At 37.1% G+C, this 288,358-nt stretch overlaps 1 protein-coding gene and 1 pseudogene across 3 annotated transcripts; both read left to right on the top strand.

Moving 5' to 3' along the window:
- Positions 1–81,445: 81,445 nt before the first annotated feature.
- Positions 81,446–247,104, top strand: TLK1 (tousled like kinase 1). 3 transcript variants are annotated; one of them, XM_036744609.1, is made up of 22 exons: positions 82,002–82,050; positions 121,828–121,948; positions 142,250–142,368; positions 147,846–147,917; positions 176,926–177,001; positions 182,779–182,825; positions 184,250–184,345; positions 185,264–185,353; positions 185,886–185,978; positions 198,308–198,418; positions 198,515–198,651; positions 205,048–205,236; positions 213,117–213,183; positions 228,827–228,924; positions 231,067–231,148; positions 234,460–234,551; positions 234,637–234,726; positions 235,106–235,275; positions 235,623–235,758; positions 242,460–242,571; positions 243,182–243,289; positions 246,582–247,104. In XM_036744609.1, the coding sequence occupies exons 3-22, from the start codon at positions 142,255–142,257 to the stop codon at positions 246,753–246,755; spliced, it is 2,154 nt and encodes a 717-aa protein (XP_036600504.1). In that variant the 5' UTR covers positions 82,002–82,050; positions 121,828–121,948; positions 142,250–142,254; the 3' UTR covers positions 246,756–247,104. The 3 variants fall into 3 exon arrangements, with proteins under 3 accessions (XP_036600505.1, XP_036600503.1, XP_036600504.1); XM_036744608.1 differs by lacking the exon at positions 121,828–121,948 and having other exon boundaries at positions 81,447–82,050; XM_036744610.1 differs by lacking the exons at positions 121,828–121,948; positions 242,460–242,571; positions 243,182–243,289; positions 246,582–247,104 and adding an exon at positions 239,953–240,032 and having other exon boundaries at positions 81,446–82,050.
- LOC118837626 lies at positions 202,159–202,768 on the top strand (annotated as a pseudogene).
- Positions 247,105–288,358: the final 41,254 nt, after the last annotated feature.

The following is a 288,358-nucleotide window of genomic DNA, read 5'->3' as shown; positions in this document are numbered from 1 at the left end:
GCATATTCAGCTGATACAGTCTTCACATGGACTTTGGTGTATTCTCAGATATTCTATAACTGGTTCCAGGCCACCAACTATGGCATGAAGAGATGGACTTTTGAAAGGCTACTGAGCTGGAACTGTGTGTGCATTCAGAAGGTGCTAACCAGCCATAGTGAGCCTTTTTTCTCTTTCCTTACTTGCTGTGTTTGAGTGAGAGGGACATGCTGTAAGCTTAGGGATGGGTAGGAGTCTTGGGCCCTCCCCACCCTGGGGCTGATAGGTGGCACATGAATATGGGTCCCTGTAGTTTGCTTCTTTGCATTTTTCCCCCTACTTTTAGGTGAAAGATTATTATAGATTAGTAAGACTATGTAAGTTTCAAAAGGTCAAAATGGTGAGCCCACCAGAAGTCTGGGAGCCAGAGTTGATATAGAGATTATAACCAGCTGAACGTGGTCCACCAGCGCAGCCCTGGGATCCAGCCCAGAGACTCAGGTAATAGATGAAAAGTGTGTGACCCTCCCTGCTGTTGGAGGTGGGGGAAATGCTTTTTAACTTCTGTTCTTGCTAGATTTTTAGAGTTAATATCCCTTTGTCACAATAAATTGAAGTTAATTGGCTAAATAAAACTAAGGTATTAATCACTGGTTGTTGACATTGGGAAAAACATACCACAATGGGAGTTTAAGCTGATAACATTAGAGAATCACCCCAATTTCTTAAGGCACCCCACAAACCTGGATAGTGAGATGTAGCCTGGCTTTGGGGGACCTGAGTTGTCTGTGAGAGTGGGAGTTGAGATAAGGGCCCTCAGAGTTTATAAAAGGCTTTATGTTTTTAAAGGGATGATTAATGGACATTTAGAAAAGGAAGCAATGATGGCAGAAAGCCAGCTTGTTGTTGTCATTGTTGGCCCACGAATAAGTGACGGCAGACTAACTTCGGGGCAGCTAGGTAGTGCAGTGGATTCAATGTGGAACCTGAGTTCAAATCTTGCTAGCCTTATGACCCTGGGCAAGTCACTTAACCCTACTTACCCCAGTTTCCTCATCTGTAAATAAGCAGAGAAGGAAATGGTGGTATCTTTGCCAAGAAAACCCTAAAGAGTCACAAAGAGTAGGACATGAATGAAATGACTGAACAACATAGGTTGGCTCAGATAGCCTCTGAGGACTTTTCCAACTCTGAAACAATGAGATTCATCAAAGAGCTAAGATGAAAATCCTCAGTTGTTTAAACTGTGTGTCACTGTTTCTGTCTCTTTTTTGCCTCTCTCTCTCTCTCTCTCTCTCTCTCTCTCTCTCTCTCTCTCTCTCTCTCTCCTGTCTGCCTCTCTCTGTTATCTTTCTTTCTCTGTCTCTCCCCTACGTCTTGTCTCCCTCTGTCTGTCTGTTTTTATGCCAGTCTGTCTGACTCTCTGTCTTGCTGCCTGTTTCTCTCTCCCTCTCTTCCCATTCTACATAATCTTTTCCAACTCAATAATCCACCCAGTTTTAGAGAATATATGAGGATCTCCAGGATTCTTCAAGTTTTCAGTGCTATCTCCCCCATGTAAGGCAAGGGTAAACCCTCCAGAGTCCTTTCTCTCAGCACTCCCTTCCCTTGGCCTCCTCTTTTTCCCTCTGCTCTGGTCTCCATGAATTACCAGCTCCACTGCTCCTTATTCTTGTTTTAGGCAGATACCTTTTATTCTACCTCCTCAGAGAAGGTAGAGGAAGGGAAGGGGGTGGGGGGAATCAACTCAGAACTTGCAGAATGTTTTCTGGGTGTCTAACATATTTCTCCCATCTACTCTTCTGGTATTATGCTTTCAGGGTCTGACTGGAGTGGAGAATGTTGTCACTCAGCTCTAGCAAGCTGTTTAGCATGGTAGGATTGCCGAGTGGAGGCGCTAAACTTGATGATCATTTATAACTGAGGTTATTACTTTCCTGTAGGCAAACCTGCCATCATTGCTCATTCGCCTTTGTGGCTCAGCCTGTTTTTTTTTCATGTCAGGACCACCCGAAAAAGAGATGAGTGGCATTGACTCTGGGATTTATTTGCTGGTATAAGCTGTGTAATAGTAAGGCCAATTGAAAAAGTGTCTCTAATTTGGGGCCTTTCAAGTGAGAGTAAAGCTGCTTTTGTTCTTGGCCCATAGCCTCAGCACCTTCTAGTATTCCCATGAAGGAGTACGTTTCTCCAGCGATGGCTGTGGTGGTATCTGGGGGATTGTGAAATAGAGAAGGAGCAGGATACATTACCCACTAGAGGGAGGGCCTAGAATTGATTTGCTGAATGGCAGTCTGTAGTCCCTCTCTTTCTAGCTGTTTAGCTTGGACTGGACTGCATTCCTCAATCAGAGCAAACAGAGCCCATGAGATTGTTACTCTTGGCAGAAAGCCACTTTTCCCTTTCCCTCTCCAGGGTGAAATGATGATGTCACAGCCTTCAAATGCACCCCAAAGGTCACAGTCAATCAACCAATATTTATGGGGCACCTATTAAAAATTCTGTTAGTAGAGATCCTGAGAGCTTAAAAAAACATAGAAGATATTGTTCCTGACCTCCAGGAACTTATAACCTTGAGAGAAACTGAAGGCTTACAGATGTAAAACAGAAAAAAAAAACAGGAAGAACAGTGCAGACAAATGTGCTAAATTATGCCTCCATTCCCTATCTCTGTGATCTTGAACTCTGAAATTCCTCTTTGATAATAACCTCCCGCAGTCCTTCCCCCTTCTGTCCTACCTAACTTGTTCTTTATCCTCATTCAATCTCCTTCCACCTCTTCCTATTCTCCCGTGTATCCTTATACTAGCTTCACTTTTCTCCCTTCACAATCTTGACTCTATGGCTGGCCGGTTCAACTGTACAACATCACATACCTTTGAATCCCTTGACCCTTTAGTCTTTTGTGAATCGTTCCCTTGCTTGACCCCAACCCTGGATAACCCCCTATCCCAGGAGTGATTTTTAATCTGGCAATGGACACCTGATGCTTGAGGGGTCAGGGAAACTCTTACTTTAACTAAGAAAAGGGACAGAGGTGAGCACAACTTCCTCTGTCTTCCTACAAGAAACTACTCAGTAAACCAGCCCCCAGGGCAAGCAGCCAATGTGAAAGACCCTTTGGGTCTGAGAAGGCCCAAACCAATAGTGACAATGATCTAACATTTATGTAGCATTTTACATGTAGGCTGTGGGTCACTACATGTAGTGGCTAGAGAGCTGAACTTAAAGTCAGGTAGTTCTGGGCTCAAATCCTGCCTTGAGCACTCACTGTGTAGCTCTGAGCAAATCATTAAGCCTTTCATAGCTTCAGTTTCCCCATCTGCAAAATGAGGATAATAATAGCACCTACTTCACATACTTGTTGTAAAGATAAAATGAGATACTATAGATACATATACATGCATATATATGCACACATATAGGTACATATGTGTGTAAACATGTGTGTGTATGTATACATATATGGAGAGAAAGAGGGAGAGAGGGAGAGAGAGGGAGAGAGAAGGAGAGAGAGAGAGAGTGGGGGAGAGAGGGAGAGAATAGAGAGAATAGAGAGAGGAAGAATGGGGGAGGGAGAGAGAGAGAAAGATAGAGACAGAGAGAGAGAGGGAGAGAGAGAGAGAGTGGGGGAGAGAGGGAGAGAATAGAGAGAATAGAGGAAGAATGGGGGAGGGAAGGAGAGAGAAAGATAGAGACAGAGAGAGAGAGGGAGAGAGAGACAGAGATACAGAGAGAAGAGAGAGAGAGAGAGATTTGCAAACCTTAAAGCACTGCATAAATGCTAGGCATCATCATTATTATTAGAAGGTTTCCAATTTATGAAGGCATATGGAAGAAAATCCCTAAACCATCCTGACTTGGTTCTAGAAATTAGTGCCCCTAGGGTAAATTAAATTGGGGGGATACAGCATAGAAGACCAACTGAATTAAAATTTAATTATGCTAGGAGAGAGAGCAACCCCTGCATAGATTGAAGGAAGGTGTTCCCCACCCTTTAATTCTTCTGAAATTGCTCTCTACAAAGCTACCAATGATCACTTCTTTTTTTTAAAAAAAAATGCATCTTAGCTTTATTAATGTCTTTGGTTTTTCATGTCACATTTATTTTTTAATATATCCCTTCCTATTCTCCTACACAAACAGCTATATGGTGTAACAAAGATTTTAAAAGAAAATGGAAAAAAATCAGGTGAGAAAAATTCAACCATTGACAGTGTCTGACAGTGTCTGCAATGTTCTATACTTATAATCTCCCACTGATGCAAAGAGGGGAAGAAGCTGCATTTATCAACTCTCTTCTGGCACCAGGCTCAGTCATTATAATTTTATGTCATTCAGTTTCATTTTATTATTCTTTCTGCTGAATGACAGTCTGTAGTCTTTGGTATGGTCTTTGTGTCCAATGTTTACCTGGTTTTATTTACTTTACTCCTTATCATTTAATATGTCTTCTCATGCTTCTCTGAATTCTTCACATTCCTAGTTTCTTATAGTTCAGTAATATTCCATTACCCTTCATGTACCATAGATTGTTTGGCCATTCCCCCAATCAATGAGCATCTATTTTGTTTCCAGTTCTTTGCTACCAGAAAAAAATGATGCATGGGGACCTTCACCTTTTGAAATTCCTAGTTTTCTTCAAGTTAGCTTAGCTTCAGCTTAGGAACCATCTTGCACTCAAGTCTTTCCTGATTCTTGCCCTTCTGTAATTATCTTGCATTTACTTATGTGCATATGTTATATCCTACCCCTAAAATGTAACTTCCTTTAAGGCAGAGCCTATTTCATTTTTGTCTTCTTATCCCTTGGACTTAGCACAGTACCTGGCCCATTGTAAATAGTTGCTGAATTGACTTGGATAAGAATTGGACATTTGCAAATATAAAACAATCAGATAGCAAATCAGTACAAACAACTCATATTAACAATACTAAATTTGGCAGTGTATTAAAGGTTTCAAAAGGAATTTAGAAAAAGGAGTGATCAATGCAGGTTAAAACCCAAATACATAGAGCACAGAGTTTCTCTTCCTCATACTGACAAAGAAGTGATATATAGGGTCTCTCAAAACTCTTAAAGCCATTTTAAGCCATCAAGGTTCAAAATGGCACTAAAACTTTTGAAAAACTTGTACTCTGAAAAGCTTGTCAAAAATTGCACAGCAGCTAGAAGATTGCATGTTTCAGACTAGATGTCTTAGCAATTTCAGATGTGTGTTCATTTTTCATTTACCTTGTTACAAAATGTCTCTAATATTCCCCTTCCCCAAGACAAATTCTTTCCTTCAATGAGCTGACACAAATGAGTGGCCACTTGGAACTCAGTGACGTGACCAAGTGTTAAATGTTGTATATTTAAAGTTTAGTTTCACATTTTACCCAGTATCATATGATTAATCATTAATGATCTATAAAATAATACTTTTTTCCCCCAGACTTTCTTTACTCCTAAGGTAATTTAATGTAAATTATTTAAAAAACTGGTAACATTTTACATTAGCATACTAGCAATCATGTTTTAAGGAGGAAAGCCCTGAATATACATATGCATATATATGTAACCCACGATCCAATTATCTTTTACTCTGCCTCAAGATGATTTTGGAGAATTGCAATTAGTGCAAGGAATGTATGCTTTGGGAATTACTAAAGACAAAAGACATCTGGGGTTTTTTGGTCACACTACTCGAAAATAGAGTTTGTCAGAGACTTCTATGCAGCTAGACTGAGAGACTTAAGAATAGAGTGTGAGCTGCTTCTTTAAAGTAGTACTGAGACCTTCCTCTATGGAAAATCTTTAGAATGGAAGATAAGACTCATCAAGAAAGCATCACTTGCTCTACAAAGCTTCACAAAACTTTGGTGCACAACAGGGAGCACTATAACACTGGATAGACCTAAAGAAATGTCCATAGCTTCACCCCATTAACAACCAATGTTCACAGAGGAAGTAAACACACACACACACACACACACACACACACACACACGTGCGCGCACACACACACTACAGAAAGACTCCATATAAAACCAAAGATTTATAGTAGCACTTTTGTCATAGTAAAACAAACAAACTAGAAATGAAGTGAATATTTACCAAATAGGGTAAATTGTATTATTTGAATATAATGGAATATTATTGTGTTATATCATGAATATGTGAATTCAGAGAAATGTAAGAAGACTTGCTTGAATTGGAAAACCTGGAAAACAATATTGTAGCATAATAACTGTAATAATGCATAGCCTGTGGCCCAGCACTCCAAGTTTTGAATTTTCATGGGCCAAGTGCAGTCTTGAGGACTTCTTTAGAGAAATCATAACTCTTTGGCTTCTGTTGCTCTGTCCAGAGTTGCCTCTCAGAAATTGCAAATAGAGCTATAAAATAATTCAAGTCTCAGTCTTTATAGATGTGAGTAAAAAAGGGTCCCCAGATCCTATACAAGCACTACAGTGCACATACATCAAGTTCAGGACATTCCGCTCCATTCCAGAAAGAAAAGAAGAAAGAGAGAGAGAGGAGAGACAGGGAGAGAGAGAGAAGAGAGAAAGAGGAAAGAGAGAGAGAGAGAGAGAGAGAGAGGGAAGGAAGGAGAAGAAGAAGAAGAAGAAGAAGAAGAAGAAGAAGAAGAAGAAGAAGAAGAAGAAGAAGAAGAAGAAGAAGAAGAAGAAGAAGGAAAGAAGGAAGGAAAGAAGGAACAAAGGAAGGAAGGAAGGAAGAGAAAAAACCATAAAGAACTCATAGTAGCACATAAGTAATCAATATAATTTTCTTCTCTTTCCCTTCAGTCCCAAACTTTCTCTGGGTCCCTATTGTCCTTCTGTCTCATAGAACTCTGTGCTTTATACCTTGGAAAGGAAATAATCTTAGTGTCATTAGAAGGATAAAGTTTCCCCTCTCTCTCAACTTTCTTGTGACTCTCATTTTCGTCCTAAGGACTACGTAGGCATCCAGACTTACAGTCCTATTTGGATGTCTTGAACATCTCCCAGAAAAGCAAGCTACTTATAACCACCTTCCCATCAAACCTGCACCGTCCAAATAACGCAAAAAATAGGGGAGGGTAAAGTCCAGGGCATCTTCTCTAAAGTACTGTGACTTAAACTTTCCTGATTCTCCTCTTTCTTCAGAAACATACGTATAATTATGTTCCCTCTCCAAGAGTATGACACTACCAAGGAACTCTCACCCCAGAGTTTAAGAAGTGCTGAAAGGGTCTCAAGTGGATAAAGCTTAAGAAGCCCTGAAGACTGGGTCCAAGGACTCTTGAATTTGGGTTTGCTAGTTAGGAGATCCAGGGACTTGCATTTCCCAGTAAATCCTTTTCTTGGTAGAATGCAAATTCTGAGTCCATTCTGCCTCCAAATTCTACTCTTCTCTATGTAGGAGCCTGGGGTTCAGGAATTCCCGTAGTTCCCTCTCCATTGCTGCCATGTGGTCAAGAGACACATGGTCTTTTGCTACTGCTTGTCCAGGAATTCAGGGTCTAAGAACTCTCCTCTCAGCTGCCTGGGTGACAACATGCTACCTCTGCCCCAAGACAGACATTACCACCTCCCAGAAGAGAACCCTCTCCCTCCCCCAGATTTACTGTTACCTCTGCTGCACCTCTTTTCTAATAGAGAAAAAAGGAAAAAAAGTTTTTTTTTCCTTAAAAAGGACAAAATTGTAAAAGGCAAAGTCTTGAACAAAGACTTTTTTATAGGTCAACACAATGAGGCAGGTCTCCCTGCAATAGTCTGTACATAGCAGTCAACCTTTTCATCCCTGTTAACTCCACACCCAGCTGAGAACAGGTCAGCCGAACATGTCCTAGCACACAGGGAGAGGTAATCGGTGTCCCAAAGACTCACCATCCTCTGAGCACATTTAGCTGATCAGGAACTCTCCTAATCAACTCCTTACAAATATAAATAAAAGCAGCACCAAAAATGAATTAAAATTAAGTGATTAAAATGGCCATGTCCTTTGACCCAGAGATTGCATACCCCAAAGTCATTGATAAGAAGCCCCGTACATACCAAAATATTTATTGGGGCATTTTTCTGGCAGCAAAGAACTAGAAATAAAGTAGATGCCTATTGACTAGAGAATGGCTAAACAAAGTATAGTACATGGATGTTACTTTGCTACAAGAAACAATAAATATGATATAGCTATAAAGAATCATGGAAAGACTTAACATGGATAGTTGAGTAAGTAGAGCCAAGAAAACAATATACACAATAACTACCACAATGTAAAAAGAAAGAATCACAAAACAACAAAAGTAAATATTGCAAAATCACAAAGAATAAGCACAGCTACAGAGATATGAGAAGACACATCCCCCACCCCCAACTCTTTTGTAAAAGTGGGTGGTCTATGAGTAAGGAAAATTGCACATATTTTCAAATTTGTTTTCAATGCATTAATCAGTTTTGCTGACTTTTTTCCTTTCTTGAAAAAATACTCTTTATTATATGGGATGGCTTTTTGGGAGGGAGGAGGGGATGAGACACAAGAGGAAGTATAGGTAACATAAAAACAAAGGTTATCAATAAAAATTTATTTAAAATAAAAGATTAAAGGCTTTGACAAATATCATTTCAGAGGAAAGATAATAGCTCTCACCTCCATTCTTTCATAGAAAAGTCAATTACTTACAGGTGCTGGATGTTGCTTATGCTATCCAATATGCTCACTGTATCAGTTGGTTTTGCTTAACTGGTTTTCTTTGTAACAAGAGAAGCATCTATGGTGGTGATGGTGGCAGTAGTGATATTGAGAAGTGTCTTGTACACAAAATAAAAAGTTTTGATGAAATTTGTTTTGGTAAATAGTGTGTCCCCTAAGAGGATGTGGAGAAGTAACCAGTGGGGAGCAGCAGGTGGTAGGAGCAAAGGGCAGTGACTTAATTTGTGGACAATCTCAGCATGGAAGTCCTCATGTAAGGTCTGTGGGTAACCCTCAGAAACTACTGCCATATGACCTTGTGGGGTTCAGAGCTATTAAAATTTTCTTGTTATAAAATTCCCTTGAATGAGACTTCTTTCTTCAATCTAATTAATATTTATTAAGTACCTACTATGTGCAAGTTACCCTGCTAAGTGCTAAAACTGTTTCTTCATTCAAGGAGATTACAACCTTAGTGGGGTTGCTACAGGTCATGATGTATGTACAAATGTGTGTGCGTGTATGGGAATTTGCAAAGGAAGAGAGTAGCACTAGCAACTAGGAGGGTGGGAAAAGACTTCCTTAAGAAGTGGCTCTTAAACTAAAACTTGAAGGGAGAAGGGATTCTGAGAGGTAGAGCTAAGGAATAAGGAGCATTCTAGCCATGGGAGATTGTATACCAAGGTAGATAGGTCAGAAGATAGGTCAGGGGTTCTTAGCATGGGAAATGTGACATCTATGAGAAATGAGAAATCAATGAGGAAAAAACATCACATTCATTTTCAATTAATTCTGAATTTAGCATTTCCTTACATTATGAATGTAAGCAACAAGTATTATCCAGAGAAAGGGTCCCTAGGCTTCACCAGATTGCCATACAGTTTTATCATGACACCAAAAAAATTTTAAGAACCCCCGGGATAGATTGTGGCTGCACTCTTGTAAGTGGTGAGTTGGTATCAGCCTATTAGGCTGCATAATAAAGAGATTTTTTACAGGATATTTCTGGTGGGCATTCAGGCTAAGAGGATTTGACCCTCCCTCACTTTCCCCATCACACACCAAAAAAGTAACTTGGACTCTACTCACCATAGGCATCTCTGACACAAAGGTTACATATATGTATATTTACATCTTCATGCATATGTTCCTATTGAGAGAATCCAAATAGCAGCATGTCAATTGAACATATTCTTTACAGCCAGAATTACCTGTCGGGCATAGTTTGGAAGAACTCAGCAGATGGTATTCGAGATGAGAGATGTCAGCACAGCCTCCAGCCCACATGGGCTGTGAAGGCAGTAATGGGTTTTGAACTTCTCTCTATCTCTGGTGAATGACAGCTCTTTGAAAAAGTAGTTATTTTATTGGCTCTTTCAATGATTCTATTCACTTGTGGAGAGATGTGTGTCTCTGCCCCATGTGAATGTTCAGATATTAGATCTGAGTCTGAATAGATATCAGATCATTGGGATTTGACACAATGACAGTAGATGATGCTAAAAGAAGTAGATGCTTGGTCTGATTCTATTATACCTTAACCTCCCAACTCCTACATTTTTTAAGACAAAGGGTTCAGATCTTACAGGTGATTCAACCATTTCCAAGTGTGGGTTAAAGCTAAGTGGAATCTCTGAGGCTCCCAAATCCGAGACATATTTTAGTGGGCAAGGAAATAAATACTGAGAAATAGTCCCATGGAAGATATATTTCAAATATATTTTTGGGGGGAGAATTTTTAACCAAATGAAAAATTAAAAAAAGAAGATAAGCTAGACAATTTTGATAACAGAAAGTTAATGTGCTTTCCATAGGGAAAATCAATACAGCCAGGGTAATAAGGAAAATTCTCCATTAGGAAAGAATATTTGCATCTAATGTCTTGGATATGTCTGATAATCAAAATATGCAGGAAACAGGAATAAATACATAAGATCAAGAGCTATTCCCCAGTTGTTAACTAGTCAAAGGATAGAAATGATTTTCAGAAGAAAAAATGTTAATGATTAAAAACCTAATGAAAGAATTCTTCACATCACTAATAATAAAAGAAATAGAAATTAAAATCAAAGGAATAAAAATAAACCACTCTTTTTAGCTCACAAACATCAAATTAGGACATGTAAACAAAAGATGAAAATGGTAAATTTTGTAGGGAATGTGGGAAGACAGGCACACTAATGTGCTATTGGTGAGACAGAATTGGTCCAATTGTTTTCAGAAATGATTTGGAACTATACTAGAAACTAAATCATTAAACTTCACCCAACCTTAGACCCAACAATATTACACACCTAAGGGAGTCAAAGACAGAAAAACTCATCAATACAAAAATATCTACAGTACCGCTTTTTAAAAATAGTAATAATAAAACAAAACCAAAAAAAGGGAGTATCCACCCACTGAAGAATGGCTGAATAAATTGTGGTATGTGAATACAATTGTATAGTACTGTGGCATAAGAAGCTACAAATATGAAGAATTCAGAGAAACTTGGGGAGACTTGTCTGAAATGGGGCAGATAGGTAGCATAGTGGATAGAGTGCTAGCCCTGGAGTCAGAAGGACTCGAGTTCCGATGTGACCTCAGCTGGGCAAGTCGCTTACTCCTGTTTGCCTCAGTTTTCTTATCTATAAAATGAGCAGGAGAAGGAAATGGCAAACTACTCCAATATCTTTGCCAAGAAAACCCCATGGGGTCATGAAGAGTCAGACATAACTGAAAAATGATTCAACAACAACAAAAAGGTGAAGTAAGCAGGACCGAGAAAGAATTATACGCAATAACTACAATGATGTAAAAGAAAATAACACTGAAGGACATCAGAATCCAGATCAATGTCATGATAAAGCTTGACTCCAGAAGACTGGTAATGAAATGCACCTCCCTCCTTAAATCAGAGAGGCGGTGGGTAACAGGTGTGGCATGAAGCAGGCTATCAGATGTGGTCAATGTGTCAGTTTGTTTTACTAAACTGTACTTTGTTGCAAGAGAGTTTTCTACTTAGTGGGCTGGTGGGGCGGCACTGCATATAACAGTGGAGAAACATAGCAATAAAACATTTAAAAGAAAGAGTTTCTCAGCAAGATCAATTATATCTTTTAAACCATTAAAGCACAGAAGCATGGTACATTAGAAAGGACACTTACTGTTTTAGTCTATATAGATACTATCTACACAGTATAATGTTGTAGTTCTGTTTGCTATGGATTGTGTAATAGAGAGCCCTGTTACTGCACATGCAAATTTGGCCAGCTAGAGCAGATGCCAAGGCTGCTCCTGAGCTGGCAATGAGTAAGGTTAGAAGTGATTCTGAAACAGTTACTAGAGAAAAGGTGAAGGTTAGAATGGGGAAAGGGGGGAAGGAGGGAGGAGGAGAGGGAGAGAGAGACAGAGGCAGAGCCACAGAGAGATATGGACAAAGACAGAAACAGAGAAAAAGAGAAACAGAAAGACAGAGACACACAGAAAGAGACAATGAGAGAGAGAGAGAAAGAGAGGGAGGAAGAAGGGAGGTAGGTAGGGAGAGAGAGAGAGACAGAAAGAAAGACAGAGAGACAGAAACAGGAAGACAGAGACAGAGAGAGAAAGAGACAGACAGAGAGAAAGAGACAGAGACAGAGAGATAAAGAAAGACAGAAACAGAGAGACAGAGAAAGAGTGAGAGAGAGAGAGAGAGAGAGAGAGAGAGAGAATGAGAATTGGAGACAAAAAAGCCCCAGATAGACAGGAGTTATAGAACAGGTGAGAGAAAGTGAGCATAGATCTGACTAAGGCCCAGGATAGGTGCTGGAGTGATGAGGTGATAAGAGGTAAGGGGAGAGATTGAATATACAAAATATTGGAAGTGAAATGAAAGACACAGAGGGAAAAAATATGAGGGGTACATGAAAGATACATATGGAGGGAGCAGGATTTAAGAGACAGAGGAGCTTGAAAAGGAATGGAAAATAGGTGAGAATCAGATGGGTCAAGATAGTTACAAAATAATGTGGAGGCAGAGGGAAGCAGAGGAGTTGAAAGGTTTCATAGGAGGAATATGGCCTATAGAATATATGTAACTGGAAAGGATCTTATAGATCATCTAGTGCAAGAGAGGGAGGCCCCGCAGATGGAAAGTGACTTACTTGCTCAAGGTCACATGACTATGAAGAGTCAGAGCCAGGCTTCTGATTTGAAGCTCAATGATCCTACCATTGTACCACATTATCTCTCAGATACAGGACATAATATGAAGAGATACTGTAGGTGACACACAGTGAAGAGAGTAAGAGAAAAATGAAAAAGAGAATGTGCAGACATGGCAAGAAGGCAGAAAGCAAAAGGGTGGGGGGAGAAGGCCAATGATTAATGAAGGGAGTGGTAGAGGAAGAAGTAAGACAAAGAAAGAGGCGGGAATCAAGGGAGAAGAAGGACGACCAGTCAAAAAGCATTTAGTAAGCTCTTACTGCAGCAACAGGTTGGCTAACAGCACATGACAACAGCATCAGCAAACATTCATTGAGCACCTAAGGAGGAACTGTAGATCCAAAAATAAACTTCTCTGCTATCATTGGGCATCGATTGTACTGGAAGGAATATGTCAACCTCTCCCTCCTTTCTGCAGCGCTCATCTGTCCACAGCGTGTCCTCCTCACTACCTCTTAACTCATTGGTGTATAAAACAAGGTGATGGTGATTGATAGGAGATACACATGTTTGAAGAGAGAGAAAACATCAAAAGCTGGGAAAATAAGAGAAGGCTTCATGGGAGAGTGCTACCAGAAGTGAGCCTTGAAGGATGAGAAGAAGGGTAGAAGTGATGGCCCAACAGCCTGAATGAATGCACAATAACCGGAGATAGCATGTTGAGTTGAGGAATAGCTGGTAGTCCAGTTTGGCTGGACTTTCTTTCACCACAAAGGTTTTGTGGTTTACCACTCACTTTGTAATTTACTATAACCACCGCACTGAAGGGTGCTCTTTTGGCCTGAGTCAGCCATCAATTCAATTCAGCAAACATTTACAAAGCACATACAGTGAGTTCTGTTGGGTCTTAGGGATACAAAGATGAAATGAGACACTGTTCCTACCCTCGTGTACCTTATGATCTAGTAAGGAGAGAGACAGGATGTTGAGACAAATATACAAATAAATATGATACAAGTTATATATGTAACCTGTGGGCTGGAACCACAGCCCTAGACTCTCACAGACTGGGGTTCAATCTTGCAGATTTCTCATATAATCTTTTTTTTTACTTTTATTACTCATCCAGGATTTCCTTTTGGAACACCACAGTTTGAGGCATCATGACTCTGCAAAAAGAATCCTGGTTCTGGAGTCAGAGGACTTGGATTCAAATCCTGTTTCTGCCTGTGTGACTTTGGCCAAGTTTCTTAGCTTCCTTGAGCCACAGTTTACTCATCTGTAAAATGAGGGTTTGTGTTAGATGATTTCTGAGGTACCTCCTAGTTCTACAACTAGTTTCTCCAACAAAAGGAGAAAGACCCTCAATTTTCATGCAAGGCTAACAAGAAGTATTGTTGAGTCCAAGGGAGTGGTTAGGGCATTTGTCTTCCTCCACTGCTCTAAGGGTCCTTTTCAGATCTGGACACATACAGGAACACAAAGAGTTTAGTCCTGGAGGAGACTGGCCATCACCAAGAGAGGTCAGCCTGCCTCTCTCTCTCCCTCCCTCTCCCTCTCCCTCTCCCCCTCTCTGTCTGTGTCTCTGTCTGTGTCTGTGTCTCTGTCTCTCTGTCTCTCTCTCTCTCTGTCTCTCTCTCTCTCTGCCTCTCTCTCTCTGTCTCTCTCTCTCCTTACAAAATGCCCCGAGGAAAATTAATTCAAGTATAGGGGTTTGGCTCATGTCTAGGATATCCCCAAAACAGAGGAGTAGGAAGGTATTCAATATTCAATGTGATTCAGATAGAGTATAAATATTTATTTTCTGCACACAAAAGGTATACCTACACAAGAGAATCACAAATTCACATTGGTACAGACTTAAACAAATAGCAATAATAACTTTTAATTACTATTGTATTCTCCTGGGAGGGTGAATCCTAACATGTAGCATTTGGGGAAACTGCTGAAACAGCATTTCACGTTTACCTTGGTTCTACACTGTTCATACAGATTCCTCTAGGTCTAAGTCTTTTGGCAATTGAGGACAGGAATTAGGTTGAACCTTCTGCTGGTGGTCATCCTCTCTGATTCTGAAATTCCTCTCCCTGCACATTAGCTCTGACTGAGGGATCCAAGGTAGCCGGATCTCATGAACACATAGAGTTGTGCCCAAGGCTGGAAACATCCGTCTCAGAATTGCTGCTCAGTCACCTATACTCAGGAAAGTAACACAGAGCAGAAAAAGTCAAGCAGTGGTCCAAGGGTACACTAGCTATATACATAATATGATATTCCATTAAATTAGTCCAAACAGAACAGTATGGAAAATTTGAGAATGAATCAATTGCTTATTATTAATGGGATTAGGAAAGGCTTCATAGTACCCCAGCGGGCTAGTGAAAAATAGGAAGAAGATTAACCTGTGAATGAGATCAGCAGCTAGAGGGGAAGAAAGGAGGGAGGAAGGGAGGAAGGGAGGGAGGAAGGAAAGGAGAAAAAGGAGGAAGGGAGGGAAGGAGAAAAGGAAGGAGAGAGGGAGGCAGTATGCACAGAGGTGAAAAATAGGATGAAATCAGGAAGCAATAAGGAGTCCTGTTTGGTTGGAAGGTAGAGTTTGTGAGAGGAAGTAGTATATGATAAGTATGAAAAGATAAATTGGAGCAAGATTATATAGGGCCTTGAATATCAGGGTTTATGTTTTATTCAGTTAACAATAAGGACTCACTGAACATTTCTGAGTAGAGGAATGACATGGCCAGATCTCTGAATTACCCTGACAGAGTTATGAAGGATGGATTGAAGAAAGAGGAGACCAGTAAAGAGGCTATTAAAATGATCCAGATGAAAGGTAATGAAGGCTGGACCTAGAGCAGCAGCAGCGAGAGAGGAAAATATTTATTAAATACCAACAAGAGTTAGTGTGTCCCTCCAGAATGCTTAATTTACACACAGGGAACTGTTTGTTCACTGGGATTTATAGATGTTTTGAGATCTGTTAGTGAAATGTGCTATATTAAGAAAAGATATTATTGTTGTCATGCAGTTGTTATGCAACTTGGAAGGATAGCTCATATAGGTGGTCTGTCAGTATAAAGATCTTGAACAGACACTGTGCAGGGACGATGGGCTGGGCCAAGAATTGAATAGAAAGATCGGCTAGGTTACCTTTGGGAAACTACGTAATGCTTTTAATGATCCCAAGTTTCTCCGAAAAACAAATATTCTTCCAATAATGCTGTATGGTTGTGAGTTATGGAATAACACTGAAGAATTAAAGTTTCAGGTTCCTAAACAGAAATGGAGAAGTGCATGGCAAATGGAAGTAGACAGCAATACATTTACAAAGCAATGATTGTGCAAGAGAAATAGACATAGATGTTATCAGAGAGCGGCGAAACTGGAAAGGAAAGATGGCATAGCTACTTGGTGAATGCAAAGGATATCCATTGAGAGCCCACATATTCCATTTAATGGAATCCATTAGTTTCTACCTAATGTCAAGAGCTCTAGAGGAAAGCCCTTAGCATCTTGGATCAAAATAAGGATTTATAGAAGGATATGGGCAAGAACCATACAGGATGAAAAGGAATAGATGTTTCATTCTACATCATTGGAGTACCCACATTGATAAAATGACTAATCTTTCTTTTTTAAAATTATTTTTGTTATGTTTTTATTCTAGTGAATAGACTGCTAAAGATGAAGTCTCTGTGTTCTTTGCCACCCCACTGACATTTTCTAGCAGGGATCGGGGGAATAAATCAAATGAATTCACTATAATTTAGTTTCTTTCTATCAAACAAAAATAAAACCTACCTCATGGGTTATAAATTTACTTTTACATTCGTTGTTGGAGAGGAGCTCTTTGAACATAATAACATTGTGCTGAAAAACTTTGTCACATATGTAAAAATGAACTTATTTGTTGCCCTTATCAGAAGCTGTAGATGAATCACTCAATTTGTACAAGGGGTTTTACAATATCTAGTATATTGGAAGATGAACCAATTGGGGTCTAGTGTGTCCATTACTCTAACCAACTCAAATTGATATGCTGCTTATAACAAAGGAAATTGCCATCTGTCACTTTGCTTCTATGAAGTACTGCTGGAGGCAGCTTGCCAATTTCAGCCAGAACTTTAGAACTAATGGTTTCTTGAGGCCATATGTACACAGTGTAATAATAGCAGGTTCTAGGCAGACCTTGTCTACTAGTTTCTGGAAGTGTTTTCCATCCATGAGATGAGCAGATGCCCCAGACTCTATTAAGAATTCTGTTTTCTTCACAAATCTGTACAGTAATATGGAGTCCTCCTATAACTATTGATGTGATTTGTATATTGAAAATATGTCCCTTGTTATCCTCCTTCTCCTGAGGATTCCAGTCTCTGTTACATAGTGAATGGCCCTTCTTTGTTAGAGGGGAGTACCAGATGCCTCTTTGGGAAATTTGGCAGGTTGAAACTTTTGGTGAGTTTTTTTTTGCTCATTTGATGACTTCCCAATTTATGTAAAAAGATGAAATGCTTCCTTTCATACACTGGGCACAGATTACATAGACGGAGTGTCTGGGTACAGACTACCGTTTCTCCTTATGCAAAGACTAGTGGCATTTCTTTCCATAGATGCAACACTGTTTCTCAGCATTCTGACTCAGTTTTCACTGGCATGGTTTTCACTGTTTCTATACTTCTTAGTGTGGTTAGCCATTAGACCTTTTCTATGGTTTTTTTTGGTCCAGACCAGTGATTTTATTGGTGTAGATTTTGTTGGTATTGGTCTCCAAACTTTTTTTGATTATGTATGCCTATCAGTAAAAAAAATAACTCCCCTATAGAAATATATTTACTTATTTATAATTTCTATATATGTACTACTGAACTAATAATTAGGCATATGATAAAGTTTACACAAAATTGAAATTAAGAAAGGATGAGCTAAACATATGATAATGTATTGAAGATAATTTGTGAGTAGTAAAAAAACCCTTTTTGATCTTACTAAAATATTACTATGAATGATGACATTTTTAGTGAGAGTAATGTGGCTGAATAGGCTTCATTTAAAAAAAAATCTTGCCTTAATAGTATGTGATACAGCAACTCTAAGGTTCAGTTCTAAGTTTAATTTACTTCCCAACTTGACTGCCACAATTCACAAAGATACCCCAGACACAATTGGAAGATATGCATCATTAGCTGCATTTACTAAATCACAATATTCACTTTTCGGTCTCATCCACCAGTTGTACTTTTGTTGAATTTCATCTGGTAGATGTCTGCCTTCCCTTAGTCAGTCAGTTATTCTTGAAAACTAATTGGAAGCTATTGCATTTTTATATTTTTTAACACGTGGGTTCAGAACCCACTGAAACTCTTTGTCTGGAAGATTTTTGAACCATTTAGACAATTCTGTTTCCAAGTTTTTAAGTGTGCATATCGAGTTTTTTTTATATAGGTTTCCTACTAGCATCATTCTAAACTACCCAAAGAGGGAGTAAGTATCCAGAAAAAGAAGGTGGTACAGAGAGGTGAAGAAAGATGAGGAATGGCAAAAGGTCGTCAGATGTGGCAATTAAAAGATTAATTGGGAACTTTGGAGAGAATACTTTCAGTTCAGTGAGGTGTCAAGGATGATGAGGAAACTGAGAACTTGAGAGATTGGAAATATGGGGGCGCCCTTAAGGGAAAACGGGAAATTCGGAAGAGGGATTGGTTTGGGAGCAAAGATAATTTAGTGAGATTTGCTATGAAGATATCAACGTGTCCTTGCCTTCTCATGCTGTGCTATTTACTCGTACCCACTGGAAAACTGGGAGGAAACATCTTACCAATCACTGCATCAGAGTATGTTGAGGGATGCCTGTGGCAGCCACAAGGTGATCTGGGAAGCCAGGCGTGGAGGGCCTAGAGGAATGGAATAGGGAATTTTGTTTAGACAGCTGTTTCTGGTGCCTGGGTCTTGATTAAGTTATTATTGTCCTCACGGGCCCATGCCCAGCATAGCCACAGGAAGCCAGTGGTGGGAGGGGGCAGAATGAAGGAATGTTGAGTTATAATGGTGGGGAGGCAGTGGTGTGCTGATAAATGCTGAACAACCAGCTCTACTAAGAAAAAAAATATATATATATATATATATATATATATATATACATATATGCAGGACCCACTGTTTTATTTTCATTATTAACATTTTCCCCTTCACTTTCTTAAATCTAGATAATCAACCAAATAATAAATCAAACCCTGATTTGTAGCATTTGCCAATTTCTGCAGTAAATACCCACAACAAAAATTCAACAACGGCTGATCACTGGGGAGGGATGGTATAGTTGTACTGGAGACAAACCCACAAACGTCTATCTCTCAGAGGGTAGGATGTGCCCCATCTTTCCACCTTCCCGTTGGTTGATCACATATGCCTTCAAGTCAGGCCTGGGCCCTAATTTTGGAAAGTGATAATTTGGACAAGGAAGTGATGATCACAAATTGCCAACATTGCTTCAAGAATAAACCATGCCCACTCCATTGTAAAGGCAAACTATTTCCTGGATGATAGTTCCTAGGCAGCCTGATTTTCAAATCTAGCAGAGAAGGGAGATGTCCTGAGCAGCACCAGTCTTGGGAGCTGTCTATTGGAAGAATTAAAGTTTGAGAACTCAAAGACCTGATCCTCTAGACAGAGTGAGAAAGTTGCCACATCCGATGGCCTTTTCCACTCTTCATCTTTCTTGATTTCTCTGTAGCGTTTGGTGTTGTTGACCAACATGGATTTTCATGCCACTGCTCTCTCTTGGCTTTCCTTTGAGGTCAGGGATTGGGGTTTTTTTTGCCTCTTTTTGTATCCCCAGTGCTTAGTACAGTACCTGGCAAGTAGTAGGCACTTAATAAATGTTTATTGAAGGAATAAATGAATGGTCTGGACATTCCATCTCAGATCCTTGCTGGATCATCTTCTTCAATTGCCTAATTGTGGATCTGGACCAATGTTTTGTCCTGGGCCTCTTCTCTTCTCTCCATCTCTATACATATGAATCCCAGAATTACATATTCAGCCTTAGCATCTCTCCTGAGCTCCTGTCTCACATCACAAGGTGACCGGAAGATTTTCCATTGGATGTTCTATCAAATTCAACATGTTCAAAGCAGACTTATTACCTTTTCTCCCCAAACCCACCCAACTTCATCACTTCCCTACTTCTATTGAGGGCCCTACAATTCTTCTAGTTACTCAAGTTTGCGATACTGAAGTCATCTTGAATTCTTCACTCTTTCTCATACCCTCCCTCAATACTCAATCAGTTGCAAAATCTTGCCTTCGCTCCCTCTGCAACATCTCCCACATTTGTCACCTTTTCTCCAGTCACATTAACACCACTGTAGTTCAGACTTTCATTATCTCTCTCCTGGACTACTACTAAAACCACCTTCTGATTCATCTCCCTTTGCTAACCTAGCCTCCTCTTAGCTTCCAAAGCTATTTTCCTAAAGCATAGGTTCAATTATGCTACTTACCCATTCAAACAGCCTCAGTGGCTGCTTATTGCTTTTAGGATAAAATACAGATGCTCAGATTGTTATTTACAGCTCTTCATAATCTGGCTTCAACCTACCTTTTTTCTTCATTTTTCAAATGTTTTCATAATTCTCTTTTTAATATCATTCATTTCCCACGAACTCTCCCAATAGAACTCACTCCTGCAATAATATCTAGCATTTATATTGTACTTTAAGTTTTGCAAAGTGCTTTACAAATATAATCTCATTGTCTCCTACCTCACAACAGCCCTGGGGGGTAGATGCTATTATCCCCATTTTTATACGTGAGAAAACTGAAGCAGACAGAGGTTAAGTGACTTGCCCAAAGTCACATAGCTAATAAGTGTCTGAGGAATGAACTCACGTCTTCCTCATGTGTTATGTCTAGAGTTCTGTCCACTTGCTATCTAGTTACCTCATTTCCACTTGATGGTGTTCACTTTGTTTGCAGTTCAGTACAGACAAAAAGCTCTAGCCTACCTTTCCAGGCTTATTACACATTATTACACTTTAGATACATTTCATTCCAGCCAAACTGATATACTAGTTGTTCTCCCAGCTCAATATCATATCTCCCACCTCTGTGCCTTTGCAGAGGTTGTGCTTCATACCTGGAAGAGCTGAGTTGGGGTTTACTGGCTAGATTTCTTTCTCTTTCTTTCTTTTTTTTTTTAAATTATTAAATTATTATCCCTTAGCTCACTTCTTAAAGAGGCCTATTCACTGAGTGGGTGTCACCTCACTCAAAGTGAGAACCTGAAAAGACCTCACCCTAAAAGGGCCAGGGTCTCCCATTGGATCCTGGGCCATCTCCAGTTGTCCTGGTGAATATCAGGCCACTGGACCCAGATGGCTCTGGAGGAGAAAGTGAGGCTTGTGACTTCGCACAGTCCTCCCTCACTCAAATCAAAGTCAACTGCAAGTCACATCATCGTCTCCCTGATGTCATGGTCCTCTTTGAAAACAAAGGACAAACACAACAAGCTTCATGCCTGAAATGCACTCCCCATCAACTTGAGCTTTTGGAAACCCTAACTTGCTTTAAAGCTCGACTCAAGTGCCAACTCCCAGATGAGGCTTTTTATGATCCCCTCAGCTGCTCTGCTCCCTCCCCTGAAAGTACTTTTTCTGTTAGCACATTTCAGTAATGTCTAACTAAACCGCTTTTGGGGTTTTTTTCTCAAAGATACTGTGGAGTGGTTTGCCATTTCCTTCTCTAGCTCATTTTACAAATGAAGAAATTGAGGTTAAGTGACTTGCCCAGGGCCACACAGCTAGTAATGTCTGAGGTGGGATTTGAACTGGCCTGGCACTCTATCCAATGCGCCACAGTATATATTTTGTATGTGTATACATTGTTCCCCCTGAGGGAAAGAACACTTCTTATGACCAAGGACTGTTTTTCTTTTGTTTTTGTATAACCACAACCTAGAGTGGCTGACACCTAGAAGGTGACTAAGAAGTGCTTGTTGATTGATTAGTTGAATTAGATTTGCCCTAAGATCCCTTCCAACTTCAAAATTCTTGGTAATGTGCTTCTGCCTGCTATTTCTTCTTCTTTGGGGAAGTGGCAGGGCTGTGGGGGTGGGGGTGATGCAGAGATGGGGGCAGGGTTTGGGAAGATAGGGAAGAGGAAAGGAGAAGGAAAATGTTTTATTTGTTTTCCCTCTTTCACTAACCCCTCTCAGGAGTTCTTACAGGTCACACTGTGCTGGAAAATCCTGGAGGCCAGAGAGGAGAGGTCACAGTGGAGTAGGTCTACTCTCTGTCTTGAGAAAGTCCCAAGCTGGCCCACCCTTGTATGACAAGGAGGAATGATTGTTTCCTAAATCCTTTGTTTATTCTTATCTCTTTCTGTTGTTGTTCAGTCATTCAGTCATGGCTGACTCTTCGAGAACCCATGGACCATCTATGTCAGTCCAGACTTTTCTTCTATCCTCCACCATCTCTCAGAGTCAGTCCACGTTCATGTTCGTAGTTTTCATGACACTGTCCATCCATCTTGTCCTCTGTCATACCCTTCTTTTGCCTTCAATCTTTCCCAACATCAGAGTTTTTTCCAATCTTCAGTTCCATCCGTCACTATGGGGCCAAAGCATTTAAGCTTCAGTTTTAGTATTAGTATTTGTTCTTCCAGTGAACAGCCTGAATTAATATTTTTTAACATTTGACTGATTGGATCTCCTTGCTGTCCAAGGGACTCTCAAAAGTCTTCTCTAGCACCACAGTTCAAAAGTGTCAGTTCTGCAGCAGACTCACATATTGTCATCTACACTGTGAAAATTTTTATAAGTACATTCATTCCCACCCCACCCCTCACCCCCTCCAATGCCTATCCCTTTCTGTGACCTCGGGCAAACCTACTTTAAAAGGCCATTGCTAGCTTTCATTAGATAATGCCTAAAAGTGCTTTAAGCTCTTGTGTATATAAATGGACACAAGAATACATCCATTTTCCCTGCAGTTTGACATTGGTTTCCTCTCAATTATTCAGGTTCCGACGATCCAGTTGTGGGATTATGCTTCTCCCTCCTGCTGCCTGCTTTTCATACTTTTTGCAGCTCATTAACACCTCTACCAAAGGGGGGATGGAGACAGGAAAAGAGGTGAACCTTCAATCAGGGCATTTTACTCCTTGTTAGCCACACTGGAAAAGATTTTGGTGGGTATTATTTAGTATGTAATGTCAGTTATATTCAACTCCTAATTATTAAAGGTCTAGTTACCTAAATTTGTGGATTGTCTGTCTAGGAGAAACAATCCTTCCTAGTTATTTGCCACCGAGGGAGGGAATTTGCTGTTCATTACATCTCCTGCTTTTTAGGCCTGCCACCCAAGGGTAAGCAGGGAAAGGAAAAAAGAATAAAACTTAAATAGTAATTTCTGATTGGTGAATGGGATGGGGCAGAAATTATTTGCTGACAAGGAGAATTAGTTGCTGAAAGAGGAATGATGGGGGTCTTAGAAGGAAATCACCAAAATATCTTTATATTCCTGACTAATGAAAAGGGAGAAACTGAGTATAATCAGACCAGCAGCTAAAGGTATAGCGGAATGACTTTTTTTTTGGAGGGGGTAGGTAGGGCAATTGGGTTAAGTGACTTGCCCAAGGTCACACAGCTAGTAAGTGTGTCAAGTATCTGAGGCTGATTTGAACTGAGGTCCTCCCGACTCCAGGGCTGGTGCTCTACTCACTGTGCCACTTAGCTGCCCCGAGAATGACTTTCAAAGAAGGGAAATAGATAGGGACTAGATCTATGATTTCATTGCAAGGAGCTTCTAGTGAGGGAACTCCTTCTACCAATTTATATCAGCATCTTCTACTGCACTGAGACTTAGCCAAGAGTGGGACTTGAGCCCTAAGTCTTCTTGGCTTTCAGGCCAGCTCTCTATCCATTCACTATGCTATGTGCTGCATGGAAGATGAAATGGCTCAAAAAGGTCAGAGAAAAGGGAGGTATGATCCCATGCCCTAAAATTCTGCCAGGAAAGTTGACTCAAGCTAGATAGAATAAGGGAGAAATTCTAATGACAAAAATACAAATGACTCTGATGAGGAAGAAAGAATATAGGGTGTGGTTGGGGTGGAGGGGACAAGAAAAACTTTCTAAAGAAAGCTATGTAGATGCCCAGGGAACTCATTAATCAATTCTGCCATTTACTATATGTATGACCTTGGGCAACTTACTTGGGCTCTTGCTCTGACTTATAGTAAGCAGGTCCTTTAAAAACACCTCTTTAATTGAATTGAAGCTTGGATGTCAATAATCAACAAATATTTATTAAGCTCCTACTATGTGCTAGGCACTGTGCTAAGTCCTGGAGATGAAAGAAAGAAAGAAAGAAGGAAAGGAAGGAAGGAAGAAAGAGGGAAAGGAAGGAAGGAAGGAAGGAAGGAAGAAAGAAAGAAAGAAAGAAAGAAAGAAAGAAAGAAAGAAAGAAAGAAAGAAAGAAAGGAAGGAAGGAAGGGAGGAAGGAAAGAAGGAAGGGAGAAAGGAAAGAAGGAAGGGAGGAAGGAAAGAAGGAAGGGAGGAAGGAAAGAAAGAAGGAAGGAAGGAACTTACATTCTAATGAGGATAGACAATACACAAAAGGAAGCTGAAAAGACAAGAGGACCAGGGGGATCTTGGAGAGGAGGCATGATGTTTGCACAGTTGTTGATACAAAATGAAGAATTATTTGAAAAGTTCTGAAACCTCTATAAAGGAAGGTTTTGGGAGGAGTTTGTTGCTCTTCCTCCAGTACTCTAGTCAGAGGAGAGAGGCAACCTTGAAGGTGCTGCTAAGGATGATGAGATTTCAGGAGATGAGCTTATCCTTGGGGATACTCCCGAAGGTTCAGTTGAAACCCAGAGCAACTGATGGAAAATGGAATGTGACTACAAAGCTGCTCTCACTGATCTTTGGAAAAACCAGAGAACTGGAAAAGTGTTATAGGATTTGGAGGGCAAATAGATTGCTGTTCATCTTAACTTCAATTGCTAGTAAGATTCTAGAATTTATTATTAAAAGAATGGATTATGAACATTTGAAAAGAGCAACAGTGATCCCCTAGCCAGGATCCTATGACCACATACATTAATCACAAAGAGGTCATGTGATGCTAATTTCATTTCTTCCTTGACAGGATTATTAGATTAGCAGATATCAGGAATATTATCAACATAGTTTACACTTGTATATCAGAAATAATATAATAATAGCACCTCACATTTATATAACACTTTAATATTTATCAAGTGCTTTACCTAGTGGGTCAAAAGTAAAACAATCTTGTTTTATCCTCATAGGAACCCTATAAGGTTGGTGTTATTATCATTCCTTTTAAATTAAAAAAATTATTTTTCAATTAACAAACATTTATTTTGTCTTCTTCCTCCCCTCTTCCCCCCAATTGAGGAGGGAAAAAGAAACAACAAATTCCTTATAACAGATATACATATTCAAGCTAAAAAAAATTCCTACATTGTCTCTATCCAAAAATCAATGTTTCATCATGCATTGTTAAGTCCATCACCTTTCTAGTAGGAGGCAAGTAGCATGCTTTATGACTAGTCCTCTGGAATTATGGTTGGTCATTGCATTAATAAGAGTACTTAGGTCTATTGTTATTCTTCTATGTAATAACATAAGTTTATTGGATGCCCAACTTGGAAGAAAAAAAAAATACCCAGTGCTTTTTCTCTTAAAAGGTACTGGTATCAGGTGAAATTTGTACACCTATCTCCAGCAAAGCTTCCAATCTTAAACAGTGTAAAAACACTGTCTTATAGTACCAACTTACTTATACCATAAGCTCTATGGAGATAAGGATGCTGTCTTTCTCAGTATAACACCTAGCAGAGTCATAACCAAAAAGAAATTTGATAAATGTTTTTTAATGACAATAATGTAGAAGGAAGGGACAAATACTATCAGTTACATTTCAAAGATGATAAAGGTTATATTCCCAACCTCATTTGTAGGTTCAGTACAATGCTAATCAAAATACCAATAGGTTGGGCAGAACCCACAGAACAGCAGAGGGAAGCAGGGCTCCAGCCCAGGACAGCCTGGATGGTCTCTGGGTGAGGTCTATCCCGCACAGAGTTGGGAACGGAGTGGAGCAGAGCCCAGCCTGAGCGACTTGGACCATCCAGACCAGAAGCCGGGCGGAGGGGGCCCTAGCGCCCTGAATATGTGAGCTGCGGCAGTTACGAGACTTCTCAACCCACAAACACCAAAGACTGCTGAGAAGGTTAGTGGGAAAAGCTGCAGGAGTGGAAGGAGTTCGCGGTTCAGCTTCCAGCCCCGGGGGCAGCGGAGGTGGGGCAGCTACAGCTGTTGTTACTTCCGGCTCCAGGCCCACCTGGTGGGAGGAATTAAGTGGCGGATCAGAGCAGGGGTGCACAGCCTGCCGAAGATCTAAGCCCAGTATGGACTGGGGGTCCTTGGGGAAGGAGGAGTGCAGCTCTGACAGAGCTGGCACCTCCCCCCCAAACGTAGAACATAGAACTCGTTAGTCTACAAGCAGTCATACCCCACTGAAAAACTCAAGGGTCAAGTTAGTTGGTTGGGAATATGGCCAGGCAGCGAAAACGCGCCCAGATTCAGTCTCAGACTTTGGATTCTTTCTTTGGTGACAAAGAAGACCAAAACATACAGCCTAAAGAAGACAACAAAGTCATAGAGCCTACAACAAAAGCCTCCAAGAAAAACATGAACTGGTCTCAGGCCATGGAAGAGCTCAAAAAGGATTTGGAAAAGCAAGTTAGAGAAGTAGAGGAAAAATTGGGAAGAGAAATGAGAAGGATGCGAGAAAACCATGAAAAACAAGTCAATGACTTGCTAAAGGAGACCCAAAAAAATACTGAAAAATACACTGAAGAAAACAACACCTTAAAAAACAGATTAACTCAAATGGCAAAAGAGCTCCAAAAAGCCAATGAGCAGAAGAATGCCTTGAAAGGCAGAATCAGCCAAATGGAAAAGGAGGTCCAAAAGACCACTGAAGAAAATACTACTTTAAAAATTAGATTGGAGCAAGTGGAAGCTAGTGACTTTATGAGAAACCAGGATATTATAAAACAGAACCAAAGGAATGAAAAAATGGAAGACAATGTGAAATATCTCATTGGAAAAACCACTGACCTGGAAAATAGATCCAGGAGAGATAATTTAAAAATAATTGGACTACCTGAAAGCCATGATCAAAAAAAGAGCCTAGATATCATCTTTCAAGAAATTATCAAGGAGAACTGCCCTGATATTCTAGAGCCACAGGGCAAAATAGAAATTGAAAGAATCCATCGATCGCCTCCTCAAATAGATCCAAAAAAGAAATCTCCTAGGAATATTGTCGCTAAATTCCAGAGCTCCCAGATCAAGGAGAAAATACTGCAAGCAGCCAGAAAGAAACAATTTGAGTATTGTGGAAACCCAATCAGAATAACCCAGGATCTGGCAGCTTCTACATTAAGAGATCGAAGGGCTTGGAATGCGATATTCCGGAGGTCAATGGAGCTAGGATTAAAACCTCGAATCACCTACCCAGCAAAACTGAGTATCATGCTCCAAGGCAAAATATGGATTTTCAATAAAATAGAGGACTTTCAAGCTTTCTCAGTGAAAAGACCAGAACTGAATAGAAAATTTGACTTTCAAACATAAGAATCAAGAGAAGCATGAAAAGGTAATCAAGAAACAGAAATTGCAAGGGACTTACTAAAGTTGAACTGTTTTGTTTACATTCCTACATGGAAAGAGGACATGGATGATTCATGAGACCTCAGTATTAGAGTAGCTGAAGGGAATATGCATATATATAAGTGAATGTGTATGTATGTATATATCTATGTGTATATATATGTGTGACACAGGGTGAGTTGAAGATGAAGGGAAGATATCTAAAAGAAATAAAATGAAATTAAGGGATGAGAGAGCATCATACTGAGAGAGGGAGATAGGGAGAGATAGAATGGGGTGGATTATCTCACATAAAGGTGGCAAGAGGAAGCAGTTCCGTGGGAGGAGGGGAGAGGGCAGGTGAGGGGGGAATGAGTGAACCTTGCGCTCATCAGATTTGGCCTGAGGAGGGAATACCATACATACTCAGTTGTATATCTTACCCCACAGGAAAGAAGAGGGAGGAAGAAAAAAAAATAAAAGGGGGGGGATGATGGAGGGGAGGGCAGATGGGGGTGAAGGTAATCAAAAACAAACACTTTGGAAAGGGGACAGGGTCAAGGGAGAAAATTCAATAAAGCAGGATGGGTTGGGAAGGAGCAAAATGTAGTTAGCCTTTCACAACATGAGTATTATGGAAGGGTTATACATAATGATACACATGTGGCCTAGGTTGAATTGCTCGACTTCTTAGGGAGGGTGGGTGGGAAGGGAAGAGGGGAGAGAATTTGGAACTCAAAGTTTTAAAATCAGATGTTCAAAAACAAACAAAAAAAAGTTTTTGCATGCAATTAAAAAATAAGATACACAGGCAATGGGGTGTAGAAATTTAGCTTGCCCTACAAGAAAGGAAGGGAAAAGGAGATGAGAGGGGAGGGGGGTGATAGAGGGGAGGGCTGACTGGGGAACAGGGCAACCAGAATATACGCCATCTTGGAGTGGGGGGGGAGGGTAGAAATGGGGAGAAAATTTGTAATTCAAACTATTGTGAAAATCAATGCTGAAAACTAAATATGTCAAATAAATAAATAAAAATAAAAAAATTTAAAAAAATGCACAGAACAAAAAAGGATAGAAGAAATAAAAAAAAAATAAAAAAAATACCAATAGGTTTTTTCATAGAATTAGATTAAAAGAATAACAAAATGTATATGGAAAAAAGACTGGCAAGAATTAAGAGGAGCCATAAAAAAAGAAGACTGGTAAAGGGAATTAGTGTTGCCAGTTCACAAAATATATTGCAAAACCATAATTATTTGGTTTTCTTTAAAAAATGTTTGGCACTACAAAAGAATATTGAATTAGATCAGTAGAGAAACTAGAAATAGCATCTGACGTACATAAGAAGTTAGCGTTTGATAAAACCATGCTTTAAAAAACATTAGTGAATGAAATTACTATTCATGAAAAACTTCTGGAAAAAATGACAATGTAGTTAAAATGGGTTTTAATTGATACCTCATGCACTAAACGCTAACCGAATCTGTTATATAATATCTATTTTTAAAAATCCAAAGAAATATAGAGAAACCAAAAGATTGATCAAAATGAAAAGATAGTAAAGAGGTAGCTAGGTGGCTCAATGGATGAAGCAATGGGCCTGGTCAGGAAGATCTGAGTTCAAATTTGACTTACTGTGTGACTCTAAGCAAGTTACTTAACTTCCATCTGCCTCAGTTTCCTTATCTATAAAATGAGGATAATAATAACACCTACTACCTACCTGGGTTGTTGTGAGAATAAAAAGAGATCATATTTGTAAAGTACTTTGTAAATCTTAAAGCACCACATAAATGCTATTTATTATTATTATTATTTTGAAGTTTATTTCTGTAAGTGGCAATACATTAAATCTAATTTTGATGGAAATCTTTCTAAAATTGATTATACATTCTCCTCAAGGTCATCATTATAAATATCCATTATTGTATAGTACTGTTATTTTTATGATTATTAAAGGAACTGAGGCTTCCTGACTCCTAGGGCAAAAGCCTTTTCATTTAGATTAAACTGTCCCCAGTAAAGAGAGTCTGATCCAATACGCCATTATTTCCCATGGTAGAACTATTGTTTTGTTTGATGATCAGCAAGGAAGACGATATTCCTACTGCACTCTGCCCTCATCAGATCACATCTAGAGTATTATGTTCAGATTTTTTAAAAATGTCTTTTTTTGTTTAGTATTTTGTTTTTCCCCAGTTACATGTAAAAACAATTTTTAACATTTGTTTTTGAAGCTTTGAATTCCAAAACCTCTCCCTTCCTCGCCACCCCCACATTGAGAAGGCAAGCAATTCAATATAGGTTACACATGTGTTGTCACGCAAAACATATCCATAATAGTGATGTTGTGAAGGAAAACATAGACAAAAAAACTTGAGAAAAATAAATTTTTAAAAAAGTATGCTTCATTCTGTATTCTGACACCATCAGTTCTTTCTCTGGAGATGCATAGAATTTTTCATCATAAGTGTTTTAGAATTGTCTTGGATTGTTGCATTGTGAGAATAGCCAAGTCATTCACAGTTGATCATCTTATAATATTACTGTTCCTTGTACATAGTACATTTCACTTCGCATCAGCCCATTCCAATTTTTCTGAGGGCATCCTGCTAATCCTTTCTTATAGTACAGTAGTATTCCATCTATTATGTTCAGTTTAGGGAGCCACACTTTGGGAAGGACATTGAAAAGCTGGGGGCATATAGCAAAGGACAGTGAGGATGGTGGAGGAACTCAGTGTCATGCAATATAGGATTCAGCTCAAGAAACCAGGGGTGTTTAGCATGGAGAAGAGAAGACTTGATGGTTATATGAAAGTGATTTTCAGTTATTTGAAGGGTTGTCATGTGCAAAAGGAATTTGACCTTGCTCTGCTTGGTCCTAAATTTAGGGCTGAACTAGGAACAGTAAGTGGAGCTTCCATAGAGTCCAATTTCAACTCCATGTAAGGAATGACTTCCTAACAAGTAGGTAGCCAGAAGAAAGCCAATGGAACTTGGGAGGGGAAGCAAAGATATGATCAGTTCTAGTGACTGCAGTCAACTTTAGGAGTGTCAATTCCAAGTGGCAAAAGGAAAAACCATATCAGAGACTAGCTGAAGGGCACTTCATGGGACATGTAAATACTTGAAGGGGAATGACTGTTAGACTGTACAGCCTCCACTTAAATAGATGCTAATCATTCCCCAGAATTCAAAACTGCCAAAGCCTATTAAACAGGCTGGGAAGGAAGGAAGAAGGGAGAGAATATCTATTTAACTCAGATATTGCAGCATACATTTGTAATGTATAACACAAAACAGAGGGCAGATTTTTTTTTCAACAAAGAAGTCAGTGGAAATGAGCGTCAGAAAGCAATTGAAACATGGTACATATATTAGTGAAAGAAATATTACAGGATATGAATTTATAATAGAATGGCTGAATCAATTTGATGCAATCTGTGACGGTAACACTCTCCCTTCCCCTAAAAAAGGAAACAACAAGCATACTATATCCAATATCTATTCTAATGTGGCAGTGTGCCTTTTTCTGGTATGAAAGAACTGGAAACAAAGTCGGTGCTCATTGATTAGGGAATGGGTGAACAAAATATGGTTTATTAATATAACAGAATATTATTGTTCAGTACCTAATGACATGAGCCTCTGGAAGGCACAGTGGATAGAGTGCTGGGCCTGGAATCAGGAAGATTCATCTTCGTGAGTTCAAATCCCTCCTCAGACACTAGCTGTATGATCCTGGACAAGTCACTTATCCCTGTTTGTCCTCATCTATAAAATGAACTGAAGAAGGAAATGGCAAACCACTTCATTATCTTTGCCAAGAAAACCCCAAATGGGGTCACAAAGAGTCAGACAGGACTGAAAAATGACTGAACAAAATGAAATTACACAGATGAGAAATTAGAGAGACGCTGGAAGATTGTATCAACTATTGCAGAGTAAAATAAACTCAACCAGATGAACAATATACATGCTATGACCTCAATAAAATAAATAAAAAGCTCACCCAAAGAAGCCAAACTATTATTGGTTGACAAACCAATAATATTCCTAGAGAACAGTATGAAGTATATATGAAGTATACCTCCCTCTTCTCAGCAGGGAAATTGATAACTACAGAGGCATAATGGTGTATACACAGCCAAATCACTGTATTGGACGTTTTTTGTTTCATTTCTTTGTTAAAAGGAAAGGGTAACCGAAAATGAAGGAGGAGAGTATTTCCAGAAATGATTGTGATAGAAAAACAAAAGGCATTGATACAACTAACTTCAAAAAATAAATAAATCATGAGTATGATTTAGAAAAAAGAACATTGGATTTATAGCCATTGGATGACAACTTTAAAGTTAGAGGGAAGGAGATCTTAAATCAACCTTTTTTTTTTTTAAATAGAGAAGGAAACTAAGAGACTAGTTTGTCCAGGATGCAGGTAGCAGAGGGTGGCTTTGACTCCCCATCCCCTGACATGAACACTAAGTCTCTTTTCAATATGGGAAAGTTCCCTTGTCTGTATAAGGAGACTTAAATTTTAATATCCTAAAATAGATAAGAATGAATAATTTTTTATTTCACTCTTCTTCAGGCATGCAAAGTTGTAGGGAAATATGACCCTGGCAAACATTGACATATATGCCAGTAGCTCTGAGTTGCTTAATGTTCATCAGTTTGCTGTTTTTCAGTCATTTCCAACTCTTCATGATTCCATCTGGGATTTTCTCGGCAAAGATATTGGAGTGGTTTGCCATTTCCTTCTCCAGGTAACTTTACAGATGATGAACAAAGGCAAACAGAGTTAAGTGATTTGCCCAGGATCAAACAGCTAGTAAATTTCTGAGGCCATATTGGAAGATGAAGCTTCCTGATTCCAGGCCCAGCCCTCTATCCATTGTGCTGCCCTAGCTGCCTTCATCATCAAAGTGACTCTCAAATTTCAACTAAAGCAATATCGTACAGCAAGGAGAGAATACACCCATAAGTAAAGTATTCTTTATGTGCTGAAAGAATGTTGCTGCAGAGATGGCACAAAGATGGATGATGTAGAAGTGCTTGAAAATATAAATACCCTAGACCTTAAGGAGGTCAATGACAGAAATGTCCTACTTATACCAAAATATTCATGGCCTATTTTGTAGTAGCAAAAACCTGGAAACAAAAATGGGTGCCTATCCACTGAGAAATAGTTGGACAAATCGTAGTGTCTGATCATAATGGAATACCATTATTCCTTAATAACTGAAAAATATGAGGAATTCAGATATGATAGGGAATAGGGATGTGTGTGTGTGTGTGTGTGTGTGTGTGTGTGTGTGTGTGTGTGTGTAGAGGGAGCAGTCCTTGGAGCATGCATGGATAATCCCAGCCTGGTCTCAGTCCAATTCTGTAGAAACTTGGAGCCTGCTTCTTTCCATGCATGAAGCTATCACTGCATGATAAAGAAAAGTATTCTGATCAACTGTGGGCCAAGAACTGATGACTCAGGGGTTGCTGAGCAGGAAATGAGTAGCTCTACAAAAGGTATGACTGGACCCTTTACTCTCTTTTGTTTGTGGCTTTCGCTTCAATTTGCAAGACTATTTAGATCTAGTTTAGAGTCTGATGGAAAAGAAACTATAGCTTTATCTCCCACAAGTGTTGGTGTTTGTGAGCACATGGCTACCTTTGTTTCTGTGTCTTTATTTTTCTCAGAACTCACTGTTCTGAAATGAAAGTGTGTGTCCAAGTGACCTTATGAGTTTGGGAGATCCAGAGGTCCCATCAGAGATCCTACGAGTGATTGAAGCTATATTGTAGCAGAAGCAGGGGCTGCTAGAATGCCCAGAGGCAGTAGAAGGAGAAAGAGAGAAAGAGAGAGAGAGAGAGAGAGAGAGAGAGACAGAGAGAGAGAGAGAGAGAGAGAGAGAGAGAGAGAGAGAATCTATTAAGTGCTTACTATGTGCCAGGCATTGGGCTAAGCTCTAGGGATGCATATAAAAACAAACAACACAGTCCCTTCCCTCAATTACATTCTGGAGGTGGAAGATAAAACATAAAGGGATGTTGGGAGGTGGGGTGTGCTAAGGAGACTGCAGAAAATGACCTGGTGGTGTGGTTCCTGGACAGAAAGGCAAAAGGCTCACTTGGCAGAACCAGGGGAGCTAGGAGTGAAGTCTTGTTTCTGGTGGGGTGGAGACAGCTGGAGAGTGAGGCTATGATGGGGAGATTATAGGAAATGGCATGATGGTCTGGTTCCTGGCTAAACAAAGCAAAAGACTCACCTATCAGAATGGGGATGAGGGACAGGAGTAGTGGAAAATAATCATCTGCATTCATCAGCAGCTTCAGGAAGAATGAGCCCTCACGATAGAGAAACACTGTCTGGATTCTAGAAAGACACCAATCCTTGGAGCCCAGTAGAGAGCTTCCATAGGGGAACTTCAGTAGGATTCCATGAAGGGAAAAAAGGACTTCTGGAAACATGAGTGGGAGGTATACATTTGCCATGTGTTCCTCAGTATCCCTGTATCCATAAGTTTGAGAACACTTTCCCCATGGACTTTGTGTAAGGGAAGAGTGTATCTTAGGTTCGGGGGTAATGTTTGGACCAAATGTTCTTATTATACCTGATAGGAGGAGTACCAGGAAAAGGGTTATGAGTGATACTGGTAGCAGTAGTGGACATCTGTCTTCCCTCTAGTGAGGTGCCTATAGAAGCATCTAGGTCACATCACCCCTAACTCAGCTCTGATCTTAAACTCTATCTAGGAGTGATTACATAGTAGAAAGGGAACTGGATGGAGAGTTAGGAGATATGGTTTCTCATAGAATTATTTCTCAAAGACCAAGCCTTAGACAGAATTCACTCTGGATCTCATTGATTGGACAACAATTGGTCCCTGCCCTGTCCAAGTACCACTTAATGATTTTTTGGGGGTCCTCCTGGCTCAGAGTGAATGTAAATAGTAACTGTTTCTCTTTTGGCCAGCAACCTTGAGGGTCTTTCCCTCCCAGTTTGATTTTTTAAAAACTATTATTAAATTATTATCCCTTGTCTGACTTATTAAAGAGGCCTATTCACCAAATGGGTGTTGCCTTGCTCAAAGTGAGAACTTGAAAAGACCTTAACATAAGAAGGTCAAGGTCTCCTACTGCACCCTGGGTCATCTGTAGTCATCCTGATTGATATCTGGCCACTGGACCCAGATGGCTCTGGAGGAGAAAGTGAGGCTGGTGACTTTGCACAGCCCTCCCTCCCTCAAATCAAAGTCAACTGCAAGTCATGCCATCATCTTCCTGATGTCATGGTCCTCTGAGAACAAAGGACAAACAATACACAACCTGCCTCTACCACTAATAAACTGTGTTCCTTTGGGCAATCCCCTTTCCCTGTCTGGGTCTCAGTTTGCTCTTCTGTAAAATGAAGAGCTTGCTTTGACCATCTTTTCAGTCTCTTTTACCTTTAATATCATGTGATCCTATAGTTATCCAAGACTAGCTGTGGCAATATCAGAAGAAAGTACTACAGCCAGCTGATCCTGTTATTCTTCTCTCATTAGTTCTTAAGTAAAAGTTGAATCTTACCCCATACGTGACAAAATATTTGTAATAGCCCTTTTTGTGGAAAGAAAAAAAAAGAATGGTAACAAAGTAGGCAATCATTGATTAGAGTATGGTTGGACAAGTTGTAGCTACATAAATATAATGGAATATCATTGTTCCATAAGAAATGATTGAGGAATTTGGAGGAATATGTATGAATTCTTACAGAATAAAGTAAACAGAACCAAGAAAACAACGTGCACCATGATTACCCTAGTGTAGACCAACAAGAGCAATCAAATATAGACAACCTCTGAATAGTATTAATGACCAGATTTGGTTCCAGAAAACAGATAGGTAGAGAGGCAAGGGGCAATGGGTGATAAATGTTGCATGCGCTATCAGAAAGGTCACTTTGTCAGTTGGCTTTCCTTAGATGTTTTTCATTGTTACAAGGGAGGCATTGTTGAATGGTGGTTTCAAAGTTAAATTTGGAATCGACTGCTATGTAAAAACAGAAGGCATCAATAAAACAAATACAGGGTGGCCCAAAAATCTTAGTGTAGTTTTAAGCTGTAACCTATGTAAACTTTAAGCTATTACAGCTTAAAACTGCACTAAGACTTTTGTGACACCATGGGGTGTGTGTGTGTGTGTGTGTGTGTGTGTGTGTGTGTGTGTGTGTGTGTAGTGAGTTACCAGATGGCTCAGTCTTAGGCTAAAGTCTCTGATCTATGCCATGTCATAGACAATTGCTGAATTTCCAGGAGCTCTACCAACATAATTCTCTCTTCTAAGGCCCACCATTCCTGTAATCCAAATTCTTGATCCTAGACAAGGCATATTAAAAAAAAACATACTGAGGGAAGAAAAATCAGGTCATTCGTAGCTGCAGAAGCAGTGCCCTTTGAATCTTGCGGTCTATCCAGACAATTGCATTGCAATTTAATTCAGAGAATTGAGAAGTGTGTTATTTCTGAAAAATAAAAGAGACCTATAAAACTGATGGAATGATTGACCTTATTCACAAAAGTGATTCTGGAAACTAAGTCCAATATCCTACTTAGAAAAACATTAGACTGAAATCTGCAGATCACACAAATAAGAAAGGCAGATGACGATCAAAATTCAAGAGAAAGTTTGATAGGTTGGATTTTAAAGTTGGAAACTAGTCCAGTAAGATTTTTCCCTAAAGATTGTATTAATATCTTTTCTTTTTACATCACATTGAATTCTGAATTTATTCTTCTCTCTCCTACCCAATGAGCCATTCTTTGTAACAAAGATTAAATAACAAAAATAAAACACATTGACCTCCTCTGTACATGTGTTACTCCATACTCATAGTCCCCCACATCTGGAATGAAGGGAGGTATAACACAATAATATTTAAAAAGAATAAGCATGAAGTCCTGCATTTAGTTTCAAAAAATCAATTGAACAAGTACAAGATGAAGGAGACCTGGCTAACAACAGTCTATGGGGGGAGGGTAAATCCTCAGGATTTAATTAACCAAGAGCCCCAAATGAGTCAACAATATGACAGAGCTACTTTACAGATTAATGCAAATTTAGGCAGCACTAAGAGTTTAGCATCCAGATCAAGGAAGGAAATAGTTCCAGTGTTCCTATTGGTTGTGTTTCTCCTTTGTTTTCGAAGAGGACTGTGGCATCAGGGAAAGGATGACGCAACTCGCAGTCAACTTTGGTTTGAGTGAGGGAGGGCTGTGCAAGGTCACCAGCCTCGCTTTCTCCTCCAGAGCCATCTGGGTCCAGTGGTGAGATATTCATCAGAATGACTAGAGATGACTCAGGATGCAATGGGAGACCCTGGCCCTTTTAGGCTAAGCTCTTTTCATGTACTCACTTAGAGTAAGGTAATGCCCATTCAGTGAAAAGGCCTCTTTAAGAAGTGAGTCAAGGGATGGCCCCTTTAATTAGAAAAAAAGAAAAAAAAATCAAACTGGGAGGGGAAGACCCTCTGGGTTGCTGTTCCAAAGGGAAACAGTTACCATGGACATTCACTCTAAGCCAGGAGGGCCCAAAATACAGCCATTAAGTGGCACTTGGGCAGGGACCTATTGGGGTCTAATGTTCTATGCACTAGCCAGACCACTTCTAGAGTATTATGTTCATCTTTAAGTGCCACTGTTTAATGGGGATGTTGATATACCAAGAGCATTTAAAGAAAAGCAACCAGGATAGCAAAGGATGTTTAGAATTGTGTAATATGAGGAAGAGATAAAAATAAAAAAAGTGATTTGAAACGATATCAACCCAAATGAACCTTTTACATATGCATGAAAGAAAACTATTTTTCTCTTATTGAATTTCAAGAATTGGAGATATTTATAAGTCCTTCTGGAAGAAAAGTCAGTGATTTTGAGATCTTAAAAAGTCTTCAAATAGTGAAAAACAATATATTCCATTTTTTTTTACAAAAAAAGTAAAAGCTTACTTCTTTTATATATATATATTTCACTTTACATATATGTATATATATAGAGAGAGTGAGAGAGAGAAAGGAGTAGGTATATATACAAGTATATATACACATATATACACACACATACATATAGCAAGAAAACAGACTTTTAGGTTGAAGAAGGTTAAGAGGAATATATAATAGTCATTTTCAAATATCTGAAAAGCTGTCACAAAAGGGAGGTTAGATAAATTTTGTGTTCTAGAGAGCAGCATGATGTAGACAGTACAACAAGGTAGATTTAGATTCAATGAGCAAAAGAACTTGCTAACAATGAGAAATTGCATTAATTGCCTCAAGAGTAATGAGTTCCCTATCACCAGAGTGTTCTAGCAAAGGCTACATTGGCAATCTGTCAGAGATATTACAACAGAGATTTCTGTACTGGCAGGAGGTTGGACTGGATGATCTCTAAAAGTCTTTCAACTATAAGATTCTATGAAATTAAGGCAAGGATTGGTACTATATAGTGTTCTCTACCTTGTAGTTTTTTAGGGAACATAAAATAATGGTGACTCATGATTAAATACTGAGTAGAACTTTGAATGAAGAGGCAGTCAAATCACAATGAATAATTAGCAAATATTTGTAAAGTGAAATAAAAACAATCACAAACTTATTCTTTGTAGATTAGGAATTCTGTAATGAGACTGGTTAGAAAAGTGATAAATAATGCAAATTTAGACTTGATGTGGTACCAAAGGTAATCTTGCATCTAGAGCAACTTTGACGTAGAAAATCAAATTTTTTTTTTTTTTAGTTTTTGTTTTTGGCAGGGCAATTGGGGTTAAGTGACTTGCCCAAGGTCGCACAGCTAGTACGTGTGTCAAGTGTCTGAGGCCGGATTTGAACTCAGGTTCTCCTGACTCCAGGGCCGGTGCTCTATTCACTGCGCCATCTAGCTGCCCCGAAAATCAAATATTTAGAGCTAGAAAGAACCTTAGAGATCATCTAGTCCACCCTACCCCCATTCTACAGATAAAAAATAAACTGAGGTGGGAGAACAACTTGTTCAAAGTCGCATAAGTAGTAAGTGGCAGAGCATAGATTCACATCCATGTCTTCTCATTCCAGTCAGTCAGTCAATAAATATTAATTAAGCATCTACTATAATCTTAACTCTGTGCATACAATATAACTGCCATTTCCAGGTGCTGATTATGGGTTCATATAGTTGAAATGACACAGATAGAGCTAACTACATTCTGAAAAATTGTTTTCAATTCGATTTTATTTGATTTTCAATTCTGAATTCTCTCCTTCTTTCCTCCCCTCCCCCACTCATTGAATAAACAAGAAAAACAAAACCTGTTACAAATACGTACAAACAAGCAAATTCCCACGTAGATGTGACCAAAAAAAAAAAGCTTCAGTCTGCACTGAGTCCATCAGCTCTCTATCTGGAGGTGGAAAGAATGTTTCATCATGAGTCATCTGGAACTGTGGTTGGTTCCATTGTCTTGATTCTAAGTCTTTCAAAGTTGCTTCTTGTATTTTTTAGGTTGCTCCAAATCACTCACTGTTCTAGATAAAATAGAAATAGCATTGGATTTGAAGTCAAGAGATCTGGCAGGCAGCCCTGGCTCTGCCACCTCCTAGGCATGTGCAGGTGAGTTACTTAAGCTGTCTCCCTTTTCTTATCTGCAAAATATGAATAACAAATGGTTACACAAATGTAATGGAATATTACTGTGCTGTAAGAAATGATGAATGTGAGGAATACAGTGAAGTATGGAAAAATTTATATGATGATGTAGAGAAAAATAAGCAGAGCCAAGGAAACAATTTATACAGCTAACCTAGTCAACCAGCATTTATTAAGTGCCTACTTACTATGTGCCAGGCACTGTGCTAAGCACTGTGGATACAAAGAAGAGCAAAAATAGTTCCTGCTTTGAAGAAGCTCACAGTCAAATAGGGCAGACAACATGGAAACAACTATGTCTAAATGACACATACAGGATAAACTGGAGATAATGCAGAGGGAAAGAAGGGAGTCTGGGAAAGGTTCTTGAGGAAGGTAGCACTTTAACCGAGACATGAAAGAAACCAGAGAAGCCGGAAGGCTAAGATGAGGAAACAGAATTCCAGGCATGAACAGTAAGTAACCAGTGACAGTGTGTTGGAAAGATGGAACGTCTTGTACAAGCAACAACAAAATGGCCAGTGTCTCTGGATTAGAGTACACGGAAAACAATAAGATATAATGAGGCTGGAAGGTAGGAAGGGGTCAGGTTATAAAGGACTTTAAAAAGTGAATAGAACTTGATGTTTTATCCTGGAGGCCACAGGAGCCACTAGCATTTACTGAATTGGGGAGGGGAGGGGTGATACTCAGACTTGTGTGTTAAGAAGATCGCTTTGATAGTTGAGTGGAGAACAGACTAGAGCCAGGAGAGATTTGAATCAAAGAAATCAACCATCAAGTTATTTCAATAGTCAAGGTAGGAGGTGATGAGGGCCTACACTAACGTAGTGACAGAAGAGAGAAGGGGATATAAGGAGGATATGAAAGAAGGTAAGAGTAGAATGAACAGAACTTGGCAACTGATGGGAAATTGGGGGTTGGTGACAGAGAAGGAAGAGTCGAGGATAACATCTAGGTTGTCAGCTTGGAATAATGGCCTTGATAGTAATAGTGAAGTTAGGAAAAAAGGATGATTTTGGGGGAAAGATAATGAGGTCCATTTTGGACATGTTGAATTTAATATGTTTCTATCCAGTTCAAGATGTCCAACAGGTAGTTGGAGATTTCAGACTGGAGGTCAGGAGACAGGTTAGGGTTGAAAGTCATCTACATAGACATGATAATTGAATCCACAAGCACTGATGAGATCACCAGGCAAAATAATATAGATGGAAAAGAGAAGAGTGCCCATGCAGAGCCAAGAGGGACATCCATGGTTAGTGGAAATGACCCAGCTAAAGATCCAATGAAGGAGAAGGAAAAGAAATGGAAAGAATAACCATGAAAAGAATAAAAAATAAGTGTTGCAAAATTATAAAGAATAAGCTCTGCTCCAAAAAAAAAAAAATGACATGCAAAGATATTCTCACTTCACTCCCTTGCAGAGTTGTGAGGTCCACAGACTTTGTTGATGTATATACTTTGCATATATTTTGGACCTCTTTTTTTGATGTATTGTTTTGCTGATTTTTTGTTTCTTCTTCCTCTTTCTCTTTTTTCCCCTCCTTTATAAATATTACTTATTAAATGCGATGGCTCTCTGGGAGAGGGAGGGGAAAGGCGCCTGGGAGAAATTCTGGTGATGTAAAAAATAAAGTATATCAATAAAAATATTTTAAAATATGAATAGTTGTGGATGGGGGTAGTAGACTTGGAGTCAGAAAGGCCTGGGTTCAAACACCACCTCTGGTACTTGCTGCCTCTGTGATCATGGGCAAATCACTAAACTTCTCAGTCTTAGCTTCCTCATCTGTGAAATGGGGATAACAATGACTGTTGGATCAACTCCACACTGTTGTTGTGAACTTCATCTTAGATAATTTATGCAGCAAACTTTAAGGCACTATATGCCAATTATCATCATCACCATCATTATCACTATCTGTCTCACAGGGTTGTGAGGAATAAACTCAGTAAGCAGTAGAATACTTTAAAAATATAAGCAATTATCCTTATTATTCAGCTAAAATAGGGCAACATCAAGCAGAGAAGACAAAAGAAACATGCTGAAATACAGCTTCAGGAAAATGATGTGGCATAGCTGTTCTCTGCTAGGAAAGAGCAACCCCCTAGCCTGCTTCCCCCCATTGCCCCAAATGAAGGGGAAAATCTGAGAATTTTCATTTACCATGTGTCTTGTATAATCAATATGACTATTTATAGTTAACATCAGGATCAGATCTAATCCAGAGAGAAACTTTTGTTATCCCTCCCTTCCCTTTCTCTCTCCCTTCTCCTTTTCCCCACCACCCCCTTCCTCAGTTTTCTATGTTTATCTCCTTGTTTCCTATATTGTGAGGGAAGGAAAGTCCATGAGTCATTTAGCCATTATTGTGAGCTGCTCTGTGTCAAGGGTGTGCCACAGACCGGGCAGTCACTAATTATCTGTTGTAGGGATGGATTCCTTTCTCTAGTTTTGCACAATTATTTGGTGAGAAGTCATTAAAAACCTAGCCTCACTGAAAATGCTAGAGACCTATCTGCCTAAATAGTCATGAATTACACGTCTCTTCTTTCAAAAGAAGTTATAGTCTGAAATTTTCCCAGACTCCATTTTAACTTTCCACCAAGACCCTAGCTCCTCTTCTGAGTTATTTTTAAATCTTCCTTTGGATTAGATATGTTATTATTTCTATACTCTTGCAGAAAGAATTTTCTTATCTATAGCATTTCCCCTGTCTCTTCGCATAGAAAATGACTAAGTTCTTTCAGAAATAGTATTTGAAAAGGCTGCATTGACATCCAACTCAAGCAGAACTTGATGGTTTTTTATTTTGTATTTTAGTTTACAATTCATCAGCTAAAGTTGAATCTATTGGTGTGGTTTGGAGTCTAAGGGGAGATGTTCATTTTCCTTTTTTTTCCATTGTGTTCACTGTAATCTCAGTATCATAGTTTAAAATGGGAAAATGTGTTGTAAATATACTTTAAACATAAAAGAAAAGAAATACATTTGCTTATCAGCAGCAAAGAATTGAATAAGCAAATATTTTGCTTTTTTGCATTTGAAGAATAGCTTATCTGTTTAAATTTTGCTACTCATATAGGGTTTTTTAAAGGTAATTTCTAATCATCTCTTACTCCATCATTAGTTAATCATGCCTTTTTCTTTTAATGGTACCATGGATGTTTTTTTCTTTCTTACATCACTTCAACTTCCGACCTTCAATGTATACTAATGTTGTTCCTAGGAACAATAAAATACAAGTAAACAAAATGAGACAAGATACTGTCCACATCTAACAACATAGACCTCACTTTCCAGCTAGAGTCTACCACCTCTCTGCCAAGAAGAAGGAGGTATACTTCACCATCAGTCCCCTGGAGTCTAGACTAGTCAGTGCATTGATGAGACCTTCTGATGTTTTCAGGGATTTATTTCCCATACATTACCATGGTCATTGTTCTCCTGGTTTTACTTATTTTACCCTGTGTCAGTTCATACAAGTCTTTCCTAGTTTTTCTGAATTCTTTATGCTAATTACTTCTTATAGTGAAGTAATATCCCTTTGCATTCACATTACCACAATTTGTTCACTCATTCCTTAAGGGAATTCATTTAGTTTCCAGTTCATTCTAAATCAGCCTTATTTTCCAATTTTCATTTGGAGGCTTTTCTGTTTTTCAATTGTTATCAACTTCTCCAACCCCCGTCCCCAGTTTTATCCTGCTTACCAGGTAAAACAACTTGCCAACAAGTTCATTGCTCTCGTCCCTTTGAACATGTTACTAAAATCCAGTGAAGGCCTTTGTTCTGCCCTTTCTACTCTGTGACTTTCCATAATGGGTAAATGTGTTATCTTTCATATTTGAAAATGCTGTCCTACCACCAGTAGGATATTTATTTATGGCTGTCTTTTCCTGTATTGGAAATGGATTATGAAGATGTATCCACAGTTTCTCACCTGGTAACAATATTGACCTCCATTCAATGGCATTCAGTCCCACACTTTCATTTACCTTCTAACCATCTCACCTGGATGTCTCATAGTTACCTCAAGCTTGCTCAGCTCACTCCCATAAAACATGCATTTTTATATCTATTAATAGCACCATTATTCTCAAAATTACCAGTGCAAATAACTTTAAAGTGGTTTTTAACTCCTTCATCCTCACCCCTTGTATCAAATTCAAGAATGAGGTCCAGACTGCCAGTACTCAATGTCCTCTGCTCCATCCCCACTTCTACATCATGGGGATCCAGTCTCCAAGTGGTCTACCCAGCCATTCCATGGCATGGTGATGCTATTTCACTCACACGCACACATATGCACACATACAGGCAAGCATGCATACACATGTGCGCACACACACACATACAAATATACTCTTTTGGAATAAGTATTTGGAGCTATTGTTGATTTTTATACCAGTTATAACTTCCCCTAATTTAATCTCTACAACTGAGGTGTTGGCACAGAAATCTGTTTTCCTCTATGATATACATATCTAATGGATACCTTCTGATAAGAACATACCCTTCATAGTCCAAGTTACATGATACTGGGCTCATAGTCTGGATCAGGAGTGGTGAACCATGTGGCCCTGTATATCCTCAAGTGTGGCCCTTTGAATCCAAACATCATAACAGCAAGGAACATAAAACACCGTATCACAGCCTGGAGCCTTGCCATCCCAAAACTTCTCCGATGCTCTGCTGGGATCTTCCCAAAGACAAACTCACAGTACAGCTAAGTCAGCCTGCTCAGTTCTAACCATCACAAGGGTAGCCATTAGCAGCCATACTGTGTGCTCTCTCTCTCTCTCCATTTCCTGTGACATAACTTCCTTTTCCTGTCAGCAAGCTCCTCCCACCACATGTGTCTTAGGCTACCTGTGATGTAAGCAGGTCACATGGCCTATTAGTGAGTGGGAAAGATCTTCAAATCTAAATTGCTATTACAGATGACTATCAAAAGATTGGACAACAGATTTGTACTTTTGCTCTTGGGCGTATCCACATACATGTGTATAGACATATATACATATGTATCTTTATACATATGACATATACATATATTCATATAAACATACATATATACGTGCATACTTGTATCTATATAAGTACATATGTGTACAAACATGTATATGTGTGTATGTGTGTGCATGTCTGCATGTATTTTGTGTGCATGTATACAGGTATGTGTGGGGCAGCTATGTGGTACAGTAGATGCAGTACTGGGCCTGGAGTCAGGAATCTGGGTTTTAAATCTGGTCTCTGCCACTTCCTATCTGTGTGACCCTGGGCAAGTCATTTAACCTTTGTTTGTCTCAGTTTCCTCATCTGTAAATGGGGATAATAATAGCAGCTATCTCCCCGGATTGTTGTGAGGATCAAATGAGACAATTGAAAAGTGCTTAGCACAGTGCCTAGTCCATAGTAAGTGCTACATAAATGTTAATATTATTATGTGCGCATATGTACATTTATATGTGTATACATACATGTGCGTACATATATGCAAGTATATATACTCATATGCATATACGAAATATATAAGTATATGTACACATGTGTATATACATGTTTATATACATACGTGTATATAAACATGAATTTATTTGACTCTATCTTCATTTCCTATTTTGAATTTTTTTAATTTAGTTTTTATTTTTAGTTTACATATTTTGAATTTTTTTTAGGAGGGCTTGTGTGACCACAGTTTTGTATTTGTTAGTGGGGAGGAGGTTGTTTGTGTGAAAAAAAGACATAACTGAAAGGAATCTTCATGTGTGTTGGGTAGAACTTCTATGAGGGATTTAGAAGAGGACACAGACAAGAAATGCACAATATAAAGTGGAATAGATGAGTTGCTATCTATCTGAACCCTTGGAGGGAATATTGAAATGGATAAGACCTTGAATCCTTGGATATATCAAAGTATGTTGACACCTAGTAACTGGGACATTCTTTCCTAAATTCTCACAAACTACCTTCTTAAATCTGTCTGGAATTTTGGTGTAACTTGGATGTGCCAAATCCAGAGGGTAGCATCTCATAGGACCATCATCAGCCTCTTTCCTCCTCCTCCTCTTACTGTAGAAGAGAAGATGTATCAATCATATGGATAAAGTCAGACTTACAAGGCTGTATTTTCCAAATCCACCCCTTTCAGGAAATTGGAAAACATATGCCCATCTCCATGGTTCCAGCATCATTTTTCTTCTCCATACTTTGTCAGCATTTATTAACCAAATCTAGGAATACATCTGCAAGTTTCCTCAACACCTTCCAATATAATTTGTCTGTCTGTAGATCTGAATTCATTTAAAGCATCTCAACTCTCTCTTACCGTTATCCCATTATCATCCCATCTATCTCAGATTCCTTTTTTATATTGTTCATTCTATCAATTCTGTCTGAATATTTTGTATTCTCTCCCTGTGAAGGGCACAAACTAAAAATGAACTCATTTTTGTTTCTTTTCTTTATCTTTACACATTCCACCACCTTCCCCAAGACACAAGCCATTGTCTCCAAAAAGAACATTCAGAACAGGACCAAGACAAGCAGGATAGTTTTGGCATTACTATGTTAAATTTAATATATACTTTTAAAAATTCACGTTGTACATAATAGAGATTCATGTTTTCACAGACAATCCTTTTCTATTCTTCTTTGTATATGAAAATGTGTTTATTGGTATTTGTCAATTTCATAATAAAAAAAATTTTTAAAAAGTAGTTTCAGTGATTCCAGCTATGTATGTCAAAGGAAAGAATGATGCAGACTTCACAGAATTGACTCCCTCCCCTCCAGATGGTGGGGGATAGTGAGACACAACAGAAGCAGCTAGAATAACTGGTGAAGTGATAAGGTATAACCATTGGGCATCAAAGAAATGACACCAAATCCAGGTGGGCATTTTTATTTGTATTATTTGTGCTTGCTATATTCATAGCTGGATGGAATTTTCTTACTCTAGGTTTGGTGCATTTGTAAAGCATACCTAAGGAACTCCTAAGAGTTAGTATAATATCTTGCCAGCCTGTAGTCCTGGGAAGTTCTATTTCTAGAACATACATACATACATACATACATACATACACATATACATACATACACACACACACACAGAGGACCTTAGAATTCATTTATTTCAACTCTCTTACTTGGCAAATGAGGAAAGTAAAAATAAAAGTTGTTACGTCATTTGCCTAAGGTCACATTTGGAAACCAGATTCCTTGGCACTAAAGCCACTCTTCTTTCCACTGCACTATTCTGTAGTTAGAATTACTCTCCCATTGCTATTGTTAGAATTGAGATGCCAAAATGCTTCAATACTTCAAGTTCTGTGATTTTGTTGATGTAGGCATATTTCACAGATGCTAATCAAAAATCCATCTTTCATTTGGTAGATATACTTGAAGAGTTGCTGTGACCAAAAAATATACATAGCCTGCTGCTGGCTTACTTGATGACCCTTTCTGAATCTTGCTAGACCGAGCCTGAGAAAAGAGCCAAACAATTCATCACCTGACATCCTCAAAACCTTTCTCGACTGATAGGGCCCACTATGCTAGGCATAGCCTTTGAGATGACAGTCACCTCCAGATCAAGATCATGCATCAACATGAGATTTTTGTGATTTGGATAATGTAGTTTTCTTTAGAGAGCATTAAAAGATTAACTTTATATTTGGTCTTACATTATGCTGTATGTCTCTTTGAAGTCTATCTTATTTTATGAATCCCAAAATTGTATTTGTACCTTTCTCCAGACACTCACTAGTTGTTTGACCCTGGGTAAGTCACTTAACTTCTGTTTGCCTCAGTTTCTTCAACTGTAAATGGGGGAAATAATAGCATCTACCTCCCAGGATTTTTGTGAGAATCAAACGAGATAATATCTATAAATCACTTGGCACAATGCCTAGCACATAGCAAGTGGTATATAAATGAAAGCTATCATTATTAATAAATAATACAAGAATAAAAGAAATTTCATTTAACAGATTAAAAAATATGCTTCTCTCTCTCTCTCTCTCTCTCTCTCTCTCTCTCTCTCTCTCTTTGTCTCTCTCTCTTTGTCTCTCTCTGTCTCTGTCTCTGTCTCTCTCTCTCTCTCTCTCTGCCTGCCTCCCTCCCTCCCCCCTCCATTTAGTGGAAATACACTAGTCTTAGAGACAAGAGACCTATATTCAAATCCTGGTTTCAATATTTACTGGTTATGTGATTCATTCAAATCACTTAATCTCTCTGAGACTCAGGTTCTCTGTTTGTAAAATGAGAGTTTGTACTAAATGATCTTTAAGGTCCCTTTCACCTCAAAAAATCTGTGAATCTATGTATTTCCCTATCATTTTAAGATACGGAAAATTGATTCTACCTAAATGACAATGCCTTGAACTGATATAAAAAGATCAAAAGTTTAAATTCCTTGCTTTTCAGGGGGTGGAACCAAGATAGTAGAGTAAAGGCAGGGCTGAGCCTGAGGTCTCCCAAATTCCCCTCCAAACAACTTTAAAATAATGCCTCAAAATTAATTCTGGAGTAGCAGAACCAAAAAAGGGTTGGGGCAAAACAATTTTCAAAGCCAAGACAACTTAGAAGGTTGGTAGAAAAGATCTCTCTTACTGGGATGTGAGTGGAGAGCAGCCCAGCACAGGCTATACTAGTGCAGGCCACACTCCAATAAGCCAGTAGCAGGTCTGAGGAGCAAATGAATAGGTGTCAGTGGCAACTTCCAGAGCTCTCAGCCACAGATAGTAAGGGGATGGGACAACTGGTCAGAAGGAGATTGCAGGGGTCAGGTTGTTGGTTCTGGGAGCAAAAGTCTGTTGTATTGCCCATATGTTGTTCCTGGTCCCTGTCCCAGGGCACGGAGGAGCACTAGCAGGAGTGGTGACATTGATCACAATTCCAGGATGGAAAAGAATGTTTGCGATTGCTCACAGGCTAGAGGAAAGGCTAGGAGAGTAGTGACCACATCTCTCATTAGGCCATACCACCTTGGAAGAATCAAAAAACTTACAGACCTCCAGAACTAACTCTAAGAGCAGCAGCAAGAAAGACTGAAAATTTGGGACAGTGCCACTTCCACCTAAGGAGCAGAGCTCAATTTTAACATAAAGTTAAAAGCCAAGAAGTTGACTGGAAAAATAAGCCAACAACAAAAAAAGAACCTGACCAAAGAAAGTTACTATGGGGACAGGGAAGATCAAAAAACAAACTCAAATGAAAATAACAAAATCAAAGCAGCTACATGCAAAACCTCAAAGAAAAATATGAATAGGTCTCAGGACCAAAAACAACCCTTGGAAGACCACAAAAAGGATTTCAGAAACCAAATAAGAAAGGTAGAGGAAAAAATGAGGAAAGAAATGAGAGTGATGCAACAAAGTTATGGGAGGGGGGGTCAGAGCCAAGATGGCAGCTGGAAAGCAGGGACTTGCTTAAGCTCCCCCCAGGTACCTCCAAACACCTATAAAAATGTCTCTGAACAAATTCTAGAGCTGCAGAACCCAAGAAATAGCAAAGGGAAGGAGGGCTCCAGTCCAGGACAACCTGGATGGTCGCTGGGAAGGGTCTATCACATGGAGCTGGGAGCGGAGCAGAGCAGAGCCCAGCATGGGCCGCACCAGGAACAGGTGTAGTGCCCTGAATTAGCATGCTGTGGCAGTTACCAGACTTCTCAACCCACAAACGCCAAAGACAACAGACAAGGTTAGTGGGAAAAGCTGCTGGGACAGAGTGAAAGGAGTTTGCAGTTAGCCACCACCCCAGGGGCGGTGGAGGTGATGTAGCTCTGAGCCTGCTTCCAGAGCTACAGCTGCAGTTACTTCCATCCCCAGGCCCACCTGGTGGGAGGAATTGAGCTGCGGATTAGAGTGGGAGAGCAAAGCCTGCTTTGCCTTGCCTGGATCTGGGCTGCAATCCTGGTTGGAGGTTCTTGGGGGAGAAGGAGCGCTGGTATGACAGAGCTTGCTGTGTAGAAGTAGCTCTGAAAATAGCAGCACAGCCCTTCAAGCTTGGGACAAAGTACTCTCTACTCTACAAGCAGTCATACCCAGATGAAAAACTCAAGGGTCAAGTAGTTGGCTGGGAACATGAACGGGCAGTGAAAATGGTCTCAGATTCAGACTCAGACTTTGGAATCTTTCTTTAGTGACAAAGAAGACCAAAACATACAGCCAGAAGAAGTCAATAAAGTCAAAGAGCCTACATCAAAAGCCTCCAAGAAAAACATGAACTGGTCTCAGGTCATGGAAGAGCTCAAAAAGGATTTGGAAAAGCAAGTTAGAGAAGTAGAGGAAAAATTGGAAAGAGAAATGAGAGTGATGCGAGAAAACCACAAAAAACAAGTCAGTGACTTGCTAAAGGAGACCCAAAAAATACTAAAGAAAATAACACCTTAAAAAATAGACTGACTCAAATGGCAAAAGAGTTCCAAAAAGCCAATGAGGAGAAGAATGCCTTGAAAGGCAGAATTAGCCAAATGGAAAAGGAGGTCCAAAAGACAACTGACCACCTTAAAAATGAGATTGGAGCAAGTGGAAGTTAGTGACTTGATGAGAAATCAAGATATTATAAAACAGAACCAAAGGAATGAAAAAATGGAAGACAATGAGAAATATCTCATTGGAAAAACCACTGACCTGGAGAATAGATCCAGGAGAGATAATTTAAAAATTATTGGACTACGTGAAAGCCATGATCAAAAAAGGAGCCTAGATATCATCTTTCAAGAAATTATCAAGGAAAACTACCCTGATATTCTAGAGTCAGAGGGTAAAATAGAAATTGAAAGAATCTACCAATCATCTCCTGAAAAAGATCCTAAAAAGAAAACTTCTAGGAATATTGTCACCAAATTCCAGACTTCCCAGATCCAGGAGAAAATACTGCAAACAGCCAGAAAGAAACAATTTGAGTTTTGTGGAAACACAAACAGGATAATACAAGATCTAGCAGCTTCTACATTAAGGGATCGAAGGGCTTGGAATACGATACTCTGGAGGTCAATGGAGCTAGGATTAAAACCAAGAGTCACTTACCCAGCAAAACTGAGTATCATGCTCCAAGGCAAAATATGTATTTTCAATAAAATAGAGGACTTTCAAGCTTTCTCAGTGAAAAGACTAGAGTTGAATAGAAAATTTGACTTTCAAACACAAGAATCAAGAGAAACATGAAAAGGTAAACAAGAAAGAGAAATCATAAGGGACTTACTAAAGTTGAACTGTTTTGTTTACATTCTTATGTGGAAAGATGATGTGTGTAATTCATGAGACCTGAGTATTAAGGTAGCTGAAGGGAATATACACACATACATATACATATACATATATATGTGTGTGTGTGTGTGTGTATACACACATATATGTGTGTGTATATATATGTGGATATGTATACATATATATCCACATATATACATATATAATGTATATATATGTATGTATGTGTATATATGTATATACATATATATGTTTGTGTGTGTGTGTGTGTATATATATATATATATATATATATATATATATACACATATATAGACCGAGGACACAGGGTGAGTTGAATATGAAGGGATATCTAAAAAAGTAAAATCAAATTAAGGGATGAGAGAGGAATATATTGAGAGAGGGAGAAAGGGAGAGATAGAATGGGGTAAATTATCTTACATAAAAGTGACAAGAAAAAGCAGTTCTGTAGGAAGGGAAGAGGGGGCAGGTGAGGGGGAATGAGTGAATCTTGCTCTCATCAGATTTGGCCTGAGGAGAGAATACCATACACACTCAATTGGGTATCTTACCCATAGGAAAGAAGGAGGAAGAAGATAAAAAAGGGGGAATGATAGAAGGGAGGGCAGATAGGGGGAGGAGGTAATCAAAAGCAAACACTTTCAAAAAGGGACACGGTCAAGGGAGAGAATTCAATAAAGGGGGACTGGATAGGAGGCAGCAAAATATAGTTAGTCTTTCACAACATGAGTATTGTGGAAGGGTTTTGCATTATGATAAACGTGTGGCCTATGTTGAATTGCTTGCCTGCTGAGGGAGGGTGGGTGGGGAGAGAAGAGGGGAGAGAATTTGGAACTCAAAGTTTTAAAGGCAGATGTTCAAAAAAAAAGTTGGTTTTGCCTGCAATGGGGAAATAAGATATACAGGCAATGGGGCATAGAAATCTATCTTGCCCTACAAGAAAGTAAGGGAAAAGGGGATGCGGGGAGTGGGGTGACAGAAGGGAGGGCTGATTGGGGAACGGGGCAATCAGAATATATGCCTTCTTGGAGTGGGGGGAGTGTAGAAATGGGGAGAAAAATTTGCAATTCAAAATCTTGTGGAAATCAATGCTGAAAACTAAAAATATTAAATAAATAATTATGAAAAAATGAAAGTAACTCTGAAGTAACAAAACAAAAAAATGGGAAACAGGGGTCAATAGCTCGGTAAAGGTAGAATAAAAAATTAATGAAGAAAATAATGTAAAAGAAGGACAAAAATCCACTGAAGAGAACTCCTTAAAAAGAAGAATTGGCCAAATAGAAAAGGGGGTAAAAAGTTCAATCGAAAAAATAATACCTTAAAAATCAGAACTGGGCAAATGGAAGCTAATGATTACAAGACATTAATAAAAAGTAAAACAAAACAAAAAGTGAAAAAATGGAAGAAAATGTGAAATATCTTATTGGAAAAACAACTGACCTAGAAAATAGATCAAGAAGAGATAATTTAAGAATTAGTGGACTACCCAAAAGCCATGATTAAAAAAAAAGCCTACACATCATCTTTTAAGAAATTATCAAGGAAAACTAACCTGATATCTTAGATCCAAAGGGTAAAATAGAAATTGAAAGAATCCAGAGATCACCTCTTGAAAGAGATCCTAAAGTAAAAACTCCCTGAGTTCCAAGGTCAGGGTGAAAATATTGCAAGCAGACTGAAAGAAGCAATTCAAATATTATGGAGCCACAGTAAAAATAACTAGATGTAGTAGCTTCTGCATTAAAGTATCAGAGGTCTTGGAATATGATATTCTGGAGGGCAATGGAGCTATGATCACAACCAAGAATCATCTACCCAGCAAAACTGAGTATAATGAAATTGAGGATTTTCAAGCATTCCTGATGAAAAGATCAGAGCTGAAAAGAATATCTGTCTTTCAAGTACAAGATCTAGAGAAGCATAAAAAGGTAAACAGAAAAGAGAAATCATAAGGGATTTAATAACAGTAAATTGTTTACATTCCTACATGGGAAAATGATATTTTAACTCCTAAGAATGTTACCATTATTAGGGCAGTTAGAAGGAGTATAAACAGAGAGCAGAAGTGTGAGTTGACTATATCAGGATGATATTAAAAAAATAAAATTAAGGAGTGAAAAAGAGGGCTGCATTGAGAGAAGATGAAAGAGAGAGGTAGAATGGGGTAAATCATCTCTTACAAAAGAAGCTTGAAAAACTTTTACAGTGGAGGGGAAAATGAGGGGGTGATGGCAGGCAACACTTGAACCTTAATCTCATTGACTCAAAGAGGGAATAACATACAAAGTCAATTGGGTATAGAAATCTATCTTAACCTACAAGAAAAAACAAAGGGGGTAGTGATAGAAGGTAGGGTGGAGTGGAGGCATCAATGATCAGAAGCAAAATACTTTTGAGAATGGGTAGGAGACAGAGAGAGAGAGAGAGAGAGAGAGAGAGAGAGAGAGAGAGAGAGAGAGAAGTATAGTGGTGTGGAAAGCAGAATGGAGAGAAATGCACAATTAATAATCATAATGTGAATGTGAATGGGATGAACTCACCCATAAGAAGTGGAGAGTAAAATGGATTAAAAGCCAGAATCCTATAATATGTTGTTTACAAGAAACACACTTGAAGTAGAGGGATACACAGAGTAAAGGTAAGGGGTTGGAGCAGAATCTATTATGCTTCAATTGAAGCAAAAAAGCAAGGGTAGCAATCATGATCTCAGACAAAGCAAAAGCAAAAATAGATCTAATTAAAAGAGATAAGCAGGGAAACTACATTTTACTAAAAGTTACCATAGACAATGAAGTAATATCAATATTATGTTTAATATTGATATATGAACCAATTGGTATACCATCCATATTCTTACAGGAAAAGTTCAGTGAGTTACAGGAGAAAATATACAGTAAAACAATACTAATGGGAGACCTTAACTTCCCCTTCTCAGAACTAGATAAATCTAACCAAAAAATAAACAAGAAAGAAGTTAAGAAGATGAATAGAATTTTAGAAATTTGATTTTAGAATGATTTTAGAAATCATACTCTCTGGAAAAAGTCGAATGGGAATAGAAAGGAATATACCTTTTTATACATGGCACTTACACAAAAATTGATCATGTATTAGGACATCAAAAAAAAATCTCACAACCAAATGCAGAAAAGCAAAAATGTCAAATGCACCCTTTTTAGGTCATAATGCAATAAAATCATATTTAACAAAGGGCTGTGGAAACAGATTAAAAATTAATCAGAAACTAAATAATCCTAAAGAATGAGTGGGTCAAAGAAAAATCATAGAAACAATCATTTCAGTAAAGAGAATGACAACAATGAGACAACACATTAAAATTTATGGAATATGTATATCCATTCTTAATTGTAGCCTTCTGTGGGGGGAGGGGAAAAATTAAGTAAGAAGTGTACCCCAGAGAACACAGAAAACCTATAAGGAAGCAAAGAAAATATGGGCAGCTTTGAATATAATGAGTAGTATTTACTATACAGGCTTTCTTAAAATGGAAATTTATTGTTTTATATTGAATCCTCTCCTATGTTCTGCTGTGTACAAGGCAATGTTGTTTTTTTTTCTTTTCTTATTTTCTCTTTAAGTTCAAAATAAAAAAATTTTTAAATTATGGAATGTAGCCAAAGCAGAGGTTAGGGGAATTGTATATCTCTAAATGCTAGAATCCTTCCTAATAAGAGCAAGGTTGAAGCATTATCATCACTATTATTTAATATTGTACTAGAAATGCTAACTATAGCATAGGACAAGAAAACAGAAATTGAAGGAATTAAAATAGTCAATGAGAAAACAAAACTATCACTCTGCAGATAATATGACGGTGTATTTAGAGAATCCTAGAGAATCAACTAAAAAACTGGGTGAAACAACTAACTGTAACAAAGTTGCAAGTTATAAAATAAACCCATGTGAATCATTAGCATTTCCATGTATTATCAACAAAGTCCAGCAGCAAGAGATAAAAAGAGAAATTCCATTAAAAATAATGGTAAATTAGTGCCAGATCATAAACCATATCATAAGGCTGTAATTATCAAAAATATCGGGTACTGCATAATAAATAGAAAGATAGATCAGTGGAACAACCTAGACTCACAATTTACAGCACCAAATAAATATAGGAACCTTGCATTTAACAAGTATACAGACTTAAATTTTGGGTATAAGAATTCATTATTTGCCCAAAAAAAGTTGTTGGGAAAACTGGAAAGCAGTCTGGCAGAAATTAGGCATAGACCAATATCTTACACCATTTATCAAGAGAAGATCAAAATGGATTCATGGCCAGGATATAAAGAGAGATACAAGAAAATTTGAAGAACATGGAATATATTACTAATCAGACTTATGAATAGGTGAGCAATTTATGAATAAACCAGAGATAAAGAGCAGTGTGAGGTATAAAAGTGGATAATTTCAATTATATTAAATTAAAAAGATTTTGTACAAATAAAACAAATGTAGCCAAGATAAGAAGGAAAGCAGAAAATTGGAGGAAATTTTTATAGACATATTCTCAGATAAAGGTTTCATATCTCAAACATATAAAGAACTTTGTCAAATCTATAAGAATAACGAATCATTCCCCAATAGATAATTGTCAGAGAATATGAACAGGCAGTTTTTAGATTAAGATGTGCTCTAAATCAGTATTGATGAGAGAAATTCGAATTAAAATAAACAGATTGGCTAAAATGATTGGAAAGGAAAGTGAAAAATGTTGAAGAGGATATGGAAAAATTTGAACACTAATTCACTGTTGGTGGAACTGTGAACTGATCCAACCATTTTGGAGAACAGCTTGGAATTATACCCAAAGAGTTATTAAACTGCCTATACCCTTTGATCCAGCAATACTACTAGGTCTGTTTCCCGAGATGATCAGAGAAAAAGGAAAAGTACCTATGTGTTCTAAAATGTTTATAGCAGCTCTCTGTAATGGCAAAGAACTGGAAATTGCAGGGATGCCCATCAATTGGGAAATGGCTGAACAAGTTGTGGTATATAATTGTGATCTACTGTGCCATAAGAAATGATGAGCTTGATGATCTTAGAAAAACATGATTAGACTTACATGAAATAAAGAGGGAAATGAGCAGAACCAAGAGAACATTGTATACAGTAACAATAATATTGTTTTAAGAACAATATTGAGTGACTAAGTCATTTTGACTATTATATACACCCAAATTAACTACAAAGAACATATGAAGGAAGACACTATCTCCACCCAGAGAAAGAACTGATAAATAGAAGTATGTATAGAATGGTTTTATGTGTGTGTGTATATGTGCATGTGTGCGTGTGTGTGTGTGCATGTGTTTGTGTATGTGTGTATGTGTGTGTGTGTGTGTGTGTGTGTGTGTATGCTTAATGGTAGCCATCTTTAGGGAAGGGAGTAGAGAGGGAAGAAAAAGAAAAAAGAAAGTTACATTATAGCTGTATTATATATTAAAAAAGAATAGCAAGTTTTGTATAACAGATTTGCAGTTTCACGTAGTCATCTTTTTTTCTATTCTACTATTATGAAAGTGCTTGTTTTATTTCTTAAGTTCAAAATAAAATAAATAAAACTTTAAAAATTAGAAATAAAATAATTGCAGACAATATAAAATACCTAGAAGGCTACCTGCCAGCACAAACCCAAGAACTATGTGAACACAATTACAAAATACTTTTCACACAAATAAAGACAGATCTAAACTGGAGAAATATTAATTGCTCATGGGTAGGCTGAGCCAATATAATAAGACTGACAATTGTACCTATATTAATTTGCTTATTCAGTGCCATATCAATCAAACTGCCAAAAAATTATTTTGTAGAGCTAGAAAAATAATAACAAAATTCATCTGAAAGAACAAAAAGTCAAGAATATCAAAGGGATTATAGGAAAAATGTAGAGGAAGAAGGTTTAGCACTACCAGATCTTAAACTACATATAAAGCAGTAATTATCAAAACTATTTGGTTCTGGCTAAGAACTAGAAAAGTAGATCATAAAAGGTGATGCCATAAGAGATTTAAGAAAAAGGAAAAGGACCTATATGTACAAAAATATTTACAAGTCCTTTGGGGGGGTTGGCAAAAATTGAAAATTGAAGGGATGTCCATCAATTGAGGAATGGCTCCAGACAAAGAATGGATGGGGTCTGAGTACAAATCAAAGCATATTTTTTTTACTTTATTTTTCTTGGTGTTTTTTGGGGAGAGAGAGGGTCTGTATTTTCTTTCACAACATGACTAATAGGGAAATGTTTTTCATGACTGCACATGTATAAGCTATATCAAACTGGTTGTCTTCTTTATGAGAGGGTAGGAGAGGGAGGGTAGGAGAGAGTTTGGACCTCAGAAAAAATTTTTAACGAATGTGAAAAATTGTTTTTACATGTGTGGTGTTAATGTGATTAAAGATCTTCCTCACCCATGTAATAGGCCTCAGGTGGAGCTAGTTAAGGGAAACTTGATTAGGGGAGGCTTGTTTGTAGAAAGGCTCACACCCTTTTGCTAATTAGGGGTGAAGCCCTCCGGCCCTAAAAAAGGGTATATATACCATTAAGCTCAGAGATTGAGAACTGGAAGGACTGAGAGAAACATACGGAGAAGGAGAGACAGAGAGAGAGAGACTGCAAGGGCTTGGAGAACTGTGAGGGGTCTCAGAACAGCAAACTCTCAGAACTGTGGGAGGAGAGGATGAAGGCAAGCAGGCAGCTAGGGTTTGTGAGTGAGTGTTTACAGGAAGGCCCCAGTAGAGGGGTAGGTTACAGGATGGCTCAGCTCTTTGCTGCGATATTGTGTTTTAATTTCTTTGCTGTTACATTGAAGTGGACTTACTGGTTTTGAGATACAATTGTTGCTATGTTGAATTGGAATTATTGGTTTTAAGATTTGATCCTCTTGTGTCTGAATAAATGTTTTACTTCTTCTTCCTTTTATACAGAGACTCTCTTATATTTTGTGATTCTGAACTATACAGGCATATTCATGGTCACCATTGATATTGTGAATCTTGCCTTACTGATACAACATGTAATTGGAAACAAAAGATTAAACATTTTAAAGAATTAACTGGTTTTCCAAAAATAGTTTTCTTTTTAAAATAGTTTATTTACTTTCTCTGTGAAATATAAAACTAACTTTCCCACTATGTTGTTGTTATTTTCTTTTTTCCTTTATATACTCTTCCTAAAGTTAGCATACAGCATCATCAGGTAGCATTAGGAGGCTTGGTCTTATATTCTGAATTACAAGGTAAGTTATTTATTTGTGATCTAGATTCCATTCTTCATTTCCCACTGTATCCTAAAAACATAAAACAAAAGTTTAAAAAATGACTAACCATATATGAAATAACAATATAATAGATAATATTTTGAAGGAAATTTTCAAATAACTAGATGTTGATATAATTTGGTACTTTTTAAAAAATTCTTAACTCTTTTCAATCACACCTTCATCTTGTCATCTCCAGATATTGCTTAGGAATCTCCTTTCTGATTCCCTACATCAGAGCTTGGAAGTGAGCCTACCAACGGTTGGTTGATGGCTTCAAGACTTTAGGTCTACTTGCTACTAAACTACCTCCAGGCCACATCCCTCAAATACCACAGTGGTTTTTTTTTTTTCCTATTTTATGCAGAGGCAAAAGGCTTGGGCTGTTTGAACTAATTGAGGGAATGGCATTGGTTTTCTTTTCAAGTATAACTGATGAGGTAAAAGGCCATGCCACTTTCACTTATTCCCATGTGTTCTGTCTCCCATAGAACTAAAAAAGAAAGAGAAAGAATAAGTCATATTAATCACCACATTTAATAATGATTTAATAATCTGTGTTCAGATTCCTGCATTGGGTGATGGTAGAGATACAAAGTTTAGGTAAGATATAGTACCTGTATTCATGGAGCTTACAGGGGAATATGTTACATACTCAAAATAGCTATAATACAAAATAATATATGATATATATCATAGTCAAGGATACTAAAGAAATTTGCAAGAAAGAAAATAGTAGGATGGGATAGGGGCAGATTTTGGGGCCTTGATATTTTTTAATACTGAGTAAGTATGATACAGCTAAATGGTCTTGAAGCTAGGAAGATCTGAGTTCAAGTCCTGTCTCTGAAACATACTAGCTATGTGTCCATGGGAAGTCACAACCTCCCAGTGCCTTATTTAACTCTCTAAGACTCTAAGTTGTAGAGAAGGTGGCATTTGGTGGAGGGAGATACCTCATATGGCAGTTCCCTATATCAGTGAAGCTCAGTTCTAGTACCTATCCCTAGTTTCAAAAATTATTCTGCTCATTCCAATATTATTATTAAGGAATGGCCTTGGTGTTTTTCCAAGCATTTTCCCAAGGAATCCAGATGGAGACAGGACAGAGGGGAATGACACAACAGGAGTTCCCAGACCCCAAAAGAATGTTACAAGAATGCCAAACTATCAGGAATCAGGTCAGCTTCAACCAGTAGCAAACTGAAACCAACACAGTAAGAATATTTCCGGGATGACAAAGGAGGTTGGAATTGGGTATTTGCAGGACCACATCAATGATATTATGAGGGTGAACAGGAGGATGGACATCCTGGTCAATTTTTTTGAGTGACATGTAGGGGAAAAAAAGAGTAAGACCCACTAGTATCATGTGGATAAGAGGAGGGAAACATGCACTTCAGTGAATATGAAATCCTGTATTTCTGGGAGAAGGAAGTTTCAAGCCTTATTATAGGCTTAAAATATTATAATAGGTTGTAGGCATTCTCCTTGTAGCTGCTAGTCAGAACTCTATAGGCTAATAAAGCATTTACATATATTCAGATGGCTTCCCTATTATTCCCGATCCTGGTGTCATAGCAGAGAGGGGCAAACAGCATACTGTATAAGGATCTAAGGGGTTACTAACTGGTGAAAGTGGAGAAAACTTCAGGGAAGAGATAGCATTTAAGTTGAGTTTTAAACAATGAGGAGGAATTCAATAAGCAGGGTGTTAGGAGGAAGACAGTTTAGGCATAGGGAACAGTGTGAGCAAAAGGCACAGAGTTAGCTAAATGCAGTATGTTTGTGTATAAGTGATGGCTAGTAGTCCAGTTTTGCTGCTGCAGGGAGTACACAGAGCAATATAAAATCAGGCTCAAAAGGTAGACTGGCACCATATTGTAGAGGCCCCAAGAATCCAGGGTAAGGAATAATTGGTAAGAGCATGAAATCTTCTGTAACTAGTTCTTCCCTATTAGAAGCAGATAATTTTCACTTTAATCATAAAGAACAGTGAAACACCTCTCCTCAAGACTCTTCAAAGATACCAAGAGAAAAGCTACACTATTACATAAGGTCATCATCTTAAGGATTTTAGCTAAAAGAACTCCAGGAGGTATGAGCTACCTGCCACTTTTGCCATTTGTGCTTTAAGATTGAACCCACTTTGTCCTGGATGCTATGTTTACCTGTGGGAGAGTCTCAGCTGGGGGAGATTTCAAAAGAAAATGTTATATTAAATTTGTGTGTGTGTATACATACACACATATATGTAAAACATACATATAATATAAAATTTAAAAGAACACCATCATATAAAAGAGCATCAATTATTCAGTATCAAGCTTTCAAATAAAAATTGGAAGCAAAAACAATCATAAATGAATTTGGCTTTTGAGCAAAATATCTTTGTCATCATAAAGGAAGAGATGAAACACATAGAAATGTAATAAATTCTCAACATTTGCTTCACAATTGAAATCACAGCACAGTCAAGACAGCTGTCAGCTAGGGTTCATTAGCTTTTAGCAGTTAGCCTAATTTCTCCCCTCTGAGGCCGTGAAAATAACTAACAAAATCCCCATTGAGGGTGACTTGCCACTGTATATACTTTTAAAAAATAGTATTTTATTTTTTCCTAAATTGCATGTAAAACAATTTTAATATTAATTTAAAAAAAATATTTGAGTTCCAGATCCTCTTCCTCCCCTCTGTTCCCTGAGATGGCAAACAATTTTATATAGATTATACATGTGCAATCATGCAAAAGATACTTCCATATTAGTCATGTTGTGAAAGAAGACATAGGCAAAAAAAAAAAAACCCAAACCCAACAACAACACAAGAACAAAAAATATAAAGAAAGTGAAAAATATCACGATTTAGTCTGCATTCAGACTCCATCAGTTCTTTCTCTGGAGGTGGATGGGATTTTTCATCATGAGTCTTTCAGAATTGTCTTGGTTCATTGTATTGCTGAGAGGAGCAGTCATTCACAGTTGATCATCATACAGTATTGTTGTTACTGTGTACAATGTTTCCCTGGTTCTCCTCATTTCACTTTGCATCAGTTCTTTTAAGTCTTTTCAGGTTTTCCTGAAATCATCCTGCTTACCATTGCTTATTGCATAATGGTATTCCATTACAGTCATATACCACAACTTATTTAGCCATTCCTTAGACATCCCCTCAATTTTCCACTTCTTTGTCATCGCAAAAAGAGCTGCTATAAATATTTTTGTACATATAGGGTCTTTCCCCCCTTTAAAAAGATCTCTTTGGGATCCAGACCTAGTAGTGGTATTGCTGGGTCAAAGAATAAGTAAAGTTTTATAGTCCTTTGGGCATAGTTCCAAATTGCTCTCCAGAATAGTTGGATCAGTTTACAACTCCACCAACAAAGCATTAGTGTCCCAATTATACCACATCCTATATTTATCATTTTCCTTTTCTGTCATATTAGTCAATCTGATAGGTGTGAGGTAATACCTGAGAGTAGTTTTAATTTGCATTTCTCTAATCAATAGGAATTTAGATCATTTTTTCATATGACTATTGATAGCTTTGATGTGTTCATCTGAAAATTGCCTGTTCATATTCTTTGACTGTTTCCCAATTGAGAAATGACTTGTATTCTTAAAAATTTTACTCAGTTTTCTATACATTTGAGAAATAAAGCCTTTATCAGAGATACTTGCTGTAATAATCCACGCACTTCCCTGCCCCCTCCCCCTGCCCAGTTTTGTTTTCCTTCTAATCTTGGCTGCATTGGTTTCGTTTCTGCCAAACCTTTTTAATTTAATATAGTCAAAATTATGCATTTTACATCCTGTAATGTTCTGTCTCTTGTTTGTTCATAAATTCTTCCCTTATCTATAGATCTGACAGGTAAACCACTCCATGCTCTCCTAATTTGCTTATGTTCTCACCTTTTGTGTACAAATCATGTACCCATTTTGACCTTATCTTGTTATATGGCATGAGATGCTGGGCTATACCTAGTTTCTGCCAAACCATTTTCCACTTTTCCCAGCAGTTTTTCATCAGATAGTGAGTTCTTGTCCCAAGACCTTGGATCTTTGGGTTTATCAAACACTAGATTATGACAGTAATTTACTACTTTGTATTGTATACCTTATCTATTCCATTGATCTCCCACTCTATTTTCTTGGCTAGTACCAGATTGTTTTGATGATTGCTGCTATGTAATACAGTTTGAGATCTGGTATGACTAGGCCTCCTTCCTCCACACTTTTTTTTCATCAATTCCTTTGATATTCTTGACTTTTTGTTTTTCCAGATGAATTTTTTTAATATTTTTTTCTAGCTGTATAAAAATTTTTTGGTAGTTTGATTGGTATGGCACTGAATAAGTAAATTAATTTAGGTAGAATTATGATTTTTGTTATATTGACTTGGCCTACCAATGAGCAATTAATATTTTTCAATCTTTCAGATGTGACTTAAGTTGTGTGTTCTATAATTGTGTTCATAGAGTTCCTGGGTTTGTTTTTGCAGTTAGACTCCGAAGTATTTTATATTGTCTGCAGTTATTTTAATGGAATTTCTCTTTCTATCTCTTATTGCTGGACTTTGTTGCTAATATATAGAAATGCTGATTTTATATCCTGCAATTTTGCTAACGTTGTTAACTGTTTCAACTAGTTTTTAGTTGATTCCCTAGGATTCTTTAAGTATATCATCATATTATCTGCAAAGAGTGATAGTTTTGTTTCCTTGTTGCCTATTCTAATTCCTTCATTTTCTTTTTCCTCCCTTATGCTATAGCATATTGATGGTGGTGATAATGGATACCCTTTTTTTCATTCCTGATCTTATTGGGAAGGCTTTGGATTTATCCCTATTACAGATAATGCTTGCTGATGGTTTTAGATAGATGCTACTTATCATTTTAAGGAAAACTCCACTTATTCCAATGCTTTCTAGTGTTTATCAGTGGAATGAGTATTTTATCAAAAGTTTTTTTGTGTGTTGATTGAGATAATCACATGGTTTTTGTTGGTATTGTTATTGATACAATCAATTATGCTGACAGTTTTCCTAATATTGAACCAGGCCTGCATTCTTTGTACAAATCCCACCTGGTCATAAAGTATGATCCATGTAATATATTGCTATAATCTCCTTACTAGTATTTAAAATTTTTGCATTAATATTCATTAGGGAAACTGGTTTACAATTTTCTTTTTCTGTGTTTGCTATTGTTGTTTTAGGTATCAGTACCATACATGTGTTTTAAAAGAAACTTGGTAGAACTCCTTTTCTCATTTTTCCAAATAGTTTTTATAGTATTGGAGTTAATTGTTCTTTAAATGTTTCATATAATTCATTTGTGAATCCATGTGGTCCTGGGGAATTTTTCTTAGGGAACTCATTGATGGCTTGTTCAATTTCCTTTTCTAAGATAGGGTTATTTAAGAATTCTATTTCCTCTTCTGTTAATCTGAGCAATTTATACTTTTGTAAATATTCATCCATTTTTCTTAGAATGTCAGATTTATTTGGCATATAATTGGGCAAAATAACTCCAATAATTCCTTTAATTTCATGTTCATTGATGGTGAATTCACCCTTTTCATTTTTGATTCTTGTCATTTGTTTTTCTTCTTTCTTTTCTAAATCAAATTAACCAATGATTTATCTATTTTATTATTTTTCCATAAAACCAGCTTCTAGTTTTATTAGTTCAATGGTTTTCTTACTTTGAATTTTATTAATCTTTCTTTTGATTTTGAGGATTTCCAGTTTGGTGTTCATATAGCTTTGTAGCAGGTGCTGAAGCTGCTATCCACTAGCCTTGAGGAACACTTTTTCTACTAAATCCCCTTAGGGTTCTAGAGATATCCCTGAAGGGTTGGGAGGCTATCTTCTTAATACTATAGCTTATTAACCAGCTACCATTGGTTCTTGCCATAATTATCAGTGATATCACCTGGCCAGCCAGACATAATTGGATTTTATTTAGGCATATTTACTAAAGTAGTGTAGGAAGAACAGCTGGTACATTCCGCCCTCCCAAAAAGAAAGAAAAATCTCTGATACATTCACACAAGTAAATGAAGTCCAGGACAAAGTGGGTTTAAACTAAAAGCACAAATGGCGACGATGGTAACTCATAGCTCCTGTAGTTCCTTTTGCTGATGTTCCTCCTTGGCTCAGTATAAGGTTGATGGTCTTTGAAGAGCCTCGAACACACTTTCTTTGTCACATCCAAGCCGTTCTTGGCTCTTGATGCAGATGCTGTCACAAGCAGCTGTTGTCCAGGGCATTCTACGGTACCTGATGAAAAGTCCAAATCTACTACTTTATGAAGGTCACAAGGATCCTATTCTTGCCAAGGTGGTGGTGGTGAAGCACAGAGGCAATATCCTCTACTGCAAGCACTTCCTTCTCAAGAGTTTAGGTAGAAGCTCTCTTCTTGCTGTTGCCAGCTGCTTGATTTCAGCTTACCCCATGGCTTTATACAGACCAGAGGGTATCCCTTAGTAACCCTAATAGACTTCCTATCACATCAAGGAAGGTGTCCAGGCCTTCATTCACCCCTAGTGAACAATGGACATTGAGTTTCCACTTGATAAATGTATCAGGGCATGGCATCTAGTCAGTTACTTGCTGTAAGTGGGGTGGGGTAATTGTGTAGACTGATTTATATCAACTTACATTTTTTTCAATGTGTTTTGTGCCCATGTTGGCACAAAAGTAAATTTTAAAAATAAGTTCTTGAGGCTGGATCTCAGGTCCTGCTCCCCACCAAACAGCATCCTACCATCCCAACAGTACAACAAGAAAATATGACTCAGACAGACTGAGAAAATGGAATGTGAGCAAATGGTAATTACAAGTTAGAATTAAGATAGTAAGCCAAGGAGAGACTTTACTAAGGTTCATAAAGTTCTGATATAGATAGTGTCTACTGTCACTAAAGTTAAGTCATTCCTGCTCCCTCCCAATGACTTTTTATTATAGTAACTATGGTCTTGGTCTATCTGATTGTTTTAAGTGGATACAATAACATTTCTCCTAGCAACAGCCTCAGTTCACAAACTATCTTGATAGAACTTACAGGTAAGCAATCTATGTTTATACTTTATATTTATTTCATTTATATTTATATATGGTTTCCCAAAATTCTTAGCACTGTTTTAAGTTCTTTAAAATTTTTTTTAAAAGTCACTCTGAAGAGTGGTCCCTAATACTGTGTCACAGAACAGAATTCAACAGGGCCTACTACATACAAAACCTTGTTCAATGTTTCCATCATGAAATAGGTTTTCTTTCCCTTTATTTGTAGAAAAACAAGATTCTTTAATTTGTTGAAAAACATATTTGTGAAAGGAGCTGTGTGATTAGTGGAAGTTCTTTGTTATAATTCAACTTCCATTAAGCTAAATTGTCTCCTATTTATATCACTGAGCAGTAGGTTCAACTTAAAAGTCTGAGGCTCTTGTTACATGAGTCTTTCTTCCATCTTTGCAAAACTTTGCATATGTTTATTACTTAATCCAATGTTACAGGTATATTTTAGAAAATCTTTTGGCTCAAGCATTATCCATATCTATATAGATATGTCTATACCTACATGCACACATGCATGTATATGTATACATATAGACATACACACACATACATATATATATGTATGTATGTATGCATGTATGTATTTCCTATAGTATTATCAGAGATTTAAAGCTGGAAGGGACCTTAGTTGTCATTTAGTCCAATTTTTAAATTTTATTTTGTTTTTTAACAGAACAGAAAACCAGGACCCAGGGAGGTAGGGTGACTTGACAAAGGGCATAATATCATATTTACAAATTACTTTATGAGATCAATAATAATTTGTAGTCCTTAAGAGCACCAATGCCAATGCTGAGTTGGCATTCTTAGTTTTATTGAAATTATTTCCTCACAGTTTAACTTCTTTTTTTTCCGCCACTTAATAATATTTTATTTTTTCCAATGACATGTAAAGATAGTTTTCAGCATTCACTTTTATAACATTTTGAGTTCCAAATTTTTTTCTCTCTCCTTCTCTTCCTTTCCCCATCCCCAAGATGGCAAATAATCCGATATAGGCTGTACATGTACAATCACATTAAACACTTCCATATTAGTCATGTTGTGAAAGAGGAATCAGAACAAAAAGGAAAAACCACAAGAAAGAAAAAAAGAGAGAAAATAGTATGCTTCAATCTACATTCAGATGCCGTAGTTCTTTCTCTGGATGTGCATTTTCCATTATGAGTCTTTTGGAATTGTCTTGGATCATTGCATTGCTGATAAGAGCTAAGTCTATCAAAGTTGGTCATCACACAATGTTGCTGTTACTGTGTACAATGTTGTCCTGGTTCTGCTCACTTCACTCAGCATGAGTTTATATAAGTCTTTACAGGTTTATTTTTGAAATACGCCTGCTCATCATTTCTTATAGCACAACAGTATTCCATTACATTCATATACTACAACTTGTTCAGTCATTGCCCAATTGATGGGCATCTTCTCAAATTTTAATTCTTGCTACCACAAAAAGAGCTGCTATAAATATTTTTGTACATGTGGGTCGTTTTTCATTTTTTATGATCTCTTTGGGATGCAGACCCAGTAGTGGTGCTGGATCAAAGGGTATGCACAGTTTCATAGCCCTTTGGGCATAGTTGATGGACAGGTTTTTTTTAAAAATTAATTTATTTATTTAATATCTTTAGTTTTCAGCATTGATTTTCACAAGAGTTTGAATTACAAATTTTCTCCCCATTTCTACCCTCCCCCCCACTCCAAGATGGTGTATATTCTGGTTGCCCTCTTCCCCAGTCAGCCCTCCCTTCTGTCACCCCACTCCCCTCCCATCCCGTTTTCCCTTCCTTTCTTGTAGAGCAAGATAAATTTCTATGCCCCATTGCCTGTGTATCTTATTTTCTAGTTGCATGCAAAAACTTTTTTTTTTGTTTTTGAACATCTGTTTTTAAAACTTTGAGTTCCAAATTCTCTCCCCTCTTCCCTTCTCACCCACCCTCCCTAAGAAGTCAAGAAATTCAACTACAAGCCACATGCGTATCATTATGTATAACCCTTCCACAATACTCATGTTGTGTAAGACTAACTATATTTTGCTCCTTCCTAACCTATCCCCCTTTATTGAATTTTCTCCCTTGACCCTGTCCCCTTTCAAAAGTGATTGTTTTTGATTACCTCCACCCCCATCTGCCCTCCCTTCTATCATCCCCCCCTTTTTTTTCTATCTTCTTCCTTCTTCTTTCCTGTGGGGTAAGATACCCAATTGAGTATGTATGGTATTCCTTCCTCAGGTCAAATCTGATGAGAGCAAGATTCACTCATTCCTCCCTCACCTGCCTTCTCTTCTCTTCCTACAGAATCGCTTTTTCTTGCCACTTTTATGCGAGATAATTTACCCCATTCTATCTCTCCCTGTCTCCCTCTCTCAATATATTCCTCTCTCATCCCTTAATTTGATTTTATTTCTTTTAGATATCTTCCCTTTATCTTCAGCTCACCCTATGCCTGCTCTCTCTCCCTCTCTCTCTATCTTTCTCTCTCTCTCTCTAAATATATATATATATACATACACATATATATACACACACACACATACATATATACATACATACACATTCACTTAAACATATATATACATAAACTTATATATATATATATATATATGCATATTCCCTTCAGCTACCCAAATACTGAGGTCTCATGAATCATACACATCATCTTTCCATGTAGGAATGTAAACAAAACAGTTCAACTTTAGTAAGTCCCTTGCAATTTCTTTTTCTTGTTCTTTTTCTTGATTACCTTTTCATGCTTCTCTTGATTCTTGTGTTTGAAAGTCAAATTTTCTATTCAGCTCTGGTCTTTTCACTGAGAAAGCTTGAAAGTCCTCTATTTTATTGAAAGTCATTATTTTGCCTTGGAGCATGATACTCAGTTTTGCTGGGTGGGTGATTCTTGGTTTTAATCCTAGCTCCATTGACGTCTGGAATATCGTATTCTAAGCCCTTCGATCTCTTAATGTAGAAGCTGCCAGATCTTTGGTTATTCTGATTATGTTTCCACAATACTCAAATTGTTTCTTTCTGGCTGCTTGCAGTATTTTCTCCTTGATCTGGGAGCTCTAGAATTTAGCAACAATATTCCTAGGAGATTTCTTTTTGGGATCTATTTGAGGAGGCAATCGATGGATTCTTTCAATTTCTATTTTGCCCTGTGGCTCTAGAATATCAGGGCAGTTCTCCTTGATAATTTTTTGAAAGATGATATCTAGGCTCTTTTTTTGATCATGGCTTTCAGGTAGTCCAATAGTTTTTAAATTATCTCTCCTGGATCTATTTTCCAGGTCAGTGGCTTTTCCAATGAGATATTTCACATTTTCTTCCATTTTTTCATTCCTTTGGTTCTGTTTTATAATATCTTGATTTCTCATCAAGTCACTAGCTTTCATTGCTCTAATCTCATTTTTAAGGTGGTCAGTTGTCTTTTGGACCTCCTTTTCCATTTGGCTAATTCTGCCTTTCAAGGCATTCTTCTCCTCATTGGCTTTTTGGAGCTCTTTTACCATTTGAGTTAGTCTATTTTTAAGGTGTTGTTTTCTTCAGTATATTTTTCAGTATTTTTTGGGGTCACCTTTAGCAAGTCACTGACTTGTTTTTCATGGTTTTCTCGCATCCTTCTCATTTCTCTTCCCAATTTTTCCTCTACTTCTCTAACTTGCTTTTCCAAATCCTTTTTGAGCTCTTCCATGGCCTGGGACCAGTTCATGTTTTTCTTGGAGGCTTTTGTTGTAGGCTCTTTGACTTTGTTAACTTATTCTGTCTGTATGTTTTGGTCTTCTTTGTCACCAAAGAAAGAATCCAAAGTCTGAGACTGAAACTGGGTGCGTTTTCGCTGCCTGGCCATATTCCCAGCCAACTAACCTGACCCTTGAGTTTTTCAGTGGGGTATGACTGCTTGTAGAGTTTAGAGAACTATGTTCCATGCTTGGGGGGATGCACCAGCTCTGCCACACCAGCACTCCTCCTTCCCCAAGAACCCCCAACCTGGACTGGACTTAGATCTTCAGCAGGCTCTGCACTCCTGCTCTGATCTGCCACTTAATTCCTCCCACAAGAGGAATCCGGCCTGGGGCCGGAAGCAACTGCAGCTGTACTTCTGTAGCTGCCCTACCTCCACTGCCCCTGGGGCGGTAGCCGAACTGTGAACTCCTTCCACTCCCGCAGCTTTTCCCACTAACCTTCTTTGTTGTCTTTGGTGTTTGTGGGTTGAGAAGTCTGGTAACTGCTGCAGCTCACTGATTCAGGGCGCTAGGGCATGCTCCCCCTGGCTCCTGGTCTGGTTGGTCCGGGCTGCTCACGCTGGGCTCTGCTCCGCTCCGCTCTCCTCCCAGCTCCATGTGGAATAGACCTCACCCAGAGACCATCCAGGCTGTCCTGGGCTGGAGCCCTGCTTCCCTCTGCTATTTTCTGGGTTCTGCAGTTCTAGAATTGGTTCAGAGCCATTTTTTATAGGTTTTTGGAGGGACTCGGCAGGGAGCTCACGCTAGTCCCTGCTTTCCAGTCGCCATCTTGGCTCCCCTCACTTCTATAAAACTTCTTCTAATTCACCTAGGACCTAAACCTGTTGAACCATAATAATTTATAACTGACTTAGTCACCCTGTACTTCAGTTTATTCTTTTGTCAAATGGACATAACTCCCCAAAGGAGTTCCAGGCAAAGGTATTATTGACAAATTAATACCTATAAATTCTTTTAATTTCCTGCATTAAAAAGTAATATCATTTTCACTTTTTATCCTAGTAGGTATGATATGAATGGATTTTATAGCAAAAGAGGACTTTTAATTTAAGCACCTTCAAGTCAACAAACATTTATTCAGTACCTACTATGTGTAGAAAGAACACTAGTGCTAGGTTATGGGGTAGAATAAAATTTGGACAAAACAATGGTCTGTCCCCTCATGGAGCTTTTAGAATGGTAGCAATACATTTTATTTGAAGCATCTTCAACTTTTTTATGTCTAGTAAAGCCTTTTGATCCTTTCTCAGAATAATGTTTCTAAATGCACAAAATAAAATACATAAGAATACAAAGGAAAACAATTATATTGAAATAAAAATGTAATTTTTTTCCCATCCAAGTTCATGGACCCTTGAAATCTATCCACAGACCTATGGATCACAGGTTAAGAACCTCTGGTTTATAGGAATGAATGTTCAATTTATTCAGTAATACCACAGTATAAAGTGTATTCTGAATGTGAGTGTAATCTGGATTTCAAGCCTGGAGCATTTTGCATAAGATTCTCCTTATTGTTGGAGAGAATGATGACTCAGCACTACATTCCTGCATGAGGGGTAGAATTGATGCATAAGCTTTCTAGAGGGTAATCATTCTTCATTCATGCTTTGTGAGATTTACATGGTTTCTGCTTCTCTTTGGGACAGACTCCAGGGTAGAGAAAAGGGACAGACTGCAGGGCAGAGAAAAGGAAATGACTCTCTTGCAGATGTGTAAGAGGAAGTCAGCTCCTCAACATGTCACCGACTTTCAACTTGCATCCCTAACAGACTTTGAGGACTTTCTCCTTGGGTGAGACTGGTTGAGTGACATCTCACTTTTGGTTAAGTGAAATCATAACTTCCTCCCATCTAAAGATTGCTGTATATCATCTCATATATTCTCATCTGTAGAACTTCTCTGATTTTTCTTTGTTCCCTGCTTGGACAAATTGATTACCTTGCTATTCATGACTTCTGATGGACTTCTATACAACTAGCATTTGGTAGGAAGGAGACAAGCATGTGTGTATTAGTTTAGGTGAAGCTCCCCCTTTAAGGGATAGTAACAGGAAAATTAGCTGCTTTGTTGTTTTTGAATCAAATTTAGGGGGCAGATGTATATAATCTAGTCCAGTACCTCCACCATACCAGTCGTGTAAAACTCAAATAGAAACTGGGGACCATTATATTGTATTAAGGATTCCTGTGGGCCACATACTGACCTATTCTTAAAATGTAATGTTATGTATGTTTTATTGTATTTTTATTTATTTTGTTAAATATTTCCCAATTACATTTCAATCTGGTTCAGGCTGCACCCAGGAGTGGTTCTGGCCTCACCATGTTTGATACTACTTTTTCTAGACCAATTCAGGAAAGTACCAACAGGAAAAGTTGACTGAGTTAAGGGCCACTTACAAAAAGATTAAAGAGAGAAGAAAAAATAAAGCAAATAATAGAAAAGGGAAGATAAGGAAAAGGCTAGAAAAGAAGACCTCAAAAGACCATTTACCTGACATTAAAATGAAGAATCAAAGGAAGAAAATTAGGTGGATTCAGAGATTTTGGTAGGAAACTAAGGTTATAGATAATGAAGTTTAAGGATTGAAGCTATTATGCAATTAGGAGGGCTTATAATTTTGAGCCAAAACAAAATAGAAAACCCCCCCACAGTCAAAGAGTAACTGTAGCTACTTACAACATGGGAACAAAAACCAATTAGTCTCTTCAGAGGCCTTAGGTGTGTATGAATTATTTTTCCCCTGATCAACATGTTTTTATTTTTAATCATTCTCATTAACTGCTAATTCAAGGTCAGGTGCTTAGAAGAGAGCTGCTCATTTTCTCAAGGGTCCAGAGAAATGCCTTGCATCAGAATCAAATGGAAGACCAAATCAGATATAGACTCATAGGGATGAACAGTGTCTAATCTCAAAAACAAACACAACCCCCTGAGTGACTAAACTGGGCATGTTCTGTGTGGTTTCTAGAAAATAGGTGCCATTAGCTAATAGAACTATGGTTTCTAATCATAACCTGCAATGTGGCACCTTTTTAAACTCACTAGATCAAGATCAAGTAATATACTTTTGCTGCCTAATTAGAACCCACAAGAAAAGTTGTGTTTGCACTATGAGTGGCAGAGAAAAACTCAGAATTTAGTTTTCAGTGTGCTGCCTTTCAACCCAGGTGTCACCTTCAATGCAGGAATGGGATTGGAGTGCAAGTGCCTTGTTGGGTCTTAACATTTCCTGTGGTAAAATCAAGCAGGGAGGGGTTGCACCTGAATTCATGACTGTTCTCCCCTCTTCATCTTCCTCCTGACTTGTAGAGGAAAGAGGTGTGAGGTGGTACTGCAGTGTGTTTTGCTTTTTCTTTGCACAGGTAAGCCCCTTAAATATGTATAAATAAACTTGGACTTGGAAGAGACCTTACAGATAATTTAGTCTGATCCCTTTATCTTCCAGATGAGGAAACTGAGAGCCAGGAAGTCCAAGAAATTTGCCAGAGGTCACACAAGTACTAAGTATTTGCGATCGGGACCTCGTCTTTTGTATCCTGATCTAGAACTCTTTCCACTGCCAGGAATGTAGGTGCAGGACTCTCCTGTCAGTATTTGCTGCAAAGGGGCCAGAAAATAATATTTTTTTCTCTTTTCTTTGGAAATATTGTGCCCCACCCCTCAATCCAATATAACATGAAGGAATCATCCTCATCTCCAAAGCAACCTAAATTCTTAAAAATGTCAAAGTAAGATGAAGATATAAAATACACACGTAGAGGGCAAAGAATTCTAACCTGCCAGAATCCATAAGGAGGTGAGCTAAATGAACCCAGATAAAATTGGGGAGAAAAATAGTACACAGCAAATTGCCCAGTTGTAGATACCAATGAGGTGTAAAATTCTGGGTAGCGTTGCTAGAAATAGTTTGTCTCCTGCTTAGGTTCTTTGTCACTGGAACATAGAACTTAAGTATTGCTACACCCCATGTGAGTTGTAGCCCACTGTGATAGGACCTTCTTTCTTAGAGGAAGGCTCAAGCAAGTCCAAAGAGACAATGAGGGTCAAAAGGAATGTCCTTCTGGTTTGACTTGCTACTACCAGAATCAAATCTTAAATGTACATGTGGATGCTCCATAAAGGCTTTTGGGAGAGTTCTGAAATCATTCAAATTATCCTAACATTTATTAAGCATCTATCTTCAACAGAATTCTGAGATACTTTGACTCATAAATGAAAAAGGATTTAATAATGGGGGATTGAGGGATTTGTTTTTGTTTTTGTATTAAGAGTACTTTTAGAAATCATGATAATAGACTACACTAGGAGATCATTTTCTAGGCAGGATTCAAAAAAGGTCTGAAGCCTGGAGGAATTCAAAAAGTCTGACGAAAGGAAGAATTCAAATAGAAGTTTGAGAAAATGTGAAATTAGAAGCATAAAAAACCAGGGTCAGCATAAGAATGGAACAGAATCTTGAACTGCATTATTACATGGAATGAGAACAAGTTTAGGAAGAAGGGAAATGACAATAATACAATAGATTAGCTTTACATACAAGTACAAATATTAACTCATCTTTGTCAAAGCTGACTTGTCCATCTCGTAGTTATATTTATAACATCTGCCTTCTTTATCGCTTTCCAAAGATAAGCAACAATTTTGTAACTAATTATCTTACATGTAGGATTGATTTAGGCAGTAGCATTTTAAATAATTTAGAGAGAAAGAATTTTCCATTTTAAATAATTTAGAAGGAAAGATTAATTATTCCTATGTTGTTTTTGAAGTTTCTAAAAGAACATGAGGTAAAGTATTTACACTTTTTGTATTGTCTTGACTAAGTATAAACTCTTGACATATGCTGCCTTTCTTGGAAAATAGTGAATGATTTCAGAATTTTGGATCCAGTAGATTTGGTATTCATTTTCTCCTATACATAATTGGGGATGTTTGTTATTTTTACAAAGACAAATACCTAATTTCCTGCCTGGAAAAATTTCTACTGCAGAAGCAGGGGTCAAGGTGCTTAACATTTGGTCATCTGTTCCTCAATATAATGTACAAAACTTGTATCTTAACTGAGCTAATAATATTGCTGCTGAGTAAAGTAGAACACAAGTATATAATGGGTTTTGTACATTTTAAATTATTTTCCGGAAACAGTCTGCCTTGTTAACAGGTATAGTGTTAATTATAAATCTGCTATATGGGCACCATTTGAATGTTGTACTTTGTTTTGGTAAACATTTCGTAATATTCCTGTCCTTGGAGGACAGCTTCCAGCTGACACTGGGGGAGGAAAAGTGTCCTGGAGTTGGTCAGAGTTGCCAAGTATGTAACTTTTCTCTTTTAACCCCAGGCTTATGAATCAATTTTGAGAAAATGGCAAGTCCAGTTTTCTGGTTCCGTATGGCCCAAAGCTTCTAAATAGATTGAAAGAGTTAGAGAAAACAATTTGATATAGTAGGAGAGATAATTTATACACACAAATATCTTTATATGTATGTATATACACATATGCATGTCTATGTATACACACATGTTCCAGTTAGAAAATCATATATGCATTGATTTTAAAGACGATCTAGCAGAAGTACAAGGCCCCAAAAGGTTAAATGACTTGCCAGAGTCTGCATAGGTACTCAGTGGCAAAGTCAGGATTGGTACATAAGTTCTTTAAGTCCAAATCTAATATACTTTTTCCTGCACCACACTGAACACAATAACCTTTCTTCACAGGGTAATTGAGCTTGTTTTAAAAAAAAGTTTTAGATTAAAACAAATGTTTAAGTGGATCATAGGAATGATATAGGATGTCAGATTTGTATGTGTATGTAGCAGGAAGGAAAAGGATTAGGTAATGGTGATCAATTTGGGAATGGATGGGGGACAGTTGTACCTACCACCTATTACGATAACTTTTTAGCTCAGATGGGCAGTGCTCTCTTGAACTGCAAGTAGAATTAAAAATATGGGCCAAAAAAGTGAGTATGTAATGGGTCAGAGGGACTTGGCTCTCCCTTCCTTTTTGTAGTGACTTCTACTTATGTCCTAGTTAGCATTTAAGTGAGACCTCACCTGCTTATAAACTTCTAATTAGGTAGGTGATTGATAGGATTGACTTCCTTTGCCACTGTACCTTACTGGAATTTTCAATTCTAAAATTGCTTGAGTGCCAACTGCTTGCAAGATACTATCTGTTGTGGAGTGGTTACAGGAGAATGAAGACAAGTGAGGTAGCAATAAGCATTAATAACTTCTCTATACTTTGAGAGAAATAAGATTTTAAGAGGCATAAACGCATACATACTTTGTTATACTGCCCATGCCATCTGCCAAGATTGTAGATTTAGAACTTGATAAGACTTTATAGATCATCTAGTCAGTCCCTTAATTTTGAGGTGCAAAGTGGTTAAGTGATTTGCCTAATGTCAAACTGGTAGTGAATGAAAGAGCTGGAACTCAAATTCAGATTGACTACAAACCTATCACTTTCTTTTAATACAAATTTTTAAAAAATATCTTGTTTTTACATCACCTTCATTTCCAAGCCTTACTCTTAGTATTATCCCTTATAACAAAGAATAAAAGAGAAAGTTCATGTCGGGGCAGGGGAAGGGGGACAGTTCAGTAAACCCAATCAACACTTACCTAATAACAATAATCATTATTAAGCACATACTATGTGGCAGGCACTGTACTAAGCTCTGGTGATACAAAAAAAAAAAAAACGATAAAAACAGTCCCTGCTCTAGAGGGCTCACATTCTAATGAGGCAGATAACAGGAAAACAGCTATGTACAAATGAGACAGATATAGGTAAATTGAGGAGTAGTCTCAGGGGAAGGTACTAGTATTAAGAGAGCTTGGTAAAAACTTCGTGGAATATACAATCTGCCACATCTTTAGAGTTGGAAGGTAACTTAGAGACCCTTATTTTATAGATGCAGAAACTGGGAAATAGATTAAATGACTTGCCTAGGGTCACACAGCTAGTAAATATCTGAGTAGGGTTTTGCTGACTCCAATTCAGTGCCCTACTTACTCACTATGCAGTGCTGCCTCTTTAGGAAGACACATTTCATCAGCTTTTCTCTGATGTCAAGAAGTCATAATTATAACACGTTTCTAGTTTCCGTTTACACTGTTGTAGTTGTGTATATTGTTGTCATGGTTCTGCTTACTCCACACTTCATGCGTTTATATAGCTTTCCAATCTTCTCTGAATTCTTCACATGTATTATTACATAAGGCACAATAATATCCCATTATCTCCAGAATCTGTTTAGCCATTCCTCAATTTATGGACAGCTACTTTGTTTCCAGTTCTTTCTTTATGACAAAAAGGGTCTCACATGGTTTCTACTGTACTTTGAGCTTGTTGGAGATAGTTGCTAAGGTACATAAATATAGGACCATTATACGTGATGTAAAACATAATTACCTTATAGTTGAGGAAGAAGATCTTGACTTTATTCTAAGCCCCTTCAGCAGGAAATCTCTACTTTCATTCTTGCACTATACCTTCTACCATCCTAAAACAAAACAAAAACAAACCAATCCTTCCTTTCTATTTTTTCTTTACTTGCTTATCCCATTCTTATTTTCTCGTTTTTCTTAATGTCTCTCATATGGCACATTTTCACATTTGCCATTGCCAAAAATCCCTCTTCTATCATTCAGAAAAAGGGTTCCTGGGTTTCACCCTCCCCCAATTAGGCTGAAATGAAGTGGTTAATTCTTTTTAATTTGGTTTTGTCCGAACCTTATTAGCCGTTGCATTGTTTGCTTAATATATGTCTGTAGGTCTTTTTTTTTTCTTAAGTTAAGCGTGACTGTCTTAAATTGTAAGCTCCAAGCGGGCAAGAATCCTGCCTGTTTAACCCATACTATATAGTGCCTAGAACAAAAGCATTCACTCTATTAAGACATTGTTGACAGTTAATGTTCTAAGCCACTATATTTACATTTTAATGAAAAAAAGAAACATACAAAATGTCAGGCATTACTAAAATACAATACGGTTTGGTAGAAAGGCCATCTGGAAAATCAAAGGTATATAGAACAAGGGCTCGTCCGTCAAATCTGTTCTATTGGAATTGGATACTAATACCTAAGCAGATGGACTATTGAGTGGTGGGATGATGATTATATGTGTGTATGTACACATATATACATACATACCCATGTATATGATTGGAATTATTGATCAATAATAGTATTTTAAAATTTGGGAGGATCCTTAGAAATCATCTAGCTCAACTCCCTTCTTTTATAATGAAGCTGAGGCCCAGAGTTTGTGACTTGGACACTTATATTGGTAGCTTGTGGCAAAGCAGGAGTAGAACAAGAATCTTTTGTCTTCTAGTCTTTCTAATACACCTGCTGCCTCAATCTAATTCAACAAATGTTTAGTAGTATTTCTAAGCATCCCTGCTCTTAAGAAGCTTACGTTCTGTTAGGGGATTCAATATGTACATTGATAAGTAAAATACATAATGACAGGTACTAAGAGTAAACAAAATGCTCTAAGGAAAGTGGAGAGAAGAACAACATCTGGGAGAGGAGGGGTCTGGGGAAGGCCTCATGGAAGAGATTGCTGCTGAGCTGAGCCTTGAAAAAAAACTAGGATTCTCCCAGGGAAAGGGAGGAAATGCGTCCCAACTGTGGGAGATGGCCTCTGTGGTTGCATGGAAGGTGGGAGATGGGATATGGGATTGCATGTTGAGTTTGGGGAATAATTAGAATTCCAGTTTGGTTGTAACACTGAATACACAAAGGTAGTGTTGTGAAGTAAGTTGGAAAGGCGGGCTGGAGCCAGGTTGGGAAGGAATCTAAATGTTAAATAAAATTGTTTGTATTTTATCCTAGTCAATGGGGGAGATTCTGAAGAGTTTTTGAACAGGCGAATGACTAGGTCAGACCTAATCTTTGAGAAGATTAGTTTGATGGCTGTGTGGAAGATGGCTTAGAGAAGAGAGAGACTGGAAAAGAGAATTAATATGATACCATTGCAGGAGTCCAGATGAAGTAGAGTGGTGAGTGGCTATCTGATGCGACATGGTGATGACATGAGATATTGTGGGGATTGAATCCAGATATGAGAATGAGATTCAGGGGAATCAGACTAGAGATAAAAGAGATTGGGAGCTTAGTTTTATAAAAACCAAAAGCATTTATTAAGAGCCTCCTATGTACTGAGGATACAAAGACCACAATCTGCCCTTCAGGGGCTTATGTGCTATTGAGTGAAGCAACATGCACATATATAAGTAACTACAAGATAAACATGGGGGTGCAGAGTGGAGGGGGAAGGAGGCTTGAGCAAGTAGGTGACACTCAAGCCGAATCTTGAAGAAAGCCTGTAAGTTGCAGCAGTAGAGGTGTGGAGGGAGTGGATGTCAGGCATCTGGGATGGCCGATGCAAAATGGAAGGCGATATTAGGAGATGAAGAGGTAGACCAGTTTGACTAATCTCTCTCTCCTGAGTTCCAAGTCACTAACTACCTATGGGGCATTTTGAACTGGGTATCCTAAAAGCATCTAAAACTCACCATATCCAAAAAAGAACTCAACAACTTCCCCAAGCCCCTCACCTCTGAAACCACCATCTACTCTTTTTGGTAGTCATTTGCTATTCTGCCAGTCACTCTCCAGTTTGCAACCTCTGAGTCATCCTCCACTTCTCTCTCTCACTCCACATGCCCATTCAGTTGCCAAGTCCTTCCTATAGGGACATCCACAATATCTCTGGCATCTGCCCCCTTCTCCCCATTCACAAAGTTCCTCCTCCTTCACAATCTTATCACTTCTCACCAGAATTGTTGTAATAGCCTTCTAATTGGTCTCCTTGCCTCAAGCCTCTTCCCTGCCCAAACATACTTCACACAGCTGCCAAAGTCACACTCTTTTTTTTTTTTTTTGCAAAGTTGTACTCTTCAAGCACAGGTCTGACCATTTTAGTTCCCTGCTTAATAAACTCCAGTGGTTTCCTATTATCCCTAGGATCAAATTACAAACTATTCATTTGGGTTTTTAAAGTTCTGTTCAATGCTTACAATCTATATTTTTAGCCTTATTATATATTCCTCTCCCCTTGCACTGTATGGCATAGTCAAACTGGCCTTGCTGTTCCTTACAGGTAACATTTGATTCTCCCTCTTACTGCTTTTGCACAGGCTATACACCATGCCTAGAATTCATTCCCTTCTCACCTTTACCTCAGAGAATCTCTAGTTTCCTTCAAAGTTCAGTTTAAATGATACCTCCTACCTGAGACTTTTTCTGATTTTCATAAATTATCTTATGTTTAAGTATATTTATATGTTACTGTCTTTTTGGACGGAATGTAAGCTCACTGAGCGCGGGGATTTCATTTTTGACTTTGTCTCCTCTGCACCTAGTATAGTTCTTGGCACCTAGCAGGTATTTAATAAATGCTTGATTGTAGAGTGTATAAAAGGAAGTAACATGCTAAAGCTAGAAAGGGTAGGCTAGAGTAGGATTGTGAAGAATCAAATCATTTAAATGCCAGAAGAGTTTATATTTTTTTCCTAGACCATAGGGAGACACTGTGGCTTCTTGAGCAAGGAAGTATCATGCACAGACCTGTGCTTTAGGAATAAAAATTTGGCAGCTGTGTGGATGAGGGATTGGAGAAAGGAGAGACCAGAGAAATTAGGAGGCTAAACATTGGTCTTAAAATCAAGGCATAGTTTTATTACCTCCCAGGGTTGTTGTGAGGATCAAATGAGATATTTGTAAAGTGCTTAGTCTGGCACACAGTAGGAGCTATATAAATGCTAATTATCCTCATTCTTATTAATAATAATTTTTTAAAAATGTAAATGCATTTTCTTTTATAGTACATACTTACAAGAAACCCCTCCTGCTTGTTGTTTGAAGGCTCATTTCCCACATTCTTTCTAAATCTACTGAGTTCAGTATCAATCTGAGACTTTGAATTTATCTAAAATATTTTAAGTTCTAATATCCATCTATTAAAGTGACTTGCAGAAGTAACTAATTGAATGTTTACCAAAGTAAGAAGTTTGAGTAGTACAGTTCGTAAGAGTGTCTGATTAACACTTCAAGATGCTATCCAAATAAAGTATTCTATGAACACAGAGTATTAGCGTATGAAATACAGAATCATGAAAATGAAAACTAAAAATAACTTATTTTCTAAGGTAATCACAGTATACATTTTTAGGGCTCCATCCAATTTAGTTTTGAAAAGACAAACATTTTGTTCTGATTTTCCTGAGCTGATACGCTGCATTCCATTTTGTGTAAGAGATACCTCCAAACACCTGACATGTTGCAAATAACTGCAAGATGTGCGGTCATTATATGGAAACCAAAATTGTGTTTCCAGGAAATAGCATTTGTAGGGCACAATATGGATTGCAAAATATTTTAAATATATTCTCATTTGTTGATCAAAACCTTGTGGGTGCGGCATATAGCCTATCTTCATTTTATGGATGAGGAAACTGAGGCACACAAGTTAAATGATTTCCACAAGCTAGCACCAAAGCTAGGATTCTAATCTCAAACCATTGCTCTTCCCACTACATTACAGCTATCATAGTTTACCCTAATTAAAAAAGAAAAGAAAGAAAAAGAAAAGCTAATTTACAAGAGTATTGGACTGTTCTATAAACAGCCAGGGGCAGAATGGTTAGGGCCCCCCTCCCAAGATCTGAGTTTGAATCCTGCCTTAAACACTTACTCTCTGGGGAAGTCACCTAACCTTTCTCAGGCTGTTTTCTCATCTATAAAATGGAGATAATACAGTATATGTATGTATGTATATGTAGTTATATATGGATATATGATATGCAGTGCATGTGTATAGCTATATATCCATATAGTCTTATAATAGTTACACACATGCACTATATATCATATATACATCCATATATGGCTATATGCACTATATAGGATATATAGCTACATGTAGCTATATATGCACCGTACATGTGCATATATAGCTATATATGCACACATATACATATATACATTTTGCAAACCTTAAAGCGCTATATGATTGCTAGCTATTATTAAACAAAGTATTAAATGAATATAGTATAAAGACCTTGCAACTTTAGTCTTAAACTTTTTTTTACTCTGCAATTTTTGATAAAGGACTAAGGTATTTTTTACAAGCATAGCGATAATACTTTGCAAGCCCTTTCATTGGAAGATGTCAAAGCATTTATTTATTTACTTATTTTACAACATGTTAAATTCTTAAGTCCCTTTTTCCATTCCCTCTTTACTTAAATGGTCATCATTATTCCCAGTTTGCCGTATGTCAGACTTTAAGCAGCGCACGGAAGATGACTGATCTGGGAATCGGGAAATAAGAAACCTTCTTGTTTAAACTTTACAGACTGAAAACGGCCACAAAGTGACAGCTACGCAGGGGCAGGAGACGCAGTTTTTCTTCCACAACGTACAGTCCTCATTCCCAGCCAAAAAAAAAAAAGGGGGTGGGGTGGGTGAGTGGATGGGAGGGGGTCCCAGGATGGGTGGGTTTTCAGTAACCCTAGCTTCCGTAAGAAAAAAGGGGAAGTCAGGTGGCTGCGGCTGGAACTGCTGGCAGCGGCGGCGCCCGTAGAGACCACTAGCTTTCAGCAGGCATGATGAGGCGGAGGAGGTGGAGGTGGAGGAGCGCGTGTGCCGGCCGAGCCTCGGGCGGAGGGGGAGCCCTCCGCCAGCTCCAGTTCGGGTGGGAAGCTTGGGCTGCCAGGGTGACTGGTGTTCACACTTTGCACTGGGATTGGGCGGGGTAGGGGGGGTCGCCCACGAGGAGGAGGTGGGGGGAGTCAATCACCATCATCTCCTCCCTCCGTAGCTCCTTCCCACCCATGTCCTCCTCCTCCTCTCTCCCCCACCCCGCACACGTCCCTCCCCCCGCGAAGCATGCTCCCGCGGCCGCCGCCGCTACCGGAGGTGCAGGAGCCTCGCGATAGTGTTTGCACAGGCGGCGCGTGACGCCGCCGCCGCCGCCTCCTCCTCCTCCTTCACCATCTCCTCCTCCTTCGTCTTGTCCTCCTCCTCCTCCTGTAACTGATGCAGAGGTTACCCTGCCGCCGCCGCCGCCTCCTCCTCCACCGCCAGCCCCAGCCCCCCCGCCCCAGCGCAGCCGCCGCCGCTGCCGCCTCGGAGATAGGGGCGAGGAGCGGGGGCAGACGGACGCAGTGCGGAGGGGCCGGCAGGTTGTGGCCGCGGAAACCTCGCCAGGCTCTCCCCTTCCCCTCGGAGCGCCCTCCTGCCGGCGCCCCCCCAGGATCCCCCCCTCGACGCCCGCCCTCTCCTTTGCCTTCCCTCCCTCTTCCCCTCCCCTCCCTCCCTCCCCTCCCTCCTCATCACGGCCCCGGCCATGACTGAGGCGGATGCCGGTGTCGCCGTTGCCGCCGCCGCCGGGGGGGTGTCCGCTTCCCAGAAAGTAGCTTGATGAGTGTCCAAAGTAGCAGTGGAAGTTTGGAGGGGCCGCCATCTTGGTCCCAGCTCTCCACGTCTCCAACCCCGGGCTCGGCGGCAGCGGCAGCGGCAGCCAGGTCCCTGCTGAATCACACGCCGCCATCCGGGAGGCCCAAGGAAGGTAAATACCGCCGCGCCGCGCCCCGCGCCCCGTGCCGCTCCTCCGGCCGGGGCGCCCCCTCCTACCCCAGCCCTCCTCCCGGGGACCCTGCAGGTGGGGGATGGGGCGGCCCGGAGGCCGCCCGCGGCGGGGGCCGCTGCCAGGGCTGAGGGGGGTGATGGGGTGCTTCGGGGGGGGCCACTGGGAGATGGAGGGGCGGGCAGGGCGCACCACTTTTTCTATCGTGCCTCGGGCTCTGTCCTTGCTCCTGGAGACGAACCTTGGAGCTTAGTTACTCTTTAACACCCTTCTTCTAAATCGATGGTGGATTTCACCTCCCTCCTCCCTTTTCCCTTTTCCCCCACTGCCTTCATCCTTCTCGTGCCCCCTCCCCTTTCCCCGTAGCCTATTGCACTCCTCCCACAGAGGCGGTCCCCTTCCTGAAAGCTTCTGTGCTGCCTGAAACTGGCCAGCGTGCTTCAGGCTGCCCCTCCGGAGGAGGGGGTCGCTTCCTCGTAGGGACTCCAGAGGGAGACGTTCGGGGCCGGGGGGGGGGGGGGGAAGAAAACTACGTTGTGGTGGAGGACTTTGATCCCTTGCGCCGCCCCCCAGAGTCATTGAAAAGACGAACCTCCTTGTAGGCAGGTTTCCTAAACCACCCTCTCCAAATGGTTGCAACTTTCCTTCCCTATCACCTCTGGAGTGTTTGTGCATTCTTGTTTTCTAGTGTAAGGGGAACACTTCCTTCCTAAAAGAAAATGATGAGAGAGAGAGAGAGAGAGAAGAGAGAAAGATCAGCATAAAGGTTATGTGCAAGCAAGTCATTCTTGCTCTTTTCTGTTACAATTGCTGTCCAACTTCTGGCTCCTTGCATTCAAATATGTTGCCACCAGATGTAGCAATTATACAGCTAGTGAGTTATCGGAGGGCTTTTAGCTAAAATTACAACTTGCTGTATTTAATTTAAAAGTAATGAACGTAAAATGAAATCTAGGAATATATCTGTTTTTAGGAGAGGAAAATACCCCCTGTAAAATCTTGTTTTGCTCTAAGTTTAACAGTATTCTAATCAGGCACTTGGAAATTTACTCAAAAACCGGTAGGCAGGTGCTTTATTCAGAAAAGGTTGTAGCCCCATGGGGAAGGGGGGGGGGTGGACAAAAGGTAAATATACTGTAATGAATCCTTGAAAGCAATCAAAGACCATATTTCGAAGGACATGAATAGTGCAGCTTATTTTGAAAAGATTTGTTAAATATTTAATATTCATAGCTATGAAAATGTATAGTCACTGGTTTGTCCTTTTAATCTCTATACCAGTAGTTGACAGATATATCAGTTCTTGTCAGTGTGGTACCTATGAGCATGTGTGAAAGTGACAATAGCAGGCTCAAAGATTGGCATGAATATGCTCTAGAAAATTCATGAAAAGGTTTGATTTATGGCATCCATTAAATATGCTGAATAAATTGACAGACATTTTCTGCTTTCATCTCACCTCCAAAACTGCATGCTAATTATTTTTTAAAAGTGGTTTGAGTGTCTCCTGGCTCAAATTTAGCAAATCAATTCAGTTTAAAAATTCTGTGGCATCTTGTGTTCCTCCTTTCCTTACTGCTATTTAAATAGTATGGTATTCCTTAACATGTTATTTCTGATTTGTTATATAGTTTTAGTTGAATATGATAATGAATTGGAAAAAGACCAATATGGAAAAAATACTTTGTTTTTTCTGCCTTTTTCAGGGTACGTTGGCCCATTTGATTGTTACTTTACATCTGTGAACAACAAAATAAACTAGTAGTTTTCAGGCTACAAAAATCTAGGCCCTCAAACTTGAGAGATTATGTAGTCACAACTTTTGTTATCAGGAATGACAGTTGTGCTTTTAAAAAAAAAGTATGCAGTTGGAGTGGGGAGGGGATGAAATGAAGTATTCAGTGGTAGTTGTTTAAAACAGCTTTATTAAATAGCTTTTTTTGTTGTTTTTGTTTTTATTTGTTTTTGCCGTGGTCTAGATTGTGGTGAATTTTATATCAATTTAATAGATACTAATTCTCGAAACATCAGGATGTGTTTTTGTTGAAAGCTTAAATTCACATCAAGTAACTGTAAGGGCTCTGTGGAATGTTTCCTTTTGACCAGAAAGTAAGATACAAACAGTGTTAGCCCTCCAGGGGTATGTTTTCATCTCGATGCATAGGGCTTTAGTCTCAGAGTTTACATTCATGCTATATGATCGCATATCTAAAACCCCAAGTATCAGCATCATAATATGTTTCCTTGAGTATAAATCCACAGTTTACTGTTTAACAAATGCTGAGCACATTTTCCCAATTATGCATGTCAGTGTGTTATATAAATATGAGATGGTTTGAGAGATATGTGAGGAATTCAATTTATTCTCTTGCTGAGTGCTTGTAAGAGCCATTAATGTTAATGGAACTTGCCTGTATGTGTCGAGGTGAAAACAGACCTGTGTTCTCTGAAAAAAATATTTTCTTTAATTTGTTAATTTATTTGTTTCAAGGATAAAGTATTGGTTATATTTTCACAGTTGATCTACTCTAGTGAAACAGATTTAACTTTTTAAATGAATTCTTATAAAACAATGTCTTACTAATCTATGAATTGATTTATTTAACCTTTTTGAAGTTGTTTAAAAAAGGTTTGTGACCTAATGCTTTTTGTGATTTGAAAGCCATTATTGAAGTTCTCAACTCCTCCCCACTTAAAAAAGAATTAAAACCAGTCCCAAGTTTTCTAAGGTGGGTCTGGGAAATTTGCTGGAATAACTGTAGTCTAGACCTGTTGCTTTATTCTTATGGCCTGGGGCAGTTTCATTTTGTCTTTGTAATCTCCTATGCCTAGCCCACTGGTATTAAATGTTTGCTTAAAGTACCAACTATGTTCCTGGCAGTGTTGTGTTTTGGAATTACAAAAATAAAAATTAAACTCTTTAGGAGCTATGTTGGAATGGATATCTGGCTTTCCTGTATGGTCATTTAAACCAATGACATCTCTGTTTTTCTTAATGATCTTTAAACTGTAGGGGGATGAGAAGTTGGTAAATAAATGAAACCGAACTGCAGTTTACTTGAGCTAGTCCTTAGAGCCTAGTTTCATATAAACTAGTGATTTGTGTACAAGTTATTACTAATGTAATCAAATTATTAAGTTGGAGATCTTTCCTTGAGTTTTCTATTCTGCTCAAATCTACTTTATCCTTTCTATGAACTATGAGTAGTATTGCTTTTATTGAACATTTACTACAAGCCTGACAAAGCCTACTAAATGTTATTCACAAATGTGGGATTGCAGAACAATTAAGTTGTTGTTCTTCCTGTTTCTATATTTGAAAAGAAGGCATTATTCTGATTATGGTAATTTGAGTATTTGATTTTATATAAATGAATTTATAAAAATAGGAAAAACTGAAAACAGAGGTTTACTACCTGTTTCTTACAAACTTTGGTGTGGCCAGAGACCTAGAAGTGGGTTTCTTGGTATGTCACTCACATTTCATTATAGAATCTTAGACTGCATTTGCAGAAGTATAGTGTTAGGGTCATAATAAAATTGTAGTGAATTCTGTCCTGGTCAGATCACATCTCCAGTATTGTAATCGTTTGTGGGTGTGACATTTTAAAAGAAATTGACTAATTGGAAGATATCCAGATGAGGGTGATTAAGGTGTTCTGGTGACAGTTTCACGTGAGGGACTTGAGATGTGTAGACTGGAGAAGTGACAACTCAATGGAGTTGTGATATGGTCTGCATAGCTTCTTAGAGACAAATAGAACCAGGGGATGAAAGTAACAGGGAGTAGATTTCAGCTGAATACCAGGACTTTCCAACAACTTAGAGCTTTCAATAGTGAAGTGAGATGCACCTAGCACCCTGCCTCTGGGAGTTTTTAGTAAGAGGCTAGATAATCATCCATCATAGAAAAAAATCTTGCATTGTTTAAGAGGTTGTTCTAGATGACCTTTTCAGTTACTTCTTAGTTCTAAGATTCTTATGATCTTTTCTACATCTAGACTGTATTTAAACATCTACAGACATTCTGGAATATTCTCTTGTCAGCAGTATGAAATTGTATTGTTGGTTTCATTACTATTTTGCATTTATATTGTGCTTTTTCTCTGTAGATTTTTTTCTGCTCTTATTGGAGTCAATACGATCAGTCTTCCTGTAATCTTGCTAAATTCCCTGTGAAATATATAAGCTTTGAAGACATTTTAGGGAATCATACACTGCTTATGGTATCATTTAGAAGAGCTATAGTAGGTTTGAATGTAGAATTTTATAATACTGTAGGGTACTGATTTTCAATTTTGAAAGAAAAATTGTAAACAAAATAGTCTATGTAGACTTTTTTATTTGTAATGTTTGTTGCAAATTCAGGAGTGAAATACTTTAAACTAAAATGCTCTAATTTTTTTTTTAAACTGAGGATTCCTTAGAGAGGAAGCATGAAGGAAAATTGTTTAATTAAATAGATCTCTCGAGTTTTTGAAAATGCACATGTTAAGTAGCACCAGAGGACAAAACCAAATGAAGAATTTTAATATTCTTTATTCAGATAGTCATCTGCTCATGCAATATTTGTCCCTTAATTATGGAAATTAATATTTGTGAGGTATTCTGTGTACATGATAGTCTTATAATCTGTGATTCAGATTGTGTGTTTAGATGTTTAAGGAAATAGATACAAAGGGCTTTATTATTAACTTGCCTGACAGAGGTCATTGTAGCAAGTACAGTTATTGATGGAGCCTTTCACTCAAGAAGCATTTATTAAGTGCCTACTATGTACAAGGACTTTATTCTTTGCTGCATGTAGATCACATGGTCCATTTTTGATTCAAGTATCATCTTTAAAATGTCATTCATTTTCATAATCTTTTGTTTTTTGCACAGTCTACAAGAAAGGTAAGAAAATATAGGAAAAAATATGAGCCAGAAGATCAGGGTTCTGGTCCTGTTTCTGTTAGTAACTCTGAGTTTGCAGCTTCATATAATCATGGCATATTAATCCTGGAAGAGACTTTAGAGGTCATCAGTTTCAACTTTCTCACTTTATAGATTAGAAAACTGAGGCTCATAGAGGTTATATCATTTAATCAGAGTTTCACAGCTAGTTTGGTTTTGACTTTCCCACTATGCTATGTTGTTCTATAATGAAAATGTTAGATTATATTCCCTAAGGTGTGTTGCAGTTCTAGCATTGACATTATTCTTTATACATTTTTGTGGGTGACAGGTCACAATTTCCTGCTTAAAGGTAGAAAAACATTTCTCAGGGTTGTGACTTCTTTAAGGTCATAAAAATCAATGAAATTCTCATTTTGGTTCTAATGAGAGAACATTTAAGTTCATAAGGGTGCAGTAATCCTATCTTTTAGAATTTATAGTCTAAAATATAGTAGACATACAAAAGAACATAAAATTATGTATGTATTATGTACAATAGAGATGCATGTCTATCATCTTCAACAGTTATAGCTGTTGGAACCCTCCTTATAGTGAGCTGAAATTTACTTTGCTCCCTCTACTCATTGATTTTGTCTTCAGTAGTTACATCCTTAATTAGATAACTGCATGATTGCCTTATCAAAAAGGGTTAAACCTCTCAGATGTCTTAGATGAACATACATTCTCCTAGTATACTTTAAAGTATTCTGTTTTGCTTATTCTGTACATTTTAGAAAACTTTAACCTAGGCAGTATTGTTTGCATGGATTCTTTCCTAAAATCTTCTATCAGAGCCATCCTTGAAGACAGGGGTTCTTTAATGTTTTTGTATCATAGATACTTTTGTCAGTCTGTTAAAGCCAATGGACCTACTCTCAGAATGTTTTTAAATTCATAAAGCATATAATTTTAAAGGAAACCAATTACACTGAAATAAAGGTGTAGTTTTTTTTTCCCATTGAAATTTCTGGACTTCCTGAAATCTGTGCACAGACCCTGATCACATCTCTTCTTGCCTCACAATTACATTGTTTTGTAAACTTTGTAGAAACTTTGTAGCTGGACTTTGTGTGCCTTCAGTTAATGGAAGACAAGTTCCTTGAGAGTCAAGATGCTTCTCTTCGATGTTTCTGTACCTCTACAGTAGCTGCCACAGGCATACTCTAGACTTGTGTCTGTCCTGTTTCTGATGCATCCATTCCTTTATGTCTTCAGATACTTATGGAACATCTCAACAAAACAATCCTATATTTGACTTTAAAACATCAACAATTTTCAGAGATGTCCTGGAACGGGTGTAGACTTTGTACATCTCTACACTTTGATGTAATTAAGGATCCTTCCCCTAGCTCATGTCTTTTTATTTATTTTTTAACTTCTTGAATTTAGAACCAAGTTAGGGGGAAGGAGTTGTAAAAACATGTGGGCTCCTGGTCTCAATACCAAAACAAAACAAATCATTTGCTTTTCATGGAAATGAGGTATTGGCAATAGTGGATAGAATGTTGGACTTGAAAGGGACCTTGGGAAGACGTGAGTCTATATCTTGCCTCAGACAATTTTACTTACCTTTAGCCTAAGTGTCACTATCCTTATCTATAAAATGGTGATAATAATAGCACCTACTTCAAAAGATAATATATGTAAAAGTGCTTTGCAAATCTTAGTTGCCATATAAATATTAGCTATTATTATCTGTGTTATATAATTGTAATTGTTTTATGTAACCATGACCATTGAAAAAGATTTTATGTTCATTGTGCTCTCTTTAATAAGACAGTAAGACACACTGGCACCTTTTTAGAATAATTCTTGGTAAAGTTTGAAACCAGAAGAGATTTCAGTTAGCCACCAATTAATGAAAAGTTAAATTGGCCTAAGTACAAGGGAAAAAGGACTTCATTTAAGATACATTTATTACTCACCTGCTGTATTCCAGATGCTGTCCTAGGTGCTGGAGATGAAAACACAAAAGGAACCAGTTCTGCCATTTGTTACCTGTATGACTTGGGCAAGTCACTTAATCTTTCTGAACCATGGCTTCTCATTTAAAAAAATGCAGAGGCCTGACTAGATGTCATCTAAAGGCCTTTTCAGCTCTAAATCTGTGATCCTAATTATTCCAGTTGTAATTATTCTATGAAAAGAAATGAAGTTCAGTAAAGCTAGCTGTAAGAGGGAGGAATTTATGAGATACATTTCAATTTTATGTAAGAAAAACAAAACTTGCTAACAATTAGAATTGTCCAGAAGTAGAGTGGGCTGCTCTGATAGTAAGTTCTCCAACATGGAAGGCCTTCAAGCAACGGTTGGATGACCACTAATGTTGGAGAGGTGGTTCCTATTCAGGTACTTGCTGGACTAGATGACCTCTAATGGTCCCTGTCAGCTTTGAGGATCTATAATTTTACTCTGCCAACCTTAACACTTGATATACTTATTTTAGATACACTGGACATAGTCGTGCCACCTTCCTTATCATCCTCGTTTCAGAGAAATTCATGCCACCATCACCCTATGCCTGGAATTATGCCTTCATAAGCAACATTCTGAATTATGGAAGTTCCTAAAACTCAGTTTGAGTGCTTCCTTGGCAAATCTGACTTTTAAGTTCCTTATTGACAAGACTGTTATATGTTGACTCTTGTTGGAACTTTGTAAGGACCAAAGGCTTAAAGATAGTTGAAAGTGGAATTGGCCCCACAGGTAGAACTAGGACTGATCCAATATGTATAAGTTACAGGGAGTCAGAATCTAGAGGATTATAAGGAAAACTTTTCCCTACTAACATTAGTGTAAGAGGACATGTAAATATCCCATGAATGAATGAAAATCAGATTATGATAATGCTGTTTTATAAACAAATTTATTTACTTTTAAGGTATGCAAATTTAAAAAAAAATTTGAGTGGGATTAGAGGACAAAGAATTATAGTTTAGTTGTGACTTGGACAAATCATGCTTTTATCTCCACTTTGCCTACTTAAATGGAGATACATTATCTCCTAAAATATTTGTGGAGACTAGCTGGTAAATATATAAGGCAATTTGACAACATAAACACCATATCTATTCATTCAAATTCTTAGAGATCAATGATAGTTATAGTAAATATCTGGCTGAATTTTGTAGTTCTTGTTGTAAACTTAGATCTTATTAGAATTAAAATGTTTGAATGTTTCACCATAATGGTATTTCAGTCTGTGTTTTGCAGAGATTAGGATGAGCTAGCATAAAGAAGTACCTATTCTCAGCTCTATTGCACTGATACTTAAAGCACTGCTTATTACTGATGTAATATAGCAAAAGCTTCCTCCTGTTCATATATGTATATACCCTAACTTCTGATCATGTTAGCTTTTTTGTTTGTTTTTGTTAAAGCCACTTAGATTATTTTGAAATTGCCAGTTCTTTTGTAGGTTATAGGGAATGTTGTTCTGCTGTTTCAGTAGTGTCTTACTTTTTGTGACCTCATTTGGTAGTTTCTTGGCAAAGAAACTGGAGTGGTTTTGCCATTTTCTTCTCTACCTCACTTTACAGATGAGGAAACTGAGACAAACATGGGTAAGTATCTTACCCAGGATCACACAGCTAGCAAGTGTCTGAGGCCAGATTTGACTCAGGAAGATGAGTCTTCCTGACTCCAGGCCTAGAACTCTATCCACTGTGCCACCTAGCTGCCCAGAGGGGTTGTAGTGATCAAAAATAATTGGGGTAAAAGAAAATTATTTGGTTGTCACAGATACTGAATCTTCAAAGCCCTAGAAATTTTATAATGTAAAAGTCGTGATGAGTTTGTTGATAATGAAACTGGGTATGTTTACTAGGATGTTTTGAGAATATTATCCTTCCATTTTCCAAAACTACAGATAAGACTTATAAAATTGAATTTTTAAGTGTTTCAAAAGTTTTGGAAACTAACATTTTTGTTAATCCTGGAACTTTGTGTCTTTTAATCAGAAATTAGCATGACTTAGAAGAACGATGTAGAATATTTTTAAAGTTAGCATTTTATTTTGAATTTCCTTATATAAAAATAAGGAATCAATAAGAAAGTCAAAATTATTGACATTGTTTTTGCATTACCTACATTTCCCATCTTATACCTCTTTCTCCTCCTCCCTGCAGAAAAGCCTTAGAACAAAAAATAAAGGGGGAAAATTTAGCAAAACTGACCAAAATCAAAAAAAGTCTAATATTATGACAAAGCTTGGCCCAAAAGAAAATAATATGAGAAGACATCTCCTGGCCCACTCCATTTCTTTGTAGAGGTGAAAGACTATTGGTATGCAGCACCGCTTTTAATAATTTTTTTTTGATTCGTTGGTTACCATTCCTGTCTTTCCATAACCCATTCAACATTGAAGATTCCCATCTTTTGTCATCTTTGTCTATTTTCTGGGTGTGAGATTAAGCCTCAAAGTTATTTTGATATGCTGTCTATGTAATTTTTGTTCTTGTACTTAAAAATCCTTTAAAAGCTGTGTAGGAAGTACTCTTTATCTCCTATTACAAACTACATTGTTATCAATGGGTAATCAAGTTCTTTGCAACCATGACACAAGTAAACCAAATGGTACGTACAATGGAAAGAGTTCTGAGGTTAGAAGAATTGGTTTCAAAGCCTGTCACTGCCACTTATTCCTGTTGTGACATTGGCAAAGTCAGTTAACCTTTCTGGTCTTCAGTTTCCTTATCTGTAAAATAAGAGGGTTGGATTAGGTGTGACCTTTAATGTCCCTGTTCTAAAAGTATAGTTCTTTTAAATTGTTACTAATTCGGTTCATTTCAACATACCTTTATCAATTGCCTACTGTATAGTTGTTGTTGTTCATGGTTGAGATAGACAATTTAAATTATAGTCCCTGCCTTGTAGAACTTATAATAAGATGATAGAATATATACACCAATAAGTATAATATGAAAAAGCATATTAGAGAGGTACAGAGTGCTATGGGAAGGTCCAAAGACAATTCTGTCTCTAGTGGAAAGGCAGAGGAGAATCCAGTAGTTCATTATGGCTGTAGTACATGGAAGAGGGAATGGGGAAGCTAAAAAGATAGGATGGTGCTAATTGGAAGTCTTTGCATTTTAGGCAAAAGAAGTTTGTTTTACTCTGTAGACAATAAGGAGCCATTTGAAGAGTTTGGTCAGAATGTGATATGTTGTGATTAAATCTGAGTATAAGGAAAATAATTTTGGCAGCTGCAGCAAGTGCTTTTACTGCTTTATTATTCAGTGTTTGATCTATTACTGCTATGCTATATTGTTAAACTTGCTACTTGATAGGAAAAAGGTATCCAGTGAGACATTTGTTTATATCTAATTTAAGTGCATGCATGTGAATTTAAGATCAAACTAGGACTAATATATTCTAGTGTAAAGATCATGGGTTAGATTGCCTCCTAACAAAGAGGTTGGGAGTCAGTGATGCTAACTCCAGCTCTACCACTAGTTAGCTATATGAATCTGGGAGTGAATTACGTGATAACTTCTCTTTGGCTTCTTCACTTAAAAATTTGAAAAATGAAGGAAGGTATTAAACTAGGTGATAGCAAAACATCATTCCAATTAAATTCTGTTAATCAAAATATGAACTGTAGTCATTAATCTTTGTCCTGTTGTAGCAGCTATTTAAAAACAAAACAAAAATGGGAAAAAAGTTTTGCTTCTCCTTTGAGTCTTTTTAAGGACATTTATTATTTTAATAATATACTTGCATTGAAATTATCTGAAATCCTCCCACCCAGGAATTTTATTTTTAAAAATTGGTATTTTTTGTTTTTACATCACCTGAACTATATTTCTTTTTCCATTCCACCATACTTCTCTCTCCCAGAGAATCATCCTTTATAACAAAGATTTTTAAAACAGAAAAACAGTAACAAATCTAACCAACACCTCAACCAAATTTTTTATATGCAGTGTTACCTATAGTTGGCCCCCCATCTCAACAATAAAGGATGAGTGGTATATTCACATATCTTTGGGGCCAAGGAATTTTAAATGTCATATCTATACAACTTTTGCGCCATTAAACAAACGAAGAGAGAACCAGCCTATTTTGGTGACTGGAGAGCTCGCCTTAGAGTCAGGAAGACTTGGTTGAATTCAAGTTCCACTTATGACACATGCTGATTGTGTGCTTGATTTTTCATTGCCTGAGGAAACACTCTAAAATTATAAGTTTTAGAACAAAAGCTTATCTTCATCGGTAGAAGTGTCCTCACTGATACCCACGCAAGTGGAATCATAGGTCTGGGCCAAACAAAAACAAGACAAGTGAGGACATTAAGGCACTGATGTTACCTTGTATGGTAATTTAAGTATTTCAAAGTACACGTAATTCAGAAGTACATATTGGTAATAGAGAAAGACCATAGGACTCAGAAGTCAGAAGACAAGGGAATCTTCCCAGACTTGTTGTTACTGGTTTATGTTCTTCTTTTTCAGTTTGGGACGGCTATGCTCCATGAGCAACAAACTATAAAGACTGAGCATGTGAATTGACTACTAATAAAAGTAAGCCTGATTTTCATAGAGTATATGTCAGATGAACCAGTGTTACTACTCTATAGTCATACCTTCATGAACAGGTTACTGTTTTAATCAAAATATGCAACAATTAATTGATGCAGTTTTAATTATCTATGGAACCATTACTATGTTGCACTGCAACTAAGTATTGCACGTTGCAGTGTTTACAGCCAGAAGACATCTTAGAGAGAATCTAATCCAACTCTCTTTTTTTAATGAAGATACTGAGGCCAAAAGAAAAAAATTACTTTTCCATTAGTAAGGTAGTAAGCCAGAGAGCTGGCATGTGAACCAAAGTCTCCACATTCCAAATCCAGCTCTATACCATACCATGCTCCCTCTGTGGTAAACAGACCTCGTGAAAGATTGTAATGAGTGTTACTTTTGTGTAGCTAAAACACTATTTAAAATTTTTTCTTTTCCACTTTAGTTCTTCATAATCTATAATTATTGTTGAATTTTCCTGCAAAATATCAAAGGACAAAGGTCCTGGGTCTGACTTCCAGTAGCTGGAGCTGGTTTGTTTCCTGCGTCTTGGCCTCATGCCCTAGGGATAAAGTTCTTCTGTCAGTCCTATCAGTTCTCTCTGACTTTCTCCTCTTTCCCTTCTTCCTCCCTTCCCTCTGCAATCCCTGTGTCACTTGCCCAACAGGTATAAAAGGGATCATGTGACAGTCTTTTCTGGATCCGTGGCATTTGGGAGTCTTTGGTAGAGGGAGAGAAGCAAAGTGATGAGACATTGAGACCATTTTGTGGGATCCACTGTTGGGCGTTGCAAGCTTCACAGTCCTGTAAAGTAAGAGAAAAATTAACCAGGGAAGACAACAGTCTTCTTGTAAGGTTGTGGCTGTTTATCAGGTTGCTTTGGGATTCATTAACCTTCTTGTAGAAATCCTCTGCTTGAGTTGTATAGCAACTAGAGATTTCAATTTTAGAAGTTCTAGAAAACACAACTTTTTTTCCATTCATTTTGAAAACTTGAAAATTTAAGTGTGAATAATGAGCCACGTAAATAAAGGTATGTTTTACTGTAAAGAATGTGACTCTTTTCCTTGGTCCTCAGTGTTCCAGACAAGGGTATAAGTTTATAAGATGGTGACAATATAGTGCGAGTAGAATTTGTTTAGTTTCCAATTTTGAAGACCTATAGATAATACTTAGAATTATTGGATATTGTAGGCTCTCAATTAATTAGGCAGGCAGGAAACTGACCATCCCTTTGGGGTTATGTTTTTTTATTTCAAAGTAGAACAGATGTCCTCTTCTACTTTGGTATGGTCTGAGGGTATGTATGCTGAATTATTAGAGATAATGAATTCATGGTGACTGCAACTAGTTTATCCATTCAGCTGAAGCCTGTACTCAACCCTGCAAGATCATGGGTTATTCATTCCAGATTACTGCTCTCCTTTCCTTTCATCTAACTTTTAGGAATTTTGCTATTTGTCATTTTTACTTGTCAGTTTGTATTTATGGGAAGGGAAGGGCAATACTTAACTTATTGTGACTTAAGTATCTGCAATAGAATTTAGAAATAATATTGACATATAACATCTGTAGATGTTTTAAAAATCATTAACTTCTAGTTCTTTATCATTCTTCTAAGAGTTTGTAACAAAATGTGTGTTATTTCTCTTCCTTTGATTTTCTTGTAGAATTTTTCCCATGTTCTCCAAATGCCTTTTTTGGGGGGGTGGGGTGGGGAAAGACTGTTACTTGATTAGTTTACTTTTTGCATTTTTGCTTTAGTCTTCCCTTTTTTGTGATGTGTGGTGATTATCCCCCATTTCTTTATCCAGTGCCTGTTCACCACCATCAACTGTTAATTACTGACCTCTTGAACATTAGATACCTTTCTGAGGGCTCTTACTATATTAGAGGAACTGAATAATCCCCTTGTCACATTTAGGAATAGTCTTTTAATTTCTAGACATATATAGCTTAGTGATTTCCTGGATATCTGTCTTATTATTTAAGATCTTAATAATCTTTATCCTGTAGCCATCATAGAACTAAAATTAAATTATTCAGATTATTATGTCTTAGTTCTCACTTTAGGAAGCTATTTTATTGGCTATCAAAGATACAATTTGATTTCATTGATAGAATATCATGAATTTTGGGCCAAGAGACAGTGTGGAACTATGATATCTTGTCTTCTGTTTCTAGGAAAGGACCTTCTTTGTGCACTAGGAAACTTAATTACTAGCCTTGCCACCTGTATTGACTGATGATATAAAGTGTGATGTCATGCCCCTTCCCTTAATTTTTACTATTAAATGATAACATTTTTAAGCTAAGACAGTACTTATGATCTCAGGAAAACCCAAGAACTGAATTCTAGGCCAAGCTGAATAACTTTGTCCTTAAGTACTGGGCAGCTGGTAAAGGCTAGCTGTGATAAAAGGGAATTTTGCAGAAAGTAAAAAGAATTAGATGGAAATCCCTATGGTTCTAGTGCCAACTGAAAGCTCTTGATTGAGAGCCAAAGTTGGCTCATTAATTGAAGATGAAATTCTCAATTTAAAAATATGTACAACAAAGTAGTATCTTATTTTACTTAAATGGTTTTCTAGTTATTTTTTTTCCTTAGAAAATTTAATAGATCATAATATTTTTCAGGATTATTTTATGCCTTCTCCAACATAGATAGCAATTTGGAGTTCAAACAATTTACGTGTTAGTTTTTTCAAATTATATTGTCTGAAAATAGAGTGGGTAAGCAACAAAATCATATTCATTTGGTGTGATGCTTTGGTTAGAATAAATAATGTTTTGTGGTATTTCTCAAAGGATATGATCTGATAATCCTTTAACTTCATATTTTTCTCCCCTTTTTGGTCTTGTTCGTATTCAGTTCAGACTACAACAAATTTTAGTAATCTTAATTTAAAAAAAAGAAATTGTGTTTTAGCCCTTTATGTCTACCAAATTATTGGCAGAGGGTTTCATACTTAACATTAATAATATAGTGTTTAACTGTGGGTTTGTTGTTGTTGTTTTGAGGATAGTGCTTCCAATTTCATTTTCATTGGGATTGTGACTTCTACATCTTTGATTTTCTGTTAAATAAGTTTTAGTTATGCCTTTTGTTGTTATATCAGCTCTTTCTGGGTATACTTCCCTTCCCTACCTTCCAATTTAATTCTCTATTGTCCCAAATAAAAACAAGTAGGCAAAGAGCAACTGATACAGTGATATTGTTTGATAGAGTAGATAACATTTCTGCCTTTGTGCCCTGCCTTACTGCTGAGAGGAAGAAGGGTGGAGTTCATTATTTGTTCTCTGGGACCATTATTGGTTTTTCAGTTACTCAGTAATTTGGTTTACATTTAGTGATCTTTTCATTTATATTGTGGTAGTCCTTGTGTATTGTGTTCTTCTGGTTCTGCTTTTTTTCATGTTGTATTAGTTCATATGAATCATCTTTTTCAGAATTTCTCATAGTTGATATTTCTTACTACAAAATAGTATTTCATTAACATTCATCTACCACAGTTTATTCAGCCATTTCCCATTTAATGGGCGTCTATTCTCTCCTTCCCTCTCCATTTTAATGCTTTAATAGGAATTGGGAATTTCATTTTCCCCTTGAATTTGGTGCCCAAGTAGAATTGGGAGAATGCAGCCCCATTGGGTTAATTTTTAAGTGATCAGAATGGAATTGAAGTTGTTTCTTATTCCTTATGAATGGACATATTTCTGTTTTTCTTGACTTCTACAACAGATAATGGCATTAGAAAGTAGATATTAGATTGCCTCAGTTTCCTCACCTGTAAGTGAGGATGATAATACCATCTCACAGAGTTGTTAGTGAGGTTCAAATAAGATAATTGTGAAGTGTTCAGCATAGTGCTTGGCATGTAGTGCTATATAAATGTTAGTAGTAGCAGTAGTTATTATTGTGGTGGTTATCATTACCACAAAGGTATGGCAAAAAACTGTTTCATTTCCAGTCTGAAACTTCTACGTCAGAGTGTTTTTTTTTTTTCGTAAATCTTTTTGGGTATGACTCAAAAGACACTTAATTTCAGAGACAATTTGTAACAAATGATCCGCACTGTCCTTTGGGCATTCTGCTTTGACTGCGGCGTTCAGGGTCTTTTTACTGAACTCTGGCTGTGAATAAATAAGTCAAAGGAATTGATCATGGCATGAGAGATTTGTTTCATTTGATTGTCTCAGAAATTTATGTGGAGCACTGAACAGTCTCTTCAAATACAGCAATTGTTATCAATCATGAAGACACCATGATAAAGGAATTGACTACTGCCCAATGTGAATAAACAGGGTCTTTGTCTCACTGTCAGTATAAGTAACTTTGCAAAACAAACAAGATCGTAAAAAGATTGCATGCAAATAGTATTTTTAAATATTAAATAATTTTCAATATGTAAAGCTATTTACTTAATTATATATTTTTTGCTATTTTCTTGTGTGTATGTTGTGGGGGCAGGTAGAGAGGGTTGTTGGTGGGAAGCAATGTTTGGTTACCTGAATATAATCAAGCCTGGAGCATAATTCCTTTTCTGGAACAAACTCTAAAAGATTAATAAGAGCAATAGAAAGGCATATGTGAGTAATGGACAGGCACTTTTAATTTTTGGCAAGTAGGGTAAATCTTGCCTCTTCAGCTACTATTTTTGAGCTTTCAGAACAGCTGTTTATATTTGAATGGAGCCTGCTGTGATGGAAATTATATGGACTCAAAAAAACCCTTTTTTTCTTAATTTGAGAGATCAGGGAGAGAAATCAAAGATAGAGAAACATGATATGAATAAACAGTCAAACCTGGATTTGGATTTAGAAAAGCTAGGTGCAAATCTTGGCTATTTGGCAAGTTACTTGATTTCTCTGGGTCTTGGTTTCCTCATCTATAAAACAAGAATATTTAACTATGTGATGTCTTCAGGGCTTTTTACAAATCTGAGTCAATGATCCTGTGAATCTACTTAGTGACACATTTTTTCAAGTGATTTTTAGACCGTTTAGGGAATTCCTGACTTAAGAGCTGAGGAGTTTTAAGTAGGTTCTCATAGTTCCCTGGATTTCCTCATTCCCCTTTTAGCCTGCCAGCTTCTCACTTCTTGCTTGTTTCTACTGGAAATTTACCTTTTTGTAAGTTCTACCCCTTCCTCCTCGTTTTGTCCTCTAGCACCAAGTAGAACAAGTCTAACCCCTCTTCTAGCCCTTCTAATACTTAAAATAGCTACCATGTTCCCTTAGAATTTTCTCTTCTCCAGGCTAAAAATCTCTTACACCTGCAATTGATCCTCATATGACATGGTTTTTAGGCCTTTTGCCTTTCTGGACTATTACCCTACCCTGGCCAAAACACTGGTACATATCTTGTCATAGGCTTTTCTTCTCTTGATATAGCTTCAGATCACTAGAGCTTTTTGTAGTTGTTTGCCGTGTCATGATATTGACTCAGATTGTGCTGGCCATCTACTAAAACACATGGATCATTAATAGACAAACTGATTTCTGAAGCCATTTAGATAGGAGATTTGGTAAAATTTGAGTAAAAATGACTAGTACAGGCAAAAGTTTTTTCTTTCCTAGGTTATTTAGGTTATATAACTTTTCACTAATATTTATGAAAATATTATTGTTCTTATTAGGTAGATGACCCAGTGGTAGTGGAAACAACATTAAAACTGGGGCCGGTGCTGTCACTAACTACTCTTGGCTTAGGTTTTTTTTTCCCCCATTGGTTAAATTAAAAAAATCAGATGATATCTGAGCTTCCTTCTAGCCCTAACATTCTATAATGTGGAATATTTAAGAATAATGTCCAGAATACACATTGCCATATCTAGGTAACTTAGTTGTCTTTGCCCTCTCATTCTTTAACTGTACTTCCCAACAGGAGCCTCCAGTTGGCTCTTAGATCTTTTTGCATCAGCTACTTTGGTGGCAGTTCTGATGGTTACATTCCAACTCCATTTCAAAGATTTCATAGTATCTTCAGACCTCCCCATTCAGTCATATCAAGTGAGAGATTCGAAGGAGATCAGCATGTTGTCCCTTTATTAAATTTTCATCTCCTCGAGAGCAGTGACAGTGTTGTTTGTCATCTTAGTATTCCCATGTTTGCTGCAGAACCTTACCCACAGTACCTTGCCCGTAATAGGAGCTTAACAAATATTGAATTGGATCCTAGGAGCTTAATCACCATTTATAACATTGTAGCTATAGAAACACATATTCCAGTTTCCAAACAATTATTGACTTACATATGAACCTTTGTGGGGGGAGAGGGAAGAGTAGACTGTTTTTCCTTTTTACCTTTCTTATAATTCCTTTCTTCAGCCAGTATTGTTTTTGGCATATAAATGATATGGTGAAAAAATTTATTAGGATTTGGGGGACTTGTGTGGGAAGGGTAGGTCTGGGTACAGCCTTAAGAACTGTAAAAAACTAGCCCTAAATATTGGGCCTTTGCTTCCTTTGCAACAGCTCCTTTTTCAGCTGATGGCTTGTTATTGATCACTATGAGATTGTGAAACAGTTATTTCTTGGGTTATAGCTATTGTGACATCTTGATCTTAAAATGTTTATGGGAGGCATTTGATTAAAGGGAGAGTCTTTAAAGACTTTCTTTTTTGCTTTTTACCATTGAAAAATACTTCTAAAAATAGTTTTCAAGAAATTATCCGTGATATGTTGGCATCTTATTTCTCTATGCTTTTTAGTTATACGACTATAAAGATGTGATCTGCTGTTTTATATTGTTTCTGAAATCCTACCTGTTCCAATTTCATTTTATTACCCTCAACATATGTTTAGATCTTTATTATAAAGAATTTTAGCAAGATGATAAAGGCATATTAAATTTTGGTTGGTCAAGAAGTCAGACGAATTCAACCCGAGCACCAGGATTCTCCTAAAGATTACAAAAAGCCATAAGTTTTTCCTTAGAAGAATCTACCAGGTTTTTGAGAATGTGAGCGAGAGCTTAGGGCTGGGGGGAAGAAATGTTGTAATGTTTTGGGTGGAGGCTTCATCCAAGGGATTCCTTTATATGTGGGATTCTTTCTGGTCAAGTGAAATGTCCACATAGATCCCAAGATTACCAGAAAATATCACCAATTCCTTGCTATCCTTGGCAGTTACTGAGATCTAGTCTTATATCCTCAGACTAGATTAGAGGTGATATAGATAGGTCAGTATTTGAGAAAGTAAGCAGACAAATGCTTATAATGTCCGTTAGTCAATAAACATTTATTAAACATTATGTGCCTTGGCATTGTGCTAACCATTAGGGATACAAAGAAATGCAAAAAACAGCCCCTGCCCTTGAGGAGCTCACACTGTAATGCAAGAGACAGTATGCAAATAATTATGTACAGACAAAGTAAATATAGTATAAATTGGAAATCATCACCAGAGAGAAGGTACTAGAAGTAAGAGGGATTGGGAAAAGCCCTATAAAAGGTGAAATTCTTAGCTGGGGCTTGAAGGAAGCCAAGGACACCAGGAAGTGGTGCTTATTTGCCTGCCAAGTACACTAGGAGTCAGTATTAACTCTTTGAGGGATTTAAATTTTTTGGTTTTGTGCCTCATGGAGTACACACTGTCTTTGCTCATGGTGCTGTTTGTTGAATTGAGTTGAGAATCTTTCCATGACTAATAGGCAGTGATTCTAGGGAGACACTCTGGCTTGAATAAGACCCAGGCCTACTCATTCAGAGGTGATGTTCATCTCTTTAAATTCTGTAAATTCTCTGGTTAACTAATCAGGTGAATTTAGGGTCATTTGTACAAATCCATTTGTTCAACATTGTTGACTCAGGAAGTTGAATAATTGTGTTGTGTTAATTCATGTTTTGTCGTCTTTCTTCAAGGAATTTCTCTGCGGAGGGCGAGGGAGAGGAAAGAGTTCTAGTGAGAAGTGCAAGAATCATTGTTATTGGTGCCATTTAAAAAGTGTGTTATATCTTCTCAGCTTTGATATTCTGTATCCTCTCAGGTTTGGTGGGAGTTTATGAAGATTTGGTTTTTCTCAGGGTAGCTACCTGAAGCTGGGAGGGAAGAGTTTCCAGATTCCTAGTTCTTGGTGGTTGTCTCAAAAGGGAGACAGGTGGGTGGTGTCTGGGGATAGGGTTGAGAGAGAAATCATGATGTCTCTGTTTATTTTCTTGGCCTGGGACTTTATTTGGGGGCTTATTTTAGGTTATTTCCCTTTTGGGAATTCCAGTGACAGGTAAGATTCCCCAGGAAAATAGGTGTTCCACTATTCTCCTTATTTATGAGTGAGTCTAGTGAAGTAGAATTATTTAGATTTTTGTTCATTTATCTGACATTTGTAGAGATATGGATTGATACCATTATTATATATAAATAATATATGATTGATTCATTTTAAGTATTTTTCCTACCCATATAATTCCTCTCAAGTTAGGATAATTATAGTTCAACAGACTCAGGAAGGACCTTGTCGTGGTTCTGTTGCTCATAGCATTATTTGCTATGCTAACGCTTCCTGTGCATGCTGCTATGAAAGCAGCCTAATGTTTAGGAGAAAGGCAAATGGAAAAGTCTTCTTAAACTGTGTTTAGTTATTTATCATGTATTTTATGTTCATATCCTTTGGTTGTAGTTTATGCTATAGAACTGAAGACATAATAGTAGGTGAATCATCAGACAGAAGTTGGACTACATTCTACCAGCCTTACTAAAGTCAGCAAATGCCCATTTTAAATATTACTGATAAATGTGACTAAAGAAGTGTTTAGTTTTTCATTGAATTATAATCATATGCCATATGATGAGGGTATTTGATCTTAAAAGTATGCTTGAATTGCTTGAATGAACTGGCCAAAAGTTTATTTTGAGGTGCCTGGAAAGGTGACGGTTTCCTTATAATTTGGAGTCTTTAAGCAGAAGCTTTGATAACTACTTTGTTAAATATATCATAGTTGAGGATTTCTCTTATATGTGGGTTAGACTATATGGCTGCTAAGTTTATGAGCCCTGAAATTCTGTGATTTGCTAGAGTATGTCCTATTACCCAAAGAGTCATACCATTTGAAGTTATACTCACTTAATTATCCAAAGCAGCAGTTCTTAAAATGTAGTCTTGACATCCCTAGATCCTTTCAGCGGGTCCATGAGGTCAAAACTATTTTTCCATGATAATACTAAGACATTTTAATGTCTAGCATGGTAAATATTGATAGAGCTCACATGAACAAAAACTCTGGGGGGAGTAGTCCTCAGATTTTAAGAGTGTAAAGAGCTTTTGAGGCCAAAAAACTTGAGAACTGCTGGCCCAAAGGAATATCTACTTAATATAATAATGAAAAACTAATTTTTTAAAAAATGTGGATCTGCCGTGAAAGAAGCAAGGACTTGGGAGTTGGATTAGGTTAGTGCATATGAGTTATAGGGTCAACACTGGGAAATTCGGAATCCCTGGGAGAGGTAATTTGAATACTCAAGTTCAGAAGAGTGAGCGAAGTTCAGAATATGAGTTCTGTAAAGCTGAGGAAAAGAAAGAGGAAAGTGTTTTTCAGTAAGTTTGAAGTTATTAACTTAGTAGATGCTCTGGAAGATGATTCTAGACAAGTAGCCCGAGAGCCTTGTCCGAAGTTCTGCAGTAGATGAAATCAAGGGACTTGGGTTGTATTGGCTGTGCCACCAAGTGGCACTGTAATAAGGGGTACATCACTCAGTTACTGTATTCTTCATTTCTTTATCTGCAAAAGGAGGGGTTGGACAAGATGATCTCAATATTCTTTCTAGCTCTGCCATTGACATAAATTTTGATGAATTGTGATGTGAGGACAGAGACTTTTTCCTCTGGTCTTTTATACTGGTAGGTGTCGTCAGAGCCAAGGAGAGAGAGGCTTACTTAACAGTTATAGTGGTTTAATTTGGAGAGTGTTTCGTATTATTTCTCAGTAAAGAACGTTTGTGAACGTGGAATAGCAAGCAGCTATCAGAGTGGCACTTATGACCTTACACTTATACCAGTGGGTTCCCAATTATATTGCTATCTAAATATTTCATATGTGCTATCTCCTTGCAACCTCATCTTCCAGTATTCCTCTAAAAGGATACTCTGTTCCAAGTAGTCTACCAAATCTTACTTACATGCATACAACCCTAATTCTTTGCCTTTGCTAAAACTGTTTTTGCCATCTGAAATGTCTCTCTCCTCTCTTCTTGTTGTACTCTTCTTTTAAAGCCCTTCTAAAGTCCACCTTGCAGTGATTACTCTCTACTGAACTGGCCTTACCATTCATGTGGCACATATGCTACTTTATGTTCATTTTTTGGTATCTTTTCTCTCTTCCTTCTCAGTTAGATTGTAATTACCTTGAGGAGAGGAACAGTATCCTATCTTTCTATCTTCCCTTATTTCCTAGCAAAGTGCTTTGTGTGTAGCATTCAATAAGTACTTAAATGGTTGTTGAATGAATTTTTGAGAGTTACATTTCAATGTTTTTTCACTGAAAGTAATGACACCCTATGTGTGGTGCAGTTCTGGCACCAAATTTTTTTTTGAGGGGGGAAAGCAGGGCAATTGGGATTAAGTGACTTGCCCAAGGTCACACAGATAGTAAGTGTGTCAAGTGTCTGAGGTTGGATTTGAACTCAGGTCTTTCTGCCTCCAGGGCCAGTGCTCTACTCACTGTGCCACCTAGCTGCCCATGTAAATTGGTTTATGATAAGTCTCCAGTCCCACATTTTCAATTGCCTCCTGAGCACATCTCCCTGGATAGCTTACTTTATCGTGACTAAAACTGAAGTTGTCATCTTTTGTTAAACTATCCCTCCTTCCGTCTCTCTTGTTTACATAGTTGCTCGCATCATCCTTCTAGACACCATATTTAGTCTCTGAATTTGCTCTGATTTTTCCTTTTCCTCCCCACATCTAATCATTTGTCAGATCCTAAGGTATTGTGTTTTTTTTTTCCACGATATCTCTAGGTCAGTTCATCCTTTCCATACAACATACCACCCTAGTTTAGGCACTTACCATTTTTGACCATTACCGTTGTAGTAGCTTCCTAACTGGTCTGTCTCCATTGTTTCTCTTCTCCAGTCTAATTTTTGTATAAAATATAGTGGTACAACTAAGAGCTCAGTCACAGTAGATAGTTTGTGTTTTCTGATCTGTGTGGATAGGAGATAGGAAAAAAGAATTAACAGTTGGATTACTATAGGAGTCATTCTTACAACTAAAAGGCTAACTGCTAAAGGCTTGGGGCTCTGCATCATGGCATCTGCAAGAATCTGATAGTTCCAACTTACATCTTAAGGGAGAAAAGCTCACCCACCCAAAGGCCTTTCCCCAAATAGGCAAGTAGCCAGAGTGTTTGCAAGAAAAACAGAACAAGAATGAGGGACTAGGGAAATATTGCAAGGACCTACAGGTACTGTGCTATGTGACATGTATGACACTTATGCAAAATAATATTTTTTTCCTTTTTTAAAACTTTTTATTTAATATTTTAGTTTTCAGCATCAATTTACACAAGATTTTGAGTTACAAATTTTCTCCCCATTTCTACCCTCCCCCCATTCCAAGACAGCATATATTCTGATTGCCCTGTTCCCCAGTCAGCCCTCCCCTCTTTCTCCCCACTCCCCACCTCCCATCACCTTTCCACTTACTTTCTTGTAGGGCAGGATAGATTTCTATGCCTCCCTTCCCCATATATCTTATTTCGCAGTTGCATGCAAAAACAACTTTTTCTTTTGAGCATCTGATTTTTAGACTTTGAGTTCCAAATTCTCTCCTCTCTTCCCTTCCCACCCACCCTCCCTAAGAAGGTAAGCAATTCAACATAGGCCACACATGTATCATTATGTAAAACACTTCCCCAATACTCAGTGTTGTGAACGACTGAACTATATTTCCCTGCATCCTATCCTGTCCCCCTTTATTCAGTTTTCTCCCTTGTCCCTGTCCCTTTTCACAAGTGTTTGCTTTTGATTATCTCCTCCCTCTATCTGCCCTCCGTTCTATCATCCCCCTTTTTTATCCCCTTCCCCCTTTTTTCCTGTGGGGTAAGATACCCAGTTGAGTGTGTATGGTATTCCCTCCCCAGGTCAAATCCAAATGAGAGCAAGATTCACTCATTCCCCCTCACCTGCCCCCTCTTCCCTTCCAACAGAACTGCTTTTTCTTGCTACTTTTATGTGAGATAATTTACCCCATTCTATCTCTCCCTTTCTCCCTCTCTCAATATATTCCTCTCTCATCCCTTAATTTAATTTTATATATTTTTAGATATCATCCCTTCATATTCAACTCACTCTGTGCCCTCTATATTCCCTTCAATTACCCTAATACTGAGGAATGGCTCATGAATTATACACATCATCTTTCCATGTAGGAATGTAAACAAAACAGTTCAACTTTAGTAAGTCCCGTATGATTTTTCTTTCTTGTTTACCTTTTCATGCTTCTCTTGATTTTTGTGTTTGAAAGTCAAATTTTCTATTCAGCTCTGGTCTTTTCACTGAGAAAGCTTGAAAGTCCTCTATTTTTTTGGAAGTCCATTTTGCCTTGGAGCATGATACTCAGTTTTGCTGGGTAGGTGATTCTTGGTTTTGATCCTAGCTCCATTGACCTCTGCAATATCATATTCCAGGCCTTTCGAACCCTTAATGTAGAAGCTGCTAGATCTTGTTTTATCCTGATTGTCTTTCCATAATACTCAAATTGTTTCTTTCTGGCTGCTTGCAGTATTTTCTCCTTGACCTGGAAACTCTGGAATTTGGCAACAATATTCCTAGGAGTTTTCTTTTTGGGATCTTTTCGAGGAGGCGATCTGTGGATTCTTTCAATTTCTATTTTGCCCTGTGGCTCTAGAATATCACGGCAGTTCTCCCTGATAATTTCTTGAAAGATGATATCTAGGTTCTTTTTTTGATCATGGCTTTCAGGTAGTACAGTAACTTTTAAATTATCTCTCCTGCATCTGTTTTCCAGATCAGTGGTTTTTCCCATGAGATATTTCACATTGTCTATCACTTTTTCATTCCTTTGGTTCTGTTTTATAATATCTTGATTTCTCACAAAGTCACTTGCTTCCACTTGCTCCAGTCTAATTTTTAAGGTAGTATTTTCTTCAGTGGTCTTTTGGATCTCCTTTTCCATTTGGCTAATTCTGCCTTTCAAGGCATTCTTCTCCTCATTGGCTTTTTGGAGCTCTTTTGCCATTTGAGTTAGTCTATATTTTAAGGTGTTGTTTTCTTCAGTATTTTTTTGGGTCTCCTTTAGCAAGTCATTGACTTTTTTCATGGTTTTCTTGCATCTCTCTCATTTCTCTTCCCAATTTTTCCTCTACTTCTCTAACTTGCTTTTCCAAATCCTTTTTGAGCTCTTCCATAGCCTGAGACCAATTCATATTTTTCTTAGAGGCTTTTGATGTAGGCTCTTTGACTTTGTTGTCTTCTTCTGGCTGTATGTTTTGGTCTTCTTTGTCACCAAAAAAAAGATTCAGGAGTCTGAGTCTGCATCAATTTTCACTGCCTGTTCATGTTCCCAGCTAACTACTTGACCTTTGAGCTTTTTGTCAGGGTATGACTGCTTGTAGAGTAGAGAGTGCTGTGTCCCAAGCTTGAGGGGCTGCACTGCGATTTTCAGAACTACTTCTCCTCCACTGTCACCACAAGCTCTGCCACACCAGCGCCCCTCCTTCCCCAAAAACCGCCAACCAGGATTGTGACCCATATCCAAGCAGGGCAAAGCAAGCCCTGCACTTCTGCTCTGGTCTGTTGCTTGATTCCTCCCACTGTGTGAGCCAGGGTCTCCAGAAGCAGCTGACACTGAACCTCTGGAAGCAGCTGCAGGAGCTTCCTGCTGCTACTGCTGCCACCACTGCCACACCACCTCTGCCACCCCCAGAGTTTGGGCTGGACCCACTCTAACCCTATCTAGCAGTTTTCCCCCTAACCTGCTCCATGGTCTTTGGTATTTGTGGTTTGAGAAATTTGGTTAACTCCTACAGCATATCCTAAGACCTGCTCCTGTTGACTCCCGGTCTAGTCTGTCCAGGTGCAGCCCATGCTAGGCTGCAGTCCACTCCCAGCTCCGTGAGATAGGGCTGTCCCAGGGACCATCCAGGCCGTCCTGGCCTGGAGACCTGCTTTCCTCTGCTGTTTTGTGGGTTCTGCAGCTCTAGAATTTGTTCAGAGCCGTTTTTTACAGGTATTTGGAGGCATTTGCAGGAGAGCTTAAGCAAGTCCCTGCTTTCTAGCTGCCGTCTTGGCTCTCCCCCTCCTGAATCTGCAAGATATATTTTAATGTTTCAGTTACACTCTGTCCCTACACCCTGGGCTCTTATAGGAGAGCTTTTGCATTATCTTGCCTATATCCAGGAATCCACCTTGCTTTCTAACCCTTTCTAAACAATGCTACCAAGTATCTTATTTATATATTGTCTTGACCCATCAGAATGTAAACTCTTTGAGGGCAGGGCCTGTTTTGCTTGTATTTGTATACCCAGCATTTAATACAGGCCTGGCTGCAAGTGGTCAATAAAGTCCTTATCCATCTTTTAGAGAAAGTGAAGGATCTAGGAGAATACCTTTGTACTGTTACACTTAAAAAACAGAATGAAATGTTTCTTCAAAGATTGGAAGAAGTGCTTCATGGAGAAACAAAAAGGCAGAAATAATCAGAAGTGGCATTTAGTTTATCACCAAGACTTGGTTACAGACTGTACTAAGCCCCTGGGTGAGAGTTTAGATCTGCATATTAACCTGCACATTAACTGCACAACTTGGCAGTAGGTAGGGGCCAAAATTAAAATAGGCTAAACTTCTTGGGGCTCCAGATAGGTTAGACTAGAGACAGACTGGCAATGGTTGGTTGCTGCGGGTCACGTGACAAACAGGAGAGTGCATATTGGTAAACCAACATTATTTCAAGGACCGCCTGAAATCCTTTTGTGGGCCTTATGTTGCATAGGCCTGTTCTATACCATTAGCCTCTCTGAACTCATTTCCCTGCAGTGTGGACCATTGTCCCAACCTACACTTGTTTTCTAGTTCTGAACTCGTCACCTATAGTGTCCCTCCTCTGCCTCCCCATAGCAGTGGCGAAATTGGACTTAATGATGGGAGGCCAGGCTATATGTTGTACAGGCCTGGTTTAGATAAAGTCCAGGATCTTTACCCTCACGGGGCTTAACATCATGGTAGAATTCTGATATTTTGTATATCACTTCATAGATAAATATGTATCACCCTGAAATTGTGGCTTTTTCATATCTAATATCTTTTAGGTAATCTGTAACATTGCTGTTAGTGTCCTTTGATGCTCTTGTGATATCAGGTTTTGGTCATACTTTTCTAGATTTTAAGGAAACGAAGAACAGAAGTGACTCTCTTCTGTGGTTTCATTAGTGGTTTGGTTAGAACCAGAAGCAGGACTTGTTAGAAGTACGGTGATCTGAGAATAGTTTCATTGTGCTATTAGCTAAATTAGGGTGGCATTGTAGAAAATGACAGTTCAATTCTTTGTCTTACTATACCAAGAAATATCTTAGTTATAGTGGTGATTGCTTTTAAAATGAATATCCTTGTCATTGTGAAGATGACATGGGGATGATGGTGCAATGTATGTTGGAAAATAAAGTTTAGGATTATAAAATGAGAAGCTAAAATTTGGTAGACTATTCAGAAGCCTTGTGCCTATAAATCATGACTACATGACTTTCTTTAAGAAGAGACTATTAGACACCAGATGACACTTCAAAAGTGAAACTGACAGTATCTTAATAATAATAATAATAATAATTAGCATTTCTGTGGCATTTACTATGGGCCAGACACTGTGCTAGGCACTTTACAATTATTAACTCATTTACTCCTCACAACAACCTTGGTAGGTAGGTGCTGTTACTAGCTCCATTTTATGGAGGAGGGAGGGCAGGGAGGCAGGCAGAGGTTAAGTCCAGAGTCCTGCAGCTAGTAAGTATCTCAGGTTACATTTGAACTCATATTTTCCTAACTCCAGACCTGTCACTTTATCTACTGCATATCAGATAATTACCTTTAAAAAAAAAAACACCAAACTTTTTCTTAAATTGACAAGCATCTATTTTCTGCTAACCTTATTGGAAAAAAAAAAAACAAAACCCAAATCCTTGTAACATACATAGTTTAACATAAAAAGAAAAGCAAGTTCTGTGAAATTATATAAGTGTATCTATTTCCTCTATAAAATGCACGGACATACTAAGTATGGAAATACTGATACTAAATACTAATTTTATTTGGTTTGTAAAATTTGGAATAAAAAAGATGAAACAATATTGTGTCTCTTTCTGCATGTCAGGAGAGGTGAGAGAGTAGCATACTTCACCATGGGTTTGGTCACTGCATTAATCAGAGTGTTTAAGTCTTTCACAGTTAGATAAGTGAGCTCTTCCTAATGTGGGAGTTGTTTCAGAATTCATTGTTTCTGTGCAGTTGGACCGTTGGCTAGTTAGAACAGAAGTTAAAAACATTAAAAGACAGGATAAAAATGAGAAGAATATGGAGAAGCTTTTTTAAACTGACATTCAGACAAGCTGTCGGTGGTTGAAAAATTGGAATTGGACAAAGGCAAAAATGCTGACCTTGATTATCACCGTTTCATGATCAAGCTTATCAGTAATAAACCAGTGTGCGTAAGAAGAGGGCCAGAAAGCTGCAGAAATTGCCTTAGTAACACAGTCTTTTTGCAAAGTGGAAAGTATGACAACCAAAGGAAATCCTAATTTTGAATAAAAACTTTTATAAAACTCCATGGAGGAAGGTGACAAAAGATCATCTAATTTCACTTTATAAAACTACATAGTGATAGAAATGAACACAAGTTTGCAAAAAGCTAGACATTAGACTCCATGAAATTTTAGTAACCCAAGAGCATTAATAGATGAAATTGACAGGACAATAGATATCAAATAGAACAGTTTTGTACACTCATATATTGAGGGTAGCTTTGATTAACATATGTGAAAGGAGTTAGCATGGCTTTGCCAAAAATCTATAGTGGACCACATCTTTACAGTATCACTGTCAACCAAAAGGTGTAGAGAGTATAGGATCCAGCTACATGTGTTTATGGATTAGCCCCCTTGCCTTTAAAAAGGGGTTTGGGGAGGGGGCAATTTGAGGGGCAGTGGGAAGACTCAGGGATTTTCCTCAGTAGCGTAAAACATGTTTAGATTTTTTCTTCTTAAGGAATCCCTCATACATATGTTAAGCCCATAAAAGATTCCTTGATAAATGCAACCAGAGAGAGAATTCTCTTGTTACCTCCTCGTTGTATTAATTTCAAGTAAGAAGGCATAAAATAGATACACATATTCATACTAAAAATGATCATTGTCCTGAGAGATCACGAGTGGGGTCCAAATAGATCAGATATTCTTAACTTTTTTTTTTGTCATAAACTCCTTTTACACACTGGAAAATCCTTCTCAGAATGTTCTTAAATGTCTAGAATTACAAAGTACACTAATTATAGTGAAATATAGTTATCAAAATATTTTTTAAAACAGGTTCATGGACCTTAGGTTAAGTACCCTTGCTTTAAGTGGTAGAATCTGCCAGATATTCCTGTTCATAGACACTGCTATACTGAATGCATCTAGTCCCAGAACATTATAAGACCTTTTCTCAGAGATCCATGATTATTCAACATAGGCTTAATAATCCATATAGGAAAAACTAATTGGGTAAAAAATGCCTATTGTGCAGATTTTGACTTGTAGTTGGAAGGCCAGTCTATTTAATTAGCATGTCAGTATATATATATGTCTACCATAGACACTACAGATTGATTATGAATTGATTAGGAGGAATAAAGGGGGCTCAGTAGCATTTAGGAAATTGTGCAGTACTTTTCTAGATTCCAAACTGCACCACAGCACAGTAGTCTGGCTTTTTGACATGGATGTTCTGTGAAATGATTCTGTATTGTATAAATCTTAGAATACCATCAACCTAGAATCAGAGTTAGACGTTAACCCCTAATGAGATGCGTAGTGGGAGCAAATAAGCTAAAGTACATTTCAAATGACTAATGCAAAAGAATTGCCATTAGGAATATTATCCTGCAAATATAAGATCATATTTGATAAGAAAGAATTTGCTATGTGCCAGGCACTGTGCTAAACAATTGGGACTACAAAAACACAAGATAGAAGATCAGAAAATGTTGTGGGGTGATTACATGTTGAGAGCAGGGGGATAACAGATGGACAGTTTAAGTGGCAGCACTGATATCCATGAAAGGGAAAAAGGCCTCTAATATGTTGATTAGATTGATTAGGCATATGTATGGGTGTATATGAATAAGAACACGGCAGCCAGTTGGCACAGTGGATTGGGTGCCTATCCTGAAGTCAGGAAGATTCATCTTCCTGAGTTCAAATCTGGCCTCAGATACTCAATAGCTATGTGACCCTGGGCAAGTCACTTAACCCTGTTTGCCTTAGTTTCCTCACCTGTATAATGAGCTGGGAAGGAGATGGCAAACCACTTCAGTATCTTTGCCGAGAAAAGCCTAAATGAGATCACAAAAAATCAGACATGACTGAACAACAACAACAACAACAAAGAAGAACCACACTGGATAAATAGGTGTAGATAGATAGCAGTTTGTACCAAGGGCAGGAATACCTGTATTGATGAAATCATTGATCCACTGAAATAGCTTTAAGTAGTTTTTTTTTTTTAAGACTAATTTTCTGATGATTTTTTGCATGTATTTGAAATGTTCTGGCTAGTTAAAGTGGAAAGATGAAATGTTTGACCAGATATGGCATATTTACACAATAATTCAATAAAATGGTTTGCTTGTTCCTTGTAGAAAGGATCTGTTTTTTAAAAAAAAAAAAAGCATAAAATGACCAGAACTTTTTTATAATAAGTTAGAGAAGTCAAATGAATCTGTTTCTTAAAATATGCACTTTTTTTCTTGAAGCAGTTTGCTCAATAATCCTTTTTTTTAAATACCTTTTTTTCTAGTAGTCATTAAGACCAGCCCTTCAGTTGGGCTCCTTTTTCCAATGTGTCGTAATCATTCATATTTACACTTAAATGTGGATGGAAAAATTCATTTCCCAGAGTAAAAAAGGAAGGAGAAGGTAGGCAGAAATTAGGTCCAACATTAAACTACATATTACATTCTACCTTTCTTGTAACGGACTTAGTTTCTTGTCTCTTCATTCAGCCTAAAATCAAATGACAGATCTCAGTCATTAGTGTTAAAGACAGATAAATGATTCCAAATGGAAAAAAAAGTGTGCATCAAAATATGGTTATTGTTAGTGCTTACTGAATGTGTATTTTATTCATTCAGCAGATATTGAGAGTCACAAAAAGATTAGTAAGACAATGGCTTATGCCTTGAAAGATTGAAGGGGGCAGCTAGGTGGCACATTAGATAGAAGCACCAGCCTTGAAGTTAGGAGGACCTGAGTTTGAAATAGGCATTAGACTCTTGACACTTGTTAGTTGTGTGACCCTAGGGAAGTCACTTAACCCCAATCACCTTGCCAAAAAAAAAAAAAAGGAGTTTATGATGTAGTGGCAGAAGTGTAATGTGAACAAATAACCAGTGTGTGGCATTTTGTGTGATGATAATCGTAAGATTCATCAGAGTGCAGGAGGTAACATTTGAGAATAATTATATGTATAATGCCTTAAAGTTTTGATAAAACTTTATATATTTCATATAATCCTCACAACGACCTTGTGATATGTAGGTACTGTAGAAGATATTAGCTATATTTTTATAGATGAGGAAACAGACTCGGAGAGATTAGGTAATATTTCTGTGGTCTCAGATTAGTCAGTGAGGCAGGATCCAGCACTGTACTACCTACCCCTCATTGGTGCATAAGTACTGACAGGTGGAGCTTGGAGCAAAGGGAGGGAAAAAAAGGATGGTGGCAGAGTAATAGGGAGTGACATGATCAAACCTATTCTATTTTAGGAAATTCACTTCGGCAGTAGTGTGAAGGATGAATGGAGAGGGGAGAACTTAAGGCAGGGATACCAATTAGGAGGCTATTGCAGTGATCCATGCAGGAGGTGTTGAGGGCCTAGATTAAGGTGTTAGCTGTGTGAGTTAGTGAGAAGGGGTTGAATGCAAGAGGTGTTGAGGAGATAGAAATGACAAGATTTGACAAATGATTGGATATATCGCTTGAGTGAGAGCAAAAAGTCAAGGATCATATCAAGAATGCAAATCTGGGTAACTAAAACATGGCTTTGGGACAAATTATGAAGCTTGTGTGAATATTTTTTCGCTAAGTAAAGAGGAGTAACTCAATCAGAATTGTACTTCAGGTAATTTAATGTGTCTAGGATGGATTAATGGCGGAGCACTACCTAGAGCAGAGATTCTTAAGTTTTCTTGGGTCATTAAATTCTTTAGCAATCTATGGACTCCTTCTCAGAGTATGCAAAATAAAAACATAGGATTACCAAGGAAACCAATTATATTGAAATAGTTGTGAAAATATTTTTAAGGACTCGGCAGGGCGGAGCCAAAATGGCGGCTGGAAAGCAGGGACTAGCATGAGGTCCCCGCCAAGTCCCTCCAAAAACCTATAAAAAATGGCTCTGAACCAGTTCTAGAACTGCAGAACCCACAAAGTGGCGGAGGGAAGCAGGGCTCTAGCCCAGGACAGCCTGGATAGTCTCTGGGTAAGGTCTATCCTGAACGGAGCTCGGAGCAGAGCTGTGCAGAGCAGAGCCCAGCGTGGGCAGCGCGGACCAACCAGACCAGGAGCTGAGTGGAGCATGCTCTCTTGCCCTGAATCAGTGAGCTGCAGCAGTTACCAGACTTTTCAACCCACAAACACCAAAGACAACAGAGTAGGTTAGTGGGAAAAGCTGCTGGGGATGGGGATAGAGTTTGCAGTTCAGCCACCGCCCTGGGGGCAGCGGAGGTGGGGCAGCTACAGAACTACAGCTGCAGTTATTATTAAAAGGACATGGTATTTGGTGGCTGTGATCAAAGTAAGTTGTAACTTCTAGGGTCCCTTTCTCAAATTTAAGCCAATTCCACAAAGTTTATTAAGATGTTAGTGACAGGCCAAGATGACGGCTGGAAAGCAGGGACTAGCGTGAGCTCCCCGCCAAGTCCCTCCAAAAACCTGTAAAACATGGCTCTGAACCAATTCTAGAACTGCAGAACCCACACAACAGCAGAGGGAAGCAGGGCTCCAGCCCAGGACAGCCTGGATAGTCTCTGGGTAAGGTCTATCCCGCACGGAGCTGGGAGGAGAGCAGAGCCCAGCATGAGCGGCGTGGACCAACCAGACCAGGAGCCGGGCGGAGCGTCCCCTAGCACACTGAATCAGTGAGCTGCAGCAGTTACCAGACTTCTCAACTCACAAACACCAAAGGCAACAGAGAAGGTTAGTGGGAAAAGCTTCGGGAGTGGAAGGAGTTTGTGGTTTGGCTACCGCCCCAGGGGCAGCGGAGGTAGGGCAGCTACAGAAGTACAGCTGCAGTTGCTTCCGGCCCCAGGCCCACCTGATGGGAGGAATTAAGTGGCAGATCAGAGCAGGAGTGAAGAGCCTGCTGAAGATCTAAGTCCAGTCCGGGTTGGGGGGTTCTTGGGGAAGGAGGAGTGCTGGTGTGGCAGAGCTGGTGCATCCCCCCCAAACGTGGAACATAGAACTCTTTAGTCTACAAGCAGTCATACCCCACTGAAAAATTCAAGGGTCAAGTTAGCTGGCTGGGAATATGGCCAGGTAGTGAAAACGCACCCAGATTCAGTCTCAGACTTTGGATTCTTTCTTTGGTGACAAAGAAGACCAAAACATACAGACAGAATAAGTTAACAAAGTCAAAGAGCCTACAACAAAAGCCTCCAAGAAAAACATGAACTGGTCCCAGGCCATGGAAGAGCTCAAAAAGGATTTGGAAAAGCAAGTTAGAGAAGTAGAGGAAAAATTGGGAAGAGAAATGAGAAGGATGCGAGAAAACCATGAAAAACAAGTCAATGACTTGCTAAAGGAGACCCAAAAAAATAATGAAAAATATACTGAAGGAAACAACACCTTAAAAAATAAACTAACTCAAATGGTAAAAGAGCTCCAAAAAGCCAATGAGGAGAAGAATGCCTTGAAAGGCAGAATTAGCCAAATGGAAAAGGAGGTTCAAAAGATCACTGAAGAAAATACTACCTTAAAAATGAGATTGGAGCAAGTGGAAGCTAGTGACTTGATGAGAAGTCAAGATATTATAAAACAGAACCAAAGAAATGAAAAAATGGAAGACAATGTGAAATATCTCATTGGAAAAACCACTGACCTGGAAAATAGATCCAGGAGAGATAATTTAAAAATTATTGGACTACCTGAAAGCCATGATCAAAAAAAGAGCCTAGATATCATCTTTCAAGAAATTATCAAGGAGAACTTCCCTGATATTCTAGAGCCACAGGGCAAAATAGAAATTGAAAGAATCCATCAATCGCCTCCTCAAATAGATCCCAAAAAGAAATCTCCTAGGAATATTGTCACCAAATTCCAGAGCTCCCAGATCAAGGAGAAAATATTGTAAGCAGCCAGAAAGAAACGATTTGAGTATTGTGGAAACACAATCAGAATAATCCAAGATCTGGCAGCTTCTACATTAAGAGATTAAAGGGCTTGGAATATGATATTCCAGAGGTCAATGGAGCTAGGATTAAAACCAAGAATCACCTACCCAGCAAAACCAAGTATGCTCCAAGGCAAAATATGGATTTTCAATAAAATAGAGGATTTTCAAACTTTCTCAGTGAAAAGATCAGAGCTGAACAGAAAATTTGACTTTCAAACGCAAGAATCAAGAGAAGGATGAAAAGGTAATCAAGAAAAAGAACAGGAAAAAGAAATGGCAAGGGACTTATTAAAGTTGAACTGTTTTGTTTACATTCCTAAGTGGAAAGATGATGTGTATGATTCATGAGACCTCAGTATTAGGGTAGATGAAGGGAATATGCATATATATATGTTTATGTATATACATGTATAAGTGAATGTGTGTGTATGTATATATGTATGTGTATATATATTAGAGAGAGAGAGAAAGAGAGAGAGAGAGAGAGAGAGAGAGAGAGAGAAAGAGAGAGGGCACAGGGTGAGTTGAAGATGAAGGGAAGATATCTAAAAGAAATAAAATCAAATTAAGGGATGAGAGAGCAATATTTTGAGAGAGGGAGATAGGGAGAGATAGAATAGGGTAAATTATCTCGCATAAAAGTGGCAAGAAAAAGCGATTCTGTAGGAAGAGAAGAGAAGGCAGGTGAGGGGGGAATGAGTGAATCTTGCTCTCATCAGATTTGACCTGAGGAAGGAATACCATACATACTCAATTGGGTATCTTACCCCACAGGAAAGAAGAAGGAAGAAGATAAAAAAAGGGGTGATGATAGAAGGGAGGGCAGATGAGGGTGGAGGTAATCAAAAACAAACACTTTTGAAAGCGGACAGGGTCAAGGGAGAAAATTCAATAAAGTGGGATAGGTTAGGAAGGAGCAAAATATAGTTAGTCTTACACAATATGAGTATTGTGGAAGGGTTATACATAATGATACACATGTGACCTATGTTGAATTTCTTGACTTCTTAGGGAGGGTAGGTGGGAAGGGAAGAGGGGAGAGAATTTGGAACTCAAAGTTTTAAAAACAGATGTTCAAAAACAAAAAAAAAAAGTTTTTGCATGCAACTAGGAAACAAGATACACAGGCAATGGGGCGTAGAAATTTATCTTGTCCTACAAGAAAGGAAGGGTAAAGGGGATGGGAGGGGAGTGGGGTGACAGAAGGGAGGGCTGACTGGGGAACAGGGCGACCAGAATATACACCATGTTCGAGTGGGGGAGGAGGGTAGAAATGGGGAGAAAATTTGTAATTCAAACTCTTGTGAAAATAAATGCTGAAAACTAAATATATTAAATTTTAAAAAAAAGATTTTAGTGACATCTGTGATTAGCTTGGGGTCATAAGAGAGAGTAAGTCCTCATACCCTGTTGTTTAAAAGTTCAGGTGCTGAAAACTTACAGAAAGATGTGGCTGTGAATTTCATGTGGTGAAAAGGCAATTTGGGTTTAGAACTGCCCTGGAAGTGAAGGAGCACTAAGAATGACTTGTATGCAAGAAATGTTCTAACAGCATGATAAAAAAATTTGTCGGGTTGGAAAGGAGGTAGGCCAGTCATGTAAGTTGTAATAGTTGGACGGATTGAGTGTTTCACTGTTTTCCATGAAATGTTAAAAGAACCAGAGGAAAGTCTGTCTCCACCAAGTCTGATGACTCTTTCCTAGAGGACTTACAGAAAGACATGCAGAGATGAAAAGGCATGTGTTGCACACAAGTAGAGTGAATGTTTACATTTATAAGATCATGGATCCATTGGAGTAGAAGTATTCTCAGTTGAATTATGTCTTTTATAAGTCAGATGTAACCCTTCTCCATAGGAACTGAAACCATGAGTCCTGAGCACACCTTTTAGGCCTCATCTATCCATATTGTACATTCATTTGGAGCTGAAATCCATGTTCCCCAAACTGGACTATTAGATGAATTTGTAAACATCCAGAAGCTGCTGCCAGACTGTTTTTATGTACGAATTTGATCATCTCAATCCCAGGCTTAAAAATCTTCAATAACTTATTACTGTCTCCCAAATAAAGTTTAAACTTCTTTGCCTAACATTTCAAGCCCTCCCATGATTTCCAGTTTGGTATAGCAGATAGCAGGCCTTGGCAAACTGGAGCTAGGAAGACCTTCCAAGTCCCATAACTGGGAAAATGACCTTGGATAAGTCATTAAACTTCTCAGTGCTCTAGGCAACTTTCTTAAGGCTGAGTTGCAGAGAAGGTGCTCACTGGCGTTGGTATAGACTGGAGTCTGTCGTGGAGTTCCTTATAGCAGTGAAATAACAGATTCAGTCAGTATCCTTTATTCCCTATATTCTATCTAAATTATATTCATTGCTGTTGTCTGAACATACCCTGGGCTTTCCTGCTTCTGTGTCTTTGCTGTTCCCTTGGCCTGGAATGATCTTTTCCTTCTTTGCCTGTTTAATCCTTTATTCTTCTTTTAAAACCCATCTCCCATTCTGCCTCCTTTTGCAATATTCCTTGTCTACTTTTCATATTATAAATTCAGATTTATGATGTGACAATTTTTTTGATCCCAAGTACCCAGATTGATGCCTGATAAACCTATGAGGCAGGAAAGAACAGTAGGTATTTAGTGCCTATTATTTTTAAAGTACTATGATAGGCACTGGGCATAAGAAGACATGGAGAAAAAACCCAAGAAGTCTTTGACTTCAAGGAGCTTAAGTTCTGTTTGGAGGACACGTGTGTGTGTGTGTGTGTGTGTGTGTGTGTGTGTGTGTGTGTGTGTAGTGGAAAATTTATACAGTCAAATAAATACAAGGTAGTTTGAAAACAGTGAGCATATTGAGTAATGGGGAATCAGTAATCAAGGTAGGCTTTGCCTTGAGGTAAGCCTTGAAGGAAGATAAGGATTTGAGAGGGGAATACATTCTAAGCACTGAGAATGGCTTGTCCAATGTAAGGAATTAAATGGTGATAAAATCTTTGATTTGTTCAATAACTAGTACATAGTCCAATAACTAGTACATAGTCACACAGCACAGTACGTTGACTGGAACATACGGGAAATAAAACTACCACAATTTTCTTAGTAAATTAGTAGTCTTTAATTTACTAAAATTATTGGAATTGGAGAGTCCCAATAGGTAGCTTAGGGACTTCAAAGATTTTGTCACAGCTTTTGTAAAAAATTAGAGATTTGCTTCATATAAGGTCTCCTCTAGTTTTCAGTAAATCATGCTTTATTCAAAATTCTTACTATGATCAAGGGAAGGTGAGTGTAGTTTTTTAAAATGTCAACTACTTTAGTTTCTGAAGGGTTTTTTCATATACAGTAGCTGATAGGGAAATAGAGTATTTGCAGAATGAAATAAAAATAAATATTGCATGATCAAGTGAAGTGAGGCATGAGATTATTTTTGTTTTGGGACAGAATACAGGAAGAAATCAGTATTTCAGGAATGATGGAATGTTTTGTCTGAAAAGTGCTAAAGAAGACTGAGATAAGTAGAGATGGCTTCGTAGATTTAATGCAACAAGCATTTATTGAGGACATTCTATATATATATGTATATATTCTATATATAACATAACAAAATAATAATAAAATCAGTCACTATAACTGAATGGCGTTCGTATTTTAGAGTTTACCCCCCACAACAATCAATCCTTTGAGGTAGGTATTCCTCACTTTAAATGCTGTGATTTGTTAATATGGGTGATTTCCTTTATTAGTACAAGTTTCTGTCCTTTTATGTATTAGTAGATGGTCTTTGAGAATTTCAGTGATCAAAAACTTCAGTATTTTCTGGCCTTTATTGTATTGAGTTTCTTGAAACCTAGCCTGACTGGCCCTGGGACAAGACACATAAGCCTTTCCAGCTTTTCAGGACCTACCAGACCTTGGGCTTTGCTTTGCTGGTTTAGCCTTTGTCGTGATAAAGCCTTAGAGGAGGAATATGTTGTAAGAGATAAGTACTACGAGTACTAGTATTCCCATTTTACAAATTTGGAATGCCAGGCTCTTGAAAGTTAATTAATTTGCTGATGTATACAATGTACTGTATGTGGTAGGCACAATGGGAAATACAAAAGTGCAGACAATAGTGTATTTTGATCCTTAAGAAACAGGTGGAATAAGAACTGAAAAAGAAAAGAGAATAGTCAGATGAACTGCAGAAATGTAGTGTGGGTTCTATACTTCTGTTCACATTCCTGTTGAAATAATTGGGAACGTAGGCTCATTGGTAAGCTTGGGGTTTTTAATTTTTGTCTTTGCATTTCCAGCCCCTTATGTTATGGCTGACGAATTATAGGCACTTAATTAATGCCTGTTGAGTAATTGCTTAATAAATAATGTATGTCTTGACCTCAAGATCATAGACCTTGATCTAGAAGTTGTCTAGGATCCTATTTTTATAGCCAAAAGGGACTTTTAAAGATCATCTAGTCCAATCCCCATATTTTATAGATTAGCAAGCTGAGGGTAAGAGAGGCTAAATGACTTCTTATAGTCACACAGCTAGCTTTTTGAGGTTCTTTTTAGTTCACATCTGTAAAACTATTGGTTATCCAAAAGGAATTTTAGAGAGAAAAGCATTCTAGCTTTGATTACCACAGGAACAAATTTGCATTCATGCGTTTACTTTTTGGTGCATTTTACCTAATTAATATTCAGCAGTAACCTTCAACTTGTACTTTCAGTTACAGTTCACCTAATAGGTAATTTTAAAATTATTTCCATGAATCATTAGATAGATATTGAAAGAAATAATGCATAAAAATAAGATCTTAAATCCTAAGAAAAAATGTCCCTTCTATCAGACAAGTGGTTTATGTCTCCTAGAAAAAGAAGTTTCTAGAAATATTGGAGGGAAATTTTCCTGTTTTAGATGCCTGAGGTAACCTATTATAATATAGTCTAGCACGGGGTGGGGAACTTGCAGCCTCGAGTCCACATATGGCCCTCTAGGTCCACAAGTGCAGCCCCTTGCCTGAACCCAAACTTCACAGAAGAAATCCCCTTAATAAAAGGATTTGTTCTGTAAAACTTGTACTCAGTCAAAAGACCACACCCGATTATTCTAGCACATTGTTTAGGATAGTTTCTATATGAATGGAGCTATAGTAATTATTTCTCCAATCTGTGCCTAGTTAGGACCATAGGATTTTGTTAATTTTCCTTAAGTCATTTTAGTCTTTAAAAAAAAATAAAGTGGCAAAATAATTATCTGTGATCCTTCCTATGAAGCTGGTTGTTTCACCAAGAATCGTGTTAAATTGAGATAGGACTTTGAATTAGAGTGTAAATCTTTCTTTCAGCAGTTTAAATAGGCTTATACTGTGGGAAAGCAACCTGAACTAAATATTTAATATAATTTTACTTTTAGGTGAATGAAGAGCTTGTTTTGACACAGATGAACAGGGCCTATACAATTTTTCATGCTTCCAATGCATGATTCTTGGGTTTGGTGATGGCAGATTGTTGTAGCTTCTGGGGTCTGGTATAATCTGAACCATCATAATTCTTCCCTTTGGAATAAGAAAATGCTTTATTAGATATTCTTATTTTATTGGAGAATAATAATAGCATATAATTCCTTAAGGCTTGCAAAGCACTTAACATGTTTTCTCAATTGATCTTCACTATAATCCTATCAGCTAAGTGCTATTATTATCCCCATTTTTTGTATAGGAAGAAATTGAAGCTGACTTACCCAGGGTCATGAGTACATGTAGAAACTAGATGTGAATTTGGGTGTTCCTGACTTCGTCTGACTTTCTACACTTTGTGCCACCCAACACTAGGAATACAGGTATTCACAGATTTCTCTGACATCCTTTATTGAGCTTCTCTTGTGTAATTCCTCATTTGTAACATATTGCAGCCTCTTTACTCTCAGCACGTGTCCCTTCATTGCTCTTTATGCTTTCCTCGACTTAACTTCTTTGGAGACTGACTCAAAACCATGTTATCTCACTAGAAAAACATTGGTGTTTAAAATAAAAAAGATGGGATTTTATTCCAGGGAGAAGTTTGGAGTCATTAAAAAAACAATAACAAAAACTATGCAGTTTCTCAAAGGCAGCATATACTCTCCCTTTTCAATTCTGGGCCCAGCTCATTATCTGTTTGCAGTATTTGTCTAAGATATGTATTTTGAAGGATATGCTCTATAGATTGTCCATTTACCTGCTTATCATAATCTACATAATGGGTATTGTTTATACATTTACTTTTCCTTCAATGAATAATTAGGCTGAACTCTTTTGCATGATTATGGATTTTATATAGGAGACTCTACAGGGTTCTGGGACTTGAATCATCTGCAAGATGTCATATTTAAACAAGAACATCCAGAAGTCTTCACCATCTATAAAAAATACCTTTTTGATTTGGATTCTGCATTGGCTATCCCTCATGTCTGTGGCAAGCATCTTTTTATCTGTTTTATGCTTCTTGATATTAATTAATCATTTATTTGATCAATTAATTGATATTAGTGATCAGAGGATAGTCAAAGTTATTTCATTTTTATGTCTCTTAGGTAATCTTTTATGGTGACTTAACATGTGCCTTGTTGGAGGTGATTTTATTCTACCACATCAAATGTCTTAGTAGTCAGTATTATAGACTAATGTAGATAGAACAGTTTCACCTCAGCCCAGTGAAAAGTGTTAGAGGGAAAAACAAATTTAAGGAGAGCTTAGCTTAACAAAGGCATTCCAAAGGAATTGTAAGAATGTCATTAGGACAATAAATAGATGGAAAATAGAAAGAATTGTAAACATTTACTTACTATCACAAACAGTGGAACTACTAAATTTGGACTTTAATATCACATTTCAAAAAATACTGTATAAGAAATTGGAATTGATTCTGAAGAAAAAAATGGAAAAAGCATTGGATCAAACCAAGTAGATAACAGTTTTGAAGATTCTCAAGGTGTCTGAAAGAAGAGAAGATATCAAAGGCCACAAATGTGCATAATATATTTCGTTAGGTTATATTCCCTGAAGAATATTCCTTTTTCCTTTTCTTTTTTTAAAAGGAGAACATTTATTGAATTTGCAGTTATAAAGACATTTTTACTCATCACACAAACTAAGGAAAGTAAAACTTTACCAAATTTAATTTTAAAATTAACACCTATGCTTAAATACAAACTTTTAAAATAGAATGCAAAATACAGATTTTTTCACCAGCATTAGGATGTGCCTCAATATGCCCTGTGTATTTGCTCATAACAGAATTGTGGGGGAAAGCATCTGTAACAAAAAAGTGGGGAAATATCAATACCTGTTGACTTACCAGCCTACTTTCTCATCTGTTCAGAAATCTTATGAAAATAATCTAGAACTTTAATGAAGGTATGAGAAGGGAAGAGTCAGGCTTACATAGACAATATTCTAGACCACATAGGATCACATATTTAAAGTTGGCATGAACCTTAGAAGTAATGACTCATTTTACTGATGAGGAAACCTTGCCTAAGGTCACACAAGTCTAAAACAGCAGAGCTGACATTTGTGCCCAAGTCTTCTGACTCCCATTTATTTGTCAATTCTTCCTTTATTTTCATTAATATGTTTGTTATTGCAGTCAATGAGGCTTGTACCAGTTCTAGCTTTATTTAGTTTTTTTTTGGAGTTTTTAAAAAAATCTGAATCTCTTCATTGTTGTATAATTTATAATATTCATTAGTTAAAGCTTTTTTTTTCCTTTTGCTTATGTATGTATGTATGCTATGTAACTTATAGTTTGTTACTGAAAGTCTGCGCCCTCACAGGCTCAGTTTAACTAAAAGACCTTTCATAAAGTTGTTTGAATACAGTCAGATTACGCTTCCTAACTTTTCATTGATTATTCATTAAGTCAAACTTCCTGTGCTTAGATTCCCCAGCCCCATCTGTAATGTTGATTTTGCACCAAACAAGGTTTCCAGTGAGAAAATCCAAATACAGAAAGTCAAGATAGATGCCTTTTCCTCTGCCTTACAATCCATGATAAAAGTCTTCCAGACAAATAGAAAGTACTACCCTTAATGGGCTTCCTATACCAGGGAAAAGCATTCGGGGTTGCTAGAGAATCAAGCATCCTCTTTCATTCTGGGCCTCTGTCTTCCCAGGGACCTTATATAGTTTAACTGAACTCACAGACTTATTAAACCACCTTGCGTTTGAGGCCCCTTCAAGTGTGGAAAAAACTTGGGATCACATGAGATTAACTCTTCCTCTAGACAAATGCATAGGTCGAGTTTGACTAGAAGATGTAGAGAATATAGTATTGCACATTACTTCTTTGCCTTGAAACTATACATAAATAGTAAGAAGAGAAACCCTGGCTTTTAAAATATCAGTGATATTATTTTCATGCAGATATCCCTAGTGACACCAAAAAGAAGAGGAATTTTGGAAAAAGATAGAAAGGACTTTAAGAGCAGAGTTGTAGCTAAACAGAAAAATTCTTTAAAATGTAGTATTTATGTAGTTCCTCTTCTCTAAGAATCAGAAAGTTCCTTTTAAATACACGCCTCCAAATTAATATAATATATTTATATTACAGATGGGGGTGGGAAATCTGAGCACATGGACTTTGACTTAACAATGAATAATCAATGGACAAATAGGAAGCTGTGTTCTGACTGTATTCAATTAGTTGGTACATAATTTGATTTTAAAGTGATTAACCATTCCTAGAATATTAATTTTAGGGGTATGGGAACAGGGAAAAGAAAATGAATGTCTTCAGTTCTGCTTATTATTTAGAAAAAAAATCTCATTTCAGAAAATAATTTTCCTTTGTCATTCTATTGCTTATTTTCTTCTATGCTATTTAATTTTTAGTCTTAAAAATAAAGTGACTTGCCGTTTATGGGAATTTTTATTGTTCAAATGTGGGAGTGCTTTATTTTTTCTCTTTTTAAAAAATGTTTTTCCCTTTTTTTATTTGACAGGCATCTCTTTTCTTTCATACTTTCCTCCTATTCTTTAATAGTCATTTGGGTGTATTGAATAATATATTTAGCATAATTTTGCAACTAAGTCTGGGAACAGAAGTTTTAAAGTTTGTAAGTGACATGAATAATTGTATACTTATGATCACAGTTGAGAGAATACATTAATAATAGTGCTCTGAAGGGAAATGAAAAACTTAACATTGGGACACCATGAGATCTGATGGTCTACAAAGTCTATTTCTTATGTGAAGGTTAGGTCATAGATAGGTTTCCTTTTGCAATAATTGGAAATTGCTTGGGTGCTATCTGCTGTGGTGGGATATTCTTTATATTGCAATTTAATTTTGGAGGGGGAGGGGAGGAGGTTATTTGGTACTGGGAATCTGAGATTACATGGCATAATGTTTCTGGTGGGAATCCTTAAAAGAAGGATTCTCATGGCTGGTCTCATCAGGTTGTGGTGAATTGTGTAATGTAGGATCTTCCATCACCCTCACCTTTCCTTACTTTTGCAGAACTGAAATAGATCACAAACTCCACAGAAGGTGTTTGTGAATTATGTATAGGAGAAAGTAAGCCTTGTTGCTGAAGCCCAAAAGAGCAAGGAGGGAGAATAGATATGATGGTTAATATAGATGAGAGATTTCACATGCTTTCTCTGACACTTAACCAGGAATTTAGTTAATTTCCTTGAGATATTAATGATGATGATGATGATGGTGATAGAAAGTTAGTGTTGAGCACTAAAAGTTACTCTTTGGACTTCACTAATTAATCTTCCCCAACTTTCTTTGTCCTACTCTGATAGACAGCTAGGATTGGATGGAAGTAATCTTCTCATGTCTGATAAAATATAAGATACTTGGATGGGATTAAAAATCAGTCAAATGGATGTGCCCGATTTAAATACCTTTAGAGCTAAAAAATATACACCAAGGCAGCATTCTTCTTATTGGGAAGGAAAGGTGACTATACTTCAATTTGGGGATACTGTAGAAACATAACTTGGGCCAAAATGATCTTCGTTAATTACATTTCATGAAAGCATATAAATGTAGTTACTGTATATGGGATAGAAAATGAAAATTATTTTTGATACATAGACTTTATGACAATAATGATAAGTCACATTTATGTAATGCTTTAAGGCTTTTGCCAAAGCACTTTACATACATGATCTCATTTGACAGTTCTAGGTGTATCCATTTCTTTCTATGGAGAACATTTTCCTGCCCTGCTAACTCCCCCTACTCGCAAACAAACAAAAAAGTTGAGTAACCTGGATGATATAAAGTAGTGATCCTGAGATCTAGCCTCACAAGTTTCATGTAGCTGATTCTTGTTCACCCTGCTCTTAAATCTCTCATTTCTGGATTAGAATATGTTATTTTACATTCTAAAGGATTACAGACAAAGTTAACATTTTCTTTTTTGACTTTTTACATGTATTGGTTGGTATTCAGAATGTGAATTGGTAGTTTCAATGGTATTAAAGCCATGCCAAGAAGGTATATTTGCATGGTTCTTTGCTTTTATTGTAGACTAGGAGGTTCTCAATGAGGGCAAAACTTCATAGGTGGGTGATAGTAAAAGTTGACATTTATATAATACTTTGAATTTTATAAGGTAATCTAAAATTTCAAGACCTTGTTCCTTAAAACTGTATTATAAAGACCAGGCTTTCTTGTTATCTCATTCTTCATTTCTTCCAGGGAAACTTTGATGGAAAAAAAAAAGTCATATAATCAAGCCTAATTAATTTGGACTCTGCTAATTAAGAATTTGTTTTAACTAGGACCGAATTGAAATTACCCTGTATAGTGAATAAGAAAAAGTTAATACGCAGATGCTATAAAATTTTAAAGTTTTAAAACTAAGCAACAAACTGATTTTTAAGTACTCTGTAGTACTTGAGAAGCACTGTTGACTTGTAATTGATATTCTAATTACAAATCATTAATTAATTTTCCATAAGGAGGCTAGTCAGCCTTTGTCAGTACTTTGTTAGACTAATTGTTGGTATATTCAATTCAATTCAGTATATTCAAAAAGATATTCATTATATTCAAAAGTAGAGTGACAGTACTTCCTTAAAATATTGATTGATTTGTCACTAATTCAGCTAGGTTTTTCCCTCAAAATGAATGCAATTTAATGAAAGTTAATCACCTACTAAGTGTAGCATGAGTGGCAGGGAGACCATACTTGATCAGGAGCGGGCCTCAAAGCAGGACTTATTAAATTTTTGTGCTCTTGACCCCTTCAGCACTTAAACTGTGGGGGCCCCCACAGTTTAAGAAGTGCTGGGCTAGAACATACATTATGGGGAGCAGAGTTGTATGAAACGAGGCTCAGAAGATAGGGTGATGCAACATCAGAGGTCTTTGAATCCCAGGCAGAACAGTTAGCACAACTCTGTAGTCACAAGGGAGCCATTGAAGATTTCCAACTAGAGAGGAATAATGGTGCCTATAAAGTATATTTGATTTTATTTAGATTTCAGTTATTTTCCTGTACTTCAAGGAGGTATGGGTATTTCTTCTGTGGATTCTGAACACAGTTCTTCTAAAATTTATTAGGGCTGAAAAATTAATCACTGTTGGATTTTTTTGTTTCCTTATTTGAGTGATGACCTGTTTTATTTCTCCTACATACTAACATATGCAAAACATAACTTTTCAAATTTATTAATTTAGCTGACATTTAATATTTTGCTTGGTGTTGTATGGGCATACAAGAAAGTAAAACATGGGCTGTGCTCTAAAGGAGCCTGTGATCTAGTATAGGAAATAAATTTAAGTAACTACCATATAAAGAGACATGGCAGTGAAAAGAAAAGAACATCTACTAAGGAATGAGGACTCTGGATTTTGGTCCTTTCTCTAACATTGAACACTCTGTGATCTTGAATAGGACACTTTACCCATCTATACCTTGAAATGTCTACAAAATGAGTTAGATGTATAATCCAAGGGATCCAAAAGAGGGAAAAGGTCTCAGTGTACAAAAAATATTTGTAGAAGCCCTTTTTCGATTTTACCAAAGATCTGAAAACAAAGGGGTTGCTCGTTAATTGGGGAATGAATGAGCAAATTGGGGTTGTAACAGAGATATTACTCTGTGAGAAACAACTAAAGAAATGGTATCTGAGAAGACTTTTTTTACTAAGCAATACAGAGTAAAATGAGCAGAACCAGAAGAACAAGTTACACGATGACAAAAGCATTGCAGAGAAAAATATCTTTGAAAGACTTAAGCTTTCGACACAATGACCAATCATGATTCTAGGGGCCCAACAATCTATGCGACTTACTTACTTTCAGAGGGAGGATAATGGACTCCATTTTTAGAATGACATCTAGATTTTTGGAAATGGCAAAATACATCCTTTTTTGGGGCTTGCTTATTCTTAATTTGTTACAAAGTTTTCATTTTTCTCTTTGTATTTGTGGATAGGGTTATTGGGTACAAGGAGGGTTGTCAGAAATTTTTTAAATACATAAAAAATGTTAAAGAGGTTTAAAAAAGGCAAGGTTTGGCAGTTGGTTGCATGCATGGAGGTGGGGAGGGAGAGTAGGGGTAAGTGAGGACTCAAGGATAATGGCATGTTCGTGCCTTTGAGAGAAATAGGGAAATTTGAAAGAAGACAGGGTTTGGGGGGAAAGATTATCAGTTCTGTTTTGGACCTGTTGAGTTTGAAATTTCTCTGGGATATCCAGTTTGAAATGTCCATTAGGCAATTGGTGGTGGGAGACCTAGAAAAGAGACTATGGCTTGGATATATAGGTCTGCATAAATGTGATACTCAAAACCCAGGGCAGCCAGTGAGGTTGCCAAGAAGAAGGAAGGGGGGTGTAGCAGGGAGAGAAGCAGAGATGGCCCAGAACAGAATCTTAGGAAATTCACACAGTTGGAGGAGTGTGATGTATAGGATGATTCAGCAAAGGAAGAATCAGACAGGAGAAAAACCAGGAGAGCTTAGTGCCACCAAAAGCCCAAAGAGGAGAGCGTGTCCAGGAGTATATAGTTGTCAACAGTGTTATGTGCAGCAGAAAGAAGGATTGAGAAAAGACAATCAGATTTAGCAGTTAGGAAGTCATTGGTAACTTTGGAGAGAACAGCTTGAGTTGAGTTTATGGAGGTCATTTGTCAAATTGTAGACAGTCAAGGAATGAGAGAGCGAGGAAGTGATGGTAGGGAGTATAGATGGCTTTTTGAAGGGATTGAGTACAGAAAAGAAGGAGAAGCCATTCATTTAAATTCAGCTAGTGTTTATTAACAACTTACTCTGTCTAGTACCGTGTTAGCAGTACAAAGACAAAAGGAAAAGAAAAGTCCTTTGCCCTCAATGAGCTTGTGTTCTTCCTGGCATTACAGCATACAAATGTATAAATTGATATAAGATCATTTGAAGATGGAGAGAGTACTAACCAAGGGCCTCAGGAAGAGGTTTCCAGAACCTTGAAGTTGTGAGGGGTTCTGAGAGGTCAAAAATTCTAAGCATGGGGTTAATCTGTGCTGAGGGAGGATTGAGAGAGGATTGAGATAGGCCAGTTCTATTGGAAAATAAAGTGTGTAAAGGAGGACAATGTGAAGTGAGTCTGGAATGACAGGCAGAAGACATGGCGAAGGGCTTTAAATGCCAATATGAGGAGTTGGTATTTACTTAGAGTTACATTAAGGCAGTGTAGGATTGCAGATTGTCAAGGATTCAGTAATAACAAGAATAAATGCTTGAACCTAGCTTTTCTGGATTCCATGACTAGCTCTTCATTTACTATGAAGCCTCTCTAAATTTCTTAAAGTTTAAAATTTGGATTCAGTCTTCTCCATTGAACGATAATTTTATGCAGTAAGTTATTAATCCATTGCACTTTACCAATTTTGACCCATCTCCTTTCTCTTCCGTGTTTGGTTTGTATCATGATTAAAGTTATGGTAATAATGATAAGAGCTAACTGTGGCTTGTAAGTAATGCTTTATTTGAGACTTACTGTGTTTTGACTCCAGGTTAAGTGCTCTTATCTTAGGCTACTTTTCAATGTAGGTTAAAGTTGTCTGACAATAGAAGTAGCCTATTTGTAGCTAATTATTTTATATCATTAGTTTTTTGTTTGTTTTATACCTCTTTTTATGTATGGAAAGGACTGTGGAGTTGAAAGGGGAAAAGAAGCCTGGATTCAATCTTCCTTTCTTACCATTTTTTAGGATTAGGATTATAGGCTCATTGGTTTGGATCTGAAATGTGTTTTAGAGGTCATCTTAGTTCAGTTCCTTCATTTTACACGTGAAGGAAACTGAGGCTTAGGTACACAACCATCATGTTCCCTGTGAATTTGTTCTTCTCTAGGCTGAATAACCCTACTTCCTTCAACTGATGCTGATGTGATATGGCATGGCCTCAAGGCCCTTCACCATTTGGGATTCCTTTCTCTGGATATGATAGTTATGGGGAATAAGCATTTTCTATTTGGCTCCAACAGGCAGAACCAGAAGTAATGTATGAAAATTGTGAAGAAGCAAACAGCTTCTCCAAAAATTTAACAACTGGGCTATCTCACAAAGTAGTAAATGGGTTCCCTCTCATTAGAGGTCTTTAAGGTGTTAGATGATAGGTGACTCATCTTCATTAAGCATTGGAGGAGGTGACTGCTGAGGTCCCTTCCAACTCTAAAATTCAGTTATTTTGTGACTTATTATTGAGGAAACCTGGCTTAACATCCTGGATCTGCTATTTATTAGTTGTGTGAATAACATACCTGAGCCTCGGTTTATTTGTATAAAGAAAGGATAATGATATATGTCCTTTACATGTTATGGTTTTGCAAAAAAAAAAAAAAAAAAACCACTTCCTAATCCCTAAGAGCTATAGAAATGCGAACTACCTTTCATCATAAAGAAAAACTTCTTAATAATTAGAGCTGTCTAAAAGTGGAATATGCTGCTTGGTGATGTCATTGAGTTTCTCGTTATTGGAAATCTTGAAGTTGGAAGTAAAGGCTTGTTGACCACTTGTTTAGGGACGTGGTGGAGGAACATTCTCTAAATACAGGTTAAACTGTAGGACAAGGTGATTTTTCAAAGTCCTGTCCAACTTTAAAATTCTATGAAGCATTGGTCATACAACCAGCTTTCTTCAATTCCCTCATCTAGCAGCTTAACTTTTAGTGAACAGATTATTTTCATTAATAAGTATTTGAGTTTCAACTAAGTGTACAAAAAGTCCAAATAAACTCTTGTCCATTTTCTCTTTATTTTAATCTGCTTTGGACACATGTTCAATATCCTCAAATTTCCTTTACATAAATGAGCGGTAATCAAGATACCTTTTTGCTTGCTTTTCTCTGCAGTAGTCAAGAGAAGTAGCTTAGTTGTTTGATCCATGTTTCAATTGGTTGGCAGGTATTTACTTAGCTCCCACTATGTGCTAAGCCCTCTGCTTGTTCCTGAATATACAACCTCTGACCACCCCCTAAATAAAATTCCTTGCCCTCAAGGAAGAGTCGAAGTAAGTACAAGGTAACTTGAGAAAAGGACATAACAGCTGGGAGATCAAGAAAGATTTTCTGTAGGAGAGCTGAGCTTATGAAACTTAAGTATTTTCAGAGGATGAAGGGGGAGGGGGAGGAAGGATGCGTTCTAGATAAGGGGTGTGCAAAGGTATAGAATTAGGAGATGTATATGAGATGTAAATAGTAAGATGACAAGTTTAGACTTGAAAACTTAAAGAGGGGCAATGTGTAAAAAGTTTGGAAAAGTAGGTTGGAGCCTGGTTGTGAAGGTCTTTAAATGGCTAATAAAGGGATTTGACTCTAGAGATCATAGGAAGCCAGTAGAGTTTGAGAAGACCATGGTCAATACCCATGCTTCAGGAATATGATTTTGGCAGTTGTGTTGGAGGGCAAATTGGAGAGGGGAGAGACTTGAGACTGGGAGACCAATTGGTGTATTGATGGTGATTCAGAAACAAAAAAGACACCTCTTTACCCTCAAGGAATTTACGTGTATCTAGGGGGAGCCTCTCTCTCTCTCTCTCTCTCTCTCTCTCTCTCTCTCTCTCTCTCTCTCTCTCTCTCTCTCTGTGTGTGTGTGTGTGTGTGTGTGTGAGAGAGAGAGAGAGAGAGAGAGAGAATTCTTTCTCTGGATGCAAACATATCTTCCTTCATAGGGCCTTTGCAGTTAATTTGGGTATTTGTAATGGAATGACTTGGCACTCAAGGGTGTTCTTAAAACGATACTGCTGTTACTGGATTCAGTGTTCTCTGATTCTACTCACTTTGCTCTTTATTATTTCGTGCAAGTCTTCCCTTGTTTTTTCTAAAATCATTGAGCTCATTTCTTACTGCAGAGTAATCTCTCGTGAACATGCACCACAGTTTGTTTAGGCATTCCCCAATTGACGGGCATCCCTGCAATTTCTAGAGTTTCGATAAATATTTTAGAGTATATAGGCTCTTTTCCTTTTTCCTTAATCATCTTGGGAAACCTAATAGTGGTATTAATGGGTCAAAGGGTGCAGTTTAATCACTCTGTGGGCATAATTCCAGATGGCTCTCAAAAAATGGTTGGATCAGCTCACACATCCACCAGCAATGAATTAAAGTCTCAATTTTTCCACATCCCCTTCAACATTTGTCATTTTCCCTTTCAATTTTAATCAATCTGATAGGTGTAAAATGGTATCACAGGGTTGTTTTACTTTATATTTCTCTAATCAGTAATAATTTAGATCATTTTTATATGATTATAAATTGTTTTGATTTCTTCATTGGAAAACTACCTGTTCATAGCCTTTGACCATTTATCAATTGGGGAATGACTTGTATTCTCATAGATTTGACAAAGTTCCTTATATGTTTGAGATATGAGACCTTTATCTGAGGAACTGTCTATAAATTTTTCCTCCAATTTTTTGCTTTCCTTCTGATCTTGGCTATGTTGGTTTTATTTGTACAGAACCTTTTAAATTTAATGTAATCAAAAATTATCCATTTTACAGCTCACAATGCTCTCTATCTCTTGTTTGTTCATAAATTGTTCACCTATTTTTTCCAGCTATGATTTTGAATAGTGCTAATAAAGTATTCTTTGTAAACTGAACTATTATTAAAGAGCTGTTAGTTTTCTGAAAATGAAAGAATGTTAGGGAGGTGATGGTTTGCTTCCCTCCAGTTTCTTTGGTGACCATGAGGAGGGTAAAGCAGTTATAAAAGGAGAGAAAAATATCTGAATTGGTCTTAGTTCTTAATTCTAAAGCTGTGCAGTTTTTGAGGTAGCTTTTGACTATTCCTTCTTGATATAAATTCAGTAAATTTAAGTATAAATTAATTTAATTCAGTTCAAAAAGCAATTTTTAAGTGCAATGCACTGTTAGCTGCTGGGGATACAAAGATAAAAACAGAGTAATACCTGCCAGCAAACAGCTTTATATTCTATTGGAGGGAGAAAGCTTGTGCACAAATATTAAATGTTAATTATTTGAATGAAGGCTTAGGTGGTATATTTATCAAAGTTGAAGATGGTACAAAGTGAAGAGGAGATAGCTCCTACCTTGAATGATAGAAGTGGATCCAAAGATATCTTTGCAAACTGAAACAGTGTACTGAAATGAACAAATTCAGTAGAAACAATTGTTTTACCTTGAGTTAAGCACAAATACTTGATGGGGAATGTGAATAGAGAGGTATTATTGCTCAAAAGACTAAAGGGTTCTGTGGATTGTAAGCAAATTGTATTTCATCACTGTGGGGAATTACTCTCAGTACGGAAATTCCCTTAACTGATACAGCTTGCCAGCTCCTTCGTAGCTTAGACTTGTGTGGAGGCACTGAGATGTTAATTGACATATATTTGGTTTTACAATTAGTATCTTTCAGAGGCTCAAACCCAGGTCCTCCTGACTCCAAGACCAACCTTTTCCACTATGCCTCTCTTTCTCAGACTTGACTACATTAGTGTATTGTCCAGAGCAAAGGGAGGAGACAGTCTTACTACATAACTAAAGTTATCTTGTGCCCAGTGTTGGGTGTCACATTTAAAAATTGTCAATCAAGCAACAAATGTTAAGTGCCTATCACATGCCAAGTACTGTGCTAGGTGTAGGGGATACACATAGAAAGAGTGAAACAATATTTATTCCCAAGGAACTTACATTTTAATTATGTTGACAAATTGTATTGCTAGAAACCATGTCAGTGATATAGCTTGAAAAAGGACTGGAGATGGGTGGTGTGGTGAGAAGTTCTTTATTGGGATATTATAGCCATCTTTCAATGGTTGAAATATAGAGAAGGGATTGCCTGGCCTCAAAGGACAGAAATTTAAGGGAACATGTTTTTCCATTCAACTAAAGGAAAAACATCCTGATTCTTAGAGCTGTTCTAGAAGGTAGTAAGATTGTTCATCATTGGAAGTTTTTAAGCTAGAGACTTACTTTGGACAAATGTTACAAAAAGGATTAGTACTTTGAAGGGTAGAGGTTGGACTAGGTGATATCTGAAATCCCTTCCAATTCTCTGTGTGATAATTCTAGTAATATGTTTAAATATAAAAATATGCTGTGACTATCTTGGAGTGATTAGGCTTAACAGAATTGGGAGACAGATAAATGAATTATTACTTTGGATCTGTGATGGATCATTAAACTAGTACGTTTTCAGCATTTTCTGTAGCGCTATACTTTGTCAGTCTAGTCAGTTTCTTAAATGGGAAAGGGCCTTCTAAACAAAAGGTTTGTCCATGAGCTCAATTAATTTTTCTTCAATATTCAGTATTTATTTTACTTTTTTTCAATCAAAGAGCATTTATTTTATCCTTTACTAAGAGTTTTTGTCTTGGACATAGCTAAACTTTGGGAACCTACCTCAGAAGAGCAAGTATTGGGAAGCAGACATGAATGGCAGGAAGGACTCTAAACAGGTGTTAACTCACAAAAGGAAATTTTCAGTAAGAAAAATACTCATGAAAATACCCGTATTTTTATGTGGAGGGAAAAAGGGAGAATGGGGAGAGAGGCTTTTATGGAACAAAACCAGATTTTTTAATGCAGTTAACTTGAGACTAGATTGTAACAAAAGGGAAACAATACTATTATATTATGCTATGTTATTATATAGTATATTTCTACTATAGTATGCTGATCATACCCCCCTTTTTTCAGTCTTTTCATCATCTTTATTACTTTCACCCCCACCCCCTTAAAATTAGTTATTTGCCATCTTGTTGGGCCTACTGACAGAGAATCTTCTTGATTCTAAATCTTCTTGATTCAGTCTTTATTATATAGTGGTATATATGAGTATGAGCTGGCTAAACAAGATAGCTAAGATCTGCCAGATAAGCAGTGAAATAAAACTGATATTATGTGATAAAGTACTTAGATTCATTCTCTTCAGTTATTCTTTATACATTTAACAAACACTTTCTCTCCATTCATTGATTCATAGTTAGGGTAGGTTCTTTGTAGATTCTTGGTAAGCTATAAGAGTAAAATGGTGAGATGCCACTACCATTGTCTCTACGTGCACTGTATTGCAATACATGCACTGTATTGAACCTGAACTGGGGCAAAAGGTAAAAACAGGCATGAAACACATAGTCACCATTATCCCTTCCACATCCTGACTTTCATCATTGCTATTTCAGTATATCTTAGGTCACCATAAGAAATTAAATGGGAATTTTTTGGGAGTTTTGTGGAAGCGTCAGACGACATACAAAGGCCAGCAGAAGACATGGAAAAAGTTTAGAAACTCAGAAATGAATAAAATATATGTACACAGTATTGTATTGTATCAGCACATTTTATCTTTTAATACCATAAATATGTCCAAATTTTATAATAAGGTACTGCAAAAGAAAAAGGGAAAATCAGACTTCTGTGGTATGGAAGGCCAAAAAATTTTATTTGGATTTTCCAGATGGGGGGAGGGGAGCACTGCACCTCTAAACCCAGTGATGTGGAAGGAATAACTGTAAATGTGAAACTGAGTATAAATGCCATGGGAATTTACAGAAGAAGAAATAATTAGGGAAGCCCTTGTGGAAGAAGTATAACTTGAACTGAGCTTTTTGAAACCTTTGATAGGACTTGGATATTAATAGGTTAGAAGAGGGGGGACTTTTCTGGCCAGAGAAGCAATATGAGCACATTTATACACAATTACCATTTTAGGTGCACACAGTTTCACTGCTATATTCTCATCCCTGTTCAATTTATTTACTCTAGTTATATACACTGCCTGTCCTATTATAAACAAACTCCCTTTTATTCACCACCTTTTCCTTCTACTTCTTGCCTTGAATATGTTGTTTTGTTGTTCATTCATTTCAGTTATGTTTGATTCTGTGTGAAGAGCGTCACATGCCAACAAGAGTTCATATTGGAACTTGGGAGGTATTAGGGAATCACTGGACTTTTTGGAGTAGGGCGTGACTTAGTCATATATGTATTGATTGAAATGGGAGCAGGCTTCAGACTGAGACCAATTAGGAGGCTTTCTAATAGTTTAGTAGAGGTAATGAAAGCTGTGTAAGCAGAGAAAAGGGGACTTATTAAAAGAGACATGTTCTGAAAGATAGAATTGATAAGATCTGGCAACTGATTAGATACGTGGAGAGTGAATGAGAGTCAGTGATTGTGCTGAGGTTTTGAACTTGGATTTCTAGAAGGATGATGGTGCCCTTGATAATAATAGCAAAGTTTGGAAAGGGGGTAGGTTTGAGGGAAAAGGTAGTAAGTTCTATTGTGGACATGTTGAATTTTAGTTTTAGTTGCCTGTGGGTCATTGTGAGAAAAGGCCATGATATTTAGCAAGTAAAAGATCATTTACATCTTTGGAAAAATCACTTTCAGTTAAAAGCAGTGCACCTGGCAAAGATTGAGGGATGAGAGGATATGAAGTGGAAGCAAAGTGCGTAGAATGCTTGAGAAAGAAAGGAGAGATAGGATGATGGCTTGAGGGAATTGAAGGGTCTAGTGAAGGTTTTGTTTTGTTGTTTGAAGGTAATATTTGTAGGCTGCTGGGAAGGAGAACAGTAGATAAGCAGAGATTGAAGATTAGAAAGGTTGATTGAGGTAGCACAATCTTCTGGAGAATATACAAAGGATAGAGCTCTGGCCCTGAAGTAGGTAAGACCTGAGTTTGAGCCATGCTTCTGATAGATGCTAGTTGTATGTTCAAAGATAAGTCAATTAATGTCTCAGTAGCCCTAACACAGCTTTTATGTTATAGAGGAGTTGATGATCTGTAACAGTGAAGGGAATTTCCATACTGGAAGTAATTACCCATACTGTTGATGTATAAGTTTCAGTCCAACATTCTGCTTGCAGTCCACAAAACAATTTTGTCTTTTGGGTTCAAATCTGGACTCTGACACTTACTAGCTGTGTGATCCTGGGCAAGTTGCTTTCAGTTTCATCATCAGTAACATGGGGATGATAATGGTACAGTTTTCATTATTCACAGTAGTTATGTTCTGTAAAATCACCTTGAATACTGAATTAACAAATATTGAACCATTGTTTCTAGGAGAAATACAGGGTTAGGTTCCTGTGAACCTTTGGTTACAACATTTACTTTGCCTCACATACAAATAGCAATTTTCTTCTTCCATTTTCTGGATGTACTGTATTGTTGATTTGCTAAAATTGAACTCACAACCAATAGCACTATATAACCCATCCTTGCATGAAGCTTATTTAATGTATTTTCTCTGTAAGGTATATCACAGCCTTCTTACACTTAGGAACACTAGATAGTACTTAAGCACTATGCTTGAGGGCTATTTTAAACAGCAGAATCACTAACAAAAAAGCACAAAAAAAAATGCAAAAATCATTGCACTAAATAGATCTAGAAAAGGAAATTTGTTTATAGCGTAAGAGCTGAAACAAGAAGGCAGAACATCTCCTTATTTGACCTCGGCTGGAAATATCTATATCAGGTGACTCATTTCTTGCCACTCTGGGCATGACTATGAAAGCTCTGCAAGTATTGATTTGGGATTTACAAATACATTTTAGGGAGTGGGTGAATTCATAAATAGAAAATCTGCAAATGGAGGCAGAGCCAAGATGGCAGCTAGAAAGCAGCGACTTGCCTAGGCCTGTCCCCTAGGACCCTCCAAACACCTATAAAAATGGCTCTGAACGAATTCTAGAACCACAGAACCCACGAAATAGCAGAGAGAAGCAGGGCTCCAGCCCAGGTCAGCTTGGATGGTGGCTGGGTAAGGTCTATCATGCACAGAGCTGGGAGCAGAGCAGAGCTCAGCCTGGGCGGCGGCAGGACCAACCGGACAGGGAGCTGGGCAGAGTCGGCCCTAGGGCCCTGAATCAGTGAGCTGTGGCAGTTATCAGACTTCTCAACCCACAGACACCAAAGGCAACAGAGAAGGTTAGTGGGAAAAGCTGTGGGGGACAGAGTTCGAGGTTCAGCCACCGCCCCAGGGGCAGTGGGGGAGTTGCAGCTACAGAACTACAGCTGCAGTTACTTCCGGGCCCAGGCCCACCTGGTGGGAGGAATTAAGTGGCGGATCAGAGCAGGAGTGCAGAGCTTGCTTAAGATTTGTGTCAGGTCCAGGTTGGTGGTTCTTGAGGAAGGAGAAGTGCTGGTGTGGCAGAACTGGCTATATAGAAATGGCTCTGAAATCAATGGCACATCCCCTCAAGCTTAGAACAAAGTACTCTTTGCTCTACAAGCAATCATACCCCAGTGAAAAACTCAAGGGTCAGGTAGTTGGCTGGGAACATGGCCAGGCAGCGAAAACGCACTCAGATTCAGTCTTAGACTTTGGAATCTTTCTTTGGTGACAAAGAAGACCAAAACATACAGCCTAAAGAAGTCAACAAAGTCAAAGAGCCTACACCAACAGCCTCCAAGAAAAACATGAACTGGTCTCAGGCCATGGAAGAGCTCAAAAAGGAGTTGGAAAAGCAAGTTAGAGAAGTAGAAGAAAAACTGGGACGAGAAATGAGAATGATGCAAGAGAACCATGAAAACAAGTCAGTGACTTGCTAAAGGAGACCCAAAAAAATACTGAAAAAAATATTGAAAAAAACAACACTTTAAAAAACAGACTAAATCAAATGTCAAAAGAGCTCTAAAAAGGCAATGAGGAGAAGAATGCCTTGAAAGGCAGAATTAGCCAAATGGAAAAGGAGGTCCAAAGACCACTGAAGAAAATACTACCTTAAAAATGAGATTGGAGCAAGTGGAAGCTAGTGACTTGATGAGAAATCAAGATATTATAAAACAGAACCAAAGGAATGAAAAAGTGGAAGACAATGTGAAATATCTCATGGGAAAAACCACTGACCTGGAAAATAGATCCAGGAGAGATAATTTAAAAATTATTGGACTACCTGAAAGCCATGATCAAAAAAAGAGCCTAGATATCATCTTTCAAGAAATAATCAAGGAGAACTGCCCTGATATTCTAGAGCCACAGGGCAAAATAGAAATTGAAAGAATCCACAGATCGCCTCCTCGAAAAGAGCCCAAAAAGAAAACTCCTAGAAATATTGTTGCCAAATTCCAGAACTCCCAGATCAAGGAGAAAATACTACAAGCAGCCAGAAAGAAACAATTTGAGTATTGTGGAAAAATAATCAGGATAACACAGGATCTAGCAGCTTCCACATTAAGGGACCAAAGGGCTTGGAATATGATATTCTGGAGGTCAGTGGAGCTAGGATTAAAACCAAGAATCACCTACCCAGGAAAACTGAGTATCATGCTCCAAGGCAAAATAATGACTTTCAATAAAATAGAGGACTTTCAAGCTTTCTCAGTGAAAAGACCAGAGCTGAATAGAAAATTTGACTTTCAAACACAAGAATCAAGAGAAGCATGAAAAGTTAAACAAGAAAGAGAAATCACAAGGGACTTACTAAAGTTGAACTACATATATATACACATATGTGTATATATATGTATATGTGTATATGTATATATGTGTGTGTATATATATATACACATATACACACAGAGGGCACAGGGTGAGTTGAATATAATGGGATGATATCTAAAAAAATAAAATCAATCTAAGGGATGAGAGAGGAATATATTGAGAGAGACAGAAAAGGAAAGATAGAATGGGGTAAATTATCTCGCATAAAAGTGGCAAGAAAAAGCCATTCTGTAGGAAGAGAAGAGAAGGCAGGTGAGGGGGGGAATGAGTGAATCTTGCTCTCATCAGATTTGACCTGAGGAGGGAATACCATACACACTCAATTGGGTATCTTACCCCACAGGAAAGAAGGAGGAAGGAGATAAAAAAAGTGGGGATGATAGAAGGGAGGGCAGATAGGGGGTGGAGGTAATAAAAAACAAATGCTTTTGAAAAGGGACAGGGTCAAGGGAGAAAATTGGATAAAGGGGGATAGGATATGAAGGAGCAAAATATTGTTAGTCTTTCAAAACATGAGTATTGTGGAAGGGTTTTGCCTAATGATGCACATGTGGCCTGTGTTGAATTTCTTGCCTTCTTAGGGAGGGTGGGTGGGGAGGGAAGTGGGGAGAGAATTTGGAACTCAAAGTTTTAACAGAAGATGTTCAAAAAAAAAGTTTTTGCATGCAACTAGGAAATAAGATATACAGGCAATAGGGCATAAACATCTGTCTCGCCCTACAAGAAAGTAAGGGAAAAGGGGATGGAGGGAGGGGGGTGACAGAAGGGAGGGCTGACTGGGGAATGGGGCAATCAGAATATATGCCAGCTTGGAGTGGGGGGGAGGGTAGAAATGGGGAGAAAATTTGTAGAAATGCTGAGAACTGAAAATAATAAATTTTTTAAAAAAATCTGCAAGTAATGTATCCACCTCTTCTTATAAGGATAAAATAAAATGATATTTGTAAAGCTATATATCAGTGTTAGCTGTTAGGTAGAATGGCTGTCTTGGTGGGAATATAGAATACCTCTTTATTACAGACTGAAGTAGGGGAATATAAAGGGATGATATCAAGAAGTTGTAAGATACAGTTAAAAGGAAAAGAGGGAGCTTTCCAGAATCCTGTCTGAGGACAAATAGTACACACTGGTAGCTTCAAATTTGAAAGTGGAAGGAAAGGGACAAGTAAAATGGGAGTTAGTTGGAGCAGAAGGGCCAAATTTAAAAAGGTGAAAGATCTCTCTGTGTTTCAAGGCAGTGGCAGAGCTGGAGGAGTTATCATATATGCCAGCCAGAGACAGTGCAAGTATAGGAGTAAAGTCCATCAGGAGTTAGGCATGGGATCAAGGACACAAGTGGAGTCATTGTTCAGAGACTTAAGGGAATGAAAATGAAGGGTAGCCTTTGTGGAGAATTAGAGTAGATACAGGAACTCAACTAGAATAATCTCCTGTTATTAAAGTAGAAGGTAAGAGTAAATTGAGTGTTTATGGGTGGAATGAAGTGTTTGAAAAGTCAAGAAGGCTCAGTAAAATAGCTAATCAATGTATAAGACATGGATAAAGATTTTGTAGGGAGTTGAGAGGAAATTAACATGAGAATAAAGTGCTTTCTGCAGATGTTAGTAAAAGAATAGGGATAAAAGAATTACCAATGAGCAAGGGCTCATTTGAAGATAGACTGCAATAATTTATTGTGGGCTAGGTCTGCAGGAGAATACTTTATCTGTTTCTCCTACTTTTATTCACACCCTAGTGATTCTCACAAAGTTTGATTAAAATTGGTTTTTCACTTCTACATCTTGTGTGATTTTAAAATTGTATAACTCAATTCTTAAAATGACAGTTGAAGGCAGTTGAATGACATTTGAAGAACCTTTGGTTTCTCAACATGAAATATCTTCTCTTTCACTCTAATACTTCAGTACCTGTATGCAGAGTCCTTTGTCAGGAACTGAGATGGCTTTTTACAAAGTGTTGACATTAATACTTGAGGTATAATTAGGGAAAGAAGATCCACATAATTGAAACAGTTACATAATGGAAGGGCAGAGCAGTATGTGATTAAACACCCAAATAAGTGATATGTTAAAGTGGTACAGTAATTCAGAGAAGCAGTATTTTGTGTAATAGGACAAGATAACATTTTCTGAGGGTTGCTGTTGTATGATGTCATTGTTAAGATTGGTATGTATGTATTTCATTTACTTGAACCATTCATCTAATCAATGCCAAATCACAGCTAACTGGATATATTTTTCATAGGTGCAATGGATGAGCTTCACAGCTTAGATCCAAGAAGGCAAGAATTATTGGAAGCTCGATTTACAGGAGTTGTAAGTGGGAGCACTGGGAGCACTGGAAGTTGCAGTGTTGGAGCTAAAGTAAGTGTTGCTTTAATAAACACACTTTTATTTATATTGATTAAATATGGTTTGCAAAGGATCCTTTTATTTTGTAGCAAGAAGTTGTGACCTGTTAATATGTATAAGAAAGAGTGATTTTATGTCTGGCTTCACTATTATATTTACTTTATATTTTCTTGTAGCTTCTTTGAAATCAAAGTCTTTCTTAATTCAAATATATAGCAACAAGTATTAACTACTTCCTTGGAGCAATCTGTTTAATTTTATTTCGGTAAATATTAAGGCACTCTGTTAGATATTGAAGGTGTTTCGTAGATATGACATACTCGGCTCTCAAGGAGTTAATATCCTTGGAATATTATTTTTTATGTTCATCTCCTGTGAAGCAACTGAGTATAGATAAGACTTGAAAATAGCCTATTCACATGCAATTGAAATATTCTTTGAATCAAGGTGCTTCTTTGTAGTATGGAGCGTTGGTAATGTTTCTTGGGTTTAGCGAACTCTCCTGTTTTATCTCAATTTGCTTAACCTTTCCTACTTTTAATCAGTCTAATCAATCAGTAGTAGTTATTGAGTGCTATATGTCTAGAGCTGTGCTGTAATAGGTTTTAGGCAGAAAGATGATATTAAAGTCAAGGACCCTTCTCAAAGAATGTATTTGGGAAGCCATCAACATATATGAACCGCAGAAAAATATTAAATTTAAACTGTGGTTGAGACTTATATTTTTAGAAAAGGGACAAACCACTCTGGGCCTCATGGAGGTAATGGGACTTGAACTGTATCTTAGAGAATGAGTAGGATCTTGTAAAGTAGAGCTTAGGAAGGAAGACATTTGGAGCACAACATATGTAAAAATGGAGAGTGAGAAAGAACATGGTATATCCTTGGGAAGAATGATTGGCAAAATGAGCTCAAGCATGGATAAGGGGCTGTAGTAGTTGAAAGAGTAAGAATGGTGCCAGATGTAGTAAGCATTATAATGAAATGGTTCAGGTTTCATATTTGAAAAAAAAATTATAACTTTGTAACATTACAAAGGGAAAGCATGTTGATATATCCAGACCACTTTGTGTAATATTATACAAATGTATTTAATTTACTCTTAGGTTAGGAAAATGAACTACAGTATCTCATGAGTTGGAAAAACTAAATTATTAACAACTTCTCTAACATTTTACTGTTTGCTTTGATAATCTGAATAATTTTATCATAATTTAAATTTAAAACATTTTCAAAAAGCTACTCTGTAAGTTACCTTTTATTTCTCCACTATGTGCATAATTCTTCATTGTTCATATAAAATATGAATTTTTATGGGAATCTTAGAAAATTCCTTTGAAATTTTAATCTCAAATAATGAAATTATCTTTGGAGTGTCTAGTTTTAGTCATCCTTTACCTTCAAAACATAGGATGATAGATTTGGTGGTCAAGGGAAACTTAAGAGAACATTTGGTTCCAACCTTCTCATTTTAAAAGTAATGGAATTGACACCGAGAAGTTAAGTGATAAGTTCAAAGTAACACAGATTTTAAATTTGAGAGTCAAAATTGTCTGCTTTGTTTTCTATAATCTCTTTTATGACTTGTTAAATTATTGATTATCTCCATATCCACCATCATTCTCCTATTTTTTTTTTTGGTGTGACTTTTAATTTTTAGATTGTCAAGCCATTTGGAGTTTATTGTGGTATACAGCATAAAATGGTGGTCTATCAAATTCTATTCTATTACCTTTTAAAAAAAAAGCCCTTGGTCACTTCAAATTCAGCAGTCATTTATTAAGCACCTACTATGTGCAAAGGCACTATGCTAGATGCTGAGTATAAAAAAGTCATTAGACCCTGGCCTCAAGGGGCTTTTCTGCTGGGCAGATGCCACTGTAAAATGGGGATAATAATAGCACCTATTTCCCAGAGTTGATATGAGGATCACATGATCATTTCATATTTATCAGGTATTTACAAATATATTAAATGATATTTATAATATATTTGTAAAGCTTTTCACAGTACCTGACACATAATAGGTCTTTCATAAATGTTTGCTTCCTTTCTTCTCAAACTTTTTGTAAAGGAGCCTTCACACCTTTTTACAATCTTAAAAACTGAGGACCCCACCAAAGTTTTTGTGGGTTATATTTATTGTTATTTATCATATTAGAAATTAAAATATATTAGTCTTATTATAAAAAGTAGTTTTGACCTCATGGACCCACTGAAAGGGTCTTGTGTGACCACACTTGGAGAAGTGCTTATGTAGCGCATTCCCAAGCCTGCCCCTGATTACATACTCAGATGCCCTTGTTTACTTTTTTGTGATAGTTTTGTAACTTATCTGTGTACTTTTACTTTTGTTACACTGTTTCCCATTTACCCTTGGATTCCTACATGTGAGCTAAAACCCGAATACTTCTGATTTATGAGAGGCTATGTGACATATGTTATAATGTCAATAAGGTACAGAGCCAAGGATGGATCTTCGGGTTAGTTCTTGGTTGCCACTGCTGCTTTTGCTTAGTCCCATTATGCTGCTGCTTTTTTTTTTTTTTTACCAATTCAGGTGATCAGTAGTTTGTCTAGTTTTCTTTAGGGTATTGCAGGTTAATGTGATACCAGGAAATGTGTCTAGCCTAGGCAGACTTGCACATTAGAGACCAACCTGACTAGCTCTAGAAAAGTATGGGCGCAAGTAATTTGGCTAAGCCAGAGTTCATGTTCATGAAGTAGATGCATTGGGCTATTTATAATATAAACCAGAACCTTTAAGACTAGCTAATACCAACTCTAGTAATGTTCTGGCAGAGTCTCTAGGTATAGGGCACAGAGCAGATGTTCACTTTATATGGAATTCAACATACATTTATTTTGTTGTTTAGTCATTTTTCAGTCATGTTTGACCCTTTGTGACCCCATTTGTGGTTTTCTTGACAAAGATGCTGAAGTGGTTTTCCATTTCCTTCTCTAGCTCATTTTACAGATGAGGAAACTGAGTCAAATAGGATCACACAGCTAATATATGTCTGAGGTCAGATATGAACTCAGGAAGATGAGTCTTCCTGACTCCAGGCCTAGCGTTTTATCCACTGGGCCATCTAGCTGCCTCCCCCCCCCCCCCCCCCAAAACACAACCAAACCGCATTTATTACGCACATCTAATATATGTGAAATATTGCTCTGAATATATACAAAGTTGGGGTAAGATATTGTTCTTTCTGCTCATGGAGCTTATAGAGTTCCATCAAGAGATGGGACCTCCACAGATAATTTTAATACATAAATGCATTATGATGGTGCATAACAAGATCAAAGCATACTATTTTTCACTTTCTCACTTTATTTTTGTCTGTGTGTGTTTTTTGTCTGTTTTCGTAATACGACAAATACGGAAATAATATGTTTTGCATGAGTGTGCATGTATACCCTATATTAAATTATTCACCATCCCAGAGAGGGGGGAGGGAGAAAATTTGGACCTCAAAGTTTAAAAAAATTAATATTAAAATGTGCTTTTACATGTAATTGGGAAAAAAAATAAAATATTTTTGAAGAAAATAAAAGATGATATCAGGGACAACTAGGTGGCGCGGTGAGTAGAGCACCACCCCTGGAATCAGGAGGACCTGAGTTCAAATGTGACTTCAGACACTTGACACACTTACTAGCTGTGTGACCTTGGGCAAGTCACATAACCCCAGTTGCCCTGCCTTCCCCCCTCCAAAAAGAAAAAAAAAAAAACAAAATTTGGGGGCAGCTAGGTAGCGCAGTGAGTAGAGCACCGGCCCTGGAGCCAGGAGGACTTGAGTTCAAATCCAACCTTGGGCAAGTCACTTAACCCCAATTGCCCTGCCAAAAAGCAAAAAAAAAAAAAAAAATGATGGTATCAAGAACCCAGAGACACCTCCATACCACAGTGAGGCATTGGAGGAGGATTTGGGGAGAGAACTGCATCAGAAACAAAATGTAACATTATTCTACCCTTGTGTAAAGTTTCATGGTTTATTGACATTTGCCACACTCTCTAAAATATAATGAAGAGGGAGACAGAGAAACTAAAATCATCAAGGATGTAGAGAGAGCTTCCATTTGAGTGCAGACTAAAAAGATCACAGCTGTTCTATCTATAGATATAGGCTAAGGGGTCATAATATAACTTTACAAAATTGTGAAGAAAATGGACAAGCTTAACTTGGCTGTCTAAATTCTGAATTATAAGAATTAGATGTCATCTCTTTAATCTTTCAAGTAAAAAGGTATTGCTTTATTGATCAACTGGTTCAATTATGGAACTTTTATTAAAAAGCTTGATTAACAAATCAGTTTTTTTCTTCAATATCATTTTAAGGACACCAGCCCACATAAATCAGTGTTGAGTGGGAAAGAATATTCCAGTGGTGAGGGGTTCCAAAGATATGTATAGTTTAAAGAATATTGACATTTATGTAGTTTAACTCCTTAGCTTAGTCCCCCATCCCATCCTTTTATCTACCAGGCTTCTTGCACTAGACAAGTAACAGATAATCTCCCTCCCCTGTCAAAAAGGATAAGTGGAAGAGGCTTCTAAAAGTGAGGTTATTTTTTCTACGTGGTCCCAGATTGAGTTGCTTTAGATTCAGTTTTTCTTTCACTTTTTCTTCTTATCCCCTTTATCCTCTTGGTGTCCCCTCAATCCCTAGGAAAGAAGATCTTTTTGGTTCTCAGGACTATATTAGCTTTAAAATCTATTCCCCCTTACTGTCTTCTTGTCTCCTTGACTGAAGTATACATGTATTTGTTCAATAGGTATTTATTGAATATATTTTATAAATACTTTACTGTTTTGTTCAGCTTTCTAATCTTTTCTCTAGTAGCTATTCTGGGACATCTGACCCTTATCCTCGATCTTAACTCAGGCTTTCTGCTTTAGCCTGAGGTTCTGGAATCTGCTAGCATTATATTCTTTGAAACCTTCTTTTCTGGTCTCTGTCTTGTGGTTCATCTGCTGCCTTAACCTTTACATATAACTGAATCCTGGCTGAGAATAAGTTCCATTTCCTTCTATTCTACTTACCCCCAGCTCACGTGTTTATAGTGGGAATTGGCTGTATCATCTTGTTACCCAAACAAAGCTTTTAGGTTTAAAGCAACACTTGTAGGCATTCTTTTAAGTTCTTTTCCAAGGTACAGATTTTTACATTTTAAGGGAAATAATACCTATTTGAGAATGAGACTATTTTGTCATGTTTAATGTGACATTTTTTATGATTTTTATGACTTGTTTCTCTTTTGATTAATACTTGGTATGGTTCCCATTCCCTTGAAAAGGAAAAATAAATTATTAATTATATAGCACTTGAGGATTTAGAGGAATGGAAGTTTTATTTTTAGTTTATTATTTGAATACTTATAGCCAATTTTAATGCATTCCCTTATCACTATGCTTACCTATGATTAGGCTTTCTTTTTTTTTAAAACTAGTTTTTAACTTAAAGTTTTTTTCTTATCTTTAACAGGCATCAACAAATAATGAAAGTTCTAATCACAGTTTTGGAAGCTTGGGATCTCTAAGTGATAAAGAATCAGAGGTATGTCATTGTGTATAATTCTGTTAAAAACTTGCATCACCTTTGCTAAGTAGATATTTTTCTTTTTATTATTTATGCTTGTCCTGAAGGTTAATACTTAAATTTCATTGAAATAAAACATACTATAAAGAATAAAATTTGTTCTTATCTATAAATTGTAGTCATGTTGGCAGTTAAAAGAAATTATAATCTGGGTAGCTCTGTAAGTGACCTTGAATATTGGCTATATAAAATGGTCTTGTTCTTAGAATTAGAAAGTTATTAGTCAGGAATAATTTTAGGATGTTAAGGTGATTTTTCGAATAACATTGAGTATATGTCAACATTTCTTCATTATATTTATTCTTAAACCTTCTTAGTTTCATCCTGAAGTATTTGTTTCTTGTGTATGCATGCATGCATGCATGCATGGATGCTTCCCTTTGTGGGGCACAGATATTCCTCTTTCAGATTTTGCTATTGATGTTCATTCTTTCAATCTAAAGACTTTCTCGTCGTCTTTCCTTCATGAAAACATGTATTGAATAAGCACATATTTAGTGTTGGGGTATAGGTCAATTTTGAGCATGCTGTACTTAATAGCATCTTTTAAAAAGCATTTGTGTTGGAAAATCTTTGAGGTGTACGTACATAGTGGATCATGCATTTTCAGTTTTGGTTGATTGATCCTTTGGAGTTTTATCTCACTAGATGTTAAGACAGTCTGGCAGTGTTTCGTTAAATAGTTAATACATTTCATATTTTTCCCTGTCAGTGTAACTGCATTCTGACTTTGATCTATTCCAATCTTTGTTTTTCTCGGGTTAGTGTAGCTATATTGTGTTGACATTGAGTATCAACAGGCTTTTCAGCAGTCAGTAACTATAGATTTGGTATTGGCCTTTAGTGGAGAGAGAATACTGAAAAAGCCATCTTCATGTTGTATGCCATTCATAAGCATCTGATCTTTTATTGCCTGGATCATTTTATGGAGTAATATACAGGCATCCTCAAACTCCAAAGGAGTGTGGCATAGTGGCATAGGCCTCTGACTCATCAGGCTTTCCCTTCCACAGAGACAACTGGCAGGCAGCTGAAAGGACACTGTACAAGTGAATGGGACATTATCTGCAGTAGGTTCTCTTGAGGTAAGCTTTAGCAGGCCCTCTTGAAACCAGTTACCACAGATTAGATTTTTTTATTAATTTAGTATGAACTAGGGCCTCAATTATTTTTAGTTTTAGGTTTAGCTAAATAGAGTTTCTCAAAAGCTGTGGTTATGAAAGATAATTTCACTACCACTTTCCAGAAGTTTGAGGCACTTCTTGTTAACTCCATAGTATTAGGTATATTTGATAAATTCACATACCTCTCCTATTTTATAACCATTTGTTTGGTCAGGGCCAGTGAGGCATATTTTAGACATGGTATTTAATTTCTTTTCATTTAAACAGTTATTCCTATTTGGTTTTTATTGGGAAATATTAGTGAATAAAGAAGTAAGTGATTTATAACACTGTCATCTTTTTTTCCATGTTGTTTTGCAGACTCCTTCTTACTTCCAAATAGATGTATATATTCCAAATAGATTTCAGCATTTAGGGCTTATTTACGAGAAATCATCTTTTATAAGAATAATTTTGTTCTCTTTAGAAGATTTCCAAGGATGACTTGAATTTAGTATGTACTTATAATGTAAAATATGTTTCTTGGTTGGGCAGAGTGCCTTCTGCTACATAATTTTGTTAGTGCTTTTCAGGGTAAGTGATATAACCCATTCTTTATGTGATGCAGTTTTAAGATTATGGAAGTCCTAGTCTTAAAAACTTTCATCTGTACCTGATGAATCAGATAAACCCTTGGATTTAACTTCCTGTCTCCCTAGTGGAGAAATATTATGGAAATGACTACTTTATGATAAATTTGTCCTAAGAGTTGATTTATTGATTTTTATTTCTTTCCCTGTTAAAAAAAAACAATTGAAATTACACTAGAGAATAAACCTTCCCTTCCCAAAGCCTGCTGCTGCCACCACCACCACCCTGCTGCTGCCTCCCTCCCCCCACCCCATCTCTCCCCCCAAAAAAGTCAAAGATGTATGCATACACTTGTATATATGCTGTTCTTCTGGAGAAACTGGTTGAAGTCATTCAAAACCTTATTTAAGGTGCTACTGATAGTAGGAGGAGCCTCTGGTCCACATTGGCTAGACCTCACACTTCTGCCTGCTGATAGGTACCTCTCCATTTAGTCAGTCAGTAAACAGTAATTAAGTATTTGCTACATACCAGGCACTGTGCTAAGCACTGGGGATACAAAAAGAGGCAAAAGACAATCCTTGCCCTCAAGGAGCTCACAGTCTAATGGGGGAGAGAACAAAACAAATATGCACAAATTTTTATGAGATAAAAAGGAAACCATTTAGGCACTAGAATTAAGAGGGATTAGGAGAGACTCACTCTAAAAGATAGGATTTTATTTGGTACTTGATTTAAGGTGGGGAAACTTGAAGGTGGAGATGAGGAGGGAGAGCACTCCAGAATAGAGAGATGCCAAGAAAATGCTCAGAGCTGAGAGATAAGAGTACTTTGTTCATGGAACAGCAAAAAAGCCAGTGTCACTGGATCAAAGAGTGTGTGTGTGTTGGGGGGGGGGGCGGGAGGAGCTGGGGAATAAGATGTGAGAAAACTGGAAAGATGATTTTGTATTTGATTCTGAAGGCGGTAGGGGCCACTGAAATTTATTGAGTAGGGAATTGACATAATTGGTCCTGTGCTTTAGGAAAATCCCTTTGTTGACCAATGGAGGATGGATTGCCATGGGGAGAGATTTGAGGCAGGCATACCTACTAGCAGACTATTGTAATAGTCCATGTTTGAGTTGATGGAGATTATCACCATAGTGGGGGGGGCATATGTGAGAGATATCAAAAAGATGAAATCAACTTTGGGCAGTGGGAGAGTGGGGTGGAGAATGAGTCAAGGATGACACCAAGATTTCAAGCCTGGGGAGAACTGAAAGATGATGATACCCTTAACACTAAAAGGGAAGACAAAAAATGAGGAGGGTTTGCAGAGAAAGATAATGACTTCAGTTTGTGTTGCATTTAAGCTTTCTACTGGACATCCAATTTGAGATGTCTGAAAGGATGCAAAACTGGAGGTCAGCAGAGGGGTTAGGACAAGATATGTAGATTTGAGAATCATCAGCATCATTTCTATGATAACTCATCTATGGGAGCTGATGAAATCAACCCAGTGAAGTATAGCAGGAGAAGGGGGCCCAGCACAAAACCCTGAGTGATACCAGTGGTTAGGGAGTGTGAGCTAGATGAGAATTCAGCAAAGGAAATTAAGGAGCAATCTTGATAGGTAGGGGAGAACCAGGAGAGAGTGTTGTTCTGAAAACCCAGAGAGAAGAGAGTTTCAAGAAGAGGGAGGGTGATCAAGAGTGTTAAAGCCTGCAGAGAGGTCAGGCAGAATGAGAATTGAGAAAAAGGTATTGGATTTGGCAATTAAACGATCATTGGTAACTGTGGAGAGAGCACTTTTAGCTGGAATGATGAGGTCAGAAGCTGGATTGTATGAGATTGGGAGAAGAGAAAGTAGAGGCACCTGTTGTGGATGGCCTTTTCAATGAAGAAAACATTTTAAACATTTTCTATCCTCTTTACTCTGTCTTCTGTAAATTGAACTTTCTGTACCTTTAATCCAAGATACTTAGACACTTGTTTGCCTTAGCTTCCTTATCTGTCAAATGAGCCAGAGAAGGAAATAGCAAACCACTCCAGTATCTTTGCCAAGAAAACCTCAAAAGGAGTCACAAAAAGTTGGACACAACTGAACAACAACAATGCCTTTTATATTATTTCTACTTCTAGTTGTGAATTTTTTTTTTTTACAAAGGAGTGTTAATGGAACGTACCCTCTTCATTAACTGGTGTCAGAGTATACATGTGGGCAATCTCAAACTTAATTGAATTACATTTGTAAAATTTTAAAGTTATTTATGATTTGGAATCTTTTCCCATTGTAACAATATTAGAGTGAGTTGGTTTTCAGGGTAGTCCATAAGAGCCTATTTAATCTAAACCAGTAATACTAGTTTCAAGTTCTGTGACTTAAGAGCTTGGGGTCCCTTTGCTTCAGGTAGTAGGAAGAGACGAGTTCCCCTTTGGGTAGGTTCAGGATTTGCTCTAAGCAAGATTTGGAATGCTAGGTGGTATGCTGGATAGAACAGCAGGCCTGGAGTCAGGAAGACCGTCCATCAAATCTAGGGTCAGATACTTACTAGCTGAGTGACCCTGGGCAAGTCACTTAACCCTGTTTGCTTCAGTTTCCTCATCTGTCAAATGAGCTAGAGAAGGAATTTCCTTCTCCATTGTCTTTGCAAAGAAAACCCCAAATGGCATCATGAAGAGTTGGACAAGACTGGAACAATTCAACAACAACAGTAACAAGATTTTGATTAAATGAAGTTCCCTTTATAACCTTTTTACATCCTTTTTTGTGTTCCTCTTACATCCTGGTGTCCTTTACAGTGACTACCAGTATTCTTATGCCCCAAATCCCCATTTATCCTCCAATGTTCTGTTACCAAGTTGCCTCCTCTTTTTCCTTTTTTATCTCTGCACTCCCCAAATCTCTTATTCTTTCAGTGTAGATTTATAGGTCATTTCAGCTATATGTTATAAATATAACTTGTTATTTAATGTGGTTGGTTTGATATATAAATGAATGATAGGCCTTAATTCCCTTTCTCCCTTTTCTGGACTTATTTGAAGTTTAAAGGAAGCTTCCCATTAAACCCAATAGCTCTTTTAAGTATAGATTATTTTTATTTACATTAGAAATGAACTGTGGAAACAGTTTTCTGTATTTGTGTACATATGTGTCACATGTAAAGGATCTTAGTTTAGTTGATATAGTATAACTATATTACATAAGCATATATTTACAAAATGTATACATCCATGTATTCTACAAATTTATCTTTAGCTCTCACCTTCATTTTTTCTCAAGACTTCTTAATCAAATTTGGGCAGTCTTTCCTTTCTCCATATTGAATATCAAGTTATCCACAGACATAGTTCTCTTAATATTGGATAAATAGGCTAGATATACTGCATAATGATTATCACCATGGTGTTGGACAGAGGCGCTAAAACACATGGCCAGTGGGATTCATGTGGCCAGCAATATTCCTGAGTATGGCACAAGCCAGATTAAACTGTAATGGGGAAATATTTAGCAAACAAATGATGCAATAAACCATTGATAATATTACATTTAGAAATGAAGTCTGTGTAGCCTTCTGGAATCTTTACGGTTGCATTAGTGGCCCTCGTTTCTGTTTTAGTTTGATACCATTGGACTCTAGAATCTGTTTTCTTCTTTTAGTAATTTTTAAAGAAATCTACTTTATAGAAATAAGGAAATTTAATAATTTGATTTTCAAGGGGTTGACAGTTCACTTTTAAAATATATGACTTTGTGTCTGTATGGTGAGGGAGGTGATCCTGGATTCTTTTTTTTAATTTTTTTTATCTTGGATTCTTTAAGGCTATATACCACTGGATTGTAGCCCTGGAAGACCCTACTAAACTGGCTGTCCAAGGACCAGACTAAATAGAGAAAGGAGTACCAATTGTACTGTAGGATCATTTTGGAGGGGCCACAGCCACTCCCTAACAACTAAGTCAGAGAGTGTGATGAGTATTGGTGGGAGTATCAGTATCTACAAAATTATAGATCTTTAAAGTGTGAGAGTTTTAGAGTAGTATAATTATAGTGAAATAAGACTTAAAATCTAAATTCGAATACATTCATCACAGTAGTTCATTTTTAACTATTTAATAAAGGTTGTGTTGTGTTATAAACCCTTCATAGGTCCTCATTTTAATCAAACCTAAACTAAATCAGTATGACCTATCTCTTCGGGCTTTGTGACCTTTTATTGCTCATAATGTATATGCATAAATCATTTTCAAACTTTAGTGCTTTGTTTCACATTCTTCTACTTTTCAAAAGACCAAGGAAAAATAAATGATGCAGTAAGCTAAGTTCTAAGAGGCCATTATTTCAGTTTCTTGTACTGATAACTTTTTAGAGTTAATTTTACAAGGTTTTATGGAATCTTTTTGAGTAGTATTCTTCGAAATAAGATGTATAAAAAAGGAATTATCTCTTTGAGATAGTAATTTGATTGATTTTGAGTAGGATAGTAATAATCTTACCTGGAGTTTATGATTTTCCACAGTTTATTTCAACCTGTGTCAATCTTTCCTTACTTTTGATTAACTACCTTTTCCTATGTCCTTGAATAAGTGATAGTCAATATAGCCTTGGATGAGTATAGTTAATTTGCTCTTTTTTCCCTCTCTGAATGTATTGTGATGTGTCCAAGTTCCATCATATTTAAATCTGTTTAGTCTTACACATTGCCATATGACCTCCTTACCAATGGCATCATCACACTTCAAAAGCATATACTCCTTCATTTAGTTAAATTATTAACAAAAGAATTTTTAACCTGATGATGAACCTGGTGAACCCTACTTTATATGCATCTCTTGCTATTTATTACAAAGAGGAACAAATCAGAAGCCTTAGTTAAGCTGTCTTATGATCTTTGTTTTCCTAGTCTTTGCTTTTTCCTAAAAGAAAATAGAGTATATGTTCTGTAGGAAAGTACACTTTTAATGCATATCCTTTTAGATTCGGTTCTTACAATCCCTGAGCTGTTTTGTTAGTGCTGATAATAATGCTAATAAAATCCTGGCTATAATTTAAGATAATTTAAGACAGAATAAGATAATTCAAAGCATATAAAGGAAGCATATATGAAAAGCTTTGAATTATCTTATTCTGTCTTCATTTCTTGTAATAAAAAATTATGCTTTAATTGTTAGATATTTTCCATTGGCATTCAATTATTAAAAAAAGAGAGGTATATAAACACTTCATTAATTATTACTGTTTTAGAATTCACAATAAATCAGATGATAGTTTATGAGAAAATAAGTTTATACTTATTCTATCAGATATCAGAATGCCTGACAGTTCCTTAAGTCAAGTTTGGACAAAGGATAAAGGGCAAAATGGAGAAGTGTCTGAGAAAAATTTTAAGTCCTTTATTTTGGAAATGATTTGTCTAAGGGTCTAGAAACCTACAATTTGTCCTGTATGTATCTTGTACATTGATACCATTTGCATTTGGTCTCCCTCATTAGAATGTGATCTCCTTGAGAGTAGCTGTTTTTGTCTTTATGTTCTCCAGTGCTTTGCTCCATGCCTGGCACTTGGTATAAGTGCTTAATAAATACTTGTTGACACATTGTTGTAATCCTGATTCTGTTACTGTGTGTCCATAGGCAAGTTATCTAACTGTTCTGGGCTTCATTTTCCTTACTTTCTTGAACCCTCCCCCCACCACCACCCTCTCATGCTCAAATAGGAATAGGACTGAACTACCATATTTCCCCATGTATAAGATGCTCCTATGTATAAGATGCACCTTAATTTGGGGGCCTGAAATTTGAAAAAAAATATATATTACATAAAGTTATTGAACTCAAGTTTTATTCATCTACTCATAGCTTTCAGGCATCTTTTGGGCAAGTCTGGTGCATGTACGCATGCTTAGTCCATTCCATGAACCTGAAGCACCAACTGTGTCCTCTTTTGAAATCACTAACTTCTTTTTCATCAGCAATTCTTCTTGCCTCATGCTGAACCATCTTTGTGGACACAGGAATTCCAATTGCCCTTTGCTCTTCGATCCATATCTTCAGTTCCCTCTCTAAATCAGGCCATTTTGCTGACTTGCCTCTCATGGTCTTCTTCTGCCATGTTTTCAGTAGGGTTTCTTCTTCCCATAGCCAGTCTCCCGTTGTTTTCTCAGTTGGAGGAGGACCAAACTTACGTTCAGCAGCACGATTTCCATTCACTTTTGCAAACTGGATCACTTTTAACTTGAATTCAGCACTGTACGAAAATCTTTTCTGAGCCATTTTTGGGCAGAATGTGGCAAAACGTAACCTAATATACCGGTATTAAATGCAAAACAGTGAGTGCAAAGACAACAAGTGTGAAAAAGTGGGAAATGCAAGTAAAAAAAAATCTACAACCACTATATAAGACGCAACCAGTTTTTAGACCCCAAATTTTTCGGAATGTCTTACACATGGGGAAATATGGTACATGAACTCTATTGTCCCTCGAAGCTCTAAAATTATATTGTTCTGTGTTTTGATTTAACAAATGAGCTATCAATATATTGACTAAAGTTGTCATTCTTTAATGGGAAGTTATGCCAATTAACTCATAATATAAACAAGATTTTAAGAGAAATGCTAAACTTTTAAGTAAAGGATAATTTTTTAAACATTTTAGCTATAGTTATTGGATATGAGTAATTAAAATACTAATAGCAAATTATTCTTATTTATTAAAGGAGAAAAGATAAATTTAGTTGACCTTGAGGTTACTACATTGGAGGATTTTTAAAGGTCAGGAGTGGAAGAGCGGTTTTCCATACCACTGGGCAAGAGAGTAAATCACCATTTGTGCCTATAGTTGCAAAAATGGTAGTGTTAATTTAAGCATATTTAGCAACAGCATACTAATAGGCCTCAAAATCATTTTCTTGTTCTATGCAAGTCTATAGCTGCTCTGGTTTTTCTCTTGGTATCTTTGTGTACTGCTCTCCATTGTTCCCTCCCCTGTTTCTACCCTATCTTTCTCCCTTAAATTCCCCATGATGTGTCACTTAAATATATTCTTTTCGTCACTCGTATTTAGTGAGCAGATAGTCAAAGATTTAGAGTTCATCTGATCCAACCTTCTCATTTTCCAGATGAAACTGAAGTACAGAGAGATTAAGATATTTGCTTAAGGTCAAACAAGGTAGGTTGGAGGTAGAGCTAGGATTGAAACCTGGGTCTTCTGACTCAATTCACCTCTCTTTTCATTGTGTCGTGGTATCTCCCAGAAAAGGGAAACATTTTATTTTTCAAAACAAAGCTGCAAGACCTAAATTAGATGGTTTTTAAAGTACTTCTCCCTTTAAAATTTTTTAAAAAGGTACTTAAATAAAAACAGCACTTGCTGTGTGACTAATGCTGTAGGCACTATGGGATACCAAAGAAATCACCCAATCACGTAGCTACCAAAGTGTGATACTTCTTTTTAAAAATTTTTCTTATAATTACGAACTTGGCAAATAGGATCATTTCCATATACAATGGAAAATAGAAAGAGTATTTATGAAACCTTGAGTTTCTATTATATATAGCTTGGTTTATTTTTTAAAAGCATATAGTAATTTTAACATGATAGTTCCCAAACTTTTCCTCCTTGTCTTCTGTGAATTTTTTAGTTTCATTGCTGCTGCTGTCTTTTTTTTTAATCCTCATTTCATGCCCCTCGCTCCATAAAAGCCCTCCCCTTTAACGAGCATAGTCCAACAAAACAAATATACACGTTGAATATATCTGAAAATGTGTCTCAACCTGTACGTCTAATCCATCACATCTCTGTTAAAAGGTGGGATGAATGATTCATCATCAGTTTTCTGTAGTCATTGATTATTGAATTAATCTGAGTTCTTAAATTTAATTCTTAAATCTTTCAGAGTTGTTTTTTCTGTAGTGTTAAATGTAACTGTAAATTCTCTCACTTTGCATCAGTTCATACAAGTCTCCCCAGGTTGCTCTGAAACTGTTCCTTTTGTCATTTCTTATAGCACAACAATACGTTGCATTTGTGTACCGTAATTTGTTAGCCACTCCCTGATTAATGAGTGCCCTTTTGATTTCCAGTTCTTTATTACAGCAGTGTGCTACTATAAATTTTTTTGTTTTGTAAATGTGAGTCCTTTGCCTTTTTCTTTGTTCTCTTTGGAGTATTGCTTAGTAGGGTGATCTCTAGTTCAAAGGGTATAAAACACTTTAGTGACTTTTTGGGAATAGTGCCAAATTGCTTTTCAGAATGGCTTGACTATATCCGTTGACCATTTATCTATTGGGGATAGATATTTTCTTTTATGTTTGTTTTACGTTTGAATCAATCCCCTATATCACTTTCATATTAAACCTTTATTGGAATTTTCTGCAAAAATTTTTTTTCCTCCTAATTTTAACTGCACTGATTTATTTGTGCTAATACTTTTCACTTTTATACAATCAGAATTGTCCATTTTTGTCTCCTGATGCTTTCTATCCCTTGTTTGGTCAAGAATTCTCCTGCTTAGTGATGTTCTTAACGCAGAGCTATGCCTACTTCATTCTCTTACTCAAACTCTAGGGGTTACCCCTTTTACTTCAAAAATCAAGTACAGCTGCTCTGTTTAGTATTTAACTTGGTGTATGGCACAGTGGAAAAGAACTCTGGAGGTAGAGCACTTGAATTTAAATTTGACTCCATTCATTACCTGTCTGACCTTGTTCTAGTGCCTTAACTTTCCTTGGGTTCAATTTTCTAATCTGTAAAGTAAGGTATTGGATTAGAAGACTTGTGAGGTCACTCTGACTTATATATGCATGATCCTGTGATCCAGCCTTACCAGATTTATTATGCATTTCTCCTTCACGCATTTTGTAGTCCAGCCCACCTGTCCTTATTGCTGCTGTGCATTTGTGCTCTTTATCTGTCTCCCGTGTCTGAAGTTTGCTTCTTCTTCGCTGCTGCATCTTAGAATTCATAGCTTCCAAGCTCAGCTCAATATGTATCCTCTCCATGTGAGGCTTTTCCTGATTTTCCTCCCTCTCAGCTATTACTTCCACCCACTCAAAATAACCTTATGTTTACCTTGTCAGTATTTTATGTGTACTTACATGTATAGTCTCAAAGGCCTTCCCAACCCAAAGAATGTAAACTCCTTTCAGGTGGGTATACTTTAATCTTTGTCTTTGTATCTGTAGCCTTTAGCACAGTGCCTGGTACTTAGTAGCATTTAATGAAAGCTTTTTGATGGATTGAGAAGTTTACAACCAAGTTCGTTAACTATAATATGGCGTTGAGCATATCATATGCTTCCTTAAACATTTACACTTATATCACTAGATGAGAGATTTCACATTTTGATGTTAATCTAAGAAGAAATTTGTTACTCTGTACTCATTTATGATTTCATTTTTTGACAATATCTCTATGAATTTATTCAATAACATATTGACACAAATCCATGACTAAAGCATATAACTTTGTATAAATGGAAAGTAACAATTTAAAACCAGACCACTGACACAAGAAATAACAGAAAAGGTTGCTTTTAAGGTGTCTCTACTTACAATGAGTGTCATTTATTAAATTTATTCCCATTGATATCAGACAAGGTTTCATATTTTTTTGTCTTTGTAGATCTAACACCTATTTAACATGGTGCCTCATACCTATTAAGTGCTTTTGTTGCTGTTTGGTCATTTTAGTTGTGTCTGACTCTTTGGGACACTTTTTTTGATGGGGAGGATGATTCTTGGCAAAACTACCGTAGTCGTTTGCCATTTCCTTCTCCTGCTCATTTTTCTAAAATTTATTTTTTATTTTTTTCCCCCTTCCGTCTCCTACCCTCCCCCCACCACAAGATGGCATGTAATCCGATACAGGTTCTACATATACCTTCACATTAAACTTATTTACACAACAGTCAAATTGTAAAGAAGAATTATAACCAATGCAATGAACCATGAGAAAGAAAGAAACAAAACCAAAAAAAGAAAAAAAAAGAGACCAAATAGTTTGTCTCAATCTGCATTCAGACTCCATAATTCTTTCTCTGAATGTGGATGGCTTTTTCCATCATGAATTTTTGGAGCTGTCTTAGAAACCTTGTATTGTGGAGAAGAGCCAAGTCTATCAGAGTTAGTCATCATAGATACTGTGCATCTGTAATTGTGTATAATGTTCTCTTGGTTCTGATCTCCTCACTCAGCATCAGATCATGTAAGTTTTTCCAGGTTATTATGAAGTCCATCTGCTCCTCATTTCTTATAGCACAATAGTATTCCATTACATTCATATACCACAACTTGTTTAGCCATTCCCCAATTGATGGGCATCCCCTTGATTTCCAATTCTTTGCCACCACAAAAAGAGCTGCTATAAATATTTTTTTACATACAGGTCCTTTTTCACTTGTATGATCTCTTTGGGATACAACCCTAGAAATGATATTGCTGGGTCAAAGGGTATAGGCATCGTTCCAAATTGCTCTCCAGAATGGCTGGATCAGTTAACAACTCCACCAACAATGTAACAGTGTTCCTATTTTCCCACATCTTCTCCAGCATTTATCATTTTCCTGTTTTGTCATGTTAGCCAATATGAGAGGAGAGATGTACCTAAGAGTTGTTTTGACTTGCATTGCGCTAATCAATAGTGATTTAGAGCATTTTTTTCATATGACTATAGATATCTTTAATTTCTTCCTCTGAAAACTGCCTGCTCATATCCTTTGACTATTTATCAATTGAGGAATGACTTATATTCCTATAAATTTGACTCAGTTCCCTGCATATTTTAGAAATGAGGCCTTTATCAGAGACACTGGTTGTAAAAATTCTTTCCCAATTTTCTGCTTCCCTCCTAATCTTTGTTGCATTGGCTTTGTATAAAAACTTCTCAATTTATGTAATCCATATTATACATTTTGCATTTTGTAACGCTCTCTTTCTCTTGTTTGTCGTAAGTTCTCCCCTTCTTCATAAATCTGACAGGTAAACTATTCCTTGCTCTCTCAAATTGCATATAGTATCAGCTTTTATATCTAAATTGTGAACCCATTTTGACTTTATTTTGGTATACGGTGTAAGATATTGGTCTATGCCCAGTTTCTGCCATAGTATTTTCCAGTTTTCCCTGCAGTTTTTGTCAGACAGTGAGTTCTTATCCCAGAAGCTGGACTATTTGGGCTTATCAAAGAGTAGATTACTGTAGTCATTGACTACTGCATCTTGTGTACCTAGCCTATTCCACTGATGCACCACTCTATTTCTTAGCCAGTACCAAGTAGCTTTTATGATTGCTGCTTTATAATACAGTTTAACATCTGATATGGCAAGACTACCTTCCCTAGCATTTTTCATTAATTCCCTTGATATTCCGAACCTTTTGTTCTTCCAGATGAATTTTGTTATTATTTTATCTAGCCCTATAAAACAGTTTTTGATAGTTTGATTGGTATGGCACTAAATTAATTAATTTAGGTAAAATTGTCATTTTTATTATATTAGCTCAGCCTAACCACGAGTAACTGACGTTTTTCCATTTATTTAGCTATGACTTTATTGTGTGAAATAGTTTTGTAATTGTGTTCGTATAGGTCCTGGGTTTGTCCTGGGTAGACTTCTAAATATTTTATAGTGTCCACGGTAAATTTATTTATTTTTTGGAATCTTTTTTTTTTTTGAGGGTGGGAGGCAGGGCAGTTGGGGTTAAGTGACTTGCCCAAGGTCACACAGCTAGCAAGTGTGTCAAGTGTCTGAGGTCACATTTGAACTCAGGTCTTCCTGCCTCCACGGCTGATGCTCTACTCACTGCGCCACCTAGCTGCCCCTAGTAACTTTAAATGGAATTTCTCTTTCTATCTCTTGCTGATGGCCTTTGTTGAATAGGAATGCTTAGGGTTTATGTGGGTTTATTTTGTATCCTGCAACTTTGCTAAAGTTATTTATTATTTCAAGTAGGTTTTTACTTGATTCTCTAAGTAAATCATATCATCTGCAAAGAGTGATTGATAACTTAGCTTCTTCTTTGCCTATTCTAATTTCTTCAATTTCTTTTTCTTATTGCTAAAGCTAACATTTCTAGTACCAAATTGAATAATAGGGGTGATGATGGACATCCTTGTTTCACCCTTGATCTTATTGGAAATGCATCTAGCTTATGCCCATTACATATAATGCTTGCTGATGGTTTTTGGTAGATGCTACTTATTTTAAGGAAGACTCCGTTTATTCCTATGCTTTCTAGTTTTTAATAGAAATGGGTGTTGTTTTTTGTCAAAAGCTTTTTCTGCATCTATTGAGATAATCATATGGTTTCTGCTAGTTTTGTTGTTGATATGATCAATTATCCTGATAGTTTTACTAATATTGAACCAGCCTTGCATTCCTGAAATAAATCCTAGTCATAGGTCATAGTGTATTATTCTCATGATAAGTTGCTGTAATTTTTTTCCTAATATTTTATTTAAAATTTTTACATCTGTGTTCATTAGGGAAATTGATCTATAATTTTCTTTCCCTGTTTTGACTTTTCCTGGTTTAGGTATTAGTACTATATTTGTGTCATAAAAAAAATTTGGTAGGACTTCACCTATTTTCCCTAATAGTCTATAAAGGATAGAAATTAATTGTTCTTTAAATGTTTGATAGGATTCACTTATAAATCTGTCTGGCCCTGGAGATTTTTTCCTAGGGAGTTCTTTGATGGCTTATTCAGTTTCTTTTTCTGAGATGGGGTTATTTGGGGTTATTTAAGTATTTTACTTCCTCTTTTGTTAACCTGGGCAATTTATATTTTTGTAAATATTCATCCATTTCCCTAGGATTATCAAATTTATGGGCATACAGTTGTACAAAATAATTTCTAATTATTGTTTTAATTTACTCTTCATTGGAGATAAACTCACCCTTTTCTTTTTTGATACTGGTAATTTGGTTTTCTTCTTTCTTTTTTAAAAGCAAATTGACCAAAGGTTTATCAGTTTTATTGTGGGTTTTTTTTTTTTTCGTAAAACTAGCTCTTAGTTTTATTTATCAGTTCGGTAGTTTTCTTGATTTCAATTTTATTCATCTCTCCTTTGGTTTTCAGTATTTCTAATTTGGTGGTTTCATTTTCTGTATGTGATTTTTGAGAAATATCATGTAAGAGGCTCTGAAAGCTTAGAGGAGATACAGCGATGTCTCAAAAAACACAAGGACAAGAATTCTGTAATAACAGGAAAATAAAAATATAAGTTATAAGAAGGAGTGTAAATGGTAAACTGACAGTCTTTTAAAATTATAAGAATCTTGTTTTATTATAGTCAAATGATGATATAATAAAACTGTTTGAGACTGAGCTTTATTTACAAATTGTTTGTCCTTTGAAAATTTATATCAACCTAAATTTTTTTGTCCTTTGGCTCTAAATATATTTTGTGGTGTTCTTCCAAAACAAAAAACAGAAACATACAAAACTATCTCAGGCAGTCTTGTATAATTTTTTTGGGTATTCTTCTTAACATTAAAATAAGATTACTTTAAGAAAATAATTCATATCAATGGTGTGGTATTTGAACTCAGTCCTGCACTTAAGTTGTACTCTAGTTCTGATGAAGAGGTGATCCTGGTTTTAGGAAGGCTGTGCCAGTGAGAATACTAAACGACCTTATGATGAGGCATAGCTATGTTTAGAGGCAGCTAGATGGCACTGTGGATTAAGCGCTGGGCCTGGAGTGAGAAAGACCCAAGTTCTAATACAGCCTGAGCCACTTCCTAGCTGTGTGACCTTGGGCAAGTCACTTAATCTTGTTTGCCTCCGTTTACTCATCTGTAAAATGATGAAATGGCAAACCACTCCAAAATCTTTGTCAAGAAAACCCCATGGTTAGTATGGTCCATGGACTCATGAAGAGTTGGACATGACTGAACAACAAAACTATGTTACAGGGGTCTGTTATCAGGGCAGCTAGATTGTACAGTGGATAGGAAGACCTGTGTTCAAATCCAGCCTCAGATTTTGGAGTAGTTGGCCATTTCCTTTTCCAGATCATTTTATAGAGGAGGAAACAGAGGCAAACAAAGTTAAGTGACTTGGGGTCATTGTATTGGTAAGCAAAATGGCCTTTGTTTTCTTTGAGTAATCCTAACTAGGTGCTAAGCCCTAGGCCCAAACCCCCATTAGGTGTGGAACCTATGTGGGTGTGGATTGGTGACTTGGGTGGGGCCCAAGGTGGGGCTGGCTAAGGGGAGGTGCTAACTCCAGAGCCATGCCTTACTATTAGGTGTTAACCTAATCTATGTGGATGTGAACCTCCCAGGGTCCTAAGGGGAAGGGCCAACTCAAGAACCAATCACCAGAGCCTTAGCTCTGGTCATGCACAGGATGTGTTGTCCAAAACTCTATAAGAGGAGAGAAGACAGCTTGAAGATTGATTTTTTGTTGGAGCCAGAGACAACTACAGCCAAAGCTGAAGATAAAGATAAAGCCTAAGCAGGAGCTGCCGGTAGCAGAGCCAACCTGAGTCGACCCAACCCGACCCGCGTGTGGACTGAGGAGTGCTGAGCAAGGACTTGAGGCCAGTGGGTAATCTTCTCACTGGAGAGGGGAAACATGAATATGATTTGGTTTAATGCCATCATGTTTTTCTGTGGCCTCCTGGCTACTCTTGTGAGGTGGACTTATTGGGCCTGGAAGCTCTTGACCAAGATATCAAAATGGGGATGCTGGTTCGTGGGTCTGCTACTTTGGAGCTTGAATAAATGCTTTGATTCTTCTGCCTTCTACTTAGGGAATTCCTTATATCCTGTGGTTCTGAACCATTCAGACATGTATATGATTCTCTTTGAAATCATAAATTCTGCCTTCCTAATACAGTCATACAGCTAGTAAGTATCTAAGGCCAGATTTGAATTCAGGAAGGTGAATCTTCCTGACTTCAAGCCCTGATTATATCCACTGTGCCACCACCTTCTTCATTTTATAGATAAACAGATATAGAGCTAAGATTAGATGATTTTCTCAAAGTCACATAGGAATTTGAATTCTGTTTCTCTGTTCTTTCCAGTATACATTGCTCTTCAGTATTACAAGTCTTTTTTAAAATTCAAAAAATTTCAAAATTATTTTAAATTTTCATTTTTCAATTCTTTCTCGCCCACTTCCCCTTTCACCTGTTAAGAAGGTAAGAAAAATAAAAACCATTACAAATACATATAGGCAGCAAAAAGCTCTTCATTGGTTATGTTCCCCTTAGCCTCCCCACAAAATGTGCTTTCAGTCTTGCTCTTGAGTTTTTTATTCCTCTATCTGGAGGTAGATTACACGTTTGATCATGAGTCCTTTGAAACTGTGGTTGCTTCTGTTGTATTGATCCGAGTTCCTAAGTTTTTCAAAGTTGTTTGTCTTCACAGTATTATTATTATTATAGTATAAGTTGTTTTCCAGGTTCTTACTTGTTTTTAAATCAGTTCAATAAGTCTTCCTACAGCATAATAGTATTTCATCATATTCATATATCATAACTTATTCAGCTATTCCTCAAAAGAATCTGAGGGGATAGCCCCTTAGTTTCCAATTCATTGCCACCACAAAAAGTACAGCTACAAATATTTTTGTACACATAGGTCCTTTTACATCTTTTTGAAATATGGCTTTAGTGGTATTGCTGGGTCAAAAAGTATACACAGGTTAATAGCTTTTTGGTCATAGTTCAAATAGATTTCCAGAATGACTGGATGAATAGTTCACAGTTCCACCAACAGTGCATTAATGTACCTGTTTTCCTACAGCCCTTCCAGCATTTGTTATTTTCCCTTTTTCTTAACTTTATTTGGGGTGGGGTACTTCAGAATTGCTTTAATTTGCATTTCTCTAATTATTAGTGATTTAGAACATTTTTTTCATATGGCCATTGATAGCTTAGATTCCTTCCTCTCAAAACTGCCTATTCCAATCCTTAGATCATTAATCAGTTGAGAAATGGTTTTTATTATAAATTCGACTCACTTCCCTACATATTTTGGATATGAGATCTGTATCAGAGAAATTGGTTGTGAATATTTTTTCTCAGTTTTTGGCTTCTCTTCTAATTTTTACATGCATTGGTTTTGTTTGTGCAAAAACTTTAAAATTTTATGTAATCAAAATTGTCCACTTTGTATCCTGTGAACCTCTCTCTAATGTTTAATTGTGAACTTTTCCCTTATCCATAAATCTGACAGGTAGTTTCTTCCATTATCTTCAATTTTTTTTTGTGTCATCACCCTTTGTGTTTAAATCATGTACCAATTTGGAGTTTGTCTTATAGTGTCAAATATTAGTCTATACCTAATTTCTTCCAAACTGCTTTCCAATTTTCTCAATAGTTTTTACTGAATACTGAGTTTGTGCCCCACTAGCTAGTATTTTGGGGTTTATCAGAACACAAAACTAATGTGTTTGTTTCTGCATATTATGTACCTCATCTTGTCCACGGATTAACTTTTCTATTTTTCAGTCAATACCTAATTGTTTTATTTATTATAGTCTTGTAACATAGATTGAGATCTGGTACTGCCCATTCTCCTTCCTTCCCCACTTTTTTTTTCATTAATTCCTTTCATATTCTCAACCTTTTTGTTTCTCCAGATTAGTTTTGTTATTTTTTTCCAGCTCTCTAAAGTAGTACTTTGGTAGTTCAGTGGGTATAGTACTGAATAAGTAAACTGATTTAGTAAATTAATTGTCATTTTTATTATATTAGCTTGTCCTCATAAGCAATTATTATTTTTCCATTTATTTAGATCTGTCTTTATTTGTTTAAAGAATATTTTGTAATTTTGATCATAAAGTTCCTCTGCATCTTGACAGGTAGATTCTCAGTTAATTTATACCATCTCTAGGTATCTTGAACTTTCTATCTCTGTTGGTGGGTTTTGTTGGTAATATTCAGCAATGCTGGTAATTTGTGTGAGGTCTGTTTTATATTCTGCAACTTTACTGAAGTTAATTGCTTTAATATTTTTAGTTGACTAAGTAAACCATCATATTATCTGCAAAAAGTGATAATTTTGTTTCTTCTGTGCTTGTTAGTTCACTTTCTTTTGCTTGTACTATTGCTATAGAATGAGTCTTTTTAACACTGTTCTGTAATAGAGTAGGTTTAGGATAATTTTTAGAGTTGCTTACTTTTGTTACTATTTGCTGAATCTAAAAAATCATTATGTTAATTTAAATATACATTTAAATATTTAATGTGATAAATATCTTTGGAATGAATTTTAAGGGCACTAATCACATTCATTTAGATATTTTATACTAATATTCATAGAAAATATTTTTGTAAGAACTTTGAAAAAAATCTACTTTTGTTGGGTTACTTTTTCTTTAGACTTTGTTTTACATCTGAATCTGGACTAAAAAAAAAAATATAGGGATGATGTTTATTTTCTGTACCAGCAGAGGACATATTAATAGTTATCTCGTTTTTTAGGACTAGCATTTACATTGGCCAAAATACCTGTCTGGGAAATCTTGTTAACTTGTCTTAGAATATAATTAGTTTTCTATTCACTGTTTTTAATCACTAATATATCTTCAGACTAAAGTAAAAGACTGACCATCTTAATTTTAGAAATCCATTAAACTGAAATATTTTTCACCTTAACTGCCTGTAAGAAGAACATGACTTGTTATTATGATATGCCATGCTTTGACATGATGATTTTCCTCTCTTAAGATTTTAGTCAGATTCTGCCTCTTATTGCTAAATTTCATTGAATTTGTGACTTCATCAGTGTAGATATTCCCTTCAACAGTAGATATCAAAGCCTACCCACACCTTTTCATTATGGGTCCTTTTCCACGTCCTCCCTTAAATCTTCCATAATGACTATCTTTTAAGTCTTTTTAAAATTGTGGGGTTACAATATAATAGTTGAGTTGCTTGCTACATCTTGCTCTTTTTTTTTTCCTTTTAAGGAAACAATGATTTCTTTTTTAAAAAGTTTATATGTTTTTAGTTTTCAGCATTCACTTCTATAAGATTTTGAGTTCTTAATTTTCTCCCCCTCCCTCCATACCCCTCCTCCCCAAAACAGCATGCAGTGTGATATCGGCTATACATGTAAACCATATTAAACATGTTTCCACATTAGTCATGTTGTAAAAAATTAGAACCCAAGGGGAAATTCCCCATGAGAAAGAAGAAACAAACAAACAAAAAAAGAGAAAATAGTATGCTTCAATCCGCACTCAGACTCCATGGTTCTTTTTCTGGATGTGAATAGCATTTTCCATCATGGGTCTTTTGGAATTGTCTTAGATCCTTATTGCTGAGAAGAATTAAGTCTATCAAAGTTGGTCATCGCACAGTGTTGCTGTTACTGTGCACAAGTAGTTCTGCTCATTTTACTCAGAATCATCAGTTCGTGTAAGTCCAGGTTTTTCTTTTTCTATTAATTAATTTGTTTTTAGTTTTCAGCATTCACTTCCATAAGATTTTGAGTTTCAAATTTTTTCTTCTTTTCTCTCCTCTCCTCCCCCCTCCCCAAGATGGCATGCAATCAGATATAGGCTGCATTTGTGCATTCATGTTAAACATTTTCACATTAGTCATAATGTAAAGAAGAATTAGAACTAATGGGAGGAACCATGAGAAAGAAGAAACAAAACAACAAAAGAAAAGGAGAGCAAATAGAATGCTTCCAAACTCATTCAAACTCCAAAGATCTTTCTCTGGGTGTGGATAGCATTTTCCATCATGAGTCCTTTGGAGTTGCCTTAGATCCTTGCATTGCTGAGAAGAGCCAAGTCTATCAAAGTCAGTCATCTCACAGTGTGGTTGTTACTATGTACAATGTTCTCCTGGTTCTTCCCATTTCACTCAGCATCAGTTCTTATAAGTCTTTCCAGGTTTTTCTGAAGTCCATTTGCTCATCATTTCTTATAGCACAATAGTATTCCATTACATTCATATACCACAACTTGTTCAGCCATTCCCCATTAGATAGGTATCCCCTCAATTTCCAATTCTTTGCCAACACAGAAAGAGGTATAACTATTTTTGTACATGTGGGACCTTTTCCTGTTTTATGATCTCTTTGGGATACAGACCTAGAAGTGGTATTACTGGGTCAAGGGGTGTGCACAGTTGGGCATAGTTCCAAATTGCTCTCCAGAATGGTTGTATCAGTTCACAACTTCACCACCAATGCATTAGTGTTCCAGTTTTCCCACATCTTCTCCAGCATTTATCATTTTTCTTTTTTGTCATGTTAGCTAGGTGTGATGTGGTGCCTCTGAGTCATTTTGATTTGCATTTAATATTGGCTCATTCATTCTTCGGAAATTAGTAGTCATGATTTTCAGCTGCATAGAACCATCAAGCAAATACTTCAGTATTTTAAAGTTCTAAGATTTTATAAGTGTGGTTGTTCCCTTCACCAGTACATATTATAAAGCTTCAACTTTATGTAGCTAGTCTTGGAGAGTAATTGTATACCTCCTTCTTCCCCCCCCCCCACCCCCCCAAAAATATCTATTGTCCTGCAGCCAACCTCATGATGATCTTCTCTGACATGATGATCTAGTGGAACTCAAAAGCTCTCCATTGGTTATTGCACCCACTTGCCATGTGTTCAACTTATCTTTTCCCCCCTTTAAAATGAAATGGTATTGATATATTTTGTATTTACATCACTTATATTTCCCAGTCCTATCTCCTGAACCCCAAGAGCCATTTCTTGTAGCAAAGAATTTTAAAAAGAGGGGGGTAAGTCCTGTAAAACCAAAACATCTAAAAAAAATCTGACATTATATATAGTGTTCTACACCCACATTCCTCCACCTCTGCAAAAAAAAAAACAACCCAGATATTGTTTCCATATCTTCTTTGAGGTCAAACTTGGTCATTATATTAATATTTTACAGCATTTGGTTTTGATTGTTCTGTTCTTTCCATTTGCATTGTTGTTGTCATTATGTATACCATTTTCCTGGTTCTGCTTATTTTACTCAGTATCAGTTCATATACATCTCCCCTTACATTTCTGCATTCATCATATTATTTCTTTTTGTGCATTAATATTGCATTCATGTACCACAACTTGTTTAACAATTCCTCACTTGATGGGCTTCCATTTTTTTCCAGATGCTACCACAAAAAGTGCTGCTAAAAATATTTTGCTGTCTACAGTACCTTTCTTTTCATCACTGAGCTTTTTGGGGGTATGTGCTCTGTTTGACATTCAAAACCTTCATAACTTAGCCCCCTCCTACATTTCTAGATTTCTTATACATTACTTCTTGATCCAGTGGTACTGGCCTCATGGCTATTCCACAGATAAGACATGCCTTCTCTGGGCTGTTGCCCAAGCCTAGAATTCTCTTCCTCCTCTGCTGCAACTACTAGCCTTTTTGGCTTTCTTTAAGTCCCCACCACAATCTCATCTTTACTGGAAGCCTTCCTCACCTCATCTTACTTCTAGTGTTTTCCTTCTGTTAATTACTTCTCATTTATCCTGTATGTATAGGCACTTGCTCTCTCTGTCTTTATCTCATATGTGTGTGTGTATTTTTTTATATATTTATGTATTTATATTTATATGTATGTGTACACACATTTGTTTGCATGTTGCCTTCCCCACTAGATTGGAAGTTCCTTGAGAGTAGACACTTTTTTTCTTTTTGGATTCCCAGCGCTTAACACAGTGCCTGACACATTGGTAGGTGATTTATAACTGTTGATTGATTGATTACAGTTCTTCTTTTCAGAACTGTTTGTTCTTATCCTTTGACTGCTTGGTTATTCAGATTGCTTTTGGTCTTGTATATTTCTATCAGTTGCTTTATATATCTTTGTGATCAGACCCTTAACAGATGTTTGATACAAAGATTTTTCCCTAGGTTATTGTTTCCCTTCATATCCTAGTTGCATTAATTTTGTTTGTGCAAAACCTTTTCTTTTTAATGAAATTGAAATTACATATTTTATCTTTTTGATAGCTTGTATCTCGTTTGAGAATTTATTCTCTTTTTGTAGTTGTGAAAAGTACCCGACCTGGTTCTCTTCTAATGTTTTAAAAATAATATTAAGGTGACAATGTGGCATTTTGAGTTTATGGTATGTTATGTTGTCAGATGTTAGTCTAAAGCTAATATTTCCTAGATGGAATTCTAATTTTCCCATCAATTCTTGTCATTTAGAAAGATCTTCGCAGGCAATATGTTTTTAGGTTGATCAAACAATTATTGAACTGGGCAGAATCAAGACAACAATTTCTACATTAACAACAATACTGTTTCTTAAGGAAATATTTCATTATAACTTCTTATTATTTGAGTTCTAGAAGAACCATTTCTCTTTCATTCCTACTTCTATTCATTGTTTTCCTTGATATCTAGATTAAGCAAATTGTTTTTGTTGTTTCGTCTGCTTCTATATAGCATCTCCTTAGTAGTGTGGTATAGCACTAAATCTGTAAAGCAGTATTGTCATTTTTATTATGTTGGCATGGCCAGTACACAGGCGATGAATTTCCCTCTAGATAGTTAAGCCACTTTTTATTTCCTTAAGAAGTGCTTTGTAATTATAGCCATACAGATTTTGAAAGCAGTCCATCTTTTTCAGTCATACTTTTTGTTGATGATATTCTTTATGTTGCCTCTTTGTAATAATCGTTTGCATTGTGTTGCAGCTTTTTTTAATCACTGTAATACACCTTTCCTTTGTCTATTTGCTGATCCTTAAATAAAGTTCTTCAGAAAGTAATAGTATTATGTGAGTCGTAGATGTAAACCACCAGCAGTAGAATATTGGTATTGAAAATTCTTGCATTTGCCTTAGAGAGAAGCTTGGCTTCATTAAAAGCAAGTAAAGTTTCCTAAAAGCAAGCCAAACTCTTCCTTGCTCGGTCAGCTTTGATTCAAAATTATCGTCCAGTTGCAATGTCTGTCCTGACTAAAAGTCATTATCTGAACAATAAGCATTCTTTCTCTTAGTGCTTTTCCCTGTCTTGATAGTCAGACCTAGATCTTCTGAGGCATTACAGATCTCATTTAAGCAGTGAGGTGGCCCAGTAACTGAGAAACCCTGCCTTAGATACTTGCTGTGTGACCCTGCGCAATCACTTGAGTTCCCTCATCTCTAAAATGAGGATAATAATGGCAACTTTTACTCACAGAGTTGTGAGGATCAAATGAGATGATTTACATGAAATGCCTTGCACACCTTAAAAATACTATGTAAATGTTAGCCATTATTATTATCTTTGTAGTGGTCCAGGACTTGGTGCAGCCAACACAATTTCATCCACAAACAGGAGCATCTGGAGTTAACTCATCTATATAGGGACCCCAGATCATAATTCACATACCAGCCATCTCCTTGTCCACCTTACTGCTGCCCTCATAACTCTCCTGTCTTCTAGTCTTCCTTCTGTTCTTGCAGCAGGAATCAAATCAATACTACCATCCTTTCTGGAAAGGAAATGTCAGTTGACGCCTTTACAGCTTTACTCACTATCCCAGTGTCTTCTCAAACTGAAACACCCTTCCTTTTCCTTATGTGTGTTTTCTCCTCTACCTTCCTGAGGGTAGGGACTGCCTTGCTTTAGTTCAGCATTTAGCACAGCTTTTATTACATAGTAAATACTTTAAAATGCTTTTCATTCTGAAAGTCTGTCATAATACAGCTGATACTTAGTATGTTTATTTCTTCAGAACTAAGTGAATTGAAAATTTCGAAAAGCTAATGTGAAAGGAAATAGAGTAACAGCAGTAACAACGTTATGTAACTGTATAACGTGTGTAACCATTATCGTATTTATCCTCAAAATAACCCTGTTAAATACGTTTAAAGTAGTAGTATTAGTTAATATTAGTATTCAGTAATATTAGTACTTAATATATTTATAGAGGAGGAAACTGAATCTCTGAGAAATTAAGGTTTCTCTTTTCCCCATCAGAGTCATGTTACTTTTAGATTGTTTCAAGTTTATAAAACAAGCTATGATTGAGAAATTTATTTGCAGGTCAGTTTGGAATTCTAATTGTATTTTCCACTTATTTCCCAAATTCAGGTCACAAAAACTTATTTAATTCATATTATTTGAAGTATAGTAGTATACTACTAGTTCTGTAGAACCTCTATAACATCATTTCTGTAGGAAAATGGAATGTCCAGAACATATTCTCTTTTCTTCTCACCTTTCCACTTAATCCTACCTTGGGACTCCACATTTCTCTTCCTTCATTTTTTCTCCACTTTTCCAGTAAATTGAGTTGGAATCCTCCAGCTCCAGCCATTGATTTTGATGCTGAAGCGCTGAGGCCAGTGGTTCAATGGTACCTGGTTTGGAAAGGAGTAAAGAAGACAACAATTGATTAAATATTGTAGATGTCTTAGGGTTGTGAGAATGAAGAGTAATAATAATAATAGTAGTAGTGGTAGGGGAAGAAGAGGACAGGAGTGAGGACCAGTATTCTGTTGTAGTTGAGGCATTTGTTTTTTTGTCTGTTTAAAGTGTATCTAGGACAGAGGTTCCCAAACTTATTTGGCCTACTGCCCCCTTTTCAAAATAAAAAATTACTGGGAAATCTACTTTCTTTAACCCTTTAACAGTTGTTTTTTTTTTAAATTTACATCATTTCAAAAGATATATTTTTTAAATGATGCTTCTTAAATTTAATAATTTATTGTAAATTTGTTCCCACTTTGGGAAGCAGTAACTAGGATTTCCATCTTTAGCCTTTACTTGGTTGCTTTCCCCAACTTTTCCTACATATTATCATCTGCCCACTACTAGAATGTTAAGCCCCTTGAAAGCTAGGACTATATTTTATTTGAATTTTATCTATCCTTTACTACCCAGGGTAGCACTTTACATACAACAGGAAGCTGAATGTTGTATTGTACTACACAGTTAATCCAGTGCACTGGTACAGAAATTATCTTCTATCACTCTCAGTTCAGTCTCTTTTATCCTTCTTCCTCAGTTCCTTTGAAAGAAGATTAGAAATTCTCTTCCCCAACTCCTTTGAAGGAAGATGAGTTTTAGTTTGTTTCAGTTTTTCTTTACTGCCACCATCATCTAACTGTTTGAGACTGTTTTCTCAAATGTAAAATGCATAAAATACCACGTGCAGTATCATCCTCACAGGATTGTTCTAAGGTTTAAGTGAGATAATTTATGTTAAGTGATTTGCAAAACTTAAAGTGATATATAAATATCACTTACAATGTTGATGAGTTAGGTAAATAAAACAAAACTTTTTGGAAAGCCTACAAATATAAGAAAATACTGCCTGAGAATATTGTTAAGGATTTGCCATTGAAGATAATTGAAAATTTCTGAAGTGGTAAAGCAAATTTAAGACTATGGAAACTTTTTGCAATGGTCTGTCCAGGAAGTATACTAATGAAATATTTTCTGTTGGAAACCATAACACAGAGTTCAAGTGTGATTTCCTGTTCATTCCAAAGTGCTTAGCTTTAGAATTAGGATTACATTACACAGTTCTGTACAACCATTCATTTTCTCAATCTTATATTTTTCTCATTCACAGGAATATGGGTGATAAGTACTGAAAATATCTTATTAAGTTGGGAAGGATTTGAATAGATCGTATTTGCCTATCATCTTTTTCATTTAAAGTAGATTAAAAGGTCTGAAGGAAAAAAAATTTTTAATAGTTAAACGAATTTTTGTGCTTTGCATAGTACAAGACTTGAGTGTTATAGTTAGCCATGTATCTTTAGTTTATAAATTGGCTTTTGGAACTTCCCATAGTTTACCCAAAAATGAACTTTCCGAAATTACAGTCTTCTTTTAAGATTGCCAAGATAGCTGATGATAAATTATGAGATAGTTTGTGTTATGAAAAAGTATACTATTTTGTATAATACATGACAAACTGACTTTGTAAATTCATTGAGTTTTTTAAATACATGGTACTGATTGATGCATTTAGTAGAGCATCTTGGAGTTTATGTTTATAAAGCTCATTACTTGAAGGGATATTAAAAAGTAGTTAGGTCTGGGCCCTGCTTGAGGGCAGTACTGACTTTAAAGTATTTTAAGCCTTAAACATTTTAAAATACAAGTTCACTTTAAGCTTCAAGCTAGGGATAGAGATGGATAGGTCTTATGCACCCCATACTACTCATCATTAGCTAAAACTCCTAAAGTATTTCAACCAGACTTTGGGTGGGCCTGATAGAGATCAGCGCTTTGACCTGCAAAAGCCATTTTGTTTTACCAAAAGCCTCTAATTTAGTGAACAAACATGTTGCTAACAAACTCAGCATAGGCACAATTTACTGATTATTGACTTTCTGGTAAATTAACTTCCAAGCTCAGCAGTCTGGGTAATAAACTTTCTTTGCTAAGAATGAATGGATTGGATATCTCAGTACTTAACTTGGTGCTATCTTCTGGCGCCTGTCATAACTGTGTAATTTTTCATAGTGATCTTAGGTAAAAGATCAGCAAGTTCAAATGATTAGAAAACTAGAAAGTATTATAAAGTAATTGCATTGCTTCTAAAGTTAAAAGGGCAGTTTGAAGCTGATTAAAAAACAATGTTATTGCCATGGAATTATAGTGAGAGATTGTGAACAGGTATATCAGATAATAGCAACAATAATAATAATATTTATATAGTGCTTTAAGGATCATTTGATCCTTACAACAATCCCAGAAAGTAGGTGCTGTTATTTCCATTTTATAGATGAGAAACTGAGGCAGAGAGAGGTTAAGGGAATTATCTAGTGTCACACAACTAGCTAGGAAGTGTCTAAAGCTGAACTCAGGTCACCAGAGTTTCTAGTGTCATATTTTGTTTCCCGTTGGGGTATTTTTTATTTTGTGACTTCTTAAAAAGCCTAGCATGCTGTAGCCATATTCTTCCTGATATATAAAAATATTCACAATTTGCTAAGCTTTCTAATCTTTAGAATTCTAAGCTTTTCTTTAAAAAAGAAAAAGATGGGAATATTTCTCATCTAAATTGAGGGGAAGTGTTTGAAAGGAATTCATTTTCAGGTTCCTTTGGATCAGGCCTGTACAACCTGTGGTGGCTTATGGCCTGCAGGCATGCTGAAGGATTGTTGGGGGGGGGGTGAACAGGAAAAAGTGTAGAAGAAAAGTATTCTCTACACTTTTCCTGGGCTGCCCAAAATCCTTTGGCAGGCCGCAGGTTGTATGGGCTTGCTTTTGATGTTGAATTTCCCTAGTCATTTTCTATTTTTAAAAATTATTTAGAAATCATTACTCAATTGACAGAGACAAGGGAAACATTAAAGATTATTTTAAAACTAAATTATTAAGGAAACCTTGCCAAATGAATTAATGAAATATCTTTTAAATCACAATGTAGGTCAATGGAAATATTATGAAAGTGATAAAAATTCACTTTGTAAGCAACTTTTAGCAATAGGCTTATTTCATGGCATTTGTTATTTTAAACAGAAGCACCTATGCTTTTGCCCTCTAATAGGTCAATATGAATGTGTATGGTGGAGTTGCTAGTCAAATACAAACTTAAAGCATAGATATTGGAGTATTTTTAACTTTTTTTTAACCTGTCACTTAAAATAACATTTATTGCTATCTGTAAAATAGTTATGAAAGTTACATTTTTTTAGGAATGTAAACAAAACAGTTCAACTTTAGTAAGTCCCTTATGATTTCTCTTTCTTGTTTACATTTTCATGCTTGTCTTGATTCTTGTGTTTGGAAGTCAAATTTTCTATTCAGTTCTGGTCTTTTCACTGAGAAAGCTTGAAAGTCCTCTATTTTATTGAAAATCCATATTTTGCTTTGGAGCATGATACTCAGTTTTGCTGGGTATGATTTATTTTTATTGTCATGTTCTCCTTTCTCTTCTGTCTAGCACTGTTACCCAGATGGTAATCTTCCAGTAGGAACTATATCTTGTCCCCACATTATTCCAAACTGACCAAAGATTTTGTCCCATATTTAAGTATTGGAAGGGAGAGAGAGAATAAAAAGTTTTGGGGGAAAAAAGAATGGGTCTTGTTTTAGGCACCTCTGAGGATTTTTTTATTCTTACACCATTTGGTCTACCTGAGGAAGAATTCTGTATTTTAGGGAGTTTAAATACATTTTTCTGTTTACAGAATTTGTACCTTAATTTTTATAATGGAGAATTAATCCAAGAATACCAGATAATGATGAACTAGGATTTAAAAATGTAACAACAACAGTACTACTGAATAGAAACATTTTTGTACTAAAACATTACACACCATTACACTTCATGATAAAAATAATTATTTATCATTCTGTTAACTGTTTTTGTTTGTTTGTTTGTTTGTTTTGTAGACTCCAGAGAAGAAACAGTCAGAGCCATCCAGAGGAAGAAAGAGGAAAGCAGAAAACCAAAGTGAAAGCAGTCAGGGTAAGTTAAACAATACCCTTTGAGAACCAAATAAGTATTTGTTGTTAATAGCTTTGTGAACTTGTTGTAGAAGGTACTCTTTAAGATTTTGTTCATGAAACTAGTAATAGTTTTATTTTTGTGTGGCTCTGAAGCTGCTTTTTCTTATTTTAGTATATGAGACCTTTTACACACATTGTCAAGAAAGGGTACTTTGTCAGGCCATGCTCAGATTTCACTTCTCTTCCTTTCCAGTCTTGTCCCTGGAGTTACCCAATTAAACTCTTCTTTGTCCTGTACTATTGAATCCCTTGCTTCCTTCTATAACCATTCATCCCTTGCCAAACCTCTGCCCTGATTATTCCCACTTTATATCTCTTCTGCTCCACTACTAAATTGAGCTAGAGGAAGTCACACCATGCTGATATTGAGCAGTATAAATTTGTCATCCAGCTTCACCTGAGCCTTCATTAAAGTGAGACACTCCTTTTATTACTTCCTAGTTGATTCCCTGTCTCATTCTCCACACAAGCATTTCCAGATTGTATCTTCTTTCCTCAAGTCTTCCATATCTTCCCCTCCTCCTTCTTTCTTAGGTGAGGTCCTTGCCTCATACCTTACTGAGAAATTAAGGCTATTTAACAGGTGCTCCTTCTTTTCCCCTTCATATCAGAACTTCTTATCATCCCTATTCTCTCCTACTTTCCCTTCATTTCTCACAATGAAGTAACCTGTATCCTTGCTGTGACCAGCCCTTCTACATGTGCCTTGAGCCCATCTCCTTCTGTCTTTATCATATTTCATTCTTTCTCCTTTCTCACTTCTTCCTCCTCTTTTCTCTTTTTACTTTTCTTTCTCTTCCTCTCTTCTCTCCTTTCTGACTTCTTTCTCTTTTCCTCTCATCTCACTTCCTAACCTAATGCAACCTGGTTTCCAACCACATCACTGGGCTGAAGCTGCTCTCTCCAGTTACCAGGGATCCCTTAGATGCCAAATCTAATGTTCTTTTTTTAGTTCTCATCCTTCTCGACCACTCTCTCCTAAACATTCTCTTTTACCTGGGCTGTTGTGGCACCACTCTCTCCTGTTTCTCCTTTCTAAATAGACTTTCTATATCTCTTGCTGTCTCGTCATCCATATCATACCCCTGACTCTTTCCTGAGTGTTTCTTTCTCTTTTGGTAATCTTACCAACTCTCATTTGTTTAATTACCATCTCGGCTACCATGATTTTTCTAAGCTTCAATCCTTCATTACCAATTCCCTGTTAGACATTTCAGACCAAATGTCCCAATATCTCAAATTCAGGATGCTCAAAACAGAACTCCTTATTTTCCACTCCTCACCTATTGTTCTTCTTCCAGTCTTCTAGGTTTGTAACATTGACTTTAAGTTAAGCATAACTCCTCATCTTCTTCACCACATGTAACTAAGCAGTTGTCAGATATTGCCATTTCTAACTCCACAATATTTCTTGCCTCTGACTCCTTATTTCTGTTCATATAGGTACCACTTTAACTCAGACCCTCATTACCTCATTTGGAGGTTATTGCAATGGCTTCCTGCTTGGCTCTGCCTCTAATATCTTTATACCTTTATTCTATTTTCCCTACTGCTGCAAAAATGCTGTTCTATAAGCACAGATCTGACCATGTTATTTCGCAACTCAGATTATACTTACTTCTCATTGCTTCTGAAATAAGGTATGAACTCTTTAGTTTTCAAACCCTTCACAACTTTTTATTTTCCATACTTATATATTACTTGTACTCTTACACTCTGTGATTCAACCAAACATAACTCCTGTGTCTGTGCAGTAATTGTTTACATGAAATGTACGCCAACCTCCCCTCTATCTGGTAGAATCTCTTTCTTCCTTCAAAATGCCATTCAATCAAAAAAAAATGCTATTCAACCACTACCATTTACATGAAGCTTTTCCTAGTCCCTCAACTGCTAGTGCCTTTCTTCTTAAACTACTTTATATTTATTCTGTATATACTTATAAATGTATTTGTCACTACCACTAAAATGTAAATTCCTTGCAAGTAAGGATTGTTTCATTCATTATGTTTGTATCCTAAATCTCTAGCACAATGTCTGGCTTATAGTCAACATATAATAAATACTTGTTAATTGTACCTATTATCTGATCTCCATAGTAATAAATTGTTAGCTACTGCCTCATAATGATTTTGCCTTAAAGGCTAGATAAATGAGATTAACTAATAACTTAAAACTGGAGTCTTATCTTCATCAAATAAATTGGTACTTGGTTGTTACTTAAGGGAAATTTGTAGTCCTTAATTTAAAAAAAAATACCAAAACTGTTTTCCTTAGTTATTTTTGATATCCTTTTCCTCAGGAAAATCCAAATAACTAATAACTGTTTTAAAATCACTAAAGATTTATTTTATTTTCCTTAAACCAGTTCTACCTTTTCTTCTACTTCAGCTTTTTTCAGTAAGACTTTAGGAATCTCTTTAGACTAAAAATTTCTAGTACTGAACTCAAAATAGTGCTATACTGTAAATTGGTCCTTAAATCATATAGAGTGATTATATAATGATAGCCAGACAATGTTTTTTGTGTCCAGAGTCCAAATCTCAATGGACTGTTAGTTTACTGTGCATATTTGTCCTTGAAATTAGGTAGTAGCAACATTAATTATCCAACTTTTTGGTGAATGCTATTCAAGAATTGCATTTCTTATTAATATTGATAAAAACATCTCTATAAATTCTCTTCAGTTTGCAAAGTACTGTACACATGTTATCTCATTTTGTTCCTTAAATCAATCCTTGAAGGTAAGTACTGTTATTATCATCCCCATTTTCAGATGAAGAATACCACAGAAGTTAAATAGTTTGCCCAGGCTCACACAGCTTAAGTGTCTGAGGTGAGATTTGAACTTTGGTCTTCCTGACCCTGAGTCTAGCACATTTACTCACTGTGTCCCCTAGCTACCCCTTGGAGCATTAAACTTGGTATGGGATGGTTTTCTGTATACTTAGCTTCATTCTCCTTTTTTGCAGTGGTTTAATTCCCTTTAGTTGTACTGGTCCTTGTCCTTATTCGATAATTGGACTTTTAATGATATTTGCTAGTGGAAGTTTATGGAATCATATAAAATAATTTTCAGTCTCTTGTTTTATTCATATATTTCAGTTTGTATGCTTATTTTTCTTAACAATATAATTCAACAAGCATTTACTAAGCACCTACTATATGTGAGGCTAGGGGTAGTAAGAGAAAAATGAAATCTGTCCTGTCCTTGGGTTGCTTATAACATATTATGGAAAACCATTATGTGCTCACACACATAAACATAAATACTAAATAATTTTTCAGGACAGGGGGATCAGGAACAGCCTCCTGGTAAGAAGTGGCACTTCAGGTGTTCCTTACAGGGACAGGACAAAATGCATTTCAGATATTGGTGCCTGTGAAAAGGCACCATGACAAGAGATAGAATGTCATCTTGGATTGGGGACAGCAGCAAGGACAGTTTAGCTGGGTGAATGAAAGGAAGTAATGTCCAATATGTTTGCGAAGGTAGGCTGGAGGCTGGGTAGTGATTGGGAAATGTCAAGGACAAGAGGTTCTGTTTTATCCTTGGGGCAGTAGGGAGACACTGGACCTGTGCTTTAGAGATACCAATCTGGCAACTGTGTAGAAAAAAAGGTTTGGAGAGTGGAGAGACAGAGAAACCAACTGGACTTTTGTAATTAGGAGGCATGTTTGCACTTGTCAATGAAAGTTAAACTTACAGTAAAGCAGAAAGATACTTACTTGAGAGTGATAAGTAGTATGGACCATAGCAGAGTTTCTCTAGTTTAACCTTCTCTGAAACTCTTCTGTATTCTGATTTGAGGGGTTATTGATAAAGACCTACCTCTACAAAGTCTGTATATCATCCCCGAGTAAGGTCCATCTATCTCATTTATTTTGTATGTGTGGAAGTATTATATTAATGTCTCTCGAAGATTCTGCATCATATGTTAGCATTAGGACAAGTTGCCATACATAGTCTGTATTTGTTTCTTCTATTAAACTTTTGAAGAAATTGTTTATTCTTCACAATTTTTATCTTATGATATACTTACTAGCTTAATAGAAAAAATGTTCCAGTATCTTGAATATTTTCCAACCATTCTAAGACACTGTATTCATTTTATTCCCCTAAGCAGAAAAAGCTCTACTTTCAGAAATGGGGAATTATATCCTATTGAATTTTTTTTTTGCAGGAATAGGAAGCATTTTATATTAACTATTTGAAAACATCCACATTCTTATGTTTCATTTTGATTTTTTTGGTAATGTAGACAAATTAGACAATCACAAAAATCAAAAGTTGAAAGTATACAGTATATCTTAAGAAAAATTTTATTTTTGTGTGATGTTTTTATATGTTTAGTGTTTTAAAATTTTTATAAGTACTTAAAAACTATATTACATACCATTTCATAAAGTAAAAATATTATTAGGATGAGTAGAATATAATGTCGATATTATACTCTTAAATGGATGGAAAGTGCTAAACAAAAATCTCATTTTGAAACATTTTTATCTTGGTTGAAGATTTGCTTAAATCTAAAAATTTGCTTATTTTTTTGTGGGGGGGAGTATCTGATTTTGGTAACTCTGGATAAATGAAAATATTTTAGTTAGGAACATTTCAGAAAAATTTAAAGTACTTTACAAATTGTTCATTCTTGTGAAAACTTTTTTAAATTAAATTTTGCTGAAGTTACAAACCTATAAAATGAATGGATGTCAAGTTGGCATTTGCTCCATTATGTAACTTTAGAGACCAAAGCGTAGAGGTGTAACATACTCCTCTTGTTAGACACCTCCCCCTTCCCACACACAGCTTTAAATTATGTGTATCTTCAGATATGACCTAGTAGATCTAAAATGTTGAATTAATAGAACTATTTTTAAAATCTCTATCTTTTTGCAGAAATTTTGCTTTAATATAGTCATATTGGAGTATGTATTTCAGAAGAATATTTTTTCATGAGATAATAGAGTTCTTACTATACTGTGTTAATAATTCCTGCACTATTATCACAATATACTTACAGGAACCATGTTTAAACTTTGTTTATGTACAAAATAACCCACAATTTGGAATGTTTTTAGAATGCCAAAATGTCTGTGTGCAAAATAAACTCCATATTTAAGCACTGTTTAGTTCTTTGGCAGAGCATAGATATGTCCATTTAACAGAGCCTTTTTATTATAATTTACAGGTATGAATTAGTTTGTTGGTATAAAGTTGCCACTTGTGCCTTTTGTTCACTCTGATCTGCTTTTATGAACAATTAGAAGCCATAAACCAGTGTGAATTAATTGTAGTTTTATAACATGCTAATTTGCTCAGTGCTTATTTTTTAAGTAATTAGTGTAATAGAATTTAATCTCTTAACATCATGTGTTTATGTGAACCTCCAATAATTGGAACAATTACTTTAATTGACATGTTTCTACTAAAGTATGCCATTTATCATTTAAAAGGCCTGCCATCATTACTTGGAATTCACAAAGTAGAATCTGGTTCCTTCAGAACTGAGGGGTTTTTTTTGTTTTTACTATTATACTCTCCTTCTCCCCTCCCCCCCCCCCCCACCTAAATGAAGCAGCAGGTGCTCATATTCAATTAAAGTTTTATTAATGTCTTTAGAATTCAAATTCCAACAAGTTCATTTTTCTGACAAAATGATCATGTAGTAGTCATTATTGTGTTTTAAATATGTGACACTTTTTCCTTTTTTCTTTCATTTTTTTTTTTTTTAGGAAAAAGTATTGGGGGACGTGGCCTCAAAATTAGTGACTATTTTGAAGTAAGTTTTTGAAAGGATTCTTCCCATCTTCTGAAATTATGTAATTTTGTATTTGGCCAAGAATAATTCCTCCAAACTATATATTCAGCTGTTGCTAATTCAGATAGAGGGAACATTAACAGAGTATTTTGCATCTATTTGAAAATTTTTATTACCATTGGAGCAACACTTAGGACCTAGAGACATAGGTTAAATAGTTTTGGAGTTAGTTTCTAAGAACTGTTCAGAAGTTCAACTAAAATACACCTCCTTTCAACTGCTGATTTGGGCCATATGTAAAAACTGGTAAGACAAGCACTATCTGCTATATTGCAAAATATTGTTTCTTAAGAGAGAGGATTGCATTGCCTGGTATGGCGAAATTCACTGTTAATATTCCCTCCAAAACTATTCTTCCTTGTGTTTTCCATACAAGCGTTGAAGTCCCACGCCAGTGTGTCACATCAATGCTTACACATGACCTTGCATTCTTAAAAACCATAACAGTAGGACACAGGCTCTGAGAGGCCCTCCTAAGCTGGAAAGGTCCGTAGTGAATGTGCTTCATACAAGGTCCAGACTAGGGAAATGCAGAGAGGCTTATTACCAGCATGGCCCCGGGTTAATGAATTTTGGGACCATGGTAACACTGTTTGCTCGTTGCTTGCTTACTTGATTGTTAGGGCAGTGGCGAAGGCAGTAAGCATTTTTTGGAGAGGAATCTGGTGGCAATCCAGAGAAAAGGCAATAAGCTGAAACTCTTCATTGATGAGAACAGTGGAGAAAGGAGAAAAGTGGGCAGAAAGATGCAAGAGTACTTGAGATTGTAACTGCTTAAATATGCAGAAAAACTGCATCATGTGATCCTCAAGTTTATATCCTGCTAAGAGTACTTTCTCTTAAGTAAGCCAGGTCTGTTCAGTACTTTTGCATAGTACCATGTGCACTTACTGGGAGAGTAGAGCATGCTTTCAGATTCTTCAGTTTGGCAGTAAACTGTGTGCAAAACACTCAAAATAAGGACATAATCGTACTTTTTCAAATAAGTTTTCCTGCCTTTAAATACCCTTGGCATTCTGTTAAAGGGTGATCAGCCTCATTTTCAGCAAACTGCTGATATCATTAGTTCTACTTAATTTTAAAAGTTATCCTATGTTACAATAATTTTAATAGTGAATAAAGAAATGATTACTGTATAAAAGTAATATTTTTGAGGTAGGGAAGAGATACTTTTACATTTTTTCTCTAAAATTTTCCTATTTTTCAACCTTTTAGGAATTGACTATAAATATCTTAATTATAATTTCCCTATGCATTGTAAACTGGATCTATTTGTGTTAATATATTTAATCTAAAAATAATTCACAGTTAAATTCATTCTTAAGACTTTAGTTCAAAGGGTCTTCCCAAGGCACTTTTGATGCCTATTTTTTTTTTCTCTTCAGTATCAAGGTGGGAATGGCTCCAGTCCAGTAAGGGGAATACCTCCTGCAATTCGATCGCCTCAGAATTCACATTCACATTCCACTCCTTCCTCCTGTGTAAGTTTTACCTGTGAATTTCTCATGCTTAGCCTAATTCAAAGGTTTAAATACTGAATAACTTTTATAGATTGGTACAGTTCATAACTTCCATATAGACTCCTTCATCTAAATTAAAAGTTATCATTTGTGTAAATAGGCTAGCATTCTTTTTAAAGATCTAATGATCATTATGTATCATAGCTTTATGACAGTAAAACTATTGTCTGTTGAAAATAAAACATTTAATAAAATAACGTAATTGCATTCAAAACTAATGTTTCTGTAAGTTAGATTTCGGGTACATAAAGGCTAAAATAAGCTTGGAATAAATTCATAATGGCAAGATTGAATTCTGAATTTCATCTTTCTTGTCAGTAAGATTTGGCAGTAAGAAGAGATTTGGCAAACTTTGTTTCTGGGAGTATTTAAAGATAGGTTTGATTGCTGTTAACTTGGATAATTCCCCCCCACCCTGCCCTTTGGACAATAAAGAGGATTGGATTTTTAAAGTCCTTGAGATTTCATGTTCCTTCCAGTTGTGAATTTTAAACATTTTGATTCTTAATACAAATAATGGTGCCCATTAAATTTTATGTTGTCACTGTTTTCTGATCAAGGAAACGGAATGTGCAGTAGAATCATAGAATTCATCATTTGATAATTATGTCACAGCTCAAGACTTCTATGAGAAATCACATTTACTTTTTGAGCCACCATAATTCTTTTTCAACATTTTTCAAGTGTTTGTTTAGACACGATTTCTTTTGACCATGTTTTAACAATTATTTAAAAATAATTTCCTGGATTTCCATTTCGGGGGAGGGAGGAGATCATAAGGCTGTTAGCACAATTCAGATATTCTAGGTGATCTACATTGCTATAAGGGACCTTAACCTTTTTTCCTAATGAGGTAATTTTTTTAAATATGTATTTTAGGTTCGGCCGAATAGCCCTTCTCCTACTGCATTAGCTTTTGGGGACCACCCTATTACACAACCAAAGCAGTTATCTTTTAAAATTATTCAGGTAAATTGTAATCTTATCAATTTTCTCTGTCCTCGGAAACAATTGCATTAGCTTCTACTTGTTTCAAAGATGTGTTTACAAATCACATATTGTGACTCAAGAAAGCTAAATGGGCTAGACTATGTGGAATTTAGCTGGATCAGAAATTAAAATTTGCTTTCGTTCCTTGTTTCTTTTTTGTAAATGAGTATACAGTTGTTCTTGCGAAATCAAATAAGTATCCATAAAACATGGGCTTTTAAAATTTTTTTGTCAGTGAACTTTATCCTCATCTCAAGTGGGTATAAATGGTGTCATCTTTGTGGGATCTCTAGATTTGATATTGCTTCTTCCTGTTTCTCAAAAATAATATTTTTTCAATGGATCTGTGATCTTATTGGTGTGGTCTTAGCTTGGTTAACTGGAATATAATGAACATTAATACATTTTTTAAAGCTGACATTGAGTGATTTTTTTTTCTTTTACATTCTACTTTATTATTAGATGTATAGGCCATATAATGCAGACAATAAACCAGTTTTCTTTTGTTTAGACTGATCTCACAATGCTGAAATTAGCTGCACTAGAAAGTAATAAAAATCAGGACCTGGAAAAGAAAGAAGGTCGTATAGATGATTTGCTCAGGGTAAGTAATAGTTTGTGGAAGGAATTTAATTGGTAATAATGAAGCTCTTTAGAAAACATTGTTTTTATTATCATATAAAAATTATAAAGCTGCAAATACTTATAAACACATAATTGAAAACATCAGGTTAAAAATGATTCTTTGGAAGCTCTCTATAAATTCTGTTTAAAGAACTGTAAAATATAAATGAGTACATGTAGCTGATTTTGCTATGATCAACAATTGTGAAAGAGAAATAATTTTTCGTTATGTGTATTTAAGGTTAATTGAATTCTCTGAACAAACTGCTGTATAAAAGTACAGTAAGCAAATTGCTACCAACCAGACAGATCACAAATAGCACTTCCCCATACCTAGATCACAATGAAAATTGATGTTCCAAATGATGACCTTGAGAGTACTACAAGATTTCAGAAGGCTTCTGAATCAGCAGCGTCCAAATTATGGTCATTATAACATTAATGTGAGGTGGACATGTTACTTTTTCCTGTTTCTCATAAATAATATTTCAGTGGATCTGTGATCTTATTGGTGTGAAGTACTCTCTTTATCTGTATGAGAAATTGTCATACGTTTCCCAAATACCTTTTGCATCTCTTATTGCATGTCAGTCAGCATTGGGTAATATGCTAGGTACTACTTAATACCCTCCTGCCTCTCTGTATTGTATTTTAGGTTACCTATAATTTTGATTCTTGGTAAACTGTACTAAATTATTTTTAGCCATCTAATTTTACTAGGAGAATACTAATATATTGTACTTTTGCGTCAGGGAGCAACTTGAAATGATTCAAAGCACTGCATAGTTACTCAAATGTATTTCAGTCTATTAATTTCTTGGTTCAGGTCATCATTCATCTGGAATGCCTAAGATTATCTACTAGTAGACTAGCTAATTGGCCTTCCCATCCAGCTGCTTATCATATCTGGAAATTAGGCATTCTTTTTCCCTTTGTTTTTTTCCTTTGAAGAATGATGAGTGACTTTCTTCAGTGGATGTGGCTTTCATAAGGCATGCCTTGCAGTACTCCATGGCTTGATGAAATCAGCAAAAAGTCCTTTGTTAACAGGACAAAATGGAGAACCTGACCATCTATATAGGGAATCCCTCATTGGAACTCTATAGGAGGATGTATAAAATGACAGAGGCAAACTTGATGTTGGTAATTGAAGAATTCTTAAGCAAAAGTGTGCCTCTGAGTATATGTGTCAGGACATTTTATGTGATGTTTAACATACATTTGGGACATACCTTCTTAGAAGAGAACCTTTACTTCAAGGTTTCATTCTGCTCTCGAGAGGCATACTTTTTAAAACCAACAAAGAGTAAACCTCAGCATCTTGTATTCTCTGTATAACTTTCAGCCATTCATGTGACCAAAGATACAGCTTTTTGGAAGCATGTCTATTCCTTTCTGAGTTCTTCATCAACTCTCTTCTCAATATGTGTATAGATCAGGCTCATAAGATGAGAAATTAGGCATGTAGGTCATTAGTTGATATTATTTTGATTGCCTTTTAAAAATACTATTCATTATTGTTTTCCAATTAAAGACATGAAACAAAAAAAAATTGGATACAATAGAAAGTTTACTAAGGGTGAAGAATAAGGATAAGTGTCTAGATGGAAAGGTATAGAAACATCAGAGACACATAGAGCTGGCTGGAATCCTGAAACAACTTGTAGAGCTTTTGCTGCTTTCTTGAAAGTCATAAATGATAAGGAAGTTGTCCTCTAGGCTGAGAGTTCCTAGGCAGAGAAACCCTTGGTCACAGTCTTAAGTATAAATTAGCTTCTTTAAATACTTGGGCAAGGACAGAAAAGTGGAGAGTCAAAGTGAACAAGTTCCTTACCCATTAGTTGGGTTTTTTTCAGGTTCTAATTATTTGAAAATTGATCATCCATGTATGGCAGTCCTTTTAGTCATAGATAGTTCATTCAGCAAACCTTATGTGAGTATCTGTTATTTCCCTTGCACGTAGTAGGCACCTGTCTTACACACGTAATGCTTCTTGCCTGCACAACTACTATAATAACTTCCTGAGATCCTTGCCTTTGGTCTGTGTCCTATGATTTATTTTTTGTAAAGTTGTCAAAATAGTTTTCCTAATGCTTGGGAATCTATATTACTTGTCTTCCCAGAAAGCCTGTAGTATTTCCCTCTTGTCTATAGCAGTGGTCTCCACACCTATTTATGTCATATACATGTACTCTTGTACAAATATATATATTATAAATATATAGACAAATATATACATTATAAAACTTAAGCTCAGACCTAGCCAAGGGCTGCATAACCAGATGAGAAACATCTGCGATAGCCATAAGTTGATGGGGAGGAAGAGGGCAGGATATGAATACAGTGAGGACAAAGAGGGGAGAATTTTCCAAGAGCACTTACCTACATAACTGCTGATATCAGGTCAAGTTTTGGTTATAAACTGTCCTGAGGGTCTTTTGCTGGGGTAGAATGGGACAGGATAAGAGCTTGCAGAGCTAGGCCACGAGGCAGAGTTGGGAACTGTAGCTTGTTTGAGAGGAGTCCCATATTTGGCTTTCACAGAAGGTGGTAGGTGACCCATCTTCCCCGTCTCTGATTGGCTGACCATGCATCCTCGTGGTCATGTTGAAAGGCACCACTTTGAAGATTCTGTTCTGTAGGATAAAATGCAAACATTTTAGCCTAGCATTTAAGGCCAGTGTGGCTCCAGGCTTCTTTTCCTTTCTTAGCTCTCATTATGTTCCAGTCAAGGTATAGTTCTAGTATACTGTAGGCTTGTGCTTTACCTCCTTTCATACCTGCCATCCCTTAGGCCTGGATCATACTCAGTGGAAAAACTTGAACCTAGGTCTTGTTGACGCCTAAGCCAGCTCTCTGTCTAGTACATTGATTCCCATATCCATTTCTCAGTTTAATTCAGCAGATATTTGTTAAAGTGCATACTGTGTTATATAGTACCTATTGTGTATAAAGCACCTTCTTAGCAAGTGAATAAGATTGTGGTACTTTGGTGAAATAGCAGTGTGTGACATAAATACAAAGTGCTTCAGTAGATCTGTGATCTCATTGTTGCGAATGGTCCCTCTTGTGGTACAGATTGCTGCCTGTCATTTGTGACTGCTGTATGTGCCCTTCCTTTACTGGAGGTCCGCCAGTTGTACTTGGGGCCCTGAGGATCTCTTAAAATTTCATCGATGTTGTGGAGCTTCCAAAACTATCTGCTAGTCATCCTTGACACTTGCTACCTGCTTGACCATTGATTTCTAGTCATGTATTTTTCATAAAAAGGTTGGATGGATTGGTGGATAGGGGGCCAGCTTTGGTAGAGGAATATCAGGGTTTAAGTCCTGCTTCTATACATATTTATTGTATGACCAATTAATTTCTCAGAAAAGCTTTCAGAAAACTCATTAAGATCCTAACTTATAGAGAAGTAGGTAATCTACATTTATGGGAGGAGTTTCCTCACAAATAAAACACAAGTGAGGGACCTCCCTCCAAAAAAAATTCTTTACATAATTTATTTTACTTAATTCCCCATTTGTGATAGATTGAATGAAGCTTGCTCACATTCACCATGCTCCTCTCCATTGCTTTTTGAGTTCTTCCAAAGACTTTGGTATTCTGTGACTCACAGCAATGTGGCATCATCAGAAGAATGTTAGTATAAGCTTCCAGAAGTTTGGGGTCATTGAAACAACCGCAATTCCCAAAGTTCTCCCAGCTTGCTTTCCTTTGGTTTGATAATGCGCCAGATTATTTTGTCCATTTGTAGTATCTGTAGTATCTGTCCAGGTACTGATGGCTTTTTAGGTTGTCCATCTGACTCCATATCAGAGTCTGGGCAATAAACATTCTATATGCATTTGTTTTTTCCTATATGGATAGTTTGACCAAACTCCTTTTTGAGTGATTGTAGCCTTCATTCTGGTTTCTCTAACGTGCTTCCAGTGCTTGACACAGTTAACTTAGTGTCATATACAGGCAGAAACCTCTGGAGGACCATGACGTCTATAAGGAATCCCTCTTTTATTTGGATTCTGACCTGAATAACCTCTGTCACAGTGGCAAGCACCTTTTATAAGCACAAATCTCCTTACCTTATGTCTCCTGATATTAATAATCAGAGGTTAACCAAATTACTGTGATTATATTTTTCAAGGTATTCCTTGTATGATAGAAACATAGGCACAGGAGATATTTTGTTGGAGGAGAGCCTTTGCAGTGGCATTTTGCTCTACTGAATAAAATACCCTTTTATAGTCAATAAACAATACATTTTCTACACCTTAAAGTTGTGACTGTAAAGATATGGTCTTTTGTATAGAATATCACTTTCAACAACTTGCTGTTCCCTTCCCATACTTTCACCAAGGATGCTCCCCAGTTCCTGTGTAGATTAAGCTCATAAAAAGTTTACAGTGATGGGAAAATGAATGTGTCGGTTTAATAGCTACTGATAGTCTCTCATTTGCTTTTTTAGGGTAATAATAAAGGGTAAGATTTTTTTCCCCATGCCTTTGGTATCTATCCTCTTTACTTTTAACTAACTTGAGAATATATCTCCCCAGTGCCCTCAAATGTTGCTTTCATCTCCAGTATCAAACATAAAATATTCTGTTTGGCTTTTTAAGCCTTTCATATTGTGGCCCCCTTCCTACCTTACTAGTCTTCTTATACTGCACTCTCATGTGCTCTGGGATGCAGTGACTGCAGCCTCCTTTCTGTTCCTTATAACCCCCTTTTTTTTCCACAGTGACAGTGACCATGGGGGAGGAAAGGGGAAATGCTGCTAGGAATCACACAGCTTTTTTAGATTATACAAACATGGTTGATATTTTATGCAGTCTTTGTCCAGTGAAAAACAAGTAATTAGATTTTAAGACAAATTAAACCACATCCATGTGTTCCTCAACCACTCAATGATCTCATTGATGTGGATTTTGCCGGCAGCAATGCACATCTCAGTCTATTCTATCTAACTCTTCTTCATACCCTTCCAGAACCTTATTACTTAGGGTCTACCTTATGTTATAGGGACTTTCTTTGCTTTTTCCTGATGTCTCTGGAATACCAGTGAAGCACAGAGGCAGTCCATCCACTCTCCCCTCATCTTGCATCTGCTATGTATTTCATTTGAATTTACCATGGAGCATCATTTGCAAAAGCCTGTATGTTTGTCTCCTACTAATGCTCTCATCAAAGTTTTTGTCGATTCATATATATCTTTTTAAAAAATATGGTTGGAAAAGTAGGCATATAGGTAGTAATTGTTCTGTCAGTTACCTTTCTTTGTTATTTCTAAGATCTGGGATTTTTTTCTACCTGTTTAGTGTCTCCCCCCTCACCCCCATCTTTACATGAGTTGCTCTCTCAGTGTTCTTGTGAATTATTCCCTCAATATCCTCAACATTTTCACCTTTACTATCAGTATCTGTGCACTTAATATAACCAGCTGCTTTTCCTATCTTTGATCCCTTTAGTGCCAGTGGTACCCCCTCTTTAGGACTAATATCAGAGTCCAAGTGGAGTGAATCTGTTTTCCTTGATGACCAAAATAGTTTGTAATCTTTGCAGATTAATCTGTTGTTGCTATTCTTCCATAGTCATCCTTAAATTTCTCTAGGGTCAGGTCTTCAAGCTTTCCTTAAGCTTGTTTTCACCTTACTACTATTCTCTGGCTTAGGTGATATTGCACATAATCTTCCAATTTCCTTCTTCCTAAGATTTTATAAATAAGTTTATATTCTAAACCAGTGTTGCCCTTAGTTATAACATTTCTCTACTTGGCTAGTAAATTAAATCTTTGTTAACTCAAGTCCTTTTTATTATCTTTTGTACTCCTTTTTATGGCATTTGATTTATATTAGTCGAACTAAATGGAATTATTGTAATCTGTGTCAGCACCTCTACTCATAACCCGTATTTTATCATCAGTAAAATGTTTAAATAGCTCAAGTTGGAATTTTTTCATTATGTACAATATCTTTTTCTTATACTCATTCTTTTTTCTAGCTTTGTATTAATTTTGATCTTTGCTCTAATAAGTGATCTGACTGTACACAGACTTTAATTCAAGAGTGATACCTACATTGGTAATAAGATATTTCTGGTCTATTAAATTATAACTCACTCCCTCTCTTCCTTCCTTCCTTCCTCCCTCCCTCTCATCCATCCATCCATCCATCCTGTTGCTGCATGTTTGCCACACCCAGTGCCTTCAGATGCTTTTCTCCGAAGTTACACATAGGAATAAGGCTTCTGTATAGACTATAAGTCATTGCCTTCTCTCTTTTTTCCTGGTCCATATTTTCCAATGTATTTCTTACCACCTTCACCTATTCCCACTTTTGTGTTAAAGCACCAAGTATCATAGTGTATGTTGATTTAATTTAAAGGGTCTTAATTAGTTCTTCATAGAATTCTGTCTTGCAGCTTTTAATCCTTTGCAGCAGATGTTGATGCATAAGTTACTGTTATTTTTTAATGGTAATTTTTTCAAATACTTATGAGTATTGCAATAAAAGAACACCAAATATCCAATGAAATGATATTTTTGGTTCCCTTTGGAAGCATAATATAGCCATTTCTGTTTTATATATCAGGTAAACAAAACTTGTTTATTTATCTCTCCAAAGAGGACCTTTGAGTCATCCTTCCATTTACCTATAACTCTCCTCTAATGGTTTTGTTTATAATAAGAATATTAAAATTAATAAGATTCAGTTCCTTCAATGTCCCCTTGTTGGTCATTGGATAAAGATTCCACATCCACTACCTCTCCCAAGAGAAGTGGATTAGAAGGTATCTGAGGGGCTGGTTTCATCATGGTTCCAAAGGGAATCATTTTGTGCATTATTTGGTCATTTTGCTTTACAGTCTTCTGATGAACATAAGCAAAAAGATTACCATTAAGATCATTATGGTTTTTGTGCCAATATCTTTTGTAGAATTTGAGAAACAGAATAAATTTTATGCAAAATTTGATAAAAATTTCTTAAACTCTCATTCATTACTTTGATACATGGAAATTTGTCCTTAAAGACATAATAAAGATCAAAAATTATTTTAGAATGTAATGGTAAGGATTTTTTTTTTAATTAGTCCATAGGCTCTGGATTTTTCCAAAGTTTCATTCACATGTACCTTAATGGAGAGGAAATAATGTATTACTGTTATGGAAGTCATTTCCAGATTAGCTATCTTTGTTTAATCAGTTCATTGACTAGTCAAATGTTAAACTCAATACCAAATTTATAAAAAAAAAAAAGGCAAAGATTAGAAAACATTGTCTGCAATTACACTGATATCAACTGGGCCTATTTAAGTTGGCCATCACCTCTAAAAATGGAAAATGGGCAGAGGTAGAAACAATGATTTTGTCACTTTTTTTTTAGAGAAGTTTAATAGTGAGGATGAAAGACAGATACTTTCTCAGTCCAGGCACCTTTAATCTTCTTGATAACTAGACCCATTTGGTAGCCAAGAGCAATACCACTTTGCAATAATAATAACAACTAGCATTTATATAGTACTTTAAGATTTGCAAAGCATTGCAACTCCTCAAAACAACTCTAGGAGGTAGGTGCTATTACTACCCCCATTCTAGAGATGAGGCTGAGAGAGTTTAAATGACTTGCCCACAGTCACACAGCTAGTAAGCATCTGAAGCAGGACTTAAACTCAAGTCTTATTCTTCTTCATTGTGTCACTCCTCCTTTAAATATGAGCTTGTTTGAGAAAAATTATAGAATAAGGTGATAGAAGAGTATGTAGTACTCCTTATAAAATAATGAAAAGCAGTTGAGGTGAAAACATTCCTCCAGGCCACGTGGCATCAAATCCACCTCTGTCACATCATCTTCACCCAGAATTTGTAGATAAAACTGAAAGTGGGACAAATAAATATGAAATGGTACAGTTTTACTGTCACTTCTCCTTAAGTCTAGTCTCACTAGAAATAGTTGTGGAACCTATAGCTTTTGAACTTCACCGATATTTAATGTAAACAGTGAAGGAATATCAGTGGCTCTTAAGATTGGCAAGCACGTATGGACCAAATCACATAAATTTGTGCTACTAGTAACACAGTTTTAAAGGCATTCAGGAATTAATTTTCAATATATCACAAAGAAAAGATTATAACAAAATAATAAGCAGTAATACTGCTATCGGGGGCAGCTAGGTGGATAGAGTACCAGGCCTGGAATCAGGAAGATCTTCCTGAGTTCAGTTATGGCCTTAGACTCTTACTACCTGTGTGACCCTGGGCAGGTCATTTAGCCATGTTTTCCTCAGTTTCCTCAACTGTAAAATGAGCTGAAGAAGGAAATGGCAAACCACTCAAGTATCTCTGCCAAGAAAACCCCAATGGGGTCACAGAGAGACATGACTGAAACGACTGAACAACAACAACAGTACTTCTATCAAAAAGGGAGTAGGAGGAGTGCACCTTTCATCTGTTCAATATTGATGATGATGTCCCTTCTCTTAATTTTACCAGGTCTACTTGCAGTTTACAAGAGTTTCTTCAGATGAATTGCTATTTGATAGAATTATAGTGTGGGGAAGATAATTTTCTGCAGGAGCCCAGCTGGGTGTTAATGGTGAGAACCTTGGGTTAGGAAGCCAAGGACCTGGACTCACATATCAGTGTGAGCACACCAGTTGATCTTTGTGGTTGCTTTCATTTGGAGAACGTATCTTCCTTTGTCACGCTGGGTTATAGGGAGAGAGGCCTTAGAACAGTTTCCTACCCTCTTCCCACAGCCCCAGTTGTTGTCTTCTCTCCTCCCAATGGATGTTAGAAGAAGTTACCCACTTCTAGTTCTGCTGTTGCTCCTTTGTTCCCTTATCATTTCAGGACTGTTGATTCATTCTTTTGAGGATGGATTATAATTCATGAAATCATCTCACTTTGGAGTTACACGTCTTTGCTACCTCAGACTGAAACCTGAAGGTTATTTTGGAAATTCTTTGGAAATCAAACACTATGAAAGTTCCACCAAATTCCAAGCTAGTCCTAGGGGATTGGCTTCTCAGAAGTTGGAATGAGATTGAAGGAAGTTGAGTTGTTTGTGTATCTGACCCTTTCTTAAGCCAAATATATTCAGTCATCATTGTTTATTGCTTGTGGGGCATGGTCCATACATATCTTAAGATCTTAGATTAAAAGCTGGAAGATCCTATGTCACAACTTAAAATAACTAGAGGAAACATTAATACTAACAGATTCCTTCTTCTTTAACTTGAAATACCACTGTTAAGAACACAGGAAACAAGGAGATGAGAATAGATTGGAGCTAGATTATGGAGGACCATAAGACCCAATAATAACTTTATAAAGTTGTCTATATGATTAAAAATATAGTGATATCAATACACCATTAAATTACTTATTGTGGGGCAGGGGCAGGGTAGATCTCCATCTCTTTAATTGTTTATAGAATGGGGTGTTTTGTGTATTTTTTGGATTTAACGAACATTTGTTGAGTACTTAATATTTAAGATCATGTTGGGTGAGGTTCAAAAGTGAAAGAGTAAATAGATCTCTACTTCAAAGGAGTTTACAGTCTTGCTGAGATTTGACATGTACACAAAAACGATATACTGACACTCCACAAGAGATATATAAGCAAAATGCTAGGATAGTAAAGAAGAAAGAGTTAGAGTTAGGAAGATTAGGATATTTGAATTGGGTCATAAATCATAGCTAGGATTTTAACAGGAAATTCACTAATGGTTGTATTCCAGGCAGTGCTAACAGTATGAGCAAAAACCATTGGATTTGACATTTAGCAGGTCATAGGTGACCTCAGAGAGAATAGTGTCATAGTGGTGGGAGTAAAAGGCTGATTATTAGACACTTAGGAACAAGTGGCAGATGAGGAGATGGAGGTAACTAGTGTAGATTGCTCTTGGAGGATGGAAGCAAAAGAAGGAAAGAGAGAATTTGGAGATGGAGTAATAGGGTTGAGAGGATTATTTTTTAAGAATCAAGAAACCTAAATATGTGTGTAGGCCAGTAGAAAGAAACCAGGAGAGAAATGATGTAATTCAAGAGAGGATGATGACACAGTATCACAGAGGAGAGAGAGAATGGCAAAGGTAAAGGGGTTGTCTTTGGGAAGAAGTAAGACAGTTTCAGATAGGAGCAAATGAGGCAAGGAATAGTGGAAATTTTTGATTGAAAAGGAAGTTAAGGGATTTCATCAACTGACTTACGTATTCTCTAAAGTAGTAGACAAAGTCATCTGCTGAAATGCCATTTAATAGAAATATAATTAGTTGTTTGTTAGAAGGGGGAAAGATTTGTAATAACTATGTTGGGGAAGAGACATAAGAAGTCAGTAACAGGTGAGTGAATGGATTTCAAGGTACTTCAGATTAGAGAAATAGTGTAGAAAAACCATATCTTTGGGAATCAGATTCAAGTGTTGATTTTCCCACTGACTTTAACATCTCATTTAAGTTCTCCCATCTTTATAGTGAAGAAGTTGGACTAAATGATCTCTGAGGTTCCATCTAGCTTTAACCTTCCCAGAATCTAAGAATCATTAAGTTAGCATGAATTTGCAGTGACCTTAGAACTATTATATGACATTGGGTTATCTATGACATTGGCATCCCAGAAGTTGGAGGAAAAAAAAAGAAAGAGAGAAAAAGAGAACTATGAATTGATGCATGGCAGATATGGCAGAAGACAAAAGGAGCAGTGTATTCTTGGATGCTAGTTGGAAGCATCATAGAAGTGAATGACTTTGTCTTCTAGTTTTGAGGAGACAAATGAAACCAGGAGGATCTTGATGGACTGGAAACTAAATAGTCAAGAGGACTGGAGGTGTGGTGAATGTGTAAAGCAAGTTCAACGGGAGGAAATGAGAGGTTACAATCTTAGAAATTTCATAATTCAAGAAAATTAATATAGAGCAAATATGACGTGGCCATTGTTGTGAGTAGCTGAAATGGAATGGAAATGTATATGCTATCACATGTTTGCCTAGTACTTTTAAGGTTATAAAGTGCTTTCCTTGCAACATCTCTGTTAGATAAGTCATACAGATATCCTCATTTTTACAGATGGTAAAACTGAAATTAATTGTCTTGTGGTTTCCTAAGTAATAAAAATCAGAACCAGTATACATAGTATTACTGTATGACTCAGTATATAGTTAACTATATCATGTTACCTCTTCTACAGTGTGATGTAAGTACATGGTATTGAAAGAGGCATTAGAATGAATGTTAAAGTCACTGAATATAGTAGGAGTTGGAGTAGAAGAAAATGGTGAAAATGAAATGCTAAGAGTCATTCATTGAACAAGGTGGAATAGTGTTTTGGAGAGTTGCAGAAATGAGTTAGGTATATACATATACATATGTATATATGTGAGCTTGAGGGCAGGGACTGTCCTCTATGTTTCAGAATCTTGTGCCTTCCTTTGTATCTCCAGTTCTTAGCACAGTTTCATATAATAGATACTTAATAAATGCTTATTGACTGACTTTAGATAGTATTGCTTTCAAAAGAAGAGAGAGATTGTCGAGAGTTGTTATTGAAGCAGTAGCCTTAAAGCAAGCAAGAAATATGGTGCCCCTTCTTCTCAGCCTAACGATTTAGTGTTGGGTGGCAGAGGAAATCTGAAAGAAGTAACCTTCATTTGGGATGAGGTAGAGAAAAACCAGGTTTACCATTAAGGAAAGGGAAGCTTTAATGAAATATTTATAATCCACTTCTTTACTTTATTAAGTATATTAAAGTTAAATCTTTGATATAGCAGTATATTAGGTTCATCATTTGGAACATTAATTTTCATGGTACAGTACAGTAGATAGGATTTTTTAACCTGGGACCCTTGAATTTGTTTTTTAAAATATTCTGATAGCTGTCTTTCAGTATAATTGGTTTCTTTTGTAATCCTATGCATTTTATTTTACACATTTAAAAATTTTATTCTGAGAAGAGGTCGACAAGCTTTACCAGACTGCCAGAGGGATCTATGACACAGATAAAGGTTAAAAATACCTGCTGTAGATGTAGTAGCTCTCCCTGACCCCCCAAGGTACCAGAGGAGTGAATATAGGCTCAACTTGTCCTGTTTTTTTTTCCCCCAAAACTTTTAACATAGAAATTTTGTATTTTGAATCTAATTTTAAAAATTGATGAGTCTGGAACATATACATACATAGATACATACAAATATACACACACACACACACACATATATGATATTTTAGTACTGTTTTTTCCCTTTGGGCACATTGTGTAGTAGCATTAAAATTATAAATTTTTCACGCATGTTTTTACATTTTCTGCTTGTGTTTTAGGCTAACTGTGATCTTAGACGTCAAATAGACGAACAGCAAAAACTACTTGAAAAATACAAAGAAAGATTAAATAAGTGCATTTCAATGAGTAAGAAACTTTTAATAGAAAAGGTAAGTTAAAGTTGAACTTCTCTTTCCTAGCTTAACTAATACTGTCAAGAGCTTTTTCATTTTAAACTAAGTTATTAATTTTTTTTTTTTCTCCAGAGCACACAAGAAAAACTGGCAAGCAGGGAGAAGAGTATGCAAGACAGACTACGCCTTGGGCATTTTACAACAGTTAGACATGGTGCTTCATTTACTGAACAATGGACAGATGGTTTCGCCTTTCAGAATCTTGTGAAGTTAGTCATTCTTATTTTTAAAATTCCCAATAAGTGTGGGGGATTCTTGTTATTAAAGCTTTTGGAATTACTTTCCTTATATACTTTCTCATTGCTCTATGAAATGATGGAATTCAGTACAATGTGTCTTTACTGAGTTAACTGAATTTAGAATACTGACTTCTGATGCTTTTGAAAGATGATGAGTAAGCCTCATTTATTTTTAACTAGCTTTTGAAAAAATGTAAATTTTTAATATGAGCAAGATTTAATTATCCTGCACAATTGACAGCTAAATGTAAACATAGGTATTGGATTTCAGTTTTAGCTTTAGCAGACTTCTTGATTAACATTTATTTTAGCTACAGAAGATGATGAATGGTTTTGAGTATCACTCCCTTAAATGTAATCTGACTTTGCTTTTAGATTTTCTTTTGAAGGATAAGTTGGGGAGAAAAGAACTTAACCCTTCAGGGATTTTCACATAACAATGATTTTTCTCATCTTTCATCTGTCCTCAAACCTCCACTTTGTTATTAATGTTTAGCCTAAATCAATGCTACACCGAATGAAAGACTTGGAGTGAGCACATTATTCAATATCCTACACATTAGTTGAGTTGAATTACACACATTATTGTATAGTACTTCTAATAAAATCTTTGATATAAGGGAGTGATTATCGAAACTCAAATGTGTTTTGAAGCTGAATGACAGCTGTTAGGAGTAAATTGGGGAACCTCTTTGTTCATATACCGAAAACCGAAAATCTCTGTTGATCTTCTACCTACCCATCAACTTTATATACCTATGGGAAATAGAATATGTCACCAACATTAGTAGCCCACGGTGATTTGGTGATATCCTTACAATTTTTGTTGTAATTCTGCTCCCCTAGCTTTTAGCATAATACATGCTGTGCAAGCAATGTGATGACTAACGGTCAATAATTACTAAAAATAACAAAACTAGAAGGTTGAGGTCCTTTTACCGCCTATAAAGATTCATAATTAAGTACTGTAGGTAAGCCAGAAATCCAGTGTTTAGCTAATGCTTAAAATTGTCATTCCTACTAAAACTTTAGCAGTGTCACCAGGAAGGACCAAAAATGTATGTTCCATACCAACATTAATATCATCAGTAAATATTTATTAAGCACCTGTTTTGTAAAAATATCATGCTAGATGCTACACATTCATCTCTCCTATATTTTGATGAAGAGGATAATGATCAGTGAAATAATCCAAGTACAGGTAGATAGAGGAAAAGGAGGAGGAGACACAAGATAATCAGATAACCACTGAACAGTATTATTATCTTTATTAACTGTATTAATCTGTATCTATTAACTGTATTATTATTGACTAACTAGTCAAGAACTGTCCATAATTTTTCTTCTGTATCTTGCTCTTTCCGTTAGGATTTTAATTGTAGTATTTACAACATTTTGGTTTCAGTTTAATGTAGAATTTTAGTTCTATTTAAATAGAAGTCTCCTAAATGGAAGTATCGAGGAAGATTTTATTGGGTCCTCCATTAGCATGAAATTTTATTTCTGAAACTTTCAGTTCCTTTTTTCCCGCTATTTTTCATGTTTCTTACTTTTCCTACTTTGTTAAATTGACAGGAGAAGGGAAAGTGATCTTTATATAAAACTTGATTCTGCATCTGTAGGATAGGGATTTTATGTTGGTGGGTTAATGAAGAATGGAAGTAGTTGAGTCATGTTCTGAGTATGATGATATCCAAAAGTGTTTTTTTTCCTGATACATGTGGTGGAGTAGTCTAATAAGGAAACATAGATACTTATTAGATTAAAGTAGAATTGTAATGATTCTTATGTCTGTGTACTGAGGGAAAGGAGGTAGGTAGTTTTGTTTAAAACTTTCATTACTTATACTCTGATCTGGGCATGTTGCTAGGCAACCAGGTAACCCAGTGGATAGAGTACCAGACGTGGAGTCAGGAAGACCTGAGATCAAATCTGACCTCATTTACTAGGTATATGGCAAGTCACTTTATCCTCTTTGCCTCAGTTTCCTCATCTGTCAAATGAACTAGAGAAGGAAATGGCAAACCACTATAGTATCTCTGCCAAGAAAAACCACCAGATGGGGTCATGAAGAATCAGCTACGACTATAACAACTGAACAACAACTAGGCAAGTTGCAAATATCCCTCATTTAAATGTTTACAAAAAATAAATATTGCTCCTTAAAGTCATGATAACTCAGTGGACTATTAATTAGAAAGTAATCAATTATCTGCAAAATAATTTTGGAATTCTTGGGTAGAAAAGTATTAAATTTTTTTAACTTATTTATAATCTCAAGCAGCATCATGTCATCAGAGCCATGTTAAAAATCACTACTATTACTTGGAATTTTATCAAATTTACTTTTTAAAATGTATTACAGAGAGTAAAATTTAAAGGCCAGTCCGTATTCACTCCATATAATCCCTTTTAGATACTGTTTTTAAAAAGTAGTTTCCTTATTTTTTTTTATCTATTTAGCAAGCATTAAACAGCTAAGATGTGCAACATACTACTAGGATGAGGAAGTTTTGACTTCGTTTCTGCCCTCAATTAGTGACAAAGAAACCCAAGACATTATACAAATAACTATGATATAAAATGGAAAGTTATAAACGGAGAAGATAAATAATTTTCAGTGAAAGCTTTGAGTGAAATTGAAAACTTATTGGAAGTAGCATATTGAAGAATAAGATTTCAGTAGGCAGAATTAGAAAGGAAAGTATAGACATAAATGTAACCACTCTAGTGTGGGGGTGTAAAGGCATGGAGAAATAGTCTAGGTCATAGAGGTGGGGTACTTGTGGCCTTGAGGCCACATATGGCCCTCTAGGCCCTCAAGTGCAGCCCTTTCAATCCAAACTTCATGGAACAAATCCCTTTTAAAAAAGTATTTGTTCTGTAAAACTTGGACACAATCAGAAGGCCCCTCCCAAGGACCTAGAAGGCCACATGTGGCCTTGAGGCCACAGGTTCTCCACCCCCACCCCTAGACTCAAGGACCTGTTCAAGGAGGACAGTGAATAGTCCTTATTCTCTGGAGTATAAAATATGTGATGGTAAGGCTAGAAAAGTGGATCAAGCCAGATTATGGAAGACCTTGAATGAATGATGGACTAAGGAATTTTGACTTTATTTAGCTGGCAATAGGAGCCACTGAAGGGATGGTAACTTGTTTAGGGCTAGGCATAAGGAAGATGAACCTGACATTTGGGATGATTGTTTTGGAGAGAGCAGAAACTGGAAGTCAAGAGACCAGTGAAGAGGCTATTGAAATAGGCAAGAAGTCATGAGAGTGAAAGCTGTCATGGCAGCTATGGAAATGGAGAAAGGTCTGTCAAGAGGTAGAAGGAAGAGTTAGAAGCAACAAGATGTAGTATTTGTTTAGAGTATAGATTAATAAAAGGTCAAGATGACTCCTTTGCTCTTTTAATTTAACTATCAGGGAAGTTATTTGTATCTACTCCCCCCATCCTCACCTTCCAATCGCATCACCGGCAGAGGAGAGGGACAACAGGCAGAACTTTCCGTTATGACTCAGCTTTTTGGCTATGTTGATGTCACAGATTTCAGCTTTGTGTGGATGCTGTCCTCTGCATCATTTTCAATCCCCTTTTCTAGAACGTGGTTGCAATATGGGTCTCCCTATCTTGCATGTTACTGTCTCGGCACAATCATCCTGCTGCTGAACTTCCTCAGGTCTCACTGCTTTACCCAGGCCATGTTGAGCCAGTCAAAGATGGAAGGGTTGGACTACATAGAGGCCTACCATATGGGCCTCATCATCCTGGGAGTTGGCATCATCTTTGTGCTCTCCAGCTTCTATGCCTTTGGATTCATTGGGACATATCTACGTGATTACTTTGGAATCTTGAAGGAAGCAAGAGTGACAACATTTCCATTTAGTGTCTTGGATAATCTCATATACTGGGGGAGCACAGCCAACTACTTGGGGTGGTCAATCCTGAATGCCAGCCCTATAGGCCTCCTGCTGACGGTCATTGTGGCTCTCACCTACACTGTTGCCATTGTGTATGAAGAGCCTTTCACTGAGACCTACCGGCAAAAATCTCCAAAGTCAAAGAAGAGTAAATAAATGCTGGCAGGATTTATGTTGGAGAATGGGGTGGTGGAAGGAGACAGTTGACTGCATTGCTGGAAGCCAAGCTCTGTCCCCTACTTCATGTTTGGATAATTTCAAGTGAAATGCTTGGTGACCACCTGGGTACTCAACTGCAGCCCCTCCCTACCCGCCAGGGGCTGGGGGTGGTAAAATGAGGTGCTTTTTGAAACAGCCTTCTGGGGGATGGGGGGGGTCCACCACTGGGTACATGCCCTTACCCACCCACCCCCAACTTCCCAATTCAATAATAAAAAAGCCTACTTCATTAAAAAAAAATTAACTGGCAACCACTTTTTATTTTAAATACTTTTGGCCTAAAGTCCTATACCTCAAAAAACAAAATTCACTAAGCCTAACAAAGGTAGCAGGAGTGGAACTGAAATAGTTGGAGTGTTGATGCAAATTCACTTCTTTTTTTTTCTTTGTAAACTCTGTTTTATAATAGAGACAGACTGAAAGAGGAGCTAATTTAAAAAGAAAATGTTGGTTTCCAGGACTTACTCTTTTCAGTCATATTTTTACCAGCTAGTGAAAAGTTAGGGAAGTTCTTCCATCAGAATGAATGTAGATAAGAATGTATATAGATAAGACTTTATTCCTTGTAACTACCAGTCTAAGCACAAGGACAGCATTCTTTTCCTGAGTGAATTTCTCAGGACACCTTTTTTCTGAAGTTCCTCAAATGTTAACTAGTCTGGGTAGCTGTCACAGTCTCCTTTGTCAAGGTATTATTGAGCTAATGTCTCATTTAAGTAGCCAGGATTTCCTTTGGTTTTGCTGAGGCCTGATTCCAAAGTTTGGGCTTCATTTAACTTGGAATCATAAAGGCAATGCCTATGTCCCATTCTGTGGGAACAATTTCTGTACAACTTAATCAACCTTTTTTTTTTTCCACTATGAATGGACCAAAATGCAAGATTGTGTGATCCCTAACAAGAAGTTTTTAGGGAATGTCCCTAGAGTTAACATATCTGCAGTTGTAAAAGAAAGCTATGTCTGGGGAAACACGAAATTGAGGGCCAAAGCCTCTCAGTGCCCTGTGGACAGGAATTTGAATGATATTGAAGGAAGGAACCATCATTTTTCTTGGCTTATGCTTCCAAGGGTAGGCCTCCGTACACATACTACAAGTTGTTCACTCCGGGGTAAACCCTCCATGATGAAATGCTATATTTGGAGTTGAAAGTAAAAGTGGAAGTTGGAAAGACAAAATTCTCCCAAAGGATGTTGGCCTCTTGCTCCTATTTTTCTCATCACGGTGGTCCATTTGGGAGTCACTGAGCAGAAAGATTTCATCAATATCATTCAGCAGCACATATTTATTCCTTGGCATGTTTTGGTAGAAGCAGTCATTGAAGGCTATCAGTTGTCCATAGTAATCAGTCTCCCTTCTTTTTAGAGAAATGTGAGGCAGGTAAACATTCAGGTAGAATGTTACTATCCAGGGAATTGTTTGTACTGTCCCTTCACAAATGTGATATGCCAGGACTTTTCCCAGCATTTGGCTATGGGTGGCTTTGTAGATCATGACTGTCTGAACCCCCAAAATTTTATACATCTCATTATAAAACATCATTGTAATTTACAGGCAGAAGGGAGGTGCACACAATGACTTCGGAAGATGGGTTCCAGGTTCTTGGTTTCTTGCTTCAGACCATGGCATCTGGGTGGTGTTTCCTTGCTTGGCCCAGTGAATTAGCACACATACTGGGCATTGCAGTTCTGAGGAACCTCAAAGAGCAGATTAGCACTGCCATAAGGGAACCCAAACCTATCATCAATAACATCTGTTCCTCTTCTGATAATTGAAATGTTGCCAGAGGACTGGCAGCCTGCAGTAAAGCTCTTTTATATCTTTGTGGTGAAGTTTATACGGTGCAATGATAAAAGTTTTGTTATTTTATGTAGCTCTGGCAATTTGCCCTCTGCACATAGCCAAGGATACCTTTTTTCTTCTTTGTTCATTCCATTGACTTCAACCAATACCAACCACAAGATCAAAGTGAAAACTGTAATCACAAAAAAAATCCATAGACAATAACTGTTTGTCATTCTAAATTCAAAGACTGGCATATCTCACTGCATTTGGTGCCTTCCCATCACTGAGGGGTCAGAACTTCTCCAGGCCTCACTTGTCACTTCTTACTTTTATATCCAAATATGATCTCCTTTTATATGGTAGCCTTGACATGCCTCGTTTCACATTTTAATTTTATAAACCTATATATAAATGAGTGATGTTTTTATTTTTTTGTTGACAGACAACAAGAATGGGTAAATCAGCAAAGGGAGGATATTGAGAGGCAAAGAAAACTCCTGGCAAAGAGAAAACCACCAACTACTAATAATTCTCAGGCACCTTCTACCAATTCTGAACCAAAACAAAGGAAAAACAAAGCTGTCAATGGAGCAGAAAATGATCCTTTTGTTAGACCTAATTTGCCACAACTGTAAGTTTGTTTCATTTTCCTTTTCTGTATATTACCAGCAATCACATGTGGGCAATGTATGTAATTAGTATAAAAATAGCTATACCTAGGAAGGACAGTAGTTGACAGCTCTAAAATAACATGAGCCAAAAAGAAACTATAATTCTAAATCTCTTTAATTTTTTAAAAAAGCTTTCCTTGCTAACTGTTTTAAAATGGAGACTTAAGCAGCCAGAGAAGGAGCGGAATCTCTACTTTTAGTATCTGAATGACTCAAAATAGGAATTCATTTAAACCTTTGACCGTTCTAATTAGGTTTTTCCTTATCTTTTGTGTGTGTGTGTGTGTGTGTGTGTGTTAATGAGGAAACAGTAGATTACCTCTAAAAGAAGGCCCCAAGATAGAAACTTGTGGACCGTTTTTTTGGTACACCGAATGAGTTTCTTATTTGTAAGTATTCTAGTAGTGATGGTAGTAGGCACTTTGCTAAATGTTTTACAAATATAAGTATGAAGCATTATTCTGGAGTGCAGAGTAATCTAATTGTTTTTATCATGGAATTAAAAAAAAGCCCTGAGCTTGGTTCCTGTAGTTTTTGCAATAAACCAACTTACTTGTGGTTAGATGTAAAAATTCTGCTTGATTTCGTGATGTATAGCTTAAGCATTTGTGCCAACTAGACAGTAACTACAAAATCACAAAACTTTAGGAAGTTATCTGGTGTAGACTCCTAGAAAGTCCATTTCTAAAAAAATTTTAAATGGGGTTGAATGATTTATACATTTCTTGCGCTGAATTAATGTTTGTTGATTAACCTGGGGTGCACTATTACATTTTTTTTGGTTTCTTTTAAAATTATACTTTTTCCCCTACCAAACATGAGCTTTTTCAGTTCTACATATCTATTTCTCTTTTTTGTAAATATAATAATGGTGATGAAAATGCTAGCTAACATTTATATTGAACTTACTCTGTGCTTGGCACCATGCCATTTTACAAATATCTTATTTGATCTTCATAACAACTCTGCAAGGTTGGTACTAATATTATTATCCGCATTTTATAGTTGAGGAAACTGAGGCAAACAGAAGTTTGAGGTTAAAAGTACTTTTAGAATAGTACCAGGTATCTAACTATGTAGCTTTCAAACCTATATTCTTGAAAATTCTAAAATTTGGACTTCCATTCTTCTGAGACAAAATTAAATCCTTTTCCCCCCACCTTCCTATCCCCATTTATCATTGGCAAGGTTGCGAAAGAATTGTCCCTTTTAGACTTCATTTTTTGGATTTATATGTTCACATACATAACTCCCACGTTGTTTATTGAACATGTGACTACCTCATTTTGAGGAATAGAAACAGCTCCAAATCCAGACCTTTTATGTGTCAAATTCATTATCATTATTTTTTTCTATTTCATTGTATAGACCTGAAGGTCTGTGAAATTGATTTAAAAAATTTTTTATAATTATTTCAGTATAATTGATTTACTTTGCAATGTTGTATAATTAATGTATTGAAAAACATTATTTTGAAAAGTTGTCTGACTAGACTACCAAAGTGGTCTATGACACAAAAAAGGTTTAAAAGCCCTTGTTGAAGACCCAGTTTCCCCTCTTCCAACCCTCCCCCTCCCCTTCCTGCACCCTCTCCACCTCACATGCCTTTCAGGTGACTTTTCTTTGATCATCTGGGTAGATTCTAGTATTGCTAATATGTTTCACTTCCTCTTTTGTGGGTTCCCTTCCTCTGCTTTGATGTGTCCTTTTCCATAGAAGTTACAAGTAATCCCATTTTGTGAAACAATGTTGCTGTGTTCTTATTTTTCCATACTGGCACGCTTTCTCTAAGTGAATATTACAATTATTTGATTTCTTTTATCTTTTTGTCCCCCTTCTCCCTACAAATAGCCATTTAACAACCTCAAAAAAAACAAATGAACAGATTTCCCCTAGACTCATTTCTCGAAATGTGACCGTATAATCAGAACTACTTATAGTAAAAATCCATGTAAACAGCTTCTTCACTTTGTACACTCTCATGGTTTTTTAAGTTTTAGAGAAGGTGCCAACCTGCATTAAAGAGGGCATTTCCTCACCTGGGAGATCTGTATACCAGTTCCTGTCTCTGTGTTACAGACAAGGGAAATGAGGCTCAGAGAAGGTTTAAAATAGCCCCTGCTTACAAAGGTGGGTAAGTGTTTTGGGATTTGAATCCAGATCTTTGCTGAGGGGCAGGTAGGTAGCACAGGGGATAGAGTGCCAGGTCTGGGGTTAGGAAGACTCCCATTTCTGAGTTCAAATCTGCCTAAGACACTTCCTAGATATGTGACCCTGGGCAATTCACTTAACCCTGTTTGCCTTAGTTTCTCATCTGTCAAATGAGCTGGGGAAGGAAATGGCAAACCACTCCAGTATCTTTGCCCAGAAAACCCCAGATGGGGTCACAAAGAGTAGGACATGACTGAAACAACTAAACAACAAAAACTTTTTGGCTGAAGGTTCAGCACTCTACTACCTCCCTTGATGCAAAATGAAGAGGTTGTTACTATCAGTGAACTGATCTTTATTTTCTTTGTCTTATGTCATATTTTGATTGATGGGATCAATGATCTTTAAGTGATTTCTTCAAACACAATTCTTACTCCATTCTATAATCCTTGTCTGCTCCTAAGTAAAACATTCCAGTTGTAAATAGAAGTGGTTTTCTGTGGTCCCTTTTATAGAATTCTGCTGCACATTTTTCTTTGTATGCCATAAACCACTTTGGAATATTAAAATATTTTTTCTCTTAAGTTCTCGTTACTGTGTTGTTTTTTTTTTTAAGAAACCATTTCTTATTTTTCCCTTCTCTAACCCTCCAAAGAAAAACAGTCAAGCCAAACCAACCAGTATAGCAACTAAGTCCATGTCTACAAATTTCAGGATCCACATTCATCTGGCTTAGGTTTTTTTATGGGTTATTCATTGTATTCATTCTAAGTTCATTTTCCACTTTGTGTTTTTTAAGTTGTTGTAATTATGTGTAATTTGTTCTCCTGGGAGTCAATTCATATAGCTCTTCCTATGTATGGTAGTCCAGGCCTGAGTCACACCCATTTAATAACTCAGGTTGATACTAGAATGAATTGGAATACTATAAAATATTTGATAGTTTATGAAAGGCAGTTTATTTAGCTGTAGTAAGGAAAATGTATTTAGCAAGGATACAGCATTGATTCGGTAAGGCATAGCTTTCCTGACCCTATGTTTGTCCAGGATGGTCCACCAGTTAAAAACCTAAGGGACAAACTATGATACCTCATGCCCTGGTTTGTTTTTTTTTTTTGTTTGTTTGTTTTTGTTTGGTTGGTTGGTTTTTTGGTATCTAGGCTACCAGGAAGCTAAGTCAAAACTCTTCAGTCTCAAGCCAATTAAATCTTGAGTGCCGTTTCCATACTTTTTAGGAAAAACTAGTCTTAGGGACTTAGAATATTGCCACTACCACACCATGTTTCTCCAAATTCCTCATGTATCTCTTTTCTTACAGTGCAATAATATTCAAATGCCAGAATTTATTCAACCACTGTCCAGTGGATGTGATCTATTGTAAGTTTTGTTCCCTGCAACAAAAACAGCTAGTGTGAATATTTTAGTATCTACTAGACCTTTCCTTTGACTTACATGCTCAGTAGTGAAATTTCAGGGGTCAAAGTTTGTGACTTTGTGAGTGGCTTTGCTTGAATAATTTGACATTTTTTCCTAAATGGTTGGAGTAGTTCAAAGGTTGACCACTGTTTTATCCGTGTTGAAACTCAGAAGTTAGTAATTTTAATTAATAAATTGGAAGTTAAGCTTTGTATTCAGAACATCTATTGTCATAAAGAAATTATGGATCTATAGCTCCTTTTGCATTAAGAAATTAGGATATAATTATTTTTAAGGCCTGGGGAAATTCTGATATTCTACAAGATGTTTTTAAATTGTTTCAAGTAGTAGTCTCTTATTTTAGAAAGACTTTTTTTTAAATCAAATTAATCAACAGTCATCTATTAAGCACTTAAGATGTGCTTGATATATACCTATAGGACATCCATTTTGAAATGTCCAAAATGTAATGTAGAACTGGAACTCAGGAGAGAAACTAGAGCTGTGTATATAAATTTGTGAATCATCTCCATAGAGATGATAATTGAATCCATAGGAGCTGATGTGATCACTATCTAAGACGGAATAGAGGAAAAGGAGAAGACAGATTCTTGGGATTACATGCAATTAGTGGACATGACATGGATGAAAATCCAGTAGGAGAAACTGAGAAGGATTGGTCAGACAAGTAAGAAGAAAATGAAGAAAACCCAAAGAGAAGAGAGCATCCTGGAGAAGAAAAGTGATCAGTAGGGTCAAATACGGAAGAGAGATGAAGAAAGATGAGGAAGGATCAAGACAAGGCCATTAGATTTGGCAGTTAATCATTGACAACTTGGAGAAAGTAGCTTCAGTTAAATGATGAGATTGGAAGCCAGGTTGCAGGAGTTTAGGAAAAGAGTGAGAAAGGCAGTAACAGAAGCCTCTATTATTAATTTTTTTTTCCAAAGTCATAATTGAGAGATACTTTTTTAGAAGCTAGAGCTGGAATCATCTGAATTCTCAAGCCCTTGTTCTCTATCACCAACTACTATGAATCTCTTTCTTCAAAATGCCTCTTATAGCTTCTTCTCTAGTCTCACTGCTAGTATCTTGTAACAGGCCTTTATCTAATATGGACTATTAAAATAAACTCTGAATTGTTCTCTTTCCTTTCCAATCAGTCTTACTAATACCAAACTAATATTCCTAAAATATCTTTTCTCCCTCTTCCTCTTTCTTGAATTCCCAAAGTAATGCTGTCTGCATCTTATGTTTTTTTCTTGATTATAATCAACTTATTTTATGTGCTCAGGCTTAATTCTGGGACATTATTTAATACTGAAGACCTAAATTTAATACTTCACAGCTTTGCTGTGAAGAAGGCAATCTTGAGCTTCGGGATCAAGGATTGAGCCAACAAGCCCCATGAAGAGAGAGATGCAGATCTTACACTGATTCCAAGATCTGTTAATCTGCTGTGTATTGCCCCACATTTTATTGGGGCAGTTTGAATTTGATTATTCATTTTAAAAGGTCAGGTCAGGTTTAATATTTTCCATATTATGTCCTTCACACAACAGCCTTCAGAGCTGTCTATAATGAGAATTCCTATCCATAAATCTTATTTTTTGTTTTCCATATCAAAATCTGAGATATTTTCCAAAATCTGAGCTAAGGGGGAAAAAAATCCTCATATAGGTTGATTTGAAAAGAGAAGTGAAGAAAAAGTTTGGAGTTCTGGCACTTCTATGGCACCAAATAATTGTAAGCATCATAGCTGCAAGAAGTTAGAGCATTATAACATTTCAGTTTTCACTTGTGTGATTTTTTTTTCAGGACTTTCTTGTTGTCAGTCTTCTTTTCCCTTCTGCCTTTCTTTAAAAATTAAAAATTAGAACATCCATCACTTTTTTTTAAAGAACTTAGCACACTGCCTGGCACATAGTAAATGCTATATAAATGTTAGCTATTTTTTTCCTTTTTTCTTGAGTAATAGGAGTGAGCCAATATTCAGAATCCTCTAATAAATACCACTAACAACAATGTGCTACTGATTGAAATTCCTTAAATTTGAGGTTTCAGGTTTATCACTTCTGTACGTTCAAAATTCTGTTCTTCAAATTCATTTAGAATTCTGGTTTCCTATTTTTTTGTGTACGTGAATGTGTATATGTGCATATATATTTATGTATATGTATGTGTGTATATATACACATATGCATGTATATATATATACATACACACATGTACACATATATATGTATAACTAGTCACTTCTAATAATGTTATTCCAGATTTGCATTAAACTAGTAGTTTTTAATAAAGAACCAAATCTGCCTCATTTTATTCATTTAAAAGACAGGCTGGTAGATTGTTGTTTATTAAGAATTGTATGCTATAGTATATAAGATGTTAGATCTGGCTTTTATGAACATTTAAGTAAATTTTTTAACAGATTTATGTAACTATGCTTTCCTTTTCACAGTCATTAAGGATTTTTTAAAAAGATGGTGTGAAAAGGCCTGCTTATCTTTGATTTATAGAATTTTCTTCTGATACTTACATTCATAAATTTTTAAAGATCCCATTTCTTATCTCTGATACCATATAATTTGTTTTCATCAAGTTTGCTGGCTATTTTTTTGGCTACATGAAAAAATTAGTCTGGCGTTATTAACTTATGGAAACTATTTGTAAACAAAAGTGGGTGGGTGGGTGGTAAACATCATTAATTCATACCACACTAATCAGAATTTGTGATAACCTGGACCCAGAAAATTTTGGCTATACTACTGCATTACAGTTACAGGTGAATGTTTACAAATTTTCATTTACAACACTTTTATTTTATTGTATGTAATAAAACTATCAAAAAATGTATTCAGATTGATTCCCCCCGCCCCCCTCCTCCCGGTACATTGAATTACTAAGATTTAACTGTATACATGTACATGTTTTGGGATAAAAATATCCCTAACAAAAATCCTCTTAATCCTTTGGAATAAAAATTTCTGTAATGGAAATAATAAATGTTCTCGAGTAACCAAAGGTTGGTAGTCTAGTATAACATCATCAGGTTTCCTTTTAAGTAGTAAGCAAATCCAAAGGGGGTGTGTGTGTGTGTGTGTGTGTGTGTGTGTGTGTGTGTGTGTGTGTGTGTGTTGGGTGATAAAGATAGTTGTTGCTGTTGTTTTTGCTGCAGATTATTAAAATGATGGATGGAGGGTAGAGGTTTCTTTTTTTTCTACACTTTGTCTGAAATTGATTTTTTTTAATATGACTAAAAAAGAAATAATTGCATTAAGTTTATGCTGTGGTGGTTCATGAACATAAGGAAATTAATATAGCATGTCTATGTGGCAATAGAATGACATTTCACCTAAATCCCCGAAAATTGTGAACAATTCAAAAGCTTTACGTAGGTATGATAAATAAATATGGAAGTTGTTTTCAGTGCAAATAGAATAGGCCTTCCCATGACCACTTTTCTTAGGAAGTATAGAATTCACTTAATTTGCTTAAAAAAAAAAAGGTTATCTGCTTAATAATGTTTTCAGATTATCAGTATATTTAAATGAATTATACAGATAATAAATTTTGCAAATCATATGCAGAATTGAAAATAATGTATAAATACTTGACGCAGCAGTGTGGGGGGTAGAAAGCCTGCCTTTGAGCCAAGAAGAATTCAAGTTCCACCTCTGACACATACTGACTGTGTGACCCTGGGCGAGTCACATTGCTGTAAGAAACAACTCTCTAAGCCTATAGTTGTGGAGAAGGTATTTACCTATATTGATAGTGTTTGCTAATTTGGGAGATTCTTATGCTAATGAAATCACAGGTCTAACCTCTTTTCCTAAATAAATACGTAATAAAAATATGTGTGCATAATTTAACATTATTTAACTCATCAAGTGTTTTTTATTTATTCATTGTATTGTATATGAAATTTTATTATGACCAAATTTTCATAATTGAAAAATATAAGTAATTAAATTTCATTATAATTTTATTACATTTTAATAATTTTTTTCAGTTGAAAACCACCATCCTAAATAAGAGTGATGTGGAAGTTTCTGAAAATTTACAAGTTACATATTATATTTTAAATGATTTAATAATTTAATTTATTACACGTTAGACTTAAATGCAACTCTAGCATATCCATCTAGATTGTTGTTTTGACAAGTTACTAATCATAAACATTATTGTGCTGATTGTTTTTTAATGGCCTACCTTTTAAAAATAATCTTGATACATAGGGATTACCATTTTGTTGTTTTGGCAGGCTGACTTTAGCAGAGTACCATGAACAAGAAGAAATTTTCAAACTTAGACTAGGACATCTCAAAAAGGTATGTGAACTTAGTGAACTGGGTTTCTAGTTTAATTGTGGGACTTGTGGGGTTTGGAATTGGGGGGTCTCAAGAAATTGAAAATGGGAGAAATGGTAAAGATCTAAGATGAAAATGGCCACTAACAGGCCATAGTAATTAGCATAGCTTTAGGATATCTTTTTAACATAAAACATTGAGTATGTGAAAGGTCAGCGTAACTTATGCAGGTAGCAGTTAATGTTATTGCTCAGTTAAATTAAGAAAAACTAGTTCTACACTAAGTTTAAATTTCTTAGAATTGAGTTTTTTAGGAACGTGTTGTATGTTATCGCTACAAAAGTTTCCATATTGCTCCTATTTCACTGTTTTATAATAAATTATAAAAGTTTGCAATGCTTTTATAGGCCAGGGCTTTCAAACTGTTGTATACATGTTTAAGAATATTTTTCATAAAAATTTATCTTTAAATTTGACTAGTGAATTAATTTGAATTATTGTAAAGTAATAAGGAACATTATTGTAAAAGATAAGAACCTTTGACACAATTTAAAAATTGATTTGTTTTCATTTGTAAAACTGTCAGTTATCAGTATCAGGGTTTTGATTTTTCACTACTGTTTAAAAACCATTTCAATAGCTTATTCATAGTTCAATCTATTGAAAAAAATAACAATTTTTTTCCTAAATAATGAAACTGTATAGACATTAATATTGTATTTCTTTTCCCTTTCTTCCTTATGTATTTTAATTTTAAAAGATCTATTGCAAAGGTTGTAAAAAAAGAACTGCTGAAAGATCACTACCTTTATCTTTATTGAACCATGACACACAAACACCACTAAATTAACCTTATTTTTCATGTGGCATTCAAAATTCAGACCTGTTTATTTACAAAATAATACACTTACTTTCCTAGCTTTGTCCTGAACCCTAAAATGGGGGGAGAAATTTTATTGGATCCTTCTTTTTTCCCCTTTCTGAAAATCCTACTTTTGTATAATAAAACCTCAATATCAAATATCTTCTAGTTAGACAAGTGCTATGTAGGAAAGAAAATATGATCTTTAGAGCAAGAGTTCCTAATTTTATTTTTGAGTGGGTAGTTTTACATTCTCTAAAATGTCGAGCTCTCCTTGGTATGGAGGAAGGTCTTTGTTGGAGGAGAAAGGGGAGAAATGGGTATGGACAAAAGGCATAGATTTTTTTTAGCTTAAAGGTTGAGGCAGTAACCTCTTTCCATATGTGTATACATGGTTCTATTAACTATAACTCAGTTTTGAATTCTTGACCCAGGACATGCTTTGACCTTTACTTAGATTACCTCAGTTCCTCATTTAATTCCTTATAGAAGCTCTATACCTAATTTAGTGTTATTGTTATTTCACTATCTTCCTTTAAAATCCTAATTATTCTTAATGTAATCTTTCAGCCATATCGAAATCTGTCCCCTTCTTCTTCCAACACCATCTTGTTCTCACTGTTGCTCTTGTCTAATGTAGATACAACCAAAAGTGCTTGAAAGGTATATTTGTCCAGTGCCTCCCAGTCCAATGAGAGGACTCATTTTGGCATTTAGAAATTGTATGTATAACTTTTATACCTCCATTAAAAGTGAATTATTCTATGTATCCTACTTTACATGATGTTCATCATAGGGACTTGGATCTGAGTACAATAAAGCTTTCCCTAAAAGACTCTTAATTCTATATAAAACAGAATGGTTTCAAGCTCTATTTCTGGAGACTAGACTGCGTATTGTGTGTGTGTGTGTGTGTGTGTGTGTGTATTTCTTTAGGAAAACCTCATATATGAAAGCCTAAACTTATGTAGCAGATAAATTATCGATTGACTAAGTGTAATACAGTGGAATTCTTTGAAAAGGCTTTAATAGTAAACTTGCTTTTAAATAGTGAGCTTCTCTTGGGTGTTCGTAATATTTGATTCATAGAGAGCTGTTCAGTAACACTTTTTAAAAAGAGAGATATACTTGTAAACAGTATCAGAAGCACTGTACTTTTCTCTTTTTTAATCCCATGATTTTACCCTTTCAGTTTTTGTATCTCCTTCTCTATTCATTCCCTTTCTTTGTCCCTTTTATGATCAATTTCCTTTTTCTCTTTGATTTGGAATATACTCAACCGAGGTGCCAGTGACAGCTTCATAGTTATAACTCTTTTTCCTCCTTACTTACCCTAAATTACATATTTGGGCTCTTTTCCCTCTATCCTGGAGTATTATTTGGGAAGGCAGAAGAAATTATAACCTTGAAACACATACCCCAATGTTACTGACATTTTAAAATCATCAGGTGCTAGATTTGGAGCCAAACAATTTTGGTCCATATCTTGATTCTGTGACATGTTACCTGTGTGACTATGGGTGAATTATTTAACCTGTGGAGGCCTCAGCTACAAAATGAAGGAACGGGACTAGATAATCTCTGTAGTACCTTCCAGCTGTGTATTGATGATCCTTTGATGTGAAGTTTGATAGACTTCAGAATGTGGGTGTGCATCCCAAAAACTCATCAGGAAATCAAAGTTTACGCTAGCGATAGAACCCAGACACTTGGCAGCATCACCTTCTAGGAGAAGTGGGCACCTGCCCTCTAAGTTTACTATGCATTTCATTTGAATTATGAAGCAGTAAAGGCATAGTTGTATTCTAAAAAGAAATATTTAGGAAGTATTACCTTCTGTTGGGTATTTTAAGACAGTTGTTCACCTAGAATAGAAATAGAATGCAGAGGACTGGGCCTGAGGGAAGGGGAACAGGAAAGGAATAAACACTAAGTTCCTTTTATGTGCCAGGCAATGTGCTAAGCACTTCACACATATTTTCTCATTTGAGCCTCACAACAGCCCTCTGAGATAGGTAGATGCTATTGTTATCTTACATTTGGGGCAACTGAATCACATTATAGCACTTGCCCAAGGTAAGCTAGTAAGTGTCTAAGACTGGATTTGAACTCAGGCCTACCTGATTCCAGGCCTGGTGCTCTGCACACCGCCCCCATCAGCTGCCTGAGTCAGGAAGATGCTCCACTAGTATGTCAGGTCATCCTGCTCTTCAACTTGTTAGATGTGAATACATTTGATATCTTACTCACTCTTTTACACCTTCTGCCATGGAGCTGGGTATGGATTGTGGTCATTTGTGTGTTGTGAAACACTCTGGATTCTACCATTGGTCTTTAGGTTACCAACTCTTAACTTTAAGATTGTATAGGGTCTAGCATGCTTTTACATCTTCAAGGGTGTATCAGCTACAAAATTAAATTGAACTTGTTTTCTTAATTCATAAGTATTGTTGTAGTTTGAGAAAAATGACTAATTTCGTGAATGATGAACTATGTCAGCAATTGAACAAAATGATTTGGTTGTGTTTTTAACAGCAGTGGGAAATAAATGACTGAGGAAGTATATGACAACTGTGGTACTGGGTTATGTGTAAGTTTATGGACAGAAAGAATGGAGGACCCATTTAATTTTTCTTTATACAGCTATTTTGTTGCAAGATGCGTTTTAACTTATGATGGAAACTAAAGAAGAAACAAAGTATATTAGTTTTTATACAGTTGAATTACTATTCCACAATTCACCAGGATTGAGAACGAGTAACTACAGGACAACCAAAACAGTTGTTGCTCAGCAAATCTAAGAAAGTTTCTGCCTGTTCCTTATAAGAAGAACAATCATAGTTTTGTGGTGTCTGGTCAATGCTGAAAGGGTAATTTACAGAATCTGTTGAATTGAGGGCTCTTACATTTTGTTGGTGTTTATGAAAAACATTATCCAGTGTCACTTTTGTGTATGAACAACAGTTTCCCCTAGTATTTATTGGGTTTGAGTTACTGTCGCAGTCAGGCAAATTAGAGTTCTGTTATTTTAAAGACTCGATGAGTTGGCTTTTAATTATAGAGAAACAAATTCACCTTGCACTTTCTTGTCTCTAAGTAGAGGAGCTTGCTTTTCCTTAAATCTTTTGGGAGAGAAACCATTTCACTTTTGTTGCAGTTAAAGGAGAGTCATTTTAAGTTAATCGATTTGTACATCTACAGTGTTTTCTTTGGGAGTTACCTTTATGGGTGTTGCATGAGCTAAATAAATTCCCTAATTTGCCAGTGTATTGGTTGATTTCCACCCCAAATTTATTTTTATAAATGCCAACTAAGAGGCAAATATGTGTAACAAAATGCCATGATTTTCTCAGAAGTAATTTCAAATTTCTTTTTAAACTTCTTGTAAAGGACTCTACAGATCAAACCAAGTAAGTAAGATGTAGAGAGAATGAAAACTACTATCTCTAAAACTGCTTTAATTAGGAAAAGTAATTTTTTTTTGTTACTTCAGCAAGCCAAGCTCAATTTACCAGTAGTATATACAACTTCCCCCTTGAGTGTCATGTATTAAAAGCTCGTGATTGCAAAGGAAGTCATTGCGTTCTCTTAGAAGATTTTTTCCTCTGAGGCGGAGCTGCCAACTCTTTCCCATTTTGTATAGTTAGGTTTCCATGTGGAACCAATGGATTTTAGTAAATATGCAAAAATTATTTATCAGGTGGTGTCATTTATTGACACAGGGTAGGTAAATTCTAGGAATAGGGAAACATTAAGTTTCGAAATAGAGGCGTTATTTCAGGTTAACTCTGTAATCCACATTTTTATTTTATAGTTTTGAAAACTTTGTTGAAAAGAACTGTTTAAGGGTCATACTTTAGGTTCTATACTTTTCCCAGGAGGGTTAGTAAAATTACAAACATGTTAGCTACTGTCATCCCTGTAACATTGTCACTGTTGTCATACTTTATTAAAAAGACATTTGCCATTCAATGGAAACATCCTTTGGCTGATGAGATTTTTATAGTTGTGAGGACCTTTGTTTATTTCTTCCTACTGGCATTTTACAAGTTGATGCTGTGAATGGTATGGAAGGATTTTATGGTGTACATAATAGCTAGTCTTCTGGCTTATTTATATAAAGATTTTAGTTCTTAAAGTTCATAAGTAGAGATGGTGTTTATAGAAAGCTAAACTCTAGAGAGGATTGGGATATGATAGTGTAATAGGAACTGTTGTGTTTTTTTTTTATTTCACTTGTAGATTTTGAGAAATGTGTATGTTTGATTTATAATCCCTGAATATGAATTCAGAAATTAATTTGGAAAAATGTAAATGAATTTGTAAAGGGTGTTGGAGTGGTCAAGGATCATCATCAACAACACAAAAAGTACCTTTGCAGAGATGGAGTCAGAGGGCCAAACTATTAGAGTCTCCTCAGTCTACTAAAACAAAAATCCCATCCAACATGCCACCTGACACCATTTCTCTCTCTCTCTCTCCTTTGCTCCTTGTGATGTGGCATTCACCTCTCCTTGTGCCTCCGTTCTGAAGAGATAAAAGTATAGCAACAGCCCTGCCCTTCAGTCAGCACTGCCACAGAAATCCTGTTTTCTGACCGATATTGGCCACCTGCAGAGAAAAACTGAACCAGTCACAGGCAGCAGCAGCATCAGTATTAATCCTCCATGATGAAATTTTTACAGGTCAAGACCAAGGACAGCTCTTTTCTCACTCCTACACAGTGGATCATTCAACTAGTTGAGATGGAAGACACGGAATTTTCTGCAACCTTTTGAACAGTGGAATATAACAGGGCACTGATTTTAGGTGAATGACCACCAATTAATTAATACTGAAGTTTGACCTCCTCTTTGGTCTCCTTTCCAAGAACAGCTCTGCTATCTAATTCATCCATCCCTTATTATGACAAGTACCAAGGATTTATGGGCCACATTTGTGGTCACTTAAATTTGGGGTATAACATACATAAATATTTTAGTAATATAGCTAGAAAACCTATAGGACTGGTTCCCAAACCTCTTCTTTCAACTATTTTAATTATTCAAAAGAAATCTTTCAGGAGCTCCTTCTATAGATGAAGGCAAATATATTTTGTGTCTATAAAAAATAATGAGATATCACTAATAGTTATCACTAGGCTATCTGGAGAGAATGAATGTATTAGAAAGAGTTTCTTTTCTGTACTGTATGTAATCAGGTTAAACATATTGTTAAGCCATGTTACCATGAACAGTATTGCATGCCATCTTGATTTCCTGTCTTGTGAGAGAGGAAGAAATGTTCTGGATCTCTGAATTTAAGATTGTTTTTTTGCTTATTTAAGAATAAGAATCACATCTCATGAGAGTGATTGAGCATCCTATAGACTCTGAGAATACAAAACTGTCAGTGTTTCAAAGAGTCGGATAAATGTTTATTATAAACATTTCCCTTATAGCAGCCCTGTGAGGTATCATGGAGGAATGTAAACTTAGTATATCCATATTCTGCTTCTTGCTCTTATTAAATATAAATCCAGAGTCACTTTTGAGTGTTTTTAATTTTTCATTGTTTGCTTTAGGTGATAGCAGAATTCTTTTAAGGGAAGGAAAAAAACCTCATTCATAGTGTTGTATTCTAGTTGCTTTATAAACACCTGAATCCAAATATGTCTACTTATATTTAAAGATGTCTAATGAGGCAGTGTTGAATAGTGGATAGCTAGCCTTGTTTTACCTTTGACATATACTGGCTGTGTGACCCTCATCAAGTCAATTAACCTCTAAATGCTTTAAGCAACTAAGCTGGAGTTGCAGGAAAGGTGTCACCCTGCATTAGTAGAAAGATTTTTCTCATCTGAGAGTTTCCTGTACCAATGAAGCTACACAAATTCATTCCTAATGTCAACTTGTACTATTGAATATATTCTTTTTATTTATTTTTGGGGATGGGTTAAGTCATTCAGCTCAGCACAGTATGGTACAAATTAGTTCAAATTTGGTGGCTAAGTCCAATATAATCAATTTTGTTTTACACAGAGTAAAGTCCCCCACTGTAGGCTGTCTTGCAAATGCGTGTCATTGGTCATAAGGGAAGCTGAATGAGAGTGTGGGAAGTTTAAACCTGTTTTTCCACCGCAGGAAAAACCACAATTATACATCCTGTTTAAAGATGGTGAGTCAGTAGTATCATCTTCCTGCATAAAAAATTATCCATTATAGGAATTCTTAGTATTTATATGCGGAAGCAGAACTGGCAAGACCCTTACAATATCCAAAGAATCAGACTGTTAGGACAAGATGTTGATTAGGGTGATGAAAAACAGGAAGGGAGAAAAAAGATAAATAGCATCCTAGGTGCTATACCTTTACAACACATGTGCCAGAGCTATGCCTAAGATAACTTATGCTTACTCTTTCCAGGTAGTGTTGATATTCCCAAACATTAAGGAATGTCCTTTCCATTATTTGGCAGCTAATTTTTTTTTTGTTTTTTTTGTCAAGAACATGTTTAAAATACAAATTTTTAAAAAACTTCCTTAGTATTTTAATTTGGCTAATTACTTAAGTACATCTATTTGCTACTGTGGGGATAGGTATCACTATTGGGTGATGACTTGATGACATTCAGTCAAAATCTATCCTGTATCAATATAAATTTTACCAGTTTTCATACAGATGTTTTAAAACATGGATTTTCCTTTATAATACTTTGGTTTCTAAAGAAAGATTAGACTTGAAAGAAAGGAGAAACATGGGAGTAAATAAGAACAAGGAAGAAACTAAGAAAAGTATTTAGGAAATTATTTAGAAAATGAAATCTTTTAGTAATAAGAAAAAAGAACTGAAAGGCCAAAAAAAAATGAGCCAAGTTTTGTTACTGTTTTTAATTGTCATACAACCAATTGAAACTACATTTACTTTCAGATTAGTAGATCAACAATTAGTCTGATATCTAGGTTGAATTTTTGTGTGTTCAGGGTATGTGAGTACACATACAAAAGAGACGTGGTAATCTGAAAATACAAGGACACAAGTGTTAAGAGTATGGGCACGGTTTAAGGAACAGCAAGTCTTTCAGTTTGACTGGAGTTTGAAGGATAGGTTTAAGGTAGGTAATGGAAGAGAAGTGTGAAAAGAGGTAGATTGATGACTGTCTTTTATATTTTGAATACCATGCTAAGGAGATATACTTGCAAAAAAAAAAGGAAGAACCCTTTTAACTATGTTGTTTTTGATGAGAATACTTCATTCCATTCAGGAAAAACCAGTCATACAGTTGATTTGTAATCTTGTCCTTTTGTCAGTTGTTAAAGTAATTATTCATTGTAATCCCCCTTAGAGACCAAGAAATGTTGTATAGCTAATGTGTTTTTTTCTTTCTCATCTTTACCTTGGTCTCCCTAATAATTTATTTAGTAGGTGGTTTAAAAAATACTAGATTTTTATTAATTTGATGTTTTTAAGAAAGGTCCCAAATACTTGTATGTCATCTTCTGTTTCCAGAAATTACCACTGCTTTTGGCTTAGAAGGAAAGTCATTAGGAGAAGGACTGGAGTAGGTAGTTTACAATGGCTTCTTCAGAAGGCTAAATTGTCTCAGTGCAGATGTGTGATAACACCAAAGTAGTTTTCTGTACCAGGGGAAAACCGATAGAGTTGCCCCTTTCTGGAGTTGTAGCTCTGTCTTTAGCATGACCATAATTTAAATAATATCTGATGATAGGAGTATGTATTTATTCTGTTAGGTGATGGCTGATAACAAATACGTGTTGAATTTGATTAATAAACATACAAATTTTCTATCAATTTATTATAGTACAGTTCAATAAATTCAGTTCAACAAACATTTGTTAATAAAAGTTCACTTTCATTAAAAATACCAGAAAATTGAAGTTAGTTTCTTTTTCTCTGCATGAAAACAAAAAATGCGGACACAGTGTATTTTTTTATAGTATAGAAGATGTACGTACCTTTTTTTTTTTGGCTTTGAGGAACTTAACTTTTAAGTGACTTGAGGTGTGGCTTTGGCCTTACCATCTCCTTATAAATACTTTGGAGCCAAACTGTTCAGTCCTTCCCTGGCACCTATTTCTTAGTGTTTTGGCAATGTCTGTTACTAGTCAAAATTAATATAATGCAACCTGTATCACCTTACTTAGTGAGAAAAAATATAAAGGTTTGTTAAGTTGTGCAAAAATAATACTAGCCATTACCCGGTGATGTTATCACTAAAATTTATTCAGTCAGTAAGTACTTGATAAATGCCTGCTGTTTGCTTATCTCTGTTCGGGGCCTCTTCCTCTTATATCCATATTCTCCCTTACTGATCTTATCAGTTACTCAAGGGTTCAAAGGTCATTTCTATTCATATAACTTAAAATCTGCGTATCACCTATAATCTCATGACTGAAGTCTAGTCATTCATTGTCAATTTCCATCTCTTCCTGGATGCCTTACAAGCATGGCAAAAGAGAAAGAACATTAGCTTGTAGAGTCAGAGACTCTGGGTTAAAAAACTTATTTCTATCACCACTTATCACTTGTGTAACACTGGTCATCATTTAACTTCATAGACCTCAGTTTGTTTGTCTGTAAAATGAGCAGGTTGTTCTAAGTGGTCTTTAAGTTTCCGTTCCTAATGATCCTGAATCCAACATGGAACTAATAGAATCTTCTCTCCCAAACTTATCATCCATACTTCCCTGCTTCTCTTGAGGATATTATCATCTCAGTCATCCCTATTCATAACCTTAGACCCATCCTTGGCTCTATCCTCCCTTTCTCTCTCCCTTGTATCCAGTCAGTTTATAAGTCTCGTTGATTGTCCTTCCATAAGTTTTCTTACATCTGACCTCTTTTCTACTTTATACATCCTTTTAAAAGTCATTCAGTCAGTTAGAATTTATTAAGTGTCCACTATGTGCCTAGCTTTATATTAAGCACTGAAAATACAAAGAAAGGTTGGTTGGTTTATTTTTTTTTAAGTCACTGCTCTCCAGAACCTTATAGTCTAATGAGGTCTTCTCAACATGCAAACAACATGCAGGATAATTAGGTATAATCTCAGAGGAAAGAATGTACTTACACAAAGAAGGGCTGGTATAGGTTTCTTGCAGGTGAGAGTTCAAGAAAGCCAGAAGGCAATGAGGAGGGATAGTGCTCCAGGGAACTGCCACTGAAAACACTTTGAACCAAGAGCACTGATCACCTCTTATCTAGACTACTCAGTTAAACAAAGTTTTATTAAGTACCTTTTTGTGTGCATTGTACAATGCTCAGGATGCAAAAATAAAAAACCTTCCTGCCTAACTTCAAGGAGCTTACTTTCTGTTGGGGGTTGGAGTTGGAATAAAACATGTACAAGTAAGTAAATATAAAGTAATATCAAGAGGAAGAAAGTGCTAAGAAGAAGATGAGTAAAGATCTTCCTGTAGGAAGTGACCTGTGAGCTCTGTGTTGGAGGAACCTTTGGAAAGGCAAAAGGAGGTAGGAGTTGGGATGTTATGCATAGGGTACGCTTAAGCAAGTGTAACTGAATGGTAGAAAGTACATAAAGAGAAGTCATATGAAATAAGACTGGAAGGGGAATTGGGAGCTAATTTGTACAGGACTTTAAATGCTAGGCTGAGGATTTTGTATTTCATCCCAGAGGTAATAGGGAGTCATTGAAAATTCTTGAGTTGTAGATGAAGCAGATTTATGTTCTAGGAAAATCAACTGGACAGTTGTTTGGAATGGATTAGAGAGGAAAGAGATTGGCTTTAAAGAGTACTTAAGAGACTATTCAGTGATCCTAGGGAGAGTTAATAAGGATTTGAACTATCAGTGTGAGTGAAAGGGTACAGATTAGAAAAATGTTGAGAAGACAGGATTGGCAAGACTTGGCAACTGATTATAACAGAGGGGCTAGGGAGGAGAGTCATGAACGATTCCAAGATTATAGATCTAGGTGGCTAGAAAATGGTGCTGTCAACAGAAATGGTGAAGTTTGGAGGAGGGGTGAATTTGGGGGAAAAGATAATGGGTTCTGTTTTAGACACATTGAGTTGGAGATGCCTATGGGATAACCAGGTTGAAATGTCTTAGAAGTGGAATTCAAGAGAAATGAGGGCTTAGGTATTTGGATTTGGGAGTCTTCTGCTTAGAGATGACAATGGAGACCATGGGAATGGATTAGATCACCAAGGGAGAGAAATGTTGAACAAGAAAAGAAGACCGTCCAGGACTTAGGGGATGCCCAAATTTAGTGGTCAGAAAGAGAAGGATGATCCAACAAAGGAGACTGAGGAGTGTAATAACCTCTTGATTACTCTCTCTCTACTTTAAAAATCTTTCTTCATTCATTCAGTCAGTTGATTAACATTTATTAATCAACAACTGTGTATCAACTTTGCTAAATGTTAGGGATACACAGGCACAAGACAGTTTCTGCTCTCAAGGACCTCACAGTCTAATAAGGTAGACAACATGCAAACAGTTTTGTACAAATAAGCTGCATACAGGATAATTCAGAAATAATCAACCGAGGGAAGACAGCAGAATTAAAGGGAATTGGGAAAGGTTTCTTGTTCTGTAAAAGTGCTGGAATTTTAATTGGAACTGTGGAAGCCAGGGGAGATAGAAGACCAAGATGAGGAGAGAGAGCATTCCAGGCCTGAAGCATAGCAAGTGAAAATGCCTAGAATAGGGAGAGGGAACATCCCATCAGCAAGGACATGGTGAGATATGAGGTGTAAGAAAACTGGGCAGGGGCAGAGGAGGCGGGCAGGTTCTGAAGATGAGCTTTGAATGACAGATTTTATAATTGATGCTAGAGATGATAGGGAACCACTAGACTTGAGAACTTTCCTTTAGGAAGATAATTTTGACTGCTGAATGGAGAAGGGCATGAAATGGGTAGAATGGCAGCAAAAACAACCAGCAGGTTCTTAATAGTCCGGACATGAGGTGATGAGATCCTGTACCAGGGTGCTGGCAATGTCACAGGAGACAAAGGAGAGTATTTTAAAGATGGCATGCTACAAAGGTAAAATTGACAGACTGACAACATGTTGGATATGGGTTGGGATGGAGTAAGAGTCAAGAGTGACATCTAGGTTGCAAGCCTGAGGGAAGTTGGGAAGAAGGGAGTGATTAGGAAGAAAAATGCTGAGTTCAGTTTTGGACATGTTGAGTTTGAGATGTCTATGGGACATCCATTTAGTCTCATTGTTCAGTGGGCAGTTAGAGATAGGAGACTGAAAGTCAGCAGAGGGGTTCAGTACTAGATGAGTAGATTTTGAAAGTCATCAACATAGAAGTGATAGCTGAATCCATAGGACTAATGAAATGACCAAGTGAAATACAGGGTGTTCCTAAAGTCTGGACACATAGGAAAATGCATATTCTCAAGAAATGAAATTTTCAACAACATTTTATTTAATTGGAATATTAACAAATAACATCTTCAATATGATTTCCATCATTTTTAATGCAAAGGTTGATGCGCTTTGCAAGATTTGCGTGAACCCGATTCAATAGCTCCACATTGCTGTCAGTTTTAGCACATTACTCTTTATGCATTCAATCAAATGTGTTGCATCTGTGATTTTCATTTTCATTGAGTACACCTTCTCCTTTAGTACACCCCCAGAAGAAGAAGTCACTGAACAACACAGAATCATCGGTGAAACGGTTAATGAGATGTTAATGAGATTTCCTGTGTGTCCACACTTTAAGGACACCTGGTAGAACAGAGAAGAGGACTCTGGACATAATCCTTTGGAAAACCACAGTTAGCAGATGTGACCTGGATGATGATCCAGCAAAGGAGACTGAGAGGAAATGGTCACACAGGTGGAAGGAGAACCAGGAGAGAGCGTATCACAAAAACCTAGAAAGAGAGTTTAAGAAGAGGATGGTAGATGGTGTCAAAGGCTACATAGAGTTTAAGGAATTGAGTGTCAGGCCTTTAGATTTGGCAATAAAAAGACTGAGTGACTGGAGAAAGTAGTTTCATACTGGTGGCATCAAGTTCAAATAGAAACCAGGGGCTGCTAAACTGTAAATAAGTGTCTCTGTGGGCTGCATATTGACTTCACTTTTAAATCTGATGCTAGCTATATTTTATTGTATTTTTATTTATTTTGTTAAGTGTTTCCCACTGACATTTTAACTTCGTTCCGGCTACACTCCAGTGCTTTTGGACACACTTGGTTTACACTACTGTGTGCTTCCAAGTCTGACCACATCACTCCCTTGCTCAAAAACTTTCAGTGTAAAATACTGAAAATAGCCTGTTACTTAGCTATATGCAATATTACTACCACTTTCCTTCCCATACTTGATATTTAAACCAATATGGACTGTTCCCTGAATTCACCAGTCTATCCTTCGCTTTTGTACATTCGCACCAAGTGCCCTTCATGCTTAGAACGCATTCCTTCCTCATCACCTTCTCCAAGAGTCCTCTTCATTCAGGACTCTGTTACAGCCTCCTCTGTAAAGCCTGCCTTGAGTCTCCCAGTTGTTAGTGCAGTCTCATTCAGTATTCCTTGTATTAGATGTGCCTGTATCCCAAAGACTGTATTTATCTCTGTATCCACAGCACAGCATAATGGCTGTGTTTAATAAATTTATTAAACTTTGTTTAATAAATGTTGGTTGATTTGACTTACATGAGTACTATGGAGGGTTTAAAAAAAAAAAAGGACAAGTATAACTACGTGCCCACAAGGTTCTTCGTCTTTTTAAATCTTTATATCAGTAACTGAATGTGTAAATTGAACTTAACATAACATTAGGAAACTCATATATAGTTGCCCTGTTTTTATAAAGATTTAAAACAGAAACATTGGAGCAAGCAAATGGCCAAAAGTGTATCAAGTGGTCTAAAGTGTCTACAGCACTATTAAATTTTCAGTAACATCTCCTAAATATGTTTTAAGTCATTTGAAAAGAACAAAAAAAATTGTAGCATGAAATAATTTCTGCACTGTGGTGTACATTAAGTAAAATTCTTGCTCTAACCAAGTTCTTAACATAGAGGATCTGTTTCTAATTTGCTTACTCTGCATTTAAGGTGTAGTAGATAGACCACAAACCCAAGTGTTAGAAAATCTAATTCTAATCCTGGCTCTGGTATTATTTGTGTAAATTAGGTCTTAATTATTCAGTTGAATGAACTTGCACTAGAATGTCTGTTAAGATCTTTCTAGTCATTCAGTATTTTGTTCAGTGATTCTGGAAATGAAGCTTGCTATTATTTTTTTTTCCACTCTAGAGGCAACACTTTTCTAGCCTTTAGAACCACACATACAAACAAATAGAAAATTTTTAGAATAATTATTAGGATTCTTCGAATGTTAATTATAAATGAGATTTCTTCTGACAGTTGGGCCATTTTCATCAGTATCTTAATTTTTTTATTATGAACTAGGAAATTATTAGCAAACATATCTACATACAAAAGCCAGTAAAAAGAGGACTGTATATGAAACTGAATCTGTTACATATAACTTGCACTTTAAGTCTATATAAAAATTAATGCAATAGTACCACCATTTCCTTGCTTCTCCAGCAATATATATTTTTGAAAATTGTACTTCCATATTTCTGAAGCAAGTTTTGACTTGTTTTATTCATGCATGTTAAAAAGATTCTTGAGGACCAAATTATCTAGTGATATTCTTAAATGTCTTAAGTGATTATGGAAAAGTTTAATTTTTCTCTTAAGAGTACTTAGAAAATCCTCCTGAATTTAAATTGTAAAGAATATGCATTTTTATTATTTATCTTAGAGGAAGTTAATATAGTACTTCATACTACATCATACATTTCCTAGAGTTTGGAGTCAAAAGACCCAGATTCAAATCCTGACTCTCTACCACATAACCCCTTTTTCCTCATTTCATAAAGTGGAATATAGATCCTACCTTAAAGGTCATTGTAAGGAGCTACCTTTATCTGCAAAAAGCCATATAAAGCTATAAGCTGTTGTAATTAGGAATTGCCCAACAAATCCAGATTTTTTTCCAAAGTAGTGCTAAAATGTTAATGTACAAATCAAGGTGCTTTTGTTTTAAATACAAAAATGTCTCCCCAAAATCCAAAAGAAAAATTTAAATCTTTTTACTTAAGTATTAAAGAAAGTTTATTGAAATTCATTCCAGTCCAGTTAGAATAGTTATCATTTGCTAGCGAAGATCTATGTAACAGGATTATATTGTGATCCTACCAAAATAAGTGCATAGTTATTTGTTTTCCTCCCCACCATACATTACTTTGGAAATAATCTAATAAGGACACTTATGGAAGTTTTTGTTGTTTGAGGCTTTCTTTGTATATATTTTTTCATCATCAAAAGAACTTTGAGTTAACCTTAGAATTAAGGTTATTGTGAAATATCTTGCATTATTTCATCCTTGATTTTCCTGATAACTAAAACTCTAGGATGTTTTAAAAATATTTTTTCTTAAATTAAAAATTACACATTATCTCAGACTGATTTTCCCAACTCATTTTATACCACATGCCAATTTCAGACTGCGTTTATCTCCCTGCCACTCTCATTTGAACATGATGAGAACAGCTTTTCTGTAGTGCCTTAGCAATGTTGAGCATACAGTTATTTAAAGATTTCATACCCGGAATCTTTCTTAAAATCAGCTTTTTCTTTCTAGTGCTCTCTTTTAGGCATTGGAGAGGAATTAGTTGTCTAGTTCAGTAGAACTTTGTAATGTGATGCATTCCCTCTCCCAGTTCTGTTGATTTATGGGAAAAAAATACTTTTTTTTTACATAGTGAATAAATTTCCTTTGTCCTTTCTCTTCATTTTCAGGAAGAAGCAGAAATCCAGGCAGAACTTGAACGTTTGGAAAGAGTCAGAAATCTTCACATACGGGAACTCAAAAGGATAAACAATGAAGATAATTCACAGTAATGCATTTGCATTTTATATTTTATGTGCCATTTTAATTTTGTAATACCAGAACATGTGATAATCCCCTTTTTAAGGAAAGGAGGGGAAGAATCCTACAGAAATACATTTCAAGTAATGTATAGACTCCTATTCATAAAGCTATACTTAATAACCCTACTATATTGGTTATTTGAGAGATATTTGTGTATCTTAACATAAGCTAATGTTTACAGCAACAAAGATTTCACTTAAATTTTTTTTGAGCTTGTATATTCTCAGGATTGTGTTAGTTCTGAGTTACAAAAAGAGTATAAGGTATCCTCTTTGCCCCAATGTAGTTGGTAGTCTTATGTTGTTAAATGCTTGAGTGACTGGCATAGACAAGAAAGGGCAAAAGGGGTTCAACTCATGGGGAAACCATCTTGGGCTCTAGTAATCAAGGTGTCATGGAAATTGATGCACAGTAAAATAAGCAGAACCAGAAAAACTGTCTGATTACAATAGTATGAATGAAAAAGAACCTGACCTGGGTAATTAAGAAACCTGTAATTGTCCAGGAAAACAGAGAGTGGGAGTTTACCTCTCACTTTTCAGCAGAGAGGTTGGAGACTATTGGGCAGAAGGATATCTATACCTTGCCAAACAGGTCACTTTCAGGCATTTTTAGGTTTAACCAGGCAAACATTTCAGTTCCAGGAAGGCTAAGTTGGAAGGGAGAAGTTTTTTCCAAAGTTGACCATGATTTAAAAATAAGACACCGACAAAACTTAATTTAAAAAAAAAGTCATGGAAAAGGTGAGATTAGAACAAAATGGGTTTGATTGTATGTTTAGATAGGTGAAAGGGCATATGAAAAGTGTTCTTTTCTCTAGGCAAAAATCATTTGTTAATTTAAAGCTTTATGACTTGATTTTGACTGACAATGCAAAAATATTAACTGTATCTATGTCCCAGTTTTGAACTTACAGCTAGGAACAATCAAATCCATTCTTCATTTTTTTGGGGTGGGGGGAGGCAATTGCTAATAATGTCCTTAGTCTAGACAAAGCATATTTTAGAAAACAAATTTTATCAAAATTTAAACAAACTCCTAATTAATTTACTGATCATCATAGTTTGTGGCATTTCCAAAGGTACATATAAAATAGATTAAAATTTCTGCTATACTAGAATTTTAAAAAACAAAGAGCATAATTTAAAATCTTCGCCTTATCTCTCATATGAAAATATGAAAATACCTAAAGGTATTTATGTGAGATTTGGTTTACTCTAACAGAAAATTAGTGAATTCTTATGGTTTCATCCTATTCATTAGCCAGCAGAGCACTCATTTTTACATTATCTAGCCTAGTGTTTCATACATGGTAGAACCTAATACACATACACAATAAATTTATAATACTTTTTACAAAAGATGCTTAAATTTCATAGAATTATCTTCATCTTAAAATTTGTCATATACTCTTTTTATTCATTGCATATATAATCAAAACTTTATCTGTCCATGTTGAATTTTTTGTTTTTTAAATGGCAGAAAGAATTTTATACCTCTTTATTTTAAGACCAGTAATGCTAAAATGTAATCATGGATTAAGACCACCTGTTATTTTCAGGTATTTAATATGCTTGGACAATCAGATCTTGATTGATGTTAGCTTCTTGAGGGTAGAGACCATTTTTCACCTTTGCCTTCACAACCACAGCACCAGCCACCATCCCTGGCACTTTGACCCATAATAAATGCTTGTTGAACTGCATGGAATTGAATGAACAGAACTCTTAAATACAACAGTATTTTTTGAAGGTATTAGATAGCGCCTATACCCATTATTTCAAAAACCGCAGAGTGCTGTGTTTGGTCATTTGATCACATGAAGTGATTCTGATGTTGAAAGGAGTCAAGGAAGTCACTAAGCCATCTCCCAAAGCCACCATAGCTCATTGGCCAGATGCAGATGTAAAGAGAAGAGTAGCAAGCAGGAGCAGGAAGAGGAGAAAGGTGGAAAGAAAGATGTTCCAAGCAGTGCCATAATAAGAATAGTCTGAAAAGAATGACAGTCCCAACCACCTCACCCCCTAGAAAAGGCTCTTTAGTGTAGGTTGGACCTTATTGTGCCTTTGTCTTATTTTTAAACTATGTATATGAATTTTTTCCCAAGGTTTAAAGATCATCCCACATTAAATGAACGATACTTGTTACTTCATCTGCTTGGTAGAGGTGGCTTTAGTGAAGTATATAAGGTAATGTATATTTCTATCTCTTGCTTGGATTAATATAGGAAAAGTTGACTAAGAAATTGTCAAACCTCAGAAACAGAGCAATTCTAAAGTTTATTCATGCAAATGTAGGGCCTTTCTGAAATTTAGTGAATATTATTAGCAGTCTTATAGAGTATTGGAGATGAGCTGATTGTGATATTTTGATTAGATAAGAAAATTTAGACAATTAGCAAAGACTTGAACCAGGATAGACTAATCACTCAACATTTTCCTTATCTAGAATGTTAAAAAAAAATGATACTTGTAATACCTAACCAGCAAAGGTGGTTGTGAGGATCTCATGAGAAGATTTACATAAAGCACTTCACAAACCTCGAAAGGCTATATAAATGCCAGACATTATTACTGTTATTTTGTGGCTTCTTAAGGAGTCTGTGCTTGTATTTGAATAGATGCCAGAAGTCCTAAATGTCCTACTTCTCTTCCAACTTTTGCCTCCAGATCCATCCTGAAACTAACTGTTTGACTCTAAAGATAACCCTGAGATAACTTGAAAATGGGATTTAGACTTCACTTGATATTGTTTGGACAAGAACACAGTGAAATGGAGACTCACATGTGATTTCCTGTTTCCTGCAGAACAAATCTAATGATAGTACAAGCTAAGGATTCTAGAGTTAGAAATGGCCTTCAGACTAGGCAAGAGGTAGAAAGGGGGAGAAAGGTACCATAGCATTTCAGCTTTAGTCTTTGGTCCCTCTTCTGTATCCCCAAGTGTTTCTCAACCTATTTAGACAACTCTCCCCCCAAAACTTTCAGGTATAAAAATAGTTTAAAATTATGTTGGATTGGTTTAGACCTAGAGACTTCAGAGCCTAGGCAGGTTTCAGAGTATTTATCAAAGATGTATTATTATGCCAGATGAGCAAGGGAGACAAACAGAACATCCTTCTCTCTTGATCCCGGGCCTGTCCCATTCTTGCTGTACTAGCCCCTAAATTAGTGACTCAAGAATAGGATCATGCTGGGGTTGGAGATAACAAATGAATCCTTGTGACTTTCATAGAATCTCAGTTAGCATGTGGACCAAGGTATTTTTCAAACTCCGGGGATTTCATTAGCCATGCTAGAGATTATGGGAATTTCCTCAAGGCCAATTATGGCTCCTTAAATAGCTTTGAAGGATGAGTTAGCTGACTAGTAGCTGCTGGTTAGGTAAGATTTTAATTGACTATTAATTTAATAACCCAAAAAGAAGTACTAAATTTGGAACCAAAAGACTTAAGTTCAAGTCAAAGCTCTTTCAGTAACTTAATGAATTACCATGAGCAAGTCACTTAACTGCTTTATGACTCAGTTTCTTGATCTATAAAAATGGTTGGAAAGGATGATCTTTTAGTTCCCTTCAGCTCTAAATTACATAATCCAAACCTAACAGTTTTCTTCCTTTGCCCTGCTCCCCAAAAGATTGTTCCTAAAGAATTTATAGACACACACACACACACACACACACACACACACACACACACACGCACGTATTTGTATATAATCATATTGTATGGATGTGTATGTGTATATTGTGTTATTATGGTATGTATATATATGTGTATATATATTACATATATAATGATTATCCAATTAAGAATGAAAACTTTTCACTAATGATTTACATAAATTTAATCTGTTTTCTTATGTTTTGGAACTTGTTGATGTTTATACCTTATGTATCTCTTCATGTCTTCTACAGCATTCACTTTGCATTCAAATTTTTTCTTACTCATACTAGCTTTGTTATTCTTGATTTCCTCAATGATACTGAAAAAAAAAAGAAAACTCAGCCCTGACCATGAAATTGGGCGGGGTGGGGGGGGAGCCTTGAAAACCTTTAGGTACAATTTCTGAATATACTTACAATCTCATGCTACCTAATGACAAAGCTATATTTGTAGTATTTGTGAAATGATCTTCCTTACATGAATGTAAGGTGAGGTCCACTTTTAAAAGGGGGAAAATGTCTTCCTTTTGGATAAATGCCAGAAGTCATGTTTAATTAAAGTATGCCTTGAAAAGTGGTGACTATACAATTTATGATGAAATCTCTGTTCCTGGTGAACAGCATTTTAAAACCTGTTTTCTCTAGTTGATTTAAAGCAATGTTGAACAGGGAGTCCACGCTTCCAACAGTAGACACAATGTTGTTTGCTACTCTCCCTTAAGGAATAGATTGTGAAACTACTAAAGCTAAACTTGGGTAGTTTATATCTTAAGCAATTTTACGCAGATTATTTTTTATACTACATTGAATTTCAAACACAAGGGAGCTCTCTGGAACGAAGGAAGTCAGTTGGGGAAGAAATATGTTTCCTACCCTTCAGCCTGCAGCCTAGAGTCAGTAATCTGCTGCCTTGGGTGGCTCTTGTCTCTTCATGTTATCTCTGGAATAGGGCCATAGTAAAAGTGATAGTATAGATTAATTATTTTATCTTATTCTACTGATAAAATTACAGAAAATCCAAGTGAGAATCTTTGCACAGAAGGTGCTTGATGCTTGACTGATACCAAGCTATATAGATTTGGTACTATTTTAGTACTAATTATGATCTTGTATGATAATCTACATTTTTCTGATAAACTACAGCACATATCACTATAGTTGTGGTATTCGACACCTGGTAATAAAATTTCTGACTAATTTCGTGGGCCCTTAAAATACAACCCATTCATTAATTAGAGGTGTTACCTGGAGTCAACTTAGTGTACAGTTAGAGAAGTATTGAATTTGAAATCTAGGGACCTGGTTTCAGATCCCAGCAGCAACACTTAATAGTTGTGTTGACCCACTGGCAAATTAATGCAACTACCCAACTCACTGGGTTGGTTTTAGAGAAAGCATTTTGTAAACCTTAAGGCAGTGTTGTAGTTCAGAAGAATCCCTGAAGGTAACATATTGACTTAGAAAATCACATATTAGGATTATATGTGTTCTATTGTATTTTAATTTAATTTTTAAATATTTCCCAATTATGTTTTAATCTGTCAGTGGCTGCAGCTCACACTTCTGCCTTAAGGCACCAAGCAACTCTACAATTTGCATTGCAGCTGCTACTCTGCATCATTAGTGGGGAATTTTCTTATCCAGAATTCTCTATGCTGATAACTTCACAGAGCTATAATCCCTTCTACCCAAAGGGATAGTCTATAAATGTGAATCATTGTTATTATGATCTAGATTAGCTAATTCCTTTTTGTTTTGTTTTTAATTGTTATATCTTGAATGAATTTGTAAATTTCCTTGGTCTTTGGCTGTAACTATTCTTTGCCTTGGATTTCAGGCTTTTGACCTTTATGAACAAAGATATGCTGCTGTGAAGATCCACCAGCTTAATAAGAGCTGGAGGGATGAGAAGAAGGAAAACTACCACAAGTAATTATTAATGCTTTATGGTTCTTGTGGTAAATTGATCAAGAGTCTTTTGATCACGGAAAATTAACGTGCTCTCTTCCTTTAGACATGCCTGCAGAGAGTATAGAATACACAAAGAACTGGACCACCCCAGGATAGTTAAACTATATGATTATTTCTCCTTGGATACAGACACGTAAGTATGGAATAGGTTTAGTGATAATGACAACTAAATGCAGTGTATGTGAATAAAAAATTTTACAATTGTGATAGCTATTCTATTTTTTTGTTATACTGTATAAAGAGACTTCCTCAAAAACAGGTCACCTATTGTATTTTCTTCAAAACGTTCACTTTGTTCACTTTATCACATTTATTCACTTTAGTCCCAGGAAATGTTCTTTATTTTAAAGTTTTCTCTCAATGCCTGGATTATCTTTTGTTTGACAATTAATTATAAATATTTCAGGTGTACTTCACTTTTTCTCTATATTGGGCATGATGATTGTGAGTTATGTAGGAGTACAATTTAATGGCATATCTAACATATATGTATTTGTTTTTCTCCATTATAGGTTTTGTACAGTGTTAGAATACTGTGAAGGCAATGACTTGGATTTCTATCTCAAACAACATAAATTAATGTCAGAGAAGGAAGCTAGGTCCATTGTTATGCAAATAGTAAATGCACTAAGATATCTCAATGAGATCAAACCCCCTATTATCCATTATGATCTTAAACCAGGTAAATAGTAAATTTATCAAGATAATTTTCTTAAGTCTTATTCTTTGACACTTGAATAATAGATATCATTTTCCTGATAATTTTAAAAATAGTAAATTCATTAAATCAAGCGAAAGCTATGCTAAAGCTACGCTTTTTTTGTAGTTTGAGAACCGCAATAGAATGGTAGTTAATTTTAGAACTGTCATGCTAATAACTTTAATACATAATCACTTTCCAATTAGTTCATAAAATCTAGTTTTTATTAAATAATGAAAACAATGAATTGCTTGCAATTGTGCAGACTGGAGAAAAAACTTACACTTGGGAGTATTTCTTAATTTTTGTACTTGTTTATTTTTTGTTAGGAAATATCCTTTTAGTAGATGGAACAGCATGCGGAGAAATCAAAATTACTGATTTTGGCCTGTCCAAAATTATGGATGATGATAGTTATGGCGTGGATGGAATGGATCTAACTTCTCAAGGGGCAGGGACTTATTGGTAATTGTATTTTAAATATAAAAATATCAGCTTTCCCTGTAGGAGAGATCTTTTGACTTTTTGGGGGGGGGAAAGAAACTATCTTCCATGGCTTTAAACCCTTGATCCTTCCTTAAAAGGAAGGCAGTATTCAGAGTGAAGCCACTGAACAAAGCATATAGTTCTGAAGGGTAGGCACCACTCTCTGCCATAAATCCTACCAAATTGTGTAGAAGGAGTGACTGGGCAAGAGCAGCAGACCTGGGGCCTATTGGGCAGGACTTTGAGAACCACCTCTGATCTGATTCTGTGCTCTTGCTCTATGTTGATGTACTTTCACAGAGTACTTTTATGGAATGTCACTTATTCACATAACATAATGGCCAGAATTAGAAAATAGTATGTCCTTTATTTGTGGGTTTTATTAAGGTTTTGGTTATTTGCTTTAAATATCCTGCTATCAAATTAGTATTGATTTTATATGTGACTTAGTCTAGATTTTGTGTAACTTTCGAAACTACCTTTATGAAAACACATAATATATACATACATGCATACATACATGTGTGTGTATTCACTCATACATATATCCCATTTTAGAAGGACACAACCAGAGAACACTAGAGTACTGTAGAGCTACTTCAACTTGAATTCTACAAAGCTGCCAATATTCCTAAGTACATAAAAACAGGCTGCATATAACATAAAACTTCACAAATAAACTGAATTTTCTGACTGTGCCATTCGTTGCTTATTGAAAAGTTGGTGATATTTGAAGGAAAAAGTTATTTTCATTCCAGTTTACTAAAAAGAGCAGCAATTACAAATTGAAGTTTGACTTTTAAATCCCCAGAGTAGAAACAGTACCTTCAAACAATCATAATTTATTGAAAAGTAATAAGCCTCTTTGCAAGTACAGAAAGCATGAGATTTTTAGAAGAGGAGATAGTCTTATCTTCTGTCTTTTAACTCGTCCTTTCCGCCCAAACAACTGAAGTCCTTGTTCAGACTCTTCTCTCACTTGTGGTAACTGAATCCTCTGGAGTTTCTAGGGAAGAAGCCAGTATGGAAATCTCTACTGAAATAATAGTAATAGTCACTATCATATACGTAGCACCTACTGTATGCGAGGCACTGTGCTAAGCACATTATAAATATTATCTCATTTGATCCTCACAATAGCCCATTGTGAGGTAGGTGCTGTTATTATCACCATTTTATAGATGAGGAAACTGAGGAAAGCAGAAGTTCAGTGACTTTTTCAGGGTTACACAATTTATAAACATCTCAGGTCAAATTTGAGCTAGGGTCTGTCTGACTCCAGACTTAGTGAATACTCTTGGTATAAATTAAATAGGCTTGGCCAGTGGAAACCTGACTCTCTTCCTCTGAGAGAACATATTTCAAGTAATTTAAATATGTGTTTTGGAGCAGAGCCCACAGGCAGTTGAAATACTAGGGTTTAAAGCTGAAAGGGACCTTAGAGATAATATATATGGTTTGACGGATGAGGGAACTGAGTTTACTATGTATACAGGATGTCACTAAAGTCTTAGTACAGTTTTAATAGCTAAACTAATGGATGATCAGTCGATACACAGTTTTGGAAAACATTTTTGTTTTATATTGTCTTTGATCCAGGAAGTTTAAAACATAGATTTATTTGTAACTTTTAAAACTTCCCTTCGAAGTCCAAAAAAATGGGTATTACACTTTAAAAATCAGAGAAGTTAATTTATTATCATATTATTACCTTACTTAATGCTTTGCAGTTTTCAAAGCATTTTCACATATATTTAATGTATTTGATCCCAACAACAGTCCTGTGAGAAAGAGAGGACAGATCATCATCATTATCTTGATTTGGGCAGACTAGTGTTGACAGAAATAAAGGGCTTTGTCCTGGATCCCAAAAGGCCAGCAACTGTTACCAGAATGCAGGGCTTATGATCCTGTGATGTATGTTATTTTCACTTTTCCAGGCTGCCTTTCTGTGAGCTTTCACAGGAAAAACAAAACTGGGACTCCCTGATTGTTGTTCAAAACTTAACAGCAGCATTATTTCTGAAAATAACCACATTCATATAGCAGGCAGTAAATGACTACCACTTGGTATACAAATTAGAACTGGGCATGAAAAACAGTATGAAACAGGAAATGGGCCATTAAATACTCATAAATCCTTAACTGGAATTTTATTGTTTTCAATTTTAATATAGTATTCCTTTTATAACTTCAATTTATAAAATAATTTGTCATCCTTTTTTTTCCCAAAAAAAATGGATGTTGTTTCTTAGGCATATGCTGTATCTACTTTCTTTTTTTCCATTCTTTTCCAAAGGTTAAATTATTTTAATTTTTTGTCTTCCATTGTTTATGGAATTTATAGGATCTTGAGGATTTACAGTTAGTATATCTGTAGAATATTACTGAATTGCATATTTTCAATTTAGTATTTTCAGCAGTGTAGATTTGATAAGTCAACTGTGTGACTGATTTAAGACTTCTAAGGTAACTGTACTCTCTGTGCCATCCTTTGGTTATGTCAGCTGTGTTTCCTGATCTTTGGAAAAATAATTGGCAGGAAAATTTCAGGCAAAATCATTTTTAAGGATGACCACTATTTTGCTTTTCACGACACTTCCCCATCCACTCCAGCTCATTTCCTAGTGATAGCTAAGAAACCCATTACCCAGCTATTTATAGCAGACCGCAGTGATAAAAGTCTTAGACTTCATTTTTCCTTTCTTTCCCAAAGGGTAAATTATTTTGGCCTTTTGCCTTCCATCATTTGTGGGAATATAGCATCTTGAAGATATGTTTGCTATGTCTATAGAATATTACCAAATTGCCTGCTGTTGATTGAGTATTTAATTGTCGACCATGCTAATATTTTAAGACTGCTAGAGTTACTGTACTATATATATTACTAGAGTTACATCAACTATAAATATGGAACTCCAGAGTAGATATTCACAGCATTATATTCTATTATGCATGTAGTAACTTGTTTAATTTCCCCCTTCACTTAAAAAGACTTTCACTGAGACTTGGACTAGATCACATGTTATAAAGAACATGGAAAAATATTGGACCCTATAAATGTCAATATTTATCTATAGTAGTTGCATGCAAATATTTTTTAAACTAAAGGCTAACAGTTCAGTTCTGTCCTTTCAAGGTCTACAGAGAATGAAACCAAGGGAGAGATCCCTAAAATGTTGGAAAGGGAGTCAACTAGTGAGAATCTTCATAATGAAAAGCAATGACTTTGTTATCTCTCTAGCTTTATAATGAGTTGATATAAAATGCGAATATAGTTTTATTAGCCTGATGTGGGTCAGAGAAGAAGAATAATATATAAAATCATAACATCTATCAATCAATAGTATGTATTAACCATATGCCACGTACTGTGTTAGATACTAGGGAAATAAATATGAACGAAAAATTCCTACTCAAAGGAGCTTTTATTTTAACACAGGGGTTCTTAAGCTGTGGCCTGTAGACTTTTTAATATATATTTTGGTAACTATTTCAGTACAATTGGTTTCCTTTATAATCCTGTATGTTTTATTTTATTCATTTAAACACATTCTGAGACTGTCAAAGGAGTTTGTCATACAAAACAAGGTTAAGGATTCCACTTTTAATGAGACAATGAGAATGAATTTAAGCATATACAGAACAAATATAAAGTAGTTAAATGTAATTTGAAGAGAATCAAGAAAGGCTTTATGTAGCAGTTGGAATTGGAGTAATGTCTTGATGGAAGAAAAGGACTGAGGCAAAAAGGAAGGGAGAGGCATCTCGCAGGCTTTGGGGCACAGTTAGTGTAAAGGCATGAAGATGGAAAATGGAGTGTCATGTCTCACTGGATTACAGGGTCCAGGAGGGGGAATAACTACAATGAAGCTGGAAAGATTGGTTGGGGCCAAGCTGAGAACAACATTAATAGCTAAACAGAGAAGATTATATTTTATTTTAGAGACAATAGGAAGCCACTGGAATTTATTATTGTGATTCATCTAATTATAGGCACCTGTTATCCCATACTAAATTTTAATTTATTTCCAATTACTTAAAAAATAAAGAATATTGAATCTTTGAAAGCAGATGTTCCTGTTCTGGAGAAATTTCTCTGAATTCTCTTAAAGTTTGATTACATCTGAAAAGGAAGATGTTTGTAGTCTCAGGTGAATCCTTTTATTACAGGTTCATATATTCAGAGTTGGAAAAAAACCTTAGAGGCAATCTGATCCAACCTTCTCCTTTTACAAATTAGGAAACTGAGGCACAGAAAGGTGAGGTGACTTGCTAAGGTTACACAGTTTCCTCAAAGTCTTTGGCTATTTTGAAGTGAATATATATTATTTTTCCAGGGTTTTTTAGATTCATTACTAGCTTGGTAGTGTCACTTCTGCTAGAAAATGCCTAATTTCTAATGCAATATTGCATTAAAATAATCTTTCACTATTACCACGTAGCATCAGAGATAGAGAGCTAGAAGGGTTCTTAAAGTTCACTCATTCTCACTCCTATTCTACAACTAAAGTTCTGTAATAAATATAGTATGAAATCATATCAGAGAGCTAAGTAGATGCCATGAAATTTATTTAATAAAATTAAAGTTTTATTAAAACTCTTAAAAGTTTGGCGTGCATCTTTTTTTAACAGTAGAAAAGAAAAATTAAGATATCCGTGCATAAAATGAAGAATTAAAGAGTTATATAGGTTATCCAATTATATGTACCTTCAAAATTCAGAAATTTGCAAAGATGGAATGTTCAGCAACGCTGCCAGGAAGCATGATAGGTGTACAAAAACTAATGGCATTACTACATGTTTATTAAATGTGGAGAGCAGTTATATTGCTGGAAGTGGATGGATTGGACTAGACCTGTGATTTCATTAGTATAAGAAATTCCCAGTGAATAAACTCTGGGCACCTACTCTGCAGCCTATAGTCTCAGTTATTTGAGACATTCTGAGATTAAGTGACTTGCCCTGGGTCACAGAACCAACAGATGTTACAAGCAGGATTTAAACACAGGTCTTCCTAACTCTTAAGACTAGGTGTCATGTACTGTGCTATGCAGCTTCTAAATAAAAAGGTGAAGAATAGTTAGTCTATACCTCATAGTATTTACTCCAACAAATTCCCAATGGATTTAAGTTAAACTGCATTTTATAATAAGTATACATACACAAGAGCTAGAAGGGAACTTGAGAATCATAGCATTTTAAGAGATGAAGGGCACCTTGGTGGCTGCCTAGTATCTGAACAACAACATCCTCCCCAGCTAAGAATTGTACCCTTGTTTCCCATCTTTGAGCACTTCTCACCCTCCTATTTTCTGAGCCCTCCTTGTTCCTCTTACTCTTCTCCCTCTTCTTTGAACTGTCTTCTCATCTTCCTTCTCTCCCACCTTTTGGTTGTCTTCCTTGTTCCTTTCCTACCCACTGTCCCCTTAAACTCCTCACCTCCTCCTAGAAGCTCTTCTCTTTCTTCTTTAGTTCACATCCTTCTCCCCACAACTTTTCCTATAGAAATGACAGGAAGCTTAACCCTTTAATGAGAAAACACAGACACAGTGAGTTAATAACAGGCCAAACTCAAAGCCTAGTATCCTGACCTGCCCACTATTCCCACCCACCATTAGTATTTTTTCCCCTGTACCATACTACCATGTGATTTAAAAATAAAGTGGAAGAAATCAGTTTTACACATCTCTCACCACTGGAGAAGAAATAGATTTCAAAGAAATCTAATAAAATATTAAAAAGACTATGTCTGAACAGGAAAATTCTCAGCAAACAGCTGATAAAAATTTTACCCTCCAAAATATATAAAATATTAATAGAAATAACAGGCTAGAGGCATATCTTCCGCTTGGCAAGTGGTTAAAGGAGATGAACTTGTAGTTTATATAGGAGGAAGAAATGTAGTGCTTTGCTAACAATTAAAAACAAGAAAAAAACATTTTGTACACCTATTCATTAGTCAAAATTACAAAACCCAGTTTTGGTAGAAATGTAGAGACATAGGTACAGTTACACGTTGCTGGCCTCATTTAAATTGGTCCAGACTTTATCATGAATAGAAGTCTTATTCTTTGACCAGATAATTCCAGTTTCAAGGATAACAAAATATGAAAAGTAATTTGCACAGAAATGGATTTTTTTTAAAAAGTTGTGTTGGAAATAGAATGCTCTAATGTGAGTTCAGCCAATTTTACATGCATTTTTGAAATATTTCATTTCTGTATTTCAGAAAAATCTAGGAATTCTATAACTTTTTAGAGAATAGTAAGGCTAGAAATTCTCTTTTTATAGATTATGCAGTCTAGTCTTCTCATTTTAAAGATCAAGAAAATGAGGCCCAGATCTTGTTTCTCTTGACTTTCTTGTTCATACGTTCCTTTTAAATATATTTTTAAATTAGTCACAATTAGGTCTTTAAAATAACTCCATGTGATTTAGCTGGTTTTATACTAGTAATCTGACAAATTGTAGTAGGCTATCATAAAGACCCACTTGTGTAGTTAGGGTAAAGTTATTGTGAAATGATGAAATGATATGATCCATGCATAATTTCACTGATGGCAGTGGAAGGTTAAATACATATTTGCATGGGGAAAATAAGTTAATTCTAGAGCATTTGTTAGGTCCTAGCGTTTGTTAAGCAACATTGATGGCATCTTTGTCTTATTTTTTAAAAGGTATTTACCTCCAGAGTGTTTTGTAGTTGGCAAGGAGCCTCCAAAGATTTCCAACAAGGTTGATGTATGGTCTGTTGGAGTCATCTTTTTTCAGTGTCTATATGGTCGAAAGGTAAGTAGTTATACTGAAGTAATATTCTCCCTCTTAAATACTGTTTTACATAAGGTAAATTCTTACTGCTTACAGCTTATTGCTGACTTCAATGTTTTCTTTGTGTGTATTTAGTAGAATTTATGTTTGCTAATGCTATATGTTAGACTTCATATGGTTTTCTGTGAATCAGATTTATTTTTAAAATTAGAAAAATTATATTTTATTACTGTCAAAAAGTAACTTTAAAGTGACCTTGCACCTTAATGCTGGTTTAACCATACATAAGTTTTTTAATCTCCTTGAGGATCAGTTTCCTCATTTATAATTTGGGATTAATATTTAATACTACCTGCCTTACAGAGTTTTGCAAACCTTAAAACACTATAGAAATATCAAGTAGGGCTGTTTTATTAGTTCTTGGTTATCTAGCCTGGGAAATGATTTTCCATTTCTAATACTGTCTATGAATTCTGTATATCAAATAACAGATTCAACATTTTTCAGATAAATCCCAATTGTAATTTGTGGCTTCCCTGTGTATCTTACATATTAGATACCTAAATGTGGTACTGTCACTGTTGGAAAATTTTAGATTATAAGCTTGTGAATATCTAATTCAATTTTCTAGCCATTTGGTCACAACCAGTCTCAACAAGACATCCTGCAAGAAAACACAATATTAAAAGCCACAGAAGTTCAGTTCCCTGTGAAACCTGTTGTAAGCAATGAAGCCAAGGTATTAAACTTATATAAATGAATAATGTAAAAAAAAATTATATTGAGCAGAGTGTGTTCTAGGACAAGGTGAGTACTCTTTAATGGCTAGATCAAAAGAAAGTTGCTGTTTCTTCAAGAGCCTTGTCCTTGTATGGGTATGAGATTTCCATTTGGTCCTTTGATAGGTCACAGCTCTTGCGCTGATACTGGTTTTTGTCTTTTTGTTTTGCTTTTTAATAAGAAAGCATAGTCCATCCTACTTCCTTAGCTTAAGCCTAATTGCTTTGAAGCACCAGGGTAAACCCAAGAGCTGTGGTCTAGGTATTCATATAACACTTCCTAATAGGAAGTGGCATCAAGTGTGAAGGTCAGAATAGGTTTGTGTTTGGTCCATGCTTCACCATCATGTGAATCTAAACCACACGGGCCTCTGTGACTACAAGAGAGATGTCACATGTATAGGGTATCTGCATGTATTCATTCAGTATTTCATCCTCATGCCATAAGACAGTCATAGTTATACCAGGCCACTTCACTTTCTCCCTCTTCCTTTACCCTTGCATTTGAACATTGACTTTTATTCATAAGTTTTTATTTTTCTTCTACAAAGTTCCATTGTCATTGACCCCCTATGGAGTATTCCTTTTTTCAAGAAGCTCTAAATTTCAAAGATAAGTGAATACATTCTCTACTGTTATTTCTAATGCATGTGTAAGCTTGGATGTTGCAAAGAATTGGAAATCAAGGGGATGCCCATCAGTTGGGGAATGGCTAAACAAGTTGTGGTATATGAATGTAATGGAATACTGTTTTGCTGTAAGAAATGAGGAGCAGACAGACTTCATAATAACCTGGAAAGACTCACATGATCTGATGTTGAGTGAGGGGAGCAGAACCAGGAGATCATTATACATGATTACAGACACACAGTACCTGTGATGACTAACTTTGATAGACTTGGCTCATCTCAGCAATACAAGGTTCTAAGACAGCTCCAAAGGCCTCATGATGGAGAGAGCTAGCTACATCCAGAGAAAGAATAATGGAGTCTGAATGCAGATGGAGGCAAACTATTTGCTCTCTTTTTTTTTCTTCTTTTTTGGTTTCATTTCTCCCTTCTAATGATTCATTCCATTGGTTATAGTTCTTCTTTACAACTTGACTATTGTGTAGATAAGTTTAATGTGAAGGTATATGTAGAACCTATATCGGATTACATGCCATCTTGGGGGGGGAGGGGGAGGAAATTTGAAACTCAAAAACTTGTGGAACTGAGTGTGGTAAACTAAAAATAAAAAATGAATTTACAAAAAAGCCTGGATATTGAAGGAGTCACAGGTCAGCTTTGTGAAGAAAGACGGGGAAGAGGCTACAACCTGCTGCCATTTAATCATGTCCTTCTTAAAGAACATTCATGTATTGCCTGGCATTACTTGTAGCTGTAGCTCTGCTGCATCTCATGACTGATAGTATGTGATCTCTGTCTACTTGTGATATGACCTATGAAGTAGTTTGTAAACCTTAGAGCCCTGCAGTTATTTTTTATGGCCATTCTCCATAACCAGAGTTGTATGGTACACTCTTAGGTAAAACTTCTTTTCTGAGTTGAAGGTGGTGGTGCTTCTCTCCCCCCCTCTTCCCACCTCCCCCCACACAAAGGGGTCCTGTGCTTACATGCTGTGAATATAGGTACAAAAGTAAGACTAATCCTGCCCTCGAGGAGCTTGTATTCTACTAAGAGGATACAAGATGGTCATAGTTTGTATACACAGTGATTCGAGTCAGGGGAGCACTAACACCTTGGGAATCAGGAGAGACCTCTTGAAAGAGGTAGGAGCAAGAGAATCTGAGTCCTGAAAATAAAGAGCAGCACGCATTCTAGGGATGAGGGAGGCACAGCCTGTATAAAGACTTGGGAGCAGGAAATGAAATTCCATAGGCAGGGAAGAGATATTCTGGAGCCAGAATTTGAAAGATACCCAAGTGCTTTAAAAAAAAAAAGTTTATATTCTATCCTAAAACCAGTAGGGAGCCACTGAAGCTTTTTGAGCAGGGGAATCACATAGTCAGACCTACCCTTTTAGAATATCAATTTGGTGCCTTTCTGGAGGATGGATTAGATTTCAGAAGATCAGTTAGGAAACTATTGTAATAGTCCAGCTGACTATTGACAATGTCCTGATTTTAAGTCATTGTGGTGTGATTAGAGAGAGGGGACCATATGCAAAAGATTTTGAGGAGGTAGAATCAGTAAGAATTGGCCACTGATTAGCTAGGGGAGATTAGAAAGAGAGAAGAGTCAGGGATGACTCCTAGTTTGCAAACCAGGGTAACTGGAAGAACAGAAGTGTGCTCAACAGAAATAGGAAGTTGGGAGGATTGGATTCAAGTTGGTTTTGACATGTTGTGTTTGAGGTGCTTATGGAATATGCAGGTGGAGATACTCAGGCAATTGGGGGTGCGGGACTAGAACTCAAGAGATAGCTGAGGGTTGGGGGGTTACAGACATGATAGTTAAATCCATAGGAGCTAATGATATCACCAGGAGAGAGTGTACAGAGAGAAGAGATGTCTGAGGAAACCAGTATTATGGCATTTGGTTTTAGAAAAAAAAAATTGATCAGCAGTAAGATTAGAATTCATTCCCCTTTATCCATACTTGGCCTATTTTCAAAGACGCGGTAAGTGGGTTGTGGATCCTTGGTGCCTAGGAACTCTCTAACCGTATAATAATATAGAATATGATGAGAAAATGAAAATTTCCTGAAAAAAGAAAATAAGGGAGTATTATGCTATTAATTTAAGTGGATAAAATGCTACACAAAGTGGTCATTTTACTCATGTGAATTTAAAAAGATGACTAAACTTTTTTCTGCAGATGTTTTTCTATAATGCATACATATTATTGAAAGTGAATTTTTTTTTTAGAATCTCAGAATAGGCTATTTATAATCTCCAAAAAATGGATTACAATTGTTTCCCTTCCAGAAAACTCAGATTTTACTTTTAAAATGATAGGACTTCTCTTATTCTTTTAAAGTATGATATGTAATATAGATCAACCTTTTATAATGTCTAAAGGCTCTAGAGTTGAGAGATGTAGGTGGTTTATATGAATTTAGGAGTCATTTGTGTAAAGATTATATCTAAAACCATGTTCATAACTCACATAGTTATCTCAAAAACTTAACAGTTCTCCTCTAAGAATATACTGGTAAGCTAATATTTGGGGAATATATATATACATATATATATATATATATATACACATATAAAAATTTGACATTTTATTTCTGAATTCTGTTTTTTAGGCTTTCATAAGACGTTGTTTAGCATACCGTAAAGAGGATCGGTTCGATGTCCACCAACTGGCTAATGATCCTTACCTTCTCCCGCACATGAGAAGATCAAATTCTTCAGGGAATTTACATATGGCTGGACTCACAGCCCCTACCCCCCCTTCTTCAAGTATAATTTCTTATTGACGTGGCTCCAAGACTGGCATGATGTCTTTCAATTGTTTTCAAATGCAGACTTATTTGAGAGCATTTGAGTGTTTTTTACACAAGACAAGATTGAAAACTTTTGAAACTGAAGTTCTTCTTTGGTGTAATTTGTATTCGAGTGGATCATGGACTGTGAATAAATGTACTCTTCTGACTGTAACCTTAAACATTGAAGGATCACTACCTCTTGCACACAGACAGGAGTACTGTGTTTAAGAGGGGGAAAATGGGCCTTTGGGAGCTTTTTGTGGGGGGTGGGGAGGGAAGACATTGTAAATAACCTTTATAATACTTAAATAAATTTTTGGCTGATACTGGAGAGTTCTAATATGAAGGGTAGTTTTTCATTATTTAAATTCGTGGAGGAAATATCAGACAAGTTCTAACACAAGAACTACAGTGCCTGTGTCCATGCATTAGCCATTCAGCAGAAATTCTGCTGACACCAAAGTAAGAAGTGAATGACAGTCACCTTGTGTTATGGGATAATGGAATATCACAGACTTTTTGGACAGAGTTAAACTTTGTTTTTTGCCTCTTTGGGCTTTTGCAGAGTTATACCTCAAAACCACATTTCTTTTTTCGCATTGGTTATTTTGAATGGTGAGCTATTCCTAGATACTTTAACCCTTGATTAAAAGAGCTGCCTATTTTGAAATCTTGTTGAATTAGCTAAATTGTAATATTTGCTGTGTTTTCAAATTGTTAGAATTTTTAATAAGTATTTCATAATTCATTTCCTGGCCTTGTGATAAAAAGTAAGTGGCAGTATGTAACCAAATGCAGACCAGTTCTATGCAGGATAATGATCAATTCCCTTCAAGTTCTATTGTAAATTGTTGTACAGATGTCGTATTTTCAATTATACACAAGTTTCAGCAGCTTATTCTTGTACAAATGTTTAAAGTATGGCTTTTTCTAATTGGATATTGTATTTTTTTTAAGTCTCCTTGAAAGCGCTTTAATTGCTGCTAAGTGATGTTGCTTTTACCTTTGCAAAAAAATTGAATGACCTCCTTAAGGTGCAAGTTGACTGTATGTCATAGAGAGATAATAAAAGTAGGCAATTCATTAACAATCAAGGCATGTATAACTGAATATGTTGGACATATCAATTCTTTTAAGTCAGTTTCTTGTGCTCTGATGTTGTGGGCACAGAGTCTAGATTTAGAAATTGTTCATGGTTATTCTATGTTTCTGGAAGGTTCCTATTGGCAAGGTGGGAAGTTATTCCTATAAAGAAATTTTTCTTGTGGTTTGTACAGATGTGTTAAAATGTGAAACATTTTCTAACTGCCTTGTATGGTAGAAGCTGTTTTTTTTTTCTTTTCAGGATGCTGTATTTCTCTCCTGTACATTACTCCTTTTGCTGTCACATTCATGATGCTGAATACTTATATGTAAGTAAGTAAGTTTTGTCCATGTTGCAGAAAAAGGAGGCTCTATTACACAGGTTCTCATTTAATATTGTACATTTATACTGTGGCTCTTGTTTTTAATGTTGCAAGCCATTTTGTTTTTCACTGTACATAAACACATTACCTGTCTCTTTAAGACGCTGCTGAAATTGTAGAGAATGTAGCCAATACAGTAATAAACAATGACAATTGAAATTTAAAGACTCTGTAAGTAAAATTTAAATGAAAGCTTCAGATTTTAGATACTGATTGACACAGCTCCTTTGCCTACAAATAGAACCCCAGCTGCAAAGTATTGCAGTGCCAGAGCAAGGTCAGAATGTTTAAAATTTGTGCAGTGGAAGCTAAACTGAGGTAAGTGACACAGTGTTATTCAAACAACAAGCATTTATTAAGTGCCACTGTATGCTAACAATGGGGATACAAAGATAAAATGAAACAGCTCCTTGAGTAAAAGCACTTAAATTCTTCCAGGCACGTTTAGGAGTAGCACCTGTCCTTTAGACAGATTAAAGTAAATATCCAGTCAAGAATGGTGATGTGATTATGAAAATTGAACATAGGTTCTTTGGCTACTGGGCTAATAGGTTTCATATTTTGTGCAACATTGTGCATCTGTTGTTTGACTGTACCTAACCTTAATAAAATAGCATACTTATCTAGTAATTATTTAAGGATTTGTTTTTAGGCAAATGCTTTAGGTCTGTTTCACTGGTACAAATTCAGTGGGCATGTAAATATCTCGTGTGTGGGAGAATAAGTAGAGTTGATTATTGCTTGGATGCCTTTTAATTCATGTTAATATGAATGATGCTTATGATGCAAGGGAAAAAGAAAAATCAAAACTTGCTAGTTTCTCTTCATTTAAGTGGTTACTTGGCATCAGATAACCACATGACGGGTCAGTAGCTCAAAGGTAATCTAATCTAGTATTCAAAAAGTCATAGTGGTTTTCTGAAATTGAAAAATGTAATAGTACTATTTAATAAAACTAAGATTATATATTTATGTATTTATTCTGAAGAACACTTATTTTTTTAAATCAAATTCTTTGGGGGGAAGTATGCTTTTCTTGACTTGTTTAGTAGTTTTTAATAATAGATCTAAAAATAAGAACTAAATGCAAATTAATAAAATTATCTGAAAATGGAAATTATTTAACTTGAGTTGGATAGTAATTTGACATTTGATTCATAATCCTTGGCCAAAAAAAAAGTTCTAGACAGTCACCTTCACTGATGCTTTTAAATGTTTCTTAGTCTTTTTCTCATTTTTAGATTGTTTCATTTATAAGAAGAATTTGTTTGCATAGGTAAGTGCTGCCAAAGAAAGCTATTCATCTCACTGCAGAGGACCTCAGCTGTGTGTATTGGGGGGAGGGTGATTGGTCAAGTACAAGTAACTTCTTTGTTTCCTGAAAATTTCTAATGAGAGCAGTATTTCCCTGCAAATTAATCAGCTCAATTTGTAAACTTTTTGGAATGTTCTCTACCTCCAGCTTCAAAGGTAATAAAAAATTAGAATGAAGCTCTATAAAATTTTTAATCTTTCATTAAATTCTTCTCTCAGTGAAAACATTTTCCTGGCATATTCTTGAGCACTTTTGAATGAGTCAATTTTTTTTGATGCATGTCAGCGTTAAAGAAATAAAGCCTAATTTGGTTTTAATTGACCAGTTGGTACAGGAAAAGAATCCTCGGTTTGGAGCTGGAGGACCTGGTTTCAAGTTCCAGGTCTGTAACTAACAGCAGTGTTACCTTAGACAAGTCACTTAACCTTAGCAGCCTCACTCTCTTCATTTGTCAAATGTGAAGGTTGGAGTAGATGAGATTCTCTTCCAGCTCCAAATTTGTAAAACAAGGAACTTCTTTAGGTTTTTTCCTATGCTGAAAACATTGAAAACTTTAATACAGTCAAACATTTTGGTAGTGAGTCAGTATTTTCTTGCTAATTCTTTAAACAATTCAAATCTTATTTTACATTCACAAGAAAAGAAAAAAATTAATCGTCTCTCTGTTAGTGTCTTGTTTTTTTCCTAGTTAACAAGCATTTATATGCCAGATGCTACACTGTTCTCTGGGTATTCAAAGACAAAAATGAAACATTCTTTTTCACTAAGATCTCTCAGGCCAAATAGCATATATGTGTGAAAGTACAAAGTAATTTAGGAAAGAAGGCATAGCAGCAAGAGGGATCTAAATGGAGGTCATTCACCAGTACCTGCCTCCCTCCCTCCTTCCGTTTGTGCATCTCACAACCTCTTGACATCCTACATCCTCTACTTTTTACCCTGGTCTTAGATGGAGAGGCTGTACTTCTCAGTTCCACCTCCTCCCATCTTCTACAGCCAATTGCCCTTTTGAAACATCCCTTCTCTCTAATCTCTCACTGCCCACAGGTTCCTTTCTTGCTTAAAAGCATACCCATCTCCCCCATCTCTCAGAAAACCCTCTATACCTTACCATTCCTTCAAGTTCTCAGACTCTCTCTCTCCCTTCTTTCACAGTTAGACTCTTAGAAAAAGCTGTCAGTACTTACAGTTTCCATTTCCTTTCCTCTGCTCAATCCTTTATAATTTGGTTTCCATCATCACTGAACTAAAATGGCTTTCTCCAAAATCACCAACAACCTCTTGATTGCTGAATCTAGTGGCCTTTTCTCAGTATTTGTCCTTTTTGCCCTTTGTGATATTTGACACCGCTGACCACCCTTCTTGCAATACCCTCTCTCTACCCTACTGTCTAGTTTTTTGTGACAGTGCTGTCTCTTGGTTCTCCTCCTATCTGTCTGACCATTCCTCCCAGGGTCTTTTGGTGGTTCATCTATATACAACCTCTTAACTGTGGGTGAACCCTCAAAACACTGTCCTGGGCCCTCTCCCCTATGTCTACACATCGGCTCCCATGGGTATAATTGTCATTCCCTATGTAGGTAGATTGCAGATATCCATTCCAAGTCTTCACCAAGTCCCCAGGTGAAAAGTTACTGTGGCTAGGGCCAAGGCAGCTTCTCAAACCAATTAACCCCAGAACTTGCTGCTTGTTGTTTAAGTTTCTTGTTGCTTATGGTTAAAACTGAATGTATCCTCGAAGTGTTTACTCTTCCCAGGGACCAAACCTCATCCTGGGATTTTTCTTCTGATCTTCTCAAATTGTCCCAGGAGGATTGTGCCCCACCCACACCTTATCTCCACCCTAAGGTGCTATTTGAACTCTTTTGTGGGGGAAAGTCTTGAGAGCTTAGTTAGAATTTTCTGACCTACTCTACCATCTTCCCAGAATCTGCCTCAATTTCCTCTTTAAAAAGAGGAAAAAGAGACTGAAAAATGGGCAAAACCAATCAATAAATTAAAGAAGTCTGAAAATCTGTGTAGTCTGTGAAAATCTGAAAAAATTGCTTAAGAAACTAGAGCTAAAAAAAGACATGTGGTATCCTAAATGAGACTACGAATTAATGTATGTATTTCTCAGCAACATATGGAACTTTTTCAAAAATTGACTGTGTGTCAATGTATTGGGACACAGAGATATTGAAAACAAATGTAAAAATGCAGAAATAGTAAATGTATCCTTTATAGACCGTAATGCAACAAAAATAGTAATTATTTCACGGGTCACAAATAAAAGACATAGACACAAATGGAGATTTCACAGGGAAATCATAAACGAGTGGATCAAAGAACAAGTGATAAAAAGTCATTAGTCATGTGAATATCATAATGAAGAAACAACATGCCAGAGTTTGTGGGAAGCAACTAAAGCATTTCTCACAGGAAAAACCATGTCTCTAAGAACATACATTAATAAAATAGAAAAAGAGTTCTGGGGTCAAAGAAATGGAAATGGTGGGGGGGATGCCCATCAATTGGGAGATGGCTGAACAAACTGTAGTCTGTGATTGTGATGGAATATTATTGTGCTGTAAGGAATGATGAGCAGGGGCAGCTAGGTGGTGCAGTGAGTAGAGCACTGGCCCTGGAGTCAGGAGGACCTGAGTTCAAATCCAGCCTCAGACACTTGACACATGTACTAGCTGTGTGACCTTGGGCAATTCACTTAACCCCAATTGCCCTGCCTTCCCCCCTCCCCCCAAAAAAAAATGATGAGCAGGTTGCTCTCAGAAAAATCTGGAAAGACTTACATGAGCTCTGATGCAAAGTGAAATGTACTGTGTACAGAGTAACAGCAATATTGTGAGATGATCAGCCGTGAATGACGTAGCTATTCTCAGTGGTCTAAGACAGCTCTGAAGGACTTAGGACAAAAAAATGCTATCCATCCCCAGAGAAAGAACTGATGGTCTCTCAAAACAGATTAAAGCATACTATTTTTACTTTATTTTTTTTGAGGTTCCCCCCTGCCTTTGGTCTATGTTTTCTTACACAACATGACTATTATGGAAATGTTTTGCTTGATTATACATGTATAACCTATGTGGAATTGATTGCCTTCTCAGTGCAGGGAGGGGGATTTGGAACTCAAAGTTTTAAAAACAAATGTTAAAAATTGTTTTTACATGTAACTGGGGAAAAACTAAATACTAAAGAAAGAAAAAAAAGAGAAATAGAAAAAGAGTGGATTAATTAATTGGATAAGCATTTTTTATAAACAGCTAAAAAATAAACCTAAACTGAGCACAAAAGAGGCGCTATTAAAAACTAGATAGATAAATTGGAAACCAAAAAAAAAAATCCATGGAAATAATAAAATTGAAAAAACTAAATAAAATCAATAAAACTTCCACTTAATCTAAAATCTCAGATTTTAAAAGGGCAGAAAATCAGATCAATGAAATAGCACTGAGGGAGTAAGCCCAGTAATGAAATCTCTGGGTTTTAGGACATTTTGTCCATGTGTATTGGATTTCCCTATTTGCATGATTCCAAATTGATTTCCAAAATGGATGTAACCAATTTACAACTCTACCAGCATTGTAGCAGTACCTATCTTTCTGCAGCTGACTGTTGTCATTTTTTGGTCATCCTAGTTGCCAGTTCTTTTCTATTGTGCCTCCAGAACATCCCTTACATTTGACCCATAAACATCTCCAATTCAGCCTGTCCCAAATAGAATTCATCTTTCCCCCCAAATGCTCCTGAACCTCCCTATTTCTTTCTGAGGGCACTTGCATCCTTTCATTCTCTCAGGTTCATAGTTTTGGCATTATTCTCAACTCTTCATTCTCTCTCATAAATCTAATCGTTTGTTGTCACTTCTGCCTCCAAAATATCTTATTAACGTGGCCACCACCTAGTTCAGTCTCAGAACCTTTCACCTGGACTATTATAATAGCCTACTCCTTGGTCTCCTTGCTCCAAATCTCTTCTCTGTATAGGCCATCCTCCATGTAACTGCCAAAGTGATTTACCTAAAACCCAGGCCAGACTCCTTTATAAGACAAATATAGTCCTGTTCCAGGGAAGGATGAAGCAAAGAGTTCTATAAACCAGTGCTAGTAAGGAATGTCAATTAAACTTTTGTAAATAAAATCCTAGCAAAAATACAGCACTCTGGAAAAAAATTTTTCGCTGTGATCAGGTTAGTTTTATACCAGGGATGCAGGAATGCTTGAACATTAGGAAAATATTAACATGGTCATATTAAAAATAAAAGCATTCAAAAACACATAATCATATCAGTAAGTTCAGAAAAACATCATTGGCAAAACACAAAATTCATTTATGCTAAAAACAAAACAAACCCCCCCCCCTGCAAAATATAGGCATAGAAGTTGTTTTTTTCCATGACGAGTATCTAAAACCAAAAACTAGTAATATATGCAATAAGGAAATAAAGCTCTTTCAATAAAAACAAAAGTGAAGCTCCCTTTCTTCACTGCTATTTCACACATTAAGAAAGAAATGAAAGGCTTAATTAAGTACATATCTCACCATGGCACTTCCCTACTCAGTAAGCTCTAATGGCTCCCTGTTTGTAGAATCAAATATGAAATCCTTTCTTTGCCATTTAAAGCCCTTCACTACTCATCCTCAGCCTTCTTTTCAGCATTTATACATTACTACCCTTCTGGGGTGCTAATTGTCCAGCCAAATCAACAGTCGTCTTGTTCTTCACACTCTACCATCTGCATGCCTTGGCATTGGCTTCCATACATCCCCTCATCTCTACCATTTAGAATCACTTGCTTCCAGATTCAGTTCAAGGTCTTTCCTGATACCCCAGGTACTAGAACCTTCTTTCACAACATGACCTTGTATTTTTTTTTATCTATTCTTTGTATGCTTACTTATTTGTATGCTGTTTCCCCAATTGAATGTAAACTTTAGGTCATGGATTTTCATTTCTGTCATTTTGTGCCCTAGTCGGTTAGCTGTTTGTAGGAGGTGGCATTTGAGCCTTGAAGGGACCTAGAGATAGAGATGGAGGTGTGGAGGGAAGTTCATTCCTAGCATAGGGGAATATAGCCTACATAAAGGCATAATGTATTGAGAATAGCAGATGGGCCATTTTGACTGGATTGTAGAGTGAGTGAAGAGTCATGTGTAAAAAACTAGAAAGTACATTGGTAGATTGTGGTCGGTCATAAGGGGCTTTAAATACCAGAAGAGTTTGTATTTGATCCTCAAGGCAATAGGGAACTTAGCTCGTTTGAGTATGGGAGAATGTGGTCAGACCTATGCTTTAGAACAGGGCTGTCCAACCTTAGGTTTTTATTGAAACAGCAGACAATATATTTTGATTCGCCATTTTAGTGAGAGCTCTGAGGTAGCTCGGCTTCGTTTACTAAAGCATTTATGTAAATTTCTACGCTTGTAGGCGGGCCGCATTTTGAACAGCCCTGCTTTAGAAATACCAGCGTGGCCGGTGAGTAGAGGGTATGTTAGAGAATGGGGAAATAAGATAAGGAAGCCGTTGAGGTGAGCAGCAAGATGGCGCATTAAACATGTTCTCTGATCCTGTTGAAAATAAACACCAAAGATAAAGGAATTTCAGCTGTCTTCATGGTTGTGGAAACTCGGAATCCAAAAACCCATGAACTGGTAACTCACAGACCCTGAGCTCCACTCAGCACAGCTTTCCCTACTTCTCATGCCATACTGGCTTCACTAGCAGACCCAAGGATAAAAGGCTTAACAACAAACTTCCCTACCACTTCCCCTTTCACCGTGCTCCTCTCTCCTTCTTTCTAGTGCCGTGGAGACCCTAGCTATAGGCTGTGATAATTTGGCTTGGCCACCCCAGCCAGCTAGTCACAACTCTTCTGGAGCAGAGAACCCTATAGCGCTGGTGCTGCAAAGCTCTGAAATGTCACTGCCTGATCAAAGAACTCAGGAATAGAGGGAACGGGACTGGACACTGTATGTGGGGGGGGGGGGGGGGAAGCGGGAGTGGCACACTGTGCACTGTTCCGCTAAGCTCAAGGGAAGGGATGTAGCTCACTGGAGCCAGTTCTACCCAAAGTCATTTAGGGCCGAGACCCAGACTGGTAAATTGTGAATTGCTCAGAGTGGGAGCAGAAGCTGAGACACTTTGAGATCTGCCCCCCAAGGAAACTATAGTCAGATGGGGAAGGAGTTAGAAAGTGACAGGGGAAAACGAGGGTGGGAGAAAGGCTGAAAATACTGAAAATTTCAGGAAGAAGAAAACTCAAAGACCTTAAACATAACCAAATAAATAACAGGAAACATAGTAACAACAGAACTATGGTTTCTAGCTCTAGTAAATGAGTTCAGGCATCTATGAATGAACTATGAACTATAAAACAAAAGAAAATCATCCAACTCTTAATGAGAAGGAAGGCCCTGTAGAATTTGAGAAGAATATGTAATCACAACATGCTGTTCCTGAGTGGTTGAAGAGAGAAATGGGAATTATAAGAGCAGATTTTGCTGCGTAGCAAAAATGATGTATTGAATAGAAAAACTGAAGTCTAATGGCAAGCCTCACTAAAGAAACAAAAGTGATAATAGATTGGGATTACAAATACACAGAACCGAAGAATAATCTAGAATAAGAGAAGCAAAAAAAAAAAGTAACATTAAAAGAAAATATACTCACTCTGCAAGCAAAACATTGTTATCCCAAAGACAAGATGCATAAAGACAACCTAAGGATCCTAAGTATCCCAGGAGAATGACAAGACAAAGAAACCACAATACAGGAAATAACATCATAGAGCTGCTTAGAACTTCTGAACACAGAAAATGTGTGAAAGAATTCACAGATTGCCTCCAGAAAAAAAAGAAACCCAGGGCTGAAAACACCAGGATACTGGTTGAAGAACAGTGGAGCTCAGGATGCAGCCCCGGGTGACTTACTCTGCAAAATGTATATAGATGTACCTTGTTTTATTGTGTTTTGCTTTATTTTGCTTTACAGATATTGCTTATTTTTCCCCAAACATTGAAGTTTTGTAGCAACCCTTCACCGTCTTACTGGTCCGGTTTTTCCACCAGCATATTTTCACATTGTATCTCTGCGTCACATTTTGGTAATTCAATATTTCAAACATTTTCATTATAATGATACCTGTTATGGTGATCTGTGATCATTAATCTTTGATGTTACTATTGTGATTGTTTTGGGGTGCCACAAACCACGCCCACATAAAACAGCAAACTTAAATGTTGTGTGTGTTCTGACTGCTCCACTGACCAGCTGTTTCCCAATCTCTTTCCCTCTCCTTGAGCCCCCCTACTCCCTGAGACAGAGTATTGAAAGGCCAATTAATGACCCTACAGTGGCTTCTAAGTGTTCAAGTAAAAAGAGTCATCAATGTGGCAGACTTCATTGTTGTCTTATTTGAAGAAATTGCCACAGCTACCCCAACCTTCAGCAAGTACCACCCCAGTCAGCAGCCATCGAGATCGAGTCAAGACCCTCCACCAACAAAAAAGATCACAACTTGCTGAAGACTCAGATGATGGTTAGCATGGTTTTTTTTTTAGCAATAAAGCATTCTGAAATTAAAGTATGTACATTTTGGGTTTTTTTTACATGATATCATTGCACACTGAATAGATTACAGTATAGTAATCTTCACTCATTTGACAATCCAATCAAAATGGCGTATTTGTTCTTCTCAATACATTATGCCTTTACATAATGCCTTTACATAGCCTATTCCCGTATGCTGCTATAGTGTAAGCATAGCTTTTATATAACCAAAAAATTCATGTGACTCACTATATTGTGGTTGTCTGGAATTGAACCCTCAATATCTCCAAGGTATACCTGTACGTGAAAAAAGGTAATCAGCAATAAAGAGGCATTTGAAACATTTTTAGGAGGAAAAACAGCCAAAAATATTGTTTCTCCAACACCCCAAACAATAAAAATACAGGAGAAGTTAGTAAATGCAGCAAGGACAGCACTGAGAGAACCAGTAAGAGATTTCTTTCTAAATGTACCCAAGAAAATGGGAGGCCGTGGGGGTGGGGGTGGAGTGAAGGCATAAATCTGATAAAAGTAACAGTGAAGACATAGGAGCATTATGGACTTAATCTGGCTATCTACCTTCTACAAGTGAATCAATTTTTATGTGTGGGATTACATTACAACATGAAGAGGGCACATAAAAGGGAGATGTACAAAGGGATAGAAAGGAACGCGTGATGTGCTGGGGTCAAGTCAAGGGCTAACAATGAGGAAAAAGTGACTTCTGGGGTCGCAGAAAGAGAAGAGCCTGTAGAGGAGTAGGTGAGGGGACAAGAAGTTAAAAGGAGTGGAAAGGACTTGGAGGCCTTACTTAGGTGGTGGGAGGGGGTTCCTCATGAATGTTCCTGTGGTTGAAGAACAGTGGTTTGTGAGGGGAGATGGGGACCTTATGGTGGCCGTAACCTAGTGGATTTGGTGCTTGAAAAGTCTACTTGTCCTACATCGGGAGGCAGGGGACACCTGAGAGAGAATGCACCCAGGCAGGAGATTTTGAGGCAAACGGGGGGTGGGGGCGTGAACCAGGGGAAGGTATAGATCAGTGGTGGGCTGTGTGATCAGGGAGATGCTAGAGGAGGGGCCCTACCATGGGGGAGTGTCGTCCCTGACACCTGCAATAAATTAGCATAGTTCTGGGGTTGAGGCACAGTAGAAATGGGGAATCCATGGGGCAAGCTCTACAAGACAGTAGCAGAAATTCTAGAGGGAATAGCCTAGGATTGATACCTTGGAAGCTTTCATTACATGAGGAATTCAGAGAAATTAGACCATGAAGGGGTCATTAATCAGAATGACAATCTAGAGTGGAGAGTGAAGAGAATGAGAGGAATCCTTTTTAAAAGGATACTAGAAATTTTTAAAAACTAATGAGAACAGGACCAGTTGAAGGGTAGGAGAGGAATGGAGAATCTACTTGACTAAGAGGAAAAGGGGGAGAGGAGTGGCACAATTGTATAACCAGTTAAAAGCAGAAGAGAAAAGGGAACTAATAAAACCCAGAAGGTAAAGGAGTAACAAATGAGAGGAGGGGATTGAGTCAAAGGGAAGAGTCAGTGGGAGAAGGCCACCTTAAAAAAAAAGTAACTGAACGAATATGATACTGTATTTACAGCAGAAGTTGGGGGTGGTGGTAATTTTAAAAGACCAATATTTGAGACATTTGAAGGAAAATATAAACCTAATGCATAACTTTAAGTGTGAATAGATTAAACAAGCAAAGAAAGTGACAGACTGGATAGGAAAACAAAACCCCTACAGTCTGTTGCTTACAAGAAACATTTAAAAAACAGACATACACAAAAACTGAAGGGATGGATAAATATTTTACTATGTATAAAGTGAATTCTTTAAAATGTTGTAACCATGCTGTCAAACCAAAAACATTTAAAAAATAAAAAGGGACAAACAAGGAAGCTATATTGGACTAACAGGAATCACAGACAAATTAGTATCAGTAATAAACTTTTCTACTCCAAATCCCTTAGCATCCAAATTCACAAAGGAAATACCTGAGCTACAAGAAGACAGACAGCAATACAATAGTGCAAAAGACTTCAAGATTCCTCTCTGTTTTGGATAAGTCTAGCAAACATAAAAGGGAAAAATTATATAAGTGAACAAGTTGCTGGGGAAATGAGTAACAAGACTTATGGCATCTTCTAAATGGAACAACAGAAGAATATGCATACTTTTCTGCATCATGTGTAGCTTTTACCAAAATTGACCATGTACTAGGGCACAAAGATATTGCCCCCCAAAATGTAAAAAGGCATAATGTATCATTTACCAGCCATAATGCTGGTAAATAGAAATTGTTTTGGGGACCACAATCAAGAGATAAGGACCCAAATGAAACTTAATGAAATTCTAAATGAGTCAAAAAAACCCATAGAAACAATAATTATGCAAATGAAAATGATGAAACATACCAAAATATATGGGATGCTGCAAAAGCAGTCCTCAAGAAAAATCCTATCCTTACAAACATACTAAAATAGAAAAAGAGGATTAATTGAGTATGGATTTTAAAAAATCAGAAAGCCAACATGCAAATATAAAAAAAACAAAAGAGGAGGTGTTAAAAACTTAGAAGGAAAATAGGAAACCAAAAAAGAAATCCATACAAATAAGTAATAGTAAAAACTGATTATTTGGAAAGACAAAATTGACAAATTCCTAGCTAATCTGAATAAAAAGAAGAGAGCATAAAATCAAATCAATAAAATAGCAAATTAGGTGAGATATGCAAAATCAGAAGAAATAAAAAGAACAATTGGACCATATTATGCACAGTTATAGGTTAACAAAACAACCCAAAATAGAGGAATGCCTTCAAAAATGTAAAATACCCAAATTATCAAAAGACCAGATTTAGATCTTAAGTAATCCAGTCTCAGAAGGGGAACTACATCTAGCTGTAAAAAGAACTAGCAAAAGAATGAAACTTGTGGTTCTCAGGGATTCACAGGAGAATCCTTATCAAGCTTTTAAAGAACAGCACTCATGCTTAAATTACAAGAAAGCACCCTAGAAGAATCTTTGATGAGACAAATATATCTTAATACCTTATCCAGAGGAGGAAAAAATACAAATTAATAGGCCAATATCATTAGTGAACATTGATGCAAAAATCTTAAAGTCCTATCAAACAGATTTATCCAGGAACCATTTGTTATTACCAAAGGGGATTTATACCAGGGACACAAAGACAATTCCACATTAAGAAAGTTACATAATCATTTTAAAGATGAAAAGTCCCAAAACCAATGATCATTTCAATAGAAGAAAAAGCTTTTGACAAAAAAAGTACTGACAGAGGGACCTTTTTTTAATACTATAAAAAACATCTAAAACCAAAAGCAAGCATTATGTGCAATGGGGATACACTGGAACTTTTTCCAATAAATCTGAGAATAAAGCAAGGACTATGCTTCTTCACTATTGTTCAATATAGTTCTGGGAATGCAACAGCAATAAGAATTAGAGGTATAAAGATAAGCAAAGAGAAAATGAAACTCCCTATTCTAAATGGATACACAACCTTAATATTAAGGATCATATACCCCTCACAGTTGGCAGACAGGAAATATATTCTTAGCCAAAAAAGATACAGGTAATTAGAATAGATTAAAATGGATAACTACACTCCATTTCTTGGCTCAGCATTTTCTCTGGCTAGAATCCCGTGTCTGGAATGTTCTCCCTCCTCCACTGACTACTAACCTCTCTGGCTTCTTTTAAGCCTCAACTAAGTCTCACCTTCTACAAGATGTCTTCCCCAACCCCTCTCGATTCCTGTAGCTAACCCCTTTTCTTTCCTGTTCTGTATATCGTTTGCTTTGTATATATTTGTCTTAGATTGTAAACTTCTTGAAGGTGTCTTTTGCCTCTTTGTATTCCCAGCACTTAGCCCAGTGCCTGGCATATTGTAGGCACATAATAAATATTTATTAATTGACTGAAAACCTTCTGCACAGACAAAATCAATGTATAGGTTAAAAAGGAAAATGGTCTAATGGGGAAAAAAGTCTTTGTATCAGATCTCTCTGATAGGACTTTGGTATCCAAAACATATAAACAATAAACATTTAAGACTAATAGCCATTCCCCAGTAGGTAAATGGTTAAAAGATAAACAAACAATCCTCAAAAGAACTGCAAAGTATTCACAATCACGTGAAAGAATGCTCTAACTCACTAATAATAAAAGAAATGCAAATCAAAACAACCCTGAGGTTTCACTTCAAACCCTGCAAATTGGAAAAAATGACCAAAAAAAAGCAACAGTTAATATTGGAGGGATTATAGAAGTATTTTGTTGTTTCAGTTATGTCCAACACTTTGTGATCTCACTTGTGGTTTTCTTGGCAAAAATACTAGAGTGTTTGCCATTTCCTTCTCCAGTTCATTTTACAGATGAGGAAACTAAGGCAAACAGCATGAAGTGACTTGCCCAGGGTCACACAGCCAGCAAGTGTTTGAGTCCACGTTTGAACTCAGGAAGATGAGTCTTCCTGACTCCAGGCCCAGCACTCTATCCGATGTGCCACCTAGTTGCCCAGGGGTCAAGACCTGAGTTCAAATCCCACCACAGACATTTACTGTGTGACCCTGGGCAAGTCACTTAACCTGTTTGCCTTAATCCATTAGAGAAGGAAATGTCAAACCAGTATCTTTGCCAAGAAGACCTCATGGATGGTATTGGCATGCTATGGTCCACGAGTTCCCAGAGAGTCAGGGTGACTGAACGACTAAACGACAGAAGTTGGGGTAGAGAGGAAGACTAAACTTGAAAAAGGAGGGAGAACCACCAAAGGGCCAAAAGTAATTCTGTAACAGTTAATGGTTCTTAAGTGATTTTTTTTATTTAGCCCGCTATGATTAACTCAAATGCTACCTCCTTCCAGAGTTTTTCCCAATTGTTAGTACCTATCCTTCTTATTTTGTTTTGACAATATGTGGTTTTTATTTGACTATAAACATGTATCCCCCCAGGCAAAAAGTAAGCTGGAGAAGGGATGATCTTGATTTTGTATTTGTATCCCCTGCAGGAGCAGTTTCTAGCACATGCTTGCTTAATAAACCTTTGTTGATGATATATTCTTTTGCTCCATTCACCTTCCTTGAAAGAAGTTTACAGTTTTTTTTTTGTTTTTTTTTGCTTTTTTTTTTTTTTGGCAGGGCGATTGGGGTTAAGTGACTTGCCCAAGGTCACACAGCTGGTACATGTGTCAAGTGTCTGAGGCCGGATTTGAACTCAGGTCCTCCTGACTCCAGGGCCGGTGCTCTACTGACTGCGCCACCTAGCTGCCCCCAAAGTTTACAGTTTTAATAGCAGTTCAAGCAGTTCAAGCTTCGGTGTACATGGGTACCATATGATGTTTTATAAAGAATGGTCAAAAAAGATTTCATGAAACCTATAGGGTCAGACTCTGCACACACACACACACACACACACACACACACACGCATGCTGCTATTTTCTCATAGCTATACTATCACTTGGAAATAGGTACTATTTTGTAATGATGCAATTATTTACCACCGGCAATATCAGCATTTATATTAGTGGGAACTAGCAACAAAAGCTCTTTGACAGCATGCTCAATGAAGAAAAAAGGCAAAACTGTGTTTTCATCATGTGCAAAGAAAAATGCTACCATTGTTTCATTTAACTTCATGTAAATCCCTGGTCAATTTGTTGGAGCATTCTAGCCGTTATGTTTACCAATTAACTAATATTTTAAAAGGCCTGCTGTTTTTCAGCATAAAGGATGGCAGAAATCTTTAATAAATGTTATTGTCTGAAATTACTATCTGTAAAAGCTTGATCAGTCTATGGTGATCTGCTACAAAACAAAATCCACTTGAACCCTACAACTTCTTTCAGTTTATTATCAACTAAGCATATCTCGTTATCCTGACTCCTTCAACAAGAGATTTTAAAGAGAAGGTCTCTCTTCTTAAGGGCTGCTGAGTCAGGCTTTTTCCCAGAGGCAATTAAGGGATTTCTTTACCATCTTAAAGCGTGGTTCCCTTTTCATGGGACTTTTGTCTCCTGAAGTTGCTAGGGAGCTCCAGTCCATCTTCAACCTTTGATCAGCTTTGATCAGCAGCCACCACTGCACTGGGCATGCAGGCCAGCCTGGCTGAATCAGAAAGACAACCTGAGGGATGGGGTGGCATGGTCCAGGTGAGTCAAACCACTGGCACCTCAATCACCATGAATTCTGCCCAAGCCCCCTGAAAAGAACAGCACTCTCAGACCACCAGCCCTGCTTTCAGCCCAGTCCCAACGTAGAATCAGTGCTTACAGATCTGAGATTTGGCAACTGCCTCCATAGGTAAGTGATGCAACTCCTAACTTCTGTAGTTACAGCTACTGAAGACCAAGAAAAAAAGTTCTCAGCATCAGAGTGTTTAGTATTGTCCAATGGGTTGACGTCAGAAAGGGATATACTTTTATCAAAACACATCACATTAAAGAAAATACATTACCATCTGTTTTGCCCTTGTCCCCTAAGGATCATATAGCCTTTCCATCTGACTTGTAGTTAAAACCTCCTACATAGGGCAGCTAGGTGGCCCAGAGCATTGGCCCTGGAGTCAGGAGGACCTGAGTTCAAATCTGACCTCAGATACTTGACACTTATTAGCTGTGTGACCCTGGGCAAGTCACTTAACCTCAATTGCCTCATCGAAAAACAAACCAAAAAAAAAACCAACCCTCCTATAAGCCTCCCCTTATTAGAATGTGAACTCCTTGAAAGTAGTGACTATCTTCTGTATTTGTATCCTGAGCGATTAGCATAGTGCTTTGCACATAGTAAACACTAAATTTTTTTTCATTTATTTATACTTATAAACCCAATTGTATAGCAGACTCAAGTTTTCTTCTCTTAATTTTCTTTCCAGGTTCCCAAAATTTTCTGTCACATGTGTCATAGGCATATCACAAATTATATTCTTTAACAGTTGACATGCTTTTATTTTCGAGGCACAAAATTTCCCCTTTATGACACTGGAAAAAATATATACCTCCCCACTTTTCTGAAAACACATCTTCATTTTTTTTCTACCTTTCATCATTGACACTAGGTTAATGGTTTATTTTCAATTAGAAAAGCTTAACTATAATTTCCATAACTTATAATAGGCCTGATGCAGTGAAGAAGTGAAAAGCAAAGCTCTGCCATGTTCATGTGTTGTCTAAATCTATTATCAAGCCGTTACCAGCTTCCTGATTACATATACATAGAGACTATTCCATGATTTGTTTCTTTAGAGCTGCAATTATTCTTACTTGACTTATTTATAGATTGCTTTTTTTTCCCACTTAATCTTATATTTGTTTAAATTTGTTACTAAACTACCATCTACATATTTTTGGATGAGACTAAGAAGTTATTGATCTCTTTACAAATTCATAGACAAAGGTCAACGTAATATGACAGACGAAAAGGACCAAGTTTATCCCTATGCCTCTGAATAGGTAGGAACCTTATTGATCATCTACTTCATTTTCTTCTCTAACAGAACCACACAAAGATAATCCAGAATAATAGAAATCTTTCCTAGTAGATTTAAAGGCTGCTATAGAAGTAGAAGTGGATTCTTCCAATAGCTCAAGCTAAGGATGGAATATAATAAATTATCTGATTTTAGGTAATTGACTGAATGATTTAATCTTAACCTTCAGATCAGGAATTAACAACTCGCATTCAAAGAATTTCAGGAATTCCCCTTTATGGGAGAAATTCAGTTCATTTTCTTGTCTTCATTTTCCCTCGGTTGTGAAATCTTTCTTGTCATCATGGGTGGGGTGGGGGAGAGGGGGAGGATGTTTTTCTGCTAGAGAATAAGTGATTTCCTGCCTTTTGATACATATCTCTAATGAGATCTGTTGGACTATGCCCTAAGAATTCAGCCATTCCTCATAAGCTTATATGTCACTTAAGAGAAAGTGTAAGCCTCTTTCTGCCAAACCTCTTTTCTATAACTGCAATTGAGGTTGAAATATGCAGCCTAATCTAATCATATAATTCTTTGGCATATAGCTTGAGAAAAAAATTTTTTTTAGATTGAACCTGATTCAAAAAGGAAGGGAGACATTAGAGAAATCACATTAATTATAAATAGAAAAAAAAATCACTTGATGCTTTAAAAAACAAGATAGCCTATTTTCCCTACCACTCAAAATCATTTCAAGTGGCATACAAAATATGAATGAGTATTTCCTTCGACAAAAACTTCATTAGAGGAAGTCAAAATGGCTGAGTGCTCCAATAGAACATTTAAAGAGAGCATCGTTCTATTGTTTTTTCTTTATGCCTCATTACATATTACATGTAATCACGTTGATAGAGATCAGATGTTATTGTTAACTCTGTTTTAATGACATTACAAACACTGTCAGCATTGATGGTTTATAGGCATGATTTTAATTATGTTGTGCTTTTGTCTTATGTGATACTATCTTTTCCTCTGTCTTAAAAACTGATTTTGCAAACATCCCTAAGATAAGCCCCTCAAAACCCAAATTTTGATATAGAATTTTAGAGGTGGAGATATCCAAGAAAACCAGTTCAATTGTAGATGTTATCTACTGAATGATTTGCTTTTTTACTGTACCAAATGTCAAACATAGCATACGAAAGATAAGGAAAAATCAATGTATTGCTTCCAACAGCTGTTTCATATTGAACTGTAAGAATTCTAGTAATCATATTTCAGGGAGATGAAGCATTGTTTATTGTTGCAATTTGAGGATTTAAGAAATTTGTCTTAATTAGCTTTCTAGCATTTCCAGCATATTTTTGACTACCTTACCTTTGTTTTACATAATTATGCAGCCATCATGGTGCAGTGGAAGGAATATTGGCTCTCAAGTCAGAGGAACTCTGTTTACACACCCTGCCCCCTTATTCTCACTACCTTATTCTCACTGGCCTTACTGTAAAATTAGGGGACTGAACTAGATGGCTTCTAAATCTATAAACTATGAATTTTTTTCAAAACTATTCAAAGATATTGAGACATACACACACATACGCGTGTACGTGCACACACACACACACAAGCTATATATGGCTATCAGTCTCACCTCCCTTTTTCTTTTTCTTCAACAGTTATTTGAAGTATCCAATTAAAAGTCTGCAAATATTTGGGTAAATGAATGCATGAAGTTTGACTCTTACATAACAAAACCCATAGTTAGGTCAAAGAGAGTTTTATTAAAATGGCGACATTTAGTTAAATTTTTCTCCCCCTAGAAATCTCTACCTATTGAAAGTATTGGAAAGTTTGTAACTAGCTTATATAAACGACCTTATGACCTGAAGATTAAAGTAGGTTTATATTCTTTAACCTGCTTTTATCCTCTTTTTGCCTGCTTTTACTTACCAATGTAGTTCAGATTGTTTTAAGAAGTTGTTTTCTGGTACTTGATCCCAGGTTAACCGACTGAGGAAGAGAAGTTAATCAAAATGTAGAAAATATTAGTTCTTCAGAGAAATCATCAGTAGTGTTCAGGCATCTTGAATCGTGACACTGTGAGCTATTTCATTGTTGTCAATTCTGACATACTTCCAGGAGTTTCCTTTGCACTATCACTTTCTCTTCAGGATCAGGGGTTTCTAACCTAGGCTTCAATGTCTTGGGTTTGTTGTTGTTGTTTTAATTCTTTGATAACTGCATTTCAATATAATTGTTTTCCTGTGGATTTCATCATGAATTTTCAAACACCTGCGGAGAGTAGATAGGCTTCACCACACTGTCAAAGGGATCTATGACATGAAAAGATTTGAGAACTTCTACCCTAGATCAAGAACAAGGACTTGATTTTAAGGGTAGGCATGCTTTAGAAATGAATATGTGGCCAAACATTTCAAATCTAATCTATCATTTCTCTCAGGTTGTATTGGGAAGTTTGTGAATGTCAGAGTGACATCAGGATGTTACCTGTCTTGGTTAACACAAAAGGCAAGTGGAGTTTAGTTAAAAATGTCTTAATTTTCCAAAGCTGAACCATCATGAGCAAGTAGTTCTTTCACCTCAGAGATACAATGGAGCTTTAGGACCACAGCCCATATTGACTTCTGAAAACTTCCTTTGGGTTACTATGGGGCCCACCACCAGAATCAATTTCTTTAGACCTTTGAAGAGATAGGAACTTTTCTCCCAGGCAAGACCAAGGGACTCACAACTTGAACACTATCTCCTGGTGCCTCATTTGATACTGCCTACCTGCCGGGAATTTTGTAGAAGGGATTCATGCTTCAGATAGGGCTTGAACTTAATGAACTTGTTAACAATCCACAATTCTCTGGGTTTGTTTTTTTTTTCTTTCCTTTCCATTTATAGTCAAAGAGCATGACCAATAGTGACCAGCAAGACTTGCCAGCCCAAGGAGATGTATTCGCTTTTCTAAGTCTCAGGCCAGTGTCCCACCTATCAAGAGCTTTCTATCTCCTTGGTAATTATAGTTATTTTCCAAAAATAAAGTGTCCTTTCCATCCCTGCTTCCCCCCAACCCCCCCCCCCCACCACCACCAAAAGAGTTCAGTAGAACAAAAGGAAAGAACCTAGAATTCTTTGGCAACTCACTAGATGTTTCAGAGGCCACATAGCCCCCAAACCTAAATCATCAGAAAGTCTTCTGAGTTCAATGCAATCAGGCACATGTGATGCCCAAGGAGAACCAAGATTGCAGATGAGTAATGCTAACCTCAAGAAATGCTTTGTTTTCCAATATGAAATTGAGATTCAAAATTTCACTTACATAAGCACACAAGTCATTTTCAGCAATGGGACTGTGGACCTTTGGCTATGTATTTAGCATTGGACTCAAAGTATCAGGAAACTCCCAATGACAAACATCTTGTCACGCTTTATTCCTTATTGAGAGTGTGTTTGAGTAATATGCCATTGGTACTGCCTGGGTGAGACTAAAGTTAAAGCCAGCACTTGTTGAGATCTGGAAATAGAGACAGGAGAAGTTAAAGCCAGCAACTTTAGAGATCTGGAAATGGGAGAATCAGGTATTCTTTACACCTAGTCCTTAAAAATGAGCAGCTCAAGATACAAGGTAGGCTTCAAAGTGATCCCTCCTCCTTTGGTCACTATACATCCCGGGCTCATCTCTTTGTATCCACTTGTAACTACTGTCAGGAATTCAGGCATCCCTTTTTCATAGATCATAGGATTATAGATTTAAAGTTGGAAGGGACCTTAATGTGGGTATATTTTAAAGCTGCTCTGATGCACTCAGGTTTGGAAATGTTAGCACTTGCCAAAGACAATAATTGACAGGCATTTGAAGACTTCACTATTTTAATATCATAATAGCTAATACATAGCACTTTATATTTTGCAAAGTGAAAAATGCATGTACACATGCATAGAAATATAATTTTTTTTTCATATATATTATGCCTTATCCAGTTAGGATATTGCAACTCTATGTCCAGCCATTAGAGAATGTTCTGATAAATAATGAAGTGCTGTAGGAGAAATTAAACTTGCCAGAATTTCCAAGGGATGCATTCTTAGCATCATGCATAGCTTACATACTAGGTGCAGGATTACTGATGTCATAGGGTCAGAGATTTAGAACCAAAAGGACCTTAGAGGAAACCAAGTCCAACCTCCTCATTTTTACATTTGAGGAAACTGAGGCACAGAGAAGTGCTTGCTCAGCATCACACAGTTAGTGTTTGAGGCAGGATTTGAACTAAGGTCTTCCTTATTTCCTTACACTCTGTCCAATAGATAATCACATTCGAAACAAGATGAAAAACGGGAAGGTGTTTTGGAATGAACACTGGATCTGGAGTCATGGGATCTGAGGTTAATGCCCAGTTCTGCCATATGCTACCTATGTTGCCTTGGGCAAGTCATTTCATTTGGAATCTCCAGGAGGAGCAGTGAGAACCAGATCAGTGGTGACAAACTCAAATAGAAACAGACTGTGCTGGCTGCAAATTTACTTAGAAAACTATCAAGTTAACATCTATTTTGTATTTTTCTTTATTTTAAACAAAAGAATTACATTTTGATCTGGTTTGGCTGCTCTCAAGTTTTGTGGCCAAAGTTTGACACTTCAGGACTAAATGATGAAAAAAACTAGCACAGAGGACTATTTGATAGCTGGCTTCTGGTATTTGAAGAGTTGTGATATGGAAGACAGGTTAGATTGGCTCTGTTTGTTCCCAGAGAAGAGAGCCAGAAGGAAGGAGATCAATGTTGCCAAGGGACAGATGTCAACTCAATGTAAAGAAAGTATTCCTAACAATTAGAATTGTCCAGAATTAGAATGGGTGCCTCAAGAGGCAAGTGATCCTCCCTGGTAGAGGTCTTTAAGTGGAGGCTGGACGTGTGCTTGTTAGTGATGGAGAAGAAGGAATGGATTCTTGTTGTGGTGTGGGTTGGGACAAGCTTAACTCAAATGTCTTGAATGTTGAAAAGCTGATTCAGCACTCTGCTTTAGAGGTTGAATCAAAGCATTGTCCTTTATTTCTTACAGATATAAGGGATGAAGCATTTCACACTGACACATAATCCTCTTCTCTCCCCCTCCCCCACAAACCGTCCAAGGCTAAATGAACTTTTTATAATTTTCAGAGAAACTAGAAACAATAAGTATAATAAAAGCACACAAAATAAATGAAGGAATGCAAAGGTGGGAGATTAATATAATAGAGGCTAAACAGAAAAATTGAGCATGGCACTATACAAAGAAATAGTAGAATTACTAAATAACTAAACTACATTAGTAGGATGACTAATCCTTAGCAACCAAGTAGTAGGTTTTAGAATGCCCAAGATACAGGTTACACATTAACAGATAACTGATTACAGCCAGTTAAGCAGGTGTTTTTCATTATTTTGCCTAGATACCACAAAGTTTCATATAGGAAAGCAATTTTTCCATTGTCCTCCAGTGGAGCAGTGTTTGATTTACCCATAGCTCTTTGCAGTAATATCAGGCTTTCTGAAAGCACAAATAAATAAGACAAGCCTGGAATACAGATTCCGTACTATGCTGAGATACTGGAAGATCACCAGGTATCACTGGTTTTCTCTTCTCTAGCTTTCTTGGTGATCCTTTACCTTCTTGGAACACATGGATGACCACCCTTTCATTTCTTCTTAAATGTTTTTCCTTCTTTCTGCCTTATTTTAAACCTCCAGAGGTCTGAGGGGAACATTTCCCTACCCATCCTCAATCCCCCCCCTTAAATGCTTCCACAGTGTGATGTGACAGGGCCAAATGGGGTCCACAAAGGAAACCAGAATAGATATGTATAACCTTTTGTCATGTTAATCTTTCCTCTGTATCTGTGCAGGCTTTCACCTCCCCAACTCTGCACAATCATGTCTTCTCTGCCCCTCATTCAGATTGAGGGGTCATATTTAATTCTATTTTGTAGAGCCCTTGGCATATCGGTGCTGGGATCCCTCTTACTCCTAGTGTACGTCACATTCATAAGCAGCACCACCCCCAGGGTTCCTGGCAAATGCAGGTTTACAAAGCCTCCCATGTGCACCATGTCTCTGGCACCAGGCCATATAGTGCCTTGTGTTACTTCTCATTGGTTTTGTTTATGTTTGTCTTCCTTTCTCAACCACCTTGATTCCAATTCCATTCTGCTGCCTAACGCACTTGTAATGTTAGACATTACATGACTTCTAAGGTCTTTTTTGAGCTGTGATCATATAACTGGGTTTGGGGGCAGAAACTCGTCTTCTATTTGCCTTACAATACTTAGCAGGGGTATAGAGTAGGTACTCGGCAAAGCCTGATGAGGAAAGTTGGGAAGTGCTTATAAGGCCATACGAGGCCTGGCGCTAGAGATGTGGCACGAATTGGAGACTTTCTAAAGCTGCATTTGTCAGGAACCCCGAGGATGGTGCTGCATGAATGTGACACTTGTACGTCAGGAGTAAGAATGACCCCAGTGATCATTGTGTTGGTGATGAGTTTCTTGTCGCTGGAGATATTCAAGGAAAAGTGTATAGTGGGAATTCATACTTCATGTAAGATTTAAACTGAAATAATCTTTAAGGTAATTTCCAACTGAAAGAATATAAAGACATTCAAAATTCAGAAGCCTTTGTATTCATTTGGGTGTCAGCAGAGACCTGCCTACCCATTCATTTCCATATATAACTTGAAACATTCCTGGGCTGAGAAACATGAAGCTGTTGCTCAACTGGAGCCAGGTCATCTCTATTGAAGGATGGCCAAGAAAAATCCCTATTGTCCCCTTAAAAGTCAACACCCAACAAACTTCCATCTGTTTAACTCACCTTGCCTTCCTATTGCTTCTGACTCCTGCCTCATTATATCCCCCTGAATACCGCAATCCTACCAGTATCACAGCCCATCTCTGACCTGTCTTTCTCTGATATACCTGTGGTTTTTTCCCGTCTGAATCTTGCCTCAGTGCCGCCACTCTGATCTCTGCTCCTATTTCCAATCCCAGTTGGCTTCATCAAGTGTTTGTTCAGTCCTCCTTTAACTGGTAAACCTTAGCACTCAGGCCTAACCTCCACTTTTATTTCTAGACATTCACACACCCAACCAGCTCAGCCTTGCCAGCAAGTGTTACGAATGACACTCTGATTAATACTGGCCCATTTTAGGCATCTTGGACCCCATCGTTGGAGTGGAAGACCCCAAAACATTTTACTTGGCCTTGGGCAAATCATTTCAGAGGATAATGGATTTAGATCGATATGGTCCTTTGGAGATCAGCTAGTCTAATCCCATTTTGCAAATGAGGAAGCAGAGGATGGGGGGAGAGAGGGTCAAATTACACATAGCAGAGTCAAGATTCAGACCCAAGTCTCCCGAGCCCAAATCGGATTCACTGTTCTTCCTATTGCACCAAGGGAAAGGAAGGCAGAGTGAGTAACACACTGGTTTGAGTGATTAGAGTCAAAGCTGGTGAGAAATTTGGAGGTGAAAGTAGGTGTTGGCAAGTCAAAAGTAAAAGAAGTTCATTGATCCCACAACTTTGCCTCCCCTCTGAGATCTTTACAATCTCTGTGTCCTTACTGAGGCTCTTCTTGGAGCTAGAGAGGGCCCTCCCCCTCTCTGTGCCTTGGTTTCCTCATCTGTTAAATGAAGGGGCTGGGATTAAATGGGCTCCTAAGGTCCTTCAGCTCTAACATTCTATGATTCTGCAACAAAGGTTTTTTTTTTATGATTAAATATGGACTTATCCCAAAAAAAGAGCCATTGCCAGACAGACTACCCAGTGTCCCTGGGGTATTAGTGCTCTGCACTTTGGACAGATTGCTGGAAGAAGCCAAGAGTGTGGCCAGAGAGGAGACGCCATGTTTGACTGACATGAGGTCAGGATGAGGCACCTCCAAGCTTTCCAAACAAATTTGGAGCAGCATAATGACCAGAAATGGAGGATGATGCACGTGATTAGATTACGAAGTGAGGGTGAATCTGGACCTGAGTGATAATCAGACATGAGCAGGGGGATGGGCAGTGAGAGTGGCCCACATGTCATGAAACTGATAGGGAACATCAGCCTCATTAGAAGCACCTTTCTTCATTTTGCCCCCCCAGCTGCCCTCAGTCCCTTCACTTCCTCCTTTTCCCTGTCCCTCTGCTAGACTTAGCCCCTATACCTGGGGAGTTTGGGTTTCCCTGACCTCACTTGCCCTTCTTCTATGAGCCTGATACGAGAAGAATGGAGTGAGCCCAGGAAAACCCTCATGTGACTGGTTGCTTTTTGCCTCAGGGAGCTTAGGGCAGCTGGCTCCTTTTATTGGGCTGCTGGAAGGAGCAGCCCAGGCTGCGAGAAAAGGGTGTGAGCCTTCTGGGATGGGAACTGGACTTCCTTTGAGGCCTGTTAGCAGCAGCTTTACACAGTGGGGAGCCCAGTTGTAACTGGAACTAGACGGTTCTTGACCTTGCTCACATGCGTCCCCTGGTGGTTGGAAAGCTATTCAGTGTGTTTTGCCCATAGTGCATATATACAGATGTGGACCAAAAAAAGTTATTTCACATTTGCCATTTGTTTCTTTAAACGTCAAGAGGCAAGTACAGTTCATTGATTTTTTGCATCTATTTGCAGTAATTTAAAAAAAACCCAACTTGTTGCTGGGTTGTCTTTAGTATCAACTAAATATGTCATTTGTGATCACAGGCATATTTTGATTTGTCTTTTGTTCTTTTTTAAAGTGGATTTATCATGGTGCTCTTGCATAGGAGCCACTTTAGGTACAGCAGATTGGGATTTTTGAACACTGTGAGAATGGGGGAGGGGAAAGAGGTTGTTCCATAAACTAATAATAATGGCTAACATTTAAAAAGCTCCTACTATGTGCCAGGCACTTTGTTAGGCACTTTATAATCTCGTTTGATGCTCACAGCAACCCTGTGAAATAGGTACTATTATTATTCTCATGTTACAGTTGAAGAAACTGAGGCAAACAAATTAAGTGACTTGCCCAGGGTCACGCAGCTAAATAAGTATCTGAGGTTGGATTTGAACTTAGGTCTTCCTGACTCCAGGCCAAGTACTCTAGACACTAAAGCGCCCAGCTGCCCCAGAACATTCTGAAAATCAGTTGTAAGAAGACAGAGCAGCAGGTCTTGAAATCAGGAAAGCCTGATTCCAAATACCTGATTCAAATCCTGCCTCTAATATGGGCTTCATAACCTGGACCAATTTACTTGTAAGCTCTCACAGCCTCAATGTTCCAAAAGTCAGTGCAGTCTAAAGCTATTAAAGCTTAAAATTGCACTGAACTTTGAGATACCCTGTCTAGTACCTACAGTACCTTCAAACAATGCTTGTGGTGTTTAAATGAGATCAGATAAAGGGCTCTGCAAACTCTATAGCACTGTATGTAAATGTCACTTGTATTCAGCATGGTGTCAAAATCACACCCTAATTTGTGAACTCAGGAGGTCTTACTGTGAGTCACCAAAGGCTGCAACAGGTCTCAATTTCCCCATTTCTGCTCTACCACTGTGACAGTAGTGGTTGGGATGGTCGTCCTTTGTTCTTGATGAGGACTGAAATGACGTCAGTATGTTGGAGTCAAGGTACAGTGTGTCTGATGTGGCTGTAGCTGATCAGACCAATGTGAGCTCAGAAGGTTCTACTATAGGTTGGGCACAAATAATCCACATGAACATTCTGAGTGGAGATGTCTCTAAATTTCTGCATCTCGTGTTTCTTTTGAGCTACTTCAATTCTACTTTGCTCATAGAGCACAAGCGCCTTCTTTGATGAGGGCACACCATGCTGGGTGGTCCTTTGCCAGCATCTCCCATGTCATGCAATTGATTCCAAAGTTCTTCAGAGGGACCTTGAGAGTGTCTTTGTATTGCTTCTTCTGATCACCATGTGTGCACCTTCCTTGCATTGAGTTCTCCATAAAATAGTCTTTTAGGCAAACATACATTTGACATTTGAACAGTGTGGCCAGCTCATTGGAGTTGGGTTCTCTGCAGTAGTATGAATGCTTGGCAGTTTAGCTCGAGAAAGGACATCAGTGACCTTATCCTGCTAGGTGATCTTCAGAATCTTCCTAAGACTATTAGAAAGAGAGGGAATTCAGTTTCTTGGCATGGTGCTAGTATACTGTCTAGGTTTCACAGGCGTATGACAATGGAGTCAACACAAGGGCTCTGTAAACTTCCAGTTTGGTAGGCACTCTAATACCTCTTTTATCCCACACTTTCCTGTGGAGCCTCCCAAACCCTGAGCTAGCCCTGGCAATCTGTGCATCAACCTCTGAATCAATGTACACCCCTGGAAACTACACTGCCAAGGTAAATGAACTTACCCACAGTATTCAAAACTTCTTGGCATGAAGGTCAGCTACCACACTGATTATTTGACTTGAAAAGACTACAAGCCAAGACTAAAGAGGAAAGAGAATCAGGGCATTATTTTTTGTTGTTGTTTGCAGATGATCCTGCACTTAATGTAGCCTCTGAGGCTGAGATACAACAAAGTATGGATCAGTTCTCGGCTGTTTGTGCTAATTTTGGCCTAACAATTAACACCAGGAAAACGCAGGTTCTCCACCAGCCAACACCACACTATCCATCAGTTACAGTGAATGGGGAAGTTTTGAATGACTATAGCAGTCTTCTGCTGACTGAGGCTAATAAGAACCTATGAGCACAGATTCAGGGGAACCCATCTAACTGATGTTGGCTCTCCTTCTTCCTCCTACCTCTGTGCCCTGAGCAATATTTGATCACTCTCTGTGACCTCAGAAAGAGACATTTTCCCATGGAATGGGTAAAGACAAGCTTCTTAAGTCACTAGATGGGGCAGTATGCCAACAGTAACCAGAAGCTGCTAATTGACAGATTTGGCCTTTCTGGCAGGGCCATAGCTCAGTTTTGGACTATGTAAACTTACTCAAGCTATAGGACCCAGGACAAATGGATTCTATTTCTAAAAAGGTCTTGCTCTCTCCAGGATGAGACTAATTATGTAATTTTGTGATCTTTCTCTAGCAGTATATCCAGATTGAGGACCAATTCAACTCTCAATTTCAGGTCCTTTGCCAAAACATCGATCTCTTGGATCACCTACCATTGATCCTACCTACACTTACCATTAACACAATCTACTGAACCAGAACTGATGCATTTGGAGTGGCAGCTCCCCATCTTTCTGCAACAACTCAATGAAGTTCATTCAACAAACATTGGATTGCCTTTAAACGCCAGGTAGCACTGCTAGCCACCAACCTGATTCTATTCAACAGAAAGGGTCAGGAAGTGGAAGTCCCACACTTATCCTGGCAATTGCTGAGCAAGGAGGTTCTCCTAGAGTGGACCTGTCCTTGGGCTCTGCCTCTCCCTGAATAGTCACACCAGCTCATTAGTGTAGGGATGTAGTTGCATGGATTGTGTTGCTGTTGTTCATTTGGTTCAGTTGTGTCTGATTCTTTGTGACCCCATTTGGAGTTTTCTTGGCAAAGATAATGGAGTAGTTTGCTATTTCCTTCTCTAGATCATTTTACAGATGAGGAAACTGAGGCAAATAGGGTTGTGACTTGCCCGGGGTCACACAGCTGATAAGTGTGTGAGGCCAAATTTAAACTTGCCTTCCTAACTCCAGGAACAGTGCTATATCCACCACACCACCTAGCTGCCCCACAATGATAATAATAGCTAATTCAACATAGTGTTTTAAAACTTTCAAGTGCTTTACCAATGTTTATTTATCTCACCTGATCCTTGCCACAACCTTGTGAAGTAGGTGCTATTATAACCCCCATTTTATAGGTGAAGAAACTGAGGATAAGAGAGGTTGTGACTTGCCTAGCTCCACGCAGCTAGTAATTAAGGCAGGATTGGAGGTCATAGTTTCCTCACTGCATATCTTACACTCTCTTTTATAGTAAGTAATATCAATTCATTTGCATTCCCTGGAGTGGGTCCCTGCCCACCAAGGAAAAGCCTGCTATTGCTATTCTGTACTGCTATCTCTGCTTCTGGCCCTTTCATTTCCATCTCAGGGGCACCAGAGGTAGTTCCTATCCCCCTCTCATCTCTAAATCTTCTCGCCTTGTCCATAACCCACTCATGCATGTACCTGTAGACATATATACACGCAACCCTCCTTGCTGCTACGTAAATGGCTTCCCTTGAACACCTCTCACTCCCCACCAAAGCTTCATCGATGTCCTATGCAATAAGGGAAGAGGAGACAGAGTAAAGAGGATCCTATATGACCACTGTGTGCAAAGAGCTATGAAGGAATGGATATACCTGATACACAATAAGTACTTAATAAACGCTGGAGGAAAAAAACCTGGCAAGTCCTAAGGGTTCCGCAGTAGGATGGATCACTAGGCATGGGGGTCCATCAGTGGGTCAGATGGCAATGCCCAGGTTTTGACAGTATAGCAGTAGATCCCTTGGTGAGGCCCAAAGGACCTTAAGATACAGCGGAAAGGGAAAAGGTAAGTCCGAATGGTCTTCCACCTTAATAGAAGTATCATAGTCAGTGATTCCCAGCTTATCCAAACTGCATGCTAAAAGCTTCCTTCCCAGCTTTCCCAGATGGGGTCTAGACAGCCTTGATTAGGGGAAAAGAGTAATTGGATAAAGGCAGGTATTTGGCCATGTAGGATATACTGGAATCTAACATTCCAAAGGACAAAACACATCTAAGAGGGAAAACTCACTGGTGTCAGTAAATGACTTTCTGGTTACTGATGGGCAATAGAAGAGGCCCACCCATTTGCAACTGGAATCTTTCTGATTTGATAGATGTCCCAAGGCTGATCAAGTATCTACATTTTGTGCTGCTGACAAGCTGCGATGTGGAGTTGAGGGTGGTTGTATCTTTCCAAGAGAAGGGCCATATCTTTGTTGCTAAACTTTCCATACTTTGGTGAAGAAAAACTCCTTTTGTTAACTGTTGAGTAATTTACAAGTGTCTCATTTTGTTTTAACATCGGATCTAAACTATCAGCTTGAGCCAGGCCCAACCTGCACCAGTTGAAAAGCAGGGTTCAGAATCTTAGTCTGGCTAAATGTAGCAGGCCTTGTGTGGATTTGCACTGTTCGGCTCACCAATCAGGACATCACAGTCCTGGAGTCATTCATATCTGTCCCCCAGACCTTGAGTTTGGTAACTTGTGAGACCCAGAACTTGGAAATGACTGTTGAAAACTCTCAGGAAGACAAATTGCCCTTCCAGGGACACTATTTATGAAACCTAGTCTTTGTGATTCCTCCTTGACCCAACTTTTTGGCCATGATCTTAGAAGAAAACTGATCCAAATTTTGCCTGGAAATATTACAGTTGTGTAAATTGGGAAACTTGCCATTTCCAGAGCATGGTCTCAGGTCTGATGATGTGTAATCTCTCCAGCCCCTCATTGTGCCACTAAGCTAACACGCTGGGCATGGATTCTTATAGAGTAAACATCCTGCCTTCTCCAAGAATTCACTGACTTACAGCCAAGCAATCTGACTGAGGGTAGAAGTTATAGCAGAAATAGGAGAAGAGAAAAAAAAAAAGAAATAGGAGAAGAATAGGACTGTTCCCACTCATTGTATGGCAACTCAGAGCTGAATAGGATTCTCCTAGGGGCTTCAAAAGGAGAATACTCCCTGGAGTTGGTATGTGACTCTGATTACCAAAGATTGTTATAACGCATATCAAAATAAGGTTGAATTTGTAGCTAACATCTGTCACAAGGAGACACTGCACCTTTTCTAAGTTGGTTTTCTTTACTATTTCTCCCCAGTTTCAGTAATAACTGATAGTTCCCACTTCATTTGAACAACAACGTACTCAGTGCCATTACAATGAAAAGAAAGGGCCATCTTCCTTCAGTTAATTCAGCCCAAGTACCTGCAGGAACCTGGTTTCCAGAGCTGGAATGAGCAGTGGGGGAAAAGAGGTCCTTCTGTGAGCCAGGATTCTAGAGTGGCTAAGCTAGATGCTGCATGAAATGAATGAATAAAAAAGCATTTATTAAGTGCTTACTGTGTGCAAAGCATTGTGCTAAGTAAGCTCCAGGGCTATGAATAGAAAAGTAAGACTCTCAAGGAGTTCACATCCCAATAGAAAGTATCAATTGCAAATCAGATGGAAAGATGCCATGGACCTTAAGGTGCAGCGGCAAAGCAGGTGATGATGCCTCTTCTTTAATGCTGTTTCTACTCATTAAAACCATATCAGTTTCTGATATTAAACCATTTGATGAGGCTTTGCCCCCAAAAGGCAAGATCTTTCTTTTCTGTTTCTTCTGTAGCAGTAACTACAATGCCTACCAAAGCAATTGTTGAATGACATCATGGCAGAGAATGGAGGATGAGACGATATGGTTCAAGGTAGCCCTATCCTTGAGAATTAGTCAGTCAACCATCAATAAGCACTAATTAAATGCCTACTCTGTGGCAGGTGCTGTCATAGGTGCTAGAGATATAAATATGAAGAATGAAACAATCTCTACTCTTGAGGGGCTGACACTTTGGGAGACATGTACACACACGTATATCTATATACAGAATAAATATAAAAAGAATATATGCAAATAACCACAGGGTAGTTAAATACAAGTTAAGCAGTGCATGAGGACATTAGCAGCTAAAGAAAAGCTTCATGTTGAAGGTGGTCTTGGCCTGAATCTTGAGAGAAGGGAAGGATTCTGTGAGGTGGAGATGAGGAAGGAGTGCATTCCAAGCATGGAGGCAGGCCAGAGGCCAGACACAAAAATGGAAGAAGTGGTTCCCTGCATGAGGAACAGGAAAACCATTTTAGCAAGAAGAGGAGTGATGCATAATGAGGCCAGAAAGGCAGGTTGGAAGGTTTTCAAAGCTAAACAGAGGGGTTCATATTTATCTTAGAGGCGATAGGGAGCCACTGGAGTTTATTGAGAGAAGAGCAACATAGATCACGATTTTCCTTCCAAAAGGAAAATCATTTTAACAGCTGGTTAGAGGGTGAACTGGAACGAGAAGAGACTTGGGACAGGGAGGCTGTTGTAATAGTCGAGGCAAAAGGTTATTAGGGATTGGTAAAGGGGTGGTATGAGTAGAAAATAGCTTGTCAATGCCTTATGTGGTTGCTTTTAGAATGGAGGACCTCAGATTTTGCCAGGTTGGGACAAAGTCAGATCATGTTTGTCTTGAAACGCCTCTCTACTTCTTCCACCCATCTAATTTAACATGGTCTTTGGATAAAATATTAATGTTAATATCTGATTTTTTAAAAAAATAACATCATAACCAAATTATTGGAACCAAAAAGAATATAGCCAGTCATTATATCCATTAATACCACAAAAGATTAGCCCACAGGTTATTTAAGGACCACTATAAATCACTGTTGGGCCGTAGACCACAGAAAAAGCTGTAGAAAAGCTATAATTGGTCATCAATTAGATTTACAAAAATGATTGTATTGGGTGACCTAGAACAATCCCTGTGCTGATGGACTGGGGCACCATAGGTCCTTCAGCTCTATGGGGAAGGATGCATGCTTTGTCCCCTTGCTAACACCACTGGTTGTTCCACTCTCCTCCTGCCAAGATCTCTCCATCTTCTCAGCAAGAATAGTATGAGATGCTTTATCAATAGCTTTGCTAAAAATCTAGGTAAATTACATCTCATTTACTAAATTGAGTAATCTTGCCTAAAAATGAACTAAGGCTAGACTGCCATGACTTTTTCTTGATGATACCATGCTGGCCTTCCCCCTATAACCACCATTTCCTTTTCTAGGTGCTCAAAAAAACTTTTGAAACAGTTCTAAGTCATTGTCTAAAGGACACGTAGACTCTTAGAGCCTGAAGCTGCAGGAATGGTGGCCAATTAGAATAGGGGCTTTAGAAAGAAAATAACTCAACATCAAAAGCTTTTTCTCTGGGGGTGGGCACCTGTCTTGCTGAGACCAGGGGAATTAGTGAGTTATTAGCTCCCCAGACTCCCATTCAAAAACTGTGCAGATTTCTTTTGGACCTGGTAGACACAGAAGCTGTGTCTTGGCTGTCTAGGATGCAGAGAACATGTCACAGTAGTGTAGGGCCTAGTGTTGATGTGGACTCCTTAAAACTCTGCAATAGTTTTATAGAAAGCCTAGGATCATGGAGTGGCATATGTTTTCCATCTTTAGAATCTACAGAGAGAAGACCAAAAGAGCAGCTTTTAAGATCTGAAACTGGAAGCCCAGGAATAAGCCAATTAATATGGTAGAAAGAAATGAAGCATGGCTATGTTGATGTGACTCACAGAAAGGTAAGAATAGACATCTCTGGTGTTTACTACACCCTCCTTCCTCTGAGGGGGACATTAAGTCCTGCCAGGAGGGGAAGCAGGATAGGGGTCAGAGGCTGGCCGTTCTGTTCTCCTCAGAGAGAGGGAGTTCCAAGATAGAATTATAGCTGTCTGCTCTCTTAAAGATCATTAGTTTAGGGAAAGTAATCTTAAAGTTCAGACTAAACTCCCTATCACTATTCATGAATGGGGAAGGACCAGTAGGGAAGGGAAGGGGCAGAGTGGCAAGCTTTATATCCAAGGCTTGACTTGCCACTAAATGCCAGCTCCACAATGAACACACATAGCAAATGTAGCAAAGAAATTTGTTTATCTAATTTGATAGAAAAATGGAAATCAGAGAAAGTATACATGCACACACACACACACACACACACACACACACACACACACACACACACACACACACACTGCAGCTTGAAAGAGTTCTCCCATCAGGAAAAAGATTTATCAACCAAGAGATAGGGTCTCAGATCTCAACCAAAGGGAAAATGTCCCAAAGTCTCTAGCAAGCTGAGGATAAGGGACATGACAAACTGCCAGCTTCTTTCTCTTCCCAGAATCTTTCTCTCCCTTCTGTGACCTGAAGAGAGGTTGGTACTGCACATCTTCTCTCTCAAAACTGGAAACTAGAAGAACCAGAAAACACTGGATCTTTCTTCTCCCCCACTCTTGCCAACTCTGCCACACCCCTCAGGCAGATATGGGGTATTAATCTCCACCAATGAAGAGAGTCCCATATATATGGGCTTTGGGGCTTTGGGTTAGTTAGGAAGTACTGAAAAAAAAAAGGCTTGCAGATTTGGTAAGTGGAAAGGAATTGGTCACAATATTGGGGACAAGGGGCACTCTTCATTTTATTAGGTTTTGTTATGTCTCATTTTAAAATACTTTATATTTAAGGACTGATGGTAAAGGGGTAGAGAGATGCAGAGCAGTAAGTAGGACAGAGAGTTCAAGGCTTTGGCTCAAAGGTTGGCATCCCATGGGTTGGAGGAGAGGGAGCTCCCTCCCTCTTGTTGTTTAGAGACTGTTGCCCTGGCGCTTCCATGCTGCTTCCATTAGGCTCCTTCCACTAGCTCAGCCGCAAGCTGTCGCCATGGCTATCTCAATGGATGGACCATCTCTCTCAGGGTTGCTGGCCTTCTGTCACTCTTTTTGCTCACTACTTCTTCCCCCACTCCTACTTTCATCTCTCTCCTGCTCAGCTCTGGCTTTATCTAGTTCTTAAGCATTCTCTGTGTCCCTTTCCACTCTGACCTCTAGAATATTACTCTTTTATTGACAAGCTTCCTTTCAATCTAGTTCTCTTCTCTCTGACATTTCTTCCATCTTCTAATACCTACTTCAAAATAAGTTTTTCCTTAAGATGAAACGACAGGGGTTTGGGTCTTGTCTTTGTATTCTCAGTGCCTGGCAGAGTACCTTGTGCTTATTTTTTTTCTAATTACTTGTAATTCCATCAGTATAAGTAATTCCTTCCCACTTCTCTACTTCCATGAAGATCTGCATCTTGTCTCCAACTTATAATCTTAGAAAGATGCCTGGAAAAACAGACTGATTTGTCTGGGGCTCTATTTGCTGCACCATCTACCCCCAGGAGCAGGGATTATACGCCTGTACCCCCATGTCCAGCACTGAATCACAGTAATTTCTACCACACCTCACCCTCCCCCAGCTTAACTCTCCCTTTTGAAAAAGGAAATTAACTAAGCAAAAACATTCAAGACAGTGACCATACTCACCATACATGCAATATTCTGTTCTGGTCGCCTAGCTCTCTGCCATGAAGAAGGAGGGAGTATATTTCATTATCTCTTCTCCTGGACCTTCCTGGGTTTTTCAATTATAGGATCACAAATTTAGAGCTGGGAGGGGTCTTTAAGATGATCTAGGCCCACCTCTTCCTTTTACAGTTGAGGAAACTGAGGACAAGGAGCTTAAGTGACGACCCAGATCACACACACAGTGAGGCAATATCAGAAGCTGGATTCAAATCTCAGTCTTCCTGACTTCAAGTAAAGTATTGGGAATCTTATAGTTCAAGTGGGGTGGGGTTAAGTTAAATCAGTTACCCTTACCTACACAAATGTGCCTTTATTTCTGCAGCCCCTCCAGCATTGCACTAGGTGGCTCTATAGTGAATAGAGTGCTGCACTTGCGGCCTGGGAGACCCGAATTCAAATTCACTTAGCTGTGCGACCCTGGGCAAGTCACTTAACCACTGTCTGCCTCAGTTTTCTCAACTGTAAATTGGGGATAATTCTAGAACTTCACAAGCTTGCTATGAGAATCAAATAAGATAACATATGTAAAGTGTTTCACAAACTTTAACCTGTTATATAAATGCTAGCTACTAATAATTATAATAATAATCCATACTCAAAGTTTGATTTATTCTTAATGATCTTTTCATTTACATCATTGTGCTTATTGTTCCAATCTCACTATATCAGTTTCTGCAGCTCTTCCCTTGTTTCTCTGAATTCTTCATGTTTATGACTTCTTAGCGTATAATAATATTCTTTTATACTCATGTACCATAACTTTGTCAGCCTGTGTAAGGGTGGGGTGACTGATGTACTCTCTCCAACCCCGTGTATAGTAAGTGACAAGATGCCTGATCAATCCATTTCCTAGGCTTTAGGCAACTCATGGGAAAATCCTTCAAACTGAAGAAATGATGCACAAGAAACCCAGTCCAAGGAAAAATCTGTTTATCTCAGATGCACATCAGCACTATAACAGTCTTCAGACATTCTTTTACGTTAGGCCAGCCCTATTGTCCTGTGGCTACTTGAGTTACGATGGTCAAGTCTATATCCTCAATGGCGACCACCTTCTTCTACTAGTCTGGAGATGTGGCTGTCTACCTGGGATAGGAATCAGATTAGTAGTTCCCCTTTTTGCTGAATTTTCCTCCCCTAAACTCAGTGCCACTATAGCCATTTGGCCAGAGCCATAGAATAATCCGAGTTTATTATATTATTAACAATAATAATAATAATAGCTAATATTTATATAGATACTGTGCAGCAGGCATTATGCTAAGCATTTTACAAATATCTCATTTAAGCCTCACAACAAGCCTGCTCCTGGGGTTTCTAATCCTAAATTAATTTCAAATTCATATTATCCCCCATTTAAGATTTGGGGAAACTGAGGCAAACAAAAGTTAAATGTCTTGCCCAAGGTCACACAACTAGTAAATGTCTGAGGAAGGATTTGAACTCAGATCTTCCTGACTCCAGACCTGGTACTCCACTGTACCACCTAGCTGCCTACTGTTTACACTTTAAATAGGTTGTTTCAGGGTTTGTTTTTTTCCTTATTGCTCATCAACTTTCAAGAGCGGAGCCTTTAAAGTTTTCCAGCGGGCGGTCTTAACATGGCCAGAGGTGTAACAGTTCTGCTGCATGTCCCAGTTCAGTCGGATATTGACTCTTTCTCAGCAGAATTAAGGAACTTCGGTCAAAATGTTCTTAGATTGGGCTTATTTCTGTCCTTAACAATGGGTACAGTTTTTAAACTGCATTGCTATTTGATTTGAAGAAGCTTGCCTCCCGTAAGCATCGAGTCAGTAGCAGGGAAAACATCCTTGGCCTCAGCATCACTTAAGCATGTTTCCACCAGGAAAAAGTCCTTCTGTTAACATTCCGATTAGGTGATACCCAAACCTCATCTGCTGGGGGGAGTCATCACTTCCATTCAATAAAGCTTCAAGTGTATTACATAACATCTCTGTCTCAAGTGGAAGACTGTAAACCAGTTTCCAAAACTGCACCCTGTAGGCATTCTTTGAGGTGTTTTTTAATGTTTAAATGACTCTGATAATTCCCTGAGTGTCTCCTTAGTGGATGCCCCTGACCTACTTTTCTACAGTCCCCCCGCCCCATTGCTCTTATTCTTATCTTTATGAAGTTTACAGCATCTTCATTAAACATTCTGCATATCAATAATCCTTTATGAATAACAACCTTCATAAACAAACCATATTTTTCAATACCATTCTAATGTCCTCATACTGTTGCTCCATAGTGCCAAGATTTAGCCCAACACCAAAGTGCAAGAATGAATTAGACCAAGCTATTTGATCAATTTTTACAGCACAAACTAGAAACAGTCAAAATAATGTCAGTTATCAGCAGATTATAACAATTATAAAACCGTGTTCTCTTAGACAGATCAGAAATAAGAATGGTATAATCCAAATGTGGTGTGGGTGCACCATGCTGGATGGTCCTGTGCCAGTGTCTCCCAACTCTCACCATTGATTCCAAAGTTCTTCGGAGAGACCTTGAGAGTGTCCTTGTATCGCTTCTTATATGATTACCTCTAACATAGTTCCCTCCTCTTCAGCTTTAAGAAATTTTTTAAAGTTATCAATTAAGTTATAATTGCTCTGAGCCCCCAGTTAGGAAAACTTCTAATATTTAGCCAGAGGTTGGGCTCTTTGCCTAACTTTACATTTCTATCTGTCTTTAGTTAACCACTGGCCTGTTTGTAGTTGAGGTGAAATTCAACTTATTAGAAACATTTGGGTAACAAAACACCAGGTTATATTGAAGTGTGGATAAACAGGTACCAGCAAGAGAAGCTGGGGAAAGAGATGACTTTTTCCTTCGGACTTCACTCAGCCTAGATCTTCTTTGCAATGCCTGTAGAGCCAGAGATCCTCCCTACTATCTATCTCCCTTCTCTGCAACAATGCTCTGCTCCCAAGGGTTGCTGAATGCCAACAGTTGCTCCAACCTCTCAAGTAAATGCAATTCTAACTAGTTTTATAATTTATAGACAACCTCTGGGGCATGGCCAAGTTTTTTTAGCCTGTCCTAACATGACGCCTACGCAGTCACTGCAGTTTGAAAGACTTTTCCACTTAGTCTAAAATCTATGAGATTAATTGGGAATCTTATAGTTCAAGTGGTGTGGGGTTAAGTTAAATCAGTTACCCTTACCTATACAAATGTGCCTTTCTTTCTGCAGCCCCTCCAGCATTAATTATTTCCATTTTTTTGTCATCTTTGCCTATTTGCAAGGCATGAGGGGAAACCTCAAAGTTGTTTTATTTTGCATTTCTCTTACTATTAGTGATTTGGAGCATGTTTTCTTGTGGTTCTGGTTGTCTTCTCATCTTGTCCCTTGAAATGACAAAAATGGTATTTAGAAAATGCGCAAGTATCACATTTATCACTTTCCTGTCTCATGCTTGTTTGTTATGGAAGCTGTTTAAAATCCCCAACATGGCATTTAGGATGCGCTGAAGTGATAAAAGTAAATTAATGGCAGGGCAGAGTGTGCAATTAATTTACAGTGTGATGGCTAAGCAAGGAATTGTATGTGAGTGCCAGACTTCATACTTGATAGAGCTTTGGAAATTTTCAAGGAAGAGGTCATTGATTATTCTAACAGACAAACAATTGTCTCTTGTGGGTTAATGCTTATAGATTATTACTTACTTGTGAGGGGCAAGGGCCCCTTAAATGAAGTAGTAGGGATAAGAACAAATGAAATTCATTCCTTTGGTATAAGATTACTTGACATTTCATTGCAGCAAGTGGGCAATATTTCTTTGTTAAAATATCAGCTTTCATTTAAAGATAACTTTGTTCACAACCCCAAAACTGCAGTAAAAAGACAATGTAGAGTAAAATTTTGAATGTAAGATGTCACCCATTTAGAACTGAAGTTTAAAAAGCAGAGTTGCAAATGACAAAGCTGGATAATCCTTGCATTGCAGTGTCTGGAAAGAATTGTTGGCCACAAAATGACCTTTTCAGCCACACCTCGTCCCTGCCCCCCAAAGGTCATAACCTCTGCCACGAGCTTTGTCTCTGTTCAAGCATGCATAGAGGAAAGACATATCAATGAGTGTACCAGCGGACTGGCTAATTAAGGCCCAGTCCTTGCAGTACCCCAGGGGGCTCTACCCGCTACCAGCCCACATGGTTCCTGGGGTGAGGGGAGCTCTGTTTCTGGAAATCCAACATGATGTATAATGGAGGAACCCTGCTCCCCAGTTCAGGGGAGGAGCCATTATTCTGTGGTTGAGTCTCATTGGTTTACCAAATGGTAAAGAAAAGTCTTTTGAACTGGAAATGAATGTGTATAAAAAAGACACTAATTGAGGTCCCTTTTTTTTCTGGTGGTGATGGAGACTTTAAGATTTTGGTTGGAGAAAGAGAGGAAGTAGCATGGCTGGCTCTTAGTAGCTGGGCCAACACAAAGGCATGGGTGTTTGTGCTGTTTTCTATCTCTGTAGTGTTTCTTTCCTTTCTGCCCTTTGGTGAATAAGTGTGTAGCCAGAATGGCCTTTGTTTTCTTTGAATGACTCTGCTTACCTCATTGAGCCTCTGGACACTGTGGCTTGCTCTTCCGGGGCAGGAAGCCCAAAGAGCATTCCAGGAAGCAGACAACTTCCTGTGTGATGAGTCATGGGGCTGGCTGAGGGGAGGTGTTAACGGCTACGCTAGGGGGAGGGGCCAAGTCAAGAACCAATCGGCCCTGGTCGTTCAGGCGGTGCTTGATGATGTCAAAAACTCTATAAGAGGGGAGAGGACAGCTTGAAGATCCTCTTTTCCTTTTCCGGTTGGAGCCAGAGACAGTTACAGCGACAGTTACAGCGACAGTTACAGCGACAGTTACAGCGACAGTTACAGTAACAGTTACAGCCACAGCCACAGCTGAAGCAGGAGCTGCCAGTAGCAGAGCTGACCTACGGGAGGAAGCTGAACAAAGACTTCAGGCCAGTGGGTAATCTTATTACCATAGAGGGGGAAACATGATTTTGCTTTACGCAATCATGCTTCTCTGTAGCCTCCTGGTTACTCTTTCAAGGCATACTTATTGGGCCTGGAAGCTTTTGATCAATATATCAAAATGGGGTTGCTGGTTCATGGGTTGGTTACTGTGGAGCCTAAATAAATGTTTTGATTCTTCTGCCTTCTACTTTGAGAGTTTCTTATATCCGGCGGTTCCGAACGTTTCAGACATGTTTATGATCCTCTTTGAGATTATAAACTCTGCCCTCCTAATACATTTGGCGACCAGGATGGGATCGCTAGGTATAAGATCTCTATTTAGAAGCAGAACAATTCCAGAGGAAGAGATGAATATCCCAGGATGGGAGGATCCATTTTATTCCTCCCTAGCAAAAGAATTGGCTAAAAAAGCTGGACCCTGTGAAAACTGGGAACCAAGGCTACGGAGAGGAGATCCTAGGGATTTGGAAAAGTGTTTACGAGAAGTTGGGATTCAGTCAGGGGCATCACTATCTAGGCAAAGCTGGATAGTGTTATCAGCCTACCGGCTAGTATACGAAAGATTGAGATTAAGTGAAAGACATGGGGGCACTCCTACCCCACAGCAAGAAGGGGAATCTCAGATAGCAGGAGACCAAACTGACTCAAATGAGAACTTTTCTATTAATGTGGCTAAGAGCAACAGGAGACCAAAAAAGCCCAGAGTGCATTTCAACCCA

This window comes from Trichosurus vulpecula, chromosome 2 (genome assembly GCF_011100635.1).
Source record: "Trichosurus vulpecula isolate mTriVul1 chromosome 2, mTriVul1.pri, whole genome shotgun sequence".
Classification (NCBI taxonomy): Eukaryota; Metazoa; Chordata; class Mammalia; order Diprotodontia; family Phalangeridae; genus Trichosurus; species Trichosurus vulpecula.
The sequence above is the reverse complement of the archived record's forward strand: the minus strand, read 5'-3'. Positions and strand labels throughout refer to the sequence as shown.

What these genes read in the sequence shown, in the direction of transcription:
- TLK1 (XM_036744608.1), top strand. Translation starts at nt 81,903, where the DNA reads ATGAGTGTCCAAAGTAGCAGTGGAAGTTTGGAGGGGCCGCCATCTTGG. An exon ending in ATCCGGGAGGCCCAAGGAAG is followed by an intron (nt 82,051 to 142,249) that starts GTAAATACCGCC and finishes TATTTTTCATAG; the next exon opens with GTGCAATGGATGAGCTTCAC. An exon ending in GCTTTAGTGAAGTATATAAG is followed by an intron (nt 231,149 to 234,459) that starts GTAATGTATATT and finishes CTTGGATTTCAG; the next exon opens with GCTTTTGACCTTTATGAACA.